The sequence below is a fragment of the Thunnus albacares genome, chromosome 6 (genome assembly GCF_914725855.1).
Source record: "Thunnus albacares chromosome 6, fThuAlb1.1, whole genome shotgun sequence".
In the NCBI taxonomy this organism is placed as follows: Eukaryota; Metazoa; Chordata; class Actinopteri; order Scombriformes; family Scombridae; genus Thunnus; species Thunnus albacares.
This window is the reverse complement of record NC_058111.1, coordinates 5,682,211-5,927,500: the sequence shown is the minus strand read 5'-3', so window position 1 is coordinate 5,927,500 and position 245,290 is coordinate 5,682,211. Positions and strand designations below refer to the sequence as shown.

General features: G+C 40.3%; 9 protein-coding genes and 2 long non-coding RNA genes across 22 annotated transcripts in view; 6 read left to right on the top strand and 5 right to left on the bottom strand.

The window, feature by feature from the left end:
• The window catches only part of zc3h4 (zinc finger CCCH-type containing 4), a 15,194-nt gene extending 12,172 nt beyond the window's left edge, over positions 1 to 3,022 (bottom strand). Inside the window, exon 1 of one of the 3 annotated variants that reach the window (XM_044353570.1) lies at positions 2,320 to 3,022. In XM_044353570.1, the coding sequence (XP_044209505.1) occupies positions 2,320 to 2,399 (80 nt within the window). In that variant the 5' untranslated portion in view covers positions 2,400 to 3,022. Of the gene's footprint in view, positions 1 to 1,033; positions 1,324 to 2,319 lie in introns of those variants that run through there. The other 2 variants (XM_044353571.1, XM_044353572.1) reach the window with 2 other exon arrangements.
• Positions 3,023 to 4,377: 1,355 nt separating this feature from the next.
• On the top strand, positions 4,378 to 22,523 carry sae1 (SUMO1 activating enzyme subunit 1). Its single transcript, XM_044353573.1, has 9 exons — positions 4,378 to 4,584; positions 5,740 to 5,851; positions 6,317 to 6,490; positions 11,772 to 11,917; positions 12,640 to 12,739; positions 13,500 to 13,605; positions 18,092 to 18,236; positions 19,576 to 19,645; positions 22,213 to 22,523. The coding sequence occupies exons 1-9, from the start codon at positions 4,484 to 4,486 to the stop codon at positions 22,303 to 22,305; spliced, it is 1,047 nt and encodes a 348-aa protein (XP_044209508.1). The 5' UTR covers positions 4,378 to 4,483; the 3' UTR covers positions 22,306 to 22,523.
• A 5,499-nt stretch (positions 22,524 to 28,022) lies between these two features.
• Positions 28,023 to 41,162, bottom strand: bbc3 (BCL2 binding component 3). Its single transcript, XM_044355289.1, has 4 exons — positions 40,847 to 41,162; positions 38,100 to 38,523; positions 33,439 to 33,650; positions 28,023 to 31,119 (listed from the first exon to the last, which is right to left on the bottom strand). The coding sequence occupies exons 2-4, from the start codon at positions 38,509 to 38,511 to the stop codon at positions 31,024 to 31,026; spliced, it is 720 nt and encodes a 239-aa protein (XP_044211224.1). The 5' UTR covers positions 38,512 to 38,523; positions 40,847 to 41,162; the 3' UTR covers positions 28,023 to 31,023.
• Positions 41,163 to 56,111: 14,949 nt separating this feature from the next.
• ccdc9 (coiled-coil domain containing 9) lies at positions 56,112 to 76,709 on the top strand. Of its 5 annotated transcripts, none has more exons than XM_044354189.1 (16): positions 56,112 to 56,442; positions 57,470 to 57,522; positions 57,804 to 57,908; positions 58,461 to 58,610; positions 61,155 to 61,571; positions 61,745 to 61,828; positions 62,040 to 62,204; positions 62,299 to 62,480; positions 64,816 to 64,877; positions 65,754 to 65,798; positions 68,531 to 68,651; positions 69,319 to 69,454; positions 69,689 to 70,238; positions 71,325 to 71,708; positions 72,562 to 72,725; positions 76,309 to 76,709. In XM_044354189.1, exons 2-16 carry the CDS (start codon positions 57,520 to 57,522, stop codon positions 76,345 to 76,347), a joined length of 2,607 nt encoding a protein of 868 aa, XP_044210124.1. In that variant the 5' UTR covers positions 56,112 to 56,442; positions 57,470 to 57,519; the 3' UTR covers positions 76,348 to 76,709. The 5 variants fall into 5 exon arrangements, with proteins under 5 accessions (XP_044210124.1, XP_044210126.1, XP_044210122.1 ...); XM_044354191.1 differs by having other exon boundaries at positions 72,559 to 72,720; XM_044354187.1 differs by having other exon boundaries at positions 72,559 to 72,725.
• Positions 76,710 to 97,802: 21,093 nt separating this feature from the next.
• Positions 97,803 to 141,809, top strand: pak4 (p21 protein (Cdc42/Rac)-activated kinase 4). Of its 4 annotated transcripts, none has more exons than XM_044353785.1 (11): positions 97,803 to 98,012; positions 120,462 to 120,698; positions 122,267 to 122,487; positions 123,884 to 124,094; positions 124,200 to 124,433; positions 125,490 to 125,951; positions 127,164 to 127,297; positions 127,851 to 127,977; positions 131,507 to 131,632; positions 134,954 to 135,088; positions 136,186 to 141,809. In XM_044353785.1, the coding sequence occupies exons 2-11, from the start codon at positions 120,498 to 120,500 to the stop codon at positions 136,339 to 136,341; spliced, it is 2,007 nt and encodes a 668-aa protein (XP_044209720.1). In that variant the 5' UTR covers positions 97,803 to 98,012; positions 120,462 to 120,497; the 3' UTR covers positions 136,342 to 141,809. The 4 variants fall into 4 exon arrangements, with proteins under 4 accessions (XP_044209720.1, XP_044209717.1, XP_044209718.1 ...); XM_044353782.1 differs by having other exon boundaries at positions 97,804 to 98,012; positions 120,462 to 120,731; XM_044353783.1 differs by lacking the exon at positions 97,803 to 98,012 and adding an exon at positions 106,836 to 107,191 and having other exon boundaries at positions 120,462 to 120,731.
• Positions 141,810 to 144,304: 2,495 nt separating this feature from the next.
• On the top strand, positions 144,305 to 154,076 carry zgc:152863 (uncharacterized protein LOC562658 homolog). 2 transcript variants are annotated; one of them, XM_044354230.1, is made up of 5 exons: positions 144,305 to 144,546; positions 149,455 to 149,561; positions 151,177 to 151,380; positions 153,048 to 153,192; positions 153,286 to 154,076. In XM_044354230.1, the coding sequence occupies exons 1-5, from the start codon at positions 144,320 to 144,322 to the stop codon at positions 153,620 to 153,622; spliced, it is 1,020 nt and encodes a 339-aa protein (XP_044210165.1). In that variant the 5' UTR covers positions 144,305 to 144,319; the 3' UTR covers positions 153,623 to 154,076. The 2 variants fall into 2 exon arrangements, with proteins under 2 accessions (XP_044210165.1, XP_044210164.1); XM_044354229.1 differs by having other exon boundaries at positions 153,283 to 154,076.
• Positions 154,077 to 154,232: 156 nt separating this feature from the next.
• LOC122983999 lies at positions 154,233 to 165,678 on the top strand. Its single transcript, XR_006403807.1, has 3 exons — positions 154,233 to 155,205; positions 155,424 to 155,483; positions 165,593 to 165,678. It is a non-coding gene; the product is annotated as an uncharacterized LOC122983999 (long non-coding RNA).
• Positions 160,779 to 189,055, bottom strand: hif1al (hypoxia inducible factor 1 subunit alpha, like). Its single transcript, XM_044354227.1, has 15 exons — positions 188,669 to 189,055; positions 172,838 to 173,028; positions 171,709 to 171,923; positions 170,856 to 170,940; positions 170,413 to 170,528; positions 168,757 to 168,938; positions 168,475 to 168,581; positions 167,800 to 167,947; positions 167,371 to 167,651; positions 166,675 to 166,838; positions 166,488 to 166,586; positions 165,670 to 165,833; positions 164,947 to 165,058; positions 164,096 to 164,219; positions 160,779 to 162,422 (listed from the first exon to the last, which is right to left on the bottom strand). Exons 1-15 carry the CDS (start codon positions 188,701 to 188,703, stop codon positions 162,355 to 162,357), a joined length of 2,091 nt encoding a protein of 696 aa, XP_044210162.1. The 5' UTR covers positions 188,704 to 189,055; the 3' UTR covers positions 160,779 to 162,354.
• Positions 189,056 to 189,255: 200 nt separating this feature from the next.
• Positions 189,256 to 190,485, top strand: LOC122984000. Its single transcript, XR_006403808.1, has 3 exons — positions 189,256 to 189,405; positions 189,501 to 189,626; positions 190,077 to 190,485. It is a non-coding gene; the product is annotated as an uncharacterized LOC122984000 (long non-coding RNA).
• A 3,887-nt stretch (positions 190,486 to 194,372) lies between these two features.
• On the bottom strand, positions 194,373 to 208,485 carry zmp:0000000529 (WD repeat-containing protein 20). Its single transcript, XM_044354228.1, has 4 exons — positions 207,184 to 208,485; positions 203,987 to 204,169; positions 201,830 to 203,230; positions 194,373 to 197,106 (listed from the first exon to the last, which is right to left on the bottom strand). The coding sequence occupies exons 1-4, from the start codon at positions 207,598 to 207,600 to the stop codon at positions 197,059 to 197,061; spliced, it is 2,049 nt and encodes a 682-aa protein (XP_044210163.1). The 5' UTR covers positions 207,601 to 208,485; the 3' UTR covers positions 194,373 to 197,058.
• A 99-nt stretch (positions 208,486 to 208,584) lies between these two features.
• LOC122983994 (mitogen-activated protein kinase kinase kinase kinase 5-like) lies at positions 208,585 to 239,778 on the bottom strand. Of its 2 annotated transcripts, none has more exons than XM_044354225.1 (32): positions 239,336 to 239,778; positions 228,820 to 228,877; positions 226,560 to 226,650; positions 226,413 to 226,477; positions 225,094 to 225,149; positions 224,932 to 224,979; positions 224,352 to 224,394; positions 223,714 to 223,786; positions 222,770 to 222,901; positions 221,751 to 221,813; positions 221,350 to 221,431; positions 220,495 to 220,611; positions 220,105 to 220,186; positions 219,433 to 219,485; positions 218,577 to 218,623; positions 218,411 to 218,455; positions 218,090 to 218,110; positions 217,950 to 217,995; positions 217,189 to 217,342; positions 216,426 to 216,526; positions 216,023 to 216,064; positions 214,921 to 214,999; positions 214,731 to 214,807; positions 214,422 to 214,482; positions 214,105 to 214,207; positions 213,909 to 213,967; positions 212,568 to 212,671; positions 211,745 to 211,922; positions 211,528 to 211,596; positions 210,575 to 210,667; positions 210,031 to 210,157; positions 208,585 to 209,351 (listed from the first exon to the last, which is right to left on the bottom strand). In XM_044354225.1, exons 1-32 carry the CDS (start codon positions 239,441 to 239,443, stop codon positions 209,255 to 209,257), a joined length of 2,574 nt encoding a protein of 857 aa, XP_044210160.1. In that variant the 5' UTR covers positions 239,444 to 239,778; the 3' UTR covers positions 208,585 to 209,254. The 2 variants fall into 2 exon arrangements, with proteins under 2 accessions (XP_044210160.1, XP_044210161.1); XM_044354226.1 differs by lacking the exon at positions 239,336 to 239,778 and adding an exon at positions 234,745 to 234,776.
• Positions 239,779 to 245,290: the final 5,512 nt, after the last annotated feature.

Sequence of the window (245,290 nt, the reverse complement as noted above, 5' to 3'; positions counted from 1 at the left end):
AATTTTGTTCTGCCAGAATTGCATCCAAAAAACTTGCTGCACTCTCCTTAAAAGTAGTTGCACTGTTACTTTTACCATATTTCATCTGTTATTCTACACACAACAGCTCCAAAAAAACCTCATTATCAGATACCAACAAGCCTCAGAAAAAGAACTCAACATTGAAAAATGTTAACACTGTGTCATACTTTGACAGGTTCTGTTTGTCCTGCAAACCAGCTATCAGCTTCTGGTTCCAAACACTACAAACTCGATATCGTCTCAACAGCCAAGTCACTCCTCTTCCTCGCTATTGGCACGTTAACCGAAGCCAAAAACCTGTCTGAGGCAGGCACACAGACCTGTCACTATGAAAACTCCCCGACACAGTGGAGGGCTCTCTATCATAGCACAGGGATTTGGCTGTATTATGGAATCAGGTTGTTGTGAATAGGGAGTGGCTGGGATTCACTGTGGGCAGATATCGATGGCCTCTGTGGCCTGTGGAGACGCCATACACACATCACCTGCTACCGATATAGTGGAAAAACTTACAATGCAAACAAATATCATATCCAGGCTTCTCTAAGTTCAGCCAAGAAATTAACAGGTGAGGTTAAATGTTAAAGAGTTAAAATATTTTAATCCTACCAACACAACAAACTTAGGCTAAACAGTCCGGTGAGGAGGAAAACCTGTTATTTACTTAATGAGGTATTGATTAGATGCAACACAAATCTACAGCTGACAACTAAGTGTAGTAAAATCCAGATCTGTGTAGTATTTATCACAAAGTTTCCATTTTTTTTTTTTTTTTTTTATCCATTAACATTATGCCAAGCTGAAAGATCTCTGAACACACCTCACTAGCAGACAACTGTGAGAAGTTGTGAAGGTTCAACAGAGCACAAGATTATTCTCCTCTATGAAGGACGACTGGTTCAAATGATTCACCATGCATTATGGTAACGCTACATTAGCAGCTCAGTGGATGAGTCCATAACTTCATTAATGCTATAAGCAAAGGGCCATGATTAAAATGGGGGATACTTACTGTGACAGGCTCTCTTCATATTTTGCACTCAAAACCATTGAAAGAGGTTTTTTTCCCTAACCTTTTAGGGACACTGGTGGGGTTTTGTGGGACTTGTAAGTGGGACTAACAGAGTAACATACAACAAATTTGCCAACTGGGGACTGTGGAAAATGGGAACTTTGTGTTTGACTTGAAACACTTCTGGGATGCTTTGCAGACGTTTAACACATTTTTTTGGGGGGGGGACTTTGGTGGATGTTTGGGACGAGTCAGTGTGGGCACGACTGTGAACAAAAGTGATTTGTTAGGTAAATATCCATGACCAACAAGCAGCACAAACTCGTTTAAAAAAAGCTAGCCATTGTAGCAGGGTGAAATAATGATTAGGCAATGAGTCGATACTTCTCCAAAAATATTATTTGGGAAATAGCGAACATTTAAAATGTGATGAGAAGACATTTAAATAATCGAAGAGTGTTCGAGAGCTACAATTAGGTAGACAACACACAGTACACATTTTAAATGCGTACCATTACAGCTGATTAGACAAGTTTTGCACGTTTATGACGATTGAACGAATAGATTTGAACGGATTATAAAATAATGTAACATTAATGGCCCATACTGCTCGTATATCATTCATTAACATGTTCTGGCAAGGTTAGTTATATTTAACAAGGCTGAACACGTCAATGTTTAGTAAATTACCATTAACACAAACCATTAGCCGTTAGCTTAGCCGCTCTCTCTCGCCAACTTTAGCTAGCTAACAAGCTAATGTTGCTAAGGTTAGCCTGAAATTAGGCCCACCGCTGGCGAAAGACAATCATTTGGATTTTTGCACCTGCGGCATTACATTAATTGTGTCTCTACACACACAAAATTAATTGGATTAAAGTTAATTAGTTAGTTAGCTCACTGTTCGTAACAAGGGCAAGTAATTAACCGATGCTTTAACATATATTCCTTGTATTGGCTAGTATGGCGGTGAAAGTTAAGTTTGATCAGCTGTTACGACCTCGTCTTTTGTCTTCAGACAAGTTCGCTTGAGTCGATTGATCGTTGATTGAGATAACGTAATAAAACACAGGGATAACATCGTTATCCCAGGTGCTATTTGGCCTCCCAGTTGGCGTTGTCGTGTCAACATGGCGTTCGTTAACGTTACCTCTGTACTCGTTTTCCAGAAAAGGCGAGTTTAATCCCTCTGACAGAAAAAAAAGAAAAAGATATCCCGGGCTTTTGTGTAAAAGCACAGGACAAATAAATAATTTCATTTAAATATGATTGTAGAATTACTCGACCTTTCGTCAGTCAGGAGACTGTTGTGTTCGTGGTTGGTAGTTGGGGAGTTTGGATGGACAGTCATGCTTTCCACAGCCATTTCCTCTAGCTACATTGAGGTGCAAAAAATTACAACTCGACACTGGAATCTACTGGCTTATGCGTCACTTCACTAGGATCTACTTGTTTTTGGTTTTAGGAAGAGTTTCAGTTCATAGTAGGCAATTCTCCACTACAGTTGTAAGAGAAATATGATGAAATTGAGTCCTGACGTTCTCCGTCCTACTGTAGCGATGTGAAATGACGACTGATAAACTTAAAATGGCCGACTGTCTTCTCCAAAGAGAAATGGGGCGGGTTTCTCCGAGAGTGACGTCACGGCGAATAACGTTTTTGAATGCGTCTCACGGAAATTGCCGAATGTGGAATCGCAGGGTTAAATGGGCCCACGGATTTGACTCGCAGGTTCACTGACTGATCAGATAGTGTTCAGAGTAATTAAATACTTGCAGCTTAATTAAGCGTGACTATCATGTGAAATACACCCGTATAGCCTGGGACTCAGCTGAAGAGCATCTAATCTAGGTATTGTTCGCCTAATAAAAGTTTGCTCTTGGGTGTGCTCTTTTTGCATGCAAAAGAAGAGGTCGAGTGAGCAAATACAGCAGGGCTAAGCAAAGTATTTGTCAGGCTTGACTTGATACTGGCCAAATCAACCTGCCATATGAGACACCATGTATACAGTTTTGCAGTGTGTAGATTCATAAAATGCTAATTTAACATACATTTCTTTTAGAATATACACCACATAAATTTAAAGATCTTAATACTTAAAGAGTTGGCACAGGCCCCATCTACAACACATTAGATTAGATTAGATTCAACTTTATTGTCATTGAACAAGTACAAGTACTTAACCACGAGATGCAGTTGGCGTCTAACCAGAGTGCAATTTAGACATAAAGAGCTGACGTGCATGATATAAATTACTATGAGCAGCTTACAGGATATACAACATAGAGATATACAGATATACACTTGTGCAGCAATGCAGTATGTTATATAAAATGATGCTTTGGCGAGCAAATAGTTCAGTTTGTTAGGGTTTATTATAGTTAAGCAGGGAAACAGCAGCAGGAAAAAAGCTGTTCTTCAGTCTGCTGGTGCGGGAGTGTCCATGGTTTGGGTATGAAATGTTTTAGATGCCCTTTGACCTCAAGATCAAGAAATAATGCAAGACTTGCCTGAAGATGTTCTTTATTTCAGGTTATACTGTTCGCTGGTGGTGCACATTCACAAATTAATTTGCAGTTGCTCAAATGGCCACAAACTAATTGACACACTGTGAAAATGGGACTTTGAGCACCCCTGAGAGTCTGACTGGTGCTCTTGGTCTCACACAAAATAATATCACTGACATGTCTAAAAACTGGTTTTGTTAACTCAGTAAACTGTTACCTGTCTCACAAAATGTTTAAGTTGCACTAATGGTTGGGAATAAGAACTTTGGGGGGAAAAATGTGGAGACAAGTTAACCAATGCTAATATAGCCTACAATAGCATAGATCCACCTTTAATAAACATTGTGTAACTGTAGGTTTTAGTTGCAATAGTAAATATGCACAAATGTATCCTTGTACTCTAGCTCTATAGGCTGCTGAAGACACTTAACAAACATGAATCATTTTAAAAATGGAAAATGAAACAAGCAGAAGTCCACACCCAGGGCAAAATGTACCCATGTTTCTTCTCTGAGGCTTGTTGATCCCCTGAGCTATTTGTTAAAGGTAAAAATGAAGAATGAAAGCTATGTTACATTAGAGGGTTTAATGGCAAGTGTATAAATTATAGGTCAGCAACAGTCACATTACATAAATATAGATTCAAAAATAAACATTACAAACAAATATTGACTTCAAAACTAAAAAGACGAAAATATAATGTCTGATATAAAAACGGGAACAAACTACATAAATAAATAAATTGAGATGTCAAAAAGAAAGTATAGAAATAACAATAGCGATTATTTAAAATGCGAGTAAAACGCATCTATTGTTTCTTTTTATTAACGTCATCAGCCTGCGTCCATTAAGCGGGACTGTCGCGGCATTTGAAACATCTGCCTCTTTTGCTGCATAAAACGACGACTTTACGGTGTAATTCTCGTCTTTGGAGTGAACTGAAATGATCGATATGATCGAGAAGGAGGACCCGGTCATCAGTGAGGAGGAGGCGGCTCAGTACGACCGGCAGATCCGATTGTGGGGGCTCGATGCCCAGAAGAGGTCAGTTAGCTTTTCAGGCTAACGTTAGCGCTGAAGGCTTGAGCTTTCTTCTCTCCTGCTGCACCGTTTTGGACCAAAGTCTTTGCTTTCAGATTTTGAAGTATGCATTTTGGATTTGTGATCAGTATAGAGGATAAGTTGCAAGCAAATCATGAATGATCGATACATTTTAGCTTTGTTCGAGGGGAAAATGCATGAAACGGAAAGCGTCGATGCAGGTTAAAGGACAGTTTCACAGTTTTTTAAGTGTATCTTAAAACTACAGTCAGATGTCCATATGAACACTATGTAATCGTTCCTCCTGTTTATACTGGCTAATAAAAGACCCCCCTCAAATGCGCTTCCTAAAGTGAGATCCACACAGCCACCATATGATGGAGAAAACTAATAAAGCTAATTAAGTTTATTTTCACCTCGGAGTGTCATACAACGAAATTCTTGCTACCCTTGCACATAAAGGAAGAAAGACAGGGCTGCAGGGCATCCAGACGAAAATCCATTCATTAACAATTTATTAACATTTATAAACTGCAGACTTTAATTATTTTCATTAATGACTTATTAAGTTTAACTGCAGAATCACCTTTCAGGACTTTAGGGGCTCTGTAGCTTTCAATGTAAGTGATGGGGGGCCAAAATCCACAGTGTGTCCACACAGTCATTTTGTGCAAAAATGCATTTAGTCATATTAAGTGGATATCTGCCATATTTATAGTCTTTTTAGCATCAAATTCCCTCTTTGTGTTTCCTCAGAGTGTTGCCCTGTTGAGCTGTGGTGGAAGTATAGTAACAAAAAGAGGAACTTTGGCACTAAAAAGACTGCAACGTTGAAAGATATCTACTTTATTTGACTCATTTGGATGCTGAAGTTTCATATTAGCTTCAGATACACTTTTAAATATGTTTTTGCACAGAAGAAGGACTGGTCAGTATGAATAGGAGGAATGATTACAGCAAGAAAAACAGGTTTCAATGTTCATTTGGTCTCCTGACTGTTGTTTTAAGACATACTTTTTAATTACCTTACATCACAAACACAACCCATATAGATCATATGATTGCAGTCCAAAGCAGTGAGCAGTGATTGAACAGATTTCCATCAGCATGACATGAAGTCTGCATTTTGTCAGCATGTGTTTGGGTTTTTTTTGACAGGTTGCGAGGGTCCCGTGTGCTCCTGGCAGGTTTAGGTGGTCTGGGGGCTGAAGTGGCCAAGAACTTAATCTTGGCTGGAGTCAAAGGACTCACCTTGCTGGATCATGAACAGGTTCATGAAGTTCACACCCTTTTTTCTTGTCACACACAGCACACAGCCAGTCACCCATAGGGAGGTGCTTCAGTTTGAAGCTAACATTATTTATTTTTAGCTCTCAAAACGACATCTGATATATTCATAGAGCTGAATAATAATTTTTCAGTTTTTGCAATACTACATATGTCCACTAGATGGTGCCTGTGACAAAGTAATAGCCTTCAATGATTTTCTCTGCCCACTGCTCCCAATGATGAGACAATCCAGCTGTTTTGCATTCATCTTATTGTGGTGACATTGCAATAACAGCTTCATATTGTTTTTAAGAGAATAAATAATTTATAGCATTCATATTTTGCCCTTTTTGATCCTGTGTAGCTAAATCATTTTTGAAAAATGACTATATGTAAGTTGAGTGTTAAGTCCTGTACATCCTAATCCTCACCCCTCTTTGGTTTCCCCTGTTTGTGTGTCCTCCAGGTGTCAGAGGAGTCATGTCGAGCTCAGTTCCTGGTTCCAGTGACCGCTCAGGGTCAGAATCGAGCCCAGGCCTCTCTGGAGCGAGCGCAGAACCTCAACCCGATGGTAGAGGTCCACGCAGACACCGACAAAGTCGAGGACAAACCAGATGACTTCTTTCTGCAATTCGATGCGGTGAGTTGGAAATGAAGTGTTTTATTAAAGAAGAAGGTTATTTAAAGACTAACTAAAAGACAGATGTATTCAAATAAACTAAGCAGGTACAACCAATGTGTATTTTTCTAAAAGCAAATGTGAAAACATGTTAAAGCAAAGAAACACTGAGGAACCTCTTCACATTCCTGGGTTGATTTTGTTGCCTGTTTGTGTATTTTTCTAAGTCTTGTGTATAATTGTCCACTTGCCAGTTTTATTAGCTACACTTAACTTATTAAACTAATGCACTATAATACAACAACCCTGCAATAAATCCTACTGTCATGAAAATTATTATTGGGTTAAGCTGAAATGTGTTTCTAATATTTAATCCACCATAATTCATATAATTGGAACAGACAAAATATTAGAAACATCTCTCAGTATAACCCAACGAAGTTTAACAGCACAGTAAACCACAGCCTCTAAATTGACCATTAAATAAATCAACTAAAACAGATTTGAATAAAAACTGAACATGATGGTAGGATGGATGATTCATCACAGGGCTGTTGTATTATACTGCATCAGTTTTTATCTAGATGTACCTAATAAGCTGGCAGGTGAGTGTAGATCACATGTACTGAAAGTGTTTGTGCAGTAGCATTATTTCCTCTCGGATTCTTCAAGTTAATGTGAGCACCAAGTCTTGTAACACTCAGTCTGGCCAATAGATGTTGCTTGAAGTCCATATTGTACATCAGAAAACTCCTTTTCCTTGTTTTGCTTAGTGAGGCCCTTTGATCAAAACACCTGCATTAAGTTGTTATCTATTATATGTTGCTGCAGTAAAGGCATTGGCTTGGCTTTATTCTTCAGCCTGGATAGTCTGGATTTGAATGTCTTTCTTTCAACTGTTTTGTGTTATAATTAGCATACTAATAACACAATGAGGACAGCTGTCAGCCTTATATGGCTCTGTAGGATTTACAGCAGTACTCAGAGACTATTCTCTTCATGTAACACTTTGCTGAACATTCAGACTTGCAAGACAAATAAACAAGCATCGGGCACCTTGCAGCAGTTTAATAAAAAACATTTTAACCAGATGGTATTAATTATAGTTAGTGTGAGTAACTACTGAGTATTTAGACAAAAATGCATCTGCTTTGTCTTTGAGGAAGTTGGATCTGGAAAAACAAATAAAAACAGTGACTTTTAGGGCTGTAGTCAACCAAAGAAGGGGGGGGGGGGGTAGCTGCGCGACCAGTGGTTTCCCAGGCAACGACAGAGGTTGACTCACGTACCGGAAGAGCGCTGCACAGAGATTCCCAAATGCTATCGATTTCAGATATTCAGTAAACGTTCAGTACGGTCAATAAACGTTGAGTACAGTTTGACCCATGGATGCATAAAGAGAACTGGGTACAGGAAGAGCGCTAGGCTTTGAAGCCAATTTAACATAGCGGCCAAACCGTGTAATTACAACGTCAAGTGACGCACACTGGCCCAAAAAGACTTTTTCCCATAGACTTACATTGTGAAAAGAGACGTCTGTAAATCAGTGGATATTTTTTTCTGAGCGTCACCACCCCCGCGAAATGACTTGTCTCACTATCAGAATTAAATCCGTTTGGTCCGATCACATTTCAAAAGCCTAGAAGAGCCGCATGATTGAATTGTTTTATCCCCGTTCAAGTTAGCCGAAGGGCTAAACCGGAAGTAGCCGACTCGGCCCAGCGAAAGTCACTAGTGCGCATGCTCTATGGGCCGCACAATGCGGAAGACCCGGGTACTTTCATACCAGGAAGTCGATTTTTTTTTGGCTTCATGCGCCACTGAGCAACTTTCATAAGAATGAACGGGGCCCCGCCTCCTACGTTGTATCCAGTTCTCTTTATACATCCATGGTTAGACCCAGCAGTCTCCATTAGGTTGGGCGAGTTCAAAGTTGTGAAAACAACGGGGGTGTTTTGAATACACCCTCGTTTTCACAGGTAATTTGTTAGTCTGTCCCTCCCGCCGCAGGAAATAATGGATTACTCCTGGAAAGCTATTGATGTAGCACTTTTCTCCTTATAAAAATAACACGGAGATTATTCGACCAATGAGAATTTAGTCGGACGAGAGCATATCGACCAATTAATCGACTAGCAGACTAGCTTTTAGTAGTGTGCATCCATATTGAACAGTGTTGGAAAACACAGCGCTGAAATTGTGCATTGCTCAGACATTGGTGGATTGTGTAGAAATAAGGGCTACGATTCCTACAATGTTACACGAAGATGAATGTGAGCTTCGTCAAACACCATTAAAGTCGAGAGTCTGCTTTAATGGGTGTCATTATTTTATTTCAAATCCAGTGTGCAGGAGTATAGAGCCACCATGTCGAGAAGATAAATGGTTGTACTGTATAATACCTCAAACTCCTGTTGTCTTGTATTTACACCTGACTGAGGGGAAATCGCAAATTAATACAATAATTTTATCATCCTATAACTGTCATCGTGTGGTTGCTACAGTGCTATAATGAACATTTTCATTATCTTTTTATTGTTAATCCAGTAGCTGTGTTAAGAAGGGGCAAATTTTTTATTTTATGTAACACAATGAAAGTTGCTTCAGTGTTTGGCATCCGTTTCCCATAACAGCTGTACACACAAGCCCAGTCTATCACTGCTGAAGGCAAGAATGTATTCAAACACCATCAGAAGCATAACACAGATTTTTTTTTTTTCTTTCTTTCCCTGCTGTTGTGTCTGAATTGTCGGCACTCTTTCTCCCTCTGGGGGTGCTAAGTGAGGGTCAGGAGGAGGGAGAGCGGGACGGGAGGAAGGCGGCGGGTGCTATCAGTAGCACGGTGTGAAGTGAAGAGGACGGGATGAGATGGATGTTAGTAGGACAGAGGGAGGAAGGATGAGGGGGGGGGGGGGGGGTTGGAGAAGGGAGGGCGGGATGATTTTAAAAAGCAGGAGATAAAATAAAAAAAAGGGAAAACAGAGGGGGGTCTCTCTCTCTCTCTCTCCCTCCGCTGTAGACCACTCGTCGCTTTTATCTGCTTCCAGGGACGTATCTGTGTGTGGCTCAGCGGGAAGATGGAGGGTGATTAAAGCGGAGCAGTTGGAGTGTGTTTGCAGTTTTCATATAAGAGGCCTAATTACTGAGGGGATGAATACAATAGAAAAACACACACTGTCCATCTGGGTATTTGCAGAGTACAACTGACTCGCTGCTGCTGATCGGCTCAGTCGCTCTCTTCGCCTGTTGACTAGTTGTTTTTTTTTTTTAAATTATTATTCTTCTGCAGTGTTTTATTGCACTGTGTCTCGAAAGAAGGAACAGAAAGATACCACACAGATAACATCATGACAGGCCAATAAATATGCAGCGTTTTTTTTTTTCCTCACATATTCAAAGCACCTGAAAACTTTTTTTTTTTTTATCTTTGACTAACTGTCAAACATATTTTTTTTCCTGCTGGTTTTAACTGCACCCACTTCAAGCTGGTATTAAGAGCATGCAAAGAAAAAAACAAAATGCCTTCAGTGGTGTAATCGGTCTAATTTGGCTAATATGGCAGCGTTCGTATTAATTGATTTAATTAATATGCTCTAATCACGCGATTTTATCCGGGTCAAATCATTCTCACAAATCATTTCTAGGAAGGAAAAAGGTGGAGGCTAAAGGCTGATGTTGCACATCCAGCAGGCGCCAAGAGTACTTCTTCTTTTTCATGTTGTTTGTAAAAGTTTTTGCACTTTTTGTATGAAAATTAAATGAGGTCAGATTTTGTTTTACTGGTCAGATAGAACTGGTTTTAACTAGTACGATGCTATTCTACCATTCAGCCTCTCATATGTTTGTGAGCATTGAAGTCCTGCTTATCTTTTATCTCAACACACTTATATCAGTATTTAGTATTTGGGAACACTCTGATCTGTCTGTCTGTCTGCTGCTGCTGTGTCAGACTCTTCAAACTCAGATGTGCAGCATCAGCCTTATCAGTGAGCTGGGGTTTGTTTTTGGGTGTGCTGGGCTGGGTCAGCAGGATAAGGTGGACCCAACCCACCGGTCAGTTGTTTACAGACGGACACCAGCCCATCCTGCTTTTAACAACATGGTAAACAGCTCAGTTGGTCTTTTGTGTGGCTGAATTTGGCTTCAGCTTCAGTTTGATCATTCTTTCAGGGAGTTAAACTACCGCCGTCTGCTGCGGTAGGTGTGTCTCAGTCAGTTTGGCAGCTGACCAGTTACTGTTCTTTACTGGTCTAATAATCAAGCAGGCTGGTGATGAAAGTCGCTGATGAATTTTAGTTTGCAGCCGTTTTTCAGTGATTAAAAATATGTCTGTGTGTTCCTTTAGGGATAAATTGTAAGACAACATTACCATTTGATATTTTCTGTTAGTGCGAGCAGTTTCATTTTTAGTGTTATGCTAATAGAAAATGGAAATGTGAGTGAATAACGGCACAAAAACAAAACAGCATGCGTGGTAGAGGAGGAAAAGGTGCCCAACACAGTGGGAGTTCAGTTTCATGAATTTTCATCAAAGATGCAGAAAGGAACAAAACACATATCTTATTTAAGTAAACAAAGTTGGCAGTAAGAGATATGTAAAGTGTTCATATCTGCACATGTACAGTGTAGCAATGGATTATTATTATTATTATTCGGCTCATTTGAAAGGAGTCTCTCTTCAAATCTTGGATGAAATCCTCTTTTGACAATCTATTGTTGTTGTCGTTATTGAGACACAGCCAATTATTACGTAAGTTACAGAAGCTGCAAATGCAACCTGTCAGATTTATCAGATGTATCTCTGGGAGCGGTTTGGATGGTGGAGAATGGGGGGGAAAACTTATAAAACTGCCCCAAACAACATGGTGCTGAGAAAGAAACCTTGTAACCTTGGTTAACTTTGTCTCATAATCTCTGAATGGCAGGTTTGAATCCTTGAAGAAGCCAAAAAACAGCACAAAAAAATATTTTTTTTCTTCTAGAGTCTAAAACTCTGCATTATAATTATTTGTAAAGAAGAAATTCAGCTAAACATCACAAAGTTTACTGTTAAATAAAAGGAACATGTATGGATTCATAACTTTTTATCAGCTATGTTCTTCAACATTATCTTTATATGTTTTACTGTGTATATAAAAGAGTTGACTACATAAGAGAACCCATCTTGGTTGGTATACCTACAGTAGGGGGTCAGCGGCTGTTGCTTGAGGCACTTTGGCATTACTGGTTATACTGGGGAATTGATCAGGCAAACCCTCGGACTAGCGAGAAGCCTCCCTGACGAGCCTTTTTCCTCCCTCAGGTTTGTCTGACAGGCTGCTCCAGAGACCTGATGGTGCGGGTCGACCAGTTGTGCTCTCAGCGCAACATCAAGGTCTTCTGTGGGGACGTTTACGGTTACTACGGTTACATGTTCTGCAACCTCGGAAAGGAGTACAGCTATGTTGAGTAAGTGTAACATTTGCATTCCTCATTCGTGGGACCTTTTCTTTGCATGCCCACATGTTTATGTGGGTTTCTGCAAGATGTTCCAGTTTCCTCCCACCATCAAAGACGTGTATGTTAGGGTTAATACTCCCAGTGTATTGAGTGGGTCAAATGCAGAGGATACATTTAATTTCAGTGTATGTGAGTCTTGACAAAAATCCCATATTAATGGCTGTTATAACAGACAAACAGTATAAGTTCAGTCATCTGTATCACTACTAACTGAGCCATGAAGTAGTGAAAAAAGTAGAAAAAGACTCCATTTAAGCTGCAGTGCATCACCTTCATACAGTAACTAAATCCTCTCATATCAAATCATTATATTAATCAATCACATTAAATAACTAAATGTTGCTTTTGATTAGTTTATAGGAAATGCATACACCCGCTGTGCATCCACACACCTTCTAGAAGTGATGCTAAAATAGTTTGCTGAGCACATTAGTGACGGTTGAGCGGCTTCAACAGGCGGAACTATAATTATTTTAGGCAGCAGGCAGATTTTTCTTCACACTGCTGCTTTTGTAGCTTTCAGGTCCGCCGCAGCTAAAATGAATTATATAGATGAATTTGTTTTTCTAATGTAGTAATGTAGTAGTGACCCATACTGTAATACTGACCCTTGTGTTTAGTGATAATGTTGGATATCTTTATCTTCCCTCGCTGTCTCTCTCTTCTCTTAGGGAGAAACCTAAACTAGTGAAACCAACTGGAGATTCCAACGATGGTCCAGAGGCAAAGAAAGCCAAAGTCGATCCCAATGAGACCACCATGGTGAAAAAGGTGAGTGGACGGACACACAGCCGAATATGTTTTATTTTATCCAACCAGTCATCCATTTTTATTTACTGACTTTTGTTTGTGAGCACTAATAATATTCAGAACATTGCACAAAATGTAAAAAAGTTCTCAGAACATTTTTGATTGTTTGTGAGGTTTTATTTTCTTCCTCACATGTCCAAAATGAAAAGTTATTAAGTCTTCTTACTTTCTGTTTCTTACAAACATGAACTAGTTTGTAATTTGTCTGCCTAGTGAACAACTGTAAACTGTAAAAAAGTATTTCATCAATATGACTCCAGTTCACCTCAGTTAGGTTTTTTTGGCATTGAGTTTAACGAATCCATATATTGATTGATTTGAATTGTTTATTTAAGTGTCTTGCACCTTTCTGGTGGGATTACAGGACACCAGACAAAAGTAACCAAGATGGTCACATGACATATCGTAACGTACAGTTCCACAGATTCAGAAATAAAACATTTCAGAACATTTAGTTTACATGGAGGAAATGTCCCGTTATGATAGATACAATATTCTCTGTATTAGCTGCCAAACATCTCTTATAAATCTCACTAAAATAAAAATGTCCAGATTAAAACGCCGACTCAGCATCGGACAACCAAAACAAATCAGGGTTTTTCAATTCTATCTTTTCAAACAACCAAACAAATCAATCAAACAACTCTATTATTCCTAGAGAGACATGAATGAATTAATAGACCACTGACATGACATGTTGTCTTTATCTGGTACCCAACAGACGACCAGTTTCTGCACCCTGAAGGAGGCTCTGGAGGTTGACTGGTCGAGTGAGAAGGCCAAAGCGGGTCTGAAGCGAACTCCTGTGGACTACTTCCTGCTTCATGGTACTTAAAAGTATAACTTTGATGATTAAACAAATAATTTGTTAAGTAAAAATACAAAATATCCTGCAGTAATGTAGGTTGTTTTTCTGTAATTTGCATCATTGTGGATTTAAAACCTTTTGAGGTTTTTTGAGTATTTGTCAGAAAAGATCAATTTATGAGTTTTTTTCAGATACTTTGGTCTCTGGTAATTGCTGATGGAAGTTGTTTTATTATTTGCATTTTATAAGATTAATTGATTAAGTGAAAATATAGTCTTAACAAATTTGCAGCTGCAGTATAAAGACGTCAGGTCTAAACATACATGATCTGGATGACTCAGAATTTATAGATAATGAAGATAATCAGCAGCTGAAACCCTAAAACGTTTATTTTCTTGGTGTTAAAAAGTTTTGAAATTAAAGTTTTAAAATTGTTTAGTTCTTTTAGGAGTGATAATTTTTAAACTGGGAGCAGCTTTATCTTTTAAATTTGACTATTTTCATGCTCTGAAATTAAAAGAACTGTCTGCACGTCTTCCTGTCTGCTCGACCGTGTGAAGGTCAGAATCACAGCAGAGTTTTTCATGCTATTAGATAACAAAATAATGTTGTAAATAGTAAATATTATTACCGTTTTCTCCAACATTTCAGTAGAATTTTTATGGCGAGATACATGTGAGATTAATCAGTGTTAACTCTGTGGAGGAGGCAGAACACAAACAATATTTCCGTACAGAAAACTGATCAAATATCACAAAGAATTCTGAAAGGCCTAAAAAAGTATAGAAATCAGAAACCGAGAACGCGTAGGATCACTCCTGCCAGACTGAAACACATACCGCGAGCATGCAAAATCACTGGTTCCAATTTCGATGACGAGCTCTGATGGCACATGACCGGAAAAATCGTATCCATAAAGTTTAAATGTCATCCTAAGTGAAGGGTGAAGTGTTAAATGGAAAACGACGCCCGAAAGTTTGTAAAATTCAATAAGCTGATTCATTGAGGGGGGGGAGGGGGGATGTTGTTACTGACTCATAATTGCACATCAATAATCATGTAAACTTAAGGTTAATTTTAACTGTACCTTCCTGTTTTTCAGGTTATTTACAGTCTCTGACCTTTTTTTTTTTTTTAAGAGTTGTTATTGTCCCCCGTGTCACCTGCACCGTTCTCACACGTTACACGCTAGTTTCCATCACAGGCCGTCCATGGCCAATCATGTGCACTGAGGGTAGAATAGAGAACAACCACGACACGTACACCGCATGACAACAAGCATATAGGGACAGGAAATCAACAGAAAATAGTTACTAGGTGTAAAAAAAAAAAAAAAAAAAAAAACAACAACTTTTGTTTGTGCATAAATACAGAAAATAATGAAAATTCAGTTCAGCTTCGGCAGAATGCATAAGTCACAAATATGAGGTGAAACGATGCATTTCTGCAAGATTATATAATATTTAAAGATCATATAGAATTAATAGTGTTCCTCACTGATGGGAAATTTCCTTGCAAAAAGTGCATCTAACAAAAAAACATTACAACAACATGCTACACGTTATAAAGATCAATCCATATTCAAACTAATGAGAGTTAGAATTAAAACACTTATTATTACTACTGAGTTGCTGTTAAGATGAAGACTTGCAGTGGAAATATATAATCTTTTTAAGCAGTGACCCTTCACCCAGGCAGCATCAGTTCAAAAACAGAAATGAAGTAAACATTGTCCTTTTTGCACACCACAATAGCTTTCACCTATAAAGACAGAGGAAATGATACGCAATGACATAATGGCATATTGTGCCTCTCAGCTATAGAAATGAACAAACACATACATCACCTGTACAAAGTGTTATACACACCTAGTGCTATTTTTAACTGTGGCGCTTGCATCATCGTGATGCAGCTCGCAACAACATATACATACATAACTATGTAAACTATAAAAAAAATACAAATTACATCATTTTAAAGCATGTTTGTCTTTCACAAAAATGCATATCTGTATTATCATTGACTGAAATGGGTGACAAATAGAAGTTTAAAATGATTATATTGATGCATACTTTGGAAATTCACACCATTGCATTGCACTGCAGTGTTGGGATTTTGAAAGTAAACAGATGTTTTGTAAGAAAAGCTTACAATAACCATTTTTTATAACCTGTATTTACAATCTTTGAATTAATTGTTTCCTCAGAGTTTTTTATTCTTTTCAGGATGGGGAAAAAAAGGGGGAAAATGTCATCATATCAGATGTGAAAAACATTGACTGACTGATATTGAACTTTTAAAAATCAAACACCCACAAATAGCAGCCAGATGCAGTCATGTGACAGTGGGTGTCTGGTAAACTTATTTTACTAATCAGCTAATTTGCTTCCTAATCACTAGAGTATCGGTACTCGACAGAAATAACCCAGCACCAACTAGAATCAAAGCTTCTCCAGTCAAACAAAACCTGCATTCGATCCTTTTTGTACCCAGATCTATTAAAAATTAACTATTTGTATGGTTTTGCTTGCAGCCAATCACTGCAAGTGTTCCTAAATTTAATGCAACATGTGATTGACCCACTGAGGCTGCAGCTGCAGCTCATACAGTCTGTGGTGACGATGCTTCATTGTACAGTTTTGCACATTTATTTAATAAATATGTCAATAATTTGAAGCAGTTTCAAAATGTCTTTGCGTAAAAATCCTGTGGTCATGGGTATCGGATGAAGTACTGTATCGGTATCAGTATTACTTTAAACGATACTCAGCCCTGCTAGTCTTTCATCGTCTGCAGGTGGATTATTTTTGAACATCTCTGCTGGTTATTTTCAGGTTTGTGCGAGCCCTCGTGGCCTTTTAATCTAATAAAATCTCTGAAACTCCCCTCTACCCGCTACCCAGCCTCGCCCTGCTGTCTTCAGTCTGATGCGTGTTTGAAGTCGATTTTTCTGAGTGGAAACACCGCCTAATTTTTTTTTTTTGTGTTTGTTTTTTTTATTGAGTGAAGATGAGACAGAACGCGGTGTTATTACTCCTGTGCTGTTTCTATAATTGGAGCTAGCGGTTGTTGTTTTGGGCGACCGATGAGGAAGTGGCTCTTCCTCTGTTACAACTGCTTCCTGTCTCACTAGGAACAGTCGGTGATCTGAACCGCAGGTGGGGCGTGTGCACGTCTGTGTGCTCGCTTATTATCATTGTCATCTCTGATCTAGTTAATCTCCGTTTTTGTTTTTTTATTTATATATATATATATATATATACATACACAGAATGTAGCCTGATAAGACAAGTTGACCAGCAGGAGATAAAATGACATTAATATATATAAAAAAAAGCAGAAAAAGAGAGAAAATCTGTGTATTACAACATGTAAAAATAAATCATACAAGTCCTGTTCTGCTGCCAGCTCTCTCTCTCTCTCTCTCTCTCTCACTGCACAGATATTGTAACATGCGGAAAAGATATTGTTTATTGTATTTGACCTTCATCTGCAGGTTTAGACGTAAAAGGACCATCTCAGATATTTTCCCCCCTTCGACTTTAATCTGCAAAGACGATCACGTATCACCACTGCTGGTACATGTGTAGGGTTTTTTTTTTTTTTTTTTTTTTAGAGATACTATCGTTGTTCCATCCACGCGCACATTTTATTATAATCTGTTATGAAATTTCTGCTTGATTTCCTGCCTGCTGCAGCCCCTTGAGTGTGATGCCATTTGTGCCAGTCTTTAACTTTCTACTAAACACTAAAAGTTTGACTGATTAAAGGGCAGAGCTGTGGTGTGAAAATGATTCATCGCCACTACTCGCGCGCTGGTGGAAATGGCCGTGGGAGGACCTGACTTCCTCATGTGGTTTTAAGTTAATGGACGAACAGGAAATATGTGGGCGACGTGTTGATGTGTGCGTCTGTGTGACACTATGTGGAGAAGTCAGTTACCGTTTGAAATATCGCTTATGACCAAATAAAGTATGCGCTTCTGATTTTTTTTTTTTTTTTTTAATTTCTCAATCAGTCCTGCAGTTGACTCTTGGAGACAGGAAGGAGGTTTTTCTTTACTCTAAGAGGAAGCACTAATATATGTGTGTGTGTGTGTGTGTGTGTGTTTGCATGCATTAGTCTGTGCAGCCTCTTAATTTGATGTGGGGAAACGTAGGTCTAATCGGATGAAATGGTTGATGGTGCAACCGCATACCGATCTTATCCTGTTTCAAAGGGAGCAGCAGCCAAGATGAGATGTTGTCTTTTCCATAAGATGATAATTCACGGTGGAAGTCACTTGAAAGCGTGATGAAATTATAAATGGCAATAGTGCAATAGATTATATGGAAAATATTGCTTTAGAAAAAATGGTGTAAACTTGTTTCCAGCCTCTCAACTGTCTCCCCCCCCCCCCCCTTTTCTGTTTCTGTTTCTCATGTTTCCTGATCCCCCCCCCCCCCTCCTCCTCCTCCTCTCTCTCTCCCTCTCTCTATCTCTCTCTCTCCCCTCTATCTCCGCAGTCCTGTTGAAGTTTCGCACAGACAAAGGCCGTGACCCCGACCCACAGTCCTCTGCGGAAGACAGTCAGCTCCTGAGACAGATCCGTGATGACGTCCTGGAGGCCCTGGCGGTGAGCGGTGACCTCCTGAACGATGACTTCATCAGGTACAAACTGTCATCGGATGATTCGCTCCGATAAGAGATGGAGGCTCATTAACAGTGTCGAAGTGTCTCTAATCTAATAAATACATTTAAATAACCAGGATACAGTTTCTGTGCTCTGATGAGACACTTTCATGTTTCATTTTTCACATCCTAACGCTTCTAATTAGGGCACAATGAACCCTACACATCAACTTGTCAACAACAACACTGATATATGCAAAGGATTTTACTTTTTAACTGCTTTTGCTCAGCTGTTTTTATCAGCTGCTACAACAATAAACTTGTGTGGAAAAATAAATAAATTAATAAAAGGAAAGCAAAGATCATAAATCTCTAAGCAAGGTCTAAAAAAAAGACCAAACAGCCTGTAGCCCCTTTTACACAGCCAGTTCATGGTGGGAATGTTGCACCTTTTATTCTGTATAATAGGTACGGACACAGAGTCGGCGGGGCAGAGTTACTCCGCCAATAGTGGTGGAGAATGGGGGGGGGGGAACTTATAAAACTGCCCTGAACAACATGGTGCTGAGAAAGAAACAGCATCGTTTTCTGTAACCTTGATAAACTTTGTCTCATAACCTCTGAGTGGCAGGTTTGAATCCCTGAAGCACAAAAAAACTAGAGTCTAAAACTCTGCATTATAATTATTTGTAAAGAAGATATTCAGCTACGGAGGAAGTCACAGAGCCGGACTGATGTCTATCTGTGTAAAAGGGATAAAAGGCGGGAAAGGGAGCTGACGCTGTTGTGTTAGACTTCACACCTCTGAATCCACACTTCAGTGTGAAAAAAAAAAAAAAAAAAAAAAGCAAAGGCGGCTTAATGACGGGTCTTCTTCACGGCTATAATGCAGGATCTCTGTATGAAAGAGCCTGATGATGAGCCGTAAAGTGGGGCCGGGCTGGAAAGTCTGTCTGCAGATCTGTTCTGGTTTATTTATTCACAGTTTTCATTTTTCTGATTTGCAATAAGAAAACATGGATTTGCAAGTTTGTTTTGTTAATAATCCAAAGATAACTAACGCTGATGAAGATTTAATTACTACACTCTCACATACACACTGTGGACAAAAACAACATGTTACTGTTATTTTGTCCCAAAGTCTGAATTGGTGATTAACCCAAACATCCATGAACTCAGTTCAACTAGGCCACCACAGTAATGGCGGCGGCGGCGATGCTTAACAGCTCGACTCATAAATCAGACAGTAAATTAGTGTGTGGCAAGGCTCCAGGCTTTTTTTTTTTTACATTAATAGCTCTGGAGACAGTAATTTTCTCAGTTTCTTCACACTTTTCTGTTTAGTCACCATGTTTTTTCTTGTACTGTCTGTCCTCAGTTTCTGCTTCTCTGAGATGTCTCCCGTGTGCGCCGTCGTGGGAGGAGTCTTAGGACAAGAAATCGTCAAGGTAAGCGTGTAAAAACACCGGGAAGCTATTTATGCAACCCAATCAAAGCGTCGTGCTGCAATCATAACGTCAGGAAACGGTTTGCGCCATCACTCTGAATGTTATCCGCTCTGATGAAGCTCTCAGGATCCATCGTGTTGCAGTAAGTGATGAAGACGGTGTGTGTGTGTGTGTGTGTGTGTGTGTGTGTGTGTGTGTGTGTGTGTGTGTGTGTGTGTGTGTGTGTGTGTGTGTGTGAGGGAGTCAGTCAGCTGACAGGTGGCCACTCCGCCGGTTCCTGGGTCACATCCAGGAAAACAACAGCGACTCTGCTCTGTGTAGAAGTGATTTTCAGTGTGACCACAGTGCGGCTCAGTGTGACACGCTGGCAGCAGCCTCTTTTTAAAAAAAAAAAAAAAAGAAGAAATGATTTATAACGTCCTCCGGGCTGAACAACATAATAAACTCATTGATATCGCAACATAAAAGAACATCATATGGACTTCACTAGGAAATCCAATTGGAAACATATGACTGAGAAGATACACTAACACTGTTTATACATATGGAAGATTCCCACAGTAGAAAGCCTGGAGTCCGACAGTACGTGCAGACATGAGAGTATAAAAAGAAAACTATTAATCATATGAGTCAATGGTTGATATTCACGTCATACACTTAACATAGACAAACATTTGTGTGATAAACATAATAACTGTGACAAGATGTTTAGCAATGAAATAATAGACGGTTCTGGTAAAAAATAAACAAATAAGATGACGGTAAATTTTAAATTAAATCAGTAGAAGTTGCATATTAAAAATAAAAATATAAGTATACAGGGGCTTCCACAGTTATTATTGTGAGTAAAACTACATTCACAAGTCCAGCTGAAGCAAATATGAGGCTTCAGCAGTCAGTTAGACAAATTAAATGTTTTTTTACCCCAAAGTTGTATATATATATATTTTTTTTTTTCTTATTGTTAACAAATCTAATGTGCAGAGCAAGCAGCAACCTCTGGGACTGAAACTGAAGCCAACTGCAGTTCCTCAAATGGCCACTTGAGGCTCCAAGACCCCCATGTTAAAATAACCAACTTTACAGCAGAAATAAACATGTTTACAGCCTGGTACAAAAAAAAACAGTTTTGGTCTCTATAGCTAATTTCCCCTTTCATGACAACTGAACAGGGAGTGAATTAAAGTTTGCTAGGTTGCTTGTTTCAGCAACCAGGCTTCATTCGGCTGCCTCTGCTCCACTTCTTTGCCCATCTTTGATTGGCCGGGAGTGACCTGAGCTTCAAAACCACTCTAAAGAAACCAGTGGATGACATCACGGTGGCTACGTCCGGAGCCAAACCAACAATGAACCGATCTGCTTACAAGTATTGTGTGTTTTATCCAAAATCCTGATGCATCTTCTTCCTCTGTGCCGTAGAGCTCCGTTGTTGTCCAAAAAAAAAACTATTAAAAACACGTCAATGAGCCACACCGCTGCCCTGGGCGACATGTTCCTTCACCACAAAGAGTTCAGTCACGTTAGTTTGTTTTAGAAACAGCCGATAACAGCGATGACGTTTTCAGGAATAAGATGCATCAGGCTCTGGATAAACACACACACACACACACACAATACTTGTAAGTAGGATGAGTTCATTGGCGGTTTGATTCTGCACATGAGATTTGTTGACAAAAGGAAAAAAATAGTTTATCCTTTAACTTTGGGGGAAAAAAAACTCTCATATTTGCTTCAGCTGGACTCCACTTCTGACTAATCTCATGTCCTAGTTTGAATGTGGTGACTTTGAATCAGCCAGTTGTTGAAAAGTTGTCCAGCTTGATGTGTAAGTTAGTTTCCTCTTTTATAATCTTTTAAGATTCATCTCACAGATAAAAACACTGTTATTATTATTATTATTATTATTATTATTATTATTATTTAATGCACCAGTAGACTGTAGAGAAAACAGGCTGTTCTCTCATGACCTGAATAAGATTTCACCTCCAACGCTCAGCAGATTAGAAACGATTTTTTTTTTTTTTTTTTTCCTGAGCTGTCTGCGTGTTGACCCCCAGGCTGAGGTAACCGGGAGTTCAGGTTAGGGTAAGAGTGAGTGTGAGAGGGGAGGGAGGGAGGGAGAGGAGGGAGGGGAGGGACTGTCAGTTCAGAATCAGACTTATTGGCACGAGGCCAACTTGCCGTCTCTATGGTGATTACGAAACCTACGGCAAACAGGCTGACTGATGCCTTCGCCGGGTTGAATCTGACTTTATTACACTCAAGCAGAGAAAACTCACTTTTATGGACTGAAGCAGTGAGGAGTGTGACGGACGAGCATCATGTGGGTTCACATGCTCTAATATGATAGAAAACTGGCTTTAAAACTGCTTTCTGGTCATACTGGTTTCCTTAATAACCTTTACAGTTTTAGCACGCCACAAAATATTGTGGCTTGGGGTTAAAAATAACATAAAAACTGTATATTATTATTATTATATTTTATGGACAATTATGACCATAATGGTTCATTATTAAAGACACATTTGGAAAGAGTCATTAATCCTTCTTTCTTTCTGTTTTTTCAGGCTCTCTCCCAACGAGACCCTCCACACCGGAACTTCTTCTTCTTCGACGGCCGTAAAGGCAACGGCATAGTCGACTACTTTGGACAAAACTAATCAGTCTACACAAAAACTCAAAATCCAGCAAACTACTGTCTCTTCTTTAGTTTGTTCTGTCAGATTATTTATGTCAATAATTTCTCCACTAGTCATAAAATTCTTTTTTTTTTTTTTTTTCTGTCATTGGATCCCGTTTCCCACAGAACCTGACGTTTTCTCAAGCACACAGTGGGATTTTTTACATTTGCTAATAAAACATTGTTTGATAAAAAACATTCTGCCTCAGGTCTCTGTGTTAATTTAACCTCGCAAACATGTTTTTAATACTTATGTGCCAGATGTAGGTGATGATCCAGACCTTGAATATGTACGGTATATATCTATTTGTAGTCAAAAGTGTAGCCATAATTATTATGCTGCATTCATGTGCTGCTGGAAAAATGGGAAATCTCGGATGTCAGCTGTTGTGTTGCATCAGCATGATTCTCTCATATCAAAATCAAACATAAGTCAAAATCCTTGCGATCAAATCTGAGTAAAACTACGTGAACCTCTTTAACCCCACAGAGGCTTCTGTCATCGCTACCATTTCATGCTGTGCAGATGACCCGGGCTCAAAGATTTAAAGTTTCAGCGTCAGATATGATGAATTACAAGGAAAATCTGCTCATAAATTAAAATATGACGGCTTTGATTTAAATATACACTGGATTATGTGAGGTTCTTTAGGAGAATTTGGGGGGTTTTAAGTGATAAAAGCAAACTTGCAGTGTTGAGAGTCTCAGCTGTAATTCAACAAATCAGTGTGGTGGATTTGCCAAGAAAGTCAAAAGTGTTGTTTAGCCGAGGGTATGACTGTATTTGGTTAAACCTCTCACTGCTTGGCATTGTGACTCATCAAACCAAACATGGCTCCACAGCATGCAGCAGTAGAATAATAGGAAGAGGCGGAGGCAGACATTCAAATGAGCCTCAAGACAAACTCAGAACATTTCCTATCCTATTCCTCCCAAATAAGGCAACAACAACAACACAGAGAGAGAGAGAGAGAGAGAGAGGGTGTGTGTGTGTGTGTGTTGTGTGGGGGTGGAGGGGGGGGGGGGGGACCAGCAGCAGCAGCAGCAGCAGCAGCAGTAGTAGTAGTAGTAGTAGTAGTCCTGTGGCTGACCTCAGCCCTTGAACGTGTCGGGTGGTTGAACCCGTTTAACCCGACAGACCTGTGAAACCTGAACTTGAGAGATGAATCTTAGATGGAAAAAATGAGACTTATTTTGATGCAGTTTTAAAGGTCTTGAAGTGCTGACTGCTGTTGTTGTTGTTGTTGTTGTTGCATGTTGTTGTTGTATGTTGTTATCTGCAGGAACAGCAGATCAGTGCAGCTGCTGATTCACTCTGCTGTTTACCAAAGAAAAAAAAAATGCATTTAAATCAAAATACAACTAAAATAAAAATAGATTCAGTTTCATAACAACAGCATGTATTTGAGACTGTTCTGCTGACTTTGCATTACTGGTTATCTCATCAAAACTTTAATCAGCAACACACTTCAAGTCATGTAAATATGATTTAGTAACAGGTTTTACTGTAAGAAGATGAAGAAGGGAGTTGTTGCCTCCTACTTAACATTTTAGGATTGACTATTTGTCATTTTTTTTTAAGTAGGAGGCCAACACTGATGCTTTTTGTAATGAAAGTACGTCAAACATGTTTTTGTTTTTTTGTTTTTCATGGTGACAAAGGTTGAGTTAAAAGTCAAAATTCTGACTTTATTCTCACAAATCTGACTTTAAACTCATGACTCAAATATATTTTTCACATGTGGCCCTAATCCTCCAACATAGAAACTGCAGAACACATGTTGCATTCAAGCAGTTTGACATTAGTTTGCAACAGTCAATCTATCAAATAATGTTGATATATATAAATATAATGATTTTTATTCCCACACTTGGACTTTGATGCTTTCAGCTGCTGTTGTCGGACATAAAATGTCACTTTTTTAAAAAAAATTAAGATGGGAAAGGGTTCACTGCAAGTTCAATCATCAAGACATCTGTGTGGAAAATAACACCCGTAACAACATATGGAATAAAACATTTATATATTTCTGAGTGGCTGCCATGTTTGCAGCCGATTGCATGATCGCTGCACCAAAAACAAGCGGCGCCTTGAAATGAAACCAGAGGAGTGATTAGGCAGTGCCGGGTGCCACTGCTCTTTTCCTGGGATTAGGAAAGGAGATTAATTATAGAACGTCCCTTTAAGCCCATTCTGCCCTTTTAATTAAACCTAAACTCTTATCTCCCAACACACACACAGTCATTCCCACTCTTTACACACTCAAGACTTCATGCTGACTCTAACATACTTTATCGGTTTCTCTCCATTTCCCTTTTCATCTTGTTTCTCTCATTTTTCTCTCTCATATAAACACACACACACACATACACATAGTTAAATCCCAGGTCTGCGCCCCTGCTGTGTGGACACTCTCTGTTATGGCCTCCACTTGGCAGCAAAGAACAAGCGCCTATTGCTGCGACCAATCAGATCGCTGATTTTGCTCTGCGAGCGACGCGATTGGCTCGTCCCGCAGATGAGTGTGAGTGAGGATATCTCTTCCCGATGCTGCCTGTTGACTCAGTAACAGACAAGTGTGTGTGTGTGTGTGTGTCGGCTCGCCAGGAGGTCCGTCCGTCCTCCCCCCTCACGGACTGACAACAACTAAATGTTGATTTTGTTTATTATGTGTAAAAACAACAATAAATCTATTCCTTAACGAACACATAAGTTGCAATAATGATTCATTACAGTTGTTAAGAGGAATAATAGCTCATATTAACCTGTTCAACAGCTGTTGCTTTGGATTATTGGATGTTAGGAGCCATTTTTTATGTATTGAGAGGCAGAAATCCTGAGTTCAGTTGCATTTTATGCTTTTGTTAGATGATGACAGTAGAGAGATGGGGAATGACACACAACAAAAGGTCCCAGCCGGGGCGTGAACCGGGGTCATTGAGTTTATGGTCGGTGCCTTAATCCCTCGGCCACCATGGAGCTACTAAATGTAGGTTTAATTCAGACAATTCATATCCTGAAAACACGTCGATTCCTGGCTGTCAGAGGACTTTTCTCCAGGAAAGACTTTGTAAACCCTTCTAAACAGTACCGTCAGTGTTATTTTGGCCACAAGTAGCACAAAACAGACATTTAATTATATGGTAATAACCCCAATTATTCCTCACACTCACTAATCAAATACTCACAAAAGCTGTTTTTGGTCTGTCATCACATATTAATGCTGTCAAGACAATATTTTATCTGTCATTCTTCATTTTCAAACACACATTATCAGTTATGCACTTGCAGCTTTTTGCATTTTTCCTTTTTTTTTTTTTTTTAATGAATTGTGAAATTCTACAAAAACAAACCAGATGATAAGTACAGAAATTCAGGTCTCCTGGTCCCTTGATGGTGTCATTGCTGTCGTATTACAGTCATGTGATGATGTGTATCTCTAAATTTGCTTGTAATGTGTGTTAGTGAACGACACACTATGAGGGTTATTTAAGGTCTCTTCAAAAGCATCAAAACATGAGCTGATCTAAGTATTTTGATGCATGTCTTGGACCAGATTGCCATGTCGACCATCGTTGTAAACACTTGTGGTGTGTGTGTGTGTGTGAGAGAGAGAGAGAGAGAGAGCAAGGAGGGTCTTGACCTCATGTCTAATCTGTGGTGCTCTCCAGATGTGACGCAGACCACAGTAGTGTCTGTCCATCCGCTGTCACGCATGGCCAGAGGTCTACTGCCCCCCCCCCCCCTCCCTCCCCTCCTCCCTCCTCCTTCCCCAGAGGCACTAACATCTGTTAACATCTGTTGAACCTGATCCAAATAACTGCTGCTGTCCACGCCCGTTCCACCACAGCAGCGCCCTCCCAAAATGTCCACAGTGTTAACTGGTGACAGAAAACTGAAGAGACAGATACTTAGAACTGGCCGCCCAGTTTGACATCTGGGCTTCTGGGGAACATCTGTATAAATATCAGGTAGAATGTAAACACAAGCTAACACAGACTCATTATTAGCAAATCACTTCTTAAAGCAATTGTTCACCCCTAAAGTACAAATAAGTCTTCATCTACTCATGTGGTTCACATTGTAGGGTTTGGGATCCTTTACTAATTAATTAAGTAATTAATTTAACTAGAAAGTGTCTTTTATAAGTGAGATCTGTCCAGAAAGGCCACGTAGAATAGTTTTCAAGGTCCAACACAGTCTTTTGGGACATCATGAGTTAATTTGTAGGATTACAACATACATGTTTCTACCGAACAGATGTTCCTCAGAAAATATAAACCATGTTTCCTTGTGAAACTCCTTCTCTCTATAGTTCCTCCTCAAACCACTTAAAGTCATCATGTTTATCTTTTTACAGCCCCAAAACCATTTTTATTAGTGATGTTGTGTTACAGATGTGTAAAAACTGTTAAATTTTAAGTAATTGGCCACTTAATTGAAGATATTCAGTTCCTGAACTGTGGGATTAGACGACAAAACTACTAAATTCTCTTTTAGAAATACAAGCTAACATAGACTAATTCATTATTAGCAAATTACTCCAAATGTTCACCTCTAAAGTACAAATAAGTCATCATCTACCAGGAATTATCTTTTATAAGTGAGATCTGCCCAGAAAGGCCGCGTAGAGTAGTTTTCAGGGACAAACAAAGTCTTTTGGGACGTCATGAGTTAATTTGTAGGATTACAACATACATTTTTCTACCGAACAGATGTTCCTCAGAAAATATAAACCATGTTTCCTTGTGAAACTCCTTCTCTTTATAGTTCCTCCTCAAACCACTTAGTTATCATTTTACAGCCCCAAAACCATTTTTATTAGTGCTGTTGTGTTACAGATGTGTAAAAACTGATCATTTTAATTAATTGGCCACTTAATTGAAGATATTCAGTTCCTGAACTGTGGGATTAAAAGATAAAACTACTAAATTCTCCTTTAGAAAAACAAGCTAACATAGACTAATTCATTATTAGCAAATTACTCCAATTGTTCACCCCCTAAAGTACAAATAAGTCATCATCTACTCGTGTGGTTCCTATGTAGGGTTTTGGATCCTTTACTAATTAATCAAGTAATTAATTCAACCAGGAAGTATCTTTTATAAGTGAGATCTGCCCAGAAAGGCCACGTAGAGTAGTTTTCAAGGTCAAACAGTCTTTTGGGAGGTCATGAGTTAATTTGCAAGATTACAACATACACGTTTCTACCGAACAGATGTTACTCAGAAATTATTGACCATGTTTCCTTGTGAAACTCTTTATAGTTCCTCCTCAAACCACTTAAAGTTATCATGTTTATCTTTGTACAACCCCAAAACCATTTATCTTAAGGCTGTTGTGTTACAGATGTGTAAAAACTTCTAAATTTTAATTAATTGTCCACTTAATTGAAGATATTCAGTTCCTGAACTGTGGGATTAAATGATAAAACTACTAAATTCTCTTTTAGAAACATAAACCAACATTAAAGACTGATTTTTCCTCAGAATAAAATGTAATTACATGTTAATTACATGAAGCATTATGTGATAACACAAACAAAAATAGTAAATAGGCTCTAAAAACTTTAATCCTTCATAATTTATCATACAAAAATGTAATATTAGTTATTGTGATATGAATTATAATGTAATTAGTTGTACATTCATACAATATTACAGCAGATGTTAGAAATAAAACACCTAACAAGAGTATAACAGTTCTGCTTATCTTTATTGTATAAAAAAGAAAAAAAAAAAAGTACAAAATTCATGTAGAAAGTTTACAATAGAAAAAAGTTGAAAAACAGCAAATTTACACTGCATGAGACTGACACTGAGCGTCGTTTGTAGGAAGGAGGTGAGCCCTGAACCAGGAAGTGCACTCGTGTCGAGAAAAAAAAAAACAACCAGGAAGAGAACAACTGCGAGAGGTCGGGTTGATTCTTAACACCTGTTAGCATTTACTATGTGATGACAGCAAACATGGCTAAAAAAGCACGGCTAGCAAATATACAAAAACGGTTGTCAAACATTTTGTCTGCCGCCAAATCTAAAAAGTATGAATATACAAACAGTAAACGAGCGTCTACCGTGCTAGCAGTAGTTTGTTCTTCGTGTCCTGCTTAGCCCCACGTTAGCTGTGCATGTACAGGCTGTGCTATCATTATGACTTTATATATCAAGGCTTTCAAATATGTTTAAAAAAAAAACAAAAACAATGCCCTGTGCTTTAAAAACATACAAAACAGTGTAGCAGAGGCCAAGTGTGAGTGGTATAATGCATTACGGCAAAACAACATCTGACAAAATGTTATTATATGCCAAAACCTTTTCAAAGCCGGTCGCATCCCTGTCGAGTCTTTGAGGCATTTTAAATGATAGGTCAGTCAAATGCTTTCTGAAATAAAAGTTGAAATACTCCCTTAAGTGGACACTTAAATCCAAAGTACATTACAGTACATAAACGTGTATTTTTAGCACACAGGCCTACACGGCTTTGCAATTAAATTTAGATTAGTGAAAATGTGTGTTCAGTAAGTTTACTCTGTTCAACAAACATTTAAGTATTGCCAACAGTCTGTGATGCTTTGATTTCTTTCTTTTTTGTGTGTGTGATTTATGTAAAGAGCATAAAAAAGGAGGATTTTTTTTTGTACTTTTTCCATCTTATCTGATACACTTGGAAAGCCAATACATCACTTTCAGTTTCTGAAGTTGAGCTTATGCTGGTTGAGCTTTATGGTCAAAGACAAAGCCAACAAAATAAAAGTTTCTAAATGTATTTAAATAGAACATCAGTCAGGTTGTTAATAATAATAATAATAATAGGACCGTTGCTTTAAAGCGGAGTACCATTTTAAATGATCGAATCTGTTTATTTTATATCGAGCAGTGAGGTTTTTAATGTTTTTCAAAGTGATGTATCTGCTTTCAGTGTGTAAATCGATGCCTTTAACCTTCAATCTTATTCAATCTGTTTTAACAGTTACAACTTAAGTACAGCTTGGAATCAGGAATGTAAGGAAAAAAAAATAAATTAAACATTATATATATATATATAAAAAAAAAAAAAAAGTTTTCAAGGAGCCAAAGAACCAGCTACAGAAAGGCTACTTTCCGAAATAAATTATGCTCTTCATACGAGCAATTAACATTTTGTCCCAAACTACAAGGAGAGTAAATTACACAACCGAGGGGGTCATTTTTTTTTTTTTTTACAAAACATCATCAAATACTTTTCAACAATTAAAAAGATCCAAATCGTGTATATTTTTTCTTTAACCTCTAGGAATCATCTCAAATCCACTGGATTTAATTTCTAACTCGCTCTGCTGTCGCCGACGGCCGCTCAGAAAAACATAAAAAAACAACAACACATCTCCCAAACACAGAGAACTCCTCGCTCTGATAAATACTTCTTAAGTCCATCAAAAATTTTTTTGATTAATTAGATTTATCTTCCAAAAAAAAAAAAAAAAAAAAAAGAATATTTACAAAAGGTCAAGTAACTATAAACACTGTCGATGCTGCCAGCTCAACACTGGCAGTATGAACGGCGTGCAGGAATGTACAGTGGCGATTCCCTGTGTGTTTGTGCACGTGTGTGTGTGTGTGTGTGCTTGGCGGACATTAAGATATGTGTGTGTGTGGTTAAATGACCTTAAGCCATGCTGAAGCTGGGACTTGTGGATGTTATGCAAATGAGTTTAGTGACTGCAAACAAAGCACTTAAAGAGGGTGTGTGTGCGTGTGTGTGTGTGTATTGCTTTAAATGTGTGTTTGTGTGCAGCTGATTGATCTTGTGTGTCGGAGAGATCGGACCTCAACGGAGCGCTGAGCGGGAAAAGGCACGTCGTATGTATGAAATGAAATGAAGCGGGTTTCAGATTTTGGGAGAGAAGTTCAGTCACTGTGCTTTGCTCTAAATAGTGGAATAACACCCAACGTATCCCTGCCATGCAACCACAGCGTCCAGATTCACAGTTTACAAGAACGGGGATGCAAAAATAAAGACGCGATAGTGAGACGCACACGTCAGACGAGGGTCAAACCGTGTCCGCGATCATCCTCTAAATTAGTTTTAACCATCTCAGAGTCTCAGAAAGTGTCAGCAGAAGAAGATATGTTGATTTTAAATATTCAACGGGAGGAAAAATTCCAGTTTTTTAAAGAAATTTCTGTATTTTCCAAATTGTTTTTGCAATCAAGCTATCTGATTGACCCAGGTCTGTCATGCATGTGTGTAAACAAACACACACACACTCACACAGTGACTCATATACACTCGCTCCTGCTACGTGAATGAGCCGACCCCCGAGACGTTGACGTAGACAGCAAAAGCAAATTAATTTAAACAAAATATACACGTAGGGAACGTGGCCGTCAGTCCGTAAGCTGCCGTCTGTACCAGCAGACTGACGGACGGACTGACAGACAGGCAGGTAGGGTCCAGTTTTCCGCAGACAGACAGCCGGCGCCGACACCATCCAGCTGCAGATTTCAACTTCCCAAAAAGCCTTTGTTCAAGAAAACGTTTGATTTCAGGCCACATTAGTCCTCCGCGTTTCCAGAGGACGACAGTGCAGCAACCAGTCGGGGTTGTTCCGTTTTCACCGGCCGCAGTAGTACGACGGCCGGCGGCCGAGAGTCCTGAATGTAAAAAAAAAAAAAAAGTCGCCATTGTAACCAGTGCTTTTGCGAGTGCGACGGCCGTCTACGTGAGCCTGTAGAGAGTGCTGAGAGTCTGGTCGATGAAGTTGAGGAGGCCTCGCCAGACGTCCCTCCAGTCCTGCCAGTGAGGGCCGGCGTGCTGAGACAGACAGAGAGAGAGAGAGAGAAACACTTTTATTATTCAATATCTGACCTTTATAGACCAACAAAGATGCAAAAAAATGCGCATTTATTGACTCGTGACCTACAAAAAAGCTCATAAAATACAATAACTGCAGCTGGAAGTCGGTGTTTCCTCCTATTGTTCCCGTTTACATGTGTAGTAGCGGCTAAAACGGATAATTAATAATCTGATTTTCCGAAGGGACTGAAGATATCTACACAAATCTAACTATTCAAAGTTTGTGATTGTTGTAAAAATGCTTTAAATAATCTTTTAATAATTTAACACAGTGTGGTTGCAGATTTGAAGCGTCTGAGCTGCTGCAGCATTTATGAACAACTGAATAATAATCACCTGCGTGGAAATATTCTCATAAAGACAGAGAGGACTTAGCAGACAAAAGCGTGACAAGTAAGTATTTATAGGGAGAGAATAAGACAGCAGAAGGATGTAGAGAGAGAGAGAGACTACATGTTCATATGGGCTGGAATTACAGCCTCCAACATGCATATAAACAAGTGTGTGTGTGTGTGTGTTTGCGTTGAGGATGCCGCTCTGAACTGTCTGAACCTCACGTGCCTGCGGTTAACCCTCCCTCCCTCTCCCTCTCTCTCTCCATCACAATCACCATCCCTCCTTCTCTCATTTCCTCCCTCCTTCATTCCTTTTGTTTCAAACTGCTTGTTTAGAAAAAGTGCTTCGACTGTGCTTTTTTGGCCCGGCTGCTGGGTTGTAAACAACACACGCACACACGCACACACATGCACACACATGCACGCACACGCATGCACGCACAATTTTTCCCAGTTCCCCTTCCAGAATAAAGTATCTGTCTGTCAACGCACGCACAGATACAGAGCAGACAGACGGTTCAGTGAGAGCAGCAACCCTAGAAACCTGCTACACGTCTTCAAAAGGGGGGCTGTTACACCCTCATCAAGTGTGTGTGTGCATGTGTGTGTGTGTGTGTGTGCAATCCATGTCTGAGTGAGAGCAGAGGGCAGGTGACATCATCTTTGTTTATGTGCATAAGGCGGGATGGAGAGAGAGAGAGAGAGAGAGAGAGCAGTGGGGAAGTATGTGTGTGTGTGTGTGTGTGTGTGTGTGTGTGTGTGCATGTGTGTGTGTGATGGGTTGGTGGGGGAGGGAGGGTTGCTGCCAACTCCTCACGCGATCTAGAGCACACAGGGAGGGAGGGGGCGAGAGAGGGCGAGATAAAGAAATAACAATAAAAAAGAAACACATAAGACAGCTGCGGAGAATAAATACTGTAGATTCATCTTTAACCGGAGGGCGTCAGCGAGTTTAGTTTGTTTTTAGGGAGAGTAATTATATTTTGCATCGTTTTTTTTAACACTTCCGTACTCATGAAGGTATCGAATGCATGCTGTAACAGAAGATGATGAAGAGAGCGGAGCAAAAGGGACGAGGAAGGAAGGAAATTGGGATTAGAGGGAGATCAAACGGGGTTATTCTTGTCGTAATGAAGTGTGTAAAAGTACCGTAATTTCGCTATTTCTCAAGAGAGGAGATAGAAAGGAGAAAGAAATGAGAAGAGGGAGACAGAAACACCGTGTGATATGAAATAAAGAAGAAAGCGAAAATATTAAAGAGAGAAAAAGAAGAAAGTGAAATAATAAAGTGATCCAGAGAGAGAGAGAGAGAGAGAATAATTGACTCACAGCACACAGATGACATTGATTGACTCTCTCTCTCACACACACACACAAAAAAAGTATTGATCTGTCTTCTCTACTGCCTCACACACACACACACACACACACACACACACACACACACACACACACACACACACACACGAGTGTAATTACGCATGAATGCAAATTAACATGCTCATCCATCCAAGAACACGCTGCACTGATAAGATAGTTGTGCCTGTGCGTGTGTGCTTGTGTGTGACAGACAGACAGAGAGAGAGAGAGAGAGAGAGAGAGAGAGAGAGAGAGAGAGAGGGAGGGAAAATCAATGTGACTGCGCCGCGGTCAACGACACAGAGAACACGTCCTCAGTTCAACTCAGGTTGGAGGGAAAACACTCGACGACCTGTGCAGACTCACTGTGAAACTGTTGTAAACGAATGATTTTCCAGTTGTTTCGGTGCATGAAAACTAACTCGGCCTCATGCAAAAGTGGAAGAAAGACATCAAAAGTGGTCTTCTCTCCATATGAATTCATGTTTTGTTGCAATCATGCATGTCTCTCCCCTTCCCCCTCAAAAAAAACAACTTCAACACACTATGAATCACACATGGAAGTCCCCGCCCCTCCTCTTACCGCTCTCCGGAGGACTGTGGTGTTAAATTCGTCCCCGATGACCCTCAGCTGGTCGGCCAGTCTCCTGACCTCCAGCTCCTGCTGCTCCTCCGCCTCTCCCCCGGTGGCTCCGTGATGCTGTGAAGCCCAGGATTGGTGCTCATTCTGGGGCAGCAGGTCAGGCAAAGGTCCCCGCTGTCTGGAGGCCTCCTGGTGCTCTTCTCTGTCTGAATCTGCAGCAGAAAAGCAAAAGAAATTCAGGAAATATGATACTAACAAATAAAAGACAAACATGCATTTCTCCAACTCTCTCATTTTATTTTATTTACCATTGTTCTTTTTCATGCTCTGACTCTCTCTGTCTCTCTCTCTTGAGCAGAGACGTTCACGCATGAAGAGACAGAAGTGCTTTATTGGCTACGCTGAGCCTCTGGTTATGCTTAATTGATTCTCAGCGAGCAGTGTACATTAATAGCTTCTTTACACACTGATGTAGACAGTTCAAGTCAGGGGGATGTACACACACACACACACACACACACACACATAGTAACATATGAACACATGGGCAGGGCGGACGGGCCAAGCTGCCAAGCAACAGAGACGTGATTAGACATTCCAGCACATACCCGAATACACACACACACACACACACATCATACACGCTCGTCCCAGAAATCTTTACTCGCTCCGGCTCTCAGCGTGACTTTACAAGGAATTTTTGGCGTGAAATAACAATTTAAAGTTAAAATATTTTGCTTTAATATGTGTTTTTTTCTTTTGCTTGCATAAAGTCTTAAAGTTCAGCATCCCTGCAAAACACTAAAACCAATTAATGTCATAAATTTCCTTTAATGACTTGACCTTTGACATTGAAAACATACAAAACACTCCAGTTTCCCAGTGGGCTTGTAACTCCCACACACACACACACACACACACACACACACACACACACACACATATCTGGAGAAGCCGATGGGGATGACAGTGACTTATTTTCCTCTTCATGGAACTTGGGAGTGTAATCTCTTAATCTACTTAATAAGTCTGGTATGGAGAGGTACTATATGTGTTTGTTGTGTTTACTGTCTTTACGGTGTTTGTTTTAAGATAGATTAGTTTAAAATAGGAACCTTCTGTCTGGTCGGTTTAGTGTGACCAAAACAGCCTGAACACCTGCTAGAGATGACTAGAGCGACGGATCTTTCAATTTCAAACTATTTTCTATTTCAGAAAGAATTATTCATTGATTTATTTTTATTTATGTTAACTTTCTTGCTTATTTCTAATGTGGAAGAGTTAAAATCATAACCACATAAATGGTTACTGCGATTAATTCCCCACAGACTCAAGACAGGAAGTGATCTTCCCCTTCCTGTTCATCCTTTATTATATTGTATTAAATTGGATTTGTGCAGCTTTTAATATCACTTCTATTTAATATGAGCAGATAACCTGATCTAACCATCCTGCGACACACCTTTTAGGTTTTTTTACTTTGACCAATCGCAGCTTCTCTGTGAATCGACCCCCTGTCTCCTACACGGAGCCGAGCGCCCGCGGCAACCGCAACTCGAGTTGCCACAGAGACGGGCACCCCTGGCAACCACAGCAGCTGCTTTGCTAGGAGGATTACAACTGATCCTTAAAGATGCAGGTGACTAGACAGACAGAGAGAGAGAGAGAGAGACAGAGAGAGAGAGAGAGAGAGACAGAGAGACAGAGAGAGAGAGAGAGAAAAGAGAGAGCGGCAGAAAAGAAAAACAAACAAACGGGAAAACCCTGGCTTGTTGCCAAGGTAACTCTAAGGCAGCGCTCCTGGAGACGTCTCTATGCGATTGGCGGACAAAGCAGGGGGCCCGGCTCTGATAGGGTGGATGAGAGGAAAGGGGCGGGGCTGGGGATAAACCTGTCTGTTTGATAGGCTGACAAGGTGACAGGGAGACCCCTGACAGAGGAGCGAGAGAGCAGGGTTGCTTTTGGTTGCTTGGTGATGGTTGTCGGGGGGGGGGGGGGGTTAGGGACCGAGAGATAAAGTCCTGGACTTATTTGCATCATTGTCCCTGATAGTTTCACAGTCTATCAACTATTTACAAAGATGGAGTCAGACCTTTATTGTCTGACATGAAGAAAAATGACAAAATAATCACTAAACTGAGATGACTGAGTCCTAAAAACAAACAACCGTTAAAATATTTCCTGAAGTCCTCGAGATAAAAGGTGACAAACACTCACATGACATGACATCATGGAGGAGAGCGGTTGTACGACACTAATTCAAGATGCAAATAAAGGTTAAAACACATCAAGATACCATCAGTCTGTGCAGGAACTCTGTCTAGTAACCTTTGTTTCAACTTTGACTTGAAGCTAGAAGGATTTAACTCCTCATTAATTAAACTTATTCTATTCCAACTATGAACTTCACCCACCTCATTAAAATAATAATAACTTCTGTGTAATATCCTAAAACCATATTTAATTGAATACGATGTGCTCTGTTCTGTGACACGTCTCGGGCGATGGGTGACGTCTCGACCTGCAGGTCTCCGTCTGACAGATAAGAGCTGCTGACGCCACCTGACACGCAGATGAAGTAAAAAACAAATATAACCGACATCAGTTTCCCTCCTAATGAGGCCAGTAAACAGATACTTGCTGAGTTATTTTACTAACAACACACCTGACAAACTGACTACTTCACTAAATAAATAACTGACCAATTAACCTACAATCTGACGTTACAACCAAATAACCCGCCGACTGATAAGCAAACTCAATAAATGTCAGTCGCAAACAACCCGACACGCCGGCGGGTTTACAGTCGATCTCGATAAAGTGACAAATTTACACTGATTATCCACATTAACTAACTCAATGACTGAATTATTAACGAACCAACTGGCTAATTACAGCTGTCTGTCTGCCTTATTGGTTAATTGACTGATTAATTAGTGGGATTCAAAGATTATCCCAAGTGTTTGATTAATTGATTAACTAGCTTGCTGAATAATAAACTAACTTACTGACTGAACAGCAAACTGACTCCCTGATTAACTGATTAGTAGACTGACTGGTGAGCCTGATTAACAAACGTATCTAAATCTGATTTCCTGACTAATAATCTTGAATAGCTGACTGAGTAGACGGCTCACAAGGAAGTAGGCTGAGAAATCTGTAGCCTGCTGCTGCTGCTGCTGCTGATGATGACTGACTGACTGGCTGACTGGCTTTGTGCTGCAGAGCAGGAGGAAATGCTGCAGATTGTTTCTCACTTGCAGCCAGAGTGCAGAGGACATGTCTGAACATGCCCGAGATGCACAACTGACCCACAGCTGAGAGAGAAAGAGGAGGAGGAGGTGGAGGAGGAGGAGGAGGAGGAGGAGGAGGAGGAGGAAGGGGGGTAACTTATCTGTTTACATCATTACAAATCTGTCACAACACAGTGGCTCAGAGCCAAATCTAAACCCTCCTTTTCTGAAACCACCTACCTGAATTTCCCTTTCTGCAGCTTCCAGATTTCCCTCCAGGATACTGAAAGTTTATTTTGGCTCGACTCCATCTACCCCCCCCCCCCACTCTTCCTCTTATCCCCAGGGTAATAAAAGGTGCCAGAGATCTCTCTTCACTGCACTCACAAGTTTCCCTTTTTCTGACTAAACACAAGAACCGAATTTAAACAAACTGAGAAATCAATTACTTCTGCAGCCAAAGGAAATTAATCACCGGCCAGGAACAAATTACTGGAGACATACAGTAGATGTTACTATTCACAGCGGAAGGAGCACTAAAATACTAACACATCTTTTTGACAATGCACAGCCAAGAAAAAAAAAAGGTGTAATAAAAGGGATTTTCCTGAAACTGTGGCCAATAAGAAGAAGAAAACATATCACAAGAACAAGAGAGCAGTTTTCTCATCTTCTCTGAACTAACGCCCATCATTTCCAGTCGAACTTCCTCTCCTCAGACCTCAGAAACTCATGACAGACAGACTTTGTCTGCTGTAAAAAAAAAAAAACAAAAAACAAAAAAAACAAAACAGGTTTGAGCAGTTTTACTGTCTGAGTCCTGTGATACGGCAGCGAGGTGGCCTGCTGCTGGTTACCAGGCTGCTCTGCAACAAGAGAGTCACATGTTTGTGTGACAGCTGTAACACGTCTCTCGTCTCCATTTCGTCATACTGTACTCCCTCCCTCCCTCCCCCTCTCTCCCTCCCCCCTCTCATCAACACTGCCCAAACAGTCTCCTGTCATGGAAATACTGCCCAGGGTGCAGCACACACACACACACACACACACACACACACGCGCGCGCACACACAACCGATACTCCCCTGCTAACTGATAAGTGTGATGTTTACTTAAGGGTGGAGGTCTGAAAAAGGCAAACTGTGCTGTGTGGCTGAGTCACATCTGGTGTTTTCCACCGTTTCATCAGGACCTGCATCCACTGCTTCTCATCAAGCAGACGTGCAGCATTTTTTTTTTTTTCTCTCTCTCTTCCTGCAGAGCCGTGCACATGGCCGTGCAGTGAGCGTAAATCAGTGCTGGCTCTGTCGTGGCTCGTTCTGGCAGGTTAAATGATTACTGATGATTTGCTCTGATACGGGACAAAAGGGGAAACTAACCAGCGTGGTTTAAGTATTTATGTGTTTTTAAGGAATAAAGTGATCCTACCTGACTGCTCTCCTGAGAAGGCACTCGGTTGAGCCGTGCCTCTGCTCCTCTCTTCTCTCTGGTTGCAAGGTGGCGGAGGAGGAGGCGTCGAGGACGGCGATGACGGGGATAAACGCTGATGAGTCCGGGGCCCGTCCTGGCCCTCTGAGTGGGGGGAAGGCACCGGGCTTGGCAGGCAAAAAGGCTGCAGAGGGCGCAGATGGGGCTGGTTACGGTGGAGTTGGCGTATGGCACCGGTGCCGGTCCCAGAGCCGGGGGTGACGGTGGTGGTGGCGGTGGTGGTCGTGAGCAGGCCGGGCCATGTGTTAAAGGGGCCGGGTAGCTCCATGTGGCAGTTGCCGTGGCGAGGAAGAGGGCTGTTTCCTCCTCCTCCGGTTTCCCCGACGTGCTCGATGGTCTCTGCACGGGCCATCTCAGTAGTAGCCTGAATTATACACAGAGAAACATGCACATGTGTAAATACTCATCCTTCAGTTAGTGATAGAAAACAATGCGTAATGCACATGGTGAATGGAAAAATACTAAGAATTAAAATAACAAACATCTGGTTCTTAGCAGGATATGGACATTATAACCTCCTCCCTCCCATGTTTGAGTCACTGTATATTGAGTTGACTGTTGTGTCGTGTCATGGTTGAAAGTTCAACGAACTGTTAATTTATTAGTTTTGCTGGAAAAAATTTCACCTCCATAAATCCAAATGATCAAAGTCTCGCCCATCTTTGAACTTTCCATGACTGAATTTATAAAGTATTGCGAGTTTATCTGACTTATAAACAATAAGAAATGAGCACATACAGTTAATATGCTCCAAAAAGAAATCTGATTTTATTGCCTTCCTTTTCTATTAAGTTATTTTTCTATTTATCTATTTATTATTATTACTTTTTACCCTTTGTACCTGTCCCCATGTTGGCTGTATCAACAAGTGAAGTCATGTCCTTTATGTTATCTTTACTCCCATATGACAGCGCTTCTTCAAACTTTTTCACGTCAACACAAATTAGACCACAGACGCCCATCTGATAAGATTTGTGTTTTTAGATGTTTTATGACAGAAACTGTATGAAACCCATGACCAAAACAGTCATACATTCTGTTTCTGTTACTAATGGATGAAATTATAGTGAAAGTAAATGATTCTTCTTTTTGCTGGGGACCCCCTGAAACCTCCTCAATGACCCCTGGGGGTCCTCAGACCCCACTTTGAGAATCTCTGCATTGTGATACCTTATTGTTTTCTGTTATTGTGTTATTGTCACATATGTTGTAAGTGACACTTTCTATAAATAAAGTGTATGGCGGGAAAAATGTCATCGTTTGTCACTAATTGTTTATGAAAATTAGAAAAAAACACCAGAAAGCAATTTATACACTTAAAAAAAAAATAGTATTTTACGGCATCAAACACATAAATCTACAGTTCTAATTTTAGCACAGTTGTTTTTTTTTTCCTTCTGCATCAGTTTGACCCACCAACCTAGATACTGTCAGCCGCTGGGGGGCAGCAGTGGCTCCCCTTCATGAGCACGAGACTTCTGTTTGTAAACAAATCCGTGCAGCCCGAGCACGAGGAAACACACACACACACACGCGTAAACACACACACACACACACACACGCAAACACACACACACGCACACACACGTAAACACACTGAAATACAGAGAGTGTATCTCGCCTTATAGTCTGCTGATAGGAAGGAAACGATGCACCTTCAGAAAACCGCATGAACGAATCCTCCCTGTAAAGTGTAATGTAATATGTAATTCTGCCACAAACACTTATTTATGGGGACAAAGATAACTAGAAAACGAGCAAAGACCAGTCAAAAAAAAAAGAAAGTGTACATCGACAAGTCTTAACTTTACTTACAACTATAGTTACATATCAACAACATCAACTATTTACTGAAGATCAATGAACAAGTCTGGACTTGTCACAAAGGTGAAAAAAAAAAAACAACAACAGGAAAGGATCCAAAGACTCGCTGACAGAAAGACAGACAGGTGTTATATAGTATTTGGTGACCCTTCAGATTAAGTGACCTGCAGTGTTGGAAGAAGTACAGATGACGAAGTTTGAGCCATTTTCAACCCATGAAATGCCGATTTTTATTTATTTGTTTATTTAATTTAGATAAATTTGGTGTCAGCGTCAATATTAACACCAGCATTAATGTGTTTCATGACAGTACAGTCATATAATTATAGTTTACTACTCAAAAAAACAGCGTGCAACACCTCTTCAAGTAAAAGTATCAAAACCACAATGTAAAAATACTTCATTACAAGTAAAAAATCCTGCATTTAAAGTCCTACTTAAAGTACTAAAGTAAAAGTACTTTAAGTAAATGTAGTAAAACTTCTATACTTTCACTTCAGTAGGGTTTTAAATGCAGGTGTTTGTGCATTGTGGTGTTGATACTTAAAGGATCTTCTTCCAACGCTGCAGGTCACAGCATCTGATGGGTCACCAAATACGGTGTAACACCTGACCCGGTAAACATTAAATAAAATAAAAACCCTGCTGAAGCTTTGGGTAGGACTCCAGATCTGTCTTAAAAGAAAATGAAAATACTTATAACATACTTATAATACAATTAAACAGGCAGGACAGCAGGGTGCCGTGCAGCCAACAGCTTATATCTGACAGCTGGACAGATGATGCAACTTTGCGCTGTCATATTCACAACCATCTAAAAATCCACAGCTGGTTACAGTGTTGTTATTAATTAAAGCACTTACTGTGTTTATCTGATGATCCGTGGTGAGTCTGTCTGCGGGTCAGAAACCGACGGTAACAGGTGGACATCAGAGGGAATAAAAACGTGCCAAAAACAAGCTGTCGATGCGCCCGAAGGATCACAACAAGACGAGCAGTGAAAGTCCGGTCGGGGGAAATGTGTCATTTCATTTCAAGTTTCTCGGTTTTGATTGTCTAAATAAATATTCTCTCTGTTTTGCTGTCGCGGGTTTAACCCATGAAAACAATAATATCGATGCGTAGCCGATGAGATGCGGCGAGTAACGGAGCGACGTGTGGACTGTCCGGGATTTTCGGTCGGAGCGGACCATCGCTCGATATATAGTGCAGAGAACATCCGGTACGGGTTTTTCAAAATAAAAAACTCATGTGACGCTTAATTAATTCTTACAAAAATCTTCGGGTAAAATTTGACCCATTTTGACATTTGAAAGCAATAAAAACACACTGAATCACATTCTTTAAAGCAGTAATTCTCAAACTTTTTCACATCAAGGACCCCTAAACTGACACAAATTAGACCCCCATCTGATTAGATTTGCCTTTAGATGTTTTATTACAGAAAGTGTATGAAACCCATGACCAAAACAGTTATACATTTTGTCTGTGTTACTTATGGATGGAGTTATAGTGAAAATAAATGATTCCCCTTTTCACTGGGGACCCCCTGAAACCCCCTGAAACCTCCTCAAGGACCCCCCTACCTCATAAAGTTGCACGAATCAGTGTAAAATAAAAGCAAATCAATGGAAAAATGAATATTACCATGAATGCTAGACATGTAAAAATGTGTCTATGCTCATATTTATTCTGTTTTTTCCAAAACATAACATATGCAGACTACTTGTAAGTGTTTTGGTTTGTGGGATTGCATTGTGAAAAGAAAAGAAAACCTCATAATAAGTTAAAAAATATGCAGAAACTACACATCTGGTCTCACTTTATGTGCATTTAAAACATCTGTCCATTCATCAGATACTCATGTATGATTTATACTGATTTTATTCACCATTAGATCCTCTTTCTGCACTCCAGTAATTCATGTCTTTTAGAGTGCTGTTAACAAGCTTTTATTTAGAAAAGCCGAGTCATAACTTTGATTAACTTGACTTCCTTTGACTCCTCCTCCTCCTCCTCTCCTCCTCCACAACAAGTGCTGACATGCTCACCAACAGGATGCCGCTATCCCCGCCACCCCTCCTCTGTCTGTCTCCACCTCTCTCTCTTTTCCTTTCCATCTCTCTTTTCTCTCTCTCTCTCTCTCTCTCTCTCTCTCTCTGTGTGTGTGTGTTCATTGAAATTCAACTGTTTATTGTTTATTTGTACCAAAGCCGCGACTTCCTGCAGTATTTTTTTTTTAAGAAAACAGAAAAAACTATCCCCCAGGTGTATGTCTTTACCCACATCTGTCTTTCTCGGTCATGTCAGTCCAGCAAACTATCGTGAGATTAACAATTTAACAGTTAATGCCCCTCATATCCTGTATTTTTCCTGCCTGCCCTTGTTATCTCTCTCTATCTCTCATCTCAGGACACAAGACATTTCCTCAGCATGTGACAACCCCACACAGGAATCAACAAAACACTCCCCCAACCCCCCACCTACACATACATACACACACACACACATTCGCGCACACACACCCCTTTCCCTCAACCCACAGCTGGCTTTCCCCCAATTTCCTTCTCAGTTTGACACATCTGCAGCAGTTGTAAACGAACCAACACAATGTGACCCTGTGTGGAGCGGAGCTGAGTCAGCCTTTGCTGTAAAAGTAGTTCTATGCACGCCGTTTATAACACATTCATTGCAAATGTAGCGAGGGTGTTAAAACAATTAGTACCTCTAATCACCTCTGACAGCTGTCATTTAGTTTTGCATGTGATTAATGCAAAGAGGAAAAACATCATATCAGCCAGTGTTTGCTGTTGGTGTGAACGGGTCTTTATGGGTTATCTGACACTGCTCAGCTTTGGGAGGAGGGCGTATGATTTTGAACATGATTAGCTTTTGTGTGTCATGGCATGAGTGGTTTAAACCAGGGGTTTTCAAAGTCCGAGACTGTGGGCTTCCCCTCTTTTACCCCCACTTTAGTTTACTTAGTTTATGGATGCCTATGGGATCATGATTATGTTGTCTGATCCCGTAGACACTCAACAATTGGGCCAAGATAGCTTAATATTGCTGTTTGACCTAACTTCAGACTGCACCGAAATACATAAAGAAGTCTGTCCTGAGGTATTAGTTTCTGATTCTGGGAAAGTGGGGAAAAAAACAGTAAAATTCCCCAAAACAACTGTATCTCTGAATCATCTCTTTAACCAAACCACGCACTTTTAAAGGCTTTTTTAACCTGATCTCCTTTTGATAATTAATGTAATGTTATTTCACTTTCATTCATTAAGCCTCCCCTGAAACTGTTCTGAGCCCCAATGGGAATGTCCACCTCCCACTTTAAAAACCTCTAAAGTAAACAACAGCGTGTAGGTTTAAAATGAGCAGGGGACTCCCTGCTAGTCAGACGTAGAAACGCACTTGATGAGAGACTAAATATCTTCAGGTGTATACCTTCAGTCCAGTGGATTGTTTATATTGTTTTGTTGCAGCATTCAACTTTAATAAGATGACTGATCGGCTGCACAACCTGTCGTGTTGAATCTTCAGGGTTAAAGTCCAGTGAATTTTAATCGTCTCAAGAGGACGAGCAGTAACAGAAGTGTTGTGTAACTACAACTGTGGATCCAAACCTTCTGTGTGTGTGTGTGTGTGTTTGCTCTTGACTAACTGTGATTCGACTCCATGTGGTCTGCGACTAACGTGGAGAGCGTGAAAGGTGCCGATTGTGACTCGTGTATTTTAAACGTAAAGAGGTGATAATATTCTGCGATTTGCATAATTTTGCAAAGGGAGGCAGCGTTTTGTTAAACAGGTGAGACGGAGACTGCTGAGGCATCACTGAGGTGTACATCATTATCATGTACATAAAGACCATGGATTTTATATAAATACACAGAATTGTTGTAGCTGCAGAGGTGTTGTGGCGCCATGTGGTTGTTATCCAGCAGATGATCATGCATTATTTATAATAAGAAAAAAATAAATATATTTTAATGAGAAGACTGCTCATATTTTTTTTTTTTTTTTTTTGTCCTTGACTTCAGATTTGCAGTGAAGCCAAGTCAACATTCTCTGTGAGCGTTTGCACATTCGGAGCTCAATATGGTACATTTTGTTTTAGTGAAATGGATTTTTTCTCCACAGATGTGAGCAGAGAGATATGCTGCTTGAGCCTATAAGATACTTTTCACATTTTTCATTGCTATTATGTGTGATTTTTGATTACACAGAATTGTGTAAACAAACATTCTGACGTATCCCATTGGCATCACTAACATTGTCTTTTAAACTTTTTTTTTTTCCTCCCTGAATGACATCATGTCTGGTTCAAAATGACTGCCAATGCAAATCTATTTCCACCGACAGAAAAATACAGGTCTGTGTGTATTTATTAGCTTCAGTCTGAGCCTCTTTGAAATGCAAATGGTCTCTCTGCAGTTGCAACTTCAGTAGAAATCCTTTTGATGGCATTTGGGATAGATTTCCCTAACCCAAACACTGGAAATCATAATCCAGGATTAGTGACTGTTTTGTCAACACTGGAATCCATTTATGACAGTTTAATTCAAATATTGCAGTCAGCCATTAAAAAACATCTGGACCGGACTACCACATGTGGCTGTTTGTCCACTTAATGAATAGTTCACAGGTACATATTCAAAAGCCACATTTTACAGTTTTATGTTTTGTTTTCTAGCAAACAAGCAAGCAAAGTTTATTTATATAGCAGCTTTCACAAACACACATGTGCTTCACAGCCAAAGAAATAAAATGCAAATGCAATCAGAATAAATAAAAACAAAGAACCAAGATAAAATAGACAAATCAAGATATAAAACAGTACCCAAATGCTTGCATGAACAAATGGGTTTTAGCTGCTTTTTAAAAGAGTCAACAGTATCCAAGGAACTTAAGCTTGTTGTTCAAAAGTTTAGGGGCTGCCGACTGGAAAGCATGATCTCCTTGGGTCTTAAAATGTGTATGAGGTACACTTAGAAAGCCCTGGGTGGAGGACCTAAGAGCTCGGCTGGTGGTGCAGGGGTGCAGAAGGTCCGTAATGTACTGTAGGGCTCTTTAAGTGAGCACCAAATCTGTTGGATCGTGTTAAAAGCCTAACAGCAGCATTTTGGACAGTTTGTATGGAAGATTTATTAAGGCAGGTAAAAATAGAGTTATAGAAGTCCAAACATGATGAAATAAAAGCATGTATTAACATTTCCATGTCATTTCTTGATACCACAGAAGCATCCCAGGAATATCATAGCGATTGTTCATGAAACTTGCAGTAAAGTCGGAGTCACAACAGCAGCTTAATTGTTCAAGCTGTTACACCCTATAGTATGAAAACCCTGCATAACATTAGCATCCCAAATGACTTCAGAAACCCCCCTCCGTCTCGACCCCTGACCCTCAGATCATTGTCCTCCGGGAACACCCCTCAGCTGCAGGGCATGAGACAGGGGACGCGCAGGCGAGCTGCAGGGTCTGAGGATGTTTAATCGGCTGGAAATGGCAGCTTGTCTCAAGGCCTCCCGCCCCCCTCTTCTTCCTCCAGCTCCCAGCAGATTGGGGGGTGTAGAGGGGGTGTGTTCCCTCGCAGGTACATGCCCGGGCGAACATCCTCTGCCAGCTGACAGACAAACAGCAGGCTTTGCATGACATGTGGTCAAAAGTCAGCCTGTACAGACTAGATAATGAATGCTAATAAGAGTCGAGACTGTTACCATCATAAAACCCTGTTGGGATGCTTTTGTTGAACTGTAGCAGTTGCTGTTTTTATTATGAACGTCATTAAATACATTTTATGGCACTTTGTAATATCATTCTTTATAATCTTCACCTTCATCTTTTCTTATTCTTCTGCTCAGTATCATTAAATCAGTTGCAAAGCATATTTTAAGATGTTTATTGACTTTAACCACATGCTCCGAATGAATCATCCAAGTTTGGATGTAGTATCAGATTTTTTCTTGTGTTTATATTTGTTTATATATTTATCTCCAATGTGTGTTTTATATTGTTTACAGTATTATTATTGCACTGTTAATCACCTTGCATTTGCACGTACTTTATCATAGTGACAGCTCTCTGTAGTAGTTCTGGTGGCTATTACTTCATTGCTGTGTTTTTATTCTTTTATTATTGTCTGTATCAGTGTTTTTGTGTGTCATATATGGCAATAAAGGGGTCAGGTTTCTATCTATCTATCGATCTATCAATCGATCTATCTATCAGTCTGTCTATCTATCTATCTATCTATCTATCTATCTATCGACGGCTGGAACGTGCTTCTTTGTACGTCCTGCCTATCAAACCTGCACTTGTGTCCTTCGGAGATGTTTGCGTAGCTGTTTTTAGCCGTGATAAGGATGGCATGACTCAAGGGACGACTATGTCGGTCAGTCAAAAACCAGTTTGATCCAGACTGAAATATGTCAACAACTACTGCCAAGATATTTGGTACAGATATTCATGGTGGCCAGAGGATGAATCCTGATGACCACAAGGATCAGTTTTCCTAAAATTCCCCCTCAGGATGAATTATAATAACTTTGATGGTCTCTTAACACCATCATCTTGTCAATTTCAATTAGTCCAACACTTTGGTTTATGACTAAATACCTGCAAAACTAATGCTAGCTTGCTAACATGCTAAACTAAGACAATGAACATGGTAAACTTTACACCTGCTTAGCATCAGTATGTCAGCTCAGAGCACCGCTGGGCCTAAATTCAGCCTCACAGAGCTGCTGAACTCTGTCTGTGTCTCTTCTCACCAACAAGATTTCATCATGGGATCAAATGTTATTATCCTAAATGATTTAATTAATCAGAATTTTCTCATTTATACGCAACAGGAGAAGAGTTCAGACTAAAGGGTCAGTCACACACACACAGCTCCCTAAACAACTGATGCAAGCTGTGATGAAGTCATCTCCCAGGTTTGATCACTAACATTGTTTTCTGTCTTGCAATGTGTGTGTGTGTGCTGTATGTAACCTGAGTGTTGCAACTAGAGAGACAGCATGACAGCACCAGATAAGGTGTACACAGCTCTCTGACCATGCCTCTGTGCTCACCTGCATCTCGCTCTCTCTCTCACACACGCACGCACACACCTTGCTCTCTCTGCCGGGCAATCTATACCTCTGCGGCTGTGATAAGCATGTAAATGAGATCTGCTGCCATGTGTCTCTCGTTTCTGCAGTGGAACCAGGTCACTCTTTTTCTCTCTCTCTCTCTGCCCTTCGGTCGAACAATCTCACACCCGAAAAATCTAATCTCAACCTCACAACCTCTAAATCATCGGCGAAGAATCTCAGTTGTCTTGGAAATGCTTCGTAAAACGACTGAATAGAGTAAACTGTTATCTAAGGATTGCCTGAGAAAGAACCACAGTCTTTGCATGACTGTCTGACTGGTGACCAACAGTCAAATGCAGGTCACATGTTTAGTGAAGGACCTCGTGTATTTAAAAAGCGTCGATGTTCATGTCTCAAATCCTCATTTAAGCTCATGAACCGCGGTTTTAACATGAGGCGAGGCACCCCGGCAGCTCTAGAGGTTGCTGCTGCTTTGTACATGAGACTGACCTTTGACCTCTGACTTAAAGCTGTTGTTGTCCCGTGCCTTTAAGCTGATGATAAATATGTTATGTAGCCTCTCATCATCAACCTCAACTTCTGCTTATGTGATTTGAATATACGAGAATCCAAACAGACATGATATCAACTTACACTCATTTGCCAAACGGCGAGGTGATTTAGATGATTGTTCATTTGTGGTCCAACAGTTTAGCTTAAAATATGGCAAACATGACCTTTTTTCCTATTGTATCATTGCTAAATGTAACTGTAATTTGTTTTAAAAAATAAAAATATGTTTATATATTTTATACATTTATGTTTTTATTTGCATTATACCAAAAATAAAACTATTAGCTTTACATTTGATTTGACCCTAGTTGGTCATTACAAGAGAAACATGTTTGTTATTTGAAATTTGAAGAATTTATTTGTATTTATTTGCACGTATAAAAGCAGAGGGCTCCATTCATGTTGCTGTTAATTCTACTTTCATTTTCATATGAGACTTAACTTTAATTACCTGTTTATATTATCTTATCTTTGGTTTGAGGACGGTTGAGTCTCTGAAACTGTCTCAAAACTAATAAAAGAAACTGAAAAACGTGTGGTTGTAAGGCTCAAACTAGACTGCTTTGTATTTCTTAGTTCCTGAAAAGTTGGCATTTTTGAGGATAAAATGTTTCCACCCACTAAATAGCCTGCCTCACTGGCATCACAGTTTTAATCATGTGACAGCAGAATATGCAGGTGCACATCACAACAGTCCGTCTACAAATACGGTCTTTTCCTCCCTCTGCGAACTATTTCAAGGTAAAAAGTCAAGGCTGACTGATTCACTGACCTCAAACTCCTCCACCCTCTTTCCATTTCTTCCCCCCCCCCCCTCTCTCTCTCTCTCTCTCTCTCTGTGTGACCATAGCTGAATCTGGCAGCAGGTGGAAGACATGATGAGAAGTTTAAAGGAAGGTCGGGTCCTCTGACAGGTCGGTGGAAGTGTTTGTGAGTGATGTTTGTGCCGCCGTAACCAAAACAGAAGGCCTCAGCATGCGTCCCCGCGACTGAAAGCCCAGCCAGTGTTTGGGTAGCTACAATGACATCATCGTTTTCACCCTCACCTCCTCCCTCCACCACCCTCCACCTACCAACCCCGCTCTTCATCCCTTCATCTACCCTGAAATCCACACATGTCAAATCACAAATTTCCCTCATTTTCCTCTTAAATTGACTATTTTTTTCAACATCTTCTTTCCTCTACACTAATCTTTTTGTACCTTTTTATCCTGTTGTTTTTGTTCTCTAAGTTGCACATGTTGTTTAGTTTGGCAGTGAAACACATTTTTACTCCCTTTTCCTTCTTCCTCTTCTCTCTTTATTTCCTCCTCCTTCCAGCCTTCTTCCGTTCCTTCCTGTGTCTCCTTTCCTTCCTCCCCTCTCTCCAGCTTACCTTTGTTATTAGTTGCATTATATTACCTCGCTCTTGTGACTCTGTGTGTTTTGAATTCTCCTGTAATTTCTTATCTAAATCCCCCCCCCCTTTTAATCTCTCCTCGCTTCTGTGTCTTCATTTGTTTATCGTCAGCACCCCCCCCCCTCCTTCTCTTTTCTCACCTGCATCTCACAAATTAGCTCCCGCTGTTGATATAATTGTGATAATTATCTGCTAAAGAGGTACCACAGGAGGTGACAGAGACTGAAACCTCTCTCTCTGTCATCGGGTAACGTCAGAGCTGCAAAGATAGCTGCTAACAGGTGAAGGTAAAGCTATCTGAGTGGACCGGGGGGGAAGCCCAAAGCTCACTGTTACCTTATCAGGTGTGTGTTGTAATGTTAGCAGGGCGCTGATTGGATGATAAAGATGTTTTGTGCCTGGTGTTAGCAACCAGAGATAACATGAAAAGCTAACATTTCTTCCATATAACTGGCAGACCAAGCAGCTTTACAGATTAATCCTCAAGATGGATGTAGCTGAAAAAACTTAAAAGGAACTTTTATTTATGGTTGTAATAGCTATGATGACATTTACATTATAGACACGTCTGCTAACCCTTTTAACTGAAGATACTGCAGATTTTTATGATGAAAATATATACATTTATGTGTTTTAACAAGCACTATTAGCTAGATCTGTCCCCCCAAATAAATAATATACCTGTAAGTCATATTGATATAGCTGCTATATAGTGAAAAGACCCCCAGTGCATCAATTTAAATCTCTAATAGAAGCTGTAATAAGGGAAGGATGTCATGTTAAATTCAGGTCAAAAGGCAGCGAATGAGCACACTGTACAATAAAACGTGTGACTCTCTCCACATTACATTGTTTTCTTCTTTTTGCAGTTTGGTTTCCTGTGGAAAGTCTCACAGAGCAGCAACGTAATACAATCTTACCTAGATTTTAAGATACAAAAGTTCAGTCTACATCCACAGAAAAATATGAAACAATGTGTTTTCACCTTGTTTTCCTAAAGACCTTTCCACACTGAAACACCTCAAACAATAGAAAAAGACTTATTTGAAAGTCTCATTTGCAGCTGTTAACCTCCCAGTTAGTCCCATCTGACATATTTCGTGTTTCTCTTGTCAAACTACTGAATGACTGAAACATAGTGATGTGATTGTGACTCTCTGTTAAGCAGGAGAACAGTTATGATGCCGCTGCTGCACCAAAATCATTTTTTTATGACAGAGAAGTTGTCTTACAAAAATACATTTGGATGCCAACACAGTTAGATAAGCAGTCATCAACTGTAGCGGCCTCTACTGTTCATGACCGGACCGGCAGGCAGGTGTATGAAGATCGTATTAGAGATAAACATGAATGCTCTGTTATACTGAATTTACAAGGAAAATCAAATATATAAGCAGGATGACGCAACGTTTAGAGCACTGCGTGGTTGCAGATGACAGATCTGACCACAGGATGACACAACTCTCACAGGAACAATGTGTAAGCATGTGGTTTTAGGTCTTATAACACAGGTCTTAAAACATTCTTATGCTTTTTAATGTAATCGTTGGAGGGAAAGCACCTTTTATCCCCTTCCTTGTAAATTTAAAAAAACATCTAACCCATCCAGCTGATCTTTAAATGGCAACCCAGTGCTTCTTTACACAGATAGAATGAAAGAAAAGACAATAGAGAAACAAAGATTGATAGAAATCAATAAAATACACTCATTGTTGTGTATTGGGGAATAAACCGGACAGATCTGATAGACAGGTTTATGAAGAGGGAGAGAAGGTGTCAGGCTTCTGAAGAGCAACACCATTACCTCATCCATTTCACCTCAAACAGAGCTGCACAGATGGACCTGCTGTATGTATGTGTGTGTGTGTGTGTGTGTGTGTGTGTGTGTGTGTGTGTGTGTGTGTGTGTGTGTGTGTGTACTGCTCAGCCCACCAAATCCCTGTTATGATAAGTCGAGTCAACACGGTGTGGAGGAATGTGCATCTGCAGCACATCATTTCTTTTCACGCGTGGCTTTATTTCTCCTACAACAGCAGGCCAGATGAGGCGGATGGGAAAATGGACGCTGGAATTAGAGATATGTTAACACACACAATGAGCCTGAAGAAAAATCTCAATCTGTTTGGGTTTCTCAGCTGATCATAACTGACAATACTGGGGCCTGTTTAACTGATGTAATGTTTGTAAAACTAATGATGTAACTATTGGAGTTTATGTATGATAAAGAATCAGGTTTTCTTATTCGGACAACTTTGCAGAGTAAAACCTAAAAATCCCTCCAGTGTGAAATATGGATGACTTAAAAAGACCTGATCAGGGTTTTACTTTGCAGAGTTATACAGACACCAGGTCCCACAAAACCTTATCAACTTCACACCAATCAACGTGAAAGTGAAAGCAAGTCTCAGTCACGTCATGTCATGTGTTTTGCATCGTGGTGAGGTGTGATTGGATCACAGATTGCATATTTAAAGCACTAACACACAAGCTGACTAATCTGTGTATTTGGAATGATCACCACATCCTGACAACTTTCTGACACCCTCTAAAACTCATGCGTCAATATATAACTGAACAATATATGATATCCTGCTTATATCTTAGATCATTTTCATTAAGAGGATCCAACTAATCATCAACTGGTGAATCTGTGTTAGTCCTATTTGAGATTTACAAACTTCACATATCATGTTTGGATCATCTTTTTTTGGATTTCAGTAGATGAATGTGCAACAGAGCCATAATTTTAATGTGTCCATTGAGTCAAGTCAAGTCAATTTTTATTTTTATAACCCAGTATCACAAATCACACATTTGCAACAAGGAGCTTTACAATCTGCACAGCAATACAACATCCTCTATCCTTAGACCCTCTATTCGAATAAGGAAAAACTCCCTAAAAATATTTTTTAATTGGGATAAAATGGAACCTGAGGAAGAGCCACAGAGGAAGGATCCCTCTCGCAGGACGAACAGACATGCAAAAGATGTTGTGTTTGCAGAATAGTCCAAGAAGCATGGACAAAATTATAGATGGATGATGGATTGTTAGCAATTATGAATGACATAGAAGTGCTTGGTGAAGAAAATAAAAGGCAGGATAAAGAGTTTTCCCAAGTGAGACACAAGTAGAACGGCCATCAGGAAGGCGGACATCAGGAATTTCCCAAATTACTTGGAGGAAAGTTGGTGACTTCCCCTCAAACAAGTGGATACTTCAGCTGTTAACTCTGCTCAGAGACAGTCTGTTTACATCAACAAGAGAAACCATCGTCACTTTCATCTGTCCGTGATCGGAGCCTCAAGGGTTCTCATATTATCCCCGGGGAGGTTGTTGTTTGGCTCTCACAACAATGAGCTCATCGCTGAGTCGTCCCCCCCCCCCGCCACCCCCGCCCTCCAACCTCCACCACCCACCTCCACCCCTCCTGTATCCAGGCTCTAAGTGAAAGGGGATCCACGACTCTGCACCGGGCTGCCATTTCAGACCAGCACATGGAGCTCCAGGTTGATCCAGCACGCATGGATTGCTGCTGACCCGTATCATAGGGTGACATAATGAATCATAATTAATAAATCAGGAGCCCAGCAACATGAATGCTTATAAGTAAAGAGTTTTGTAACAAGCTGGTCATATTATTTGTTGAGTGTCTTTACATAATTTAACAAAGTGTTGATAACTTCTAAAATGACAAAAACATGCAAGAACGAGCTAAACATTATATATCAGTATATGTGCTGTTATAGTCTAAAACATGAACTGCTGTTGTGAATCATGTGATCATTTAACAAATTTCATAACTGTCACATGTCATGTTATCTCACTTCTCTTCCCAACACCTCCCATCACATATCACACCAGTCAGGTCATGTCGTGTCACATGGTATCCAGTAACTCATGTCATGTTATGTTATGTTAAGTTATGTTATGTTATGTTAAGATGTGTTACAAGCCCTCTCATAACCTCGCATTAGGCTCTGTGATGTCAGGTGATGTAACTCAGGTTACATCATGCTGTGGAGTTTTCTTGTAAATAAACTAAAGTTCTGTTTACATTCAGTGTTGAAAAATGCATTGTGTGAATCCTTGAGGCCCCAACAAATGTGTTGAATGCATTTCCTTCTGCATGAAACACTTATAAAGCTGATTTTTAAGATATTTTTAATCCAACATTGTTCACATCTGTGTTTACTAGCTTGCTTGCTTGACCTCTGCTGGTGCACTGCTACATTTCTTTGCATGTCACTGCCACCAACTGTTGATCAGCAGAACAGCGTGAATGTCAGGCAGTGGTGCAAGTAATTGTGTTTTATGTATTTATTGGGACCATGTGCGGTGTTAAACATAAATGTTATCATTTGATGTACTGTACCAGAGTTATCTTATAGCTAATTTTCATCTGCAGTCTCTTCGGCAGGTCACATATAACAACATATAACAGCACAATAATAAACAGTACAAAGCTTAAAACACACAGGACACATAATACAAAATACAAAGCTACACACAATAGCTAATCACATACACTCACAATGTCAGTTAGAAATGACTAATGTAAGCTTTTCAAATTAAAAGCAGAGTTATTTGCATTCATGAGAAGACCACGAGATGAAGTTTAGAGTCAGTGGTTACAGAGCTGATCCTTTGCTCAGATCCTTCGCTTAAGTAAAAGCATCAATACCATAATGTAAAAATACTTCATTACATGTAAAAGTCCAGCATTTAAAATCCTACTTAAGTAAAAGTATAGAAGTATTACCAGCTAAATGTACTTAAAGTACTAAAGTACTTGTTTTGCAGAAAATCAGGCTGCGACTGACATGTAAAACACATTTTACTAAATGCATCGTTAACACTGATGAGTCGGTGCAAAAACAACATTTTTTTATCGTAGCTGGTCCATGTAGTTAGTTGGAACTGCTTTATAAAGGTCATCAGATAAATCCGAGGGATTGTGAGATGATAGATTGGGTAGGAAAGAAGAAAAAACAGTTCTGCTACATAAATTTGCATTCATTTATCAGAACTTTTCTTTCATATGCGTATTTTTGTGAAATATTGGAAAGTTTTACCTCAAACAGTTATTTATTTGAAACCATGTGAGGGGAAATTTAGAAGGGAAATGTCTCAAGCAACTACACTGTTTTTTTTGTAAGGAGCCAAAAGCCAACACGTTTGTGAACCACTGGTTTAATCTTTAATAATGATGCAGTGTAAGTTTATCATTATATTTTATGTTAAATTTCAATCTGAAAGGTAACTTAAGCTGTAAAATAAATGTAGTGGACTGGAAGTCACATCATGTCACATCATGTCATGTGAAGTTGTTATATATGTCGAGTCACATGCTATCATATTGGTCATTTTAAGTCAGGTGATGTTGTGTTGTGTTGAATTTTTATTATGATTAGAGGGAACCCTGCTTCTTTCTGTGACATGACACCAGTCTTATCACTGTAACTGACAGTAAAATGCTGCCGTCTGTTGTGTCCCTCCACCTGTGTCCACCTTCACCTTGGCACCGGGTTCCTTCTGTACGTCTGTTGGCGATATGATGGCACAGCTACCTGTCTCAGGTTGCACTTACCGTTGCCCTTATCAAGTGATAAACAAATCCTGTGTGGTCATCAATGTTCTGCCCGACAACAGTGTAGCTGTTTGTTTTCATTGTATCCACGGAAACTGGACCTGACAAGATAGTGTGCCGTTTTTTGTGCGTGTGTGTGTGTGAGCATCTTTGAGTAGTAGTGTCTGTCTTATGGTGTGTGTGTATGTTCCTAAACATGCGGTGCTTTTTATTCTGTTCACTTCATTATAATCAGTATTTCCAGACATATTAAACATAATAAGGAACACCAGCTGATTAAAATTATCTTCTCAGATATATCTGTTGCTACCGAAAAAAGGACAAACAGTCTTATCTCACTTGTGTGTTATTCTGTCCAGACTCATCTGTTCAAAACAGGTGGGGCATCGCAATGAAAGATAAGAGACGTCACTGAAATATGCTTTATCATGTTAAAGGTGGTTGACCCCATTAACATCTGTATGTGTTTCTGTATATTGGGAGGATGTTACAGTGTTTATGGGTATTTTTGCACTGTGTCATGTTGTGTGTGAACTGTAGATGAAATAATCAGATCCATTACTTATGTAAAATAAAGGATAAGTTCACAATTATTCAAGTCTGTCAGGTGTTCATAAGTACATTTCTTTCCAATATGGCGTATGTGATGTAATATGTTAGTGCTGTCCTTTCACTGAATGGATGTTTTAACTTATTATACAAAATACTCCTTTATAGATTTATATTATGATCATAATGTATATCATTGATTATTATTGACGTATTAACGTGTAAACAGCATTTTAATGTTGCTGCTGTTTCAAGGTTCAAAGGTCTTATTTGTCATATACAGGGTTGTACAGTGATGTATGGTGTTGCGGTGAAATGACGTTCTGGTAGCTCCATAGACTGTAATATTAGATAATAAAAGAAGAGATAAGAGGAATAAGAAGGGAGGGGCAGGGATGACTAAGGTAATTATAAAGAAAAATGAAAAGGAAGGATTTAAAGACACACTAAATGTATAAATAAGCATTAAGATATCGATAAATAACTAATGTATAGTAAAGTTAGCAGCAGGTGAGCAGGTGAATGTGCAAGAAACAGCAGAATATACAACAGTGAATATAATATATTTGTGTAAATATTCTACGTTTTGCAGGTCAACTTTTAAATTAGTACATAATATTATTTTTGGAGTAAAAAGTACAACCTCTGAAGTTCAAAGTAGGGCCTACTTTATCAATATCAGTTGGAAAAAATATACAGTGCATACATTTAGGAATGATACTGTCATAAATATACTTTTTTTTCCACCTTTCTGTTTCTGAGTGTATTGATCTTACCCGGTTTTAGGGTTTTGGTGTTAAACTGTATATTTGCTTGTGTATCATGGATATATATGTGCTAAAGTTTGGGCGGCAGGATTTGGCCTGATTACCGCAGGGTTATGAGGTCAAGTTCGTCCGCTGGCCGTTGGCGCCCTCTAGTGGATATATAGAGAACAGCCGTTACTGTCAACTTACCGTAAAATCCACTGTTTTCGGTTATCTACGTCGTTGTTTGCTAAAACTGTAAAATGTAAGATGTTGTGTAAATACGCAATAACTACTATTTTTATTAGAAAAGTAGCGGTAAACTACAGTTTAGCCTACGAGTTAAACGACGGTTAACGTTACTGTTCCTTTAAAACCACCGAGATGGGTTCATTATTTGGCAGGAAGTTAGCCGCGGCTAACAGGAAACCGAATAATGTGGGCACATTGAGGTGCAGGAATTGGCAAAGAGCAACGAGTCCTAAGATTGCTCTTTACACTCGTTACACCCCCTTGAAAAAGGTAATATAAGCAAAGTGTGACTTAAAAGCGTGTAAACGTTTACTACACTGTGGTGCCGCATGTGGTCCGTGTCCGTTGTGTGTTGTGTTTCCATCGCAGGTTGTATCGGCGCTTTGTATCAGAGCAGACATGGCTCAGTGTGCTCACATTAACGTTACTTCCCATAACATCACAGTGAAACAGAAAGATCAGTGTAACAGCCCGTTAGAGGACAGTAAGGGTCTTATTCGGTGAAATATCCTGAGCAGCCTTTGTATTGTGTATCATCCTTGCTGTTGTGGATCAGGTAACTTGTATTTGCATCCTGTTTGCAGCTCTAATACGCTTACAGAAGCTTTGGAAACGCATGAAGGATTTATTCATTTGGTGTTGTTGTCTACATACACACACCTGGCTGTAACCTCACTTGTGATTAGCTCACCTTTTCCAGTGAAGTGAAAGTGAACGTGAAGAGAGGGTTACCAGTGTGGACCCTTCAGACAGGAGAAAACTAACCAATTACTATTTTGGTTAATCTATGGATTGATATCATCATTTGTTCATTTGATGAGTCGTGTATAAATGCCTATCACAGCAAAAAGTGATGTATTACTTGATCAGACTGGTGACTAAACAAATTAATGTAATTTATTGCAGCAGAAAATAGGAAAGGAAGTTATGCTGTAAGCAACAAATGTTTTCACCTAGTAAATATATTTCAAAGATTACCTCCAGATCTGCTTTAAGAGACATAAAAGTTCAGTTATCTTGTCAAAAATTCTTTAAATTACAGGCATCAATTTTTCACACGTGTGTAAATTGAAAATTGGACTGTGATTGACTTCCAAACTATTTATAATGTCACTGAATCATGCAGATTCGTGTGAAGACAGGCTTCTAGTGTAAAACTCTGCACATACATCGTTCTGCACTGTGAAGTAACAATAAGTAATGTGTTAACCTTTATATTAAGCAACTAATGGACTAATGACTGACTGCCGTTACACTGCAGCATCATCTTCATCCTCTTCATCTTTCCCTGTTACAGGAGGAACAAGCAGTCTGCCACCTGTGTATGAAGACGAGTCAGAGGCAGCGATGGTGAGTGACTGTGAATAGTAAAGTTGGGTTACATACTGGCAGGAAGATCTCAAAGGCTGCTGTGTTCATCAAGCTGCTCTGTTCAAAGTGTCAAATGAAAATATGGGAAAAAATGTAATAGTTTCAGTTTTTTAACAAAAGCAAATAGTGTTTCTGGAGAATTATCTGTATTTTCTTAGTACTTCATGTGGTCCTGTGTTATGGAAATTTGTGTCATTTAGGACAGACAGGCCTCTTCCTCATTTGATTATTGTCTCGTCTTCCTCCTTTCTCTGTTCCAGTCTTCAGCGGTAGATCTCAAAACCAAGGAGGAGAAAGATGCAGAGTTGGACAGACGAATCGAAGCTCTGAGGAAGAAGAATGAAGCTCTGGTCAAGCGCTACCAGGTACGTAGTCTTTCTACAAGATATACAAGATATACTAGTTTAAGCACTAAATGATCACTTACATCTACTGGTCTGGATAATTATGATTATGACTGTCTTTTTTGGGTCTAACTGCAATCTACAAGCCAAGATGAGCAGTACAGACATATCCATCCATTTCTGCAGCCTGCAAAAGACTAGCCATTACTTTTTACTGCTATTACTGTATCATCTACCTGACATTACATACAGTTCAGTGGTAGATGATGTTTATGGTTTGAATGCAGCAAAGCAGCACATCCACCATATTTCAAATTATGGTATTGACCTCATTTATTGTGTCCCAATCCAATGTAACATATTAATTTTATACAATATACATACGGCTGTGAGTAGCTCCTACATTTCCTTTGTGCATCGCATCAACAGCACACTCAAAAATCACACGGACTGTTTTGGGAATTCTTAATTTTGAACACACAACATACTCCAAACGTGCTTAGAATTAATATGGAGTTTAGACACAGCTGTAGTCTCATCCCACTGACGGCCTTCTGCCACCGATGCCAACAGGAAATAGAGGAAGACAAGAAGAAGGCGGAGCAGGAGGGCATCGCCGTAACAACGCCTCGGAAGCCCCGAGCCCACGAGCCGGAGACGGACAGGAGGAAGACGGAGAAAGAAAACTTCACTGTTACAGTCGACCTCTCTAAACCGACAGGGGTAAGACCTGATCCTAAAGACATTCGTCCTCTCACATAGTTGGAAACGTAGACATAGTGAATATCAATTATAAGAGTCCACAGAAGGATCTCTCCATCATGTGGGGTTGCACAAAGGAAAAGAAGTGTGGAAAAGATAACTTCTTTATCTGTTGTAGGACGATCCTGCAGACGGAGGACGCAGCTTATAAACTCTGACAGATTGTCATTACTGTGATCAGTTTACCAAACGCACGCCTGTTAGTCTACCCATCATGCATCAGTCCATCCTCTGCCCATTTGGTGTGTTGTAGAAGCTGACAGTTGCATTTGGGAAAACTGAAATATACTTTAATTGATATACATAAAATACAGAAAACTTGTTACACTTAAGAAAAGGAGTATAAATACACATTACATACTAAATGTTTTTAATTCTATTTTAAGGATGAGATGGTTCGCACTGATCTGTTGAAAACAAAAACTGCTTTTCTTGGTTCCTGAAGGATCAACATTTGGGAGATGAGATCCTCCACCTGTTTTCACTAATGATGACATTTTGGTTTTATTCTGGCATAAAACAACACAAAAATTGAACAGTTGCAAAGAATATACACACCAAGACAGAATGATATTAATTCTAAGATATTATAATCTTTTATAGATAAAATAAACAGATGGGAAAGTCTGTTCTTGGCAAATGTAGTGAATTAAATATTCAAAAATCAGGATACTACTTTATGACACAAAAATTCTTGTAAGCTTGCCATAAAACAGTCCTGTTGAATAATTTGCCCATAATGACCCAATAAAACCAGCAATATTAAAAGCTAAACTACCAGTCCTTTACTGTATGTAGAGATACATGAGCTAAAATAGCATGAAAAACTATCAAGCTGCAGACATAAAAGTAAAATATTGTGGTGATCTTGTGTCAGACTGAGGTCTGACTTGCACCCAGGCAAACATAATACCAAACAGACTACTACAACATAACACAGGCTAAAAATATTAAGTTACTATATGGCAGTTTGTGAGACGAGGGTTTGCATCTGGTTTCTGTGTTGGTTAGCCATCCGTGCAGCTCTGCTTCTGCTGTGTAAATTTGATTAGGCAAACTTTTCTGGCAACTGTCTTAAAACAGAGCAGAGATGATTGTACCTGTTATAGCAACATAATGTTGTAACACAGTACACTAATGCTCTGGAAAACGAGCTCTGTAATGTGTTTATCTGACTCTGTATGTTCAGTTTGCTACATCTGTTATCATGTAGATGGTGTATCATATGATGACTTTCTCAACAAATGGATCATGTTGTTAACTGAAAAAAGGAGTTTCAGCTGGATATGATTGAGGTTGGCTTCACATAAAGCTTCTTTGAATGTTCTGTGAAATTATATCAAAGTTAAAAATCCATACAAATCAGCAACAGTGTGCTTGTGATTCATATAACTGTAATATTAAATGCTAAGCTATTATGCTACAGTAATATAGTTGTAGCTACAGGTCACGTAGAACAAAAACATGAGTTATCTGTCCTCAGCTTTTTACTGCTATTCAGTCGAATGATAATGGTACCAATTGAAATTTGTGGCATGTTTTTGATCGGCCCCCTGCGGGCTGCAGCAGGACAGCTGACGTTGGTGTTAATCAGGTCCGAGAGGGGATGGCGGTGTAACAGTGCAGTCAGCTCCTGCCGGGGTCCAGATTGCCTGAAAAATGACCAGTGATGATTGCAGACACCCCCCCCCGCTCCCCCAGTGTTCAACCTGCAAAGGTTACAAGGCAAAAACGAGCCTGTAAGGCAGCAGGGTGGCGTCTGCTCTGCATGTGTACCTGTCTGATTGGATATTCATTCAGGGTCAAAAGGTCAAATTTGGTTCATTAATCTGTTAAACCTTTTCTAAAGCTTGACAACAGACTGCTGATCCCTGCGCTGAAAGAGCCGCTTGAAAAACGAGAACCGATGAACAATCGCTGCCTCTCCCTCTCGCCCTCCAACACCCGCTCTCTGAATTCATCACGTTGTAGTTTTGCATAATCCATAGGGCTGATTAGTCCTTTGTATTTTTATATGGCAGTGATTCTTCAGATTGAAGAGACCGAATCTGTTTAGGGGTTATTCAGGGCACCAAGCGATTATATCCCCCATTCTGAACTCAGCAGCCTTTAACAATTTATTACCAGCCAAATGTAATTTCTAGAACAGGATGTGACGTTCAAATCAGTGATTCACAATCTGTTTTATCTGCTTTATGAGACCCATAACAAGCATCAATGCAGAGTGATGATCTAACAGACTAAAATTTGCGCTTTGGTTTATCATTAGTGTGAATAGGTTGTGCAGCATTTCACAGGAAAATAATACAGAACATATTCCTTTTTCATCGGTGCAGTTTTGTTTATGAACCCTAATCATCTTCTGACCATGCAAGGATTTTTTCTTTTAAAGGTCCTGCAGTTTCTGACCCTCATGTTGAGACTTTACTTCACATGTTGACTGAAATAAGCCAGTAAGTACGACTTAAAGTCACCGTCTGTACTGTAATAACTGTGTGTGTGCAGGAGAAGAGAGTCGTGAACGACTGGAAACCCGGAACGCCTCGCGGCCGGAAGACATCGGAGGAGAGCGAGGGCCACAGAGGGCCGGGCGAGGGCCACAGGGGACCGGGCGAGGGCCACAGAGGGCCTGGCGAGGGCCATAGAGGACCGGGCGAGGGCCACAGAGGGCCAAGCGACGGCCACAGCCCCCCCAGAAGGACAGGATCTGGACGAGTGGGTCGGGGAGGGCAGAGAGGAGGAGGAGGAGGTGGTGAAAGAGGAGGTCGGCAGGATAGGAGAGACCGAGAACACAGGACACCCAGAGATGGAGAACCCGGAGAGCCAGGAGGACAGGGACGTAGAGGAGGAAGGAGAGGAAGAGGAGGAGGAGGAGAAGGAGGAGGAGGAGGGACACCAGGTGGCATGGACAGAAAATCCAAGGTGAATGTGGATAAACTAGTAAAGTTAATCAAAGTATAAACTCACAGTGAAACTGCATTTGAAGATCTGATAGAGCAGTAGATTATGACATTATGACTTCCTGTATTTGTGAAATGATTAATTGTGATCTGTCACTAATGATGCCGCCGTGTGCTGTTTTTTTTGGGGGGCAGGAATGGGAGGAGAAGAGGCGACAGAACATTGAAAAGATGAATGAAGAGATGGAGAGAATAGCAGAGTATGAGAGAGGACAGCGGGTATGAGAGTCACTGTTCTTCTCTACAGCATTTTTATATAAATAAATTATAAGTTATAAATTGTGTTTTAGTAAGAAACCAGCTCGTCTTTACTCAGGCTTCAATATTTTAATCCTGACAAGCTGTGGTCTAAATGAAATAGAGGAAATTGGTTAAATGTGACAGAGTATTTATCTTGTGCAGTGATTACGTTTAGAATTTCTCTCCATAGCCGGATGGAGACAAGCCTATCCGTAACTTCCTGGACGACCCGAGACGTTCGGGTCCAGCACCAGACATAGACCGCAAAGAGGGCAGCAGGAGACATGTACGAAACTGGGGAGGGCTGGACTTCGACAACGTGAAGACAGGAACTGAACTGGAGAAAGAGTGGACTGTGAGTAATGTCATCCATTTGTATATTTACATTTTTATACTTCCTACTATAGTATTATTCATTTCCCTCAAACACACAAATTTCACTCGTTAAGAGTCGGAGGCCCGGTCCAAAAGGCTCCGTGGACATGACCATGTCTATGACCGGCCGGGAGAGAGCAGAGTACCTGCGCTGGAAGAAGGAGCGCGAGCAGATCGACGAGGAGAGACTAGCACGCCATCGCAACGCCACCGGACAGTGGAGACGAGAGTGGGACGCACAGAAGACGGAGAACATGTAAGATGATGTTTTGTTTTGTTTTGTTTTTTTTTTTTAAAAATGAACCTTTATTTAACAAACTTTCTCTAGTGGCATCTAGTGTTGAGGTTGCAGATTGCAACCAACTAACCACCCTTCCCTCTCCAAGTGTGTAGGTGGCCCACCTCAATGTAACAACAAGCCAGTGTTTGGTTTGTCCATTCTGGGCTACTGTAGAAACATGGTGGAGGCTTTGACCGCTCTCCTGTGAGCTGTGCAGTTGTGTCCGAACCATCAAGCTCAACTGAATCGTAGGATAAATGCGTTTCATTCAGAGATCTGGCTCATGGGAATGAAGTAGTACTTTTCTGAGTTTACAGTTTGTTGTCGTCCATCCCTTAATATTCCAGTCAACTAACAGAAAGTGTTCAGTACTTCCAGACTGGGTATGATCTCCTCATACCGGCCTGTCCGCTGATCCGGCTCCCGTGGGGGATGCGCTTGACCAGTCGACCATTGCCAGCCAAGTAGAAATCCTTCCCGGCTGGAGCTTCTCTAAGGAGAGTCCTGAAATTAAAATCCAGCAGCCGTTCCACATGCGATTTCTCAGATGACGCATAAACTCTCTGGAGGCGGGCGCTATGCGTAAGATTTGCTTTTCTCCGGAGTGCAGACACTTTCTCCTGGACTGGATGTAGTTCCACTTTAAACTTTCCTGGTTCGTGTCCTCTCGCCTGGATACGTTCTGCAGCAACAGGATTGGACGCCGGATCGCAGATGAGGCCTTCATGCAACAAATCTGTCACTTAAGCCATCAAATTCTCATTATTGTCTTGTGGTAATTCAATTATTACCAGCAAGACATCGTCATCAAATAGTTTCCTCCGGATAGCTTTTTTTTTCCATTAATTTTCTACTCTAATCATTTCCACTCTAGAGCTCAGAATGCCGACCTCTTGCTGACTGTTTTTCTAGCTCTTTCTTCAGAATATCTTGACTTTCTGAGATCAGCTTCTCCAGCAGTCCACTCAGACCGTCAACTCAGAGCGCAGCGTCGTTACTCACTGCTGTTCACTGTTAACCTTCATAAAATCACCTGAAAATGACACCAGGCTGCTACAGAATAACCACACACACCTCTACACACATCAGACTGGTTGTTTATAACTCGATGTTCTGCCTTTTTGTGAAGGAGACGTCAGGTTAGCGGGGCTCATCAGCCTCTTTTCCAACTTTCTTTTTAGCAAAAGTAGCATCTCATGTTTTATCCTTGAGACACATTATGATTCAAACGCTGTTGTGTAACAATTACTAAACTATGTGACCATTTACAAGGTGAGATACGTTAGAATTATTGCTGAAATAGCGTCGGTCTGATGTAAACGGCTTCAACAAATAAATTTCTTTATTTTTTATTTCTTTCTTTCATTATTATAGCAACTAACTGATGGAAAAAAACCTACTCCATCTGTCTTTGGCTGCAGATTTGTGGTGATGTGTGTTCGTGTCGTGACGCTCTGAACCATCCAGACATTTCCTGAAGAAAAGCTTTCCACTTGTTGAGCTGTCTTTATCACGTTTAACTGTGATCGGCACAACTGTTTCAGAGCTATGAGACCAGTGATGTGACTGGCTGAGAGACCGTTTATTAATCACCACACCCGCTGATCTATATTCACTCAGCCCTTTTGCACGTTGTTGTCTGTAGAGTCTATAGGTGAAAACTACAAGTTTGAAAATGAGGAAAATCTGGGTTTGTTAGAAAGTAGTGAAGTTAGCAAACCTTCAGGCTACATTAGCTGCTACTAGCATTACACACTTGAATCTGTAAAGTTGAATGAATCGAGTCTAGTTACATTGTGGGTAGTGTAGGCACCAGGAAGAAGAATTTGTGAAAACTGTCCATCATCATTCCAACAATGTTATAAGAGTGCAAAGCTAAATTGGTGGAGAACTCTTTTAACAAAACCAGAAAGCACTCTAAGTAATAAAGTAATAAAGAACAAATTGAGATTGAGAATCAGATGTGGATATTTTAAAAATGTGTTTGGTATATTGTAGCTAGCTCGATGTTAGTAAGTGAGCCAATTTTCCTCTATCGGTCGGTGTTTGAGTTTAATCTGCGGTGTCTCTGGTTTGCTGTCAGCATTAAACATAAAACTAAACCTAAACACAGTATGTCGAGTCTCCTGCTTCGTCCTCATCCTCGTCAAACAAAGACAGGAGACAGAGAAGAGGTGAGGTCAATGGAAAATGTGTGAGTGCCTGTCAGTTGGGATGAAGATGATGACCGAGTGTCGTGACGAGAAAGACACACACATATACAGTGTGTGTGTGTGTGTTTGTGTGTCTAACCCTGTGGCTTTTTTCACAGGTTCAAGGAGGACCCATATGCAGCGGCAGAGGGCATCACATCAGAGCAGGGCAGCAGGAGAGGCAAGTCACCCCCACACACACACACACACACACACACACACACACCTCTGTTGCTGTGGTTACACAACAGCTGGTAGGACTAGGACAGCAGCAGACTCTCGGTCACCTCCATCCCATGTCTCCGCTCTTCTGACAGCGATGTCTCTCCCGACACCGTCGTCACTCACACACACACACACACACACACACACACACACACACACACACACACACTGTAAACACACATCACAGGACACAACACCGTCTCTCTCCTCCAGCTGATTAAGGCTGTTATGTAAATGAGGGTTGATTAAGCTCGTTATGTAAGTGCTCAATGTATTTCCCTGGAGTTCAAATCAACCTCTTAAGCTGCGGTCGTGCTGATCTTAGAGGAGCTGTCAGAGGGGCCCCAGTTTTCATTTATAGCTGCTAACTCACTCTCTTTCAGGGAAATAAAGGTAAAAACAACAACAACAACAAGAAAAACCCAGATCAGTCCCGACCACTATAAACCAGCTGTAACATATTTCAAAAAGATGCACAACTTCCAGTATGAAGGCTTTGTAATTAACCATTTCCCACTTCTAATTGTTGTATAATTTCCTGATAAATCAGTTAAAGTATAAGATGTCAAAGATAAAAGCTGCCCATCACATCAGTTATGTCTTTAAATTCATCTGACATGCAGCCAAAAATCCACAAAATAATTAACTTTGTCTTAGTAGCTTTATTAAAGATGTTTACATGGTTATGATGGCTTTATATGTCAAACATTGCTCTTGTGGACAAGGTGTTTTTATGTGTGTGTGTGTGTGTGTGTTTGATGGCCGTACTGTACTGTAATGTGTTTCTGTGTGTGTGTGTGTGTGTGTGTGTGTGTGTGTGTCCTCTCTGCAGCCCGGGGGCGTAACTTTCGTACAGAGCCTCGGGGCAGGGCCTCAGGTTAGACAACAGCATGGGACTGAGATTAAATCATGTGTGCTTTGTTCCATTTGTGTGTCTGTCCGAAGCACGACGGCTGCACCCAAAACCAAACTCACCCGCCTGTCAAACCATTTCATCAACTTAGTCCACCGTTCAAATACCATTTTTTAATAGTAGTTTGCACTTCTGTCCTCACAATCTGAAACTTCCTAAAGGTTTTAAAAGTATAAAAACATCTTATATTTTAATGTGCTACATGTCCAGTCTTTGCACAACATATGCAAATAAATAGAGGATATATCATGAAAAGCAATCTACTGAACACAGCTGTACCTTTTGTTTCTTAACAATACTTTAATAATAATTCCTGCTTTATTTTTACTTATTCTACCTTATAGTATTCCCATTTTCTGCTCTTAGGTTCCCTAATAGGTCTAGCTAATTATCTTAAAAGCTCTTACAAAGTCTTAAATGTAGCTTTCGGACACTTGCAAATACTCTGGAATTGGGCCTCGCTCTGCCCATTAAGCTACACAGACTCCACGTTAAATTTCAGCCATTTGTCTCAAATTTGTGTAAAATCAGTCAGCTTGTTCCCCGACCGTACAGACTGTTAAAGTGAAGGTTTAACCTTAACCACAGTCCGGTCGCTGTCAGGGTTTTGCTTTGGAGTTGGGTGAGCATCTGTAAGGATTTGCTAATCTTCCCTTGAGGCTGGCAACGCTTCAAAAGCTTCTGACTGCACACACGCTGACCTCAGGATGTCTAACAGTGTTTGTAAATAGTTCTCGGTGTTTGCGTCACCTTCTCTCACTACCTCTTGGGTGATGTTTGCCCTTTGGATGGCCAGTCAAACCACTATGTGCAGCGTACCAGCTCCTCCTGTGTCTGTGCTGCACTGTGAGAAGGTTCAAACAAAAAAACCTGAGAATTATTTTTAACCGCTGTTCACTCCTGGTTTCTTCCATTTCCCCCCTTCTGCCTGACTGTAACTGGAGTGTATATTACAGATTATGGCATTACACCTGCCCCACATTAAAGCCTGCACTCGCTTTGGCTGTGTGTGTGTGTGTGTGTCCATATTGTGTGTGTGTGTGTGTGTGTGTGTTTCGTTTCTCTCCACCATTTCTAATTCGTTGAATGACTTGAGTGTCCTCTTCACAGCCCTGGGCTGCTCTGTTCAATCTCCTCATCTTCATCCTCTCAGTTTTTTTTTCTTTTCTCCTCACTGATCCCTTCATTTCTTTTGTATCTTTCTCTTTCTGACCTTTTTTTTTTTTTTTATCACATCCTCCCCTCCTCTTCCTCTCTCCCCCTCTTCAAGCTCTTATCCTCCTCCCTCTCCACATCCTCTCCCTCGTTGGAGCTTTCTGTCTCTGACCTTTCTGTCTCCTTACTTTCTGCTCTTCTCCTCCTCTTCTCATCATTCCTTAACTTTGACTGCTTTCCTGTTTAAGTCTGCTTCTCTTCCTTCTATACTTTTCTTCATTCCTCCATCGTCTGCTTGTCTGTTCTGTTTATCTCACTCTAACTACTTTTTATTTACTTCACTTTCCGCTCTCAACTGTCACAATCTTTCTATACTAGCATCTTTTCTTCTCCATGTTCCAACATTTTTCTAATTATTCATCTCTTTTCCTCCATGATGATGGTCTTTCTTTTTGTAACAGACTGATTATGACTGAAAAAAAGAGAAAATGACTCTTATTTCTTTGAGAGGGTTTATTACAATATTTCACATACATAATGCACAAACATTTAAGGTGGTATTCAAAATGAAAGTTTCCAAAAGCTCAGAGGATTTAACCCCTAACCTGAAGTTTTCAAAAATGTTGTTGCCAATTGGGTGCCCTTATTTTTTTTTTTAATCAGTTTTGTTGTTTTCTGCTCTTTTGCCATCCCTAATTATAATCTTTATGTCAAAACAAAATAATTCACCATGTCTGAAATGTATGTTTTGGCTCTTTTCGGCTCTCTGTATTTAAATCTTCCCCTTTCACGTACAATGAAGAAACATGAGGAACCAAAATCTGCAGAAGCTCCTCACCCTCCCTCCTACTTAAAGCCATCCGTCACCCACAAGCTAACAAGTTAGATGTTTGACATCGTCTCAGAGTTCAGATGGACTCTGCAGCAGTTTGACGCTGCAGTTGACCAGGACGACTCTGATGTTACATAAGACATCGAGTCTCAGACTGCAGCAGCAGAAAGAAGAGAAACAGACGGAGGGATGAGCAAAATATGGCTGGAGACTGTTTTTCTTTTTACTATTTATTTCCTTAAATTTCTCAAATATGTTTATTAGAGACTAAAGAGAGAGACTTAATTTGTTTGACTCCACTTTCATGTAGATGCCGCAATATTATAAGTTTATCCAAGGTGAGGTCATTATGGTTCATGAGGAAAAGTCTTGGCTCAAACTGGTTTGATAATTCTCTCCCTTTTTAAAAATTGTGATTACGTCTTGTATTTTTCATACATTCATATATTGACACACAGTATGTGCCTCATCTGGTTCATGCATTTTGGTTCCTGCCTTTTTAAAAACTTGACTTGCATGTACGCATCACTTGTTGCACGATATCTCGGTCATTTGAGCAGCAACTGTGACCACGACAAAGACGCGTCCATCACTTCTTTTCACTTCTCTCAGCCCCTCTCTTCTGTTATTTACCCCCGCCACCTTTTAGTAATTCTGAAATGTTGTTTTGCGATACCTCATTTACACTTTCCATCAATATCTCCTCCAGACGACAGTAAGCGACCTCCTAAAGCGCCGACATTCGGCGACTTCCTGTCCCAGGGCAGGACACAAGGGCCGCGAGGGGAATGGAGCCGAGGAAGAGGAAGAGGACAGAAACAGAGCTACAGGTAAATCTGACTTCGTATCGCATCGTCACTTTCTCTCCTCTACCGGGCGTCCAAGTCTGCTGTAGAACTTATAACCTTATAGGAGACAATACTGTTGTCATGAAGCAACTAATTAATTTCAAGGTTGGTTTAAAGGTTTAGCTTTTATTTTTGATTATTCTTCAGTCTAAAAAATGTTAGAAATGTTAGTACAACAAACGCTCATCACAAGAGTCTAAGATGTCATCTTTAAATCAGTTGCTTTGTCTGAATGGTGGAGATTTATTTGATGATTTTTACTATTTTAATTTGATAAATTACATAAAACTATTAAATTCTTAATATTATTATTATTATTATTGATGTTGATTAATTTTGTGAGTCGACTAATGTTGTTATATTAATTTATATATATTATATGTAATATTTCAGCAGAGTCTGTTAAATTACTAGATACTCTTCTTATTAATGATGTTTCAGTTTGTTGGTCTGTTTTTGTGACTCTACGCTGCACCAAAGCATCTGTTGTCTGTTGTTTTTCACCCACAGAGGCACTGAAACACTTCACTTCACAAATCTTGCTGTTAGCATGTTTTTGTTGTTGTTTTCTTCCTTGGTTTATAATATTGTTCACTGCTTCTAATGTCGTGTGTGTGTGTGTGTGTTGAACTTGTGACGTATCTGACAGCATGCATGACAACCGCTGGGAAGGAGAGAAAGAAGAAGAGGAGGAGAAGGAAAAGGGGGACAAGACAAAGAGAGAGGAGAAGACTAAGAAGAAGGAGAAAGAAGAAGAAAAATCCAAACCTCCCACCGCACAGAAGGTAGAGAGGAGCTTCTCTTGGATTAATATTGCAAGCAAAGTACCTCAACATTAATATACATTACATACATGTTCACATTTGATAAATGTTTCCTTTTACAGTCTCGGTCTTGCTGAAAATTGATGATGAAAAATTCTGAAAAAAGATTTCACAGCCATCATCTCAATATAGGTCAATATAGGTCCAAACTCTTGTCTAGTGCTTTTACAAAAATCTCTTTCCGTCTTCTCTCAGGTGGAGGAGAAAGAAGGAGACGGAGAGGAAGACGACGAAGAATGGGAGGACGCCAGCGATGGAGAAGAAGTCGACGAAGGAGTGGAGGAAGGGAGCAACGCTTCCGAGGGAGAAAACGACTCCAGGGGCGACGAGAAGAAAGACACCGGGAAAGAGAAACAAGCCACGAGCAAAGACAACTCCCCTACATCTCCCAAGCCTCGTTCTCGAACAACATCGGCGGGAAGCCCCAAAGAGCAGCGGACCCCGAGGCCGAAGGTCCACATCCCCTCCCCGACGGCGGTGCAGGAGTCACCCGAGGGAGGAAAACCCCTCAGCCCCTTCTCCCCGCTGGACGGACACCAGCCCGTCACAGACTGGGGGGAAGAGATGGAGATGCTGTCGCCCCGGAGCAGCATGGGAGGAGAGAGCCCACTGAAACCCCCCAGCACTGAGGCCAGCCCCTCCCAAAAGAAGGAGCAGCAGCAGCAGAAGGAGGAGGAGGAGGAGACGAAGAGTGAAGCTGCCACCTCCGATGAACCTGCTGAGCCACAGAAAGAGGAGGAAACAGGTAGGAGCAGATACCTTCACTGTCTGCAGTGCTGCGAGGTGATGCTGCTGTATGTTGTTCCTCTCACTTTCATTTCACAGCCATATTAAGACAAACTAATATCCCTGATGACATTTAAATTAAAGTATTAAATTAATCAGAAAATAAATTAGACTTGTCAGTTGAAGCCTTTCTCAGAGAGAGTTTTATTAAGAGATGACCGGGGTCAACATGACGCTGCACAGACACCTCTGAAGAACAATTAATCACTAAATATTTTGGTCTTCAAGTGTAATAAGTTCTCTTTTTTACTAAACCTTCCACAGTGTAAATAAAACTTGTAACTTGGCAGTGTGTAACTCATTTTTTAAAACGTTATCAGGCTCATGCTGTGTCATTAAATTATAGGTTTTGTCCAAACGTTGTTATTACATGTTGAAGTCTGATCATCGGCTCTGTTTTCTCTCCACTTATTAAACTGGTTCTAATCTCTGATCTTTGGCTTCACGTCCCTGAGCCGTCAAATAAACGGTCGGTATCAGACTGTCGGCTGAGCCAGAACTGCTGCCGCATGTTGGCTCATGTTTTCTGCTCGTACAACTCAGTGAATTTCATTTGAATTCAGACTGAGCTCTAAGATAAGAAGAGGAAACGTTGAAAAGTGTTTCATGTTTCAGTGATTCAGCACGACCGACAAAACAACACAACTAACACACGCTGGCTCTTATTTCTCTCCGTAGTTTGTTTTGGACGGCGGTATGCACCCAATAGTGGGTTATCTTCTGTTCATAATGGGTAGAATGACACTGAAACTAAAACCAGTCGACTGATATCAACATCTGTCTCTCTCTCTCAGTCAGTCTGCTCTCCTCTTGATCTCACAACCTCTGGATAGAAAGTTGATTGGAGAAGAGAAATGTTGTTTATGTAGCTCTCCTCTTCTGTCAGTTTGATTCATGTGTTCTCCGCTGCTTTCCTTGTGTCTCATCTTTCCCTTCCTCTTATTCTCTCCATCCTTGGCGCCTCATCCACTCCCCTCTACTTTATCCTTTCCTCCCTCCTCTCCTCCCTTTCTGCATCCCCTCCTCCCCCTCTCTCTCTTTGTAGCCATAGAGGTTTCCTCGTCTCCAGAAAAGACTAAACCCCAGCAGACTGTGATCGTGACAGAAGCAGAAGAGTCGGTCCCCACAGACTCCCCGGCTGCACCGCCATCTGACCCTGCACCTCCATCTGACCCTGCACCTCCATCTGACCCCGCACCTCCATCTGACCCCGCACCTCCATCTGACCCCGCCCCGCCATCTGACCCCGCCCCGTCATCTGACCCCGCACCACCATCTGACCCCACACCACCATCTGACCCCGCCCCGTCATCTGACCCCGCCCCACCATCCGACCCCGCCCCACCTGAGGTGTCTGACTCTGCTCCCTCTGAGGTCAGTGAGGCTTCTGTGACGGTGGACCAGGATGCACCTGCTGCCCCTTCACAAGGTAAAAAACAAACAAAACACAAAAAAAACACTACACAGGTAGAGGCAGGCATCATCCAAGACGCATCCATCATCACGGACAATACTGTACTCAGACTGCAAGGAACCTCAGTGTGATCCTGCAAGACAAACATTACAGTAATATCTTTTAGCTCCTGAACAAACCAGGAGGATTTAAACATTTTCTCACCAGGGAGGGAGGCGGCACAGGTGCACCTCCCTCCTCGACAGAGCCCCTCTACTGCTGCTCCTCCTCTTCCTCTGGACGATTGGCCGCCCTGTCGGTCCCCGCGGTCCCTCAGTCAAAGGCTCCGCTCTGTCCCGGCACCGAACACGCTCTTAGTTGTTCGTTTGAGAGGAACGCACTTTGTTTTTCATGACATTTAGCTCTTGTTCTTAATGGAAGTCGAATGCCTTTCTTGAAAGCCACTTTGGAAAAAAGCAAAATTAATCCAGAGTAATGTAATTATCACACTTTGTTTAGTTTCAGTAACAGATTGATGACTTTGAAGACTTATCAGACGCCAAAACAACACTCAGTGGTTTATGATACCGCAAGACAGGATTTGACAACTCTGGAAAGATATCACTGCTGCAGTTATTTTATCTTTTCTCATGAGAATAACAAAGTAAACAGTTACAAATGAATCTAGCAGGAATGTGCACTTGAACATATTTGATAGGCCAAAGCTTTGCCTTTTTTTATTTTCAAGCAGGGTTTAAGCTGAACACTTAAAAATGAACTAAAATAGTTCAATAAAATACATCTTGACTGATACAAACTATTGGAAAAATCACTCGAATAGCTCGGACACCATCATGTGCTTTTTCTCTCTCTCTCTCCCTGCCAGCAGACGAAGCGGACACCCCTCCCTCTCCCGCCATCCTGGAAGCCGAGCAGAGCTCCTCTGAGCCAGCAGGAGAGAAAGATAACGACCCAGCGTCCTCTGAGACCGACGCCGCCGCCGCCTCTACAGCAGAGACAGCCGAGTCCTCAGAGCAGCCTTCCTCAGGTGCGGTCCGTATCACTGACTTTGAGACGGTGTCTTACTGTAAGAAATCCCCCGCGCACCTCTAATGTCCTCTCACGCTTCACTCGTTCTCTCGTCAATGTGCCGGTGTGATATTCCCCCCCCCGTCTTCATGCTTCTTGTTGTGGCTCTCTCGCTTTTTTCTTTTCTTTTTTTTTTTTGTTGTTGTTGCTTTTTTTTTGTTCCTTCCACTGCTAAATAAATAATGACGTGAGCTGTTTGGTGGCATGACAAACCCCAAAGATATATTTATACACTCACAAGCCTGGTTTTTTTTTTTTTTTTGGATCATCTAACACAAGCTTGTCACAGCACCACTGCCTCCTCCCAAAACCAATCAGGACCCTACTTCCTGTTTGAAACTCCTCCTGTGATGGACTGAAAGTACTAACTCCTCCTGTAATGTTGCATTTACTCCTTGTGTGGTGTCTCCTCCTCCTCCTCCTCCTCCTCCTCCTCCTCCTCCTCCTCCTTTTTTTATGTTTCTGTGTCTTCCATTTTGGTTTCATCCTTCTGTGGCTGTAATGATGAAAACGCTCACAGCGCTGCATGTCCTGCTTTACCGAACCTCTCGTTCTCTCTCCTTCAGTTATCCGGATGTTTAATGAAAGTCTGTCTATGAAAAGACTGATGTGAGGAGAGAGAACGGGAGGAATCACTATCAAATGTGACCCCTTTTTGCTTTGTGTGTAGCCTGTTTTCTGTACGTTCATGACATGTTGGGAACCAGATGTTGTTCAGCCAACATGGACGACAACATGAATCTGAGCAGAGCCAAACGAGAGACACTTTCTCTACACATCAAATATTATTCTGTTTATTTTTTGATTTCTGACCAGAAAACAAAACCTCACAGGTTGAAACGTGAAAAAAATATGAATCAGAACTTTTTCTTTGGTTTCTCTGCACGGCTTCACTGACCATGTTGGCTTATAGTGTGTTTGTGTCTGGTGCTTCTTCTTCTTCTTCTCCCCCCCTGTATGTCTCAACTATTTCCCCTGATGAAATACTTTTGTGAAGTTGTTATTTATCCCATAAAAAGCCTTTGTTGTTGTTATTGAGGGTGGTGCAGTCGTAGATTCAGCCCGAAAACAAGCGTTTCCTTGAAGTTCTACCGTATGATATCACCACTCGGTGGATCGAAAGCACATCACGGTACCAAAAATCAATCATTAGTTTCCATTCTCGGTAGGAGGCACTCACTCTGGTTAGAGCTGGTGTTCTTATAGAGCCCACGGTGGTTTAAAATGAGCGACGTGAACACACCACAGACTAGAGGAGGATCAGCTGCTCTCCTTACAACCACTTAGCTTGTGGTGGTTTCACTTTAGCTAATGGCTAAGTTTAAAAAAAAAAACAAATAATTTTAGGTCAACTTGCTCGTAGGCTTCATTGAAAACCCAGTTAGCTGCTTAGAATCACAGAGTATAAACATCAGACAACAGATCTTTGGTTGTGAAACCACATGAGAACTGAACTGAGTCTTTCTTTACAGTTTTAAAACCCCTGCAGTGATCCATCGTGGTTGTCTCGAACATTAAAATTGATAAACTGTAGACCAGTAGACTAATTTGACCCTAATTTGTGAGAGATTGAATGTTCCAGCATATTCTAGGTTGCTGTTAAAGGGTGAAAGGGTTGAAGCTGGTTTGTGGTTGTTTGAACAGGTAGAGCTGAAACAATCAGTTGATTTAATCAATAAGTCAACTGGCAGAAAATTAATTTGTGGCTAATTCAATAATCAGTTAATTGTTGGAGTCAATTCTAAGCCAAAAATAAGCCAAACATTCTCTGGTTCAGCTTGTCCAGTTTAAATATTTGATCCTTTTCTCTGTCACATGAGAGTAAACTGAGTGTCTTTGGGTTTTTGACGGTTGGAAACTTTCTGACATTTTATAGACCAAACAATTAATGGATAAAATAATCGAAGTTAGTTGCAAGCCTGTGAAAGTGTCCTTCACCACAACAAACTGGCAGTACATGTTTGTCAGTCTGTTGTTTACTTACACGCTTCAAGAGACGTGAAACATGTTGAAATTCTTTTTAAATTCTTAGTTTTTGTTGTTCAGCAGAACAAGGAAGAAGCAGATGAATAAGTTTTAATTGTAAGGAAACGCTGCTATTGTCTCCTTCTGTTCTTCGGTGTAAAAAGCTCTGATTGCATTTACACTTGTCCTGATGACTCATTTGTGATAAACAGCGCAAGTAAGATGAGCTCATGTGGGCATTGTGTGTGTGTGTGTGTGTGTGTGTCGGTGTAAGTGTGTAACAGTGTAGTTGAGTGTGTTGGTGTCAGGGTGGAGATCAGGAAACCAGGGAAATTAGAGGCACAATTAAGTTTTTTAAAAGGCTTTTCAGAGGAAATGAGCTGCGGCCTGCTGGACAGATGATGGTGCAGATAGAACGGAGCCCGTTTGAAGTGCTGAAGTCTTGATTGAATTAAATCTTGTGATGTTTCTGAGGCTCCACAGTCGATAATCTGACTGCGGATGGAGATGAATGACGTGAATCGTATGAAAGTACCCGGAAAACACTACTTTCAAAAACACTAGAACTGTTCCAGTGATCTTGTGTGAGCATAGTGAGAAATGTCAGTCTGACGTTCAGCAAAGAAAAAGTATTTATCCTCCTTTAACTTCATCCAGAGTGATACATGATGTTTACAGGTGAACTTTCACTACTTATTCAGCTATTCAGCATGAGATTAAAATGACATTTTTCACTTTAAGTAATTTTCCATATACATGTGTCATATTTAGGGCTGTAACAGATCATTAATCAATCTAGCATTATTTATTTATTGATCCTTTTATTATCTTAAAATGTCAAAAAATTGCAGAAAAATGGCCGTCAGAAGTTACCGGAGCCTAAAAATGACCCAACAGTCCAAAGATTTTCTGATTTAATAACAATTTAAACTGAGACAAGCAGCAAAACTTCATATTTGAGACACTGGAAGCAAATATTTTGCATTTTTTGGCTTTAAAAATAAAAATTACTGTCAGTTAATTTCCTGTTGATGAATTGATCTTTTCAGCGCTAATCATTTCCCTTTTTTAAAAGCCACGTGTTCCTACATAAATCTCCTCGCTGTATATTTGGAGAATCATCTCACAAAGAGCCTTTTAGTTCAGTTTAAAGTAAATACATTTTATGACAGCATAATGTCATATTCTTATCGAGGACATGAGATCAAAACGCCAGTTGTGACTTAAAGATCAGGAAAGCGTCGGTGCACATCCGCTACGTGAAACAGTTTTTGCAGCTGTGTGACTTCAGTATTGATTATCAGGCACTTCGCATGTGATCATTTCTCCCATTTAGCAGTGCAGAGTAGCTGAATGGGCAGAGTAATGACGGCGGTAATGCTGCTAGACTCCCAGAACCCCCCCCCCCCCCCCCGGGCCTGCTAAAATGTGCGCACTTATGGTACCGTGATGTGCTTTGGACAAAAGCATCAAACACAATGAGACAGGAACACACACACACACATATGTATAAGTTCTTGGCCACCATGTGTGACACCCCCCCCCTCCCCTGCACCACCACTTCCTGTGTTTGTATCAACAGGCTGAAGCTGCCGGGAACAAAGGGAGGATGGAAGGATAAAAGGAGGAAGAGGCGGACGAAGATCATCACACTACTCATCACTGGAGTGACCATCACACATCTTTTAAAAAGGAAAAAAAAATAAGAGAAAAAAGACTAGACCATCATGAGGAAGAGGGGACTGTGCTTTGCCACCATGGAACCGACCTCGTAGGTTCACAGCTCACTCGTCTGTCTGCCGCAGAGCTGTTCAAGTCTTTTTTTTTTTTCGGATCAATGGGTCTGATCACCTCTGGCCGCCATCTTTTGTCTCACTCTATTTAATGAGATATTAAAATCTCAGTTACTGGTTTTCAGCGCTGAAAAAGGTTAAAAAAAAAAAAAAAAAAAAAGTTTTACTCTCAGAGCGGAGTCTCTAGGAATGAACTGAGCTTTGTCCTGTTTTGTCCAGAGGATCACATGTATAAAATCATAGAAGATAGTTTAAAACACACTGAGAAAAAAAATCACCTTTCAGAACATCAGACTTTTAAGTTTATGAATCGAGCCGTCGGCGAGCTATGAGGAGAGTTTTAGGTTGCAGCGCTTGCTCATTAAAGGCTGATCCAGTCTCCTGCGAAGGCCTCTGATGACGCCCCCGATATAAAAACCAAGCTGTTGAGCCCGGCACGACCGCAGAGACACCAGGAACCAGTAAGATCCAACACTGAGCCCAAACTGGCCTGACGTCAGATTTTAAAACTCTTTCAGCTGACCGGTTTAGATGTCCGCATCTTTTTAGCCATTCTCACTTCACTTTAAGTCCCCTATTTAATATTTATAAGCAGTATATAAAAGTCAATAAATGATTTATAACACACTATAATGCAGTTGTTAGCAGATATAAGTGTATATAAGTAAATGACAATATAATAAGACACAGTTGTAATGATATAAAACATGTCGTCATAGGAGAAGTTATAATTGGTGACGAATACTTTACATTAATAAACATGTGAAAGTATCTTTTATATCTGCTTATAACTACATTTATAGTCTCATAAATAATTTATTAAATGTTTGTATCCTGCTTATAAATGATAAAGAAGACTTTAAAGTGTCCGCTCGGCTGTCAGACGCGGTTTAATCTCAGTGTTGGTTGGAAAACGATCACTTATTCGACGATTGATCTGATTCACTTTGTGTCTCATTAATGCTAGCTTGTTAGCTAGCTAACCTTAGCATGTGGTGAGCTAGCCACCATCTCTCCTGTTGTGAACACTTGTGCTCTAGCTAGTTAAAAGCTGCTACCAGGAATATTAAGTTAGCATTCATTGCTTTACCAGTTTTGCCTGCTGGCTAATTAGCTATTAGCTACAAACTACGGCGAGACTTTTCGTACAAACTACAATTAGAGATAAATCTACAACATCAGCCTGTTAATTTTATCGAAGGACAATTCTGGATGAATCTACACCCACAAAAACTATCTTACTATCGACTCCATCTTTTATTATTTGCACACAGTCTTTCTGAAACTGGTCACCATGACGAATTTGTCTTTCTAACTTTGAAAGCTTGTGTTTTTTGAGTGAGTGTGGCGGCCATCTTGTTATTATCACATCACAGTGATCTGGGCTCCATTAGTCTCCATAATGAACAGATGGGTTCCCACCCTGCAGCCTGCCCTGCTCTTTGCTTTCATTTTGTGGCTTTTAATTACTTTTTAAAATCGTACACGGAAATCCTTTTTAAAATATAATCCATATCCGACCACGTTGACTCTATTTTTTTTTTTTAATAAATCATGAGAGGGAATACTTTTGAAGACATCCTTAAAAAATGACAAATTCATAACCTGACTGTTTACATGAGCCTCACTGCAGGTAATTCATGATGCTTTAAGTGTAATTTATTTTATGGTTTAAATCAGAGCCAGCTGTGCAGGCTGGCGTGTGTGTGTGTGTGTGTGTGTGTGTGTGTGTGTGTGTGTGTGTGTGTGTGTGTGTGTGTGTGTGTGTGTGTGTGTGTGTGTGTGTGTGTGTGTGTGTGTGTGTGTGTGTGTGTGTGTGTGTGTGTGTGTGTGTGTTGCAGAATAACTGACTTCAGTGATCCGGTCACAGACGTTTTGATCGCTGTTCTCACCCCGGATTAACTCACAGGATCAGGAAGAAACACCATAAAACCTCTGAATCATCATCTCAAATCGATCAAAAAACCAATTATGTACTTAGAGCAGTCGGTCCGTTTGCTGTTTTTTTCTTTATATATGTTTTCCAGTGGCGCAGACTGAGCTGTGATCTGGCGGGTTGTGAATCATCGCAGGTCAATTCTACAGAAGAGTAAAATCTCTCCCCCTTATATAGATGACACTCTGCCTCTTAAATGAAGAGTTTGTTTTTAAAAAAAAAAAAAAAAAAAATCAAGAGTTTCGTTCCAAAATGGATTAATCATGAAAACCTACTCAGACATAATATTAGCGTTAACCGGTTTCACATTCAATTTCTATTCATATTTTAAACCGTTTGCATAAAAATTGTGGTGTGAAGTGTACTAACATGAATTACTACAATGAATTTTTTGGGGGCTGCATTTAGTTCATTTTGGAATGAAACCTTTCACTCATACCTCAGCAGACCAAGGGCTTTAGTTTGGTTTGTTTTTGAGTTTGTGCTTTTGTTTTTTTTTTTTTGTTTTTTTTTTGTTTTTTTTCTTCTTCTGCGAAACGGCTCGGCCTTTTTGAATCACGTTTTGCCACCGCGGCGGCTCGCCTGTGGCGTTTGAAGATACTGGGATAAATGGGGATGCTTTAATGTTTTCTGTGTTCTGTATCAGAGGAATACAAGTCATGCATTTGAAGTGACAGGAACTGCAATCTGTATAGTTTTTAAATGGAAATAAACATTCCACAGTTGGGTGTTTGTGCAAATCGTAGCCTGTGAGCTATAAAAAAATATTGTTTTTATGTTTTTTTTTTGTTTTTTTTTTGCATATGGATGCTTCTGAGCTGCGATGACTTGATTGTATTTCAGGCAGTCGATCCTTCGATGTACAACCATTTCTACAACGTCTTCCTGTTTGATAAATCGCTCAAAGGAACTAACAAAGGGTTTTTTTTTTGCCTTTTATTTTGAAGTGGCGTGCAGCTGTTTTCATGAAATTATCAGGACTTGCATTAATCCAAAATTGTCGCTTTTTAATGTTGTCAAAGCCATTCATGGAAATAAATGTCCCCCCTTCCCCCCACCCCTCCCCACCCCCCACCTCCCCTCCATCATCATCAGCTCCACACATCAGACAGACAGCTCAGATGTTTGTACAGCTTTTCCAAAATGTGTACCCACATTAAAATGTCAAGCACGGCGTTGCTTTATCAGATTTTGTTTTATTCTCATTGAGCCAATAAATGTATTTCTCTGATGCTCTACGTCAGATGTTTTCTTCTTCTTCTTCTTCTTCTTCCTGGAGGTGTGAGACAGATAAAAATAGCCGTTTTGCTTAAAGCTGAACAGTTGGATTAAACCCGCCTGATACTCTGTTTAAGTGCAGATCATTACATCCACTGAAACGTGTGCTGATAACCCTGCTGCCCTCCTCTGTTCATCCACCACGCACACACACACAGACATGATTTAATGTCCTGCTCACCAGGCATCGTGTTGATTAGGAGAAAACCATTCATGCACACATATTGAACACCCTCAGTGCTGTGTCGTTGTGCATCTTGTCTCGTGCAGGATTTTGACCTTGACTGCTGCAGGACATGAAGAAGAAGAAGAATGGAGCCCATAGTTCTTTTCATCCCCCTGGTAACATAATGAGGGTTAGAAATACACTTTACAGCTGCAGCCTGTGACTCATCTATGTATGGAAAGCATGTTTTATTTTTTTAATTTTTTTTTTATGGTTTTGATGTGTCTTTTATGGGCTCTATAGCGACCAGCTTGCTGTGCAGGTTTTTTTTTTTTTTGCAGGCTGGAGGAGAGAATGAGAGGCGGGGATGATTTGTGGGGAGAAGCTGCTCTGCGCCTGCAGCTTCTCTCCCATCTTTCTGCTGCGGGACGTTTTTCTCAAACTATGACCCAATCGTTGGGTGTTGCGTACTTTCAGCCCCTCCTCGTACCGAAGATGCGTCAAGTCACACGGAAACACATGAGGCGGCGCCGGAAACGCGTCGCATCGTACTTTCAGAATAATAACCCCACCATTGAGCACTATGATAGTCCAGTCAGGTTTAAGGCGTGTTGCTCTGAGGTTCAGATGCAATAGGCTGCGGCTAAATCTACTCTGGTTATATATTTGTTAAAGCATTTATTAGTGAACATCTGGATCATCTGTAGACATGCTGCAGGAACAGACTTGATCCAAATAAACGTCTTTTTGAAAGTTAAATGATAAAGATCATAAAATGTCCCATTTTGATAAACGTTTCCACCGAGGAAACTCTTCAAAACAGAGTTGATATGTTTACTTATCAGGTTTATTTGTTCGGTTAAACAAATCTCACACTTTGCATGTTAAAGGTTCGTCATGTAGACACCTATCATCACTCAGAGGTGAATATAAGTTAATGCTACATTTAAAAGTTTGGCAAATTGATATTAATGTCAAAAACCTTAATATACAAGTAAAAAGAACTAATTACAAACAATCAATTTACTCATTCATCTTCATAAAGATTAATTTTTGCCTGTTTCACACTGGTAATATTTATGGATATTTATGGAGTTTATGGATGAGTAATTGAGAAAAGAGTAGGAATAAATAAGTGTTTACTTCTTCCTGCTCATTTCCAAACATTTAATATTTAATTTGTTGTTTATGAGAATTTGTTCACTGAGTTTTGTTGTTTAGGTTTATTTTTTATTTCATTTTATTGTTATTCTTGTTTTGTTTTTATCTGATTTTTTTTATTTTTACATATTAAAAATAAAAATTGACCAACTAACTAATATTTGCTCCAATGCAAATTATCTAATCCAGTAGTTCTCAAACGTTTTCACATCAAGGACTTTAAACTAGACCACAGACCCCCATCTGAAAAGATTTTTGCTATTGGATGATTTATTACAGAGAGTATATAAAACTAATTATCAAAATAGTCAAACATTCTGTTATTGTGTTACTTATTAATGCTTTTTGCTGATGACCCCCTGGCACCTCTTTAAGGACTCCTGGGGGTCTAATAAGCATGTAGCTGATTGGATGAACAAACAAAACTAAACTATTGATCAGCTGACTTATTAAGAGAGTTCCAGTGAAATAAACTAATACTGTTACAGAGAAACAGTATTGATATTTTGATGCAGTCTGTTCTTGCAGTTACTGGTTTCATTTTTAAAAGTTCCACCGGAAACTGCTTCCTGGAGCCCGGCCAGCTTGACAGTGGTCCCATCCAGCTGGTGCCAAGGGAAAGCCTCCTTGAGTTCAGTTTGCCCGGTGCGCACAGAGGACTCAGAGGGTCAGACAGCTCCACCGTCCTGCGGACACGGCACCGGGGGAGGCGGCGGGACACGAGCAGCTGCTTTGCGGGTTAGACTACATCCCATCCGGACCGGAGGAGAGGAGAACCGCGGAGTGCAGAGAGAGAGAGTGAGGGGGGGCAGCTGGCTCTGGTGTCCGGAGTCAAATGAACACACAACACTCAGCGGAGGAAACATCATTGGAGAAGATTTCAGCGCTAATCCCAAGATGAAAGCGGCCGGCAGACAAGGCACCGTGACCGCGGAGAAGCTGAACGGGGACATGAAGCGGAGGCCGAGCTATCCCGGCGAGCTGCGGGCCAAACACGTCAACATGTCAACTAAGATTTGGGTAAAAGTGGCGATGGCGATCGCTTATTTCCTCTGCGTGTCCGTGGCCGCCTTCATCCTGGTGATTTATTATGTGTTTTTCTGGACACCGGACTCGCAGAACAGCATCAACAGCACCGAGGCATCGAACCACACCGACTGCCCGCCGAGGTTTGGGTGACTTTACCGCACGCAGGCTCTGCACGCACGCACACACGCATCTACACACATATTATGTAGGTGAGTGCACGCACTTGACATGAGGCTGCAGCAGGGATGGATGGGACAGGACGCACACACACACACACACACACACACAGACGTCTCTGCATCCAGAGTTTGGGATGCTGACTGAGGACAGAAGGGGGCAAGTGCTGCCGGGATGCAGCAGTGTACCGCATGCAGGATGCAGGCGGGGAGGGGTGGGGGGTAGCTTTATCCAGACACCCAGTCCCCAGACCACATATGTTTTTTTTAGCATTTTATTTTAATAGACCCGCAGGACTCTTGCTTCATTGTTCAGTAACAGTAAGTCTTACAAACCACCATGTTGAGGTGTTTGAAGCTTTTGTTGCTCGTTTAGTGAATGTTTAACTGTCTTAATCCTACCGACTGGGGTTCCCGCAGACCCCAGAGGTTTACTTTCTGTCATATCTCACAGGTGCTTTATTCTATCATTCCAATTTTTCACGACTTTGTCAATCAATTTTTTCCTAATGACTTCATATCTTTGTTTTCTGTTTTCTGTTTTAATTAGTGCTTTTTTTAAAAAAAAAAATACCAATGTTTTGGGGTCCTGGGGGACCTCATTCAAAAGCACCCAATCCCGCCTATGCAGTTTTTAATAGATGGAACTATTTATTGAGTTCATGTTTTTCCTGGGACCTAATTTTAAAGTATCACACACTATCAAGGGGGTTAGAGACCCCCTGTCAATCATTTTAAAGGCTTTATGGAAAGATTGTACTAAATATTTATTTTCATTTTTAGACAATATGCAAATTACCTGTAACTTTCCCCAAATACTAATAATCTGTTGTTTTTTTTTCGATGACATTGATTATATAACTACTAATGTTTTGACAGTAGTTTGTTCTTGGGGTCTCCAGGGACCCCGGTCGGTAGTCCTTGTATGTCAAACATGTTGGTAGGATGAAGGTTAATCATATGTGAGGGATAATATTAAGGGTCTCTGACACTTTCCAGTGATTTTAAAACATATCGTTTCTGCCTCCTCAAGAACCCTCCAGTTAGTACCTCCTGCAACCCACACAAGAACAACTTAATACACTAAAGACGCACCTCACGGACACTCAGAACCCCAGAATCCCCTCTGAACCCTTGACCTCCCAGAAGAACATCCCTGGAGACCCCTTGAACCTTCTAAAGAACTACCGAACCCTCTGAAGTACCTCTGAAAGCCCTTAATATCTCTTATATGATGATCTATAGCACCTTGAACCCTAAGAACCCTCCAAGAGACCTTTGCACCCCCCAAGAACTCTTCCCAGAAACACTGTTACTGACCTCTGCACCCTTCCCTGAAGATCCCCTTAAACGCTACCCCTGCAAAGATCCCTGCAAGAACTGCTGATCCCGCTTCAAGAGCCCCCGAAACCCCCCCCCGAAGGACCTCGCTCTGAGATCTACTGCTTGACACTAATGGAGCCTTTGTTTTTAAAAGTTTGCCTGTAGAGGAATGATTTACTTTTCTCTCTTCTTTTTTTAATTTCTACAGCAGGATGCTGTTTTTATTCAGGTATCTAGAGGAACTTAAAGCGATACTGTACTGTAGCAGAAGTAGCCTAAATTGTGATCTCCGGTAGCTCGCTGTATGAAATGCAAGCCGATCACTCAGTATACTCTCAGTAGTTGCAGCAATTTTACCTTTTTAGAGCAACTTTTGTCTCGCATCACCTCACAGAATTGAGCATAAGTATTCAATGCAACGTCACGTTTGTACCTCTTCTCGATGACACGGTTCGTTCACCTCACTTCCTGTTCATAATTAAGGCTACGATCTCTTAAATTTACTAGACTGTTTTTTGTTTACGATGTAGCCTTGAGAATTTATTGTTATGATATGATAAACTATGCATTTATTCCAAGTGTGGTTGTCGTCTTTCTGACTGATGAGGAGACACAGAAGTAACACGAGGCTCGTTTCACAGTAAAGGCCAAGCTGACGTCAGCTGAGAGCTCCTGAATTTTACATCTGCAACATTTCTACTTTTACAAAACAATCCTCTGTGACCTGCATCCACTTCCTGTACAAAACAGTGCTTCGTGAGTCTCTGAATTACACCACAAACTAATAAGTTCATTTTCCCGCTCCAGCATGACGACTGCTTGGCCTTTTCCTCAACCCTCAAAATCCACTGAACTTGCTCATCTTTATCTAATTATTATGCTTTGGTAGGATACAGTCATATGCAGTTACTATCAGTGGTTTTTAGATATGAATCATGTTGGAATGAAAGCCTTCAGTTTTTTTACAGTGTAGTTTATTGCTTCACTTTCACCATCCAGCATTTGAATCATTTTTCCTCTTTCTTTGCATCAGATAACGTTAATTTAACCTCCAAACGCTGCTAGACAAACCTTTACCTCTCAGTAGGGTTGATCAATACTTCAGTATTATCATCTATTGATGCTAATGGTATTAAGATATTCATATGCACAACTCTGTTGTTTAAAATAATGATTTTCCAGTTTGTTTTATTACAACATCTTTTAGCCCTGATTGTTTATTAATATGAGATTTCTACAGCAAAAAGAGACAAATCAATATGAAGTCAAACAAAATTAAAATGCAAATATTCACACTAACTATAATAAACCACTATCTGAGGCAGACACACAGCTGCAATTGCAACACATCAACACTAATACAGTGTAATGAAATCTAAAGGCTCTGCAATAATGTTAAATCTGGTGATGATTCATCTCTGCTGTAAAGTGTTTCTATTATTATGTCCATACCCTTTACAAAACACAGTGTCCTGAGGTTTTTTTGATCCTGGAACCAGCAGGATCAATCTGACCGAGAGCGAACAAACAAAAGCTTTTTTCGTCACCGTGGCGCCTTTGAGCAAAGGTTCATAACCCCCTGAGCTGCTGAGCTGCTGCAGTGATGCTGATCAGAGAGCAGAGAATGAAGACTTTGATCACAGTTTACAGATGTGACTGTGAGAAGCAGGATGATGCTGAGGAAGAGCAGCAACACTCTGAAAACCACCAAGAGATGAGTTAAAAACTAGATAAATTGAATATTGCACCAAAACAAAAGTCTAGAGTCGTGATCGAAAGATTAAAAACCATCACAGAGCAAATCTTTCCGACAAAATCTGACAAATGTGTTACTGATAGTAGTGAGACTCGGCTCCGTCATGTGTTCCAGTAAATGTAATTATCAGTGTTGTTGGATGGGAAGCCGGTGAGGGATCATGTGCTATTTATTTACATTGAATTAAATTAGCAGCTGAAGTGATTCCTACTGTTTGGTAAGAAAGCTCTTAAAAAAATGAGTCACTTTGGCCGACGACCAAACTTTTCATCAAATGTTGCTGAAATCCGTCCACAAGTTTGTTTTTTTTAAATTTTATTTCCCGGTAACACATTTAATGGAAGTAAAAACAACTTAAAACATCCCTCAAAGTGAAACAGATGAGGGATTATTATTTGAGAATTTCATAACACTTCACATGTAATTTAGTGCAATAACAGCGTCTTTAACAGTCACAAATAAAAATCCAAATGTGAAAAAAAGAGCAAAAAGTTGAAGCACAAGATGAGAAGAAACTGGCTGAGACGTGTTTTAATGATTGATCTGTGTGTGTGTGTGTGTGTGTGTGAGAGAGAGAGAGACAGTCATTGTGCCTCCTTCAATCAATAATTAAATTAGCAGCTGAACTTGTCAGATATTGTTCTTCCTCACAAGCTGCACCAGTCGTGACCTGCAGATGAGCCTCGTATGACTCAGCAGAGCTCGCCGTCCTCTCCGGACTGCAGCAACAACAAACGCTCTGCCGCATTTTGAACCAGCTGAAGCTGTTTAAACCTTCATCAGTCGCTGGATTCGGTGTTTGTTTGTTTCTTTTCTTCTGTTCTCAGTTTGTAAAAGGTCCAAAGTGAACAAACCGGATGGAAGGTATAAATTCAACTGGAAGGTCTCGTCATCCTTCGCTTGTAGTGATTGAGTCTTAAAATCAGCTGTTTCTCAGAACAGGAACAGTGTGCTTCATGATATTTTCAAAAACATTTGGGTGAGTTTAAGGGGAATTTATTAAATTAATTCAGTGACTTGAAATGACACAATTGGCCTGAGAAGATCAGTGTAAGTGGTTCATTCAGATCAGTTCCAGCTGTCATCAGTCTCACCATAATGTAGCCAAAGAGGCAGAAAGAAAAAAGACTGAATAGTGTTTATCTCATGTGACACACCCACTTTCAAAGGATATGTATGGATTGATTTGATTGATTAGCTGCCATGTTGGCTGCTTGTGTCGACACAATCTGTGACGCCAAGTAGATGCTAAAGCGAAATGTTTAGGCTGTTATGCTAACATTACTTATTAATGCATTGAGTTGAGTTTATCTTTTAACAGCCTGGGACTCAGAGAAACTTGCGTAATTAACAATAAATAACAAATAAAATCAGCTTGTTGCTTTTTCTTTTCAATGTCTACTTTAATTTCTGTTATTAAGTCCATGTTGTCAGGCTATGATAAACATTTACATACTTACGAATGAATATCTGGCTTCAGCTGTCACTCTGCAGCTCTGCAGACTTTGCGAAAACCTTCACAGCATGCTGCATCTGTAATTTTAAAATGTCAAGCAAACATCTGACATTAGTATGTAATACAGCACTCCTACACTGCAAACAAGTCGTATACTTTCATATTTTTCTCTTATTCTCTTTCCAAAGCTGAAGCCTCTACATGTGAGACTCTCAGTTGTTCAATAAATCTTGACGAAGGTGTCAGATCGGAGACCAGCCTGGTTTCCTTCTCAAAATCTGTTTCTTTTTCTAACCTTTTATTTCAGTGTCGAGACTGATGACGGACATGTTTTTATTGGAGCGCCAGGAGGTTCGAGGTCACATCTGTGGGCGTCTACGGCAGCTTCAGAGGCTGTTTTAGGTTCAACCTCAGGATGTTCGTCAAGGTGGAGTCAAAGTTCAGAGAGACTCAGGATCTGTGACGTCTTTTAAATCACCTCTCGAAACTGATCTTTTGTTCTTTATTAATGCTAGTGCATGTTTTATTGCTAACATGTCTTCTCTGTTCCATTATTTTTGATTTTTATTGTTTTTTTAATTGTTATATTATTGTTGGGTATTTCATTCCATTTGAACTTTGTCTCATTTTTTAATTGTCTGATATTGTCTTTATTGCAATCCTGACATGTTCTACTCCTGGTTCAAATTACTTTGTCACTTATTTATGCAGCAAAGTGCCATATAAATAAAGTTGGGTTTTTTTTTCTAGATTCCATTTCTGTTGCATCTTTACTGGATACAGTTGAGAAAGAAAAGGAAAGATGAGCCAGGTCCCACTGCACACATCATGATAATAATGTGTGAAAAAACTGGCTTGTAAATATACAAACAATCAGACACAGAGTTGTTGTTTTCATGGTACATGTACTAGAATGTGTTTCTCTGGTGTTGAAGAAGCATTAAGAAGAGTTTTGGACTCCAAAAGTCTCTAAATTCTTGTATGATGACATGTATTTTAAATGTAGTTGATCTAGTTTGAACACTCACACCTCGACATCTTTTAATCTGCAAATGACCAAATGAGGGAATACTTGGAGCAGTTTTAAGGAAGCTGAGAGCCAGTCCAGCTGATTCATTGTAGGGAAACTCTGTAATTCTCATAAAAAACAAGAAAGCAAATGAGAAAATATAACACATATAGCTACAATTATTAGGATTAGGATGGGATTTGTCTTGCAGTGATGTGTGAATGTGCACAATGACCCTTTTTGTTAACCGTCCTCTTGCACTGAATGTCAGGTCCAGTCAATGTGCACTAATGTCACCAAGCAAACCTGCACATTCACTGTAGAGGAAGGAAAGTGATTACCATTCAACTGAGATGCCTGAACTCATCAGAGAGCATTAGAGAGTGTAAAGTGGCTGAATCAACACAAAGCTGATTTCCATTTCAGGCCTCCAACCTGCAACGTGACGGGAATTTGTTTCAGGTGCAGAGTTTCAGGCCAAATGTCCTTTTTGGACAGAAGAGCTGCAGCTGACAGTGAATGAACATCAGCAGAGGCAAAGAAGTGAAGGATAATAATAATATTAATAATAATAATACATGTGATTTTAAGCACCTTTCACATAACTGCAAGAACACTTTATATGCAACATTTATATGTAAAGAAAACAAGCAAACAATAAATACATGAATGAATCTTGGCTAAAAGTCCCAGTACTGCTTATAACATTACACTAACAACAATAATGAGAACATTAAACATCTTAAAAATAAAATTAAACTTGTCACACTCTGAAAACAGCAAGTGAAAATCAAAAGTTATTAAAAACAAACCTTCAAGACTCATTTTACAGTGAAATAAATCTACTGCTTTTCACTATTTTCAGACTTTCAATAACAAACAATAAGGAGGTTCACCGCATGTGTATCAAGAAAAGGAAACAAATGCAATGTTCTTACTCATTTTGGCTGATATTTTTGCTGGACTCATAGTGTTGAGATGGATATTTTGAGTCGTGATATGAAGGATGATGCTTCTGCCGGCTGGAGCTGCAGCCGGTTTGGTTCAGAGCCAATAAGCTCAGTCACCTTCAGGCGAAAAAAGGACAGATTTTTCTGTAAACACACATTTTATCAGCAAAAAGGTCGAAGCGTCTTATCGGCTGTAAATTAGCAGATTAGATTCGCCCTGTTTGCCTGAATTCAGTTCTGATGTTGTAAAGCACTTTGGATTGAAATAAACTACATGAAGGTTGAGATATGAAGTTTAATTGATTGATTTTGCATGTTTTTAGTAGCTTGACATAGACATCTTTCATAGTTTTATGTTTGTGACAATTTCCTCCTGATATCTCCAAATTTATGGGAGAGTTCTGATGTTTTAATAGAGCATAAAATACTGTTACGTCAATTTTAATCGGTGCAAGAAAATAGTAACTTTCTTACTGATCACTGTGTTCAAATGACAGCAAAGAACATCTGATTTCATGGTTTTATATTTAAGGTCTTTAAGGCAATAAAACCTGAGTCTTGTGAAGAAACATGCCAGACAACTTCACCACTTTCGTGCGATACACTTGACCCCCCTGTTAAAGTAATTAGCCGGCCAGTGATCGCTGACAGGATGGATGATGATGAAGTTCCTCTCTGTACGATTCTGAGGACTTTCATTACTTCAGAGGAGGATGGAAAGCAGTGAGGCTGCTCGCCAAACTGCTGAGCTGTGGAGCAGCGTAAATTAGGAAAGAGAGTTTCAAGTTTGAGCTGTTTTGTGCAAAGTGTTTCACATTTGAAGCACAGGTGGCCTCAGCCAGCGTCGAACCTATAACCCCGGCTATGTTAATGCCTTTACTATTTGTCAAGTTAGTCAAGTTAAAGCTATAATATGTAACTATTCCGCATTAAAATGTCTAAAAACAACTAGACCTATGTTATATATTTTGTTGAGTGTGTACTTACATTATCCCAAATGTTTCCAACAATTTTCAAACCCTGAGAAAATTGTAATTTTAATAAAGGTCCGTTTCATTTGGTCGCCTGTCAATGGCGTCACACCTCCTCTACCAAAGATTATACACATACAAGACAATACATCAGCATTGTGATTGTTTGACAGAAACTGCTATAAATGGACTTTTATTCAGTTTTAAGCCACATTTTTATGATAAACTTTTTAGATCTTGGTGGTTTTTAACCTTATCTTTTAACCATATGAAGGATTTTAGTCATCAGATGTCTGGATCTTAAGTTATCAGAGAAACAAGCTGAGCAAACGTTAGCAGCAGCTTGGCTAACGTCCCCTCCAGGAGGTCCTGCGCCTGCCAAACATCGTTGGAGAAACATTGATTTTTCTTTACATGAAACAGCTTTAATCAGTTTTTTTTATGGTTTTAATCCCCTTGTATGTTTGTTTTAGGGTTAGGAGGGTTAGGGTTATGGTTAGGGTCAGGAGGGTTATGGTTAGGGTTAGGAGGATTAGGGTTATGGTTAGAGTTATGGTTAGGGTTAGGAGGGTTATGGTTAGGGTTATGGTTAGGGTTAGGAGAGTTAGGGTTATGGTTAGGGTTAGGAGGATTAGGGTTATGGTTAGGGTTATGGTTAGGGTTAGGAGGATTAGGGTTATGGTTAGGGTTATGGTTAGGGTTAGGAGAGTTAGGGTTATGGTTAGGAGGATTAGGTTTAGGAGGGTTAGGGTTATGGTTAGGGTTAGGAGGGTTAGGGTTATGGTTAGGAGGATTAGGTTTAGGAGGGTTAGGGTTATGGTTAGGGTTAGGAGGGTTAGGGTTAGGGTCAGGAGGGTTAGGGTTAGGGTTAGGAGGTTTAGAGTTAGGGTTAGGGTTAAAAGGAGACCTCTGCAGATAATTTGGTTCTTGGTAAAAACATCCTGAACAATGAACACTGAAGTAAAACCCAGAGAAGCTGGTTGTTTAACAATAAAGACAACAATTCCCATGATCCCTCACTACTTCACACTGTCATCACACTCCGTCTTTTGCTATTGTTTTGATTGAGAGACCCTTAACAGCAGAAATTACATATTGTGCGTTTAATAAAAATAAGCATTTAAAGGAGGCATTTGAGGGCTTAATTAACCTTTAACACACCCAAACAAATTCATATTTACAATATAAGCTTTGGGAATCAAGAAACTATGTTCAACCTCACACACACACACAAAACTTTCTACATTGAGGAAAAATATAAGAAACCAGGAAGCAGAAACGTTAAAGGACAAACATGATTCACGGTGTAAAAGGGCGTCAGAGAGTAAATATATGGAAACACACTGGATGCAGCAATTAATCACAACAGGGAAACCAAGCTGGAAAAGAGCAAAGCATGCTCAGCAAAAAACATGTCACTGGATAAATAAAGACCAGTAATAAACTTGGGGAATGTACACAAGGGATCAGCAGTTTCAGCACATTCAGGGTTTATTGATCTGAATTTACAGGGTGACACGGAAAAGCCGCTGATACTCGTGAATGACCTAAATCTGCTTCCACTGCAAGATTAACTGAAATGAAGCCACACAAGTTGTTTAAGAAACAGCTCTTTTTATATATATTTCTATATTTTTATAAAATGAATTGTTTTATACACAAAAAATTTAAAAAATCTGAAGATCTATATTGAACTTATGATAATTTGCTCAAAAGTTCACTCATTTCTGGGTCATTAGATCACACTGAAACTGAAACAATTATTTTTCTAACATACTTTAACCTTCTCAAGGATATATTACAAAACATACAGGTAGACAATATTGCTGGAATCAAGAGTCACAGAAACAAAATTATGATAAATGTTAGGTCAAATATAAATATCAAGTGTACAAATAAAAATAAAACAATAGAAAAACTTAATAATAGCAGTAGGAAGAGAAAAAAAGATACAAACACATATGTATAAGGCAAAACTCAGATATGTGGTAATATAAAATCAGTCATTTGTGGAGAAAAAGCAGCTGTATGAGTGCAGCTGTCTTATGGATTTCTTATTGTTCAGACACTTATAGTAACAGAGGTCTTTACTGGCACGGAGCAGTATGTGTATTTGTTCACTAGAGGCCAGTGTTGCACAGATGTAACTATGCAGTGAGTTTGTGGGATTAATATGCATCAAATGTTGGAACTCAAATATTAGATCACATGACCCAAAAAGTGAGCTAAAGGAACAGGACTGGGTTTAAGAGTACTAGCACTGATTGATGATTAAACTGATGTATTCAGTCACCATTCAGTAGTATTTAGTAATCCATGTTATTAGTGTGTTAACTTATGTGTATTTTTTGTAACAAGCTTTTAATAATAAATGAATCAAGAGGGTTACATGTTCATCATTGTGTCACTGCAGTAATGCGTTTCTTGATTTGTAAAACAAAAGTGTAATTTTTGAGTCCATCTCTCAGTCAGCATCACGTATTGATCCATTTGACCCGGAAATGTTTGATAAAATCACAGCTGTCCTGTCTCGTATATGTGAATGCATCAATGTTTCATGTTAGCCTGATGCCATCCAAGGATATATACAGTATATACTATCTTATATATCAAGGTATTATATATATATATTGGTTAGTAAGAGATTGTAAGCAAAACGTCATGGTGGAAAGCATGAAATTAAATAAAAATAATTATTTTTAAAAAATGACAGCTGTCCTGTTGAACTACAAAGGCATAAAAGGTGTGGAAGGGAGGTATCGTCCCGTATTGACCCACTAACATGTTATTTAACAATACTTGTGTAATAAATTTAAGTTTTACAGAGACTCCTGGATTCTATTTCCCTTTAAAACCGTGAAATGTGTACTATCTACAGACAATACCAAGTTAAACTGCTCTGAAAGAATCAAACCCTTCTTACTTTCATGCATAGTCTGAATCAGTACCTTCAACACCACTATCTTCATCTTCAACCAGCAGTTCCGCCAGGTTAGAGACAGGTTCCTACAGTATCTGAGTTATTCTCACCTTCTCTAATTCTCGGACTTGTTTGAGAGGCAGGAAGCTCAAGAGGGCTCAGTCTGGTCTCCAAGAAGGGTCCCTTAACTCCTTACTTACAGATGTGCTGATGGTCATCAGAGTGCTGCTCGGCGTCAGCGTCTCCTGTAGAAAGTTTTTCCTCCTGGATATGTTAAGCATCCTGCTGCAGCCCCCGTCCTCCTCCTCCTCCTCCTCCTACTGCCCTGCCTCAGCCTGACAGAGCAGCAGAGGGCTGACGATAACTTGTTCACCGAGATAACGGAGAAGGAGACAGGAAGCAGCTGGAGGAGAGGTGGTATGATTCTCTAACTCTCTTCACTCCCACTTTGCCACTGTCTCTCTCCCTATAGACTGACTTTCCCTCCGTTTCAGAGATGTGGGTGTTACAGGTCACATGCTCGGCCCGAAGCAGCTCATCCAATGTGCTCTCACGCAGGAAGCAGCCTTTCTTATCTTTATTTATTTCTTTATTAGGATCTCCATAAGCACTGGCTATTCTTCCTGGGGTCCACCACACATACAGTCATATATACTTATTACACATTATAGCCACATAAACAGCCGATCTCATTAAATTAACAATCAAGTACATACAGAAGAGAAACAACATCTTCATCCACAATCACAATTTCTCAAGAATATATAGTAAACTTGATTTGTTTTCTTTTTCTTCTTCATACAAATAAATTAATGATTCTTAATAAACATAAATCCTTGTCTGAATGACCTTCTTAAATTATATGTGTATCCATCCTGCGCTTTCACGCATTTAATTAGTATTAAAATTAATTTCTCATTCTCTGCCGCAGGGATTTTCTACCAAGGTTTACATTTTATTCCCTGACACTATTTTCTCCTAGTTTACACACACACACAATTCAATAATGGTTCCTGAGAAGTTTAGAGATACTGTTTTAACAAAATTTTGACCCAATGTTTAGTATTCTCTTGAACAATGAATTCCACCTGAAGAAAAAAAGAAGTCGATTCCTGCACACACTCATTACCTCTGTATTGATTTATTTAAAAAGTGTCAACGTTTCGGGCAGCAGGACCTTTCTCAAGACTTGAGAAAGGTCCTTGTGACTGAAACGTTGACACTTTTTAAATAAATCAATGTAGAAGTGATTAGTGTGAGTGTGAATTAACTTTTTTTTCTTTGGAATTGGATCTTCGGTGGAATTGATTCCCTGCACCACAGGAGAAACAAACCGAGTGGTTTGTGTGTTTCCTTCTACTAATGAATCCCACCTGACTGCGGCTCTGTACACGACTGTTTTCTGTGTCATACTGTGTCGATTTAGGCAGCATGAACCTTCTTTCTGTTGCATATATCGTGTTTCGTAATTGTGTTGAGTAAACTGAGGGAATAACCTTTCATATAATATATTCGGTGATCGTGTCACCAGTACATTTCTGACTAGATTTAATAAAGCAAATCTCTGACTGACAGTTTGCCAACTCAGACTGTCATGCATGTCTATTACATTATTTCTGTAAGAGCACAATGTACCGCTTTATATTTATTTATTTATTTATTTTTTAAATCTCTTTCACTGAAGCACTGGACCAAATCATGAAAGAGTAATCAAGTTGTGAACTTGTCTAATTACATCTGGTGGCATTTAAAACTCTTCTCACAACCGACACACCCATTTCCATTTTACTCACAATGTTATCAGTTTATTTAAGATAATAATTTATAATCAAAGTTTACACCCAGAGGTTTTGTCTATTGTTATGTTCAGAAGGTTTCGTATATTGTTTATATTTAATTTCAGTGTTGGTTCAACTTTTAACTGATACCTTGAATCTATTATAACAGACTTTCACCAACATTAAGCACCAATTTGTTGCTTATTACTTAAATTTACCACTAACTTTGGCTCCTCATGTAAAATATTATTCAGCTTTCCTGTTGATGATGCAGCTGCATGTATTGTTGAATTATCTGCATACATAGAAATGTGAGCCTTTTCTAAAACTAATGGAAGATCATTAGCAAAGACAGAAAACGACAGCGGCCCCAAACAGCTACCTAGAGGTACTCCACAAGTAACACGTCTGATCTTTGACAAACTGCCATTAAAGAAAACTGTCTGTCTTCTGTTTGTCAGTTTACTTTAATGCAGTAAAAGTGAAGCCATACTGTCTCCTCTTATCTAACAACAAATAATGATCTAAAACATTGAGCGCCAAACTGAAACCAAGTAAAACTACTCCCACTAATTTCCTGTTATCTTGTTCACTGCGTCATTTGTGTCAGAGCCATGCATGTAGAATGACCAGCCCTATAAACATGTTGACAATCTGTGTTCAAGTTAATTAACATCAAAATAAATTTGTATTTATTCAAAAATAATTCTCTCCATTACCTTTCCTAAAGCTGGTAACTTATAGAGCAGCTATTTGTACCAGAAAATGGTGCAGCTGGATTCTCTGAAAGCAGAGTAACTTTTGCTATTGCCTGAATTGTCTAATTTAAGCAGAGACCGCTCTGCAGTCAGGGAGGATCTGCCACATTCACTTTCTGTTTTTACAAACTCCATAGTTGCTCTAAACTGGCCCTGAGCGGTTCGTTTCTGATCTCCAGCTTTACAGGGCTTCTCCTGGATGCGTCTCCATCTGATCATCCCTTGACATCCTCTGATGCCCTCCATCTCCTGACTGTTACACCTCTGCTCCTCCTCATCACTGTGCAGCCACATCTCTGTTTATCCTCTCACTTCCTCTCTGCTCTTCCTCAGCTCTGGCAGGAGGCTCTGCTTCACAGCACCGTGTTGTCCCTGAGTAGCATACACCAGACGGGCGAAGCCAAATCGATTTGCCAGCTTCGTGTCTGGTCTGTGCACATCCAGCCGTCGATTCGCATCCAAATATCTGTTCTCAGAGGTCCGCCTCAGGGCAGTGCATGCATCCCTCCGCCTCCCTCCTGTTCATCTCTGCTCTTCTGTGGAGCAGAACATCAGCTGTGTCTGTCCCTCCGAGAAACAGTGTTCCTGGCATTTCCTCAGCTGTGCCGTTGCTGTTTAGCACAGTTTTTACTTACTGAAAATAAGATAAAAGCTGAACTTTGCCTTCTTTCACAGCCTGGAGGAACTGTGCAATGCAGATTTGTCCCATTTTGATCCCAGTTTGGTGCCTCTACCTCCCCCATCGTATAATTTTAGAGAGGAAGAGAATATGTCTTTTGCTGTGGTGCAATTGTATTAAACATGAAGAATATGTATCAAACACTTAGGGTTAAGACAAAAGATGCTCTTTTTAAATAGTGAGCACATTTGCTGAGCTGCAAACATGATTTCTGCACCTTATTTACAACAAAATAGTATTAATTCTGTACTTAATTATAAGATTTTTTTTTTTTTTACAAATTTGATTCCTGCGCCTGTTTGCTGAGGAGGAAAATCTCTGTTCTGCGGCTGTGTTTTCAACCAGCCTGAAACTTTCACGATAATCTGTTATGACAGATCTTCTTTTTCACATCTTAAAATGTTTAGGACCAGGCGGAGACTGAAAATATTGTACTTCTGCACTTAAACAGCTGAAAACTTCAGACAGTTTGTTTCAGCGGCAGATGTCCGGTTTGGAAATCTTTTCTGCGTCTTCCTGTACTTCTGTCCTATATCTGTTTCTCCATCTCTCATCCGGTCCTCAGTCTTCTATTTAACTCTTCTCTGTTTTGCTCTTATGTATTAGCTGCATAAACAGACAGGAAATGACTGGGGACAGTGTATTAAAATGTTTGCTCTGTGTGTGGAGAGGGGAGGGTGGGGAGTGTAAATCTATAATGGGACCTAATAACAAAGTGAAATGTCCCAAGGCATATACTGACCTCTGATCCCATTTCAACCTCCTTATTACCCTCTGCCCACACTGTTAAAGCCGTAATAGCCACACTCTGATATTACAATTTAAACCAAAATATTAAATCTAGCCATGCTGTAAGTTTGTATGTTTAGTGGGAATTCTTGCTCACAAATATTGCTTCATTTTTTAGTTTGGTTTAACAGGATTTTTTTTTATAGCACAATGCAAATAGCAGGAAGAAAATGGGAGCTATCACCTGGAAAAAAACACTTGAAACTTAAAGGACAGAATCACAGTTTTTGTGTCTTAAAACAACATATGAACAGTGAAAGAGGTTTTCCTAGCGGTAATCACTCCTCCTTTTCATACTGGCTGTTAAAATATCCCCTTCAAATGTGCTTTCAATGTAAGTGATGGGGGCCAAAATCCACAGTGTGTCCACACAGTCATTTAAAAGTTGATGTGAAGCTTATATGAGGCTTCAGCAGTCTGAGTTAGTCATATCAAGTGGATATCTGACACATTTACAGTCTTTTTAGCATCAAATTCCCTCTTTGTGTTTCCTCGGACAGTGTTTCCCTGTCTCCCATGGACACTACATGTAAAATCTATTAACTTATATTGCACATCTCTGAACCCGTCACATCTAACATGATTCATTACATTAACGCAATTATTTATATTCTTTGTATTATTACACTTGCACATTGTGTATACTGTTTATACTGTGAACATTTGCACATTCCCAGTAAATATCTTGTTCATTATTTTTTAAAACCCAACAGCTCCCTTCACATATAATAGATTTTTATTTAGTCTTTACTGTAAAATTGTATTAATATACAGTAGTTACACCACCTGTCTTTCATGGTAGTTGTATTTTTCTGACTTTCTATGGATACTTAACTTACTTTTCTCTTATCTTCTATTTTTTGATTGTCACGCATATCTACTTGTTTTGACTAATTTGGACGGCTGAAGCGTCATATTAGCTTCAGATAAAAAATTTTGGAATGCATTTTTACACAAAATGACTGTGGACACACTTTGGATTTTGGCCCCCATCACTTACATTGTAAGTGCAGTATGACGTGATCTTCTAATGGTCAGTATGGATAGGAGCTGGTTGTCTATAGATAGATAGATAGATAAGAAAGTATAATGATATAGAGATCGATATAGATATATATGGGCAGACTGCCCTCACCCACTGTTTCCCGGGTGACCCGCTGCACTCGGTTGCCATGGTGCTTGGCCGCAGTTTCCCGGATGTAGTATTTCCCCCCGTTCAACATGGCGTCGGGAAAGTGAGACTTCGGCTAATGTCACACAGTTTGATCAAAGTTAGTCCGCTTCGGCTCTTTTAAACAGAACAAAGTTTATTTCCATACCTTGGTGGCAGCAGAAAACGTGTACCTGGGAGTTTCGGGGTGAGTGAGCACATTTGGGTGTAATAACTGCTGTTAAAGCTGCTGGCGCGTCTCTGCTCCCCGTTTAGTTGCTAACAGTGGCTAACGCTAGCTGCGTTAAAGTCTGGTCAGTCTGGTTTGAGAGGAAGAGAGAAAAGATACTTTCCATGTGGGTCTGTATGTGTGTGTTGTGTGAAGAACGGTTTATAGGTGAGGTATAAAGCTTGCAGCCTTCAAAATATGGCCGATGTACAAAGCGACGAGTCACTTGTTAAAGTTATTCAACTAATAAGAACCAAGCTGGTTTTACGTTCAGGCTGTGTTTTCTTTGCTAAGACCCTCTAAGCTCGCCGGACGGCTTAATGGCGAATCCAGGAGACGAACTGGTTCTGGTAACATTTCTTATCTGTCTTATGAGCCATTCTGAAACACCGAGGTCATCTTGTCTTCATTGCCATTCATCTATTTTTTTATATTGCAGTGTGTCTGTACCGGTAAGTTTAACCGGTTCATTTTCACCTGTGAAGCAGGAATGGGGTCGTGCGTATCCGCCGTGTGCTGTCTGGGCATGCTGCAGGAGGAAAAAGGATATTGGCTGTCTGAGAGTTGCTCTCTCCTTTCCTTGACCCCACTTTTTTTTATTGCACAAGTCATTTCTCCACATCCTCCGGTCTTTTATGTTATTCCTCCCTCCTCCTTCTCCCCCCGCCAGCCGCCAGATATGCATGCATGTGTGTGTGTTATGTCTCAGGTTGACATATTCTCACGGGGTGTAGAGTGTATGTGAGTGTGTGAGTTAGGAGTTAGTTAGTCAGCAAGGTTGTGCGATTAGTGCTGGGCAAACCACACATTCCTGGGATGCCAGAGCGGTATGGAGGGGTCACTCTCCTGGCTCACATACCCCAGCGGTGAGCACTCTTATCAAAATCAACCCCCAGCACTACATCACGCGCTGCAAGTTGTTCAGCAAGAATATCTGTGCCAGGGAGGAACTAGGTGACAGGTTGGCACATCAACAGATGCCACAGATCAGGTGACAAATATGTCACCGGTAGATCAGCATACTATCTGTATCGGTGGATTTCAGCTTTGAGAAATAATATTAATTGTCAGTGGTGGAAAGTAACTAAGTACATATTCAAGTACTGTGTTTAAGTACACATTTGAGGTACCTGTATTAGGTATTTCCATTCTATGCTACTTTATACTTCCACTCCACTACATTTCAGAGGGGAATATTGTACTTTCTACTCCACTACCTTTGTTTGACAGCTTTAGTTACCTTTCAGATGAAGATTTGACACAATGGATAATATAACAAGCTTTTAAAATACAACACATTGTTAAAGATTAGATCAGAGTTTTGCAACCTTTTTTGGCTTTTGATGTCTTACAAAAAGCAGTGTGTAGTCAGGGTCACATGTAATAGAGTATTTGTTCATTGCTGTATTGCCGCTGTTAATTGTACTGCTGATTGGCGTTTTTTAAATTCTTTTTTCATGGTGTGTGTTACAATTGTGAAATTAGCAAGTGACGAATGGAGCTTAAAGCAACTCAGGGATGTAGTTGGTGGTGATTATTTAGTTGATTGTATCTTAATGTGAATCTCTTAATCTGGTTCTGCACTTGCAAAATAAGCAGCATCTTCTTTGTGCTGTAATATTTAGTGATAGTAGTTGAGGAAGTATTCAGGTTGTCTGCTGCGTAGTGATGTAAGAGGGGTCAACAGAGGCAAGAAAAGACTGAACAGATCCCACGAGAAAAACAGGCTGTCAGGGTCAACACTCGTCCTCACTGATACGTTTGATGAACCAAATCCATATCTGTAACAGTCACATATGCATTAAGTATTTGGTCCACTGTCAAATAGCTGGAAAAACTATAAACCTTGTATTGCTAATAATAGAGATAAAGAGAATCTGGAGGGGTAAATACACTGGTAAATGAGTATCGGCTGCATGCTGGTGTTTGTTTTTCTCTCTTACATAATGCTAAGAGCACTCAGTGGTGTTTGCGCAAACTAGGGCTTCAGTAGCAATATTCTTCTTTCTCCCCCTGACAGGAGGCTTCAATTAGCTCTCTGCGCCCCTCCCTGCTATCTTGTAACAGTAGTAATAGTGAAGGGATCTGTGGTGCCCCGAAGGCTTGAGAACAGGCCGTCTCCTCTCTCAGTACCAACGGTTCAGCTGCTCAGAATTTCAACCTTAGACGACAGGACTAATATTTGGCCTGCCTGAAGTGCGTCACCCAACCTGACAGGATGAAGACATGTAACAACACCCTATTTTACCGTTCCCAAACATTTCCCATTCGTTGGAAGTGATAAGTCTAAGATTTTTCTTTGTTGCATGGAAGATAAGCTAGACAGGACTGTTATTTTAAAAGCAGGCTCTGCAAGCCAGTATGTGCACCATGTAGAACTGGCCAAAGTGATCATACTGTTTTGACTCAATAAATAAAATTTGTGGATGAAATTCAGTTTGCTTTCAGATTTCCTTGGAGGTTTTACATTTACTGTTTTTCAGTTTCAGGATGAAAGCACATAGAGTTGAACAACAGCAACATCTGTAACCCACTAAGCACCCAATCGAAGCGGATTTCTTTCTTGACAACCGGCCGATTTTGGGAGGAAAAAAAAACCGAAACAAAACAAGGTTGGCAGGAAGGGTGTTCAGGGTGGAGCGCAGTAGGGAGGTTGAGTCACGAAGGTGGAGACGATCAGGAACCGTAGATGACTGTTGAAAGACGTGTCCAGCAGGGGGCAGAAACGACGGCAGGAGGGATGTTGTTGTTAGTGTGATGCGAGTTGACCCGAGGGTCCTTCAGACAGAGAGAGTGAGAGAGAAACAAACACAGCTGCTGTTCAGGCGTCTTCTTCTTCCATGAACTCTTAACAGCTTTTCACATCAACTTACGAGGTGGCAGCTAGAGGCTAAAGCGGCGGTCGTATCAGCAATAAGCACTGAAAGCTGGAGATGTCACCCCCCCGTACAACCGAGACGCCTTTTATTGCGTGCGGTAGTAAATTAAAGCGTTAAATTGTCATTTTCTGTGTCAGTTTCCTTGTTATTTAGAAGCTGTTGAAAGAGAAAATGTCATTTTGTGGTGTGGTAAATAGCAAGTGGAGGTTAATTCTCAGAAAAATCAAAGATCAGAAAGGGAACAGAAGAGCATTGCTTACTTTATTTCCTGCTATGAGCGTTATCTGAGGTTTGGGTTTTGTAAAATGACCTTTATATCAACCACACTTTACTTCAGGCTGGAGATACAATAGATAACAGGATGTTAAGTAGATTGTAGACACATAAGAGATCCACTTGTTCAGTATTTCTGCATGATGTTCTGACTTGTTAAATGCAAAAATGATGTCATAAATCGGTCAAATTGAAGTCAATACAGTAGTTTCGGCTGTCAAGTATAATTACTGCATGTTGCTGCAGGTCAGATCAGTCACTTTGTTAGTTGGGAAAAGTGCTAAGTAGATGAATTTGTTAATGAAAACGATTGTCAGTTGTAACTCTCTTTCTGTTCTTGCTGGTTAAGTTTATGCTGTAGTGGATGAGAAAGCATGGAAACATTAAAAGTCTCCCATCTTTCTCCTGGTATCAAGTTTCACAGAAAAAGATGGCATTGGCTTGAAAAAGAAGAGGGTTGGGGGGTGGAGGGGGGGAGGAATGTGTCTGTGTGTGTGTGAGAGAGAGAGACATGGAGTTGAGTGATATGAGATAGAGTGAAGAGAAAGAGAGAGCGAAGATGAAAGTGGATACTTGCTCTGTGCGTGCAGGTAGGTCTGTGTGTTTGTGGAGAGTCCAAAGAGAGAGAGAAGTGAAGAGAAGTTAACAGATTCAGCTTAAGACCAAACAACCAGAGCTGCAGAGAGAAAACACAGCAGTGCAACTCTGTGAGTGAAAACCCCCCGACTCCACCTCACGTCAGGGGAGTGATGGAGGAAAAAAAAAAAGTTTTGGAAGAGAACAAAGTTGCTCTTAACTCTTCTTTGCTTTCTCTGTTTTTTATGTTTTGTTTTTGTTTGCTGTCTCAATTCCTTTATGTAAGTTATCTGTTTCTTTTGACAGGATCTTTAAATATATATATCTTATCTGCAAAAACACGAGGGATTAGTAAATGAACCCATGACATTACCTGTATTGTTCAACCTTTCAAAATAAAACCTGTGTCTGGAGAGGTAGGATCAAGCTAAGCTGACTGGAAACAGATTAAATAAGCGCTGGGTGATGAAGAGCAGGGAGAGAGAGAGAGAGAGAAAAAAAAAACAACCCCTCACTGGTCATATCAGACCCTACATTATGATTCTTCCCTGTAACGGGGAGAAAGGGCCAGGCTTATTGCCTTAGAGGAAAAAAAAAAATCCTCTCTGGAATGACTGTAGCCGCCAACATCAACACAGCCCTCTAGGTGCTCAGGAACAGAGGCAAGAACACAGTTTGAATAAAAAACACTTCAATAACATAACAATAACAGGCCTATTTTTGAGTCATAGTGTCAACCACAAAGTCTGGGGTTCCAGCTCAGTGGATATAGTGTTAAAAATGACAGTGAAAAAAAAAAAAAAAAAAAGTGATATGTGTGTTGTTAGGCACCAGCTCAGATGGTATCAAGACCACAAAATGTTTTTTTATGCATTCCTTGTTCGAACTTTTTGTTTCTGTGTTATCATGTATTGATTCTGAACAAAATCTGAGAGGAAAAGCTGCCTAAGATAAATTAATCAATGCTAAAATGCCCATAATACCAATATAATCTCCCTTTCTTCTCTCCTGTTTTGAATAATTATTAGATATTGCTTATCATTACATAGATTAATTGATAATGAAAATAATCCATTGTTGTTTTGGGGGATGAGTACCTTACTTTGTGAATTTCTGCTTGCATATATGTGCAGCCCTCTGTAGCAGTCCTCTGTTCAGGCTAAACTCGGTGCTGTTCTTGTGTTTGCACATACAGACACTTAAATCAAGCTTGGGCCTGTACGTTCCTGGTGATATGGAGGTTTCACAAACAGACACAGTACAGAGAAAGAGAGAGAGAGAGAGAGATCTGGATGGTGACTGTGTTTCACCTCAGTTGCACTGGTGTTGCAATACTAGGGAATGCCAGTATATTATAGTAGGCCGTGAAACAAGAGGTGGGGGGGAGAAAAAAAGCTGCTTTTTTTGTTTACGTTTTTTTTGCAGTCCCATAACACTGGAATAGTCTAGATGACGCGGGCGGGACTTTTGTTGCAGCGCTCTGCCTGTAAATAGGCCCAGGAGTCTGCTATTGAGTCGGTTATTATTTACCCCTTTAAACGCTGTTAACCAATCTTCAAGATCAATGAAACCTCATCAAGAATGTTATTTTCTTAGCTTTCAATATAAAGCTTCAGTTGTTTTTTTTATGATCTGATCCAAGAATGAATTTCTAAGGGAGCCATTGAATGCAGCTGGAATGGTTTTTTTGGCATGAAAACGCACAAACAGTGAATACTTTTTGTCACTAGTCTCACTTATTCATGGACAACATGGTGATTCTGTGGAAGCAGGAGAAGAGTGTTAACCTTTTCTTGCCCAAATCTTCCCAGCTTGTGTTACAGAGATTTTTTTACGTGCATCTGATTGATCTTAATTTCTTCCCTACATTCACTAATCTGCTGTATTTGATTTAACTGTCTTGTAGACAGTAAATCTCAGACCAGCTGATGGGCTGATGACTGGCCTCACTAATGACAGTAGAGACTGAAGTGATGTTTCGACTTCTTCACAACAACATCACCTCATCGCCTCAGTTTTTCCACAACATGCCGTCAGCGTGTAATGACGGTGCTGCAGCTGAATCATGTGTTGGACAGTTTTATGCTTTGATGTTTGACATCGTGCTGTAGCAGGTTGTGATGATAGTTTAGTTTAGTACAAAGTTAGTGGATTTTTTTCTCTCATCACCTGATCTGTTTTAGAGCTGCAACAATTAATCGGCTATTTTGATAATCGATTAATTGTTTTGACTCATTTTTAAGAAGAAAATCTCAAAACTCTCTGATTGCAGCTTCTCAAATGTGAATATTTTCTGGTTTCTTTAGTCCTCTATCATAATAAATGAAATATCTCTGGGTTGTGGACTGTCATTCGGGACAAAACAAAACGTTTGTGGACGTCACATCGGGCTGTGAGAAACAGTGATCGACGTTTTTATCACCATTTTCAGACATTTTATGGATCAAACAACTAATCGATTAATCAAGAAAAGAATCAGCAGATTAATATTAATAAATTAATAAAGTTTTTTTCAGTTCGGTTGATAATCGATTAGTTGTCAACTATTAAATTAGTCACTTTGATAATCAATTAATCGTTTTGAGTCATTTTTCTGACCCTAAATTCTCTGATTGCAGCTTCTCAAATGTGAATATTTTCTGGTTTTCTTTAGTCTTCTATCATAATAAATGAAATATCTATATAATATAAGACAGTTTAGTGCATCACATTAGGTTTTGGGAAACAGTGGTCAACATTTTTCACCATTTTCTGACATTTTATCAATAGATTCGGCTAAAACTAATCAGTTTATTTTCAGTTACGTTGATAATCACACAAGGCGGTCTGCGCTGAGTGAAGTCAACAATCAGGAGACTTTTACCACCCCTCTGTTTCTGTACTTTTATCTAACAGACTTAGATGAAAATAATAACACAGCAGCATCACAGTTTTCTGATGAACTCTCGCTGCCATCCAGAGCTGTTATGACTTCTATTGCTGTTTTTCTTGTTCTGCTTCAGATGAAATGCATCAGTAAACACTGAGAAGCAGCTACAGGAAGTAAAGCCTTAGTGAGGTGGTTGGTGAACTAAATACTTTGTTCAATAAAAATGGGTCATTATAAGGATATGGACATTTTTGGTTCCTTTTCCTGCAGAACTGGGTCCATTTTGAATGTTATAGACAACAAAAAAACACGGTCACATGACCTGCGGTTGCTCACCATTCATTGAGCGGTGTTCTCACTGAGTAATAACACAAGCATGGAGTCATTTCCTTTATGCAAACCTGTACTTTGATAAGCCTGCTTCTATTTTCCTTTTCATGTTTATTTCAAATCCAAAACCGAACCAGTGTTGGATTTTAACAGGCAGGTAACATCTCTTTAAATATATCAGTTTTTTTTTTTTACTGCCTCCACCCGCAGCTGTGCCCAAACTCATTATAGAGCAGCAGATAACATCTTTGCATATGCATTGTTTTGTGTGCTTTGACGTTTTTAGCGTTTGCGTGTGTGTGTGTGAGGTGACCTATAACATCCTATTCATTGTTTGAACTTGGAGGCAGCTCGCGAACTCCTTCCAGTGAACTTGACAAAAAAATATTTCAGTGTATCTGTTAGAAAGGGCGAGACAAGCAAAGGTCTCAAGGTCTTGTGCACAGACTAGCTGGATTTCTATGTGTGTGTGTGTGTGTGTGTGTACGTGTGCTGAAATATGTGTAACCTAGCTTGTCTGCTCTATGTAGCGCTCTCTCTCTCTCTCTCTCTCTCTCTCTCTGTCTCTCTTTCTCTGCCGTCTTTATCGTTGACCTTTCCACATTCCACAACCTGGCTCTGGAAGTCAGCCCTCATTGGCTGCAACACTACATGCTTTGTTTGAACTCGGCCTCGGGATTGGCAGGTTTGTGTGTTTCTGGCTCTCATTCGCTGAGTGGACTCGTTCCTGCTGTATTTTTACTCTCAAAGGAATTTTGAACGGGCTCTCTCCTCATTGATTCTGACACCTTGTAGTCTTTTAGATAGTAGATAGTAGATAAAGAAACAAATAGACATGATTCACTGTTCTTACTTTGGCTGGCTTTGATAAGGAGCTCCTACTATAAACAACTGTACAGATGTCTTTTAATACATGTTTTAATGTGAATAAATCCCTTTTTTTTTTTGATGAAAGTGGAAAAGAATATAGACGTTTTAAAGCACTTAGTTGCTGATTTGTTTGTTATGTTAGGAAACAAGACACCAATAAAAAGACTGTGTACTAAATTTAATTTTATTCGATAAACCACTCAAAGTATAAAACAGGTCACTTGATTTACTACCTGTGTGTCTGCTGTAGCGTCTTCGGTGACGGATGTGTTCATATTAGCGGGCAGACATGATATTCCACATTAGCCTGCCCTGATCAGACTATGAATAGCAATAATTTGAGCAACGCTGTCAGTGTCGTCTGTGCCAAAGTGAGTCAAAACAAAAAAATGCACTTCAAAAGCTAATCTGTAAAATTAATCTGTACCCTTCTCATTAGTCTTAATTACTCACAAATAAATATGTCTCATCATCCAAAAGCTAGAATGTATATTTACTGTTTGTTTCACTTGTTTGGTGTCTTGTCATTTTTTTTTATTATTTAAATGGTCACACACAAACACTGACAGGACAATTCAAGCTCTGTTTATTATCAAAGCAGTAAATCAGTATTCCCTGTAATAGCTGCTGCACAGTTTTTATTGGAGCAGTAGATCAACTTTATCTGCAACCATACAGCAAAAAAAAAAAAGAAGAGCAGCAGTCTGAGCCTCATCACGTGACTACAGGTAACAATATACACCTGTGAAATACACCTGTGAGGGCAGATTCAGTGTGTGTGTGTGACTGACAGCAGGAAGAACAAGAGAAGAGTAGAGGAAACGGTTTCAGTGTCTCGCTGAATATTTCACAGAACATTATATAATAACCTCTATAATGTTATTATAATAACAAACCGGTGCTACTATCGTTGTCTCGTGGACGCGCCCGCGAGCACGCTCTCCTTCCCTCTCTCTCTCTGTCTCTCTCTCCCGGTGACGTCATGATACTGGGCCGCGTTTTGCTGAAACCATAGGAATGCGACACACTTTATATTTACAGCCCAAAGCTACAACACTGTGTTTTCGCTCTCTCCCTCTCTGTGTGTGTGTGTGTTTGTGTTTTTGGACGCTAACTCTTGTTGTCTGCAACCGTGTCCGTGTTTTTTTTTTTTATTTTATTTTTTAAAAATGAAAACGTAACGACGCTTCCGACGGTTTTTAATTGAGTTCAATTTCTTCGCGGAAACAACTTTGTTGCTGCAGGGAATCTGTTTTTCCCTCGTCCTCAGCTGCGTTTCCGACATGAGATCAGGTGGATAGTGTGTGTGTGTTGTTGCTGCTGCTGCTGCTGGCTAAAAAAGACTACCTGTGGTTTAAAAAGTGAGTATCCCCGACAATATATGGTGAGTTTTATGGATGTTTATATCGTTTTTTTTATTGTGTTTTAACTCCTAGTTTAGTCGTGTGTAAAGCAAGTGAAGGAGTTACAGGTTTAAGTTACAACTTGTGGTCGGAGCTGTGCTGCGTTGCTGCGACCGAGCGAAAGTTAATCTGCGCCATAAACAACAAAACTGTTGTTTAAAAAATCTCACAGCATGGATTAACTGTGAGTCAGGAAGAAAAAAAAAAGCATAATAACTTTATTGTTTGCCTTGTGTGAAAGGGGAGGAGGCAGAGAAAGAAAGAGAGTGAGGGATGATTTCTTGTTTCACATAGACAGCCCTGTTTGACTGCTGGGGGACTAACTGGACTATGACTGTCTTCTTTAACTCTCCTCCCTTATTTCCCCTGACTTTTGCCATTCAAATCTGTTCCTGACAGCTGATATTTGTGAATGTAAAGACAGCTGTCGGACTCAGCTATCCCGATCATCTGTCTTGCTTTGCACAAGTGTTGGTGACACATGCAGATGAGGGGCAGAACAGGTTCTGGTAATGATTCACCACTACCTTGTGTGTTTGTGTAGGAAGTTGAGTGCTTATGCTCTTATGTGCAGGAAGTTTGTTTAATGCATTTTGTGTTATTTAACAAAAGGGAGTAGCTTGGAGTTCCTATTCTCAGATATACATACGGAGGCTGAGGTTGCTGTTGCTTGACAATTTGCCTGCTTGCTCATTTTTTGAACTTGTAAGAATAGAAATCAGTTTTGGATACTTGTAAGGGATATTTGTTATTGTAGGATTTATGGTTGGGCTTTGCTAGCTGGCTTTGGATCCAATACCAAGTTGGTAAAATACAACAGTTTGCTAAAGTATTTCAAATCATTTATGTCCTCGCTCTCTCTTCTTCCATTGGCAAAGAGTAATGGTCAAAACACTAGTATTTTATCTTCTAATTCTAATCTATTTCTTTTAGTTCAAACATTATTTATAATCTTAAATTACTATAGGATGAGGTGCATTGATTCAATCATCACCGCTCCTTCAAATAGTAAACAATACAGACAATTTGGGTTTCACTTAAAGTTCTCAGGGTCATGAGGACATGAAGTCTCTGATGCATCTTATTTTGAAAAGGTGACAGGCAGTGAGGTTCTAACAGCATGTTTAAACAGGTGGTGTTAGTCAAAGCAGCGCAGAACCAGCAGTTTCATTCATTCGATATTATCTACACGAGCTGCGTTCAGTCAGGCTCGGTACTGCGTTTAGGTCGACCGCTTTTTGGCAGCGATCAGAGCGCGAAAGAAAATCACTGTAGTTATGAGGGTAAAGCGGAAGAAAACAGACTTAAAGCCTCAACGTGCTTTGAGTCGCTACTGTGCGGTAAAGCGTAGCCACAGTAGAACTCCGCACCAGTTGAAATCGAAGCATAACTGTTAGTTAATGAGCTGTCGCTAATAAACGTCAATTCCAGGAGTCACTTCATGACAAAATTAAACCTGGCTGTCAGGTTTATGTACTTTCCACATGCATTGTTTGTATTTTTACTAAAGATCATTTGTGAGTAGGTGTGCAACAGATCACAATACTCGCGGTTCAGATCGTATCGCGGTTTTGAGTCACGGATCGGATCGTTTTTTCGGATCAGCAAGAAAATAAAAAGGGAGACAAATATAACTTTGCTTTCTGTTCTGTAAAACACTTAAAGCAAAGAACTTTTGCCCGTAGTCAACATTCAAGGTGTCCAATGTTTAAATAAAATCCTAAAATGTGTAAAATATTGAGCACTCAATTGTTTTACAATGTAATTTTGCAGCATGAGGCTTGATACCTTCTTCATTTAAACATGTTAATGAATGAAAAAATAGCCTTTGTCCACATCTAGGAATGAGAATTGGTTAAGATTTTATTGATAGCAATGCCATTATCGATTCTGCTTATTGGTACGATTCTTTATCGATTCCCTTACTGATTCCTGATCAATTTTCTCTGGAATTAAAATCGGCCTACACAGAGTTTCAGTTTTAATGCAATTGTTTTATGATCTCCACTATATAACATTGACCTTGCATGCTGATGAATATATGACACGTAACTGGTAGATAAGATAAATGGTCCACAGCCAGATGTTAACTGCATTAATTAATGAATTAATCCATTTGAAATCATGGTACAGTCTCTTATCTGTATGAGAATAACAACCTGAAGGGGAGGCGGAGTGCTCCGCTGTGTTATTAATGTCACGTCTCCAGCTGCTGCACCGTCAGCTCTGGGGAAAGACATCGCCGTCCAAGATGCTGAACAGACGCAGGGTTTTTTTTTAGGTGAAAAAGAGACTGAACACCAAGTTCTTCTTATTTTCTATTCTCTTCTTCTTCTTCTCATCTCAAGAGTTGGTTTAAGTTGTCTAATGCTGCAGTGTGTGTCTCATTTGTTACTGCTGATTGCTGCTCCGCTCTGCTAACATTAATTTCTGAGTGATGGCGTGGAAAGTTCACAATATACTTCACGGTCATCTTGCAAAGGTGATTATTTACTCATTATATCAATGCAACCGCTGCCATTTTTGAAGATGAACTACAAGATAGCTGAAGATAACTTTTAGCGTGTCTGCTTCTGTAGACAGTCCGGAGGCCGCCTTCTTCGTTCCATCAACATCACACGTCTAGGCATCGATAAGAGGAATTGATAAGCTTTTTTTTTTACCTCTTCGTGGCTCACAGTCTCAGCGGTGAGATCACTTTGTCCTCCGGCGTAGGGCAGGGTCTAGGTGAGACAGGGACTTGAACCTTGGATCCAGTGCAGTAGATCTATGAAGACAGTCTTGTGGAACAGGGGGGTCAGTGTATCTGGGGTTCAGGTCCTCTCTCTAAGCCTTGACCTCTCTAGTGATGGTGCTGTCTTCCTCACTTGGGGCCATGGATTGTACAGTCCTTGTTTTCAGAGGTAGGATCATGGACACAGACTGTGTAGTTTCAGTGCTCATCAGGGTTGTAACCATTTTAAGGGGTTTGACAGACAAGGTGATGACGTGTTTGATATTTTTTGTCAGGATCTTGTCTGTTAGTGCAGCATTTACAGCTTCCTGCTGCTCAACATGTCATAAGTAGAGATCCATCTTGTTGTGACATTGTGTAAGAGCTTGTGGGTCGGTAGCTGTAGCATTTCTTTCTTGATCTGAAGCACATGAGCGACTGTTGTGCTTTGGTGGAAATAGTAAACCACCTTCCTGATCTTCCCAAGGAGGTGGTCCATCTGGTTCGCTGAGATTCCCCCTTAGGATGCTAAATGGATCACATGTGCACCCTGTCTGTGGTCCCGGTCCAGCTTCTGTCACGGCGGTTCTTGGCATCATCTGTGGCGATTGGCATATTGCTGTTGGGCCTCTCCAGCTTCCACTCTGCTACTGCTCCTGTCAGTACCTGTGCCAGATTTGTGTGAGGGGGGCCATGGTTCAACAGTAAGTCTTGCCCGATTGCCTGGGTCAAGTAAAATGCCACGTCGGGCTAGTAAACTTAGCAACTCACTTGCCCGATCGGGTAAAATAAAGAATGTTTCATCATTGTATCATCATTCTCTGGCACACAGCAAAGCCCCCTCCCCCTTGCATGCATCAGAGAATATTGGCACGTGCTGTTGGCCAATCAAGAATTGAGTAAGGCGAGCAGCGTGATACGTGATACAAACATCCCTCGGGATTATGTGAGTGTTGTTAAATAGAGTAATCAGTGGAGCGTGTAATTTTTCAGTGCCATAAATACTACTCAAGAATGAGAAACATGCATCTATGACACTCTGTGTCCTTGTTCAGTTTCATTTACTTAAAGTTAAACATGACAGTTAACTTTAGTCTTTGCTGTTATGTGATAACCTCTTATAAATAAAACAGTTCGTAGAGGGGCAAGAAGAGGGACCAGTGAGAAGTTGTTGAGCATCCTTTCTCTTGGCTCCCGTCACTGACACACCAGAGTGATGTCTTGTCAAATGGGTGGCTGTGTTTGATGTATTGCCATTATCTTACAGCTTTCTCGTGACACAAGGCCTACCCACCATAACGGTTTTGTCCACCACCCTTCTTCCATCATCATTATATTTTACAGGGAAGCCAAAGTGCTCCCATACATGCAGCTTAGAGGCTTTGCTAGAGGCTTTCTTCTTCTCCTCTGCTAGCCATGACTGTCACTGCACTTATTGCAACACAAGCATCCCTGATTGATTCGTTAGGATTCAACATGCCCCCCTCTCGTAAACACACAACGGCTTTTTTGTGTGATCTATCAATCATCAGTTTCATCAGTGTAAAACACAGCCTGCATCTGTCTTATTTATCTCTTCACTGCAACTCTGCATCGAGATTAGGGAAATCAGTGCCTCCCCTATAACTATACAGGTCTGGCGGGCTGCCAGGTCAACAAGAACCCCCACCAGGCCATTTTTTTAAAATGCCAAAAATAACGTTAAATGTCCATTCATTCGAAAATCAATAGCGTTTGGGAGCCTGTGTGCGGCACTGTTCTGAAATGTGAGTAAACCTCTGTGTCGTTGCCTTGGAAACTCTTGGTTTAGTTTAGTTTAGTTTATTAGGATCCTCATCAGCCATTACACCAGGCACCAGCTAGTCTTCATGCATAGTAGCGTAGCTTTAAGGAATACGGCAGAGCGTAACGTGTGTGCATAACGTGTGTGCATAACGTGTGTGAGAGAGAGATTGGCAGAAAAGTGACGGTGAATGTGAGCGGAGGAAAAGGTTAGTTAGGTAAGATGTCAGTCTGGCAGTAAATGTACAGTACAGGCTGCAGTGTGTCAGTTAATAAATGCTGCAGCTGCTCAAGACCAAGAAGAGTCTCATCTGTTGTTTCCCCAACTGTTGGAAAAGTGAAGGGGGTTAGCGACAGTGGGTTAGCCTAACCTCACCTGGCTTACTTAAGGTGGACTGACCTTTTTAAGCTGAACCAGCTTTTCTCATTTTACTATCAATCTCAGCCGCTCCCACACAGAGAACAGAGAAATGTCTGGCTGCCGGGTCTAAAAAGTAACTGGCAGTAAAACTGTATTTCACTATGATGGTTAAATCTTGCACTTAATTTGCGGTTCACATGCCATGAGGGGCGATCTGTAAGGATCACGGATCAACTTTGTTCTGTTACATCACTATTTGTGAGCGTTGAAACGGACTTTTAATGTCAGCAAGAACATTTTAACCCTGCTTTACAGGGCGCTAATTGACTCTATACTCCCCATCAACATTTCATCTTGGTACAACGCCCTCACCACCAAACACAAAACAAAACTCTCACGCATAACAAATCAGGGCCAGCAAAATAATTGGTTCCCCCTATCTGAACTTTACACCCAGTCAGTAATCAGGAAAGCCACTCTGATCAAGCAGGAACCCTCGCACCCCCTTCCACCAGTCCTTCCAGTTGTTGACATCAGGTCAACACTATTAAGTCCCACTGGTCCGGAAAAACATCTAAAGAAAATCTTTTATTCCCTCAGTTGTAGTTTGAACTGTTTTGGTTCTTGTCTACATCTGGGTGTGTGCATGCGTGCGTACAAAAATGATCAGGACATCCTTAGTAAACATCAACCGGTGCGGCATTTGCCATGTCTGAGATAAGTGGGTCGATGCAGTTTCATGTCATGGGAACTTAAGTAAGTGTAACGACCAGTTCTGTATCTTAACTACCTCATTTACCGTAACAGTAGACAGATGTAAGCAGTCTCAGTCGGTGTAATATTGAAGCTGAGAAGGCCACACACACACACACACACACACTGTGTTGTGAAGCTCTGACGGTCGTGTGAGCGCTCGGTAGCTCCAAGGTCACGCAGTGTACAGTGTGTTTGCACAGCACTTTGTGTGTGTATGTGTGTGTTTGCAGTAGTGAGACAGGCTATTAATTATCACCCTTGATTCAGCAAAAACAAGCTAAAGTAAGAACAGCATAACAACAGTGGTCACTAGATCTGTTCTTGCTAAAATAAACCAGATGAAATGCAGATCCTTGCTTTACTGTACTCCACTGTGTTTATGCACCTGAAGCCTGCTTGTGTTGTATCGCCGCTGTCCTTTTAAAGCAGCCCTTTTGCTGCAAATGAAAATGAAAATTAAGATGTGTGAATGATAAAAATAATTTGACCACACGAATGTTATCTCCACTTTCTCTTTCTCATTAGCAAAGAGCAGCGTACCAAACATTCATGTAGCAGCTTTACATTTTTAGCCTGTACTGATTGTTGCTTTCACTGGTAAAACAGATGATATCAGCTGACTCTAATTAACATTAATTTCCTGAGTGAGGTAAGAGAAAGCCCACACTGTAACGCTGACTGTACAATCAGAGTGGACTGAGTTGTCTTTGTAGTTCCCGCGACTCCGACAGAGTTGTTAAAATGGTCCAGCTGACACGTCAGTTTCCGGAGTTTCACTCTCTCAGTTAAACATTTAATCATCGTCACTTCACAGATAGAAACTCATTAGAGCAGAGATTTTAATGGGTGACGCACGCTCTCTTTGTTGTGGCTGACTCTGATGAAGTGTTTTCTAACTAGCGGTGTCTTTTACACAATATGATGAGACGGTTATTACTCAGAAATAAAACATGTGATCATTGCTAACCCTCCTTGACGTGTTTGATAAAACATTTTATAAAAATAAGTAATTACCTCAAAAAAAAAATCAACTAATTGTCAGAAAATGTCCAGTTTTGTGTCTTTGTTTTGAGCAGAAATTGTCCACATAAAGACAACATTCATTTGCTTCACTCTTACATGTTATATAAGGCCTCTTTGATGCTAACAACAATACATTGTTGAGAACATTTTGCTCACATTAAGTACTGAAAATATCCCCCATCCTGTGTAAACGCATTGTAGTAAGTCAGATCATTTTTCTCAGATTCTTAGTAGTTGAAATTTAAATACAAAATATTGTTTCACGGCGCATTAAATGGGCAAGAAATTTCATTTTTATAGAGGCCTTAAAAACCGAAGTGTACAATAACTTTGTTGTCCCTTAGTATTAGTGTTTCTTAGTGTTTTGCTGCATTTGTCAGACTGAAAAATGTCCCTTAATCTTCATGTTTGATTTGATAATTTTTCTTGACTATGTTTAGGTATAAATCAGTTAAAGCAAATAACTCCCAGCTTTTGTTTTAGGTATTAAAACCTGTACAAGCTATAGTGTGTTTTTAATGGGTTTTGCAGAATCATCTTCTTTTCTGAGATCTGTTTTCGAATGGCATTTATCATGTTGTGTAACATTTCTTGCTGAATCCTGACTCCAATCTTGAGTAAATTTGATTGAGAAAAGGAACCAAATTATGTTGCAAACACAAACCTCCTTTATTTTTATATTACCAGCCGTTTGTCATCAATGACGAGGTATTTTATCATTCTTATCAGCCTTTCGTCTTGTTAGACAGACTATCTGTGCAGTGGTTATCCTGCATAGCCACTGTCTATTGTCAAGTTCAGCCCCCTTTAATGTATATATGTATATACTGTATATGTGCATGTACGCTAATAGGTTCAGAATTGCTTTCAGGAATCAATGAGCAGAATCAAAAAAGCATAACAAATCCATGGCCCTGCTAAATTTAGGTCAGGTTCATACCCAATAGTGTCGTTGCTGCTGAATAGTATTGCCGTGACTTAGTGTTTTTCCGTGTGGGGGACCACCCATGTACAATACTTGAATCAGGACAGAGGACAGCAGTTTCATCCAGAGCTCATCAGCCTGGCTCTGGCCCACTGACCGGACAGGCTTTCTCACTGTTCAGCCAGGCATAGACGAGCGGCAATGGAGCAATGCAAGGAGAGAGAGAGAGAGAGGTTGAGTTTAGCAGAGAGAGAGGGACTATTTAAGGGAGAGGTGGGAGGAGGGTGGGAACCTATCAAAGAGGGGGGGGGAAAGGAGAGCAGAGAGATTGAGGGTAAAGGGAGAGATGATGAGAGAGTGACATGTTTTGAGTGGGAGGGAGGTTTAAAACATAGGGAAGCTATAACTATAGTGGTTGTGTTGAGGGGAGGGAGCTGCTCTGTGAGAGGAGGGGCCTTTTATAGCTTTCTGGTTTACTCTTCATGTGTGAGGGAGCATTAACACTGTTTGAGTGGGTAGCAGGGTGCAGCAGTGTAGCTCTTATACTGTTTTAGCCTCAGGTCAAAAGCCCACCATAAGGTTTTTCCTGTCTGAAGGAACATGATTTATACATTGATCACTTTTATCTTTTAAGGTTTCTATGTGGACTTAATAGACAGTAATCGCAACAACATTCGAGCTTTGTTTGTAAGGTCTATAACCGAAGTTGCCCACGAGTGAGTGATGAAGTTACGCCATTGGTGGACAGGCTGAGTGTTAGAGTTTCCCCATTGGCTCTCGTTGTCGCTCTTTCAGAATGAATCGGCGCGAGATGATGGAAGCTGCTCTGAGCTCTGACGCTCTCAGCTCCGGAGTTAAATGCAGCGAAGTCAGCTAAACTCCTGTTTAAACAGACGCATACCAGCGTCTCTGCGTCTCCCCTTCTACAGTCCGGTGTGATCGACTCTCCAGCTGTGTTTGGATTTTATAACTGAACTAAAACACCGGGATGCAAGCTTTTTATTTCTCTGACTTTTTTTTTGTTACATCCCAAATGATGAACAACAGCATTAAAACATGAGACTCATGTAGGCTGTAATATCAGTTTGGTGTGGGGGGCGGCTGCTCTGCAGGAGTGCTTGATTTGACTGTAACTGGGCGGAGATAAGCCTCCTGAATTTGCACCCGAAATGCTGTCAAAACTTTTCATTTACAATTTTCCACCGCAGCCTTTATGACATCGAGAGTTAAAGCACCCCAAATAACCATCACTCTCTGACAAAACATTCAATACAGTGAAAAACATCCGCAGAGTGAAACAGATGAAAGAGCAGAGGGAGTTAACAGACAATTAGAATAGTTATAATTAAAATAACTCTTTCAAATCAAACATCCCAAGATAAAAGTGGAAAGTATTGTTGTTGCAGCTGCATTTACACCCTTTTTCTCACTCAAATGTAGCTCAACCATGTCATGTTCAGTAACTCTACCAGCAAATATTACTGGGACCACTACAGAAAATTGCACATGAACATTTAATATCCAGGAATTCACATTATAGACACTACCTCTGACTATCCCTGTAACAAATCGGCCACAATTTCACACATTGATCATACAGGGCTCAGCTATATACTAGGTTTCGACCTTGTCTTGTTGTTTTACTACATAGAGTTCAGTGACAGGTGGCTACAATAGTGTCTGGACGTTGTAAAAGGTCTTAAAAGGTGTTAAGTTAATTTAAATTTACCGTGTAAAAACAAGTAGATCACCTTCAGTGCCCTATGTTGTACTTTCCCTATGAGAAATCTGTCACACCCTGCTGTCATATTTCTGTGAAATTGTATTCAAACTGGCTTGTAAAAGATCTCAACAGGTCTTAAAAGTCATAAACTGAACAGGCAGAGACCCATAATCACCCCCCCAAGAGAAATGGGGGAGTTTTCCCATTTAATTAACTGAGTCAGAATTTATTTAAAATACTTAATTAACTAAATCATCTAGTGGTCAGAAAGAGCAGACACCTGTTGGTCTCATCCTTTTCACTGTCACACGGTGTTTTTAAGATGATGGGGATATGAAGGGGACTGAGCTCCGGGGTTTGTCTGGGTTGGGGGGCGGAGGGCGGGGGCGGGGGCGTGACCGTACACCTGCTGCAGCTGTAAATCACTTGTCTGTATGCTCTGGAGCTCACCTGTTCCTCCGACATCTGACTCTGTCTGTTAGTACAAGACTTGTATGGTTTTTTTTGTATCGCCGACTCGTAGCCTGCTGGTATAATTTTCTATTTCTTAACACCGCATATGCATTTATCGGCCGCTGAGTGAGCTACACTGAATTGCATAACCAGCCTCACATTGTGTTTTAGAGCCCTCCAGTTGCACCCACACCATTATGTTTTAATTACAAACAGTCAACCATGTGCACGCCACCTAGCGAATGAAGTCCTCTCTCGCATCTGACAAAATCTCCGAGGTCAAAACCCCGTTGTCTGTTTCCTGCCCGGGTCACTCCTGACATTTAAACCTGATTGTGTCTTGGCTCTCAGCAGCAGTAAAAAAAAATTTTCAACCGCAGCCCTTCAGCTCAGTGTTCCAGATACCTCAGGATTTTAGAATCCGCAATCTTCCTTGACTCGCAGCCAGACCGCCGTCTACGAATACGAGACACACAATGACATTCTGGATCCCCACATGACAGTTTTTTTCGTCCTGATTTACAGTCTGTTGAAGCTCCTTGTGCTTTCAATAAGACACTGCAAATCAAGCCATTAACCTAAAGTCCTAATTGTTTCCATCTTTCCGATAGTAGATGTAATCATAGGGTAGGATTCATGTACGCATTGATTTATGTCGTTGTACTCTTGAACTTCTACAGTCTTCATTAATCGTTTCCTTCCTCGAGATAGTAGTTGTGTGTCCCAGTGTTCACGAGCATTGATGGACTCTTCGCTGTAGTGCTATCTCAGCTGAACACCAATGATTAGCGTCTACAGTGATTTATACCCCGCTTATCTTTTGTCACCAGACTCATTATGACTGGAAAGAGGCATTTAACACCAGCGCTGTAAACACACTGTTGTGAGATAGTTTAGCAAATGATTAATTAAAGAGTTGTTAGCTGGAATGATAGAGATAAACATGTGTTTTCTAGAAAATGACTCAACATTTATTTATATATAGTAATATATATATATATATATATATGCATTGATCCTGCAGCATGACTGACATGAATTCACTTTTCCACTATGATGACGCTGGTGTTTATATAAATAGTGTGTTTGAAAAAGGTCTTATTGTTGTGCAAAGATGGAGAAAGTGCTGAAAATTTTGCAACATCATTGCAACATCTGGTAAAATGATGGGGATGTTCAAATTTGACAGAAATACATGATGATTTATTCTGTTTTCTAATTAAAACTCTATAGTAGTAGAGCTAGTAATTAAGCTATGTGATAATCACACTATGCCTGATAGTAATGAGCTGTACTGTTATTGTTTTGTTTGAAGTGTGCGGCCACTTTGTACTTTTCCCTTCTGCAACTGTGCATGACTGCATAAACCCCTCAAAGGTGTTGGAAGTGGATCGGCATGTAAAAATACGTTTGACCATTTTATGCCTTGAACTCGGCGTGCTGGTTTTGCACCGCATGATAAAAATCAAAGTAGTCAGAAACGTCTCTGCGCTGGTGCACTTGGCAGTTTATCCTGATTTCTCCGTGCTGTTTGTAGTAGACTGGTGTGTGTGTGTGTGTGTGTGTGTTGAAGTTCTGCGTCGGTGCTCGTCGAGGCCGCGTTGTTGGCTGTGAACCTCGGGTTTTTTTCTCACTGTGCTCATGGGCGGGTCCTGCTAGACTTCAAACGCTCCCGCTGTGAAAGGCTTTATTAACAGTGCAGACTGAGCTCGGCGGCATGACTCATGCCCTCTAACTCATGACCCACCCAGATCGCCCTCTCACTCAGTCCCCCCCCACCCCCCTTACCCCCCCCCCCCCTCCACCACCCGGACTCTGTCTGCCTGTCCCCCTACTCTGGTCTTCACATCCCTGCATCTTTATTCTTGCCTTGTTTTTAACTTGCTTTTGTTCTTTTCTTTGCTGAGTTGGATACAGTATTTTGTTGAAAAGGAGAAGGCTGTGGGAGAATTTAACACCCCCTCATCGGTCCTGTTGCCCCCCCCCTCAGCTCAGGCCTGGTTTTACACCAGTCACTGCAAGCGAGCCTCTGTTTGTCTACTGGGCGTGTCTCTTTTGATCCCCACTGATAAAGCGACTAGGATGAAAGTTTTTTCTATAATTTGTATTTTTGCGTGTATTTATTTTTGTTAGGATGTGTATATTTTTTCGGTACGTTATTTATTTCTTCGCCTGCCGTGTGTGTGGTGGTGGGTGGGTGGGTGGGTAGGGGGGGGGTTTGTTCAGACTGTTCTCTGAAGAATGACTCGCTTTAGAGAATCCTTATAAGAGTTTTTCCACAATCTGCAGGTTGCAATCAGCAGATACTTCCACTGATTGTGGGGGTCGATCTTTGATGATGATCTCGTGATGAAGCAGTGCAAACAACCACATTTGAGAGGACAATACCGAAAAATGAAACGTTACAATTGGAAAAACTAGAGTCTAAAGGAGTTTTTGGAGGGTCTGTGACTCATATATACTGCTAGACATACATGACTGATGGGAGCACACACTCAATATCTAACAAAACAATAAACACTGCATTTAACTCCAAAATCCAGTATGTAGGTGTTCCTCTAATTAATGGATGTTACTGGAGAAGACTGTGTGTGTGTGTGTGTGTGGAAGCCACTGCTGCTCCAGTCCATGGCATCAGACGTGTGTTCACTGAAACGCTGTGATGCAGCCCATCATATGGTCCGACCCGCTCCTCTGTGCTCCGAGGGTTGGGAATATGATGGTGAGAAAGTGCCTTGCGCTCAACGTTTACAGATAAAGATTTGGGTTGGGTCTTTTTTGCGCATATGCAACGGTTATAAATGACGCACCAAGGCCTGGGGAAAAATTCCCATAGTGATAAGTCAGAATAATTTTATTATGAATCAAAGCCCAGAATAGGTTATGCGGCTGTTTTTTATCGGACTGAGAGCGAGTCATGTGCAGTATACATGATGTAGGACGACACAGCGTCCGTCCGTGTAACAGCTGAGCTGTGACGGTTAGACAAAGAGAAGCGGCGAGTGATGACAAGGACATGGCTCATTGAAGATTCTTGTCTGACGTTTGTCTGCTGCTTGTGCACAGATTGTTATCCCCTCAAGGCTGGTTTGTTATTATGCCCATTTGGAAACGCTAGAGCAAGTTGTCCTTTTATAAGTAATGGGAGACAAGCAGTGAGCCAATTGTTTAGCCTGTTGATGACCTTCAGCTAAAGGTCACAGCTGGTTTAATGCCAATATGTCACTTAATGCTCAGTGTGGTGAAATAAGCCAGTTTTTTGCTGAAGTACACACACTTGCATACAACACAAAGCAACTTTTATCATGATGTGATGTGAGTTTTTCAAAAACGGCCTCTTTTTTAACCCACATCAGTACTATTTCAGCTCTGTATGTGTGTTTTTATATACACATGTCCATCACAAGTATGTTTTACATGTGCCACTTGCATTTTTTTTTCCCGTTTTTCCTGCTAACCTTCCTCTTTCCTCCTTCCTCCTCCTCCTCGCAGGTCTGATGCTAGGCTGCAGCCGCCTCAGCCGCCACCATGTTCACCAAGAAGAAGAAATCTCGTATCCAGATCTCGGCTCCGTCTAACTTTGAGCATCGTGTACATACAGACTTTGACGAGCAAGAGCAGAAGTTTGTCGGGTTGCCGCGGCAATGGCAGTCGCTCATCGAAGACACAGCCAAAAGGCCCAAACCTTTCATCGACGCGACCGTCATCACCACTGTAGAGCCACGCAAGGTGGGCGGACCGAAAGCCGAAACAACAAACAAGGTGTTACCTACTGACAATTCTTAAATACTTGTGTTAAATGTCAAGAATTATGTTTATAATGCATCATGTCTCATGTTATTCAATAAGGGAAATAATAATTAGTTGCAGCCCTAGTCATGGTTTATCAATCGTTGTCACCCTTTGAATGAAATGCTGATGTGTTACTATGATGGAGTAAGTTGGTTGTAACACCTCTGCTCTTTTTTCTTAAAGTTAATGTTATCAAACCAATTCCACATAACTGAAGTGGTTCCATTTTTGAAAGTGACTCCTCCACAACTGAGCCAGCAGTGACGTTACATTTAAGGAAGACAATATATGAACGAAGAACTCAGGAAGACTGGAGTTCAGGAGCTTAGTATTAAAACTTAAATGAACCTGCCAAGTGGGTGGAGCAGTAGAGTTTTCATTGAGTTTATCAGACAGACAGGATTAATGTGGAGGATTTAATCTCTGGTCCACACTCCGGAGCAGAAGGTGGCGGTAAAACACCTCATACGCTGGTTGCCAACTGCTGTTATAAACCAAAAAGAAAAAGATTTTTTTCCCCCTAGAGTGGTACATCCTGTCAGTCGAAGTGTTTCCTATCTGTGCAGCCGAACATAGCAGCTCCCCCACAGACTATTTTACCCTGACGGTCCTGGTGTTTCCTCCACAGGCTCCACTTCACTCAAGTTGCCCGTCAGACCCGCTGCTTCTTCCCACTTTAACCTGAATAACAAACCGGGGCTCGGTGCTCCGGTTGGATCCACTTAGAGAGCCGGGGCTAACATTAGCTGAGAGGCTAGCGGAGAGTTAGCAGCAGCATGGCCGGAGGGAAGCACAGCCAGCTAGCTTCTGCTAGAAGAAGCAGCAGGTCTGACGGGCAGCTGAGTGAAGTGGAGCCTGCGGAGGAAGCACCAGGACCGTCAGGGCGAAACAGTCCATGGAGGGAAGCACAGTTATGCAGCGGAGGAGAAGGCAACAAATCGGCCTCATAATCGGCAGAAAATGTTCATTTCGGCCGATGCCAATATTTCATTTTAGAGCTTATATCGGCCGATACAGATGACGTGCCGATAATATTGTGCATCCCTAGTTACATTCACTTTCAGACTTATAAGTTGCTGCTGGACATAGTTATCATCTAAATTCATCAATGTTTTCACAATACTGTAAATAATGTGACAAATCTTATTATTACATTAGGATTAATATCAGTATTAACATGAATTATAAAGGCTCTACATTATCAGACATAATTATTGGCTAAATTCCGTTATGGGAACAATAATTTAATTATCTCATTAATCAGCCAATAGTTCATCAGCCACCAATATATCAAGCAGTTGTAAAATACGCAACAATTTGCAAGCATTCACAATGTGAACAAGCCGTTTGCAGAGTTGTACAGAATCTAAAAATAGTAACAATTCTCACCACTTTTGAATTGATTGGAAGTGTCTAATCTGAGACGACAAGCCTTGTGTGTTAGCACCTCTCATCCTATTCACACTCATCCTATGAACTTTTTTTTTTTTTTACAAAATCTCCAGACAATTGTTCGTGGCAGCAAGCTGGGAGTGGATGGCTCTCTGACATGGCTGTTGGATGAGTTTGACACGATGTCTGTGACTCGTTCTAACTCCCTGCGACGAGGCAGCCCTCCCATCCAGCCTCGCAGGGACTCCTCTTCAGGAGGAGGAGGAGGAGGAGGAGGGCAGGAGAACGGAGACCCTCACCACAGACACTACTCACACCCAGACAGACAGGACAGGTGAGGAATTACACTGCAGCTCCAGGTGGAGTGATATTACAGATTTTGAAGAAGAATAAGATTTGAAGTAGAGCTGCAGTGATTAGTTGGTTCCAGCTGGTTCCAGCTGGTTCCAGCTTCTGAAATGTGAAGATTTGCAGCTTTTCTCTGTTTTATAGCATTGTAAACTGATTTTTTTGGACTTGGTCTTACAAAACAAGACATTTGAAGGCGTCATCTTTGGCTGTGGGAAGTTACAACAGCTGTTTTTCACTATTATCTGACATTTTATTTAGACTATTATTAATTATTAGCTGCAGGCCTAATTTGAAGCATTTGATAATTGTTTGAACACACGTTGTTCCTTTCTTCTTCTTTATTATTATTCTGTCTTCTGTGCCACCTAACTGGTCCCACACGCTTAAAGCTAGAAACATGGTTCCAGTTCTAACATGTGAAGCATATTTTTGTGTTGTAGGATATTAATTTCTCTCAGATATCTGAGGAGATATCAATTTTTTAAATAGTATTTTTTTGGGGGAGTGTACCTATAGTCATCAATATCTCTACAACTAAAAGTGTTAAAGTATTCAGACTTTATGGACGGGCGCCCCGTATGGTACCAATAATATCACCATGTGGTCCGTTATTACGTGTTTTATGTTTAGCTGATAACTCTTGAACCATGAGGCTTAGAAAAACAATATTTGCACAGTAAGTTCCTGGGACGAAACCGATTTGACAGATTTAGGCCACGCCCATTTGCACCATGACATGTTTGGGTGGGCTGTGATTTTTGTTATGATATCTATTACTGTTTGTCTGTATGGGTTGCCAAACTTAAGTGGGTGTGGTTTACTACTTATTAACTGCCAAATCTCTTAAATATAATATCCCATGGTGACCAAATTCAGTATAGTTGTACAGATGAGGATGCTGAACGAGTCTGTAGCATTTGATACAAGCAACAGTAGCAGCAGCTTGGAGCAGCAATGACATTTTATTTTTATTCTAGTTCTCTGTTTACTCTCTGCTTGTTTATTCAGCAGCAGCATGTGGCACAGATGTTGTGGCATCATTTGTCCTATTTGCACTATTATCATTACTGTTTCTTTGTTCTTGATCTAAGCCTTATTATTGTCCCCACCGACCCCCCAGCCTAGCTTAACCTGGAAATATTTAAGGTTTTTTTAGTATTTTGGTTTATTTTAGTATTTTTAAACCCTTGTTATTGTGTTTAGTACTTGTATATGCCGACATCTGGGTCTGTGAGGAACGATATTTGTACATAAAGTCAACTTTGATGATTTTTTTTGATAGAAAAGAAGAAGAACATAGCAGAGGTTTGTCAACACCAGTCAAAGAGCTGTTACACCACCAGTCCTTCTACTAATCTTTGCATTTCTCTGCTTCTCAGAGACCGATCCAGACCAGATCACCACAGCGGAGGCGACCCCCGCCACGGTGAGCGCGGGGTCCGTCTCCCTCAGAGAGACGACGTAGTCCAGGGTCGACCCCAACAGCAGCCCCGGGGCCAAGAGCCCAGCAGGGCCCACAGGGACAGACCAGGCTCTGGCCCTCCTCCTCCTCCTCACAGAGACAGAGACAGAGACAGAGACCGGGACCAGGTAGGGACTGAAGATGAATGACTGTTTGGGGCCTGTGTATTTCAATTAATAATACAAAAATTTGAGTGTCTCCTCTCTCTCACCCCAACCCTGCCCTCTCTTCAGGAGCAGGTGGTCCGCAGGGATCAACCCAGCGACCACAGGCCGAAGTCCAGCTACATGGGGCGTGACGGCAGCCCTCAGTCCCCCAGAGAGAAGAGGCCTCTCTCCGGGCCCAACATCCGCACCCCAAACCTGCCAGTAACGGAGGGAGTGATGAAGACTGCCCAGCAGACCTCACGGCCGTTCAACACCTATCCGAGGACAGACAGCGAGGGAGGACGCAGCCCCACAGGACAGGTAAGGACGACGACGTGAACAGACAAGAAAGACGGGCGACCGTTTCCAGACGGGGGGGGCAGGCAGCAGCCCTGAGGGAAGCGAATCGACTGAGAGAAAAAAGGCAGACAGGTGTGAATTGAGCCAGCAGCTGATGGATGGTAGCTCTTATCACCTTGCTCTAGTTGCTCTCCAGGTCAGATTTCTCTCCTGATTCTCTTCTGAAAGCTGTTAGTGATGCTGCTGCGATAATTTATGATCTCTGTGGTTAAAGTTTAAAACTTTCTGCAAGAGAATAACTTTGTGCTTTACAGAATTGAACAAAATTGACTTTTCAGAGTTAAAAATGCACTTAAAGGTCCAGGGTTGAATTTTTTAGTCTTTTAATGTACTAAATACTTCATATTATTAAGTGTATAACTCTAGTTTTAAAGTCTACATTTGAAGCTTTTGAATCTGCCTTTTTATGCCTCTATATAAAAGTTTAGGTAAATATACACTGATGTATATATGATGTAGATTTCTCAAATGTCAGAGATCTTCCCACACAGATTACACTGTGGTAGCTACACCTTTAATATCTCTGTGTATGAGGCCGTCGCAGGTAATGTCGTAATTCAACCAGCGAGACTGCTTTGTGGGATTATTGGATTTTTATGTTATTTTTGTATCAGTGTGATGATCCTCTGTCGTACCAGCAGACTACAGAGCAGCTTCTCCTCCTCAGACTGAGAGACTCCTCAGTTCATCCTCTGCACTCCAATATAAAAATGACTTTTTTATGACTTATTATTTATTGATCCATTTATATCATTTCTGTTTTCGTGAGAAGCATAAAGGGACTACAGACTACATGTAAAATGATAATAATACATTTATCTTGAATCTTGAATCTTGAATGAAGATATTCAATTTGCTAGATATGTTAAAAACCCCAGAGCTTCCTGTTTCCAGTGATCTAAGTTGTGTTAATAAATAACTTATTGAAGCTCTGATCCTGAAAAGATTCCTCTATATTTCTTATCCTCTGCTTCTGTTTTGTTTGTGACGACCTTCTTCTGTCTCTCCTCCTTCCAGCCGGTGCGACACCATGAATCCTCCCCTCAAAACGGCCCCTCTAGCGGCTCCCACAGAGGTTCCTCCAACTCGAAACCCCCCGTGAGCCACCCGCACCCTCATCACACTTCCCACCCGAGCCTGACCCCCGAATCCACCCAGCAGCATCCACACACCCCTCACCCCAACGTTCCAGCCCCGCGGCCGCCCGTGCCTTCCGGTCCCCCGGCATCCAGCGCTCCGCCCCAGGCCCGCTCCCCACAGAGGGAGCCCCAGAGAGTTTCCCACGAGCAGTTCAGGGCGGCGCTACAGATGGTGGTCGATCCCGGCGATCCGCGGACCTACCTGGACCACTACATCAAGATAGGGGAGGGGTCCACGGGGATCGTGTGTATCGCCACAGTGAAGACTACGGGGAAACTGGTCGCTGTGAAGAAGATGGACTTGAGGAAACAACAGCGTAGAGAACTCCTCTTTAATGAGGTAACTGTATTTACTCTTCCGTGGCGTGTTATTTATGTCTCATGACTAGTTTACCTTCATGTGTATCCACTGTGTCACCAAAAATCTGTCTGATTTTTGTGTTATTTTAGCTAGAACACGTCTATGTTTAGTTTTATCCCAATGAGAACATTTTCCTGTTAAATGTATGATCACATACTGTGCAGTGTTTCCCCTAAAAAATTTTTCAGGCCTGGTGGCACGCACCAAAAAAAACCCTAAAGAGACGAGGTGTGAGCTATGACTCGATATGCTGCATTTATTAAAAAATAAAAATAAGCTGGGCCTTCCCCTCATCTGTCCCTCTCACTTACCTCACTTCTGTCACTCTCCCTTCTTCCCTTTATAGAAAACTTTTACATATTTGGTTATATTTGTATATTTGTGTTAAGAGCTTTTTTTCTATTTAGGTGTTGCCATTAGCTAACCTGCGCTCTTACTCTGCAGTAAATTTAAAGGCACGCTGACAGCAGTGGCACTCACATCGCATTGAGAGATTCCCAGGCAACGACACATAGGTTGACTCACGTTTCAGAAGAACGGCGCCGCACAGAGACTCCCAAACGCAAATGATAATTGATTTCCGAATAAATGGATATTTGGCGTTTATTTTTGGCATTAAAGAAAAGATTTTTTGGCCCGTTGGCCCACAATTATCGTTACATACATGGCGTATATAAATATTAAAAAGTCTAAATAGTAAACTCCACATTTCCCTGACACAAGCAAATTTTATAAAGGTATATTTCGCATATAAAGAAAGCAGAGCAGCCGAACACGGTATGAAAGCTCGTCTCTCTGCTAGAAATAAAATCTTTGAATAAAATGGTTACTTCAGACACGTCAGACAGATAGTATCAGATTTGCTGTCACTAGACTCGAATGGTTCATCTCTTATGTAGGTGGCAGACTATACGGCGCCATTTCACACCCACATCAGTTACTAAATGTTACTGTACATTTCAGATGTTCCAGTTGACGTACGAGTTATCAAGAACGGGGCACGGTGTGTCTGATTGCGGTTGTTAATCTATGCAGCGTCGCCCTTACAGCTAAGATTGTCTCTCTACCTACGAGGCCGCCCTGCTATTCTTCTGAGTCTAATCAGTAATGTGATTGTACCCTGTCTCTGTGTGTGTGTGTGTGTGTGTGTGTGTGTCTCTCTCTCTGTCTTTGTTTCCGTGGAAACCGCAGGTGGTTATCATGCGGGACTATCACCATGAGAACGTGGTGGAGATGTACAACAGCTACCTGGTGGGAGACGAGCTCTGGGTTGTCATGGAGTTCCTTGAGGGAGGGGCGCTCACTGACATCGTGACGCACACCAGGTCGATGAGAGACACGTTTTCATTCATTTATGTGATACCTCGCTACTTTTTTTTTTAAGGGCTTTAACCATTACGGGTGGATCTATGCCTTGTATTCTATTTAATGAATATACTTTGAAATGCTTTAAGCTTTTTAATTGCCAATGAAATGTTCTTTTTATTACTGCCTCTATGTTATAATGTATCCTGCTTTAAATTTCCCTCATTTAATCTTGCACCCACAAAACTCTTTTCTTCCATAAGGGGGCAGTGTGACCAAATGATCCTCACAGAGAGATATAAAGTCATGGCTTCAGTGTCATTTAACATTTTTTAAACAACAGCTTTGAGTTTTGATTAATATGAAGGTTTTCCAGGTTCTTCCAGCTGTTTAGCTCACTAATGTTATCTAAAACAAAGACACAAAGGTCAAAGCTTTTGTCTGGTCTGTATGTGGGTGTCACACATGTCATCAGCATTGTTTCAGAAATGTATCATATCTAAATGTAGAGTGAACTGGGGAAAAACAGTAAAACACTGACATCATCTCTCTGGTGTCTCTTTTCCTTTTTAGGATGAACGAGGAGCAGATTGCTACCGTGTGTCTGTCTGTCCTGAAGGCGTTGTCTGTCCTGCACACACAGGGTGTCATCCACAGAGACATAAAGAGTGACTCCATCCTGCTCACTCATGACGGCCGGGTATGTTCACACTGCCGTTTTCAACATAACACCGCATAAAACAGCTGCGTCTTAGTTCTTCTTGTGCCGGAAGAGCATTTCATAAAAAGCCATTTAAGACTGGCATTAAAGCTGTAAACCATGTTATTATTAGTGATTACTAATTTTTTTTTTGAAAAGCTTCCTTTTGAAATGTCAGAGGAAGGCAAAACACTTCTTTTGTGGGCTTATCAGTCACGACAATGAATAGAAGAGTGATCGGTGCGTGGTTTCACGCAGAAACAAAGTGAATATACTATCCGCTTTTTCAAATTTGCTACAGTAGACATCGGCTTTTATATGTCAAACCACAACACTGTAGTTACAGCAGAACTTTATCGACATAAAAGGCGTTTTTTCACAGCAGACATCTCGACTAGTCATAGCAGGGCAAGCACTGATAACACCTCTGTTCCATTTATTAATGTTATTAGCTACACAAATGCACCCATATGATGGACAGAGGACATGCTCCTGCTGCTTTTATTCAAAGTTTGTGTCCCGGGGCAGAGGCTGACAAAACCTGACCTAAATAAAAAAGGAAAATATTTGGAAAAGGAACTAAATGCTTCTCTGGTAACCACTACTGTGGAACTGAGGCTGATGTCAAATCACTTCCTGCCTGTTGACAAGCAAATGTCTGCTATGTGCAGAAAATGAAACCACTGTGGTTGGTTGCACAGCAAAACCAGGGGAGGGGGGGGGGGGGACTTAGCTTCTGGTGCGCCACAGTCAACATACATGTTCCCCTTTAACTGGGCAGACACTGTATGTGTGTGTTTTATTAACTCAAACTACATGTTTTAATCAGCCTTTCTGCAAGGTCACTTACACCTGCTGCAACTTTCAATGTCACACAGTACAGATCAGTTGGCCGGCTGTGCTCAGACTGAACATAAGGATGAAACCACCAGTCACGTTTAGACACGACGACTACGTCCTCAACAGTGTTGACAAAAAAAGAGAGAGAGGCAGTCCTACCGTGAGCCAAAACAAGCCACAGATGGCTAGAAGATGTACAGTATGATCTGCAGCGAGATGTAAAACACTACAATTATGATATTAAAACAAGATTACTAAAATTTGAATCACATCTTTTGATAGCAGCCATGTGGGGAAATAAAGCTGCGGAACTACTCTAACAACCAAAACTTGTTGCGTGTCAGATGATAAGGGCTTCACAACCACCTCGCTCAAACTGCATGCAAAACAACAACCACAGGTAATCAATATGGTTAAAACGAGGCTTTAATCATAAATCGTCTGTCTGGCTTGACGCCAGTTTGCACTGTAGTGTTTCAGATGTGGTCCAGACGATGATGAGGGAGGGCTGAAATGACTCTGTGTGTCAGATATTGCTGTTTGTTAGAGAACACTCTGTGCAGAAGACATGGATGTGATGTTCTGCTTACCTGAGTTTTCAGTCACACCGTTACAAGGCATTTAGACAAAGCCAGTCAGTAAGTCGAGGCATGCCACGGGGCACCTAGTTGCCTGGAGGTTAGGGTCCCGACCACAAACCCATGAACCACAGTGACCCAGATTCACATCCGGCTGGGGGTCCTTTGTTGCATGTAATTTCCCATCTCTCCCCTCCTCTTCTCGTCTATCGTATCAAATTCCCCCCAAACACAATAAAAAAAAAAGAAACAAAATGCAACCCACCTCCTTAAATGTCTTCAGTGAGTTTGTCCACACAGGTGATGAAGTGTTTTCTTCAAATTCATAACTGCACATCGCAGCATGAAGGCCTATTTTGGAAATTATTTGGTGAAACTAAGGGCACATAATAAGTAATTTGCAGCCAAACTTTCCACATCCTGCTACCGATTCGCTCACTTTCAGTCGATTAGCATGAGATTGATTGAGATTACAGATGTGATGATTCTTTTTTTTTTCCCAATCCTGGCCTCAACATCTGTCAGGCTTTACAGGTCACAGCTGCAAAGTAGCAAATGTTCTTGTTCATTCTTGATGTGCTGTGAGTTTGTTTCTCTCTATTTGATGCACATTAGTGATATCAATGATTCCTGACGAAGTTAAGGCGACATGCACTGTGAGCAAGTCACACACATGATGCTTAGATGAGCTAACTCGTTAACCACAGTATCCTCGATGCGAGTTTAGTGTCTGTGGCTTGACGTCTTTATGAGATGTGGTTTCACCCGTCTCCTCCGCCTCCAGCAGTATGCACGGCCAGTCAGACCTCTACAGCGACGCTGAAGTGCTTTTTCTATGTCATTCACAGGCAGTATGTGTGATATCTATATCTATATATATATATATATGTAAGCCTGCAAAGGCCCCTGGAAGTGCTACTTCGTGTTGCTGACTGTCCTGTTTAGGAGTTTCTGACTCCTAAACAAGTTTCTGCTTTGGTAGATACATTTTATTTTTGTTTCCTCATACTTGTACGCCTCGTTGACTTTTTTTCAAACACAGCAGGCTTTCTGAATAGCAGACACTTCAGTTTAATGATCATAACCTGTTTCATAACGCTGCCCAACAGAGTGTGACACGTGGCGGTAATTAGAAACGAACTATAAGTATTATCATGTGCAGTTATTTGTATGATTTTCAGGGAAAAAACGCTGAGTAGTCACAACACTTGCACCGAGAGCTTCCTGCTGGCTGCCGTGATGTTTTGACATGAGGCTTAGTTTGACATGTTGCCTGCGGTTTGGCGCAACAGAGGAACCAGACTCGACCAAGCTTGAAGTGTTTCTCATCAGTAGAGGGTGTGTTCGGTGTATCTGAATGCACCTGTGTGCTGGGTGGTATACATGAGAGGGAGTGTTATATCACTTAAAATAAATGGGTTCAGACATTATAACTCTGTTCTGTTTCACTCTAGTGTTAATACCAGGATTAAATTTACAATAAAGCTTAGATAAATAGTTGGATGTTGTGTTTGAAGCTCAGCCTGTCAGTGGACGCCGTTGTCATCATGTTACAGTTTTGTTTGTGAGTGTTTTCATACATACGTGCACCGGCTCTCTGTGCAAGTTTGTTTCATTTCTCTTTCTGAGCCATCTGAATCTAGTAGTTGGCCTTGTGGGCAACATCAAAGACTGCTTCTCTCTCTAGATACTCAGCCATGCACAGGCTCTCTCTGAAAGTAGGGTGGGCACTGGACTACTCAACTATGAAGGCATAGCAATGAAGTTTGTCAGATGTAGTACCTCAGATGAACCCAGATGCAATATTTACTTATATGAACTTTGCTGCATTTCCCCACAATCAAAAGATGCTGCATGTATTGCTTTGTTTTTTTAGCCCTGTAGCACCACTAGGAAAAGACTGCAAGCATTAAAAAGTGGATACAGAGAGTTGTTATTGTGTTTCTTCAACCTCACATGACGCAAATGTGATGTTAAAAACTCTCTGACGGTGCCGGTGGCTGAGGTGTGTGCCTCCTGTGGAAAAACAACACTGACGTTTCTCTACTCCTGTTTCTTCTTTTCTTTTCTTTTCCTACGTCCCTCTTTATCCGGCTTCTCTCTGTCTCCAGGTGAAGCTGTCAGACTTCGGTTTCTGCGCCCAGGTGTCAAAGGAAGTGCAGAGAAGGAAGTCTCTGGTCGGCACGCCGTACTGGATGGCACCAGAGCTCATATCCAGACTGCCTTATGGACCAGAGGTAACACTCAGGATTTACTGTTATTTAAGCAAACACATCTCTTCTCACTGTCTCAAACAAAAGAACTGACACGCTCGGCTCAGATGTCTTCAGAGTATAATGGCTGCCTACCCGAAAGGCACAAAAATAGCAGATGAAGTCATCAGCCCTCGCAAATAAGTAAGAGATGTAATAAGGCACAGCAGCAGGAAACTGCTTTGCTGTCTAAAGGTCTGTCTTCCGTGTCTTCCAGTGCTGCTGATCTGTTTACAACGAGAGTTGAACTGTTTTTTAGTGCAGAAAAATTAAGATTTTTTTTTTTTTTTTGCAAAAGACTGAAAACATTTCTTCCTCTGTGCACTCTGAGCACCAAGACAGCGTGGAGATAACTAGTGAGTTACAAACCGGCAGTAAATTTAAGCTCAAAAGTTAATTTATCCTCTCAGTGACTCCTGTGCAGACATTTTGTCATGTGTTTGAAGATGATGTTTGGTCTTAGTTTTCTCCTGTTAACAAATATTTTTCAAATTTATCTCCACCCTTGAAAGATCTTGCTAATTATGAAACAATAGTAATACGCAATGCTGGTAAGGGATGTTTAGTATTATTGCAAAATAAAGAATCTTACTGTAATTCAGTAAGAAATCAGTTGAGTAACACAGATTTCTACACCGCTCTGAGTTATGTTCCCACGCTTCACTTCTCAGGTGAAATTAGAAACACTCTTGATTGGGCAATAAGTAATTGATTAATAACACAGGATGAATATAGATTTTTGTTACAAAACCATCCCATACGCCCAATTTCTTACACATTACTAAGATCCATAAACATTGTCGAGAACCTGTTCCGGGGAGTCCTGTAGTGTCAGGAAGAGGTAGGAGGTGGAGGATCCTTGGACCAGCAGCTTCAGGTCCCTGTGGACTAAACCAGCACAGGGTGACCAGCTCCACGTCCACAAGACAACGCCCATGTCAGGTCACGACCCTGACAGAACAGAATGAGGCAACTATAATATAACTTGTTGCTGTGATATAGCAGATAAAGCTGTTGAGATCCTCGCAAATAAACCGGACATTAACAAGGTCATCGTACACAAAGGCACCAATGACATCCACAAGGACCAGTCTGACAGTGAGACATATCTACATATCGGGTCCCGTCCCCTCCTGTGGCCGCGGTGTCGGGCGTTTTAGCAGGATACCGTCTCTGCACACCTGGCTTCCATCAGCCTCTTACATCGACAACTTCAACCCTCTTCTGGGAACACAGATATCCAAACTGGCTGGTGGCAAAACCACTTTCAGCAAACATTTGGTTCTCTGTCACCCCAGTGCTCCGCTAACAAGACGCCCACTTGCTCTGACCAGTCCCGCCACTATCGATGTCCCCGAGGTCCTAGCGCCAGTCTGATTGGTTCCCTGTGCTTCTGTTCTGTTGTTCTTGAGGAGACAGGAACAACCGTGTAAATGCTCCCATTACAGACAGATCTATATACAATTGGTCAGTTGTACATAACATTCGCGTTATTTATAAATCTGGCCGCCAAGGTAGGCATAGAAATCAAATTTATCCTCCTGTGTCTGTTGTGCCTTCTCGTCTGCCCCTTTGTTACATCTAAAGAGCATGTTTCACTTAAAAAAAACACATCTCAAGAATTTGAAATACACCCGGGGGCTCGGACTGTTGCATTTAAACATCTTCAGCCTACTCTTAAAAGTCGACTATATCCTCATTTTGATAAATGTAACCTTCCCAGACGTCCTCGCTCTGACTGAAACATGACTTTTCCCTTAAGATCCCAAATAATGGCGTTACTTTAGATAGATGTGATCGAAGAAGTAAAGAAATAGAAGAAACATCCATCTCATGCTATTCATCTACAAAGCTTTATTTATATCTGATGTTTTTTTATGATTCTTGTAAACGTTTGAATGAATTCCTTGTTTATTGTGTAGTTGTTGTTGTTGTTTCTGTCTGCTGATTGTGTTTTTTTGTCTTATGAATGTTTCTTGTTTTCAGGTCTCTTTGAAAAGACAGACTGCCTGATTAGATGAAGATCAAATAGAATATATTGATGACTTGTTTTTTTTTGTATTTACTGGTACATCTGAGGAACTAGAAGCATTTAAGGGGGTATCTCAGCTCTAGGTTGCCCTCTGTTACATTTACAGTAGAGGCAGGTAGAGAATCGGTGTCTATTTTGGATGTGAGAGTGAACAAATCTGAGTTACTACAGACAAGATAACTTGACTATTTACATTAGTCAAGTTATCATCCTCACAGCCTGGAGAGGAAACTCGCCTTGCAGTCATCTGTGGGGAATGAAAAGAATCTGTAGCTCTGGGGAAGAGTTTTATAGATAGACAGACTAATGAGCTGTGTGTCCGTTTCCAAGAAGAGAATTACAACCAAAGAATTTTAAATGCATGTTTGTCTGAAGCTTGTTGAAAAAGATAGAAGAAAATATCCTTCCAGGCACCAAATCCTCCTCCTCTTAAACAACGATGTTGTCCTGAAGTGTCGTCAGAAAACATCTGTATAGTTCGTTAACCCTCCAATATTCTCTACTAAGCAATTGAGTAATTTTTTTTTTTTACATCCGCACACAAGCAGAAAAATGTAAGTCAGCGGTACAGTCGCATGTAGGACCGCACATGTAGTCCGACCGTTGAAAAAAGTCCTTGTGGGTTTTGCTACGCGGGCAAAACAAGAAGGGAACTGAGAATTAGGATTTCCGAGCGTTAGGGAAGCACCAGAAATAGGGATGAGAGGTCTCCCGTAGCCAGACATTTAAATTGTGCTGACGGCGGAGTTTGTCGGCTACAGTTCATGGGTATTGAGGCCGGTAGGCCACAGTTGAGGCGAGGAGACAGAGAGGGGAAACTACAGAGAAAATCCAAGGAGCTTAAACCATCTATTGTTTTCATCTTGCTTTTTATAAATACAGATGTGTATTATTGACATATTCTCTCTGGAGGTTCTGCACATGATGACTGTACATATGTACATACATGCATTTTCTTATTAGTGTGTAAATTAATTGGTCGTTTATCTGGTTTTTGCAATAACAGAATGTTCCAGAATGACCTAATTTTTCTTATTAGTGTTTGTCTTTTGATGATATTGCTTTGATGATGTGTATCAGCTGGTGGTTAATCACTGGCGGGTTCCTGCCTGCTGTTATATGTAGGTCCCGACCACATAGGTCTCAGAAACGCTGAGCTAAGCCCAGGGCTGAATCCATTTCCTTCCGCTGCCGTGCATCATTAAAAGTGTTGCATGCTTTATTTGTGAGTGTCGATGACATTCATTTGCTCTCGTTCTTCTCACCGTCTCCAGGTGGATATCTGGTCTCTGGGTATCATGGTCATAGAGATGGTGGACGGGGAGCCTCCGTACTTCAACGAGCCGCCGCTCAAAGCCATGAAAATGATTCGAGACAACCTGCCTCCCAAACTGAAGAATCTGCACAAGGTACAAAGACGGAAAACAAAGGCTGAAAGCTCTGATACGTTGCACCACCATCTAGAACAAAATCAAACACATAATCACCAAGTGTTTGCAGCTGCAAGCAAACCAGCTGTGAGGAAAAGGTTTGATTATAAGCTGTGTCATTTTTTTGGGTGTCTTGAGGTTGGAAAGTGACACACCAGATTAAAAACTAGTGTTGGGTAATCTATGACCTTTATTTTTTTATTGGTTTCTTCTTTATGGACTTCATTGAGCAACAATGATAAAGTGGTACTGGCACAGTTCCCAGTACCACTTCCACCTTACTTGACTAGTGGTGGCCTGTAATTTACAACAATCATGCACTTCTTATTTGCACAATTAAAGGAGTGGAGGATATCTAAATTAGAGCAGCAGTCAAACAGAAAGTAGGGCAAAGATAGGAGGAATAATAACACTGTGTTGTTGTTTCCTCCACCAGTTACTTTGCACTCCAACCACAGGGCAACTGGATTGATTGTGTGTTTATACGTCTTCAAATGCAGTTTATCACTTTCATTTTCACACACTCAAGAAATCAGATTATTTCTGGCTGAAGTCAAACAATCTGATCAGATTAGCCAAAATGATTCAAGCCAGTCAGGCTATAACTGAAACTAAAATAAGTTAATTTTAAGTTGGTTTTCATAGCTGGAAAACACAAATGTATGCATACAGTAAGTAAAGTCCGCATTTCTGTTCCTGTCACTGAGCAGCCGTCAGTCCAAATTCTCCGACTAGAAAAGAAAGTTGCTTTTAGTCACTGAATCACTGAATGGGTCTCAAAATGTGACCTTTTATTTTAAAATAGACTGTAGAGGAGATTACTGACAAAAAGGAATTCATGTGAACTCTGGTTTAATATCATTAAATTATTGTGTGAAACTGCTATCTGATTTCATACCCAACAACTCCACAACCATTTGCTTTTGTTCATGTGGTTTGATTGACACACCACCCTGTGATTTCCCCTTTTTGTGCCACTGACCTACAAACACTTTTACTCACTACCTCTTAACAGTCCTGCAGCATAGTATCAGTAACACCTGACTGACTCTCTCTCTCTCCTCTCGCTCTCCCAGGTCTCCCCTCTGCTCAAGGGCTTCCTGGACAGGATGCTGGTGCGAGACCCGGCTCAGCGGGCCACAGCCAGCGAACTCCTCAAACACCCCTTCCTGACGAAGGCCGGCCCGCCGTCCTGCATCGTCCCGCTGATGAGGCAGAACAGGATGAGATGATGATGACATGTGACGCAAAGACCTCCAGACCGTCTGGAGGGTCAGCGTGCGCAGGTTTCAGATGGAACAGAATACTCCTGCACACAGAGAGGAGAGGAGAGGAGAGGAGTGGGGCCCACAGAGGTCAGAGGTCACGGGTTGCTCTGTGTTATAAGGGGCAAAACACTCGGGGAAAAATACTGTGAGCTGCGAAGTGTAAACTTGGGTGTGCAGGAGTATTCTACTTTTCTTATGTGAATCACTGAACTGTGGGGAGGTTACTCCCTGGAGAAGAGGCAATAAGGAGGTGTGTGTGTGTGTGTGTGTATGCGTGCGTGCATGTGCGTGCAAGTGTGTGTGTGTAAACATGTGGTCAACACTGTTAATGACAGTGTTTCATGGCTCATATATGAGTGTGAGCTCTCGCTTTGAGTCATCAAGGTGAGGGGGGGTGGGAGGGGGGAGGAGGCGGCGGCGGCGGAGGAGAAGCCACAACTTGCTCACTCGATCTCTCGTAAACATTTATTCGATTGAAGGGTCTGACCTGGAAAAGATTCAAGACTGTGGCTGTTTTTTATTGTTTGTTTGTTTTTGTTTTTTTTTTCCATTTGGACCTTACCTGGATTTGAAGCGTGAAGGTGGGGTTTTGCACACCAATCAGAAGCCCGTATGTTAGTTTTAGAGACAGATAGAACGACCCCCTTTTAATCTCACTGTCGGACAGTCTGGAACCCGAACTTTTTTTATTTTTATTTTTTCTCTCACTACAAAGACTTCTCACGCAGACGGATCCCCAGACTCGGACACTCGGATCCTCATCACACACACCCAGAACTTACTACTACTGAGGGAGGAAATCTTTTGACTCACAAATGAGTCACGTGGACTTTGTAGCCATATAAATACTAGCTTCCTGTTGTAAACAAGCAAACATACACTAAGTCAAAAAGGTAAACACTGGAGTTGTGTTTTTTTTTTTTTTTTCCTCTTATTTCCTTCTTATTTTCCTGTGTAAGTACAATGAACATAGAGAGATATATCAGTTTTGATGTTTTACTATCTCTATTTTGTGATTTTTATGATGATGATGATGATGATGATGATTTGTTTCCTTGCTTTATTTTAGAGTGAGATGTGATGAATTTTTTGAAGCACTGTCAATGAGAGATAGAAGCTGCACTCCCAGTTGATTCCAGCATGCAGATAATAGACACTAGACTTTCTACTTTTTTTTTTTTGTTTTTATTTTGTTTGTTTTTAGATCAGACCAGGTTAAGACTCTCTGATGCCTCTCAGACAAAAACACGGACGAGAACATCCTCCGAAAACTGAACTGTTTTCCTTTTTAAACAGCTGTTTTTGTTACCGTAGCGTTTCTAGAACTGTTGGCTCGTCCGCACCCTACTTATCTTAATTTACTATTTCAGCTGATAGACGTTACTCACTTCACGATGGTTCACTCATGATCTTTTGAACATGAGCGGCATTTTTTTTTTTTTTTTTTTTTTTTGAGTTGTTTTTCCATGGTGCACGTCAGCTTCTTCGTCACGTAATCGCTCTCCTTCAACAAACAAACAAACAAACAGTGAGTGCTGTTTTCAGTAAATGGCCAGCTGCTGACGTGGAGAAACGCTCGTGTACGATGCCGGTTGTCCAATTGACTCGATTAATGTTTGATTTCCCCAGTCGATGCGTCTGACGGACCGCTTCCTAATCCGCCTCTTAACGTGAGTGCCTCAAAGGAGCGAACAGTAGGTCTTTGTCATCTGGCGAGTTCCTTTATTTATGAGCGATTAAAGGAAAACTCTCACACTACTCAGTGCCAGACATAGGAGTGTTACAGATAAGGAAGAAACGCTGTTTTGTTTAAATTTACATCTCCCATGAGAGGCACTGCTCATACCCGTAATGTGTGTGTATATATATATATATATATATATATGTATGTGTGTGTGTGTGAGAGAGAAGTTATGAAACTGTGATCATTTCTGTTTGCATTTCTGTGTGGCTTCTGTGAAAGTGGACCATTACTCAAATGATGGATAGATAACAGAACTACTTAGAAGAGAGGAAACACTTTGATGAGAATACACTAGTGAATAGCAGCTGCTAACGTGCACCCACACACACACACACACACACACAAACACATGCATGAGCCGAAAACATTATTATAAGACCTGGGTGAAGTTTTCTCTGGATGGCACTGAGAGAGCATGAACCTCACATCCGTATGACATCTTTTCTGTTGCTTCAGTTTTTGAAGTGAAGTCATTACAGCGAGTGTGTGTGTGTGTCTGGCTCTGAGTGCTGCCAAAAATGCAGGTGACCTCCGCTTCATACTGTGCCTGAACGCTTCCTGTGTAGACAGATAGCCACGTAGCACAGGCTGTTTTTATCTTGCAGCTTTTGTTTCGCAGGCTGTGTAGACACAATGTGGGGTTTTTTCCACATCAGAACATTCAGTTTACTGCAAATCAAACTAAATTTACTTTCAAATATTGAACTGATTGTCTCCCTGTACCAGAAATTACACAAAGATTTCCTTGGAAGCCTGAGTGAAACCATAGAGAATTAATTATAGTTCAATTTGGCCCAGTTCTGGTTATTAAGACGCCCACTTCTGGTCTGAATCAGCAGCCTTCTGTGGTTTCACACTGTACCTTGTAGCAATGATCAGGCATTTATACAGAAGATTAAATTAAAGATAAGGCGGTCGCTCTGTTACAATCAACCCCTCTCAAGGTAATGAGACACGGAGATGCGCATAAACACGGACCCTGCGGACACATTCCCCTCTCTAGGCCAAGGCTGCTGTTTCCATTCCTTCTATGTCTTCCAGTCCAGCTGCTGCAGAGAGCCTCCTCTCATCAGACCAGACATCAGTCATGTAGCATTTTTTTAAGACTTTTTCAATTCTGAACCCAGAACACTTCCATCTCCTGTCAGGAAAAAGTCAAAACCGCGACTAGAAAGCAGCAAACGCTGTACGCAGGACATTCATGTACTGTATATACTTCAGCTGTAGCTCCCGCTGATACAGTGAATGATCTCTTCTGTGGATTCAAACGTAGAAACAATCGTGAGGCCTCGTACTAAAAGTAGCATGGCAGGGCAGGATGAAGACCTCGAAGCAGGAAGCAGGCTTTATTCCAAGTGAATAGTTTGTTTTATAACAACGGTTTAAATAGAACGATGTGACCGGTGAACTAAAATTAGCGTCACCCTGTAGTTAATGTTGCGTTGCTACACACTTCTTCAGAGATGTAACATTAATAACTACTGCGTTCATGTAGAAACAGGGGTAATTTTCCCCTTGTGGGTACTGTGATGACACTGACTTAATTAGTCTGCAGCTTAAACCACAGTGAAAACACTTCCTTCCAGTCGTTTCATTCATCGCCTGTCAAACTTCAATCTCCATTCATGTTACCACATAGTTAAACACTGTCGTCAGTAGACTTTATTTTTAAAAAGTGAACAATTCCCCTCCATTTAGTTTCCATTTCCTGACGTCATCTTTTTCGTGCCAAGGCCGGAGCTGCTTTGAGACGCTACATACAGGTTTGAATGTAGGTTAATGGTTTACCTCGTCCCCTGCCGCTTTTTTTTTTCCTTCAAAACATTCACTCAGAAGAAATTTATGGTAGGTTGTTTTTTGTACTTTGTCACCTTGGCAGCCCTATCGGATGATACGTTTTCAGCTGTGTCAGTCTCATGATCTGTTTTGTGGTCAAAAGTGGAGCAAGCCGATAATGACTCACAGATGAGGAAACGATTGCGTCTGGGTTTGATTATAATCAAAGACAGGACGGCTTAACTAAATAAAACGAGACACTAAATGACAATCAGGTGTAGCTGGAAGCTGTAGCTGTTATATTCTCAGATAAGACACTTTGTATTTTCCCGTTTTGTTTTGTTTTGAGAGACTATTTCCTCACAATTAGGATCTTAAATGTGAATATCGATACCAACTGTATTCTTTAAATCCATCTTAAGACTTCTATATCAATTCATCACTTGCTTTGTATGTTTCAAACACTTCATTTTCATTCAGGAGATTAACAATCAGTAGACTTTCTAATGAAGGGGAGAACATGCCACCTGCTAAATGCTGGTATCTTGTGTGTTTCCTGCTGTACTTTTCAAGAAGCCCAGCCGGCTAATATTGTGACTTAGTCCCGGTAGTATGTTGACGAGTTTGTTTTTTTAGTTTCTTGTCTAACTCATCCAGGTGTAAACAAACACTCTAATTGTATTACGGACTTTGTCGTTGTTCCTGTTACACCTCCTTCTACATTTCATTACTTTTCCTTCGATTATCAATATGAAGACGGCAGATCTTTTCTCTCTTTTTCGTGATGTTTCTTGTGAGGTAGACTGTCACTACGTTTGCATGGTCCACATTCTGACGGACCCTCCTACTGTTGAGTGTGTGTGTTTGCGTGTTTGTGCTTGTGTGAGGATATGTTTGTATATGTGTGTGTGTGCATATTCATGCCTTAACATTCACAATCGCTACTTGACAGACGACGATTCTGACTCGACGCTACGACTGTTAACGAAAGGAAACTCGGGTGACGCCTCTCATGTCGCGCGTAGTGAGAAATCTTCAAGTCAATTTTTTTTTTTTTTTTTTACGTGGTTTGTATGTGAAGTGGTGTAAAAGTTTAACATTCCTCACAGTTTTCAAGTTTCAAGAGACCACTTCAGATTGAAAATTTTCCACATATTTAAAAAAAAAAAAAAAAAAAAATTTAAAAAAAAGAGGAAGAAGAAGAAGAAGAAGTGGTTACTGAGTGCCTCAAAGTCTGCGCTCTTGTCACCTCTGTTGCATTTTCTGAGAGAGTCTAAAAGGATTTTTCAAGAAGCAGGACCGCCGGGGGGGGGGTTTCATGTTCGATGTGTGTTTTCAGTATCTCGCTGCTTCACACCACAGAGCTTCCGAAAAAGCTTCCTGTTGATCTTTTTACTAGTAGCCGACGAGCAGCTCCGGTGCTGCGCGTCGTTCAGGGTTTAGTGCCTTGCTTTGCTTTAGCGGCATCTCGACAGATATATTTTTTTTTTTTTGAGGCTCGTCCTTGTTAAGTGAGTCGTCTTGCTTCTTTTAGGGAAAAAACAAACCTGCAGGATTTACTGCCGGTTTCCACATCCGGTTACTGAGGCTCATCTCTGGTGTCTCCAGAATCCAAGACCACTACTGACCAACCCACATGCTCTGTAAAATATGTGACAAAGACAAATGAATCTTCCTCTAACGGACTGTTAAACTTCTCTCGTCTCTGGTTTTAAAAGATGATTTTTTTTTTTTTTTGTTGATCTGTTGCATTATTGACATGTTTTTGTCAAATGTCAGATTCCAACAACTGTACCTGCACCATCTTGTTATTGTAAATTTCACTGGTATTGTAAAAACATAGACTTCACTTTGCAAATTTTACTTTTTTTTTTTTTTTTTTTTTTTGCAAATACAGCTTTTGTAAAAGTCATCTATGGTGTCGCTGTTTTCTGTGTTCATGTTGTTCCTTCCAGAGATAAACAGACTCGTCTCTTCTCTCTCACTGCAGTAAAAAAAATGTTCTTCGCTCATAACTTTTACAAGAAGTAAAACAAGGTCACAGCTTTCATTGATGAATGTAGAAAAGATCCAAACACTCACAAAAGTCTAAGAGACACTTGGCGTGCTAAGTATGTAGCGTTTAACCTGTTAGTGTTGTGAGCTTGTGATGAGGAACCCAGGACATCCACCACCCTGCACTACACGTTCTCACTAGGGATGCACGATATTATCGGCACGTCATCGGTATCGGCCGATAAAAGCTCTAAAATGAAATATCGGCATCGGCCGTTTCTGCTGATTATGAGACGCCGATTTGTTGCCTTGTTGACTGTTTCACCCTGACGGTCCTAGTGCTTCCTCCGCAGGCTCCACTTCACTCAAGCTGCCTGTCAGACCCGCTGCTTCTTCGGTTGCTTCCTGATTTGTTATTCAGGTTAAAGTGGGAAGAAGCAGCGAGTCTGACGGGCAGCTTGAGTGAAGTGAAGCCTGCGGAGGAAACACCGAGACCGTCAGGGAGAAACAGTCTGCAGAGGAGCTGCTAAGTTCGGCTGCACAGATAGGAAACACCTCAGCTGACAGGATGTACCACTCTGTTTGGGGGGGAAAAAAAATCCATTGGATGCATTACCGCCACCTTCTGCTCCGGAGTGTGGACCACAGATTAAATCCTTCATATTAATCCTGTCTGTCTAATGAACTCAATTAAAACTCTACTGCTCCACCAATTTGGCAAGTTCATAAAAGTTTTAAGGCTTCCTAAATTCTTCCTTCATATCTTGTCTTTCTTGATCATACTTAGTACAATCTATGCTTACATGCATAATAGTCTCCTCAGCCAGCTGGAAAAAAATATGTGCATATATCAGTATTGGCATCGGCAATCAGCCACAGTGAGTTGGAAATATCGGCAAAAAATCCAACATCATGCATCGCTAGTTCTCACTATATTTAATGTTCAGACTTCAGGCAAATGTTATAAATCACTAGTGCAGAATAGTTGCATATGAACATAAATGAGAGGACACTGTACCGACATCTCTATTCGACTGTTGTCTTGTGTTTCTTATGTGATTGAAAGCTGTTGTTCTCTAACTCCTAAGATTATATGTTTCAGACCACTGAGTCAACTGTGGAACCTGCTGGAACATCTCAAACTGGTGTCTGTGTTTGGCCAGTGTCCACTGTTACTCACAGGGGGAGAAAAAAAACATGCCATCAATCAACAAAATAGGCCCAAATATGCAAAATACACAATCAGTAGCTGTTTATCTTTGTAATTGCGGGTGCGTCCTTTCTTTTCTGAGTCATGAAAGGACAAATAAATGATGCATCAAGGTTTCTGTTTTCCATTTCTCTTTCAAAATTAGGACACACAGTGTCGATGATGTCATAATGAGGCCTAGACTGAAAGTCATCCTTCAGTCATCTGACTGATTGCATGTCTGTTGAATTCTCCACATGCTCCCCTGATGAGCTGGTGCTGCTGTAGACCAGCCATCAGTGGAAATCCTGGAGAAACTCTGCAGCTATTACAGCAGCAGGCAGAGTCAGCACGGTTGTATTTTTAGCACTTCCGTCAAGTTGAAGTGTCTGCGCAGGCTGAGCTGAGCCGTGCAGCCGGGGCTCTGCATGCTGTGGCTCTTCAGCCGCGTTTTTACTGTAAACATTCACACACAAACAAGGGTGGGCCCTTTCAAACAATGACAGCTATCACAGACCACAGGACAGCTGCGTTTGTGGTGCACATGCCAGTTTGTTTTGTGTGTTTGGACCTCACAAGGATAGAAAAACAAAGTCAGTTTGCAGGGTTTTTACGGGCTGGTTTAGAGATTAATGTAGAGTTTAGGATCAGTGTGCATTTATTGTTGTCAGAGAAAAAAATATTTATAAGAGTGTGGAAGGGTAATATATCAGTAAAACTGTAAACTAAACTTGCAATTCTAACTACATTCAGTCACGTGTAGATTAGGCCTACTGTGATATCTTGAGCATGGATTCAAATAAGGAAAGTTAAATTATATCACATTTGCATCATTTTTTTTTACTTGTTTGCACTTTTTTATAAACGTGTAGAACAGGTAGCATCAATTAACATCTTCTCATTTTGTGACTTTCATTTCAAAAAAAGTTTGCAGGAAGCATTTCACTTATTTTCAATGAGCTGTATTTGTTTTTTTATGTGTTGCAGGTGACAACAGTTTACATTTCTCTCTGTGTTTGAGTGTTTGGAAAGAAAGAGGAACTTATTAGTTTTAGGTGTGTCAGTCTCACTTTGGTATATATGTATGTGTGTGTGTGTGTGTGTGTGTGTGTGTGTTTGTTTCTGCGGTGGGAAATGAATAGAATTTCCAGAATATGGCGGAGTGGCGCGGTGGGCGGTGCTTCGAGGGCGCTCCGGCCAATGGGAGCCTCGGTGCCGCTGTCAAACACAGCTGATCGATGAGTCAGGGCGAGAGAAAACCAAAAGGTTCCCACTTGTTGCCGAGCAAGAGGAGCGATCGTCAGCTGACCGCCGCAGGTCTTGATCCATCTTCACTTTTTCACATCCTCACGTCTCTCAGTAAGAAAAAAACAACAACAACAACAAAAAAAACAAAAACAAGACTCACCTCCGCAGATCCTCCGGTACGAGATCCCGCCGCTGCTGCTTCATTTACGGCTTCCAGGTGAGACGTTTTTACCAGTAAAACGGCTTAAATTGGGTTCATTCAAAGAGAGGAGAGGTCGGTTTTTAACTTTACCTACCGGGGACAGCAGCTGAGTGGTGATAAAGGTGATAATAAGACGGATTATTGGTTTTTTAAAAATGTTATATGATGCAGTAGATTGAATTTTTAACCATAGTCAGCGTTAATTGTTACTGAATTGTAACCAGAATGTCAGAGCTTATTAATTATTAACATTACAGTGATAAAACAGGTGAATATCTAAAAGGTGAATCACTAGTTAATAACTATAGACGTGTTACTTATAGTGATCTCATGAAGCTGATGTTGCTGAGGAACAAAGCAGCTTTTTATATATATATATATATATATATATATATATAATTAATGATGTTAGTACAGACAGACTGTGCTGGTTCAGGATTTTACTGAGCAGGTCTCACAGGTCTTAGGCAGGGTCTCTGGAGGCTTTAAGAGGTTTTTGGGTCAGGGTTCTCTTTTGTCTGCTATGGGTTTCCAGGAGAGCTTGAGGGTACTCAAGGTTATTCAAGGGTTCATTAAGTGGGGCTTCAGAGGTCCTTGACTGTGTCTCAGGCTGCTTTGACTTGTTCTTTAAGGGGAAACAGGTTCCTTAAAGCTGGTTTCAGGTGGGGTTTTTTTTTTAAAAAGGTTTCTATGCAGATTTTTAGAGTTTTAAAGCTTCTCTTGCAAAATGAAGAATCTATGCTCCCACAGGTGTGAAACTTATTGTGGTTTTTGGTTGGTTTTGTTTTTGGAAATGTGTGGCGTGCACTTATATTTCTTGTATGCGTCAAATATTCCATTTATAAAGCTTTAAATGTAGTTTATCTCACTTCTATATGCTTTCATATATTCTGCTGATGTTGCTCATCACTGTTTTTTTATCATATGTTCAGCCCCTTGAGGCATACTTTATGATATCGGGCTATAATAAATTTGGACTTGACTTGTTTGTTAACCCTTGCCCTGCTGTGACTCTCCTTCACTTCGAGTGCAGATATGATAGAAGTGTGACAGCACACGACGGGCTCGTTCCCCATACTGCACCTGGTCGGCTTTTACGTGCACCAGTTAATATGAAAATTAGTGTCTGATTTACCTGATAAAACAGCTGCAGGAACACGTGACACTAGAACTCCAGAGCTGGATGTGGTTTTTTACATTTATTGTGGATTTTACAAGTTATAACACTAGTATATTATTGACATCCAGCAATCCACAATAAATCATTTTTATGCTTTTTTTGAAAGTCTCCATAAAGCTTTCCATTATAACAGAAAATGGAAAGCTTCAGATTCACCCCCCCCCCCTCCCTCACTGTGTTCAGTAAAGCAGCATCAGCACTTCCACTGTGTGCTGTGCATGTTTAGTGCACATTGTGTACACTGACTTTTCAAAGCATCACAAGCCCCGGCTCATCGGAGCCAACAGACCGAACAGGTGGAGGTGATACACCACCTCTCGCTGCGCCCTTCAGTTTTAGTTTAAATCCACTGTAGTCAAAAAAAGGAGGAGATGTTGAAGACAAGGATAGATACAGGATACAGGATAAAACTGTAGTGTAATGTGTGTGTGTGTCAGTCCTCAATAAAAGAGACACTAAACTTTCATTCAGCAGTGCTCCAAACACTCAACAGTTTGTTTTCACCTGCTCTCAGAAATACAGTGAAGCAGCAGAACGGAAAGAGCAAAGTTCAGCGTGGAAAAGCCACTGATCAACCAGACTGTCAGATGTGGTTCAGTGGGCTAAGACCCTCCACACTACTTACTATTATTTAACTGTGACTTACAGAGGTCACGCTGTTTGTAGCTTTACCTTCAGTGTTCAGTTCATTGTCAGAGATTAGCTGATGTGGAGTTTTTTTTTTTTCCCTGCGGCACATTTTTTCCTGGGATTTTCTCCGTGGATGTTTATGTGGGTAGCTCTCTCTCTCTCTCCTTTTTTTTTTTCTTCTCTCTTCCTCTTCACCAGAACAACTTACGCCAAACAAATGCTGTCGTTGCCAGAAACATAAAATGCATCATTTCCTGTGAGCCAGAAAAAGATTCCCAAGAAAGAGAGACTTGGCACAGAGCGATTAAAGCATCGAATGTTACTTAACGTCCTTTAACAGGAGATGATGTGGTGTTTGTTTCTTTGAATCGCCACAGAAACAGGGGCTATTGAGCTGCAGAATGAGTTTAACATGTAATCACTTACTTCGTGTGCATAAAAATGGCACGATGCTTGCGGCTGTTAGCGTCTCAGACCAAGATGACACTGTGGTCCTCTGCTGCGTTCGGCTTTAACCTAAATCATTCTCCGTCTTGGTCTTGAAGGGGAAGTGAGACGGATGAGACACTAAATGCAGAGGCAAAACCTGCTACTGAAGCTATTTATCTGTAAAAATGAAACCAGTTGAATCTGAATCAGATATAGGAGGACAGCCAGCCATGCTAAAGTGCTAAGTCACCTGTGGTTGCAGCTCAGAGATTCTGTTAGTCACATTTTTGTGCAGCCAGTCTTCACCACCCTGCTGCAGAGCGATGCCAGATTGTGCCGGCTGACTCTGAAATCGGTGGGAAAAGTGACATTTAAGGGTTGCCAGAGTGATGTCTGTAGTGATTCTGATTGCGGTGGTGTTGATGCGTCACATCTTTTCTCACACCAACTTTTGTGACGATAGTGGACAGAGTGGGAGATGGGAAGGGATGAGGCTGTTTGGGTAGGATACATTTGTATATGTGAGGATGTGCTGAAATGCAAAATGCCAATAAATATATTTGTCAAAAAAAAAAAACCCAACTTTTATTCATAAGCTGAAAAAGAAAAGTGATCTGAGTGAAGCTGAAAAACTGGAGGGAAAAACTGATTTGAACAGCATTAAAACATGTAGCTGCAACTAATTTAAAAGTGGTGACGTATTTCTAGAGAACGAGATGTTTTAATTCTCTGTTGTCATAATAATCTTCTTGCCTTGCTGTTGCCAACTTGACAAACATTACAGCAGAAGTTATAATATCACAGAGAGCCATGATGACTAAGATACAGACCTCCCACGCAGGTTGTGGTCACATAAGATGGAGCATAGAATGCGTGTGTGTTAAACCTCTGTAAGGTTTGAATCCTATGTGTGTGTATATGTGTGTGTGTGTGTGTGTGTGTGTGTGTGTGTGCCCATCTGAATGTGACTGGCATGCCGAGGCAAGTCAGTTTTATTTATGTTGCACCAAAATACAACAGAAGTTATCTCAGGGAACTTTTTCACGTAGAAGCAGGTTTAGACCGTACTCTTTAATTTACAGAGACCCAAATACTTGGAGACAGCGGCGGGGAAAAACTCCCCTTTAGCGGGGAAAAACCTCGGGCACAAGGGTGGGTGGGGGTGAGGGGAGGGGGCGTTGCTTGACCAGTTGGGTTGAGAGAGAAAGAGGGAGTGAGGGGGGAGAGAGAGTGACACAGAGAAGCACAGCAACAACAATAACAACAGAAATACGACCAATAATGATATCGGTAGCAGCAGGCTTCAATCTGGACCAAAGGGGGACAACAGGTGGTCCACAACCAAAGGTGTACACCTGTGAGACGAGAAAGCACAAAACCACATTGGATGCTAGTAAGCATCGGGCCCTCCCCCAGCTGCTCCCGAGATGACTAGCATCTCTCTTGAAATGAAATCATGAAACACACACTAAAGACACCAAAGCACAACCTACACTCATATTTACACACCTACACACATATTTACACACCGTAAAAACAGTGTGGCATTTAGGGCTGACAACCCGCCGTAGGTCTGGCTCTGTTGGCACTGGTTGATGACAGGAAATGCGTGCCTAAGATGAGTACCGTGCCAGTCATCTGGAGAAAGACTTTGGGTTGTTGCGGTGATGAGTTTCTGTTTCAGCATGAAGAAAGTTCTTTGTTACCGCTCCGCTACTGTTGCTGTCAGATCCAGGGGGTGGGGTGGGGGGGGGGTGGGGGGGGGGTATTGGTCAATATGGTTGATGTTGAAACAGCAAACAGTGTGAGGTGACGGTTTCACTTATGCTCGACTGAGAGGTTGAAGTCGGGCCAGGTTTACAGTCATGTTGTGAAAGGTTCGATAGGAAGATAAAGCAGAACACGGGAGCAATGTTTAAGGTTCACATTTAGGATGATAATGAAGACTATCAGCCACCGTTAGCCGTGCTGCGTTTTACATATTGTGCCACCATGGAAGGAAAATGGCACAAAATGACAAAAAAGAGGCTTGTTTTCCAGCATAAACATGATATTATAACAAGTGCAAGGACTACAGTAAATGTGACCTCGCTAGCTCAAAGCAGTCATTTCATATATGCATTGCTGTTGGTTACATAACAGCACCATTATGTTTTAATAACGATGTGTTTTAAAAATGCCACACAAGCACTTTTTTTTTTTTTTTTTTTTAAATTGAAGTGCTGCAGAAATGTTCTCATGTGAAAAGTTTAGCCTGCGGGGGGTTTTTTTGTTCGGAGGGCACAGACGGGACTCACGTCACCGGTTCAAATGTCAGGTTTTTGTCATGAAATTCACAGTGAAGATATTGATCATTGCAGCTGCTCTGTAGACCAACAGCAGTAGATAGGAGCAGAGCTGTGGTGACGCTCAGCAGCTGACAGGTGTGGATGAACACAACAGAGCACACTTGATCTGTCAATCTTCTCAGGATTTGAAGCAAACAACAGGCTGCTTCACAGGTGACAAGATTGAAAAAAAAAAACCCTTTTTTTGCCACAGATGTGATGTCACTTGTGTTTTCTGACATTTACTGTGGCTAAGACCTTTAACCAGAGCTTTTTACAGTGGTTTGACTGGTCCTCCTCAGTGTATGTGTGTGTGTGTGTATTTTCTCTGATTCTTCTTCTATGTTGTGTCATCAGGAAGTCTGGTTTGATGTCTGCGTCAGTTTTCTATCCATGGCCGTGTGGACGCGTCAGTGTGGTCTGTGGACTCCTCCTCCTGGCCTCTTTTCAACATCTCACTGCAGGTATGACCTTTGACCCCACGTATCCACCCCTAAACCCCTCAGACACCTTTGTGCAGGTTCTACTACAACCAATCCCCCTACAATCATTCATTCATTCGTTATATCGGATTCGCAGCAGATCTTTTTGGTTTGATGGCGATTGTGAGCTGGAAGTTCTCCTCAGCTCGTCTCCTGCAAACGAAACTGTGTGAAACTGAAAAAGACTATTTAGAGAATCTTTGGAAAACAAAACCATCTGTTTCTCCACGGAGGAACTTGTGAGATATTTCATTGGATATCTGGTTTCCATTCATGTCAGTACTGTAACATTTGAGGAGAAATTTACCACAGCAGTTCGATACCGAAACACCTCAAAAACGTTATCTTCTAGAAACATGGTTTTGATCATTTTGATAGATAATATCTCAAATAAGTGTTCACCAGCACATGGTTTTTATCGCGCTTTTATCACCGCTTATTGCGGAAACATAAATGAAGTTTCAGCAGTTTCAAGATGTCGTCACTTTCTGTTTTAGCTCAACACTTTGTTTCCTTCTCTTTTCATACGAGTTTTCCGCATTAGTTTTCTAAAACTTCAGTTGAACTCCTCATCAAAGTTGCATAAAAGGTGGCAGTGAGTCAGCCACCTTGTGAAACCATGCGAGATGCAGTGTTTTGTATGTAAGTAGTGTGAGATAAACATTTAGTTTAGAGGAACTATATCCACAACAAATCTTATTTCTCTGAATTGAAGAAGCCTCTCGTTGTATCGTTGTAGCTACATTTACAGAAAATCCAGTGTTTTTCCACTCTCAGCCTCACACTTGACCTACTCTTCACGTGTGCTGATGTTTGGGGTGTAGAAGCTTGCGGAGGCAGTGGAAACCATAACTCTGTAGAGGCAGACTTTTACGGTGGAAGGTGAAGAAATAAAGGAAGTGGGTAACATTGTTGGCTGCTCCGATGATGCTGTCCTCTGGGTAAGGCAGAGGTTGTTGTGGGCAACTTTTTTTTTTTTGATGTTGAGTGTTTTTTACTGAATGAGCAGTGAGTTGCTGGAAAGAGTTGACATATATTTATGTCTGCCTACAGATTAAAAAAGGAATATCTGAGCCTTTCACTCAAATGTCAGCTTTGGTTTACAGTAACAATATCACCTTTTTGTTCTTCTATCAGTCACTTACTGTCCTTGTGTCTCGCTGCCCTTCACATTCGCTCAGCCAGTAGCCGCCTAGTAAATGACCACAATCTTCTGCTGGTGGACACTGAGTAGCGAGGTCAGCAGCCTCCACGAACCTCTACTGTATTTTTCCATCTAATGGATTATTTTACAGCACAAAATGGGGGAAAATGAACAATGCAAACTGGGTTAAATCTCTGCTGGCAGTGGCAGCTGGCGGAAGGAGAGAGTGAGAAAATCACCTCCAGAATGTTTATCCTCTTCTTTAAAGCCAAAAGCAAACAAGTGCATGTAGAGCAGTGCTGCGGAGATGGAGGAGGGGTGAAGAAGAAGAAACAGAAACTAATAGCAATGATGTGATGTAGAAGCTACAAATAATCCCTTGACTCCACTTAAATGGCTGGAATTCCAGTCTGCAAAGGAATCACAAACTCTCATTGCTGTGTCTCTCTACAGGCAGAGTGAGCAACTGCAGTCATCCTCTGGTGCCAGAACATGGAGGTTTCCGCTGTGAGCCGTCGCCGTGCCGAGGATTCCCCCCGAGGAGCGGCATCCTTTTCTTCTGCGAGCCCGGATACCACATCATCAACAACGTCCGGAACTCCAGGTGCCGCCACGGGAGGTGGCAACCTCCGATACCTACCTGCGTCCCCATCAAAGGTAAGAGTTTGGAAGGACTGACTGACGCTACATGCTGACTGTTTATGGGTGTGAGGTTCGGTTTCATCGTCTAATAACGCAGGAGTAAAATCCGGTTTTCCTGCAGGGATTAATTTGTGTTCAGGGTGAGAGACTTATAGCAAGAAGGTCACCCGTTTGACCCCGTTTAACGCCTGAAACAAAGTGCAAGGCCTCAGCTGACATTAATCTGGATAAATAAAGATAAAAATATGATATAATGAAAAACTTACTTTGTGTGATAAAGTCAGCATCTGGGATTCGTCTCATCCTAACACCTATCCAAACCTTTAAACCGATACAAATTGAAGTACCTACATGTAATCGTGTGGAGGTCAGTGGGTTGAAACGCTGCTAGCTCAGTATTAGTAGTAGTCTGGGGTGTCCCGTGTTTCAAATGTCTCTGAGTTTAGATAAAAACCTCCTGCAGAGTTTCAGTGGGCAGACGTTCTTAGATGACTCTAAACAGCTCTTGACATTTCGCAGGAGCACCGGGGCATGATAAAGTTCCTTAGCGATTACCTCAGTTTATAACCTACTCATGACTCATCACAGTGTTTATCCAGACAGTTTAAATTCTGATTAGTCATTTTATGACAGTTTCCTCTTGTTTTCAGTGTGTTCAGGAAACAGACGACGTGTCATTACTTAAGTCGGGTTATCGGGTTTGTCAGTTAAATACACATAAGTAATGTGTCGACTGACTCCAGACGTGAGGGCTCGAGTCAACAGAAAGCATTAACACATATTTAAACCCCAGAGCATCATGGGACTGAACCCACCACATAGCCACCAGCAGCCACAGCAGCAGCAGCAGCAGCTCGCATTTATCTTATGACCTATTTAACATAGACACGCAAAGACTCTCTGCAGGGGAATGAGAAGCTTTTACGTTCCTCAGACCAGCTCCTGACTTCCTCTGTCGCCATTCACCCAAAGCGCTTCGACAGGAAGTTAGAACGCAGAAAGAGGAAGTGGGGAAGCCACTATAATAACCATTAAACATTTCCTCTGTGTCGCGATGGTAGGGCCTCATGGAAACATACTGAAGTATTATCACGGGCGCCAGCAAACCACATAACTAAACAAAAAACCTTCCACTCACAGATCTTTTATTTGATCGTCTATTTCTGTTGAGCCCGTTTACCTAGAATACCTGAGTTTTCCCACAGCGATGTAGCTCAGGTGACTGTCTGGCACACATTTAGATTTTACTCACAGATTCGGTCTTAAAGTTGTATCCACACCAAGTTGTGGTTTTAACACTTACCACAAGCTACATGCAAACACTTCTTCTTCTTCTATTGAATTATTGACAAGATGTGATTTCTATTTTTTGTCATGCAGCTGCAAAATGTCTTTTTTTTTTTTGTCTGACAAACCACAAAAATATTTTGCTTGAAAAATGACGATGAAGCAGCGATCAGAGCTGTTGATTCATTTTCTGTTGACAACTAATCAATGACTTAAGTGTGTTTTGGCGCCATTGTGTCCAGATATTATGGATTTTGACAGCAGGAATGTTTCAGTGTGAGTGTTTCAGGATTGTGGGGGATTCAATCCCCGCGGCAACGGTCCAGAGTTGTGTAATTGTTGATATCTCTCAGTGTATATTTGTCCTTTTAAACGTGTGTCTCTCTCCTCCTCAGAGAGTCCTAACGTGAACTCTAACAGCAGAGTGAACGAATCTATGCCCAGCATGGCCACGACGGCGGTGGGCGTGTCCATCTTCCTGCTCACCACCACCGCCTGCCTGGTCGTCAAGTCCCGCCTCTACCCCTGTCAATCACACAGGTGAGACTTACATGCTGGAAGAAGATTATTTTTATTGTTTTATATTTCATAATTGCATCTGAAGTAATTCTCTCTCTCTCTTTCACCCAGCAGCCGTCGCTCCTCAGACCAGCTGGACCTGATGGTGGACGGACTTCCTGTCTCTCTCCCCTCTTACGAGGAGGCGGTTTACGGTAGCTGGGGGCAACGCATACCCGCCTGCTCAGCGCCGGGACCCACCCAGCTCCTATTGGCTCAGGAGGCTCCCGGCTGTCACCTGTCGTCTCATAACAACCAATCGGACGACAACCAGCGCCCTCTCCTGTCCAACCAAAGCCCAGACAACCCCCCGCCCCCTTACGAGGAGGTCCAATCACATCCTAGAGACAGAATGAACGGCGAAGACGTCCGGCAGCTACATGTGGCACTTTTGGATGACAAGGACACTTGAGCGTGGTTCTTGTTTATCTTCGTTTCTAGCACATAGGCTGCGGTTGTTTAGCAACAGAAAGCACGATTTAATTGACAGCTGATTCGCTGCAAGCGTTCGCTCTGCAGATGATAACAGCTGAATGACTGACAGCAGACTCCTGTGCTCCCTGCACTTTTCCTGGTTGGCTGCAGCTCACCAGCACGAGGACTCTGTCCTATCACACGCTATTTTAGACGAAGCTGATAAGCTCTGATTGGCCAGATGTCAGGTCACAAGAACCTGAAGAAGAGAAGTTAATATTTACAAATGAATGAAATGTTGATTGTATAGTGTTAATGTATGAATGACAGAAGAGAGAGTTTATGTGCACGTGTGTATCCAGAATGTCATCTTTTCAGGAAATAACGGCCTTGTTTTTAGCGTGATGACGATGCACATTCATTGTTTTTTTTTTTGTTTTTTTTTAAATATTCAACAAGAAAATTAATCAAATCAATTAACCAAAGTGGATTTGAAGGTTTTGTGAACCTTCAGTTTAAACAAGAAAATCTTAAAAAAAAAAAAATTGAAGTTATGCGGTTTTCACTGTGTGTGTGTGTGTGTGTGTGTGTGTGTGTGTGTGTGTGTGTGTGTGTGTGTGTGTGTGTGTGTGTGTGTGTGTGTGTGTGTGTGTGTGCATGTGTGTGTGTGTGTTTTCAGTGCTGTTCTGGAGACATTGTCTATCCTTCCCGTCAGTGACGGGGCTGATGAAGACTTCTTTGATGAAGTCGGTGGCGTGCTTGTTACAGAAACCTGTGTGTTTCCACGGCAACCAACTCTACTCCATTTCTATCTGAGACTTTTGTACAGCGTTTTTCTCTTCGAGTCTAAATCGGACTGTCATGCACATTTTGTTGATTTGAAGCCAGCATGGCGAACAGATGCTCGGGCGATCGATGGTGAACTTTGTGAAATTCAACTGTGAACAACAGCGTGTTGTGACGTTAATTCATTAAAAGTTTGTGTACATTGATTATTTAGAGACTTGAAAATGCTCAGAAGGTCTTTGAAAGTGTTTCTCCTGTGTTCATTCAGTAGTGAGTGAAGTAAAATAAGAATAATCTGATTAATTTGAATCTTTCTGAAATGATTGTACATATATTTGCCCTGGTGGCAGCGGTGCAGACAAATAGGTGCTTTTATCAAAATACTCCATATCCAAATAACAGTTTTCTTGCACAACCTGCACTAGAACAACACAGATTTGGGACCAAAGCCCCCGAATAACCTTAAACTCTTGATTCTCAGTGTCCTCGCTTCACCTCGCTGGTTCCTTTTCTGTCTCTTTGATCTCTGCAGAGCGACTGACACTTTCACAGACCTTGAATGTACTTTATGTTTCATTCTGTGGTAAAAAGGAATCTAACTATTATATGGATTATAATATTTACAGATTGGTTATTTGTATATTGTATTATTGCACAGAGTTATATTATAAATAAATGTTGAGTCTTTATTTGACATCCTGGCCTCGTTTGTTAATTTGTGTCACCTGGTGTTTTTGTGAGCACGCTGGATGAGTTCAGCACAGCAGACCAGGACAAACATTCATTCATTCAAAGGTAAAAGAATAAAACTTCTGATGTTTTTTTTTAATATGTGCTGTGTTAGGAAATCAGCTGCTAAAAGAATAACATGTTAATCTATCATTTTAAAACCTCAAATTCACAGTTTCAAGCAATTTTCTCAGCTGAAAAACAGCAAGAATCTGCATGGATTTGTCTTTAAAATAATTAAAAATGTTAAAAGAATATGATTTTTATAAAAATATGTTTTACAGATTTTGTATCTAAACCAGTTTGTCCTAATCTGATCAACCTTTCCCCTCCACCTGCTGCAGGTCAGTCCACACACACACCACAACAACAACGCCACGCAACAAGGTTAATGATTGCTGTACACAGTGCTGATGGGAAGAGAAAGTGATTGAGAAACAGTCCTCTAACTCAACAACAACAGTTCACCTTCCCTGGTTGACAAAGACAAAAGTTCAAAGGTCAAAACCCTGTTGAATGAGTGCAAGTGTGCTCTGATTTCTGCATCTCAGCTACAAAGTCAGGAAACTAATTAACGTTAGTTTTTATGGGTCACGCAGTGAGTAAACGGTTAATTATTGCATAACATGTTCAGGAAAACTTTGGAGACCAACTGACAGAAGCTGACAGACACTTTGACGACTTTTGAGTCATTTAATTAATTAATTTTCCATCCGAAGGTGCTACAGCTCAGTTGGTTGTCATATAAATTCTTTTGTATTTATATTATTGAAGCTTTTTCAAACAAACTTTATTTGTGAGGCATAATCATGTACGTTAAAGTGCACAATAACATGTAGTGTAAATACCAACGTACAGCAGACTGGAAACTACACAAAACATTAACAAGTATTGACTACATAAAAGCAATAATAGCAGTAATAGCAGTGAAGAAAGGTTTATTAGTTGAGAATTTATAGAGATGCAACAATTATGTCAACTATTAAATAATCGATTAATCATTTGGAGTCATTCTTTAAGAAAAAAAAAGTCCAAATTCTCTGATTCCAGCCTCTCAAATAGTGAATATTTTCTGCTTTCTTTAGTCCTCTATGACAGTAAACTGAATATCTTCGGGTTGTGGACAAAACAAGACATTTGACGACGTCATCTTGGACTTCTGGGAAACACTGATTAACATTTTTCACCGTTTTTTGACATTTTATGGACCAAACAGCTAATCGACTCATTGAGAAAATTATCGACAGATTAATCAATATTGGAAATAAATGTTAGTTGCAGCCCTAAAAATGTCTGTTTATTAAATAAAGCTAATATTTTTACGTCACCTATCCTGGGATCATATGTTAAATAGATTTTCGGAGCAGGGAGATGGAATAGGGGCTTGCTGTGTCCACTGGTATTGCAGCACTTCCAGGAACGATGCACGCCCCCCTAATAATGTGAAAGTAAAGATGTAAAAAGACACATAATGAAACCATCATGAATCATGTATCTTTGAAACTTTCATGTGTTGAAAGTCCTGTTTTGAGTGTTTGAATCCTAAAATAAGAGAACAAATCCATAAGATTTCCAGTATATTTTATACCTTTTCTTAAATAAAATGACTTAATTTCGATGCTGCAGCAGTGATCTGCTGTATGTTGAGATCCTCAGTTTCTTGCATTCCTGACACAAGCTGATCAACAGTGAAACAGGTTTTATGATCTCACTGCTGGATTATTTTCAATGTGCTACAGGAGGAATAATCTTTGTTGATTAGTGATAATTGCTTTGTTTTTCTCTGGCCTGGTTTATACAGAATATTCCTGAAGATATTAAGTGTAAAATGTGGCCTCTTGTTTTTCTGTCGTCTTGTATTCACTCCAAACATCTGATGTTGCCTCTATAAACAGATATCACTTCCTGTGAGCAAAGGGATTTTTCCCAGGAAACTGTCATTCAAACGTTCATTTCCAGGGAAATGTTATGAATCCTTCCAGTAAGAACGACTCCAAGGACATAATTCTGGATAAAAACCGGTGTTTGTTGCAGCGCACGGCAGTGATTAAGAGTTAAAGAATGAGACTTCCTGCTTTAGTAAGAATCCTGGGTGTGTCTGAGGAATTTGTCCAGTTTGACCAAAAAAGAGAAGTCGGTTGGACGAGTCTGTTGTTTGGAAACGAAAAGGAGAAGAGTCAGCAGTGTTTACTGTAAGCAGTCAGATGTGGTTACAGTCAGATGAATGGATGGATAAGGCCAACTCATTCATAAAGAAAGTACAGTATGTGTGTGTTTGTAAGATGATAAAAAGATGCATTTAGAGCATCTTGTCTCTGTGAAAACAGTGTTTAAATGTGTTTTATTGCTTCGGGACACTTGAACTTTCTTTCTGACCCCCAAAACTTTGTAGTTTTTTCTTCTTCCTTCTTCATTTTTGGTTGAGAAACTGATGAATTCTGACCACCTCTTCTCGTCCGTGTGAGTCATTTATCAGCCGGCGTTGGCTAATAAGGACACATTTACCACCTCTGCCCGGTGTTTGAGGAAATCGCATCACAGACAGGAAGTTACGCCTGAACACTGCGAGCCAGAGAGGAAACACAGAACACAGAGTGAAGTTTGAAAAAGTCACTATTTCAAAATGTTCTTATTGCAAAGGGGAGGGGAGGGGGAGGGAAGCGGCTGGAGTATTTCCTCCTCTCAGTATAGATTCGTAACAAAAACACACAGAGATTTTCCTCCAAGTGACCAGCGTGTGACACCAGGATGTGATTGTGCAAACAGGGTAAATTTGTAGTTACTCCCTCGAGGCCGATGGGAACATCTTCTGCCCAAATTTTGTACTTTAAAGATGATGAAATCCTGCTTATTTGCCCATACATGATTAACCAATGCAGGAGTTCTCAGCTGATCTAAGAGTTTGTGCTTTCTACATCTCGGTCGGCCGAAAACACCTGACTCAGTTAATCAGGTGTCAGTAGAACACAGGAAGGATGAGAGATACTGCTTTATTCACTTATTATTATTAAATTATATCCGTATTTTAAAGGAGATTAAAGCGCTCATGTAGCGGTGGAAGAAATCTTCAGATACCTTGTGTAAGTAACAATATCACAAGGTAAAAAATATCCATTACAAGTTCAAATCTGTCAGTGAAAATGTTACTTACTGCAGGTAGAAGTGGGCTATAAAATGTGCTTAAAGTATCAACAGTAAAAAGTAGGGCAGTAGGGGAGAACAGGGTAAATAGAGCCAACCCCCTTTATCCAGGTAACCATAAACAAAAGTAATCATGTGACCACACGTTAAGAAAGTATAGTTCACATTACTCGATCCATCTTGGACTCAAGCACATGGAGAAATGTCATGCCAACTGAATTCATCATGTTACTAAAGTTATCAGTCTTGTATCTTAATTAAATTAGATACGATTTGGACATTATTACATGTTAATTTAAGTCAGTGTAAGCTACAAAACAAGGTCATAAACTTAGCATAATTGTGGATCTGAGTCACTGTATGAAACAGTTTTGTCTAAATGGAGGTTGTGGGGTAAAACGTGCCGGTGATGTTGGGGCAAGTTGAGTCAATGGTTCAATTTAACCCTAAAAATTATTTTCTGATATTCTAGAGACCAGAGACACTGTTCCTGTTAATGTTTGATCAGTGTTACAATGTTGATGAATAAATACCTAATTGTTGACTAACGTTAAGTTTAAGCCACAAACAAACATGCTAAACATACAGACAGGTGACAAATTAAAGGAAAAGCCGACATTAAGTGTCTTAGTAAGGTATTGGACCACCAGAACAGCTTCAATACACCTTGGCATTGATTCTACAGTCTCTGAACTCGTCTAGAGGGATGAACACCATTCTTCCCTCATGTGGTGTTTTGATGATGGTGGTGGAGAGCGCTGTCTGACATGTCAGTCCAAAATCTCTCATAGGTGTTCAGCTGGGTTGAGATCTGGTGACTGTGAAGGTCATAGCATATGATTTACATCATTTTCATACTCATCAAACCATTCAGTGACCCCTCGTTCCCTGTTGATGGAGACATTGTCATCCTAGAGAAGACCACTCCCACCAGGATAGAAATGTTTCATCATAGGATAAAGCTGATCAATCAGAACAACTTTGTATTGATTAGCAGTGACCCTTCCCTCTGAGGGGACAAGTGGACCCAAAACATGCCAGCAAAATACCCCCCAAAGCATAACAGGGCCACCAGACCCCCTCACTGTAGGGGTCAAACATTCAGACTTGGACCAGTTTTTCCTTTAATTTGTCACCGTCTGTATATTTACACTCACATTCTTTCTGTAGCTACAGTAACACATAAAGAATCACAGTTTAATCTTTACTGAAAATGTTTAGGCAACATGTTGAACAACAGGACATAAACATATGGTTTTACTTAAAAGTATGAGTTTTTATTAAATTGACAGCATTAATAAAGTTCAAAATTATCTCAAATTTGTTTGATTTTATGTCATTTTTATATTAGTATATAATGGTAGCACTATTTACCCATAGAGCACTCTATTTACCCCATCCTCATTTTACCCCTACCTTGGGGTAAGTTGTGCCATAGGACTAACTTTTTTTGATGGGTCATTATTCTAAAACCATAATAATTAGATCACTTGTTTTAATTTCCATGGATACACAACAACCTGAGGTAACTATGGTAACTATTATTTGAAACAAATATACTTTAATTTTGCAGTAAAATCATCAAATGTAAAAAGTGGCTCATGTCACCCCGTCCTCCCCTAATGCAGAAAAACAACTCATACAAGTTTTATAAATTATTAGTATATTATTGATGCATTCATGTTCATGTAGCATCTGTTACTGTTGTATCTGGTGAAGGTTGAGCTAAATGAACTGGTTTATATAATGTTGGGTAGTTTAACCTGTGACAGTGCGTCATATTTTATGAACTCATCAGATGTTTTCTATAATATAATCTGAAAATATGTAAAGTAACTATAGGTCTCAAATGAATATAGTGGAGGAAAAAAGGACATTTCCCTCCAAAATATGGTAAAGTAGAAGTATTAAGTTTCATAAAGAAATACTTAAGTACCTCAGGAGAACATGTACCTATTTACTTTCCATCACTGCACTCATGATACAAGCTGAAGGTGTAAAAAGGCCGAACTGCAACTGTACTTCCATGAAAAAATGCAGGTGTTCTCTGTTTGATGTCATTATAAACTTTAAGATTCCCTTTTGTCAAACATTTACCTTCTGTTCTAAATATTATATTCATACTTAAAAGCTTAAATCCATCCCTGTGATGAACTAGAAAAGTAAAGGTTCAGACAGGTGCAAGCTAACAGGAAAATAAGGAATTTCCAGTGAGATGCAGCACATTTCGTCACTGTGGAGATGTTTGTATTGCAGGTTTCGGGCTGTAAGGTGTTTAAACACAGCAGCAGTTTACAGTCAACCAAACTGTTTGTGTAATTCAATAATACCGTTTTACTTCTAATAAGCCAAAAGCCTACGTGCACACCAGCACACTGAGGAAAGTGATTTTTCCAGTTTTGACAGTGATGCAGTGATCAGACCTGCATCATAGCGGATAAATGTTTTCCTGTTCCTGGGAAGGTTTCTCTCTGCACACACAAAGATCACACAACAGCTTCTGCTTCAACAGCTTTATTTAGCTCAAGAATGCATATCAGGATAAACCGTAAAAATAAAAAGGAAAAACATTACAACAGTATGAAATTTTCTCCCGTATTCTGAATCATTGGGGACGTTTAGAGCAGAGCCTGTGTGTTGCTAACAGGTCGTTTTCCTCCTGGATGATAAAAAGGCACAGAGAGCTTTGGAAGAGCTAACATGTCTGAAATAAACAAAAAAAAAATGGCCATTTCACATTAATTTAGGACGGATAGTTTAGAGTTGGCAGTTTACATGTTATAAGAAAATCTTCCCTTAAACTGTCTGTGGACAAATAAAAACAGACAGCGTAGTAGCATCACAATATTTCATTAAACTCTTCTACTTACATGTGAGGCACAATTTGTTACAAGTCAAATAAAATATAACAAAAACATTAATACTAGTGTTTCATTACATTTCTAAACGTGTATATATATATATATATATATAGAGAGAACCTCTACCGTTTGTCTCATTAATCATTAACTATTTCACTACCGCAACTTAATCAGATAATATATTTAAAGTTATAATAAAAGGATGTATCAAACTACATGAATCAACATGTTTCATGGTTTTTGTTTTAGTCCACTTTGACGCCAGATATCAGCTGATAGGGAGCGTTAGATAACGTAAACCCCGCCCACCCGGCACGTCAGGAGGATTAAAACAAACACCTACAAGAATAAATTGCAGATAACTGTTGACTCAGGCAGATAACATAGAAGTTGAGAATTCATCTTTCTTGTAAAATGCACCATTTAAAAAAAAAAAAAAAAAAGGAAGTGTATAAAAAGATGCCACTGAAACGATCGATGTTGCCACTGATGTTCGCAAGTTTCTTTGACTCAGAAAAAGACCAAAAAAAAAAAAACGCAGAAAACATTGTTCCTATTCGATGTTTGGCTCAAAGTCAAAGCAGAGCATTATGGGAGTTCCTGCACAGGTTTTTTTTTTACATGTTTAAATGATGACAAAGATGTTAAATATGGTCAGAAAAAACTTGAAAGCTGCACAGAGAAAAAGACTTTTCAGGTTTGTCACGCTGTTAAACGTTTTTTAACACCTTTTTAAAATAAAAAGTAGCACCACCTGCTGTTTCTGTGAATCAGATGAAACAGACAGACCACAATGACAATTCTTTCTCACATTAAATCAGCGATGAAGTGTAGAAGAACAAATGCAGAAGAAAAAAAAACAACTGCGAAACTGACTGAGAGCGGACCGCAGCGCTTTCAGCCTGACCTTTAAAAACACCTCATCTCAGCTTTTGATTCACAGTGAGAGAAAGAAAAAAAAAACCCATAACATGTGACTGTCTTGATTCAGCTACAAGCAACGGCATGGTTACACAGCGGATGTTGTGAGTGTGTCTAAATGTGTGTGTGTGTGCGTACGAGTTTCGTGGTGTGTCGAGTTTGTATGTGTGTGTGCGCGCTCAAGGTTGCTATGTTTTTTTTTTTTTGCTGGACAGATCTGGCGTCGGAGTTTCTCGCTTTTGAACGCAGAAGTTGAGCCATCTCTTGAACTGACTGACTGACGGGTGCTTCATCAGGTCATAGGTGAGAGAGGCGGCGACAGGTCGGGCGGGCGTGGTACGAAGATGTCCCTCATCAGAGCTGGAAGAGACAGAAAAGACACTGTTAGGTCGGATCATGCACATTTCCAGCTTTATATTTGTAGTCCGGGGCTCTACTGGAATATCTTTGCATGATACAGTTAAAAAAAACTCCTTATTTATCGTAAACTGGCCCTTAATGCAGCCTCTCAGTTCAGCCTCTGTCTGAAAACAGGCCGTTTTAGCTCCTGCTCTGTTCTGATTGGTTAAACAAACAATAGTTTTTCTCTTAATTTACTCAAAATGTCAACTTCTCACATATCGATAGCCGAAGAGTAAAACCTCCGATCTGAAAAATGCACTTTTTTGAGAAAACTAATGCTATTTGTTAAGGATACCCAATATATAATACACTGTTTTTGGACTATATTATTATATAATGTGTTAACAATACCAACTAGGTATTAATGCCTCTCAAAGTGCAGATCGGAACTTTTGCACTTGGTGCAAGTTGGAAGAGGTTCTACAAAACGATGCTCTAAATTAAGTTAATAATTAAAATTAAATTAAAAATGACATGAAGTTTGTTTTCAGGTAAAAAGATGCAGTAAATGTAATAGTTACTACATTGTGGTATACTAGGGTCAGATCTCCTTATATTCAGTGTATTTGCTTCCTCTTTCACTAGAAATGAAAGTGATTGTGTAACACACTCGTGCTGCAGCCTCTCAACACACTCAGGGACTCTGTGTTGTGTTTTTGTTTTGTTGTGTGACTTTTCTGTCACAACGAAGGGCGGGATTATCTTACAGACAGACTGAATATGAGCAGCCTTCCTTGTTCTCATCATCCAAAGTGAAATCCGCCAATCAGAACATTCTGCAGAGAGGAGGTTTTATGCTTTGGCCATCGATATATCCGTACATGTTTGAGCCTTAACCAGGGATGCACTATGTGTGCTGAAGTCCTCCACCTGCTTCAGTTGATTATTGAGATGCAATTACAGTCCAGGCAGAATCAATATGACCAGAACACTTATCAATATATGGTGTAAACACAAACTGCCCATGATCAGAGGTTATTATCCAGATACATCACGTTAATATCAGAAATGGGGTTTTAGATAAATAAATATATAGCTACGTATACTGTAGATGGATAGAAGAATCTCTAATAAAATCAAAGAAAAGACTAACAGAATATGTAACTGTGTGACATAAAAATATAAAATAACTCAAAAATTGGATCTGAAAAGCAACATCAACACCATGACCAGTGTCGTCCATATGTGATGAAAAAGTATAAGTAATGTGCACTAAATAAACAGCTTGAGTAGCTTTGAGTAGCTCTGAGTTAGAGAGGAGTGAGCTGTTATGTAATAACATAAATCTGTCCGATGGATCAGTGATTGATAACACAGGAAGGAGAGACGTAGAGCTCCGACGTGGCCACCAGAGGGCGTCGTGTCACCTCGATCACTCTGAAAGCCACAAACTAAAACATGTTTTACTATCGAAGTTTAAGTCAAACCTCAAGATCTCAACGTCAGGATTTAATTAGACAGACTTCTCTATTTCACTGTTTCATTTTTATCAATTAGTTGTGAGGGGATTTTTTTATTAGAAAGCTGAAAGTAGAGAAGTGACAGAAAATGAAGCGGAAGAGAGAGAGAGAGATGGAGAATGACACGCAGAGGTCTATAACTCTGTGTGTGTGTGTGTGTGAGAATCATACCTGCAGTATCACAGAGTCCCTGCATGCCTCCTAGAACAGGGTCTCTGTCTGTGAGCAGCTGACTCCGTCCTCCAGGACCCCGGTCCAGGAGCAGATCTGATTGGTCGGTTTCCTCCAGAGAACCCTGAACAGGAAGTTAAAAAAAAAAACAGTCAGAGGAGCGACAGAAACTTAAACATGGAAGTTAAAATCCCTCTAAGTCATTAACTGACACTGAAAATGTGGCTTCATTAATAGGGATGATGTCATTCTGTTAACTTTTTACCTTTTGAAAGGTAATATATTAATGAATTACACCTGTTACATTATGTGTAAACTGAGTTATTAGAGTAAAAAAACATGTAAATATGATTGAAATATTGATTAACAGTGATCAGAGCTTTAAAGTGCAGCTTCATAAGCTCATCTTGTTCTGTACTTCCTGTCTGTTGCTGTCAGACGGTTTGGATGAGAGCACCTGTGAAACTATTGGCCTGCGATCTGTCAGCGTTTATCAGAATTTTTAGGACTTCACTGCAAACAGAGCTCGAAAAACGACCAAACTGAAGTGAATCAAAGCAAACTGACTAAACAAAGAGTCTTGTTTCACTCGACAGTCTCTGCTCTGCAAAAAAAAGGTCAGGCATTAAAAATGTCTCCTATCAGCAGATCGTTTTTTCTGACAGTTTCACTTGTTTTCCAGTGAAATTCAAGGAACCGATTACTAACAGCGGAAAGTTCTTGAGCCAGAAAATGATCCTTCTTTTAAATTCCTTGATTCTCTTGTAACCTTTTAAAGAAAAGTGCTAGATAAACATTTTTCCCCTTGCTTTTATTACTCCTCTTCCTCCTCCTCCTCCTCCTCCACTCACCAGTAATCTGTGGCTGAGAAGCAGTTCCTCTTCTATTGAGGAAGGATCCTGTTTCTGTCTCTTGTCCTGAATCATCAGCTGGGACGGCATTTCCTCATCTGGGTTATGGGTCCTAAAAGAGAGACAATAAATCTTGTGAGACATTTGTAGTCTTTAGAGATAGCTGACGTTCATTCACTCCCAATGTAGGATTAGTAAAGATTAAGAATGGGGAAAAATGTTGCAATGTTATTAGTCATCTTATTTTGAAAGGCAAATGTCTGTGAAGTTTCAAGATAGCTGCTCCCACAGACCATCATATACTGTATATTCAGATTTCTGCTGCTTTGCAAACGTCCTACTTTACTCCGAAAGGTGCATTTTTTTCCCTTCAAGTCTCCTCCAAATGACTTCATATCAGACGTGTAACGTGACTGATCATCAAAGTCTTGTACACAAATATAAACAAACAAGACAGATGTTGCAGACTGCAGCAGGAGAAGGTTATCTCATCTTTTTATATATATATTTTTACACATTTGCATATTTTTATGTGACATTTTCTCGTCTAATTAACATGTTTACTGTCAAACATCTGCTCCATCTCTCTCTTTAGTTCATATTTTCTACACTTTTTCCCTCTTATCGGATCATTTGAGGGTTACAGGAGGGACGTCGTCGACTGGTTGCTGTCGGTGGTCTTTTGAAGGATAAAACGTGCGGGAGGGAACTGTTCTATCGTACCGTTTCCTGCTCGCTGAGACTACGGGCGTCACAGCCGAGGGCTCAGACGAAGAGGAGGGAGATTTGTCGGCTTCCTCTGGGAGGCTGCTGAGGAAGGTCAGCTGGAAGTCATCGTCCATAGAGATGTAAGGAGCCAACATGTCCAGGTCCATCCCCTCCATGTACTGAGAAAAGACAGACAGGAAATTAAAAATAAGAGAGAAACAGAGATGGAAACTAGTGTTCATACTTTCAAAAATGTGCACAAATAACCGTAAAATCTAACTTTCACACTAACTTTTTTATTTTGTTTTAAATGATTTAATCTCTACATCATGTGGGCATTTGTGAGTTTCTATTCTGAAACACATTTTAAAAGCTGGATCATGAGAACTTATACTTTTTACAGCTACAGTATCAGATGTCGACCAGGACGATATCTGATGGATTGTTAATAGTTTACGGATCACAGCATCTTTATCACATTCTTGCTCGTTTGAAGTGCGAGTCAGATGTTTGGCCCAATTTTCACAAACTCAACTCATATCAGATTAAACTCATTTCACTCTGAATTGAAACCAAAAGTTGTTTTTTTCTGCTTCAAGAGGTTCAGTTTCTAAAGAATGATTCCACAAATAGAAGGTGAATAGAAAATAGAAATGCAAATAAGCAGCTGTTCAAAGTTATTTAGAAAAACAATAAATTTTTTCATAATATCGCGACAAATAAAAACAAATAAGGAGCCCTTCAGATTGGATGACGTCATAAATAACAGAGGAAAGGACAGAAACATGGTCTTCTAATCTAAGTGAAGGTTTATCTGTGTGTCCTGCTTTTACCTCCAGTGTTTGTCCTTCTGCCTTCTGACCGTCTTCTGGCCAAACAGCGAAGAACCGCTCCACCTTGCTGGTGTCCATCACTTCCTGCTCACAAGAGCCCTGAGGGAGGAGACGACAAATCTGACTGAGAGACACTTTCAGAGGAAAAAAAAGAAAAAGATTTTAAATATTTAAGGTTTGTATTTACCGGCTCTTGCTTAGGATCAGGTGATGATGATGATGATGAGGGTGGAGTGATGGGGTTGAAGATGGGTGAGAGGAGCTGGCGCAGCTGTGGCGTGCAGAGATCCTGCGGATGGTCCAGCACTGAGCTCGGACTGAGCGGATTGGCGAACGACAGCTCGACGAAATCTGACAGAGACAGAAAACACGAAGAGTTCAGACGACTCAGCCGAAGGATTCAACAGCTTGGACACAGATCACTGATCGAAGACTAACTGTCTTATTTAAGAATGTAAGATTCTTGATAATTTTGAGAAACCTTAAGTCACAAAACAAGCCTCATGTAAAGCTATTGCTCTATAATTTGACCACATTATTTTATGCAAACTGGGGAGAAAAAAAATCACTTTACTTATAATGTCTAATTTGTTTCTCTACATTTAATTTTTGCAACTTTTAGTGCAACTTATTCACCATATATGAGGCCATAATTATTGATACTATAAGGACAGGTAGTTAAAATAAAAGTATTTCATTCATCATGTACCGTAGTACACTTTTGCATGTTAGAGAGAGGAACGAGGAAAGTACATTTGATTCTGATGATGAGAAGTTTTATAACATAAGTTGCAAGTTCCTGTTTTGTGCAGACAATGAGGTAAATTAATAAATGACTTTTTAAAGAGTGATGCTCATGTGAACATTAAAGTCTGACACAAACCTCCTGTCAGCGGTATGATGGTGTCTCCGGGCTCGGGAGCCAACTGGAGAAGCTCCTCCGGCTCCTCGTTCAGTTTCAAGAAAAGCTCCGCAGCGCTGCTGGGATTCGAACCCGCATCGTCAGTCTGACCGCAGTCAGAGAGACGCTCGCCGTCGGGGTCACAGAGGTCAGAGGTCTCACGTTCCTCTGCTGCAGCTGAAGGTGACTCGAGTTCAGCTTTAGGCAGCTGGCCGCAACGGATCTGCTCGACGGAGAAAACGACGTCTGGCTGCTCTATGGCGCTGCAGAAGAGAGAGGAGAAGAAGAAGAAATAGAAATAAAAAGAAGTTGTCTTCTTGGTCATGTTTTGGTTTCTGAGTTTGCAGCTCTGTCCCAACTCGTGTTAGAGCAAGAGTTATGTGACGCAACCTCGCTGTTTTTTTAAAGTACCTGAGTATGAAGTTGAGGCAGACGACGGCCTCGGGTTGCGACGTCTTGCTGCTGTAGAGGACGGTGGCCTGAGTCTCTGCCCAGACGAAGCCGCCGCTGTTCGCCAGGAAACGGTAGTGACTGGTGCTCACCTGACCTTTGGAGAGCACTACACAGCGTGGACGGAGAGACGTAAACAGAAGAGGGATGGACACAAAGTACATACATGAGATACTGCAGCATTAATAAAATCCTGCTCCTGTGTGGGCAGACACATCCTCTGTCTGGTTTGTTTACAGACTTATAACATATTTCTGCAACATCAAAACAATGACTGATGTTTTGTGTTGCTCTATGGGCAAAAAAATCTACAATCCTTAAAACAAAAGAATTAGAAACACATTGAATAACCTCAGATATGCAAATATGGTGAAAAAGCTAAAAAAAATGCTAATTTTTCATAGCTATGTCATAGAAATTTGTACATTTTGCAGATAAAAGGTGACAAATCTTGTTTCAAAGAAAGTCTAGATGTTTATATCCATTATTAATACTGTATTCTAGGTATTTTTTTAGAGATGAACTGCATATGCAAGTTAAAAGGATATAAAACTATTTTGTTCATAATCACTTCATTGTAATTACATGTGTGTGTCTTTTTTCTGATACGGTACACACACACATATATACACTCACATGTGTGCAGGCTCTTGTTGACGTGATCAGAGTCGAGCGCGTGATGAAACTCAAAGGCTGAACGGCCAATCAGATCGTCAGGTTTGTATCCCACTAACTCTGTCACCCTGGAAACAGAAAGAGGAAGAGAACAAAAACAACAGACGAATTAAAAAAAAAGAGCAAATAAACAGGTTTTCTGCAGGATTTGACATTCTAGTTTTTCATTAAAAAAAAGAAACACTGTTCTCTTGCATCCCATCCACTTGAGGTCAAAGGTCAGGGTCTAGCTGGTGGTCCTACCTGCCCTCGCAGTGTGTGAAGCGCAGGTCCATGCTGTGGCGGGTGAGGAAGGTGCAGGTGTCCAGAGGGAACTCCACACTGGACGGGTGAGGGACAGGCTCACACAGCACAGTCATCACTCTGGCTGCAGGGGGCGACGAGGAGCCGCCGAACGGTCGCATGTGACCCGTGCAGTGAAGAACCTGCAGAGAAGGGAAGATTCATTTAGATACCGTTTTAGCAGCAATTCCACAATAATACTTTTAAATAGCTTGATTTACTGAGTTAGAAACATGTTTTTCTAAACTAATCTAACACCGAGGCCCTCTGCAGGAAAACAGAGCAGGCTGAGGTCCTTCAATATGTGCACTAGGCTGCTACAGATGTTCTACCAGTCTGCAGTGACCAGTGTTTGCTGTGGTGTACTGGGGGAGGTGGCATAAGGACAGGCAAGCTGGTGAGGGAGGCCGTCTCCGTGGAGGGGACGGAGCTGGACGATGTGGAGGCAGCGACAGAGACGAGGATGAGAGAGAAGCTGATCATGGACAACGACTCTCATCCTCTCTACGCTGAGCTCAGGAACACGTTCAGCCACAGACTCTTTCAGCCACGTGTCTTTAACCGCTTAGTGGATTCCTTTGTGCAATCAGCCATCAGACTCCACAACGCCACAATAACTCCTACCTCCACTGACTGAGACTCAAAACCACACATCACTCACAGTTAAACTGTCGCTGATATTGCACATGCTTATACAGATACTACTATGAGTGTGTGTACGTGTGTATATTTTTAGGACACGCAGATCTACTTTACTGTATCTATTCTGTTTCTACTTACTTTTTTTAAATGTATAAATTTGAATCCCGTGAGCTGCTGTGTCAAACTGAATTTCATCTTAAAGCCACAAACTGTTTAATCATCTTACATGTCGTCTATGTCATGTATAGTCACAAGTCTTCATAGTCAAATCTTTCTGGTGTCTGATGCTGGTCATTAAAATGACATGAAATTTTAATATTTTCTGTTCAGAGCTGTTTATAGTGTGTTTTGCACATCAAGTCCCTTTGATGCGGTTAAATATTCCAGCTGTGTGACGCATTTCTGTCCCTGTTTTATGTATTTACTGCTTCTTGGACAAATACTGAAACTGTTTATGCTTTCAAGCCTGAGGTCAAGTTTTTTTTAGAGAATTAGGCCAAATAGTCAAGTAGATCAAGTCTCACAATCTAAATCATGTTTTTATTTCTGTCTCTTAAGTTGAAGTTGAGTTCAAAGCTTCGGTCTGCTGCTCTGGTGTCAACAAATATGGTATCAGGCATAAATGAACACAGGACATCTGTTGCTCTGCGGTGAGTGTGTGAACTCTATGTACCGAGTGTGTTTCAATGTGAGCAACTGTGAGTGAACCAGGAACACAGAACAGCATGAGGAGAACAAGGCCGACTGCCAGAGATGGTCCGACCCACTCGTATCTCTTTCAGGCTGGACTTGTGTACAGTACCAGTCAAAAGTTACCAGTTCACTGGTACTGTATGTGTGTGTGTGTGTGTGTGTGTGTGTGTGTGTGTGTGTGTGTGTCCTCAGAGAAGCCTGTCTTGGCTGGTCTCACACCACTCTAGCGCTGAGTTAAGTGTGTGTATGTGTGTCTTTTTATAAAGTCTGTGTTAAAACAACCTTCCAGGTGGCGGATTTGATGTTGACGGTGCGCCCCCTGCTGGTCAGTGTGCTCTTCATACGCAGGAAGAAGTTCCTCTCGCTCGCCTGTTCTGTCAACGGTTTCTTACTCGAACCTGAAAACAACGAGACAAAACTAACTTCTCTCGCTCACAGAGGTTTTATCAACTCAAAATAAGCTCTTTGAGTTGTGTTTTCAAACCAAGACATCTATCATTTATAGAGAAAAAGTCAGAACTATCTTAATAAAATGATTGAAAACACAGAAATCTTACAAAACTATGATCAAATCATTTCTTTGCCAAAAAGAGTGGGTGTGTTTGTCCAACATTAACATGGATCCAAGCTTTATGTCATAATTCCTGTTTGGATTTGAGAGGAAATCTTGAATATGTTATCTGTTTTTAAGGATTCTTATCATAACAATAAGTGGTGTGTCTGACCTGGGCGTGAAGCCAGCAGGTCTCGGAGCTCCTCCTGATCACAGGGATGAACAAAGTCGTAGACACTCTGACCCAGCAGCTCCAGCTGTGGACCATAAAAAACAACAACATCTGTCAGTAACTTGAGGTTTTGCACATGTGTTATATATAAATACATGTATTTAGTACGACTGACACCTTAGTTAAAGGCTTGTCTGGACTTCACTTTTTAAACTACATTATACTTTTTTGGAAATGTTGAAATGAATCAAAACAAACTATATCAAATTAAATCATTGTGGTGAATCTTTGCTGAGACAAGTGACAGTGAATGTTATGATTACTGGATTAAATCATTACAGCCCTGTGATACTCAGTAGGACAGGAAGTTTCGCTCTGTATTTCATCACGCGGTTATTGTAACCTAGTTGTGCTTCAGTGAGAAACTCGATCTCAAACAGAACTAAAAATAGATTTCAGGGATGTCTTGTCTCTCTCCATCCTGCTCGAGTTACTGAGAATAGGTCACATACTATCCCAGAGGCGTACAGTAAAAGCACCGACTCCGATTAAAGAAACAGTCGTATAAAAACCAAGTGTAGTAAAAATATGGAACCACAACGTGTATGTATGAAATGATTATGATGGTGGTAGCTCTACTTCTAAAGTTGAATTAATCTAAAGAGCCTGACAGGTGAGAGAAAGGAAAGCAGCTGAAACAGACACATAAACAGGAAGCCAGCAGGTTTGAAATGTGTGAAAGAAACTTAATACGTGAACATATCAGATACTTTATGATCTGTGTGTCCAATGTTTTAACCAGCATGTGTGAATCTAATTATTATTATACCTATATATATAATATATATTATACCTGAGTGATGCCGATGTGTCTGCTGACGTTGTCTGTCAGGTAGATCATGTCTCCTTCCTCCGTCATCACCATGATGAAACCAGCCAACACCTGAGGATAGAAAGAGTCCATCGGATCTTCTTCCACCTCCTCCTCCTCCTCCTCTTCCTTCTCCTCCTCTTCCTCCTCCTCCTTCTCTTCTTCTTCTTCTTTAGACGACTCCTTTTGATTCTCACCTGTTGTAAAAACAACCAGATGATTATTGCAGCAGACAGAACTTGTTTCAGAGCAGACGATTAATTGTTTGTAAGCCTCCGTTGGATTATTAATGAAAATTTTTAGCATTTTTTTTAGATTGGGTGGTTAAACCGTCTGCACATAATGGAAATTATATTATACATTAATGAGTTTTCATGAACCAAAAGTATTTTCTTACCACTGTCTGACTATAACAATCCATCATTTGTTAATGAAATGACAGTTAATATAATTATCCCATTTTCCCAGTGATTTAACATTTAACCTTGTAACGAATTCAACTCAAAGTATAAAAACTTTCATCCACAGTTGAGTAAAATAAACCGTTCTCTTTTTTCCTCCCTCCTCCGGTAGAGTTTCGGGTTATGAAAGCTGTCAGCGGAGCCACGCGTCAGAGATCCTGATGCATTTTTCATATTTTGTCATCTGAGTAATATAAATTCAACCATGTCCCTTCATTATTGATGAGTTCATTACTCTGTTCTCACACCTGAGGGAACAAAACTTATGCCGAGCCAACTCATATCACCGGGATAACACGCTGATAGAAAAACACTCGTGCAGAGTATCGGAGCGCTGCTTTTTCCAATCAAGCGGGCTCGAGAAGCCTGACTGAGTTCACTATTGAATCTCCTTCAGTCATGAAGGGGAGACGAGAGGATTTTAATTGAGACGACTGAGACGTGGGGCGTGTTGTAGCGGCGTATCAGCCAGGTGGAGGCCGAGCGATCGCTCAAAATCCTCACGTTTCCTTGAGTTATGATATGTTTTTTTTAAGGAGTTAGAGGAGAGTAAGCAAGTTAAAGACAAACAAATAATTGAGAAACCGTGTCTGAACCTGGCGGGAATATCTGGTTCATGTCAGAACGGAGGATTATCTGCAGATTCTCACCGGGTTGGAGGAGGTGGCGCATCCGCAGGTAGCTGAGGGTGACTCTCATGATGGCGGCTTTGTCCAGGTGGCTGGAGATTCGGCGGGGGAGGGGGAGAGTGCGGGCGAGCTCATAAAAGACCTCTGTCTCCTTACTCCGCCTGCACCTGGCCGCATCACGGGAATGCAGCTTCCTCTGCTCTGAACTGGTCCTGGAGGAGGAGGAGGAGGAGGAGGAGGAGGAGGAGGATGAGAGGGATGTGGGATAGGTGTGTTGGGACAGGAGAGAAATGTTTGAAGAAAGAAGAGGAAGAAAGTGAAAGAAGGGGATATAAAAAGAGGAAGAATGAGAGGTAAAGAGGAGGAGGAGGAGGAGGACAAAGAAAGAAAGAGCGTTTAGATGTCATAAACAAAAAAGAAGGGAGAGGCGGGTGGGGAGATGAGGAGAGACGGCAGGAATGTGGGAGAAAAACAAGAGTTGAAATGGGACAGAAAAGAAAATATGTCAGCAAGGAGTTAAGGATCAACAGAGGAGAAAAAAAAAAAAGATCATATCACACTCCCTCCATCACGTCCTCTCAGCCTTTTAAACATTTTCCCCTCAAAAACAACCCTCAGGTATCCATTTTTTTTCAGTTCAGTCCATGTTTTTCCTTTTTTTCCTCTGTTAAAGACACTGTTTTCATTGTTTGTTTGATCTAAAACACACAAGTGCATTTCTGTAAGTTCAATGATAAGAAACTGAAGAAAACCCTGATTAAAATACTGTAAATACACCAACGTTTCATATTACTAACATTTGCTAAATGGGAAATTAAACCGGCAATCTTAAACATTAAAGTTCTGCTGCTGTGATCTTTAAAGCATCGTTATCATTTATCTGTTTTTAATGTCTCTTTTCAAATCATCTGATGAAGTCACATCTACGACCAAATAACACGGATCGTTTAAAAGAAATGAAAATATTCTGTCAGTACAACAATGTAAGACGTTCAGAGCTGCAGATTGTATCAACAAATTCCAAAAGGTTCCTCCCAGATGATGTTTTCCAACTCAGCTGTGATCTGTGATGACTTTTAAAAAACTGTGAGCTGTAAGAAAATTTGGGAGTTTTGATGCAACAACGAGAAAAAACAAGGGCTGCATCTTCCTGCTTATCCTCAATTAACACTCATCACTAACACTTTCAATTATGACGGATATGATTCAAACTTTTATTGCTCTTTAAAAGCCTTAAATTCTTCTGTTTTGTCTTGAGACCCTCCGACGTCCCGCTGGGGTTTGCTCGACTCCGCTTAAGGAACCACAGCAGCGACCCTTCTATAAATTCATCCTTGGCATTCTTGAAAGAGGGAGGGAGGCGGGGGGGGGGGGGTGGGCATAAAGACCTCCATCTCTTTATTCGGGCTATAAACATTCCTAGATTTTTTTTTTTTTTTTTTTTTGCCCAAAGTGGGAAAATCACGGACAGCAAAAATACAGAGAAATGTCCAAAAACTGAAGAGAACAGAATGTTATTTCGCTACTGGGAAAGTGTCCAGATCCTCCCTCGCTGTTTGTTTTTTCCCTCTCTCTCTCTCTCTCTGAATCCAGAAACATGTGCTGACAAAAGGGACAAAAGCAGGGTTAAATTTCTCACACACACACACACACACATATACAGTGTTTTGTACAGTGGGCGGATATCCAATCACATCCAATTAGACACAGAAAGCAACACTGTGGATTTGCTCTACTTGAAATGACTTCAAACGCAACTAATTTCTGCCCTTTGAAACTACAAACACTTGTAATGTGCAGCGACTGTTGTTAGAGTGCCGTAACAGGAAAAAAAAAAAGGAACCAATAATCACTGACAATAAAAGAAACATTAACTTTAGTATCACTCAGAGCTCAGTCAGGCTCTCCGATGAATGATTAAACACACAACAAGGACAAAACACAAGATACTGCTTCAAAAATATCTCCTCAGTTTTGACTGTGATACAAGATAAACTGATACTATACACTACAATACAAAACCATATAATTCAACATGCAATAATGTCTGCACTTCCTGAAAATTATACTGTAGTTTTACTGTATACAGTGTTACGGTCCGGCTGTGGGCGCGACATGAAAATGAGAAACACCAGCAACAAGGAATTTTGGCGCCTTTTCAATGTTTTTGTCATAGTTTTTTGGCTTCAGGGTGGGCTAGCAGCAAAACAACAACCAGAAGGAAACTAAAGTTACTGAACCTCGAATTACTGAACCAAACAAAAGAAACAAAAATATAAATCACTGACCAAAAGAACAAAAACAGGAGAAGAAGTTAAATCAAAATGCCGCCCGCCCCTGCAGAACCCAGGCTGTTATTTGCAAAAGCTATTTACAACCTTCTACACAACAACATAATGGCCGGCAGGGTGGTCAGCTTGGTTCCAGCCTTTCAAAACCACAAGTTTGGAGACTGGCACCAGTCAGCTCCCCGGATTAACCTCCACACTCACACTCATTCACTCAGCCAATCGGGGAAGCTCATCTGCAGCCCGTTATATACAGGATTAGCAGAGAAAGTGAGAGAGAGATCCTTGAACAGGCACAGAGACGACTAAAGCACATACACAAATACACAGAAAATGTTTATGTGACCTCTGAGTCACAACAGCAGTGGCCCTGGAGGGTGTGTGAAGGATATTCATCATTTTGAGATTAGTGCACAGCTTGGATTTGGCATCCTCATTCTTGTTGCAGTCGAGTAAAAATGGTTTGGCACAAAATATACATAAACTGTTCTTATAGTTTTATGTAATATTTATGTTTTTCTGTCTACTCTGTTTATACAACATTCATGACTCTGTCCTGGAAGAAGGATGCCTACTCTGTTGCTCTTCTTAAAAAGGTTTGTCTTACACTCTCTTAAACTTATAATAAACTTCACTAAGCTGTAACATGTTTACACCACATTGAGTCGCTTGTTAAAGCTACAATATGCAAGTTCTGGAAATCAAGCTAGCGCTAGTATGAGATTTGAAAGCAAACGCTCCTACTCCGCCCTGATATTCTTACTCTAACCCAATCATCTCACTCCTCATGCCTAAACCGAACGAAAGCAACGAGTACTAGCCAATCAGAGTAGGGCGGGTCTTCGCGGAATGCAGTACCAAAATATCGATAAGTTCCTGGTATTTATGTAACGTTAACTCATGCTAACATAGCTGGCGAACGTGGCAATAATGCACCTTAACACTTGTCATGGACGACAGAGGAGGAGGAGAAGTACCAGCAGCAGATAAAGAAGCAGAAGCAGAAGAAGAAGAAGAAGACCACCCAGCAGCAGGCTGAGGAGACAGCTGCCGCCCACGGTGAGTCTGAGTGAGTCTGAAGCAGGAGAAGAAGAGCTGCCCGCAGGAAGAGAGACCTTGCCCGGGCTTGTCAGGCTCCAAGATAACGTTATCTTCTGCCTTCTGCTCAGACGTGCTCACAGTAACGCAATACAATATAGTCTCTGGCTTTTGTTAGATATCTAGTATCTGCAAAAAAATGCTGCCAGCGCCAGATATCACCCACTAACGACAACGACATAGCATAGTTAGCATGCATTAGCTTGGAGTGCTAACTTGCCTTTTTTATATCACATGAATAATTTAACTGTTATGTTTGTAAATAAATAACTGTTGAATCTTTTCATGTCATGTCTTTATTTTTTGCACCAAATTATGGAGAGTAATATCAATATGAGTACAGACAAGTATCGGTGTTGATAAGCAGTACTGGTATTGATAAATCCTAACGATACCCATCCTTAACTGGAAGTAATGGAGATCTTGCATTCAACCAGTGCAGGTATTGGGAGCCATAGCGACATCTTCCAGCAGCTAATACTAGCATGTAGCCTTGTTATGAGATGAGTAGTAGAAGTGTTCACATATTGATTGGCAGCCGTCAGCTCCCGCCCCTGACTTTGGCCTCCTCTGATTGGTTAGAAGGGCGACGCTCACTTAAAAACTTGAGAAGGGAATATCTCTGTTTTGCTGCCAGGCTGGTCATTGAAGCCTTTTACATCTCTCCATGTTAAGGAGCATATTTGACTAAGAAAATATAAGGAAAAAAAACTTACATACTGCGGCTTTAATTCAATTACAAATGGGCAAAATGGCGCAGGTGTATGGACTGTGGAGCTGATATGATTAGATGAGACAGTGATCTTTTATTAAAGAAACAGACCTCAAATTACAGCCAACAAAAAAACAGATGAAAGACAGAGAAGTCTGCACACATCTGATATTACTTGATTTACTTGTTCATAAGCAGAATATGTCACTCGTACGACCTGTTAGGAGTGCAGCGTCAACATGGGAAGTGAAAACAAACACTATTCAGTAGTGAGTGAACAGTGTGTGAACTCAGCTTTCAGTATTCAGACGGTAGCACACAATGTTCCTGGACTCTGACAAAGACTCAGCTCCACTGCATGTTCCTCAGCCAATCTGACAGTTAGCATTAACAGCGAAGCAAAAACTTTATGATTACCATGCAAAAACATTTGAGGAGGGATTAATGATGTTTGTGTTTTTCAGTGCTGCTGGATCAGAAGATGACACAAGTAAATTACTCGTGACTGGCTTTCACTCACAGCTCAAAGTGGCAGCAGATGTTCCCAGAAGCAGTAAATACACAGGGAAACAAATCTATTATGACATATTCATCCATGTTATGGCTTTTATACAAAGGTTAGCAATGTAACGCACACATGCTCACGTGTATAAGTGAGTGTGACAGCAGCCAGGATACTGAGTCAGTCGGTTTATCTGACAAGTCTTTGTGTTTTCATGTTGGCAAATCTTACTTTATATCTGCTGCTCAGTGTACAAACACAAGATATCAGCTGCTTATCAAATGATAAGTAGTAGCTTTTACCGAAAAGGGATTTGGTTTGTTTATCACCGATGCTGGGAAAGGTTCAATGTTTTCAGAGAATTTCATTAGAATTGTACCCAATAAAATCCTGTTTTATTGTTTAATCAACATTTTTGGTTGAAGTCACTCATTGCAGTGATGTTTTTCAGCTGGACTGCAGAGGTGAGAGTCTGTCCCTGACTGACTGACTGATGAAGTCACACCTCGGCTGACCGACGGTGTAACAGTTGGCCAAGTGTCACCACTTCAGTCGCACTAACGGTCGGTCAAGTGTCACTTCCTGTATCCGTCTTCTCAAATGAAAAGCCCTCCAGCGTTCCGTACGCGGTCCAGCCATGTGTGAGGTTTTGACCTGGTCTCGTTTCACTACATCTGTTACAGATCACCTGTCAGAGAACCAGGTTGTCTTTTATTGGATTTTCTCTGTGATGTTTTGGTTTATGTAGAGGATGGACATTTTTAGTTTTTTTGTGTTTCTTTTTTATAAACAAGTTCAAATTATATTATAAAAAAAAACAACAACACATTACATACCTCCTGTACACCAAATTAATTATTTTTTTTAACCATAAATCTGTTTTTAAGACAGCAAATGTGAAAGATTTATCATTTATTGTCTAATATGAGTTGTTATAGAGAGGAAAACTGACATTTATGTGATAATCTGATGGCTAATTGCTTTTTAAATAAGTATGATTATCAAAACTTTACACTTTGAGAACCAAATGCAATATTTCTGCAGCATCAACTATCAAAAACTGTCTTCGTCCTGGAGAAGACACTGAAGGACTCGCTGCAACAAAAAACACATCCTGCACCGCGCTACGAGCTGACAGCCAGCCCTCGTTACATAATGTGAAAGCGATACGAGGGGGTGTGACATTACTTCAGACCCCCGTAACTCTATCTGAGTCAGCAGTGCATGAGATCAGCTGTGAGCTTCAGGATGCAACACACATCTGCACGATGTCTATAATCTGTCTGCAGAGAGACTCTCCTGCAGTCTCAGAAGTAGAAAATATCTTATCTGTGCTGTGTATCATAAAGTTACAAAAAAACCAGTCTGGTGTCACATCTGACATGATGGCACAGGAACTAAATATGGACATAAGAAACAATATTGGTCTAAATTAATGTTTAATTTAAAACTTTCCATTATTTTGTATCTTTATACACAACAACACATTTATATATTTCTCCTGTTTTGCATAAGTTAAGCCAGAAGATATGTGATTTCTGGCTACTATTTTTTTTTTTTATTGTAAACCAACTTTCTTATGAACGGGAGTTTTTGACTAGAGCTGCAACAATTAGTCGATTAATTAATTAGTGGCCAACTATTAAATGAATTGCCAACCAATCACTTAAACAAACTCAATGCATGCCTGAAGACCTGGATGACCTGCAATTATACTACTACTAAACTCAGATAAAACTGAAGTTATTGTACTTGGCCCTAAACACCTTAGAAACATATTATCTAATGATATAGCTACTCTAGATGGCGTTACCCTGGCCTCCAGCACCACTGTAAGGAATCTGGGAGTTATCTTTGATCAGGATATGTCCTTCAACTCCCACATAAATCAAATTTCAAAGACTGCCTTTTTTTTTTACTTTTGTAATATCTCAAAAAAATCAGACACATCCTGTCCCAAAAGATGCACAAAAACTAGTCCATGCATTTGTTACTTCTAGGCTGGATTATTGTAATTCTTTATTATCAGGCTGCTCTAACAAGTCTCTAAAGACTCTCCAGCTGGTCCAGAATGCAGCTGCACATGTGCTGACTAAAACTAGAAAAAGAGATCATATTTCTCCCATTTTAGTATTATCCCACTAGATCACTGTGCTCCCAGTATGCAGGCTTACTGGTGGTTCCTACAGTCTTTAAAAGTAGAATGGGAGGCAGAGCCTTCAGCTATCAGGCTCCTCTCTTGTGGAAGCTTATAGTTAGGGGCCGACCAGGCTCATCTAGTTATGCTGCTATAGGCCTAGACTGCTGGGGGACTTCCCATGATGCACTGAGCTCCTCTCTCCTCCTCCTCCTCTCCATCTGTATGCATTCATGTAACATCAATGCATGTCACTAACTTTGCTTCTTCCCCGGAGTTTTTTGTGCTTTCTCATCTCGCAGGAAACCCTGGGTTCTGGGCCGAGCCTTCGCGGTCCTTCACAGTCCTGTTGGCGTCCTTCCCTGGCTGTTGCTGCTGTTATTGTTATGATTGTTGTTATTCTGTACATGTTTATTTACTATTATTGTTTTTATTGCATTTATTTCCTTTCTCTCTTATTTTGTTGGGGGAAGGTTAAAACTAGATCAGTAAAAAAATAGTCAGCAACTATTTTGATAATTAATGGTTTCAGTCATTTTTAAAGCAAAAATGTCAAACATTCATCGGTTCCAGTCAGTCGTTCATGAAGATCTGCTGGTTTGATGTGACCAGAGATTGAAGATCTCTGGATTTCACACTGTTGGTCAAACAAACCAAGTCATCTGAAGATGGATGTTGAATAGACCAAACAATCAAACAATCAATCAAGAAAATAACCAGCAGATTAATCGATAAGGAAAAGAATCGTTAGTTAATCCCTTTCACATGCGCTGTGTATAATTGCACTGTATCACATACAGTTTATTGGCTTTTATAATGTTATATTATGTCTTGTCTCACTCATAAAGACTTTTGTTTTTTGTGTTCAAATCTACATTGCTTGAAGAGTCTGGAGGATCTGAAAACACCTTCAGCAGTTAAACCATCTTGTGGGTCAAAGATCGTCAGAGACAAAGAAAAAAGGATCTTTAGTTCTGTGACTTGAACATACGTTCAGTATTTTAAATAAACTGAGTCTACAGTCCCACCAGCTTTGTGTTTGTATGTCTGCGACTAAATTCTTCCTAATTTTCGTCCGACTGAACCTTCAACATCAGACACAGTTTTGTTCTCTGGTGTGTGTCGACAGCGTTGCAAGCATGACTACAAGCTTTTCATCCTGTTAAGATTGTTTTGGTAAAATATTATTAATTATTTTGATAAAAACACAGTTCACCAGTTTTACCTCCTCTGTATATTAAAGAAGATCTCGAGCATATGCGGTGTACCGTTCCAGTCCCTGCATGCAGACGTGTCAACACAACATCTTTTGAGTAAATAAATAGCGTAGCAGCCGCAGCACACTACAAATAGTTTATATATAAAAAGGTCACATGCCAGAGCCTCCAAACACAATTCCTCCTGTCAAATATATTTTTATATTTGAGGATTGTCACGCTACATCTGAGAGGAAGCGCAGCTGAACACACAAACGTCAGCGAACCACAAAAAGGGTAGACAGGACAACCATTATATACACATACTTGCATGTCGAGACACATGAGGGTGTGGAGACAAACACAAACCCACGTCACCCAGAAACACACATCAACCGTCCGGTTGAGAGGAATCACAAACAGACAAACCCACTGCGAGCTGCTTCTGAGGGATTAAGACGTCTGAGCGGTTCACATGGGGACGACTTCACTCAGCTGGGAGTAACGAGGCTCCTTCTGATTTCTCAACTTGTGGCTTTGTCACATTACTCGTTAAAGATTATCACATGATCCCGTAAAACTTTATTCTCAGAGCGGCCTGGGAAACCGATGAAACGACGACAGGGGACTCTCTGACAGATGATTTGAATCATAAATGTAAAGGATGCTGCCCTGAGAATGTTTGGTTTGGTTTGACTTTGTAAGGCAGCGGGTCACAACCTGGGGGGCGTGAGATTAATTTAAAGTGCCGCTTCAGTTAAAAAAAAATGTGTTTTTCTTCTTTTTCCGTCAGTTGAATGTTTGAGCTTCGCTGTGCAGAATGATGTACGTGCAGAGTTTGAACCTAAATGTCTGTTCTCACATTCATCTGCTGGAAGTGGAAAGTTTCTTTGTGGTCACTGAAAATCTGGGCCACTTAAAGGGGGCGGGGCCTACGAGCAGGATTTGTGACATCACAAGTAGTTTGGAGCCAATTGTGATCCAGTATTTAACTTACACAAGTGTGATGTAGAAACTTGAAGCCTCCAGAAACACAAACACCGCTTGTGTCCAGCAGTTATACTTACTTTATATATACTATATACTATACTTGAAATGAAATTTGCATATCTATAGATTCTAGATTTGTTTAATGAGGAAGTAGATGCCATTTTATGGATTTTAATGTCGTAATTACACTTTTTTTGGTGGAAAAACAATATCAGACACACATTATTATTCCAAGCAGAGTATTTTATATGTTTCTTAATACATGTCTTTTGAATCTTTTGAAATGAAATATATTTGCATATTCATGTATTCTGGATTTTTAATGAGGTAGACAGAGAAGATGCCATGTTAAGGATTTTTAAATGGATTTTAATGTGGTAACTGAACATTTATTGTCAAGTGTAATTTATTATTCCAAGCAGATGATTTTTATATGTCCAAGAACATGTCAGGATGGGATCTTTAAGGGATCAGGAAATGATTCGATGATTTTACTGGATAATTTGACGTCTTCAGGCCTCTGAATGTTTTAAATTAGTCTGAGACAAATCACGTACGTAACGGTTGAACCGGTCATAACTTGTAGACGTACAAACTGTCACAGTGAGTCACAAGCAACGTTTGGTTTTAGGAAATCCCAAGTTTAACTGAAGTGAGAGATAATTCAATACGTGTGATGGATCCTCTGACACTCTTGTGATGTTAAATTATTGAATTAAGTCCAAACTAAAAATTTCAGTGAGAGCGCTGCTGTATGAGGGTTCAGTCTGGACTTCCTCTGATATTTAGTTAGCGTTCAGAAACATTTTAACTGGGAAGTTAGTTACTACTTTTACTGCTACTGCAAATAACTCTACTATTACTTCTACCATCATTGTTAATACTGCTACTACTGTTAACACTACAACTAATACTACTGTTACTACAACTACTATTAATTCTACTCCACTAAATTACAGAATTTGAATACAGATTCAGATAAACTGGCCTTTTATGGGTTCAGTAATATCTCATACTTCTTAAGCAAAATAAACCATTTAAAAACGATTCAGATCATCTGAAAAACGTTTTGTCACAAAGCTGAAAAAAGGCAGTTTTTCCTCATGAAACTGATGTTTTGGAGATATGTAAAAAAATAAATGTAATACATAGAAAATAAAACTGAAAACTGTATTAAAGAGTGCATCACACTACAAGAAGAAGCAGGTGTTTGAGTGGATCGACTATTGTCAAGTCAATCCATCAACCAGGACAGCTTTACAGTCTGTGCGACCTGCCATCAGTACACCTCTAATAATAACATTACTACCGTTGTTACAGCTAACACTAATCCTATTATTACTAATGTTAATAATAGTACCACTGCGGTTAATAATACTGCTTCTGCTGAACTGGTCCGGTCACTCGGTCTCTCACAGCAACAACACAAGTGTGCCAGCTGGGAGGAGCCTGAGGGAACAGACTGTCCTTGGTCAGAGAGCAGAGCTGCATTTTGGCGACCATTTGTTATTGCTCAACGCGAGTGTGTGTGTGTGTTTGCATGTTTGTGTGTGTGTGTGTTTGTGTGTCTGGGAGACTGTGAACACCACAGTGTCTGTGTGTGTGTGTGTGTGTGTGTGTCTTGGAGAACAAACTGTGGTTACTGACTATAAAGCTGTTTATTTGCAGGAGTCGTCCTATGAGATTGTGTAAGAGAGAAAACACCCACACACACCCACACACACACACAATCTAAATAAATACACACCTCCAGCCTGTACTCACTCACACACACACACACGCAGACGTCTCGTATCCCTGCTGACATACATGTTGAACTCAGAAGACCGTGAAGCTGGGACTAGTTTGGGTTGGAACACACTTCAGCAGAACAAAGACGACTGAAATGTGTGTGTTGGCACAAAATCCGCTGTTGCTTCCAAACAACACATGGGAGTTAACATACATAACTGTCTCGCAGTCTTGCATGATGATATTAAAACAGCTTTGTTATTTTTTTGTTTTTTTCTCCCCACTGGTAACGGCTGAATTTGCCAACAGCCAGTATTTTATGAGCTTAAAACAGTAACAGTTCAATTTTGGCAGTCAAAATAAAATTTGGCATTTGCATTAAAAGAAATTACTTATCTTACTTTACTTTGATATTTTTGGCATTTTAATGTCAATCTTCAGTTTTTCTTAACGTCAGTTTTTTTTTCAATGTCACCAGCATCATCTTGGCTGCTAGCAGCTCGACTCCTGCGTCATCATCTCGAGGAGAAAATGATCCGACGAACCGATCCGTGCAGCTCTTTTGGTAATTTACCGCTGGCTCTTATGTCTCTGCAGCATTTTGATATATGATATAACTCTTATTTGGAAGATAAATGTCGGTCTCACAGATGAAATCTAACAATTGTAGCTGCCACATTAGTTTGACTGAATGTAAAGTGAAGATTCATGTTTCAGTGCTGCCAACAATCCCACAGTGCAAAGAATTTTCCATCCTAGTGGATACATGTTACCATCAGCATATGGACCACTGCATCAAATAAAAGTAAATATCATTGCATTAGCTAGAAAATAAAGGGAGTATTTTAAGACTCAGGACATCATCATCATCATCATCATCATCATCATCATCTGCAGTTGTATGTCATCCAAACAAAACAGGTTCAGGTTCCAACTGGACTTGGCTGTAAGTGTGCAAAATAACTAAGTGATCATATCAGATGACGACCACACAGATGAGTCACAATCTGATGCTGAGTGCAAGCTTGAAATGAGTAACACGCCTATATACTGCATATACCAGCGGAAAATATCAGCCTCGGCTGAGTGAGGTTATGTATGTGCTCTCTCTCTCTCTCTCTCTCTCTCTCTCTCTCTCTGGACTGGGAGTGAGTCCGCTCTATTTCCAGCTTCAGTGTTTGCATTAAACATTCGCCCAATATTTATACCCAAATATGGATGCCTATACCGATTATCGACATGTATTTGAAATGATTATAGACACGGCATTAAATGAAAACTGTTGTAATGGATATTTTTTTACTCTTATTGTGTTAAACTGCCTCCTGCTTCCTGTGTGAAAACGTTCCCAACAGGTTCCATCACAGGTGAGCTGTGGGACTCGGTCACTGTAACTTTGGCTTCTCATTAGCCAGAAGCAGAGCGGGAAAGTCCGGGAAGGAAAGGCAGTTAAGGACACGACCTTCAACTGAAAGAAACCCCCTAAAGATACGCTGAATTAATTAAAAATAACTGGTAGGGTGACAAAAATGGGATGATTGTGACGCATGCAGCTGTATGTAAAAATACCAACAGTGAACTTCATACAGATCCACACTTGCAAATGTGTATTCTTGTTATTGCAATAAACCCTTGAAAGACAACCACCACAACTGTAAAATCAATATTTTGTGTTATGCAAGTTAATCTGTCCAGTTATTTTTGAGACGATACCACTAAAATAGCTCAATTATATAAACTTTGGTCTGCTTGTATTCCATCATTGTCCTTGCAGGCCACCGTACTCTCTAGTTTTGTATCAAAGGATGGATGATAATAGTCTATAACTTCCAACAAAGCAGGCTGGTTCACACGAGACATAAAGCCAAACATACATTCACGTGTATTTATAGGCCAGAATGAAAATATGTTTCTTACTCAATCTTTCTAAAACATTACCTCATTTTTATCTTTCACTATTTAGTGAGTAAAGATCCTCAGAGAGCTAAAAGAAACACTATTTTTAATCTTTTTTAACGCCCAGCGGTGTTAATACATTTTTCAAGCGTGTCAAGACTCCTTTTTTTAAATGATAAATCATACTGGGAGAAGAAGTTTTAAAAGTCACCAGAGGCCAGTCAACACTGTGCTGCATGACTCAATGTGTCCGTTGCTGCGGGACTTGATAGCAATATAAAAAGCAACGTAGCATGAAATGTGAGTCAACATAAATCCTTGAGGCAAAACACCACGAATGATTTACACTAATGACCAGTCGGTGACATGAGAAAAGGCTTCTATGGAAGTCTGACCAACTATAATGACGCAACAGGACAATATACGCAGATTAATGCAACAACATGGTAGTAATATCACATCGAGATACAAATATACCAGAAATTATGTCTACTTCATACATGTTGAGAACCATAAAAGCCCTTTTTTAGGGTTAGTTATTGAAATAAGACCCGACTAACGGAGAACTACATTCAGAATTGATTTTAAAGTTATTTTACTTGTTTATAAAGCTTTAAATAACTTAACTCCTCCCTACATCAGAGATTTTCTTTCACTGTAAGTTCCAGATCACTAAATGTTCCTTATGTGTCCTATAAAAGTACCGGTGAGGCTTCCTTCTGTCTTTATAACCCTGAACACGCTGCTTCTGATATCACAGTGGCAAGCTCTCTCTGTGTTTTTAAAAGGAATTGTAATTTGGAGTAATGTTATAGCTTTAGTTTATCTATCTGTCTATCTATCCATACATCCTTTAGCCAGGAAGGTCCCATTGAGATACAAGATCTCTTCTTCCAGGGAGTCCTGGTCAAGACAGCAGCATTTAAGCAGTTTCACAACATTTTAACATGATAGAACACATAAAATACATCTATCTACTAAAGGAAGGAATCTCTGTCTGTATGTCCTTTGCTTAACGCTTGAACCGTTCATCCGATCGACTTCACACTTGGCGGGTGTTTGGCTGGGGACCAAAGGGAGTGCAGTGTTGAATTTGGTGCAATCTGGACACACAGTACGATTAATATTAATAAACTCAAACTCTGAATAAACAAGCGATCAGCAGCGGCGGGGCGTCGCTTCTGGTATCTGTGACTGCACGTCACGATCAGACCTATACAACCCCGTCATGAGAGATACGAGGGGACGACACCTCTCTTTGTTTGATAACGTTAAAAGTTAGGCTTTGTCGTGGGTTTCTTGACTTGTTTTAAAAAAAGAGAGCGAGCGAGCATCAGAGAGACAGACTGGAAAGCTTTCTCTGAAAGAGAGAGAATTGACAGACGGCCCAGGAATGACAGAACGTTGTCTTCTGATTGTTTCATGGCGTTTACGTTCTAAAGCACAAATGAACAACCATCAAACACTCAGCAGGTGATTTACCGTGTAACACGACACGTTATATGCATGTTATATATATTAATAAGCTTTGAATAAAGGGAACAGCGAGCCGCTCAGCTCTGTGTCTGAGCGCAGCGGGGGCTGTTTGATATAAACAAAGTCACATCACAGCGGGGCGGGGGCAGGGATTCTGGCCTCAGTTAAACTGCCCGTGAGAGAAGAATGAGAGAAAAACATAGCCGGAGGCAGTAAAACTAACCAATCAGAGCACTGACATGTTTGATTGGCGGCAGAATCAACCAATAAACCTCAGTTTAATCTCACTGGTAAAGTCTCTGGCTGCGGTCTAAAAGTATCATCTTTTCCTTGACCTTGATGGAAAACGTCACAAGGTCAAGGAAGGATGTGAAGGAGAATTCATAATGACTTAGGAAAAGACAACCGAGGTGATGAGAGAATCCAACTGCACTCACACTGAGCTACATAACTATGCAACAGCAGATGTTATTGACGTAGGTCTGCTGTGGTGAAACTACAATGTTCTGAAGATGGATGGATGGATTAGATACTTCGCCTTGTGTGTTCTTACCGTGTTGTTTCATGCAGGATAAATAAATGTGGACAACACAGCGGTGAAAAATGTTACTTCATTACCAAGAATATAAGCTACCAGTCACAAAACTGTCACATTGAGATTCACCCTCCTGAATCCCAATTATTGTATGAAAATGAATAATAAATGTCTGCAAGATAACATGTTAGGCCTACAAATCTATTACTGTATGTATCATTTTGTTTAAGTTAGTGAGTGGTGCATCGCTTGGTTGCTTTAAATATTGCTGCTGCAAGGAATCGTGGGCAGACTTATCTCTTTTCTTTTAGTAAAGGATGGTTAAATGTACCTTATGTTAAAGGAGATAAGAAACCGAAGCACTGAAACACCTTTCCTTAGCAGCTGGAGAATGTGACCAGCTCTTAGATACTTCCAGATCATTTCACTCAGTTCCTTCCTGAGCAAAAAAACTATTCGACCGCACCCTCTGTCTGGATTCAAAGCATTTAATTTATTAAGTCATGATCATTTTAATTGATAAGTGGTTCTCGAGAAATATTCAGCAACCGGCCCGTTCTGAACAGTCACTGCACCAGTAAAACAAGAGAAAGAATAAAAGAAGAGAAAACATAGGCTAGAGGCCAAACCATCCATAACCACAATAACACAATCCACCTCATGTCAAGGTTATATAAAACAACAACAGCATGTTTCCTTCAGGGCAGCTTGCAAAAGGCCTGCAACAATGGGAGTGCCTTTAAGATAAATGGTATTTTGCAACTCATTCCAGACCCAAGATACATAAAAGGAGAAAGCAAGCTGAGTTTTTAAGTTTTAACTGTTGCTTTTTATATCATTTTTATTCCTGGTGTTTATTTTATTGACTTTTATTTATCTATTTTCAACACCTGTATTATTGTTGTATTTTTTAATCTTGTTTTCTATTTTGCTTTTATTTGCTTATTTATTTATTTGTCAGTGTTGTTATAATCCTGCTATGTGAAGCACTCTGGGCTGCATGTTTGTATGAGAGCTGCTATATAAATAAAGTTGACTTAAAAATCACTGTTAGCTGCATAGATTATAAGCACTGAAAGGAAAATACAGACAGTCTATATGCAAGCAGCATGTGGTGTTAAAACCTTTCTAATCTGTATCAAACAGCCACTGATGAGTTTCGAGGTTAAACGACATCGCACCGCACAGCCCGCATTGTTTTCCTCACCGGGACGCGTGTGGGAAAGTTGCAGCGGACATACAATACGGATTAAAAACATATTAAATGTGTATTTGAATAAACCAGTCTTACCGTTTGACCACGACGGTCTCCTCTTTCTTCTCCATCTTCAAACTGCTCGGTGAACCACGATTCTGCCTTTATTATTATTGTTTATTCTGGCACGACGACACCGTGGAGACACCAAACCCTCCGCCGCGTAAAGTGCGCAACTGTTACACAACGCTGTTTCCTGTCATTGTTTTCAAAGCAAGAGTCTCTTTGAGTTCACATGATCGGCTGTCAGTCAGGACTTAAGATACAGCTTAAGATTCTTGTTTATAAAAGTATTCATAGTGTAAAATAGGATGATATAGGATCTCAGGATAGGATGGTGACTTTCATCATGGGAGTCAGAATGACAGAAGAATGAAAATTCAGACTTCAGTGATTTATTTGCACAAATGGCAAAAATAGACACACACGTGGTGATGAAAAGTTGAGAATCAGTCAGGAAAGAAGCAGCAGCAGCTTAAGTAGCAGTGAACAGGTGAACACGATCAGGTAAACGAGTGGAGGCAGAGACACAGGTGCATTCTGGTCAACTAACGAGGAACTGTGAAGGATACTATAAAGAATAAGGAGTGAAGGTAGTGAAGCAGTCAAACACATAGAGAATGATGATTTCTTTACACAGACTTGTCCTTGAATCCCTGAATTTGACAGTAGTGGAAGTATATTAACTCAACTATTGTACTTACACATTTTATGCTACTTTATACTCGGCTGTCGTTACATTTTTACTCTATTACATTCATTCTACAGCTACAGTTAGCTCTCACTTTGATCTTACAGACTAATCATATCATCAACTAGTAAAATATGATGCATTATTATAGATTAACGGTCCTGCATATCTTCTCAGGTGTTTCCTGTAGCTATCACATGTGTTCATGTTGGAGATGTACAAAGCGACGCTGGGATTTATGTGAAGTCGTCAAACTTCATGAACTAACAATGCTGGTGCAGTTGAGTTGGAGAGAGATGTCAGGTAAGACCAGTCCTGAGAAAAGCTATAATCAGGTCTAACCTGTGGGGGGGTGGAGGACCGTGAGTGTGCAGGGTCTTTGAACCACACAACACTTTTTAAAATATCTACAATCAGCTTTAACTCAACCAGTTACTTTATAATGCTTCATTTTTTTAGTATTTTTGTGCCATTTCATAGACTAAATAATTAATTACTCACTCATTATTTTAATCACTGACTAATTAACATTGATCAATGATTAATATGGGCTGCATTGTACCACTGTGGTTTGGATTGTAGCTCATTTGTATGTTGCTTTGGTTTAAAGTGTCAAAGCCAAAGGAATAAATTTAAATGTAATGAATATAATAAGTAGCTGCAGCCTCAGTTAGACTACATATGAAAGTTTAATGATCCCTGAGGGGAGAAACTAAACCATCTGATCATACAATCCTTTTCTTTTCCTGACAGAGATTTTATTCTAAAGACAGAATGAAAAGGTTCCGGTTGTTCACTGACAGTCTCTGACTTGACGCAGACAGAAAACAACCCCCATCATGGGCGAGCAGACGGAGCTGTCGGGACGTCACGTCCACGTCACGTCGGCACTGTTTTTACCCACCACAAGGACAAAAATTGAAACTGGCTGTATTTGTCTGCACTGCCCTCTATCGATAAAAGAAAGGGATGAGTTTTTCAGTAACTACTGAGCTGCAAAGGACACTCACCGGCCACTTTATTAGGTACACCTGCACAGCTCTGATATAAATTTTACATTTATGAAGCTCATACGTTTTCAGTTGCTGTTGACATTGTCAGAAAGGTGATAATTCTGCTTAATGTTTATTACTGAGGTCGTAGTGGGTGGTGTGTTGCTGTACTGAGGTGCATTATATTGAATGGTCTTCTTAATATTTTGTCCACTCCACTTTTGTTCTGAAAATATTTCTTTTGGGGGAAGATCACTGCAATAAAACACTAAATTATTTGATCTATTCTAAGTCTGCACCGCAAGGTCTTTAAATGGTTTTAATGTAACTAAGACAAATTTAATGTAGACATTAAAGAGTCTGCTACTGTCTGTAATTTTAAAGCATAAATAAGACATAAATGGAAACCAAAGGATAGAAAATATCCTCTAGTTTGATGTGAGATTAATGGGATAAAATATGTAAAAACACTGAAATGGTCCTTAAACATTTCTTCTCAAATCCACCACAGATCAGTGAATTAAGTAGTTATACATCATATTTAGTGCCAATATTAAATAACTTTAGATTTGATTATTTTGTTTCCCTGCAGAAGCCTCCAAACCTCTTCACTGGAACAGATGAAATCCTATTTACACTTTATAAATGTGCTCACTTCCTTTGTAAATATTTCATAATAAAACACTAGTTAATAACAATTATTATTTCTCTGTGGCTGTAGTCAGAGAGGAACCTCCATCATATTGACAGCAGGCATTTAACCAGTATCATGTTATTATAATATACTGTAAATTAAGCAATAAAACCAGTATGGACACCGCATGTCAGTCACACACAGAAAACATGAGAAGATGATTGTTTCAGTTTCAACGTTTTAATAACAGATCTCCATATACAAACCGGATACAGTGACGTCATTCTGCCGTTATAACCTCCACCAGAACAGGCAAGTGTGTGAAAGCGTGTTTGTGTGTGTATATGTGTGTGAGAGTGTGTGTATATGTGTGAATCTGTGCATGTGGTAACGGTATGGTGATAATAGAGAATGCATATTTTAACACATGCACACACACATACACACACAGAGAGAGAAATAAAAATAACTCCAGACTAATAATTAAAATAAAAACAAGTGTCTTTACTTGTCTTGCTTCAGCCTGAAATATCAAATTAAAAAAAAAATGAGACAAAATGATCACGCATACTGTACATACAACATACATGGAATGATATTTGTTCCCTCTGGATGTTTCTCTGAGTTGTAGAACAAGGCTTTAAGAGTAAAAACACAGTCTGAGCTTTAGTTTTTCAGTGTATTCTGACATCCTAACTTTTTGTTTTTTAGCTTTGTTGGCTCAGGGTTTTTTTTGTCTTTCCACCCGACATTGTTTGTTTTTCCTTCTTCTGCTCATAGACAGACCGGACACAGAGATTTGTAGAGGTGAGACGTGAATTATTGACTTCGGGCCGCAACAATCGTCTGTGTGGGATTACAGCCGCTCCGGTAATCAAAGCTTTTCTTCTTGAGTTCACAGTCTCTCGAGAGTCGGTCATATTACTTCTCAGCCAAATTAAAACACTACTTCAAACACTTCCCATTCATTTAAACCATGAGTTGGCCCTGTTTCAACGGTAAAAACATCCGAGTAATCTTTGCTCCAAAATGAGGCAAAATGATCGGTGTTCCGTCTAATAGGTATGAATATTTCTTTCTCAAAAAGGAAGCAAACTAATTAGGGTTGTTTTTAAAGCACAGGAGGTACCTTACATCACAGGATGACAAATAGGTAGCACTTAAAACACACTAAATCTTGTGTTTGTTTGAAATATTGAGTGTTCCAGTGAGAGTTTTCTTGTTTTGAAGATGAACTACTGATCTGCAGGGTGTTTTTAATAAATGCAGGATTCATATTTTTGTTATGACAGTTTGGCTGTGATCACATCTGGGCTCGATACCGCAGACAAACCGTCATCTCTGCTCCATTATAAACCAACAGCTCTCGCTCGTTATTTTACGCCGGCCTTCACTGTCATCATTGTCCTACTGTAACTTATCTGCAAACTATCTTACAGTTAATATCTACGACTTTCTAAAACTGTCAGTTGAATCTAAGCAAAACGTTTTACACACGGTGCCAAAAATATGACTTAAAAAATGTCAAATAGTGATGTGAGTGGGATGGTATTATGAGGTGATGATGTGTTCAAAAAAAACATAAACAGGAAAAACAGAGATTCCTACTTCATTGTGAAAAGTACAACACACAAAGTTTAACGAGGAGACGACAAATTTAACCGACTCATCTCTTCGCACCTGCGGTCACTTCTAGTTTAGCCCTTCAGTTCAGGAGCAGGATCGTTGTGTTCTGACTCCTCTCATGTTTTTCACAGATTTAGCCTATAAATAGGAAATGTTAAAGTGCAGGACAATCCGAGGCTAAACAACTGTGCTACGTAAACCAAATCTCAAAGATTTACCTCTTATAAATTAAACTCCTCGCAGACGACGCCCTGGTGTATCACTATGATTGTAATCGTTTAGTACATTGTGAGGGGGAACCAGGGTCGTGTTCAGACCTGCTGTCTTTTATCCAAAAACAAAACATCCTGATTATGCTCTGCATGAATTAGAACGTGTCTCAAATATATCTTGTATTAGCACTTGTTTTTGAAAAGGAAAAAAAATATATATATGTTTCGCTTCCCCGCTCACAATTTATTTTAATATTGGGGACCTGAGCTCACTGCTGCACAGAGAAATATATATATTTAAATATGCATTTTGAAGTAGAGCTAAAGAAGAGGACTGTGATTAATGTTTGCACACTTAATTAAAAAAAAAATCCCACAGAAAAGCTTCAAATGAAAAAGTGAGACATGATAATGAGGAAGAGAGAGGGACAAAGTGTGTATTTACTTTGAGTACACACTGAGTTTGCAGGGTTTTGCATCATGTACAGATACCAACGTACTGATCAGGCTCACTTTACTGCAGTCAGGTATACATTTGCATCCACACAACAATAATTATTGACAAATGCATCCCTGACCACATATGAATGTGAGACATTAGTGTGTAACAGGACCTGTGAGATAAGCAGGTAAACATCAGACAGATGGACACAAACATTTAACCACAAAATACTTGGATTCAGCTGCACAACCTGTTCGGAGAAATTCAAACTTGTGTCCTTCAGCGTTTTAGATGAATCTATGCTTTAGATCATTTTCACACTGGGGTGAATTATTCCTTTAACATCAGAAGAAAGCAGATCCTAGTTCTTCTTCTTCTTCTTATCTCAGACATCATGATGAAGCATTAATTTAGCCTTAAAGCTGAGACTGACCCTTATAAGCCTATGTGCTCATTCAAGATACACTCAGCAGACATGCTGTTGCTATGACAACAAAGGCGAGTATACGGGGTGCAACAATCCCCCCCCATCCCCACCCCTCCCCTCTCTCACACCGGCTCAAACACAGAGCAGGGAAACCGGTGGTTTGTCTGTTGCTCCAAGGGCAAAACCTTGGCTACTGCAGTCTTGGAAGTTGCTCTGCTATTTATAGGATGTATTGTCAGGCAGGTAACTCTATAACTCACAAAAAAAAAAAGAACAAAGAAAGCAAAAAAAACACAAAGGCTGACAAAAAAAAAAAAAAATACTGCGGGCATGCTGCGCTGTGGTGTAGTTTTCAGTTGGCATTGACATGAAAGACAGGTAAGTCAGTCAGTAGCTGGTTATGGCAAAAAAAAAAAAAAAGCAGAAAAAAAAAATCATAAGGTTCTGTTCAGAAACACCTCTGCAGCTCCTTCTCTCTGGTTTATGGTTTTAGAAGTGGACAGAAGTGGTTTGGCATATAGATTAGCAGCTAAGCATAGCGCTGGGTAGCGAGAACTGCTTCTGAATTCAACAACCAGCTATTTGTTATTGAGAGAGATGCTTTTTCAACTTCGAACTCCTGAACAAACATGGCAGGACAGGAGCGAGCAACTGAAGTGTTTCTCAAAAGGCAGTAAAGATACAGTAAAAAAAAATGTAACAGCTGCACAAAAATATTTTTCATGTATGAGAGAGTGTTTTTGTCTGGACTCTGGAATCTTTGTTCACATCTTATTTTTGTTTTTTTTCATCAATTAATCAAGCCAATCTGAGTTTTGTAGTTGGTTTAAAGAACGGTGAGGTCATTTTCCTGCACCAGAGTCAGAAAAATAGTGAAAATTTCCAGGAAAATAAAGACAAGCATGGATGAGATCTCTGCGGCCGTACAGGTCATTATAAGAGAGTCTCAAGACAAGGGAATAAAATCTAAACCTCGACACACTGCTGTGTTTTCCGGTCGAGATGTACACCCATTAAAATATCCAGTGAGTGTTGGGGGGGTTATGGGAGCTGTTTCTGCACAGATCAAACAAGACAACAACGACACCCCCTTTATGTGTCACCCATGGCAGCTCAGGATGGACTGTGGATTTATTGAATGTGCAAATTCTTGCAAGAGGCAATTCAGGTGCGACAGGAATGAGTCCAAGATACAGTATATATGATGCTACACCATAAGGGGATTGCATGTGTGTGTGTGTGTGTGTGTGCATGTGTGTGTGTGTTGCGTGAGTGCATGTACGCGTGAGCCGTTTTTTAAGTCCCGAATGTGCAAGTGTGTGTGTGTTCGTGAGCAAGTTATTCGTTAATATGCCGTCTGTCCACGCGTGATGTTCAGGAGAATTAGTATTATTTGGACCTATTTTGACTCGGACAGTCAGCTGAAATGTACAGCTAGCAGCCACTTCAAAGATTGCTCTCTGTGCTCGACTCGGGTCAGTCACACTGGAACCCGAAATGTTTTCCGCCTCGACGTCGACGGATCACACTCAGCTCGCTTTCAGGGACAAACTGGAGAAAACTCTATCACACGAAATAAAAACACATTGACATCTTCAAGTTCCCTAAAACAGCAGACATTCAATTTTTTTAACTGTGGTTGCTATGTACAATAGAAGGATCTTCATATATTAATATTCTCCATCATCTTTCCTGTTTTTTTCTTCGCTTCCTTGCTGTCAAGTCATTATTTCCATACACGTTTTGTCCTTTTTGTATTTATAGAGTATTTTCAGTATTTACAATATAAATTACTACACAGTCTTGTGATAAAATAAATAACTTAAATACAATGGCCGTGGCTTTCGCAGTGTCTTTTGCAAGAGGGGGGGGGGGGAATCAGACGGAGGAGGGACTGAAGGGCCGTTCACTCCTTGTTGCTTCAGGGTTACAGATAGAGAGGATAAACAATCTCTGTTTGATGCAGTCTTTCTGTAGAGAAACACAGAGGGGAGCGGGGGGGGGGGGGGGGATGAAGGCAGAGGGCTGAAGCACTGGGAATAAAATTTACTCCCACAGTGGCATGAGGTGGGAAACTCTGAAGAGCAAGTACGGTGCAGCTCTGCGCTACTGTTGACCACCTTAATAACATCAGGAATCAGACATTTATCATTTCAAATTGAGACAAAGGTAACAGGAAGAAGTGCTGCCCTATTAATCTAGTTACATCATGGTCAAAATACTAGTTTCTGGTTTTTGGCAGGTGTCAATTAAAATCATGAAACTCTGGTGAAACCAACTTAACTTCTGGTTAAATTGAAACTTTAAAAGTGGATGACTACTAACAAACAGACATGGTGGAGATGACGGATGCCTCTATCATCATGACACCATATCATACAATACATTATCGCTTACTTACTGCCAAACTCACTTACTTATCAAGTATGAAGATACAGTAGATCTTCATATTTGATAAAGCACAAAACATTGTGCACTGTTTAGTAGAACCTGTGGGTGTAAATTATGATAATAAAAACTAATTCATGTATTTGAATTTTAAACAGAACATGAAAAACTACAGTTGCAAGTTTTATATGGCCAAAAGTAAGTGGACACCTGAATGTTACACCCATATGTGATTGTTGAACATGTTACTTCAAATTCATGGGTATTAGTATGTTGCTTTAACAGCCTTCACTCTTCTGAGAACACTGTCAACACACCTGGAACCTGGCTGCAGGGATTTTCTCCCATTCAGCTACAAGAGTATCAGTGAGGTCTTACACTGATGTTGGGTAACAAGGCCCGCCTCGCAGTTCATCTCAGAGGTGATGGATGGGCTTAAGGTCAGGGCTCTGTGCTGGCCAGTCAAGTTCTTCCACACCAAACTGGGAGAACCATTTCTTTATGGAGCTGACTTTGTGCACAGGTACACTGTCACCTTGAAACAGGAAATGGCCTTCCTCAAACTGGTGGCCCTGAACAGACCAAGACAAAAGGTGAGTCCACATACTTTTGGCCATGTAGTAGATATGGTTCACTGCAGCTAGCTACCAGAACCTAGTCTAAACAATGAACTGATGGCTAATGGCTAACTAGCTGATATGCTAACTAGTGTCTCAGTTGTCCCGGCTAACCTTCTAACTGTTAAGTCTTTCTGAAGTAATGTTGCATGCGCCGATGCTTCAGCAAGAGTTTCCCACCAAAGTGGCCATCGTGAGAGTAAAATCAGTAGGGAACAGGGTTTTGGGTCATGGCAAGAACAGTTATAATGAGGGTATAATACTGCAGTGGTAGGGTACGGTCTCTGGTTGTTGGCCCCCAATTTGAAACTTTTGAGGATGGGTGGAGAGGCTGTCGGACAGGAGACAGGAGACAACGGAGATGGAGGGAGGGATGAGTGCAAAGCTTCTCCTCCAGCTATACCACTGTGCCGCTTGGAGAGTTACCGTTTTGTGCTGTCAAGTTCTGGAGAAGAGACAGAAAGACAAAAACATAATAGAAAGTTAGACAGTCGGGGACAATCGCAGTAAGAAAATACATTCTCCACTTGAAGGTGCAGGAACATAAAGAGCCATTGTTGTTGTGGAGAGGAAAAGGTGAAATCATCTCCAAATGTTGAGTCATTTCTTAAGCTTTTGAAGTGGTGCAGCCTGAAATATCCACCCGCTAAAAAATACACTCAAAACAAACTGACCTGCAAAGAAAAATAAAACTTGTTTACAGAATATCACTGTACTTATGAACTTGCCTAAAATTCATTGTTGTAGTCTAATTATAATATATAATGAATGGCCTGAAGTTAAACCACATTGAAAGGCTGTATGACTTAATCTCATGGGTGAAATTATTATTTATAAAAAGGGATTAATTTGAGGCTTTACAAATTTAAAAGAGAATGACAGACCAGAGTTTAAGATGGCTGCCGACAGCAGGGGTGTTTGGCTCTATACACCATCTTTTCTTGCCCTTTTTGTCTTCACATCTTTGAGTGTGTTTTGTTGAGTATCTTTCAACCACCTCATCCTCGTTTAAAGGACAATTTCAATCATCCATTTAACATTCAAGGAAAAAGTTACAGACATAGAGAAAGGGCGTATGCCTGCTTATGGTGGTTTTGTTTTTTCCACTTGGACAAAGCCTCAGTATAGGAGACATCATATCAAACATCGAACACATCTGCCAAAGTTTCACTCTTACCGAACAGAGCACAACTGAAGTTTTTTGGCTATGGATACTTTGCAATTTACTCCACCTGTTGGCAGAGAATCGGCGTGGTGTGACAAGCAGAAGCCCACTAAAGGGAAACAGCACACTGAATGTCTTAAACACACAACTATTCCTACTTCTGCTGAGTGGAGATATACAGCTGAACCCAGGTCCAGCCCCAGACCTTTTAAGTAAAGCATCAAGTGCTCAGTCCTCCACACTCAACTCTGGAAATGGATACAGCTTCGATTGGGACTGTAAACCAATTTCACCTTGGTCTGCCTGGGGTGTCGGGAACTATTCCTGGCCTGGCAGAAAAGAGGAATAACCATTTCCTATATATCATATGGACACCATCCAAAACACGCCGTCTTCTGAACAGCAACATCTCAGCGCCGACTTACACCACGAGAGACGTGAGACAGTTATTGGTCATGCCGCACTTAAACATGCAAAGGTAATCTGGGACTTAAAATCTAAACTGAAAGGAATACTTGGAGGTAATTTAAATATTTGGAGTATTATATCAAACAGAGATCAGGTTCAACATCTATTGACGGACTCTAATTTGTGTTTCTTGGCTCCGAGTGAAACTTGGCTGAACAATGATGTTCCAACAACTATGATTGATGTTCTCAGGTATGCTTGTTATAGAAAAGACAAGAAAATCGGGGGAAAGGGGGGGGTGGGGGATCCTGATCTATATCAGAGACACCCTCAAGTGCTGTGAATTTAATCTGCATACGTTTGATTTAAAATGTCTAATCTTAAATATTGTCTTGTCACCCAAGATGAATTTTAACATTGTAATTCTGTACAATCCTCCTTCTTGCAATGTGTCTTTTTAATTGTAATTTAGATGAATTGTTGTTGTCAAATTGTCACAGTTAAGCTATATTTCTTGGAGATTTTAACATAAATTGGCTAGACAAATAACATCAAAATATAAATTGCATCAAATGACAAAAGGCCTCACAAGACTGAAACAAACAAGTTTAACACTTATAGATCTAATGTTTACGAATAAACCAGAGTGAGTGACAAGAACTTCATTTAATTTATCATAATTTGGCCTTGATTGTCAGGAAACTGACAAAGAAATGTTTTCTATGGACCAAACGTCAATAATCGACAGAATTGGATTAGAAAGAATAAAATCTGCCAGTTTGAGAGTGAAGTATGGAATATAAATTGCGATTCAATTCTACAAACATACAATTTAAATAAATGTTGAGATATCTTTATATAATCACTAACAAATACAATTCAAAAATGTATAAAGCCAAAAAGAAAAGACCATCTCTGCCTTGGGTTAATGATATTCATCAACTAATGAAAAAGAGGGATTTTGCATTTTAAAAAAAAATCACTTTTTACCGTGTAATTATACACAGATACTCTTATTTTTAAATGGACTAAAGGACTAAAGTGGTCAATGAACTGAGAAAAGCAAAGACCGTCTACTCAGTGCTGTTAATTGCACAATCAGGAGGAAATAGCTCATCTCTTTGGAGACGTATCAGTGGACTTACTAAACGAGAGTCTAATTAGAAAAAAAGGAATAATTCAATTGAATGTAAATGGAGTGATCACTTCTGATAGCATGGTAATTGCGAATGCACTTAATGCCTATTTTGTCCAATCAGTGGAAGAACTGGCAGCAAACTTTAAACCAATAAAGCTGTCAAGGACTTTAGTATGTGACACAGCAAATTCCTTTTCCATCACACTGACTGATCAAGGTAAAACTCAACAAATTATTAATCAATTAAATAATTTATAGGCTAAAGATGTATTTGGGTTAGACACTGATTTCATATAAAAAGTATACTGATACTCTGATAAGGCCTATAACACATATGATACATTTATCCATCATTGGGGAATTTCTTTAAATATTTAAACAGGGAAGTATAACTCCAATTTTTATGTCTGGAGAACCGGACCAAGCTTGTAATTATAGACTGATCTCAATTCTCCCTGCAATCTATCTCTTATTGAAAAGTTAATGGCAGAGCAGCTGATTAATTGTCTTGAAAGAAACCACCTTCTCCATCCAAAACACTGTGAGCTTCAACAGAAATGACTACATGTTATCTTGCAGAAATGATTAAAAGGTCACTAAATCAGTTTTTTTTTTCCAATCCTGGTCCTGAGGCACCTCTCCCCTGCATGTTTTAGATGTTTCTGTCTTCCAACACATCTGATTCAAATTATCAGCTCCTCATCAAGCTCAAGAATTCATTTGAATCAGGTGTTGGAGAAGGGAAACATCTAAAACATGCAGGGCAGAGGTGACCCAGGACCAGGATTGAAAAACAGTGTACTAGATGATTGTAAAGAAGTAGGAGCAGTACTTTTAGTGCTGAAAAAGGCCTTTGATACTATGAATCATGAGATACTTTTAAATAAACTTGCTTTTAAAAAAGTAAAACTTTTCCCAACAAGCTCTCAGCTGGTTTAAATCATATCTGGAATCCCGAAAGCAATGTGTCAAAATTAATGGTATGACATCATCTCTTCGAAATTGCAAAATGGGCGTACCACAAGGTTCCATCCTTGGACCACTGCTCTTTTACATTAATGAGCTACCAGACAGCTGTAAAGAGGTTGGGTGCCAAATGTATGCTGATGATGCAATCATTTATGTATCGACAAAGACTCCACAACAGACTGCGGAGTTACTGAACAGACATGTGATCGGTGTCTCACAGTGGCTTCAAAATAACTTCCCAACTCTGAACTGTGCAAAAACTGTTTCAATGTGCTTTTCAATACATGAGTAAATGAGCTCTTCAAGGTGTTGTCTTGGATTCCCAATTAAAATTTGAAGCACATATTAGGAAAGTGTTCAAGACCATCAAGATGAACCTGAACTGATTTTTACCCATAAAGGCCGCCCAACTATATATGCACGCCTTTATTCTATTGCATCTCTCTTATTGTGTAACCGTCAGGGGCCAGGCAACCCAATTGGCAATGAAACCTATAATGTCATTATGTAAACAGGCTTTGAAAATACTTGATCAGAAGCCAATAAAATGGCACCATTATAAAATTCAGAAAAAGCATAATTTATTAAGCTTTGAGAATTTTATAAATCTCTCATTTATGAAATATATTTTTAAGTGTATGAATGGCCTTGACTCAGAACTAGTCAGTCAAATGATTTTAAAATATAAAAGCAAAGGAGCCACTATGAGGAGAGCAGTTAGTGGAGACTGAAAACCAGCAAAATGCAAAACAACTTTCAGTCAGTCCTGTTTTCCAGTTAAAGGCCCACAGATTTAGAATGCCTTGCCATTAGAAATAAAAACATTTACTTATTTTAAAGCTTTAAACAGTAAGGCAAAACTACGGCTTAAACACTGAGATACATGGGTTTATATAGCATACATATTTTCTTTCCCCTTTGTTCTTAATCATGATTTTCAGTCACTGTTCTTAATTGTCATTTGTAGTGTTTGTTGTCTCAATTATGGTTTGTAGTGGTTGTTTGTCTATGTCTGTTTTATTGTTCGCCTCTATGCCTGTATCAGAGAGTTTTATTATGGGTTTTATCCCTTAAAAGCTTAAACAGGGACAAAGACTGCAAATTAGCTATGGCTAGAAGTCCTATATACATTACATCGGTTGCATTTTATTTAAATGTAACAATGCTGACATGTATCGTATGTATGTAAAACATGTAACATGTCATCACCCTACACCTGGACATTAAACTATATTGGACATGTCAGCTTCATCTTCTTCATCATCATGTTTTTTACTTTTTAATCAGTTGTTAATTGATGTCACCTTGGGCTCTGAGAACTTGTGATGGGCATTTTTCACCCATTACTTACACTGAGTCGACTAAACAATTAATTGAAAAAATAACTGACAGATTGATTGCTTACAATGAGAATAATTGTAAGTTTCAGCCGAAGTATTGATGTATTATCAATGTTTTTCCTAATAAAAGAGTTAATCAAAGCCGTACCGCCTTCCCCGGTCGTGCCCAGGTACAGATGAGACCCTCTTGGCAGGCTGTGATGATGCAGTCGTCCATGAACACCAGGACGGTCAGCCTCTCGTGTGCAATCTTCTTGCACACTAGCGGCTCCAGCAGGGGCACTTCATGCATGCGTGGGCACAGTGTGGTGCCCAGGACCTTGGCCGCGTCCAGCCGGTTGCTCCTCGGCGCCACGTTGATCTTATCGTTGCTCTTGCTGATGTTGCCCAGGCTGTGGTAACGCTTGTGCTCCTTCTCCACCCCGCCGCTGCCACCAGACTTGTCCGACTTGCGCTCCTGGAGTGACAGCGTGGCAAAGCGGCCGATGCTGAACGGGGTGCTGTTTCCTCCGCCGCTGCTCCCTCCCCCTCCTCCTCCTCCCCCGCCGCCCTCCGAGGCGCCCTGGCCCTTGGAGGCGTTTGCCACGGCGGGGTGGGGCAGGGAGTTGGAGCGCGAGAGGGAGCGAGGAAGGGGCAAGGGGAGTGTTGGTGGGTTGGTGGTGCCGGTGTTAGTGTTAGGCGGGTGATGGTGTCCCTCCACCCCTCCCCCACCTGAGGTGCTGTTGACCCCTCCGCTGCCAGAGTTGGACAGCGAGGGTCCGAAAGTGTTAGTGAAGGCGCGGGACAGCGGCAGGCGTGGGTACAGCACATCATCCGTCAGGTCCCACAGACAGAACTGGGTGTCCTGCCCCACTGAACCAAACCGGTACGTGACCGCCGCCGAACCGCCACCTTTAGAGCTGTGCCGGGAAAGACGCGACAACGTGCTGCTGGTTCGAACCCGGCCAAAGTGCATGGAGTTATTTGGCGCCCCCTGGTGGAGGTCCTCCTCACTGCCGCTAAGCTCCATGGGCTCTTCATCTTCCAAGGAGGTCGTGAAGGGGTCAAACGCCACCACGTTGACCCAGGACTTATGGCCGTGACCCCTCGCTACCACACGGCTCTCTGCAAATGACCAGACGGTAACCAGGTCATCCTCTCCACCTGTGGCGAGATATTTCCCATCGGGGCTCCACGACACACACAGCAGCCCGCCAAAGTAACTCTTCATCACCCCTTGCAGCTCCATCGAGTCAAAGTGGAAGACGCGCAGGCAGCCGTCCTGGCCCACACACGCCACATGCACGCCGTCCGGGGAGAAAGCAAACTCGTTGAGGCCTCCCTCGCCCACGGCCCATCGCAAAAGCGGGTTGCGCGGCGTCTTAGTTTTACAGGCGTATACGGCGAAGCCTTCGCCCTGTCGCAGCAGAGAGTACTGTGGGGCCGTGGTGCCACATGGGTGGTCCACATTGTAGAGGTAGAGGTGGCCGCTTGCATGGGAGGCCAGGAACAGGTTCTCCGACTTGGGAAGCCATTTTAGACACGTCACCTTGGATTTGTCTATCAACCTCTAGAAGACAGGAAGGACGTGGATTGGAGGAAAGGCGGGGAAAAATAGGAAAGAAGGAAGGATGGAAGAGGAGATGGAAAGAAAGAAGGAGGCACGGGGGAGACAAGAATAAAAGTAAGAGTAAAATAAAGATAAGACAAAGTTTATTGTATTATGTGGACACTAGGTAGAGTCACATCATCGCTAGCAAAATGTGAAATCTAAAAAAAACCCCCAAAAAACGAAATATAAACTACTGAGAGAAGCACATAGAGAACAGAAGCCTTGGAAGACAGAGAAGCGCTGTAGAGATCTAGAAACAAGCGTGAGCTGCAAAGAGACAGACTGAAACCAACAGAGAGAGAAAACCAAGGGAGCAGAAGATTACGAAAGAAAAAGATTTAGAAAAAAGCGAATCCCAAGGAAGTGAATAGATTCAGAAGACACGCAAACAGGAAAGTCTGCATGCAGTCGTGCACACATACACTCCAAGCCTCTTAAATTTAATAGGGAGTCCCATTAAAGAGAATCCCATTAAACAGACAGGCAGTTCAGGAGACACAGAGAGAGAAAAAAAAAAAAAATCAAAGCATTTTAGACGGACAACAATGAATACAGTGTCTGAATGTCTAGGCCACATCACAGCATCTAAAGTAGGGAAAAAAAAAAAAATCAATGCAAGGACAAATTACTACCTCTGCTGAACTGCAGCAACCTTTGATTACAACTTTCCCTAACACAGAGGAAATCTAATATTTGCAGATACAAATGTAATACCTCCTCATTGAAGAGTTTACTGGTTTCCTTCTTGATGGGGTCGAGATACTGGACCTGTCCGGCCGAGAAACCCACGATGAGAGCTACGCTCTCTGCCGTGGCGGAGTACTGGTTGAAGTCGTGACACGTCGGCTGAGTCCCCTTGTAGATCCTCTTGTCTATCGGCTTACTGAGGTCTACAGCCTGCAGACGGACAGAAAAAAGGGGGGGACAGAGAACTGTGATGTACAAGCAAAACATCTGCCAAGAAGTGAGATTCAGGGACATTTAGAGGTCCGCTAGTCCCAGAGGACTCGTTTGAAATCAAGAATCCACACTAAAACAATTTACCACAGCTACAAACATCTGCTGACAATGTGGCTCATATTTCAGGGCTGTGAGGGAAATTACTGTATGAATATGAACAAAATGCTTGTGCGAACTTGTGAAAAAGGTTAAAATGCTTAGCCACAGTCATAGAAACCGAGTCTGTGAGTCTGAACGGTGTGTTCCCGTGTGAAAGAGAAAGCATCTCTTCACGCCATGGGTTGGTGTGAAGGAAGTCTTAGCCCCACTCTTCAGGCGCTCGCTCCTCTGCAGCAGCTCGTGTCGAGTGCGAGTGTGCCATGCGCTGAGCATTAAAGAGGAAGTGTGACAGCCGTACTGAGAAATAGTTTCTTTCCTCATAGAAGTCAAACGCGAGAGGTGAACTGCCACGACAGGGCCCGTTTGTTATTTTCTGTTTTTTTTTTATTTTGACTTAATCAATCACTGTCACATTGAGATACTTCCAAAAGTAGTGACAGTGGAGTTTGATGGGAAACATTCTTCATTTTATCTAAAAGATCAATGATAAACATCAGGTTTCTGGTGTCGGAATGAAGAAGCAAATGTTTCTTTCTAGTGCTGCTTTGTGTGTCTGCCGACATTCAACAGTCATACAGGGAGAAATCCATCATACGAGAGATGCTGACGTTTCCGCCGACGGTGGCCACGAGAGACCGGGGGAAAGCAACATGGCTGCAGGTTTATTTCTAGACTGGAAACACACTCGCTCGTGTTATTGGTCTCCCCACTCCCTCGCCGACAAAACGCTGTAAGGTCACACCCGATCTCTGAGGGTTTCATACAGTCATTATACTGTATTCCTCACTGTCAGGATTTTAAATTTACATGAATATATCAAGCTGGAGCGGAGTCACAATCAACCATGATACAAATAAAATGATACCGGGGAGAGAACAGACTCATTATGCCTAATAAATCATGTTTTGACAATTATTTCTTCAGAGACATTTTACATTAGGGAAATGTGGGACGTCTCAGACTGAAGATAAACGTAGATGAGACTCCCCAGTGAGGAGTGATTTATTGATTTACTGGTCGAATCCAATAAAGGACAAATCAAACTTTTTTCAACCGAAATCAGGACAACTATCTCTATCGTCTTGAGAATGAACGCACGCTCGCTGCAAAGCAATTTACAACACTTGATCATATAATAACTTTGGAGAGGCAGTGCACATTAAATCTGATTATAAGAGATGCATCGATCCCATCTTCCTGATCGTATCGGCACCGATAATGACCTCATTAGGAGGATCTGGGTGTTGGCCGGATGTGAATGAGTTTTCTTGCCATCGGTTACATTCATGTTGATGATTTCACAGTTAAATCTAGGGCTGCAACTAACGGATTTTCATGAAATATTTAAAAAAACAGTGAAAAATTGGCATTCACAGTTCCTCAGAGGACACTGTGATGTCCATTTGCTTGCTTCATCTGTAGAACAGTCTGTTTTTGCTTAACTGAAACGATTAATCGATTATCAGGATTACTGCAGATAAATTATTCAATTAATCAGCAGCTCTAGTTCGATCAGTAACCGTACTGGCAGCAGGTGAGACTGTGTACAAACCTTTGAAAGCACATCTCTTCTTGAGGTTAGCTGACATAAGGAAGATTGGGAATCCCTGAGGATGTGGAGTATAATTTACTGCATGTCATGCTGCTTGAATGCACATGCTAACCAAATGCTGAACGTTCTGCATATTAATCGTGACACGTACCTTCAGCCGTCTACATGTACGGTATATGTATCAGTGATAAAGACACACATATTCCTGGCAGATTAACTACATTTATCATATTTATGGAGCGATTTCATTCTGAACCAGAGAGTATGTCTGATGGCGTAGAGTGAAAGAAAAGTCTTGACATTTTAAAATGTAGTCAGTTACAACCCTTTCCCCCCCTCCTCATCGATTCATGTCAGGTCCATGTTGGAGGAGAAGCTTTTTACATTTGTCCTCTAAATGGGTTATTAACATCCCTCATTAAGAAGCAAGTGGTGTAGCTAGCTGCAAGCAGTTTCAGCTCTCTAAACAGGATCCTTGGTGAATGCTAGCAATGCTAAAAACAAGCTCTGTAAAAGGAAAGAAACTGGAGAACAAATGCAGATACTACTCCTTCCTTCAGGCGAGTGTGTGTTAAAAAGGTGTCAGATTTCAGTGATGTGCATATTTGTGAAACAATTCTTGTCACGAAACAGATTAAAAACCTTGCCAATTATGTTTTTTTTTTTCTCCATAATGAATTCTGACTTTTAACACCCACTTCATTATGAGCCTGTAATGCAGTGTGAGAGCTACATGGAGATTTTTTTTTTTTAAAAAAACAACAGTGTTTTGTCTTGAATCTAAACCATCTGCTGCCAACTGAGTCACCTTGCAGCACTCTTCATCATGAGTACACTACTTTTACAGCAACTCCAAACTGTATGATTAGAGGACAAAGTAAAGATCCAGATTAACATTCAAGATGCAGCAGAGAGAATAAACTGCCTTCAGTTCACATGGTTTCTAGTAAAAACGCAGTGAATAGAGTGCTGTCAGAGCCTTCCTGTCTGTTTCCTGCTCGTTATAGTAACACTGTTGCCCTGTATCCGTCTGGATGATGCACCATTCACTGTCTATTCAGCCAAATTATCTGCCACTCCATCGCACTGCATAACAGACACACATTGAATTATGTGCATGTTCGCCAGCTGTGTGCAGCGCTAGCAGCCAAAGAGGCTCATTTTAAATAAAAAAAAAAAAAAAAGATGACGAAATGCAAGCTAATAGCATCAAATCAGCAGTGCAGGCTAACATGCTAGGCTAAAACCTGACCATCCGATCTGTCATTCTGGCCAAGAGCGGAGAGAAGAGCAGGCTCACCTTCTTGATGTTGGTGTACGTGTAAAAATACAGCTCCCTGCCGATGTTGAAGCACACCCTCTCCGACTCCTCGCTCGGGTCTTCTGGCTGCAGCTTGACCATAGAGACCCGGACCGGCGGCAGGAAGCCCGCCGGAGAGGAGTTGGCTGCGGCATTGGAAGAGGAGGAGGCGGCGGCAGCAGCAGCGGCGGCGGCGGCGGCAGCAGCCCCGGGCCCCTGCAGCAGCCCGACCCCTCCGCCGGGTATCGGACCGGCTCCAGCCCCGGGGCCCAGCGTGGCTCCGGCGGACGGACCCCGCGGCAGCCCGCCCCGCTGCTGCGAGTCCGAGAGGGTGAGCAGCTTGTAGAAGCCCTCTCTGGTCCGGAACTGGGATTTAATCTCATTGATATCCTTCAGAGCACCGCCATCTCCGGCCATTTTTAGTACAAACAAGCCGCACAGGAAACAGTGATTTTGACCTGGAAATAATAACGCTGCAATAAAAAAAGTACTAGAATAGAAATGGGAGCGGCGGAGGCGAGCAGCAGCAGCCGAGCTCAGCTAGGCCGACCAGCACACCCGGTCTGCTCCAGTGCATTTTACACCAGAACCGGCGACCATACCGCTGCTACCTGGTAAATAAACCCCGAGAGAAAGCCCTTCTGAGCCGGTGTAAGCATCATCCTCGACCAGCTCTTTGCCTCCGTTCATCCACTGTGCGTAAATACGTGCGATCAATGATGCGTCGGCTGCTGGCCCAGTCTGGCACTGCGCACTCCCACTAATGTGTCGGGGGTTAAAGAGAAGGCGTCCGGCCCTTATCCGGCCCAGCTTGATTTATCAACCTCCCGGTGACACCAAGACCAGTTTAAGATATGATTTGTTGAATCAAGTGTGCCACTCGTGAAAAAAACAACACTATAATAGGCTTATTGCTTTCAGGACATTGGCTATCGTTTTTTTTCTGGTACCTCTTTAAAATGCATTATGTGGTGTCTTTTTATGGAAAGAGATTAGTGCCACAAGCGAGGGCTTCATTTGAATTGCAGAAAACTGACACTGTCATGCTCACATTGAGCTTTTAAAGAAAACTGCTTCCCTGAATACATTAAAAAAAAATAATTAAATTAAATTTAAATTAGGAATTTGACATGCACGGTCTAAAACTGAACGCAATGGCTTGTAAAAGTGGATGCAAATATTATTGATCGTGTGTGTTTTGCAGTGAATTCAAATTTGTTGTTTCGCCAACACGTCCATGCACACTATTAGCGAATCAACATAGTACCACAGCTTGTCAAATGTGACCTAATCACACCAGCTAAACACACTGACAGAGATTACTTAATTAACTTTCACCTTTCATTAACTGTAACTGATTTGCCCCGTTTCCCCTCCAAGATCAATACAATTCACCTCATCTTGTGTTAATTAACTTTATTACAGTGTAGCGGCAGTGAGAAGTGTGTGTCTTCGATCCAACACTGACATACAAACTCAAGGTTACAAAACACACAACATGAGCAACAGCAACAGTGCTGCTATGCTCCAGTCCTTTATGCTTGTATGAGGTGTCTTTGGGGAAGCCGTATATATATATTTCAGTCCTGCGGGCAGCTGCTGCTCATATCGACAATGCTGTGGCAGAAAAAAAAAAAAAAAGTAGATACTCCTCTGTAGTGTTAGAGGAGGACCTTCCTTCACTATTCATTTAGGGTTTTTCTCAGCTATCAGGATTCAGGAGATTGTTCAGAGTCTCACAAACCAAGTTGAAATTAGCATAAATAAGAGCAGACTCCCCCAGTGTGAGGGATAAAGGCAAGAACACAACAATCATCTTAAAGTCGGTGTAACTTTGCAACATCCTGCCATCACTTCCTTCCTGATGTAGTTCCTGTCTTCTCATTTAGATATAAAAATACTGTGGCAGCGACGGATCCTTGCCCGTCAAAGTTAATGATGACAGACGACGGAAGATCCAAATGTTGTTGACAGATGTGTCCGTTCGCTTCCACCCTTGAATGCTGCAAGTCCCGGGGTAGAGGCATTCATATAGAAGTGGTGTTTGGGAGTTTCCCAGCAAACGAGAGACTCAAGGCAGCATTACGTAGTTCTCAGCAATTTCCAGGACGTACAGGTTGGACAGCCCCGACTGGTCCTCTATCTGGTGCGTCTCCATGACGACCATCCTGCAGTGAAAAGGTCAAGCGGGTCAGTGGAGGTCAAGCAGGGAGATAGTGAAATTTAAAACTTCCTGCACTAAATTTATAGGACTAATGGTATCAATCTGATGTAAGTTATGAATGAATAGGGATTGCATAAACTTTTCTGTCCTAGATGCAAATAAAGGATAAAATATTCAGATGAATTGCTGATTTTAAATATATTCCTGATCTTTACTTCAGTGGAAACTGTATGTTTCACCTCAATAACTGTTTATCACATCAGACAGTTCCTCAGTGAATCCAAGATGTGTAATGTTAGAAAAATCTGTCAAATCAAAGCATAGAAGCGAAGCAAATGGTGTTTTTTTTTCTGTGGCAGTGAGAAAAAAATCTCTGCCACCTAAAGATGTGTTGATGTGTTTTTACATTTTCTATCATTTGACACCAACAGAAGTGGAGCTGAGTAGTTGGCATTAGCAACGGTAGCCTCCCTGCCTGAACAGATAAAGAAAAAACTGCCACCTGCAACATGAAATCTAAGCAACCAGACATGTATTATCTTTGTTCTTATTTCCTTTGCCCTACTCAGGTCTCTCTTGCAAAAGAGATCTTGATCTTAATGAGATTACCAGGAAAAAAAAAAATCCACAGTAGTGAGCAATGAGCAGCAGCAGCAGCAGCAGTCAGTGAGGGCATGCTGTACCTGTCTGACTGCACCAGTCTGTAGATCTTCCTGGGGTCTGTGGTTTCCTCCAGCACCTCAGTGAAACCGTGTCCTTTCCTCTGCCAGCCATGACGCCACACTGCTAACAGTGTGTCCTCAAAATACACTGGATGAACAGACAAACAAACAGAGTTAACGCTGAGATACAATCATTTATGATTTGGTCATGATGGACAAAAATCTAAATCAATGCAGCAGAACCAGAGATATTGTCTTTTTTTATTCTATTCATTCTTCATCCTTCATTCCAATACAACTCAATTGCAATTCGGGTGTGGTTTGCTACTAGCTGATAACGTAGCCTAGCAGAGATGAGGTCTGGTAACCTCACTTCTTTCAGTCCCAACTGACACTCACTTGAAGATATTTATCAGATTTCACACAGCTTCCTCTGGAGCCACAAAAGATTTTTTTTTTTCACATATGCAGTCGTGCTTCCTGACACCTGTAAACAGACTCTGATGTGTTTAATTGGTGGACTTCCCCTTTAACTGTCACTGGTTTTGTGGCTGCATGTACTCACCTATAGACTCCACTTCATGAGAGAAGGTGGTCTCATATAGCGTAGACCTGCTGCTCTTCAGCTCCCCCTCCAGGCCTACTATATGTACTGACCCTGTGGAGGAGAGACGGGTAGTCGTGAGATTATCATCTGCTACATCAGTGTGGAAATATGGAAGTAGATTAAACATAACACCGTTATAAATCCCATTATCACAATTATTGCCAGACTCTAACCTTGTCTATCAAACACCTGAACTCAACAATCTATACCTGAACATTTCTCACCTCACTTTAATTTAACTGCCACACAGCTTCTTCCCATAACTGCACTGAATTTATCTGAATTCTTTTATTACTATTATTAATGTACTTTTACCATCAGAGCACCGGTGGGAAACAAAACTCCTCAAACTCTGACAGTTTTAGGTCTGCCTGATGAAGAGAATGACTTTTTCACCTTGTTACCTAATTCTCCATATTACAACACAAACCTATTGAAGAATAAACACCAACCAAATTATATTTTATTTCTTTTTATTATTATTTATTGATATTTTCATATCAATATCCTGATTATTTTAACCTTTATACAAATAATCACTGTACAATAATCACTGCTGCAGGAATTTGACCAAGTGAGACCATAATAGATACATAATATCATGATATATTGCACCATAATAGGCTGGGTGTCCTGTATTATATGATGGGGGTGGACACATTAATATGAACACCTGTACAATCTAATGCAACCCGACACAAAAACCATGGAAACCATTGGAAAACCATGCAACAAATGGTCTCTTCTGAAACTGATGATGTTCAGTGTGTCAAAGTATTTGTGAGGTCAGAACTGGCAATATTATACAGGTACTTGTGTTGATATGTGCTCTTTTATAATGTCTGATAAATATTATGTATTGTGAGTCTTTTAATATGAAAAGATATTAAAAGAAACTTGGATTTACTTACTTTCTACGAGGACGAGCAGTGAGTTGGGGTCCAACTGGTTTACTTGAACTACATCCGGGCAAGGTTTCTCTGCAAGAACATACACACACAAACACCATCATCAGCAACAACGACAATAAACAAATAAACAACAGCTGGTGTAAAATGCAGAAATTTTTCTGGGAATTCAGATCACGGTGGGTTGTTTGTACCTCTTTGCATTCTAAAGTCCACTTACCCAAGCCAGAGTTGGTAAACCAGGAAGTGTTGGAGTTGAGGTTGATGTATTCTACATTGACCGGCACGTTGGGGCTGGACCCCCGAGAGACACCGATGCACACCAGCGGGTACTCATGATGGGGCGGCATCACCATCTCAAACACTCGCAAAGGGTTGGGCAGGGGGAAGTCGAAATTCTGCAAGTCAAGATTTTAATTTCTTTTTAAATGTCTTTGGTTATTTAGCTGTTTTTCAGCAGCCTATAAAGCAGACAGCTTAAGTGTTTTGCTCAAAAACACTTAAACTTGCAACCTTTCAGCCGCAGGATGGCGTATAACTCAGGGCACCAGTGAGTCTACCCTCAAAACCATAACCATTTTATGCTCAAAGGTCTAAAACTAGCTCATAAATTTAATGGTGACCATAAAATGTTTTATTTTCCTTCCAGTCATTTTATTAGTCGCTGTCAGTGTTAACAGTCTCATAAAAATGGTAAAAAGTTAAACACAGACAAGTAACAAAGATCAGCTGATGGAATTAGACTGTACGTCATCTAAACTTGCACATATTTTATGGTATATTGTTATAATGCACATGTATATCATATTTAGCATTTATGAGTTTTATTCTGCTCCTTTTCCTTATATTATCATATATAACTATTTAATTTACCCCCACAGAATTAGACTTAAATATTAAAATGTCAGAACATACAGGAACAATTAATGCTCTGGAAAATTATAATAATTCTTTTACAGTTTTCTGCCATTTTATATACAACGAGACAATAAATGGCAGATTAACTGGTAATAAAAATAATCTGCAGTTGCAGCCCCACATACCTTAATGAGCATGAACTTGTGCATCGGCTCGTACCACTGCAGCAGCACCACGCTGGACTCCAGAGCACAGCACAGGAACACGCAGCCTCGCTGCATGTTATCTGCTGCAGGGAGACATGACAGAACACGAGGTTTAATTGGTTATCTCTGACACACTCACATCAACACTGGAAAACTGCCTACTGTGGAGTATCTGCATCCTAATGGAGCTTCAAAATGAGAAATGAAGTTTAAAGGTACCCTGCGGAGTTTGTGCGGGTGGCACGATTCACCTCCCGCTGCTGGTATCACGCTGTTCAGCTGACTAAAGGATGGGTGCACAATTCTTCACATGTGTCTTAAAATAATAGTCAGGTGTCCTTATGAACAGTGAAAGAGGTTTTCCTCGCTGTAATCATTCCTCCTGTTCATACTGGCTATTAAAAGATCCTTCAAATGTGCTTTCTGTGTGTCCACACAGTCATTTAGTGCAAATGTGAAGCTTATACGAGACTTCAGCAGTCTGAGTTAGTCATATCAAGTGGATATCTGACACATTTACAGTCTTTTTAGCATCAGATTCCCTCTTTGAGTTTCCTCAGACAGTGTTTCCCTGTTGAGCTGCAGTGGAAGTCTAGTAACAAAAAGAGGAACTTTGGCACTAAAAAGACTAACGTTGAAAGATATCTACTTGATTTGACTCATTTGGATGCTGAAGCTTCATATTAGCTTCAGATAAACTTTTAAATACATTTTTACACAGAAGGAGGACTGTGGATTTTGTCCCCCATCACTTCCATTGTAAGTGTATCATGAAGGGATCTTCTAATGGTCAGTATGAACATGAGGAATGATTACAGCAAGAAAAACATGCTCCTGACTTGGAAAAATTGTGAACCCGTCCTTTAATATCTAGTGATGGTAACGTGCAAACAGACATACCAGTGTGCCAACAAATGCAAGGGAGAAGCTGACTGCCATCTAGTAAACATGGATGTAATTTATGCACAATTTAAGATATTCTAAAAATCAGCTTTGCAAATGTTTCTTGAGGAAGGAAATTCAACACATTTGTTAAACCTCAAGGACAAACACACACAACGTGTTTTTGGTGAAAAACACTGAACTGAATATAAACTGAACTTTTGCTTGTTTACAAGAAAACTCCACAGGGCACCTTTAACTTCTCGCACTAGCAGGCAGCCAATTTGGTTTTTGAAAACATCAGGGAGGCAGGGAGGTGTAAAAGAAAGAAATTTAGAAACCTTTCCACTACATCAACTAATCAACTACATCTGAACACACACACACACACACACACGAACATACACACACAAAATATAAAACACTATTTGGTCTTACCAACTGAGCAGGTCCTGCAGCCTTTGGTATCAGGTATTTTACAGGTCACTGCACATTTCCTGATAACAAAATAAATAAATAATTTTTACTGAAGAATTAATTGGCATAAGCAGATCTGTTGCAGTGTTTCGAGACAAAGTTTTCAAATTAAATAAAAGAGAACAGAAAATGAAACGCAGAGAAAGTCCAGCGTTACCTAGGTAACAGCCGGTGAGTCGGCAAGGAAACCATCCTCTGGTCTTTCCGAGCCTGATCATACAACTCCTTCAGTGAATGGGAGTGAAGCTGCGATGATTTACCTGTAAACACATCATGCATTCATTGTTTCTTGACCTAAATTAAGTCACAGCAGAAGAAGAGAAGCAGAAATCCTTTGAGCTGCTAATTAAAACATGTCTGGTGCTTTGTTAGCAGCTCCGCAATATGTTCTTTAAAGTTTCCAGTGAGACTCCCAGTGTCTCACCAAGAGCTAAACAAGGCTCCAGGTCTTATTTAACACTCTTCTCTATTTACCTGATACAGACATGAGGACGTTATTAATGATGTAGACCCATGTACACTTCCCGGGATACAACTGAAAGAGAAAGAGAAGACATTCATTCATTCACTGCTTCCTTATTGCTCCAGTGTCTCTTATTTTTTTGTTGCTTTTGTAAGAGCTTTTCAGATAAAGTGTGACAAGTATTTTAATCTGTCAGACTCATCTTCAATATTTTTTTCTGGGACCACTGAGGGGAACAAAAGTTTGGCCAAAACAACATTACCAACGACCCAAAGTAAAATATTGCTGCAGCTCTGCAGTAAATTAGAAAATGATCCTACCAGCTCCATCGTGGCCTCTGAGCTGTTGAGGTTCAGGGTGTAGATTCCTTCCTCTGCTCCCAGGATCAGATGCCGGTCTGAGGGGAGGGGGAGGGAAGAGACACAGACTGGTCAGACAGATAAAAACACAAGTCTGATAAAGATGAAAGAGAGCAGAGAATTTACTGAGTGCTTTATTCCAGGATACAACCTTTGGTAGCCGGGTTTTCCCAGGTTGTGGAGCAGTTGATTTTAAGAGGGCAGCCATGGAAGATCTTCTTAAAGTACACCTGGAAAAAGAGGTGACGGCGTCAAATTCATTTAATCCCCTCGACAGTAGTTTATATCAGTTATACACCTTCAAACCACTGCATGAAGTCTTGCTAGAATGACTATTTACCTGCCTTATCTACAAATAAACACTTGCTCACAATGATAATGCTAATGATAATTTGTTTAGTGTATTAGCAAGCTAGCACTAAGCAGAATTCATGAGTTTTGCAGGTATTTGGTCATAAACCAAAGTACAGTTAGGAATTATTACAGTTCATCCTCTGGGGGGCATGAATGTGTGTACCGAATCTCACAACAATCTATCAAATAGTTTGTTGAGATATTTTAATTAAGAACTAAAAGTCAACCTCATGGTGGCGCTAGGGGAAAAACCAGAGGGTCACCAACGTCTGGGGAACATTAACGTCTAAAACCAAATTTTGTGCCAATCCATCCAAGTAGATGTTGAGATATATTACAGCATAAATCAAAACTTTGACCTGTTGGAGGTCAAAGTTGGTGCTGGAATGGTGCTGGAAAGGTCACCAAAATCATTATATATACACATATAGACCATGAATGTCTGTACAAAGTTGCATCAATCCGATTAATAGTTGTAGAGATTTTTCAGTTTGGACCAAAGTGGTGGAAAATGAGCCGCTAGCACGGCTACAAAAAATGAAACATAAAAATATTACAAAAGGGTATCGCTACACAGAAGCATTTTGTGTTTAATATTTTAAAAAAAGATATAAATTACTCAACAGTTTTGTCTGCTGGGCCTTTTTGAATGTTTTATATGGATCCCAGATGTGAAAGATCCAACCTTATCATCTTTAAACTCAAGATATCGTAATATATATCTGGATCCTGCTGGATTTTAAGCACTGACAGTCTCCCCTGGGTAAAGAGACGGTACACACATGTGCAACAGTCTGAAAACATCAAACACCACCCCAACATCTCAAGACAGTAGAGATATATGAGGGGAGGGGGATTTTTTTTTTTTTTTTTTTTTTGGCAAAGCAATAGGAACTCACAGGAGGTTTCTTCATAATGGGGCTGACACACTCAGCAGGGTCCTGAGAACAAGAAAGGAAAATCTGATGATGAGTGTGTCAGGATGTGATAACAAGGGGAAAGAGAAGATGTGGATAATCAAAAAGGAAATGGAAAGACATGTGACTCATTTTCCTTCATTATCTACAGCTGAACATGAGCTTCTGTAAAAGCAATCTGTTACTTTTGGGGATATTTTTACTATAATAGCAGCTACTGGGTGTCGGTAAATCCTGTTCTAGCTAGTGTATAGTGTGACTGGAGGTGCACCAACATTTAAGCGTTGAACAGACACTCTCAGGCAAAGAGCTACGAAAGTGAGTGAGTGAGTACAAAGAAGGAAAAAAAGAAATCCTTTTCCATATTTTATATCCTCTGTTCTACCTTTGTTAGGGGCGTCCGTCTGCGTATGCCTTTAGGGGGGAGCTCAGGAGGGAGGAGGTCTGCCGGGTTCTCATTCAGGTGGACAGGGAGGGACGGAGGATCTGGATCACACATATAAACACGCAGTGAGAAACTGTGTGATATAATTGGCACTGCATTCATGTTCTACAGTTTCCTGGATTTTTTTCTAGACTATTGTGTGAGTGGATGTGTATGTGTGTGGGTGCTGGTTTCTTTCAAACTATGCAGCACATCCTTTATACTGCGAGGATACAAAACAGAGACGCTTAGTGCTGGGGAACTTATTTTCTGCTGGGTGAAAGATCAAAGGTCAAATATGTTAAAGCTCAAAGCTTCATTTAATCAGTCCATCAGAATAAGTTAACATCAGGATGAAACAGCAGTGTTTTGCTGCCCTCTCTGGTTAAAAGTTTTAAAGTCTGCCTCACTTGTGAACATAGGCAGCATCACTGATGGGTGTGTTAGGAAGTGTGCTCTGGTGCACACCCAACAGTGATGTCACAGCTTCCTGTTAGTTAAAGTTAAAGCCACCGGAGGTCAGGAAAAGAGAAGATTCTCATGGGATGTTAAGTTACTCTTTAATGTTTGTATCATTATGAAAACATTAAAAATGTTGTATAAAAGCAATATTTGCTATCTAGTGTATTTTGGTATTGAATTCCTTCAGCTGTGCCTATAATAATAATGTTCCTTCCTCTCATATGTTGTGACTTACATACAGTAGAAATGTCCGGTGGCTCACCTGAGTGTCGTGTGGACCGCGGTTGGGGCGTAGGTCGGACATGCGTCCCGCTAGAGGTCCTCATGAGAGGAGTGGGGGCGTACAGCGAGCAGGGTTTCCTCGCCCGATCGTCATCCCCCGCCATGCTTTCCTCTGAGCTGGTCCGCGCTTTGGGCTGCGCACATGAAAACATACAAACATGTGTCTTTACATAAAGATTTTTATGACCTGGTGTGGTTGTATGAGTATCTATAATCAGTCATGCATGAGTTCTTCTATCCATGTATCAGACAATGATCCTGTTAATTAATGAAATTTCCAAGTAATACGATAAAATATACAAACTCCTAATTGAGTAATAAGTTCCATATCCATAAAACTACTAATATTAATAGTCAAATAACATTGCTAACTAATATTTAATAGTAGAATAATATAAAGAAAAACATAAAAATAGTCACTTATACAAAAATTTGTTGTCAAATATGGTATGACCTCTGATGTCTTTGGTGATTTTGCAATTGTTTAACACCTTACATTTCAAATTTTGGTTTTTACATGAATGTTATAAAATCCAAGAATGTAATAATCATGTAATAAAAGTTATAATAACAAATACTTTTCATTTTCATTATGTTTTTTCATGTAAATAGGATGTAATAATACTTTTAATAATACTTTTTGGTTTAACCTACACGGCTTGTCACTGTAATAAATACACATATAAAACAACGTTCTATATATAGATTCGGTTATTTGTTCCTTATCGAATTGATAATCACCTTCGGAGGAAGTGGAGGTGGGGTTTCATTAGTGGGCATGATGACACTGTTGGCAGAGAGAGGTTTCGGTTCAGTCTGATGTGTTTATGATGCAAATACACATTAAAACAGATGTGACAGTTTTTGCTTTGGCAGTTTACCTGGTGGCTTGTATCGTAGGGCTGCAGTGGACAAAAGACAGAGAGAAAATGTCACTCTAGTTAATTAAATTTATTCATATAATCGACTGTTAATAAAGAGAAAAACATGAGGAAATAACAGCTGGGAATAAAGTCACAAGCATTAGTTTTTTTTTCTGAAGTAGCTACTGTCCTTAGCCAGAAAAAATTCTATGTGATCGTGTAAGTTTGTAAAATATGTAGCCGCTAACATTGCATAAGAGTTCAAATTCAGGCTACTGCAGTGTTTTGGAATTAATCATTTATATGCTGTGTATTGTAATTGTGTGATGTCGTCCTTACATATCCACATCATCGTAGTCATCATCTGAGTCTGTGTCCTGGTCCCTGATAGATAGAGAGAGAGAGAGAGAGAGAAAGAGAGAGAGAGAAGTTAAGTATTTATGCAGATTTGTCATCGATATTTAATGTGACTCCATGTCTGTGACTGGTTCTATGATCTACTTACCTCATCGGACTCTTGGTAATGCTGGGTGATCCCACTGAAGTCCTTAACTGTAGAAAGAACAGGAAAATGCCAACATTTTATAAAAGGTTACAGTCCACAATCTCATACAAACGTATAAATCTATGAAAAACAAGGAGGTAAAAAGAAGAAATCAGAAAACACAGAACCCAAAAGTCACAAATTCTCATTTTACACCCCTCTATTTGTTGTGGCAAATTAATATTTTATGATAAATATAGATTTTGTGCTCAAATATACGCTTGGAAAGACTCCATCTCTCTCACAGGAAACAAACAAGGACTCAGAGTTTTCTCTCTGATGAGTCCTGTAGTTCTTGTTGACATTAACAGGACATAACAGAGGTGAATTTTGATGGAGAGATCTATTTATTGTTTGTGTGCCTGTCTCAATGTCAGCAATGTTGACTTTTAATAGATTGTGATATTACCAGTTTGAAAATAGCTAATATTTACTTTGCAACACTGACAGTGATCAAGATAGACTGTGCACATCACACTAGTTGTGTCCTGTAGGGGCACCATGTACAGTATGTATATATCTATACAATATGCAATATATGCACATACTATATGCACATGTATACATACATATTAATACATTCACAGTACAAGTTGAATCTATGTATGTATGTACAATTATATGTATGCTTGTACTTTATGTGCACACTGCTGGTAAGTATGTATTTATATATGTGTGTATCAATGTACTGTATGTTTGTTCATACATGCATACTGAACATATAGTACATTTATGTATGTATGTGCATATTGTGCATATACAGTATATGTTTGTATACATGGATGTATGTCTAACATTAAATGTGACATAAGCTTACCGTGGTGTCAGGGGATTGTTTCTTCATAGGTCTCTGAGTATAAATCTGTTCCACTGAGAAACATTAAAAATTTCAGTCATTTTTCACAATTAGAAACTTCAATAAGAGCAACTGCAGTACTGACTTGTATTCTTTCAACAGCATCATAATCATCCAATAAATAAATGAAGACTAACAAGACTGAAACAGATGTGCCTTGTTAGCAGAATGAGTGACTTGATGTGATCCCCAGTTTATTCACACACCTTCAGTAATATACAGTAATATATAAGATGTGGTACTGAGAACACAAGTAATACACATACAAATAGTGGTACAACAGGTGAATAGTTTGTACTCCATACCATGTGATCGTGGTCTTGAGTCAAAATAAATGAATGAATGAAAGAAATATCATCATCTCTATCTACTGTACATGGATCTAAATACAAACACCTGTAGTATTGTGAGTATTCATGTTGCTATAAACAGATTAAGTTTGTTATTTACTGTTAACATTGTATCCACATACTATATATTATATATACTATAAAACTAAATGTGCATATGCTGTGATGAATCACTCAGCTGTAAAAGATGCTGACAAGAAACATTTGAGAAAATCAGATGAAAAAATATATTTAAAATATATATTATATATATATTATACTGAGAAAGGGTATGTTTTCTTACAGCTAATGTCAGAGTTGGTCCTCTCTGCCCGGTTGTGTTTGTTGATAGACTGGATCCTCCTTAAAGATCCAGGCACTACCACCTTAAATCAACGAGAAAACATCTGGTTAATGATATCAGAGTCTGTAATCTCAGCTAGAACATGTAAGAGACCTGAGATAGACATCCATGGCCATCAGTTGGCTAAAAATGTATTTGAATGCTTTATTTCTAATGTAAAGTCAAAATAAACCCCCCACAATGTAAGTAATGGATTTAAATAAGACATTAAAATATATTTTTTGCCTCATCTACAATGAAGATACTGATAGCTTAAGGCTGAACCATGATGACCGTGACCAGGCTCTTCAGTTTATCATAATTAGGTGTTAATAAGAATCTAGTTAAAACCTCCATCTCGTCATCGTCTGACACCAGGCTGGTCTTCAGTTTCTCAGGGTGTCTGAACTTCTCCAGCAGGTCCAGGGTCAGCTCCTGGTTCAGGCACTGCTGGGTCAAAAACATGTGCTGCAGAAAGGGAAGAGGGTGGAGAGGAGACGGAGGGAGCAGAGGATGGAGACAGAGACGATCAGTACAGCTGACGAGAAACAGTGAATAAGCAGAAGTGAGATCCCGAAGACTTTAACCAGCAGGGCGGCGGTCTAAACTAGCTCAGTCCAGACCAAGTAAAGACAAAGTTTACAGGACGCCGAGACCGAGGAGAGACTTCAAACTGAGTGAGATTGCATGACAACGTAATGCAGTCGCTAGATTTTTAACACAGGAAGACTGAACTGTGTTCCACTGTTTGCTTTGAGTTTTAGAGGTGTAATATCTCTTTCAAGTCTCTGTAAAAATCAGTGCCGCTACATTTTCAGGGTCATCGAAAAACACATTACCTGCCTGTAACTACAAAAAAAACCCCACTAGAGTCTATCAGATTGTATCCTTCCACCGCAGCTCAGCAAAGAGACACAAAGAGGGAATTTTGCACTAAAAAGACTGTAATTTTGGGAGATACCCACTCGTTATAGCTAACTCAGACTGCTGGAGCCTCATATTAGCTTCAGCATTTTTACACAGAAGAAGAAATTTGGGAAATAGTTTCAGGGCCGGTATAGAGACTAGACATCATTATAGTGACCAAGACCTTTATCCATGCACACATGACACATGACAGTATTGTATTAAGACAGACTTGTTGCAGAATTTGATGCAGAAATTGCACAATATAAATTTCTTTGAGCATATGTGAGCAGTACTGACTGAGAGCATCTTGGCAGCACTGGGTCTCTTCTTCGGGTTCCTCACCAGCATGGCCTTCACAAAGTTATAAAACGTGGAGGACCTGCAGACAGGAGATATGATGTAACATGTAATCTACATGTAATTACTGGAACAGGAATTACTTCAACATCAATACAACTTATCTACATTTGTTGCATATCATATGATTAATGTATTTTTATGAGCAGCTTTATCTTTATCTGACCTGCAGAGCTTTCATTGCAGATTATATCAGATTTAAACATTTCATATGTGTAAACTAAGAAAACTACATGTGATCATAACAGCTCGATTGACATTGAAGGAACCATTTGTTCCCATAATTAAATGATTAAATAAAATGTGGATATGATAATAGTGTGGTAAGTGGTTTTATTTACCATTTTGACTTGTCCTTCAGTTTAGGAGGCTGGTAGCCACTTTTGGACATCAGAAACAAGACCCTACAGGGAAAAATATGATCAATGAGAATCTGCATGTGCATAAAATGTCACATATATTTACACAGGTCTGGTCTGTCCTGTAACAGATGATGTTTGCAGGCTGGACCACCGTGCTTTGTTTTTTACACAACCACACCATGGGCGCAGACGCTGGGACACGCGATGACATCAAGTTCCAGTACAAAGACAAGACTTCACACTCAACCAATAAAAAATGTTTAAAAAAGGCCTCGACACTAGTGATAACCAGCGAGTCATGACTTCCCTTGAACTTTGGTCTTTTTCTCTAAATTGGGACGTCACCTTCTTTCCTGTGCAGTGCACTGACTGCAGCAGAGATGCAGGCAGACATGTTCTACCTGTTGATACGTGGTGTCCCTCACCTCGTCTTTTCTCTTGGTAGCAACGAACCTCACCGGGAGGATGTCACACACAGGATGTTTATTTTATCATCGTGAGCATCAGTATTGCCTCGTGTTAACAGTTAGAACACCAGAACTACTTGAAAACAGAAAGTAACTGGGACACTGGTTCTGGAAAGAGGTTTTTATGAGCCATTTTCCTGTTTTATCAGCACCATAAATAAGATGAGACTTAATTGATCCCCACAGGAGACATTTACATTCATTGATGAGGCACGTATTATGTAGTTAATGGTAACAATTGTGCACCGTCTGACCAATCAGAATCAAGCGGTTAGATTATTACTGGGAATACTTGGGGAACACGTAGCCACTGAGAATTCTTGAGTCTGATTGGTCGAATGGTGCTCAGCAGTTGCCGTTAACTGCATGGTAACGTAATTTTCACAGCTGGAAATCTCCATTTAGCTATTACTAGGCAACAGCTGCAATAATGCATGACGTGGAGGCTGATAATTACATGTGTGTATGTGCAGAGGTGTATAAATGTTCAGGCATGTGAGGGTGTGTCTTTCAGTGTGTGTGTGTATGTACCGCAGCGGGTGGACATCAAACAGTGGCGGCTGCAGCTCTGCCAGCTCTATAGCTGTGATGCCCACAGACCAGATATCACACAGTTCGTTGTAGCCGCCTTTAATCTCCACTGCTGCCACCTCTGGCGCCATCCTGAGGAAAGGAAGGAAACAGCAACAGGTGATTTAAACATCACGGTTGAACAATATGATAAAGGAGAGTGGATGTGTGGTTATATTACATGCACTTTTGTCAAAGGCAGAGCTGCTATAAAGAGAAATAATCACACAAGAAGTGAAAGAAGAACAATTATACTACTACATATAAAAGATTTTCTGGGTCGGTTACAGCAGTTACAAGATAGGAGCATGCATGCACAGGTCAGGTGCTGGGCTGAAAGTAAACAAATGTAATGAAATAAACAAATAAACAGCTCACACACTGCAGGGCTCCAAAGTATACTTATTATTTAATGCACTGAGGTGATGTTTTGAGCTCCTCTGCTCTTCATCAGACTGCTCACTTGAGTCAGATGTAATAAATAATAAGTGGACATTGGAGCCTTGCAGTGTGTGAGCTGTTTATTTGTTTATTTCTACAGTTACAGCAGTTTGCCTAAGTAAAAAACTATAAGAGATATATTGAATATCACTGCAGAAATGTTGTACTAGGCACATAAACATGTAGTATATCATTTCAGTTGTTTCTCACAGCTACTTTTTTGCAGTGATTTTTATTTAAACTGAGCTTTTGAGGTCTTTATGTGTGTTATCAACTGAAAACTATATATTATTTTATATATGTTCAATAAGAGTTCTGTTCATGAGTTACCGTAAATGATATTGTATGCATAAGAAGCATAAAATAGCGTCTAGAAATGTACTTCCTGCACCTACATTTTCAGCTTCAGGTGTTTACAGGACAACATCAGAAGCTGCAGGTTGATCTCCGGGTACTGAACTTACCAATATGGCGTCCCGATGAAGGACATCCGCCGGGCCAGAGTGGCGGTGATCTGAGCTGAGATCCCAAAGTCAGCTACACAACAAAGGAAGCATAAAATTTTAAAAAAAAAAAACACACAATAGTCACTAATTCCACACCTATTATATTTGACACAGACTTAGTTTTGTTATGTCACTGCAGCTGGTGTGCAAATTAAAAACACAGCTGTATGTTCAGACCAGGTTCTGTATCTTTTAACTTATTTCTGAGTTCATGCACACTCTCAGCCATGCATAAAACCACTTTTTTTGAAAAATATCTTTCATAATTTCTAAAATCGTTGTGTTTTCTTTGGATTATCCAAATAAATCATTTAATATTTCTTCCTTTCTTGATTAAAACGGAAACCAGAGCGGTGCATCATCAAAAGGACCAATGCCTACCCTTATCACACTTTTGCTGATGAATAAAACCAAATATTAAGTGTGATTCAGATCACAACAAAACAACTTCTCCATCGGTTTTAAACACAGCGACGTAGGCCAATTCAACCCGTCAATAACAAACAAATTAACGAGGCAGCCGAGACGTGTTAATTGAGGTGTCAACTCTGGGGGAGGATGATTCATTTTAGCAGACAGTGTAAACATCTACTCACCCAGCTTGACCTCGCCCTGATCATTGAGGAGGATGTTGGCACCCTGCAGAAAGAGGACGAGAGAAACATAAACACAAACACAACCGCAGGAACACTTTATCATATCCAGACTCTCTTTCACCCACTCACAGATCTTTCAGTAAACCCACACAAGATGGAAATTTAAAAAAATCTGTTAACTTAAAAGCCTAATTGAAACTCATCACCTTATACCTAATTACTGATAAGCATTTGATGCATAACCTTCAATAAGCATAATTATTCTCTAGATTTTAATCTAAAGACACACTGCATCGTTTACTAAAATCGTTTTTCATCATAAAGTTATATGATGATAAGATTTTATACATGATGTTTTAATCATATCCGTCAGGAACACGCGCCTGTCGAACTCTTATCTTCTGCAAAGTGTACGTTATGTTCTTGTTGACATCTTACTCTTTGCTTGCTGCAGTGACCCAGTTTTTCCAACAGCAATCTTATAGTTCCATCTGTATTCTAATGCGTCTTACCACCAATAAATGCAAGATACAAAGTAAACAAACAAACAAAAAAATGTAGAGTAAAAGTCACCGCTCACCTTGATGTCTCTGTGGATTTTCTTCTGTGCATGCAGGTAGTCCAGACCCTGCTCACACACACACACACACACACACACACACACATCGTTATTATTATAATCAACTGTGTGATGTTTCAGATGATCAATAATAAATTAATACTGTAATAAATGTGACTTTACCTGTAGCATCTCCCTGCAGATGTAGGCTATCTGTGACTCAGACAGAGGACCAGTCACTGTGGAACACAATTTACTTTTTATAATTCAGTTACTCAGATATTATGTTTCATGTGGTGATAACTCAAAGGAAAGTAGCGTTTATAGTCTGCACATGACTGGAAAATACAAATAAAGCCATCAAGATTCATTTCAATATTAATACAGTTGCATAATGCTTATTGAGTGACTCAGGGAATGTTTTATATAACATATCAAAACTGGAAACTGAGACATTTTATAACTCAACGTGATGCCACAAATGATCTCATTTGCACAAATGTTAATAAGGGGGATTGAAAGAACATTTAGGTTTTTTTTTTTTGCAGTCTGGGTTTTACTTTTGTAAATGTGGATGTGAAAACATTTTACTGACCAGTTTTACTGTAGAGAGACACAGAAATCACATGTGTGTGATCAGACAGGTTTCACAAAGGTCCAGTTCAACCAAATCATCTAAACCACTACTAGAAAACAAACCTGCTGTATATTTGTCTCTTTTCATCGTCCATTTCCTCGTTAATTCCCTGTTGATTCCTTTGTTAAATCGTGCGTGCAAGTGTCACGGTGCCCGTGTGTCTGCAGTAAAAGTTGTGACTAATCTTTTGGTAACATTTGCAAATTGATAGTGCTGATTTCCTGTTTTTGCAAGAGATAATAAGACAGGAGCTGTTACCAACATTAACACTGATTAGTCATTTTTCTTATACAATAGGTTTCGAATTAAGTTTTTTTTTGTCTGCGCTTTTGTCCGACTTAAGGATCGGATGGTGTAAATGTTCTCGATTGAACATGTTATCCGAGGGATTTTATTTCTAAATATATATATATATATATATATTTATAATCCAATGGCATCAGATGAATAAAAATATAATCTCATGAAGGCAGTTTCCTCATGGTGGGTTTATCAAACATCAGCCACCCACACACACACACACACACACACATACACACACACACACACACACACACACACACACACACACACATACATTCCTACATTACTAACAGTGGACTATCACTCTACATCGACCAAGTGTGGACCTCTGTTTCTGCTCATTTTAAAAGAAGAAAAATAGAATAGAAAGTTTACTTTTAAGGTCTTTTCCCATAATATTACTGTAAATGTGCTTTTTAAGAGGGGACTTGCATCCTTGTGTGATGTCTACCTATCAAAGAGAGGACCTCCATATACTGCGGTGCAACTGTCTGTGCTGATTCTTTCACCAAATGAGTGTTTTTTTTTTTTACCACAAAGACTTTCACACACACACACTCACCATGATAGATATCCTGGAGGGATCCTCCTCCACAGAACTCCATACAGATCCACAATTTATTGGCTCTGGAGATAAAAAAGAAAAAAAAAAAAGTTAATTGCTGTTATCTGAGATTAATAAGCGAGAGAGAGAGAAAACGCAGCTTACCGTATGTAGCTGCCATAATATGCCACTATGTTGGGATGTTTGCAGCTTTTCACTATGATGATTTCCTGCTGGATGATAGAAAAATCATCCTCTGTGGGACCAGAAGAAGAGAGAGAGAGAAGATACGTTTTTGTCATTTTTGTCACGTTACACATGAACAAAGGTGTAATCAGTGAATATTCAGGTCGAGCACCAGCCGGTTACAGGTCGTACTTAATATAAGAGGGCAAACAGAGCAGATATATGAACGTGTGTAGCCTAAAGTAACTGAAACTGAAAAGGAGAAGAGGGTCAGAGTGGGCTGACCCAACCACAAATACATTTAGGGACAAATTAAAGTTTTCCTTCATCTCACCACTTGTCACCACTGTCACATTCTTGATATGAACCAAACATGAGAAGACAGTTGAAGTGAAAGCAAAGGTCAAGCTTATAAATATCTTAAATATGTTTTAACTCCCACTTATACCCCCCGTTTCTCATCTGGAAACATGGTGAAACCTCCATGCAAACAAAGGTAGAGAGGACAGAACAAGGTCAAATCTGACTTTCATGTCCTCAGATGTCATTTATCTGTCATTCTTTATCCACCTAACATCCAGTTTGCCCTCTTTGTTCCCCTAAAGTATCTTTAAGGTTGTTAAATCTTATATATAACATACAGTACCAATCATAAGTGGGAAGGTGTGCCCAACACTCCTTGTTATTTAAGGCTGAACTGTTCCATCCACTGGAAATGTTCTACTTGTCTTGTGTGTAATGTTTCCCCAACATTAAGCCTCACATATTTAGTATCTTTGGAAACTTTGAGGTGTCTATCAGCATTTAAAATGAAATATCTGTGGTTTGGAACAATGATTGACCCACAGGAAGGTCAGTGAGGTTTAAACGGTTAAACCAAAGAGTCGAGTTTCCATTTCCGCCTCACAACAGAATTTCAGGTAAACAAAATTAGTCTGCATGGTCTAAATAAAGAGGTCAGAGGGTGCTGCTTTGTCATTTAAGTAGAGCGGCTTTAATGATACATTCAATGATACACTGAACCGTTGGGTGTCTAATGGAAGAAAGTCGCAGCTTGTTTTCATTAGTCATTGCTGGAGTCTCATGATTTATAGCTTTGATTTGTATGATTTATGCCGCTGCTGTGAGAAATAATGACTCCCTTTGTCACTATGTGTGCGAGCTTTGCTCTTTCCTCTTAACGTTTACTGCAGTCTAATGTTTTGTTAAAAGCTCCCTTAATGGAATCATAATGAGTACGGGAGCTGGTAATTGTGTTGCATTAAATCAAGTTTAGAGACTTTCAACAGATAAAGCTGCACTTGACACAAACCAGAAACATGTTTATTTGCTTTGTCCAGATCCCTCTCTAGCTCACTAACAGCACTGTGTTTGTCTTTTAGCATTTTAGCATCTTATATTGCAAAACGTTTATTAAAAACAAAAAAAACACTGTACACTGTAATCACTAGTAACACTAAAACATCCACTCTACCTCCAAATCACATATATTTATTTTAGTTTAAAATACAAAATGTGCAATAACATAAGCCCCTCTTTTATTTATGTTTTTACATATTTATTATCTTTTCTTTAGCTATAATATTATTTATCTTTTTTCCTTTTCCCCTGACTTTTACATACAGGCACATATGTAGATGAACAGAGGAGTATAACCAGATGTATATACATAGATATGTGACTTTAAGGGTATATGTGCACATATATATATGGGTATAAATAGGAAGATACCGCTTTTGTTGTTTTGTGTTTTCTTTTTCTTTTTTGTTACTATGATGATGATGATGATAAAAATAAATATTTATCACAGCATTCTGTTCAATATCTATTTTAGCATTCCTGGCACTCTTTCACACCTTTGCACTATTTATATCCTGTTTACAGTTCACATAAATGGTTTCACCTGGAAATAAACACTGTGTGTTGTCGTCTGCTAGTTCTTTCTCTACGTCTATGTCTGATTTTTTTTTTCACCCACTTGCTTATACATGACAGTGATACGATCATGTCTTAATTATCTTTGTTCAGCTCGTTGTCCTCGTTTATCTGTCTGGAGATGTTCGTGTGTGACCACACTGCGAGCCATTAGAAACCACAGTCAGACTCCTTGTTTGTGTAAACATCCTTTGGACAGTAAATTCTGATTCTGACAGTTTTAGTGCTGAAATGTGACATATGGGGAGGCGTAAATGCAAATAATGCATATGAAACAAAAGAAGAGACATTCAGATAATCTCACCTGGCTCCATCTTGATGACCTTAATGGCTGCCAGCTCTCCATTCTGCTTGTTACGTGCCTGAACACACAAAATAAACAACATAAAAACAGGTTTACTCTATAGCTGTCAGTACTGTGCGGTGTGTATGAGTTGTGTTTTCCTGTGTGCCAGCAGGGTGGTATTTGCATGTTTGCTGTCCAGATCAGTGGAGTGCAGCAAACAGCCGACTGCACACCTCTTCGGCCTTAAACACAAAATAAAAATACATCTACGGTAACACGAGCACATTTATAGCACTTATTCACACGCGTGCATGATGACCTTTAAAAGTGCTAACAGATAGTGTCAATTCTGTTTACTTATGTTATTAAAAATGGTAACCACAGAGACTGAGACACATGATTTCCTTTGTAGTTAAAATATTCTAAGTGATTCCAAGTCCTTTTTCTGACGTAATGGTTGACCTGATGAGAAGCTGGAAAAAATAGACAAACCGTCCCGCAATAAGATTACAGTTGTTTGTTTTTTTTCGATTGCTTAGACGCGTTTCTTGAAATTATGCTCCATTTCCCATAACTCTAAACACGAAATGTTTAACTGCAGTCTCATCTTCACAAACCTGAAACGTCCATGTCAAAACCAAACTCTCCCCTCGAAACCATGTAATCTTACATCTAAACCAAACTTTGTCCCCCAGACGACACACAAAAGCCATCGAATAGACATAAACTACAAAACACACAAGACATTACAGTAAAAATCTGTTACTGTAATGAATAATGGCGCTTATGGTTTTTCCCCCCAAACGAGCAAGATGAACACAATCTAAAGACACAACACATGTATACATTTTTTTTTTTTAAAGTGTTTAATTCCTCAATGTACTGTGGTAAAATAAAGTCAGCAAGGGGAGAGTGTAATATCACACGCACACCAAACTACATAGTTTAGACATGAGAGAACTGACGGCCCACTCAGTTCACTCAGAGGAAATACCCATTCACACTCTGCCACTCCAAAAATAGACAACAGTCATGAGAACACTCAGATCAGTGAGGACAGGACAGGTAATATACACTGTGACAACAGAAACTCCCCAGCCTCAGAGAGGGATTTTTAAAAACATGACACATTGAGTTTTGACCGACGCTTCCGTTCAAACACGCCAAATATTACCCAAAAAACGTGCAGCCGGCGTGCGCTGCAGAGTTGATGCCATACTCGATCACAAGGTTGGGACGACGATTAGAAGATCTATACATAATGTGTGTTGTATTTAAAGTTAGAAGAGTAAGATGTCTTAAGATGCTAATTAAACGTGGAATACACTTTCCCCGAAATGGAAAGGCGACTTTTTCTCAGACACGACTACAAAGCAGCCATCGCCACCTCCGCTGTCAAGGTGACATCGAAATGGCACAGTGGAAAGTCAGGGTGTTGTGGTCGCAGAGGAGGATGGTCATATATAATCGTTTCACATTTAAAAGAGACATTTTTTTTATTTTCAGCTGATGTTTTCCTTTTTTTTAACAATGACCGAAAACAAACATCACCTTTCCTCAAACTGATCACTAAAATCATTGAACACAAATCTCTCACTTTCCCCTCGTAGCATCTAGACACACAGGTAGCTTCGTTTTATCTGCTGAGGTTTTGAGATATCTGCCTCTTAAGACTTCCGCCACTACCCCAATGATAATGGAGGTGAATAAAATTTGGTTTGTGGTTCTTCTCTGTGCTAAAAGTTACATTTAAAAATTAACATATGTGAGCGGTGTGTCTTCTCAGAAACATGAGTGTCCCTGTTAATAAGGATGATACACTGACGTTGGAACTATTTTCCGATGAAAAGGTCTTTGAACTGGGCCGGAGTTGCTTTAATTTAAGGCTCCGTTAAGCAATGTTTGACAAGAAAACAAACTTTTAGCAAACAGTTGCCAGTTAACACACCCCGAGAGCAACAGGAGCACCGGAGTCGTGTTTCTGGCCAGCTGATGAAATTTACACAAGTCCAATTTTCACTGGTCTAACTGGTCCACCAACTCCTGAGAAAAGTCTTGAGCTGCCAGATGCTACATTTTCTTTGCATACACTCACTACAGTGAGAGTCAACATACAGTCTGCGCTAACAAGACATTAGGTGTTCATCTTCTGTAGGTTTAGTTCTCAGTAATTTCCTTGACAATATCAAAAATAACACTTAAGGCAGGTTTAACAACATGCATATTTTTTCAGGGAATGCTTCAGTTATCAAGCTGCATTTGTTCCACTGTGCATATAATTCTTCTGTAGTTTGTGCTCATGTCACTTGAACGTTTGCATTTAACACTAGACAGCGACGACCTTTTCTATGTGTCCCTGAAGCTCAGTGCAGGGTGTGGACTTCAGTCTGATGTCGACAGTTAGATGTGTTTTGGGTAAAGTTTAGTCATGTTTAGAGAACAGATCACATGTACCAGTAAAGTACCTTAATGGACGTTCATACAAAACATTTCTGGTTAAAACTGAGGCATAAAGGACTCAGTCATATTGTGCTGTACTCATGTGTAGAGTACAGTACAGACAAACAAAAGCATTGAGTGGATGAAAGGTAAGTAAGATCATGAAAGCAACAATGACAGTGGAAACACCGTTCAAGCAAATGAGTCTATGTGTGTGTGTGTTTTACTGTTTTAAGTGGGTGTGTGACATCAGAGAGGTCACAGAGAGGAAAGCCGCCCTGCGAGTGATCAGTAAACAACTAAACACACGCTACAGATATGGACGTCAGAGCGGAAGCCGCGGCCCTTCCACGGTAACATTTCCATCTCGATGTTCAGTAGTTTCATCTGATCGGTTCAGCGTGGACGGGTCTTTCCTTTCGCTGACCTCTGCGATGACACATAAACAAAAAGCACAAACAAGTGCGGTAAATAAGTAATGTTGTAACACTTGGGATTTGTTGCTAAAGCGAACGAAACCAACAGATACGATCGCGCTCACAATCCACCTCGACAGAGACAAGAGAGGAGATGAAGTGTAGAAGTGGACGCTGTCTGCCTCCTTTAACTATAAATCCCTGACATTTGACTGATTAATATGAAAGGTCACAGGTACAAAGCGGTTGAAGTAAAAGGCTTGACTGATAATATTCCACATGGGAATTCTCATCAAACATGTTATACTTTTAAAAAGCTGTCGAATAAAATGATAGATTAATAAAAACACAATGCAAAGTGAGTTGTACCGCACACGTTCAACACACAGATGTATCATTACCTATTTATACCAACAAACTTTAACCTGTAATCTTCGGTAATAACCCCTAATTCACCTAACCATAACATTTAATCTAATGTTTAACCTCAATACTCCACTGAGCCTTTACCAAAACCCAACCCCCTCAACCACCAGTTTCTCAACATGTTACTCTCCTCGTTAAAGGAATTCAGTTTGGCAAATTCATTTATTGCTACTTTACAGACAGAGATGAGAAGATCAATTTCAATCTTTAAGTGTTCGATACAGAGGTATTTCCAGTACCTGTTTGGCCTAGTTTAGCAAAAGACTGGTCGTACAAGCTGACTCTTGGATGTATTGATGATTAGTTTGCTACTTAACGAGATAAAACAGACGGCTTTTGGAGTTAGATGTTATCTTTTTTTTTTTTGGAGAGTATCTGTTTCACCTCAGCTGAGTCTGTGTGCTAATCTCAGCGAGGCAAGTTTTTCATTCAGCATATCTTATACACAAAGGTAATTCATTCAGGATTTACAGAACGTAACAGATAGACAGATGAGTTATATAGATAAAGATGTAAGACACACACACACACACACACACACACACACACACAGTGCCAGTTAAGGGCTGGCATTTGGTTGCAATTTATTTTAAAGTTCTTTGTATCATAAATGATCTCTCTTCCTCTTTTTCTTGGGTTAAAGATAAATCAACGCTAGCCAAAATTCATGCACATTTCACTGTAAAACACACACACACACACACACACACACACACACATATACACATAAAAAAAAAAACCCACACTGCTTCAGCAGCAACTTGACATAGTTAACTCGGCTCTGCAGGCAGATTCTCTGTGTAGTCTGCTGCTCATTTATCTCACTTCTTCATTTTTTGCGCCTGAGGTTGCACACACACCAGGTGCAGCCCACAGCCTCTGTGAGGCTACAGGATGAAACTAGAGTTGCACTGTGTTGAAGAGCAACCCCAACTGCAGCTTAGTAGCACAAGCCACATCTGATAAGGAGAGATACAGTATCTCTGCAGACAGTAGGCTTGATGGTTCAAACTAATAAACATAAACTAAGTTGAGTGTCTAGTTCAAGGACACACGACTGCTGGGGGTCATGGCCTTTATCACTCACTGATTCATACATCGGGGGATCCAACAAAGGTGAGAAAACAAACATTGTGTAGGGACAGATGAGATAATAAAACGCACAAAAAAAATCCCTAAATGTTCGTCAAGAAAAACGTCAACCTTTGGATAGATTGCAATCTGGTGTATTATTCATCCTCTCATAATGAATTGTCATGACTTTGTATTATAATGAACATAGACAGTGAATACAGATAACGTTACACCTGCTAAACATCACCGTGTTTGCATTGTCACTGTGATCCTGTTGCTTTTGTACTGTGCAAAAGTTTTAGGCGGTTTAGATGTTTATCAGGGAGGTGTCTGATTGATCCCAAATGTATTCTGCAGCATGACAACGAGCCCAAACATCCAGTCAGAGTCATAAAGATCATAAAGATCGATCTACAGCAGCAAGAAGAACAAGGAGTCCTGCAACAGATGGTTTGGCCCCCACAGAGCCCTGATCTCAACATCATGGAGTCAGTCTGGGATTAACATGAAGACACAGTAGCAGCTGAGACGCCAAAACCACAGAAGAACTGTGGCAACTTCTACAAGATGCAGGAACGACCGACCTGCCGAGTACCTGAAACACTCTGAGCAGGTGAACCGAGGAGAGCTGCTCCTGTTTTAAAGGCGAAGCTGCTTTGTGTGAAGTTAATTGATAAATAAAAGTGATTCATGGCATTATGTTTTACTTTTAGTGCTTAAAACTGCATATATATATATAGGTGATTAAGTATGTCATATGTTAAATGTTGGAGACAAACCTGCTTTAATAAAATGAACAAATTGGATTCAGTTCAGCTTAACTCGACACTTTGATGTGTAGCTACTGGTTGCTGTACATCCACCTCTTAACTGTGTGTTGTACGTCTAACAGGTAAAACCAGCTTTTACCTCCAGAACAATAGTTACAGATTAGGAAGTATGGGGGACAGGAGCGTGATGCCTAACAGGGTAGAAATGTAGTCTGGGTGCATGCCTGCATGTCGGCTGTGATTATTCTTGTTTCAAAACTGTCACATGAAAATAAAAGAAATGTAACATGAACCACTTGAAATGTCCAGTAGTTTCTCTTCTCTTTTTTTGCTGTCATATAGGATTTTCGAAATGTTTCAATTTCATAACTTTCTGTTTTATATGAGACTTGTGTCAGAGTTGATTTGGCTGCTCTTCAAAGGAGGATGTCCACTGCAAAGGTCTGTTTAGCTACTCTGATTCACCATTATGACATGCATTAAAGTTTTGGCATTTACAGTTTTGAAACTCTTAATGTAGTAGCTCTTTCCTCACAAACAAAACAAGCAATTTATACTCAAGATTTCAGAAATAAACCTGAGTTATTCATGTGAGCAGTGACAGCCAGCATGACAGAAGAGACAAAAGACAGAAAAAAAGAAAAACTCAAACTTATAGGTGCAGTACCCCTTCTCATTAATGACACCGGTGGCCGTTGAGTAACCTTCAGTCAGCATCCTGTTGTCCTCATTGTGAGCGAGCAGCGGTGCTAACAACAACCCTCTAAAACCACAGTATCACAGTATATTTCACATGCTTTGCAGTAACGTTAGCTTACCTGCCCAATAAGAGGAATGCCAGCTCAAGGGTTCAGAGGTTAGCGGACTCCGTTTCTAAGCTAACATTAGCTAGTGTTGCACCCTGTTGGCGCTGTAGGGGGACGGGAGAGAGGCGAGGTGCTCGGGAATGTGCGTAAACATCACATCCTGTGGATTTTCCTGGCAAAACCGTCTCCAGTGCTTTATACAGAAATCAATCTACAGGTTGTTATAGGCCACCAAGAAAGTTGGGGAAGGTCTTATTTCTTCACATTCTGTTGTTAATTTTAGCTCATTTTTGAATGTTTTAAATTGAAATTCTTATATAATTCTTACATATTGCACCTTTAGCTGTTTAAACTCCGGAGCACCAGAGATGTCACCTGAATCCAAGAAACACAAATTTAATGGAAACCGATTAATGAATAACAGGAAGAAAACTAAAAAATGACTGTGCTGGTTGAACAACACTAATCTAAAAAAAAAAATCTACTTTCACACTACTGCTGATGGTGCAAATGTGCTGCATTTGCAGGCTGACCTCTGATATACTGTGATTGTATCAACACAAAGCTTATCACATGTATTTGAGTTATGTGTGTGAGTGCAGGTGCATGTGTGTGTGTGATCATATCTGTATATGTGTGTGTGTGTGTGTGTGTGTGTGTGTATCCATATGTGAAGGAAGGACTACTATGTAAATCTCTCTCACTCTCTCTGCTGACCTGCTAAGAGGAAGTGTGCTCACTTCACAGCGAGCCTGCTTTGCATCGGTTACATTCACGAGTTACTGTACTACACTATGAAACAGTAGAAATTACACAAGTTTCATGACAGCCTGATATTCCCCAGTGTTGTCAATATATCTGTAGATGAGCTGAAGCAGGCAGCAAACAGCTCCTCCAAAGTCAATTATAAGCCCAAACTGAAGCCTAAAGTTACTATAAATTATTATAATTATTATTATTTTTTATATTTTTGAAGGTAAGCATCTGGTGTCATCCAGAGGGGTGATGAACTGGTGGTTGGGTTTCTGGCAGAGAAGAGTCATCTTTGCAGTATGTGTCTAATATGATGACTTATAATATCATAAATATTACAAATATATGCCGGCTAGTTACTGATAGCACAAGATTTGTGGGTAATATACAGTAATGTCCTGTAGGCTACCCTTTAATGTGACAAAAATGATGAGAAGTTGAGTTTTTCCAGACTTCAGTAATTAAATTTACATTGCATCATTGCTTAAACTTTGCAATTCTGTCGGGAGATTTAAAGAATCGAAGCAAAGTAACCTTTGCAGTATTGTTTGTTCTCAGCCAAACAGACGATGTGCTAATACCACGCTACAACACAGCACACCACCATTAGCCTTACGCAATATGACACGTCGAAATTTTTTGATTTCTCCACCGATATCCACGCCTGCAAAACCCCAATGCATGATTAAGGTACTTTTTGTTCTCTCTGGGTAAATAAAAACGCACTCGGTGAAGGCTTAGTAAAGAGGAAAAATGTCAGTGCTGACTTAGGCATGAGATGAGATGTGATGTCTCTGGTGTCAGAGGTGTCAGAGTCAAGTGCTTTGCACGCCCATTCATCCACGCCGACCTCCACAGCTCTGAATGTCACAAAGTGCTTGCACTTGCCAGCGAAGGCACACTCCTGACGTATATTAGTTGTATTTGAACGTAATCTGTGGGAGACTTTGGAGGATTTGACACATAGAACTTCTCGTCTGCCAAGGCGTAGGGATTGGATGGCTCTCTTGATGAACTCATAGGCTCCAAGGAACCTTTCATTCTTTTGAAATGAGAGGCGCTGGCACTGAAATGAGTCCTTCCCTGTGTTTAGATTTCTTGTGTAACATATCTCTTCTGGTCAGTCGGTAGGAAAGGGGTGGGGTGGGGGGGGGGGGAAACAGTTCACTCTGATGATTTTTAACTCTGATATGAGCTATGATGTAACTTTTCCATACAAGATTGTTTCAGGTGTGACTAGCTTTGTGGAAAGTACCAAAGAATTCTTGAATACAGTTCACCCACACGAGGGGTCACATGTTTACTGTCCTTCTTTCACATGAAGACACATTTATTTTTCACACCTGACCGTCCTCGCTGCGGCCGACAGTGTGTCAAAGTACATTAGTGTATGTGGCGTGGGAGGGAAGACATTTATTTTGTTCTGATGTATATTTAATGAGTAAAACATTCAATTCTTTTAAAATATATTATACTGAATATAATTCAAATGCAGCTCCTTGTACACTCTTGAATATAGAATACTAAAGTGTACCACAATCAGCTTCACAGTTGTGTCACTGTTGAGGTCTTGACCGTTTCGGGAGTCCAGAAAAGGCAGAGAAGTCTCGTTATAATCACACCTGTCGGCACCAGACATGCTGATGCTTCTGTCCGCAAAGTTTTATGTTCGACAGCTCTTCAGCGTGTAAAACACAAGTTTATTTGTTGCTTTCTCCACAGTGCAGGTAGGGCAGGCACCACTAGGCTCCTGCTGACTCTCTTTGTAACTCTGAGTCTACATACTGTTTAGAGAGTCACGAAAATAAAAAAGAAATTCGAAAATCTACCGATCAGATTTCAAACTACCCAGAATACGATTTAAATCTGATCAGGAAACATCATGTCCAGATTCTTTGCTGTTTTTCAAAACTGATGATATGCAGCTTTTAAAAGATGATGCGAGATTAGCTCCCCACTTGTTTACTAAATATAAATAATCAATGTTATCAAAGGGGGTTTCTCAGTCACCCCTTGTGTTATCAGTCATGTAGAGGTTTTAGCTTCATGTGCTGAGGTCTAAAGACATCAGTCTTCTCCCACCAAAAGAGATATTCATCAGTGAAGTCTGTGAATTTCCAAGAATAGCACAGTCATTATTCCTGGAAGAACGAGTTGCACTGGAGTTTTTAAAGTGTATTTTTTGCAAAGCTTCGAGCAAAGCAAACAAAAACTCATTAACCTCCGTTGTGTTCGGGTGGCGGCGAACATTTCAGAGGCGGGTATATCTCAGAACAGATAAAACCAAACTTTTCTGAATGACTATGTCTCTCTAACGGTAAGTGTTAGATAACAGAATATGTTATACCTTGTGATTTGGGTGAACTGCCCTTTAATCTCTATCGTCTAACATACAGAAGCTTCAGTTTTACTGAAGCACAGAGCACTGGAGGTGAGAACGAGTCCCTAAAATCTCACATCATGTCGACTTGTTTCATTTAACATGTTAACATTTTAACTTTGACACTTCCTCTGGACTGGGGAGAAGACGGTGTTCAGTAATGTGGAACTAATCCTGCGGTGGTACAAAAATAAAATATTATTTCTGGTGCATAAAAGCAGTAACACGATCAAGGCCGTGCTGTGTTATGAATCTTGATGCCAGCATGAAGAGAGACGATCATCCTGCTGTCAAACAACCGTAGGCCACAGTAACTGACTGATGTGTGTGTGTGTGTGTGTGTGTGTGTGTGTGTGTGTGTGTGTGTGTAGAGACAATAATATATATAAACCTCAGACCTCAATGTCCTTATTGTGAAGCCTGTTCTTAGTCAACATTCACACTTACAGACACAGAAGGTCAAAGGTTGGATTATCATTCCTGTTGATCAGTGAACATCTTAAAATAATCTACTTTAAATAATTTGCATCACACTTTGCATGTTTTTTTTTTAAATCAGGTTTTCAAGAGAGACATTAAATAAACAAAAATGACCCCTGTGATAGATATGAGAGAGAAAAACATGGCTGCAAATAAAATCACATTAAAAAAAAAGACAGAGGAAGATGTGAAAAGTCAGCCAATCATGGACCACAACATCTGAACAAACTGAAACTTACAGACCATCACCGCATCTTTTACATCTTTACTTTTCTTAAGAACTCAGGCCCTGAAATCAGCAGTTGAAGAAAAGATCTACAAAACACTTAGAAGTAAAAGTTTAATTACAATCCAGAGTTCAGATTGTCTCCTGTTTCAGTTGGAGTAAAATTCTCAACAAAGAAAAAAAAGACAGCTATTAACAAGAATACTTTCACTTCTTGTAAAACCACTTCCTCCAGCAGTGCAGGAGCCTGCACTGAAGTTGTGACTGCAATGAACCAATGAAACTAGAATCAATCACACCTATATCTTCTCTTAAAACTCATCAAGAAGTTCCCAATGAGCACAACACAAGATAGTTACCAGGGAGAAACAAAATATCTCATCGCACTGTGTCAATCTGTGAAGAGACACAGATAACTTGTAAAGTACAAAGAAACATGCTTGACTTGTTTTGAAGATATATAAAAAAAAAAAGATGACAGCAGTCAGTGTGCCAAACACAAGCATCACAGTGATGAATTTAATCTGCTTTACAGCCATAAATGTGCATTTTATTTCAAAATAAAACACCGTCTCTTCTCTGGAACTGTTTCAAGAAGTTTTTTTTTCTACTTTCAAAGTTTCTTCAGATGTTTCAAGAAAAAAAAGAGATTTTTTTTTAGATCAAATCGCTTGAACTTTTCGCTGTGAGGTGATAAGACAGAAACTCTGATCGATGACATTTAGCAGCGGTACTGAAAGCAGGATAAGTTTAAATGTCCTGACCTTATAAACTTCTCCATAGGTTCCTCCTCCGACTCTCAGCAGGATCTCGAAGTCATCCTGAGGGTTCCTGGTGGAGATATCCAGAGCCGTCCTCTGCTGGAAATCCATTTTGATGTTCGTTTCAGGCTACTGATATCCCTCCTCGGGCATGTCACACACTCTCATTTACACACACACACACACACACACACACACACACACACACACACACACACACATTCACTCACTAACACTCTCAGCATCTACATCTACAGGCAAAAACCCCCCCAAAAACTGGTAAACTGCCAGAAGAGATGAATTGAAAAGACACTCGTTGTCTCTTTGTCTGAATTTGTCGTGTGTGTCGTTCGGCTCCTGTCTCTCTCTCTCTCTCTCTCTCTCAGTCACACACACACACACACACACACTCACATCTTCCTGTTTCTGTTTCTCAGGCTGCTATCGATCCTCCCTACCTCTGTCACTCCCTCCCTCCCTCCCTCACACCTTCCTCTCTTCTCTCTCAAACTGTTTTTTTTTATCACCTCATTTGCATAATCCAATTTTGCTTCCTGTTGTGTGTATGTGTGCGCGCGCGCGCGAGAGAGAGATTAACAGCTTTTTTTATGTGAATGTGTTTCAGATTTGTGTGTTCTTGTGTTTTTCATTTAAAAAAACAACAACAACAACAACAACAATAAAAAAAAACAATTAAAATCTTTCAAGATGAAGAAAATTTGCCGGTCCTCACTTTTTAAGAGCTGCTCTCTCTCTCTCTCTCTCTCTCTCTCTCTCTCTCTCTCTCTCTCTCTCTCTCTCTCTCTCTCTCTGTGTGTGTGTGTGTGTGTGTGTGTGTGTGTGTGTGTGTGTGTGTGTGTGTGTGTGTGTGTGTGAACATACTTTGGGAATGTATGCGTGCCTCTGCGTATGTGTTGCTTGAAGCTGATTAATTGCAGTTGTGCTGTTTGGGGTTTTCAGAGTAAGTTTCAGTCTCAGCTTCACGCCTACTGAAATGTGTCTGTTTGTGTGTGTGTGTGTGTGTGTGTGTGTTGGTGCGTGTGCATGTGTGTGTGTGAGTGTGTGTGTTGCAGCTCTGCAGAAAAGTCACTCGTGCTTGGAGCTCCCTGTCAGCTTCCTGTTCAGAAGCATTTCCCCGCAGATAAACAAGGGGCACCCATTACATCCTGTTAACAAGGTAAAAATGAGATTGTCAGTCGTGAATTCGCTCTGACAAACTCCTCTTTTTCATCGTGCGTCAATCATTTTAACTCACTGCTGTCAGAGCGGGAAGGTGTGAATGGCCTGAGCGGTGCGGTTACAGATGACAGAAGACACTAACTACCTCATAAAAATGATATTTGTTACAGACACCTGCTGTTATATGAACACGGTTAATTATTTCTTTGCTTTAATTGATTTACTTTTGTCGCTGAAGCTTCAAGAAGATCCTCAAAGTATTAAAAGACACAAAAACAGATGCAAGCCCCGCATTACCTGACTCACATCCACTGATTTAAAAAGAGACATTATGACGTTTAAAAGATCAATAAAGCAGCTGAATGTGTGTTATTCATGTACAATAATGAACGAAAGGGAAGAGAGTGCTTAATATCCATCTTAGCTTCGTGTAATGATACCATCATCTTCATCTGTTGACATTTATCCTCCCTCTTCCCTCTGTTGCCCCTGCTGTCTGCAGGCTGCAAGTCTACCGTCTCCTTTCTTCCACGTGGCTCGCAGACACCCACATGCGACAGACACATAGAAGAGACCAGTTAACCACAAATAACTGCCTCAACCTTAACTGAGCCGATGACAGCGGGACTGATAAGGGTATTAATAAAAACAGACCAAAACCATCCTCACACATGTTAAAACAACAAGACTTCGCAATGAATTCATTATGAAAGAGCAGAGCAAAGACCGTTAGAGCCGCCACGATTAGTCAGTTAATCGATTAGCTGTCAACTATTAAATTAATCGGCATCTATTTTGAGAATGGATCAATCATTTGGAGTCAGAAAAAAAAATGTTCTAATTTTCTGATTCCAGCTTCTCAAATGTGAATATTTTCTGGTTTCTGTAGTTTTTTCTGACGTCACCCTGAGCTTTGGGAAACAGTGATCGATATTTTCCCGCAATTTTCTGACATTTTACAGACCAAACAACTAACCAACTCGATTATGAAAATAATCGTTAGTTGCAGCTTCAGTCAACTAGAAACTCGGCCTACTGAAGATCAGCCAAAAGCTGCCTGAGACTTTTGGCCACACTTTGTGATGAAGCATCATGTGACGCCCACTGACGCCCATACACAACCATTATAAAAGGCACAGCTGCAAATTGATGAAATATGCTCAAATGTGACTCTATATGTTTTGTTATGACACTGTCATGATAGAGGTGTTTTCTTGATGAGTCATTTAGTTTATAAAATGTCAGAGATCAATGTAAAATGCCACGATCACAGTGTTCCTGAAGTCTGATTCGACACCTTCAAATTGTTTTTTTTTTTCCAGCCAACAGTCTATAGATTTTAAATTTAAATATTCACATCTGAGAAGTCAGAGGCAGTGAACTGTTGTCACCTACGCATAGACAAATTACTTGAATCATTTATCAAAATAGTTGCTGGTTAATTTGATGTCGATCAACTAATCTATTAAAGGGCAGGTTCACAATTTTTTAAAGTGTGTCTTAAAGCATCAGTCAGGTGTCCATATGAACAGTGAAAGAGGTTTTCCTTGCTGTAATCGTTCCTCCTGTTCATACTGGCTATTAAAAGATCCTTCAAATGTGTTTTCAGTGTAAGTGATGGAGGCCAAAATCTACAGTGTGTCCACACAGTCATTTAAAAAGTTGATGTGAGGCTTATATGAGTCTTCAGCAGTCTGAGTTAGTCATATCAAGTGGATATCTGACACATTTACAGTCTTTTTAGCACCTTGTTGAGCTGAAGTTTCATATTAGCTTCAGATAAACTTTTCAATACATTGTTGCACAGAATGAGGACTGTGGATTTTGTCCCCCGTTATTTACATTGTAAGTGTATTATGAAAGGATCTTCTAATGGTCAGTATGAACAGGAGGAATGATTAACAGCAAGAAAAACATGTTTCACTGTTCATTTGGGCTCCTGACTGTTTTAAGACAGACTTGAAAAACTGTGAACCCGTCCTTTAATACACTGATTGTTTCAGCTCTACATGTGTTGCTATTTCGTGTCAAATTACATCTCGTTAAGTTGTTAATATCACACCATGTCATGCTACATTATGTTACTTTTATCATTTAGGGAGGATTACTCCAGAAAACATTAGTCCGCCCAAAAAGAAGTGAGAATGTTGATTGAGCTGCTGCTTCACTTCGTTTCTTGAATAATTTTATCGCATTGACAGCAGGAGGTTTCAGGCAGCTGGCAGTCAACTGCAGGACATTGTTTCGCCCACCTGTGCCAGCGAGCAGCTGTCTTTTTGAAGTGCTCTTGAGCAAGACACTGAACCCCCTCAAGCTCCTGCAAGGCTGCACTGCAGCTGACCGTGATCTCTCTGAAAACAGGTTAACAGAGAGAGAAACTTCCTGTCTTCACGGTAGTTTGACTGTGGGCAGAAGTAACACCAAGCAAAGTGCAAATAAAGGTGATATTTATTCATTTTATTTCTCTGGTGCTATTTTCTGCACTGATACATATCAGGGCATAGAGAAGGAGGGGGAGGGGAGGAGGTGTTATGGTGTAAAAAGTCTCTCAATTCACCTCAAGCACATGGGTCAGCTGATGTTCTAGTGCTGAACCAGCTACTCAAAGGTCTTCCCAGCTCTTAGTAGTGCACCTCCAGCGCTACTTTTATAGTGCTGGTTTTGTAGTGTCTGTAGTCTTTGTGCTGGAAGAGTTCAGGACAGAGATGATTTTGGCCTTCATCCTCCTCTGAACCATAATATTTAGACGCTCAAATCTCAGGCCGCTAACTTATCGACCAGCCCGAGACTGTTGTCTTTACTAGTCTTCAAAAAGTGAATTGGCTTCTACCAACTGATGAAAATGAATCGGACAAGGAGTGAAAAATAACAAGTGGTGGAAGAAGTATTCAGATCCTTTTACTTAAGTAAAAGTACCAATACAACAATGTAAAAATACTCCGTTACAAGTAAAAGTCCTGCATGAAAAATCTCACTTAAGTAAAAGTATTATGAGCTTGATGTAGTTAAAGTATTGCAGTAAAAGTAGTGGTTTGGTCCCTCTGACTGATACATTATTATATATGACATCATTAGATTATTAATACTGAAGCATCAGTGTTAGAGCAGCATGTTACTGTTGTAGCTGCTGGAGGTGGAGCTAGTTTACACTACTTTATATACAGTTAGCTAGTTTTGTTTCATCTTTAACAATGTGTTGTATTTTAAAAGCTTGTTATATTATCCATTGTGTCAAAGCTTCATCTGAAAAGTAACTAAAGCTGTTAAATAAATGTAGTGGAGTAGAAAGAACAATATTTCCCTCTGAAATGTAGTGGAGTGGAAGTATAAAGTAGCATCACATGGAAATACTCAAGTAAAGCATAAATACCTCAAAACTGTACTTAAGTACAGTACTTGAGTAAATGTACTTGGTTACTTTCCACCCCTGCATATAACTAGATGCCACTAAATTCTACACACTGGTCCTTTAAATTAACTTTTCTCATCTGTATATAAATATTTTTAAACAGCAAAATCACAGTTCTTCTGTTTATAATTTTAAATTAATTTGACCTTTTCTTATTCATATATTTGACTACAATGTAACGATGTGACATATTCTGTTTACACATTACTCCATTCTAGTGGATCTTTACTAATAGTTGTTTTTTTGTATTTATTTCACACTTGTTTTGGCAATGTAAACGTATGTTTCTCATGCCAATAAAGCCCCTTTGGATTGAATTGGAAATTGAACATTGGTAGTATGCCATCATATCTGTAGTGACGCTACAGTGATGAATTCATTGGGTTGCAGTTCCCCATTATGAGGAATGGAATGTAAATAAACTATGTGTGTGTGTTAACAGGATAAGCATGAATCTCTGTATGTTCCTACTTTCTTACGTGACAACAAAAAACAGTTAAAAAGATCTTTTCATAATAAATCCTCATTTATCTCGGATTGCTTCCGTTTTGTCCTTGTATTTCGAAAGTACTCACCGGAAGTGGCAATCTGTTATCATGTCAGCATTGATGCTGCTTTGACTAACTACGCCGCTGTGGGGCAGTAAACTCTCATGATTATCAACCATTGACTATATACTGACCATGGATTATCGCCTTCCAGTGGTCACAGAGTGGAACTGCAGCACATTTTTTGATTGATTAATTGATTGATTGATTGATTGATTGATTCTTTATTGACATATATAACAATTACAAATTTCTTCCACAAAATGATCATATACAAAATATAAAAAATTTCATCTTAGGGTTTGCGATAGAAAAGCAAAGAAAACAAACAAACTGAGCTCTAGGGAGATATATTTCATATAAAGATTTTAAACAAAACAGGTATCAATAGTTTTTACAGTTTTTGGATTAGAGGAAAATCGAATTGAATCAATGTACTGTAAAGAAGTTTGGCTTTTTACCTGTAATTTTTCTTTAAAGAATATGAAATTTGGCCAATAGAATGAAAAAGATTTGTAAAATATAGCTGATGATTCAATTTAAAGTTATCTTCTTTTATTCCAAACGGTACAAATAACATAACATTTTCATCAATATGGCTGTTTACAAAGAAGGGCCAAAATAGCAGTTTCAGAGCAGCTACAACAAAACGTACAACTGATACCAACATCTTAAGTTTTTAAAATATTTCTTTGATGGGTAAAATCTATGAATAAATAGAACAATAGCCTATATTTATCAAATTGACGTCAATGCAGTCATTATGGCATACTACCACTTCTGGTAGATACTTTGAAAATACAGTGACAAACAGAAATGGTC

What these genes read in the sequence shown, in the direction of transcription:
- sae1 (XM_044353573.1), top strand. Translation starts at nt 4,484, where the DNA reads ATGATCGATATGATCGAGAAGGAGGACCCGGTCATCAGTGAGGAGGAG. An exon ending in TCTTTCTGCAATTCGATGCG is followed by an intron (nt 6,491 to 11,771) that starts GTGAGTTGGAAA and finishes TTCCTCCCTCAG; the next exon opens with GTTTGTCTGACAGGCTGCTC. An exon ending in TAGGACAAGAAATCGTCAAG is followed by an intron (nt 19,646 to 22,212) that starts GTAAGCGTGTAA and finishes CTGTTTTTTCAG; the next exon opens with GCTCTCTCCCAACGAGACCC.
- bbc3 (XM_044355289.1), bottom strand. Translation starts at nt 38,511, where the DNA reads ATGGCCCGTGCAGAGACCATCGAGCACGTCGGGGAAACCGGAGGAGGA. An exon ending in CTTCTCAGGAGAGCAGTCAG is followed by an intron (nt 33,651 to 38,099) that starts GTAGGATCACTT and finishes TTTCTGCTGCAG; the next exon opens with ATTCAGACAGAGAAGAGCAC. An exon ending in CCACAGTCCTCCGGAGAGCG is followed by an intron (nt 31,120 to 33,438) that starts GTAAGAGGAGGG and finishes TGTCTGTCTCAG; the next exon opens with CACGCCGGCCCTCACTGGCA.
- ccdc9 (XM_044354187.1), top strand. An exon ending in GCCTCGGGGCAGGGCCTCAG is followed by an intron (nt 65,799 to 68,530) that starts GTTAGACAACAG and finishes TATCTCCTCCAG; the next exon opens with ACGACAGTAAGCGACCTCCT. An exon ending in ACAGAAAGAGGAGGAAACAG is followed by an intron (nt 70,239 to 71,324) that starts GTAGGAGCAGAT and finishes CTCTCTTTGTAG; the next exon opens with CCATAGAGGTTTCCTCGTCT.
- pak4 (XM_044353782.1), top strand. Translation starts at nt 120,498, where the DNA reads ATGTTCACCAAGAAGAAGAAATCTCGTATCCAGATCTCGGCTCCGTCT. An exon ending in CACCCAGACAGACAGGACAG is followed by an intron (nt 122,488 to 123,883) that starts GTGAGGAATTAC and finishes TCTGCTTCTCAG; the next exon opens with AGACCGATCCAGACCAGATC. An exon ending in GACATCGTGACGCACACCAG is followed by an intron (nt 127,298 to 127,850) that starts GTCGATGAGAGA and finishes TTTCCTTTTTAG; the next exon opens with GATGAACGAGGAGCAGATTG.
- zgc:152863 (XM_044354229.1), top strand. Translation starts at nt 144,320, where the DNA reads ATGAGTCAGGGCGAGAGAAAACCAAAAGGTTCCCACTTGTTGCCGAGC. An exon ending in GCTTCATTTACGGCTTCCAG is followed by an intron (nt 144,547 to 149,454) that starts GTGAGACGTTTT and finishes TTGTGTCATCAG; the next exon opens with GAAGTCTGGTTTGATGTCTG. An exon ending in TTTTCAACATCTCACTGCAG is followed by an intron (nt 149,562 to 151,176) that starts GTATGACCTTTG and finishes GTCTCTCTACAG; the next exon opens with GCAGAGTGAGCAACTGCAGT.
- hif1al (XM_044354227.1), bottom strand. Translation starts at nt 188,703, where the DNA reads ATGGAGAAGAAAGAGGAGACCGTCGTGGTCAAACG. An exon ending in CCTGCTGGCTTCACGCCCAG is followed by an intron (nt 170,529 to 170,855) that starts GTCAGACACACC and finishes CGTTGTTTTCAG; the next exon opens with GTTCGAGTAAGAAACCGTTG. An exon ending in CAGAAGGACAAACACTGGAG is followed by an intron (nt 165,834 to 166,487) that starts GTAAAAGCAGGA and finishes GTCTTTTCTCAG; the next exon opens with TACATGGAGGGGATGGACCT.
- zmp:0000000529 (XM_044354228.1), bottom strand. Translation starts at nt 207,600, where the DNA reads ATGGCCGGAGATGGCGGTGCTCTGAAGGATATCAATGAGATTAAATCC. An exon ending in GTAAACTCTTCAATGAGGAG is followed by an intron (nt 203,231 to 203,986) that starts GTATTACATTTG and finishes CCTGTCTTCTAG; the next exon opens with AGGTTGATAGACAAATCCAA. An exon ending in GGGCACGACCGGGGAAGGCG is followed by an intron (nt 197,107 to 201,829) that starts GTACGGCTTTGA and finishes TCTCTTCTCCAG; the next exon opens with AACTTGACAGCACAAAACGG.
- LOC122983994 (XM_044354225.1), bottom strand. Translation starts at nt 239,443, where the DNA reads ATGGATTTCCAGCAGAGGACGGCTCTGGATATCTCCACCAGGAACCCT. An exon ending in TTCATCGGGACGCCATATTG is followed by an intron (nt 222,902 to 223,713) that starts GTAAGTTCAGTA and finishes TCCTTTCCTCAG; the next exon opens with GATGGCGCCAGAGGTGGCAG. An exon ending in GTGCTGCCAAGATGCTCTCA is followed by an intron (nt 220,612 to 221,349) that starts GTCAGTACTGCT and finishes CCCTTTCTGCAG; the next exon opens with CACATGTTTTTGACCCAGCA.